This window comes from Letharia lupina (genome assembly GCF_014066315.1).
Source record: "Letharia lupina isolate WasteWater1 chromosome Unknown contig_3, whole genome shotgun sequence".
In the NCBI taxonomy this organism is placed as follows: Eukaryota; Fungi; Ascomycota; class Lecanoromycetes; order Lecanorales; family Parmeliaceae; genus Letharia; species Letharia lupina.
The window spans coordinates 1,258,021-1,536,161 of NW_023502972.1; the positions used below are offsets into that span (position 1 = coordinate 1,258,021).

Genomic DNA, 278,141 nt, shown 5'->3' on the forward strand with positions numbered 1-278,141 from the left:
AAAGAAGATAAAGGCCTTTATTAACTTTTATAACTTCTATTATCAATTTATAAGAGACTTCTCGAAAATTATGAAATTAATAGTAAAACTTATAGTTAAGAAAGTAATATTTAATTAATTATTAGTTTATTAAAAAGCCTTTTATTTGCTAAAGATAGCTATTATAAGAGTTTTAATTCTATACTATTTCGATAGATCGAAGAACGTTATACTTAAAACGAACTTCTCTAATTACGTTAATAGTAGTATTCTATCTTAATATAATAACGACGGAGTCTTATACCTAGTAATTTTCTATAATAAAAATCTTATTTCAGCTAAATGTAATTATTAGATTTATAATAAGGAGTTATTAGTTATTATTCGCTATCTAGAATACTAGCGTTCTAAATTAAAATATATCGATATCTTTATTAAGATCTTTATAGATTATAAGAGCTTAATATACTTTATTAAAGAAAGAGATCTAAATTATTATCAGGCCCGCTATTTAAATATATTATTCGAATTTAATATTAAAATTATCTATCGCTTAGAGCCTTAAAACGTTAAGATCGATATATTTATATATATAGCCGATTTTAAGTTAAATAGCTTAGAGAACGAACGCTTAAAGTAGTAATATTAGATAATATTTATATCTAATCATTTAAAACTTAATAATAAAAACGTTAAAATTTATATTATTAATAATCTTATCTTCTATAGAATAGCCTAAGAAAATAAGATTAATAAGTTCTATAACGAAATTTATAAGACAATTATAGAAGATAAAAATAAACTCCGCGGAGTTATACTTAATAAATACTCTATAGAGAATAAGATACTCTATTATAAGAATCGCTTATAAGTATTAGAAGATCTATATATCGATGTTATTCGCGAAGTATATAATTAACTTTTATATAAATATCTCGATATAGTCTATATCTATAAGTTATTTAAGTGAGAATACTATTAGCGAGATATAAGAGCTATCGTTATTATCTATATTTAAAACTACTACATCTACTATAAATTTAAGACCCCTCGCGATTAAGAATATAGTCTACTATAATCTCTATTAATTTCTTAAAAGCGATAATAAGATATCTCGATAGACTTCGTAATAGATTTACTTATATTTAATAAATATAACGCTATCTAGATAGCGATAAATCGACTTATTAAAAAATAATACTACGTTATATATTTTAATATAGACGAAGGAATTATAGCCGAAAAGACGGTTAATATATTATTTAAAAAGGTCTTTCGCTTATACGATTTATCGATATCGATAATTTTAAATAGAGACTCTTAATTTATATCGATAATATAAAAAGTCTTTTATAAACGACTCGAAATTAAGGCTAAGCTATCGATAATCTTTTATCTCGAAATCGATAAATAGATTAAACGGGCTAATTAGAATATAAAACGCTATCTTTAAACGTATTATAATTATATATAGAACGATTAATCTAAATAATTACTTATTATCGAGTTTATTAATAATAATACTACTTTCGCAGCGATAAATATTTTATTATTCTTTATAAATAAGAGCTTTTACTCTCGAATAAGTTTCAGCTTAGATATTATCGATTATAATATTATTTATAAGCGCCTCGACGCTACTTAAGCGAAAGATATTATTAAATATATATAGTAAATCTTTAACTATATTCGAAGTAATATAAATCGCGCTTAAAAGATTATAGTAATTTAGATTAATAAGCGACGCTAGAAGATTACTTTTAAAGTAAATAATATAATCTTTCTTAGTAATAAAAATATTACCTCGAATTAATTATCTCGAAAATTAAATAATAAGAGATATAATCTATTTAAAGTAATAGATCTTATAAGAATCTTATATCGCTTAGAGCTCTTAATAAGTATAAAGATTTATAATATATTTTATCTTAATCTTTTAAGTCTTATATCGATAAATCTCTTATCTAGATAGATTAATTCTTTATCGAAATATATTATTATTAAAGATCGAATTAAATAGATAGTAAAGGAGATTATCACCTTCAAATTTATTAACGATCATCTTAAATATTAGATAAAATAGAAGAATCTCGATAAGAATCTTAAATAGTATAACTCGAACGATAGCGAATTTGAAAATTATTAAAATATAATTAACGATTTCTATAAGCGGTATCTATAAATAGCTTACTAGGCTCGACAATATCTCGAATATCGCGTTTTTAAATAAATTAAAATTATTCGATATTTTATAATAGCTTTATTTTCTTCACGTTCGTAATTCGATTTTTTAGATCTATATTACTTTATAATAATTTTATTTTAGATCTATTAAGCCAGCTCCTCTTATTAATATAATTCTTAATATATTTTAAAGCTATATTAGATTATACGCGAATCTTATTATTATTATTATTAGATATAATTAATATCGATTAGATAGCTTATTATAGAGAAGTCTATATTAAACTAATTTAATATTAAATTAAAGTTTAGCGCTTATAACTTAATTTGATTTAAGACCTCTCGACTAATTAACTTATATTATTTTATTAATATTCTTTATATTAAAATATTAACTCGAGAATTATTATTACTTATTAAAATACTTATATTTATTACTCGCCTATTATTATATTAATTCCTTTTAGATTAAAATTTCTATACTCGCTATATCTTTAGCTAGCGACGATATTAACGCGAAGATTAAGATATAAACTCTCGCTATCTATACTGTTATCGGGGAAAATCGTAGTATTAAAGATTTCGAATATTAAAAGTTCTTTATTATTTTATCAATTTTCAAGCGAGCGTATATATATACTATTTTTACTACTCTTTCACTTATTAATTATAAGAGTATAATTCTATAAAAGAGGGGGAATAGTATTATAATCGTATCTTATATCTCCCTTAATATATTATTTAGCTCTATAGTCTATTAAGGCCTAGCGTGTCTTAATAAAGTCATCTACTACTATCTAATACCTTCTATCTATATAGCTATTCGATATCTAGTTATCTTATTTAATATACCTATATTAATATTACATCTATATCGATTCTAATAAAGAGAGCTTAAAAAGTTTAATATCTTCTTTTAAAAATCTATATAAGATTTTATTATAATTACTAATATATCTATCTAGACTCTTAAAGATTATCGCGAAAAAATTATTCTTTAATTTTAATTTAATAAATGTAATTTATAATCTCTTCTTAATTAAATATCTCTATATAATAAAGATTACTATCTTTTAAATAATATTAAAAATATAAATTAGACTTTTATACTCTACGAATTCTTAAATATAATATTCTACGATTTTAAGAAAGTAAAAATCGTCTAAATTAAGGAAATTAGATTTAAATAAGATAAGAAATATACTATACTTATAATTTACGTTATAATTAATAAATTTCCTTATTATAAATCTCTTCTAATCTTTAAAAAAATAAATAATCTTAAAAACTCTATAATTAGAAATAAGATAAGATAATACGATAAGAGAATTAAAATTTAATAAAATTTGAAGATCTATTATAATATTAAGATTATAGTTAAATAACTAAAAGAGTAATACGCTTACGCTATATCTATATTCTTTAATTAAAAAAAGTCTTATTCTCACCTTCTTAGTTTTAATATTTTTAAGAATTAAAAAATATCGAAGATAAAATAAGCTCTAAAGAATCTTAATATTATATCTTTATTTATTCTTTTAAACTATATTAACTATATTTAAATACTTAATATAATTATTAATAAATCTCTAAAGATTTATATCTAGAGATAATAAAATCTTTATTATTAAAATTATTTTAATAAATAAAAGAATAATAAGTATTTTATTAATAATTATCGAGTTTTATTTATAAAATAAATAGCTTAGATTTAAAAGAATCTATATAAAAAACTTAATAGAATAATTTGTAATACGTTTAGAAAGCTTAAATTAATTCTTATTATTAATAATTCTAACGATTATAAGATAAATATTAAAAATCTATCTAAATTTTAAATAAAGAATTAATATTTAAATCTATCTATTAATTAGAAGAAGAATATTTTTAATACTTTAAATCTTAATATAAAGAAAAAAAGAAAGAAGAACTTTAATATAAATTTAAAAGCTATATATATAATAAATAATAAGAAAGATATTAATAGTAATAATAGCGAGATTTATAATAAGAATTTAAATAATAAAAATAATAGCGATGAATTAGACGCTATAAGGGAGATAATATCTAATTTAAGGGCGTAGAGTATCGTAAATAATTTATATCTACTTCGACTATATAAGATTATTCTACTTATCTTACTATTGAAGGTTTATTTAATCAATTATTGATGGATTTAAATGCTATGAAGAGGGCTACGGAGAGAGTATTTCTGATTTTACTTTGGGAACCTAATATAATTAAGTATCATTACTTAGTAGACTATTAAGATCTCTATCTTATAGTCTAATTATGGCCTACGTCTAAAAACCGTTATTTTAAACGGTATTTTATATGCAAAGGGGCCTTATAACGATGTGGTCTTTTATATGACAATTAACTCGGTACAAGAGTTCCCGCGACGGCGCTAAACTAACAAAGTCAGATCTTTGCGCTGTACATAATGCTAATTAACGGTCTAGTGGTAGATTTAGATTGACCTTGAAAACCGACCAAGGGATGGTGTTAAGTATCTGGTGACCTTGCATGGATGAGTTCATGTACCCGCAGTTTACAGTGTGATGTCGTGAGACCGTCAATTGAGAGTGGTGAGAGTGGGAGTGGGTTTTTGGGACTGCTACTTAACACTCTGGATGGTTGAGGTTGGGTGTCTGAGTTAAGATGACAATCCTTTGTAAGCATTGACTTGTCGCAGAGTTCTTCATCGTTGGTATACAAGGAAGGCGTCTATTGCTTGTTGAGCTTGTTGAGTCCTTTGTCTTTCGCTATAATGATCATTGTTGAGTTGAAGAGTCGTTTACTGTCGACATATTTAATCTCGCTCCACAGGACTATAGCGTTTCTTTGCTCGTTCTTCGGTCATGGTATACCATCAAACGTCACACAGATACAGAAATTGTCCACCAGTATCGGCATAGCATACACAGCAGGCTGTGATCCTCGCAAATACTCTTGGGAACCCGTCACATTAAGTTCAAAAGCCAGATTCTAAGGAATACAATGGCGGAACCGTCTGGCTATGCTGGAGCCAATATTATCGTCGGCCTAATCACCGAGGACTTTCACGATGATGTGAGTGAAGCTATCGAAGGACGTTTGACTGAGTGCAAGGCCATGGAAGAAGACGTGTGAGAGCTGCCAGTGGTCGATGGAGCCGCGTCAGAGATTGTTGCGGGGGCTAGAGTCCCCTGCAGTGCCGCGATCCCCATTATCTGTTGAACTCGTCGCTGAACATCAGTGACTGTCGGCATAGTCTCCATATTGAAAAAACCGTCCGCGTCCCTATCAATGAATTTCACGTTGTATTTCGAAGTGATGGAGATTGTATGCTCTTCCAGAGACTTAGGCTGGGGTGCGGGCTCACTTGGACTACAGTGCTTGACGATGTTGCTCTTTGTGGGTGTTTGGCCGAACGTGGTACTGCTGAGGATTTCTGCGGCAGGAGGCTGCTCGTCACCAATCGCAAAGATTCCAGGGGAGTCTGGGTCAGCGTCAGCGATTGCTCTGGAACCTGACTGACCATGGGCAGCTGTGCACTGTTTTCACTTCTCCGGGACCGCATTCCCAACTCTTCTGATTTTCTCCGTGATTTCCTCGCCGCTCCTTGTCGGAATCTTTGTGATATCTGTCGAACGAGTGTACTGGACTGAGTGATACGTCTTCGAGTTCAAAGGCAAGGTCAAGTTCGTCGGCGAGCGATTCCGGCATGCGTTGTTTCTCCCGCAAAACCTCTTCCCCCTTTTCACCAAGAGCTGTAAAACCTCGGTGTTTCGGGAGGGCAAATTACAAAATCATACCCCGAACTATGGGATCCTTACAGATTCAATCTCCATCTTACATTGAACGCCATCTGAACATTTTCCGTGTTCGACCGCATAATGCGGAAAAAGTTCAGCATTTTCGATTCTGAACACAATCTCGATTCTGATCGTCGAAGCATAGCTCCATCATTGGTCTGTTGAAGTGTTGAAGAAGACGATGATGAGGATGCGGGGAGAGGACTGAGCGCTTTCACTTCTTAGATGCCATGGCGGGCTCATTACCAAATCATACCCCTGTACATAAAGCGAGGTTTAATAGTAGTAATAGGCTTAATGTGAGAGATATAGTAGTCTTTTTCTTAATTGGGTTTAAGTAAGCCACATTTGAGTCTAGGGTAGAGATACCTACTATGTTAGGCCTATAGACGGCGACTATGATACCGTAGTATTGGCTATTGTGGTAGACTGTGGTAGTAGACTATTGAATGAGTAATAGTGGTAGCTATGGTAGTGGTAGCTATCTATGTCGGATTTATCGGATTTAAGATGGCGCAAATGGGGGTATGGCGCGAATGGGGGTAGATACGATTAGGGCTGGCCATAGGATACCCCGCTAATGCGAGTCTGAATACTGAGACTAGACGCAATGATGATGAAGTGAAAGTGACGTAGTAATGATGAAGTGCAAGTGACAAAACAATGTGGTACTGACATCAGAGAAAGAGCCCTGATGCACTAGATGTCTTTGAACAGCTTCACACTGTTCATGCCTCTTAGGCCAGCTCATCTCTTCTTACAATCCCCACGCGCCTTGCACCCATCGGTAGCACGACTTCACTCTCGCTCTAAGTTCCTCATTTGCGACATCTTTCACAGCCGCTCATTGGCAACCATGGCTCAGCCACAACACTTCATTGCCACTTCGGGTGCCAAGGACTCGGTCTGGGTTCATACGGACCCCTACTCGCAGCGTCCACGCTTTCCCAAACTCACTCGAGATCTTCAAGCTGAGGTGTGTGTTGTTGGCTCTGGCATCGCTGGTGTTTCCACTGCGTACGAGCTGGTTTCTCGAGGCGTAAGCGTTGTCATGCTCGAAGCTAGAGACGTTGTCTCGGGCGAATCAGGAAGAACAAGCGGCCACCTGTCCACTGATGGTTTCGTTGACATTGCCAAGAAGCATGGAAATGATGGAGCCAAGGCTGTTGCCGAAAGTTATGCATGGGCCATCAAGCGTGTCGGTGAAATCTCTTCAAAGCTAGGCGTTGACTGCGAGTACCGACAACTACCGGCATACCACATCTCGCAATATGCCAGGAGCGACGAAAGTCATGCGAAAGAGGTAGAATCTCTTAAAGAAGAAGTGTCCAAGGCGGGAGAGCTAGGGTTGTCCGCGTCTTTTGAAGAAGGTTACGCTATCAAAGGTTGGGATGGTAAGATCGACCAACGAGATGCGGCAGTCTTCAACCAACAAGCTACATTCCATCCCACCAAATATATTAAAGGCGTTCTTGCTTGGCTCTCCGAGCAGTCCAACTTCACGTGCTTCACACGCACACGGGTCATGTCGATTGAAGAGAAAGGCGTGGAAATATTGGGCATTGGCTCGAAAGATGTACGCGTGAGCACCTTAGATGGGCATACTGTCATCTGCGAGAATGCAGTCGAGGCCACTTGTATTCCATTGCAAAAGCTCAGCGTTGTTGCGCAATTGGAGTTCATGCGGACATATTGCATTGCGATCCGGGTACCGAAAGGCTACATTGAAGACTGTCTTATCTACGACGTGGCCAGTCCCTATCGCTACGTACGACTTACTGCTTGTGACGAGGAAGATGACTATCTAGTCGTAGGTGGCTGTGACCATAAAGTGGGTCAGGAAGACGAGAATGGTCGTTTCAACGAGTTGGAAGATTGGACTCGCCAAAGGTATGACTACCTGCTGACAATGACCACACTTACTAAGACTATTAAAGATTCACAAAAGCTAAAACAGTCGATTACAAGTGGTCCGGTCAAGTACTAGAGCCTGTAGACCATGTCGCCATGATCGGCCTTAATCAAGGAAAATCGCACATCTACATCGCAACCGGCGATGCTGGCAATGGCCTCGTTCACTACGTCCTCGGGGGGAAACTTATCGCCGACCTCATCACCAAAACCCCCAATTCCTGGAGCTCCGTCTACTCTCCGAAACGCCTCGCCAGTATCGCGTCCAGCCTACCGAGCATGATCAGCCACGATGTCCAAATCAACGCCCAATACAAGCGTTTCCTGCAGAGCGACATCTCCGACATTGAAGACCTAGCACCTGGCACAGGGGGTGTGCTGAACACCAAAACGAGCAAACCCGTAGCCGTGTATAAAGATGGCGAAGGCAAAGTGAGCACATTCTCGGCCCTGTGCCCGCATTTGAAAGGGGTCGTGTGTTGGAATGGGACGGAGGAGAGTTGGGATTGTCCGATTCATGGCAGTCGGTTTTCGAAAGATGGGGTGCAGGTTATGGGTCCTGCGAAAGCGGGACTGAGCCCTGTAGATAAGGAGGGTGAGGTGAGACAGCAACAGGCTGTTCAGGGATGAATTCGGTTCTTCCTCCGGCAAGTTAATGGCTTGCAGTGCGTTTTAATGTTCTACAATGTGGTACATGTCAAAAAAAAGCCTCATTCCAGATTTAGTTTCATCGAGCTTCTTTAACGAGCTACTGGCCGGTCCTTGAGAAAGAAAAGTACATTTGAAAACTGATGGACTCCTTGATGTCAACGCCTTCTTTAAATCTGCTCCAACGTGCGTACTTATGATGCTAGACGTTCGGCCGTTGCCGCAGCTTTGCTGAGTCTGCGATGCCATGACTTGTTCGCCGCGAATGCTTCACAGGTGGGGAACCCTAGGGTCTGAGGCTCGAATTTCCGGGTAAATGGCGTGATACAAATTCTACACTGAGTATGATCACTGTCACCTTCGATTCTACAAGGCCGGCAATGAGTTTGGGAAAAGGAGACGGGGGTTTGGCTGCTGGCCAGCCGCATTGGTCCGCTGCGGCTGCAAGAGGCTTGATGGGGCAGAAGGTGACTTGGGTAGGTGTGGTGGAATGACTTCGGTACGTGATAATCACCGTGGGACAACATGGGTATGGAGAACGTATGACTTCATTTGCTTTACTTGGAAGATAGTGTTATACTTTGATTTTCAGATTGGTTCAATGGGAGACTCAAACGCGGGTAAATAGAATAGATATTCTATGTACCCAATCTCTTCACCCGCACGCATGCAGAGATAGATCGTTCGTAGACTCTCCCAGCTTTGAAGTCGAGATTCCATTTTCTAAAGGATATTGAATTCTAGGCAGCAACGTCCCGAGACTTCGAGATCTTTAACACAAAGGGAAGTTATCATAGTGCTGCGAAGTTGTAGGTGGACTTCGAAAGGGCCGTTGAGATCGATAAGGTGATCAAACTCCTTCGCGTTGGCAACATAGTAGGACATACGCGCATGGAGAAGTGTAAAACGTTGTGTAAAACTTGCTAAACCTCCCTACGACTCTTCCTGCTCCTTCCCAAGGTGCCGTCAACGCTGCATTATATAGATTATCCGTACAGGGGAACTGTATGAAAAGAGAGCTGTGGTTCATGGTAGTCGTACTATTGGCTACAGTCCGGGATGCTCCCAGCTACACGGGACCTCGAGATCTGCCCGCCAGTGCCCACGTCCCCCAACCAGGTTCGTAGAGGCCCACAAGTTGACATCCCGCGTGGTCAAACGTAGGAGTCTTTTCCATCTTGACTAGAGCGGAGCTGCTTTACCAAGTGAGATCGAGAGATAATGGAACGGCTGGATTGAAATATTCATTTCGGGTACCGGGTTGGACTGCGCAAGAAACGTCTGAGATGTCTTCTATAGCAGATAACGTTTGTTTAATGGTAGACTTATCTGGCAAAAAGAAATAAGTCGTTCGGTCAATCATGTATATAGCTTGCTTTCATAAATCAGAGAAACCGCACAACGCGCCGGGACCGCCTCGAACCAAACATCTGTCAATATGTATCGGATGAAAGGAACATGTCTAAGGGCTTGTAGCATGGGAATCCCAACACGTCGTCTCGCACGGCGACTTGCTATACCGCACAAGAATCGCTCTCGGAATGCATTTTCGACTGGCCAATGGACATGGCGGTATCCGTGCGAAAACAGCTCATGATATCCCAATAGCCAGTGCGAAGGGTGTTCGACTGCCGGGGTACCTTCCACCATGCGCTGCCACTGAATCGGCTCTGCTTCATCTTGGGTGCTCGTCCTTTCGTAGGAAGCCCAAGTTCGGCAACTGCGGAAGACGCGCTCCGGGTAGTGCTTCCTTGTGGATGGTGATTGTGGGGAGATGGCGGATGTCCAATCAGGCGCATTGTCGTGCATTTTACCTGGACTCAGATCCTTGTCGCTCATAGATAGTAATTACAGTTGCCTGTGCCAAGCAGACTGCTGACTACACTGTGGTGCTGCGCAGAAAAGGGGAAATGTTTCAGCCTGCGGTAAAGCGGGCATTGAATTATGCGTTAATTGTGCGGCGCACTTACCTCGCTGCAATTCCGGAGCCGAGTGTGTGTCACGATTAGGGGTTCCCTGGAAGTCCCTCTTTTTCCCCCGTGTTTTCATTGTAATCGTAATATTGGTACTATGTAGTACAGAGGTTTGCACTGAACGCTCAGAACACCGCTAGCAGCAGCCCTAATGCTACTTACCTTATTTTCGGAAGGCGGCCCCCCGCTCGCCCCGCTATACGGGGCTCACAGCTCGGCAGGGGTGAAAAAAAGTTCGGTAGGGGTGAGTAGATGCTAAGTATATGCACCTCGTCCGGGGTGAAAGAAATATACTCAGTATATGTCAGCACCTTATCGGGGGTGAAGAAAATTAAATTCAGTTTAGCGATTTTTACGTGTGCGAGATATAGGAATCCTCATATATAGAATATGCGGAGCTGATGTTTAGTATATGTAGATATATTATAATTTATCTATTATAATTATTAATAGTAGAGAATTATAATAAAGAATTAATTCTTATAGTGATTAAAAATTTAGAAGTTAATAGTATATACCTAGTATATACCTTTACTTCTCTCTATAATATCGATATTATTTTAGACTCGACTCGAGTTTATTCGAGATGAAATGAATACGTTTAGTATATGCTATAAGTTTATTTAAGGTGAAGCGAGTATATGCCGAAGCTTTATTTCTGCCGAACTTTTTTTCATCTCTATCGAGCTATAACCCGCGCTAGGGCTTACAGCTCGGTAGAGGTAAAAAAAAGTTCGGCAGGGGTGAGTAGATGCTAAGTATATGCACCTTGTTCGGAGTGAAAGGGATATACTTAGTATATACTAGCACCTTATCGGAGGTGAAGAAAATTAAATTTAATTTAGCGATTTTTACGTGTGCGAGATATAGAAATCTCTATATATAGAATATACGGAGCTGATACTTAGTATATATAGATATATTATAATTTATCTATTATAACTATTAATAGTAGAGAATTATAATAGAGAATTAATTCTTATAGTGATTAGAAATTTAGAAGTTAATAGTATATATTTAGTATATACCTTTATTTCTCTTTATAGTATCGATATTATTTTAGACTCGGCCCGAGTTTATTCGAGGTGAAACGAATACGTTCAGTATATGCTATAAGTTTATTCGAGGTGAAGCGAGTATATGCCGAAGCTTCACCCTTGCCGAACTTTTTTTCACCCCTACCGAGCTGTAACCCGCGCTAGACGGTATCTGCAAACCCTAGGGCTATCAGGCCCAAATGCGCTTACATCTGCTTTGGAAGTGCGCCTGACCTGAGCCCAATTTGGGGGCCATTAACCCAGGAAGTAGGTACTCTGAAATCTCCTCTTGACTTCCTCTGAGCGGTAGAAGGTAGTAAGCTAGGTTCCTTTCGGTCTCGTGCATTCGAAAGCTAAGAAGATACCTCGGATACAGTACGTGCTAGTCCTCGCAAGGGAGGTACAGACTGGTTTCATCCGGTCTGACTTCTACTAGAGTCATCAACATGGCATCATTCACTCCGGAGGCATCGTCCCTGTGCACGCCTGGAGCATTGTCGCTGCACTCGCTTGCATCTGAGTCCTTGTGGTTCTGGTAAACATTTTTCAGCATACTCTACACTACTCAAACCCCAGATGAACCGCCCGTGGTGTTCCACTGGCTACCAATGATTGGCAGTACTGTAGAATACGGCATCGATGCTTTCAAAGCTTATCTTTAAATGCAAGGCCAAGGTGCATGTTTGCATTGCCCATAATGTGCTGGCGAACCTCGATACGTGAATACTAACACTGATTGCCAAGTATAGAGATACTCTCACACTGATCTTTCTTCGTAGGAGTAATACTATCTACCTTTGGTCAAGTTGCAACCAATTCATCTTGAGCGGAGATCTCAAAGACGTGAACGCTGAAGAGATAAACTCGGTCTTGACGACGCCCGTCTTTAACAAGGAGTTTGTCTACGATGTGTGAGATGCAAAGTTCATAGAGCAGAGAAAGTATGCTACACAACGACCTTCCCAAGAGCTCTTCTAATCCTCCTCACTAATTCATGAAGTTCGGCCTGATCTCTAAGACTCTCCGCTCCGATGTTTCACTCATGAAAGACGTGATCCGCTCCTTCATCAATCGGACCGCCCACTTCAGGGACTCGAGCGGCAGCGTTCAACTGCCTCGAATCTTGAATCAAATCACCCTCACTACCGCTTCTAGATCCTTGCAAGAAAAAGAGCTCCGTGAAAAGCTTGAGACCACGTTCGGAGACTTATACCACGATTTGGACGACGGCTTCCGGCCCACCAATCTCCGAGATATAGCTCAGAGAAAGATAATCCAAATCTACACCGGCATCATTACAGCAAGACGCTCGAAGCGGAAAGAAAGGACAGCGAAGAAATGTTTTGGAACTTGATGACCAGTGTCTACAAAGACGCTACACCTAATAGATAGGCCTGTTGACGGCAAGGCAGCACTGATCCTCCGTCACGAATTCGTGGATAAACCTCCAACTCGCAGCGCAACCAGAGATCACAAAGGAGCTTTACCAAGAGCAGCTGCACGATCTAAGTGACACTGCTCTGACCAACAGCAACGTCCAAAAAGTCCCCCTAAGCACTGCACGTAATACACAAAACCATCGGCCTCCATCCTCCAATCCACTCCATACGGAAACTTAGGAACTTGTATCCGGTTGCACGCACCAACTGGGTGGTCCGGCCCTCGCATCTACTCCTCGCTGCGCCTGCAACTATGGGAAAGAGCGACCAGTACTTCCCCAACGCAGAATTGTGGGATCCGCACCGATGGGAAAGCATGGCGGATCCGAAGGACGGGGAGAGAGAGAAGATGGATTACGGATACGGTCTCTTGTCTACCGGAGCCGATAGCACGTACCTGCCCTTTGGCGCGGGCAGGCATAGGTGTATTGGCGAGCAGTTTGCGTATTTGCAGTTGAGTATTGTTCTGATTGTTATGGTGCGGGAGTTCAGGTTGAGGAATGAAGATGGTAAGGAGGGCGTTGTAGCTACGGATTACTCGGTGAGTGGCCGCTTTGTGCCCGTTATGCGGTTTTGGCGAACGCTTGTCCAGTCATTATTTTCTGGCCCCAAGGAACCAGCGCGAGTGAAGTGGGAGAGGCGCAATGGATGCTCTTGAATCACCTGGTTGATGCTGCATCTTTGCTCTAAGCGTGGAACTTGATCAGTGAGGACTACTGGAGAAATCGTCTAGCAGGATTCTCATCTTTCCAAATCAGCCACGACAACTACAGGGACGCGGGGAGTTGACATATCACTCCGTTCCACCCTTATATAATAGCTTGTTTGAGCCTCAGCTCCTCCGAACCGCTCCAGCTAGACTGAAAGGCTTTTTGACGTACATATATACGCTTATAGAACATCACATCGACTTCGAGTCCCCCAACGTCAAACACGAGCTAACATATTCTTGAACTCTTGACCCTGTCTCCATATCCTTCCAAATCCCCGAGACGACACTGATCCCCGACTCAGGAAGATAAATAGACCATAGAAAGGCCATCCAGATAGAGCCGGAACGCGCCGGGGCCCGAGCTTGACTGACTAAGTGCCGTGTTTGTTGATGTATCTATCGAGGCTATCTATACGTAGAGAGGCCGTGAGGGGTTGCAGTAGCCGGAGGATAGGCATCGGACCCCATCGGACAGGAAATCTTCAGAGTCAGGTATAGGATCGCGGAGAGGATGAGCGTTTGTGATTCCGATGTGCAGTGGAGGGATCAGTCAGAGAGCTCAGAGCGCGGGCGGTAAAGACAGGGGGTGGGGGAATTGACGCCATGTATGGGCCTTGCTTGCCTTCTTCCTTTCCTTGCTTCCTTCCTTTCCTTTCTCCTTGCTACGTAGGGGAAGCTTGAAAGATCAGAATTTCGGACAGTTGGTGGCAAGTCCTTCGCGGATATGGGTATTAGTTTTCACTTTCATTCTGTTTCAATCACAATCTTTTATGTCTTAATGATTTCGATACGGCCTGTTGCATCTCCAACCATTGTTTCAAAACGCAAGCATCAAAGGAATTCTTTGGACCGAAGAAATTCATTGCAGCATGACTATCATGAAGCATTACCAAAAGTACTTTTAGAAAGCGCGACTAGGCGCAGTCCTCTTTGGAATTCGGTTATGGTGGGCAGGGTTCTCGAAGAGGCGGCTAGACATATGGGAACGGAAGCGGAATTTGACACCGCGGATTCCTCTGGATTCGCGGGCTTCGAGAAGGTTGGCATTCGCGTGATCAGGACCGCCGTTGTAGGTTCTGCGGATCGCTTCCTGGCTGATACGCCTCAAGGCCTCTTCGCCTAGAGCGTTGGATTCTTGGTGGATGCCGAGGTCTCCTGTTTTGTTTCACAGAGGATCTTCGACGGTCATGTCTTGAATCTCGTGTGGGAAGCGGACGGAGAGAGATCGCTTCATCTCCGAGTCGTCAAAACTCCTCCTTTCCTTGGAACATACCGCCTCCACCGTCTCTGACTGGTTACAATTGCTGCTCGCGAGCGCACCGTCAGTCACATATCTGGACCGGCTTGATACGCCAGACCTCGGCGTACGTATCCGAGGAACGTATCCGCTGCTTTCTGTTTCGGAGCTGTTTTCTTGGGAAGTGGCAGGAATTCGGAACCGTATCTATTTATGATAATGAATGTGTGGAGATGGAAGAAGCTGAATATGGAGGATGAAACCATGGACGCAACTGTGCAATTAGTGGCAAGCCGAGGACCTTTGACGAAGATAAGCCCTACTGGTGAGGTAACTACCTGAGACTCAGGATCTCTTTCTTTTTGGCAACCCTGTAAGAACCACCTGTCTTCGTCAGCTCAAGGATGTCTGTTTTTCCACGCAGTGCTCGACTGTCCTCGGACCAAAAATGTTCAAAGTCAGCTCTTCAAGGTGCGGAGACGAGGCTAGGTAGGTTTCATAAGGTGGAGCTTGCGTATTGTTATATAGCGATCTCATGCTCTACCTGTTCGTGGCGATTGTCGTAGCCAACGGTTCATAATCTCATTGGGAAAGGGATAATAGATCCATGATACTTCTAGACCCTGATTCCGTCGAATGAAGTCAACCAACACCGAAGACTCTACGTCTGCTTTACCTAGGTACCATCGGATGGCAAATATTTTCGAAGGTAAGTCGACGTATGGAAGCCAAAGTCGGTGCCATGCCCACGCACCGAGTTCCAAATTGTTCAACGTTCGAGGAAGACGATTCAGCAGGCTTTCGAGAACCCGAGTCAACGTGGGACGTCTGCGTGGGAGCCCCTTACCTCAAACCTTGCGAAACTTGATGTACGCAGCGCTTCTAGATTAACAGTTTCTAACAAAGCTGGCAACAACTCTGTGTTACTATCATTTCCAGGGTTGATTTTGAAATCCCTAATCGTATCGAGTGACTGTTGTGTCTTCCACCCTGGAGCATCCCTTTCACATCGGAATAATTGGCTCAAGGGTTGAATCTCGAGGTTCCGCAGGCTCCTCTGATGCCTCCAGAGATAAAGCAGATCTCCTGCTTCTGGACGACCACCCAGGCTGTAAAAGCAGTAGTTGAAATTTGTGAAGGAATCTTCCGGTATTGCGTGGAGAATTGGCCTAGAGCCTTGCTAGCCGGAGCTTCTTCGTTCAAGAACTTCCGACGGTCACAAAGTGCACATGAGAGAGGCTTCGTTTTCAATTTAGGAAAGTGGCAGAGTCTAGATCGTCTGAACGACATCTGGGCTCGATGTCTCGATACATTCGGCTCGTTGCTACTGCAGAAACGTCCTCAAAAAAAAGAGACACAGAGACTTCAGATGATTTGGTCTAGTGATCTTTTCATACCCAGGACAGAGAAAATTAGCTTACTCCCTCTGTAACGGAACAAGAGAGTTGTCGTGGCTAGACGACGACTGCTGTGGCTGTGAGGAGGTGCGAGGAAGAATAACGTAGCTCGCAATTGCCTCTAGATGCTCCACTGGCGGCTTGCTAAAGCCAGACAGCTCTGGTTGTCCATCATATTAGAGCCTGAATTCAAAGAGAGGCATTGGCTAGATCCCAGTGCATAGATCGCCGAAGGGGCTGGGGATCCGGAGCAAGCACTGCGAAGGGTGGCAGCTATTAATCCAACAAGGTACAGGACTGAACTGCTCGTAATTCATCTTCTATAAAGCTGGCTGTCTAAGTAGGGTCTACAGCTCAAGAATATTTCCGCAGAGATATGGGGTTAAACTTCGTTGATCCTTAAAGTTGCTACAAAGAAATCACCGAGGGATATCTCCTCTAGTGTGGGAGAAACCGAGAAACGGCTGGCTTCTAGGCACCACCACGTGCCGTGTCTCACACGAGACAAGCCCTACAACTTCGCACCCTCCGTCGTCCCTTCAACGCCCCTCTTCAAATCCTCATTGAACCCCTCATACGCCGTCTTCAGTATCCTCCCCATCAGCCACGGACTCATCGCCCAAAACAAGACACCCGCAAACTCCTCACTCTGACCCAACGTCGTGCCCCCCGGGGTCACCTCGCTCTCCTCAAACGTGAACGTGTGCTTGCCCGACAGGATGCCGTAGTTGGGCGGTCCCTTCCATTCGAAGCAGTCGGGCGTGTTCTGCGTGATGGTGCCGGTGAACGGCGGGCCTATCTCGAGGAGGAGCGTGTTGCCGGGGGCGAGGGCGGAGGGGTCGGGGTAGGAGGGGTCGAGAGGGGTGATGCCTTTGAAGAGGCCGGTGTGGTAGGTGCGGAGGTTGGGGAAGTCGAGGAGCTGGTAGGGGTGGTGGGTGTTAGTGTGCGAGGTGATAGGGAAGGCAGAGGAGGCTCGTGGGACGTACCACGCTCCTGACTTTCGAGGGCGGTGCGTTGATCTCAATGGTGGTAAAAATCATTGCGTTGAGAGAGAAGTGCAATCCTGACTTCGTTGCGGGGGATGGATGCTCGATGGTCGGTATTCGGTATTCGGTATAGCCATGATCGAGCTTGGGCTGAGGCTCGGCTTACGAATTGTTGCATTGAGATTTTAGGCGGCGCAAGACACGCGCAGAACATAGGCTTACGCGTAGAGGAATCGCGGAGAGGGTCATGGGTCATATCTTGCCGCGATTTGTGCCAATCGATCTGAAGAGATGGATATTGAGGAGAAGGTCCGGTTCAAAAATTAGGGCTTACGCAGGGAAAACACACAAGGGATCAAACAGTGCACTAAGTCTTGGTCACAGTGATCCCTACTGAGTGGACTAATGCCTTTGACCCTAAATGTTCAACCATGTCTGTTTACCGTTCACTACGTGCTGAACGGCATAGATGAACTTTCAGGCACTCAAGAAACCATCTAAGATCAGCATACTTCTGCTCCTTCCCAGCTCATCAACCCAACTGCCTTCCATTCTTAAGCGACATATCTTCCCATCATCGGCCCTCAACCTTTTCGTATGCCAACGAAAATCAAAAAGCACAGCATGGAAGAGGCTGAGGGTCCTAGTCAACGACATCTAGAAGGGTCTGGATCGCCGCGGAAAGTGTAGTCGGATGGAAGGACCGGGCAATCTGCGAAGATGCTTTTGACCGTCTCAACGAGTTCTGCACCTGATCATGGCAGCTTTGTATGCCCGAGGCCTCTTCTCCAAGCAAAGCTAGACCATCAAAATTTTCCATAGTGTCTATTGTCTTGGTGCGATGGGAGCCAACAAAGAAGTCGTGAGGCTCTCCATGACTTGCCGGCGCCTTGAAGAGGCAGAGAAGATGATCCTAGAAGATTTTCCGCGCACAGAGTTGCCAGCAGAAGCCGAAAGATTCAAAAGGGCCAAGCAGAGAATGATCCAGGACGAAGTGAAAAGTACCGTTCTAACGCACTTCTTGCATTACGTCAAGTTCAAGGGCCGACGTCATCTTCGAGAATCGAGAAGGAGCTCACGGAGGTAAAGCGTCCAGACTGGCAGCAAGCACGGGACGAGCACCTCACACTTTTCGAGGAATGCGTTGTACATCTGATGAATGTGGCACCGATTAGCACGGCGAAACACATAGACAAGCGGGCCTTGGTCATCCATATTGTCCGAAAACAAGCGCGAAAAGACCTAAGACCACAGTGTCCTGAGGAACAGTCGCCCGGATGGAGGAACACGTGTGCGCAGAAAGGCTCGGGAAATTCGAACTTAATGGGCTCTTGTGTGCTATAATGTATGACGTCCAAGCGTCCACTGGCAGGAGGAAGGAGTACCAAATGGTAAAGAGTGGAAAGCCCAGATTTTGTCCCACCAAGTCTAGTCGATACCCTAGATGCTTACTGAGCAACCCAGATCATATAAGCACAATGACACAATTACCTTCGCAAAAAGACCATTTTCCAAACACCTTAAACTCCCAAAATGAAGTTACCTATAGCGGAGCATCCACGAGGAAGACGTCTGTTTGTGAAACTCTTTCTGGAACTTCAGGCGGTCTTTCCCAATGTCCCTGTGCCCCCAACTGTCATCCACTTGTAATTTCCGCAGGTTCGGGTACGAGAAACTGGGACGATAGAGATCGGACAGGAATTGTTCCTCGTGTGGACGAGTCAAACTGTTGCCCGCGATCGTTGCTGTCTCAATCGAAGCCGGAAGAATGTCCACTGCCCTTGACATCTTGCCCCGTTGGAAGAGCATGTCAGTGTCAACCTTGACATATTTCAGCGCCGTGAAGCCTCTCAAAGTGCCAATGAACCGACTCTGCCCAGAACCGGTAGATAGAACTAGTTCCTCCAATGTACCTCTTGCATTTTTCAGCAAATCACTGATACGGTGCAGTCCCCATCCTGCACGATGCGCAATGTACTTGAAGCTTCGCAATGCTTCGATACTATTGCAAAGCTTCTCGAGCCCTTCCACACTCATGCCGCAGGTCTCCAAGAATATATGCTCAATAGTCGGGCTCGCGCCAGGGTAATCAAGCCAACCATCTCGATAGCAGTCTCGGTACATTCCGACCAGGTTGCGGCCATGCATGGATTGTATGCCCGGTAGTGAGGCGAGCAGAGGGAACATCTCCAGATCGCAGACGCCGTTCTCAGAAGTGTCCTTCTCCAATACGTATACAGCCTTGAGCTTTGACAGAGCTCTGTCACCGTGGACATCGAGGGATTGCCGTTTGATCAATCGTATCATCTCCTTCACTTGCTCTAATTTCGTGTGGTCCAACCGAATCGTGAGCCTTCGAATGTTCGGGAGACAGGCAAGCATGAGAGCGAATAGATAGTCTTCATCGCCTATATTGATCTTTTCCAGCCATCCATCCACCTCATGTGCCGGTATGAGTCTGGTTCGGCGGAGAATATCCCTCAAGTCAGCCTCCTCCACAAGGCTTCTCTTGCGAATAACTTCTGCCACCAACGCCGTCCTCTCTTTGTTGCGAGGCCCTTCAAAGTTCCTCCAGCTTCTGTGGCCTCGAAGTTCTACCGACTCGGGATAGAGCGCGATCCACGGCCGCGCACACATCTCGTACAGCATATTTGCGGCGGCGACATGGTTGACATTGATCTTTGTATACTCCGCTTTTAGTTGCCTGTGTTCCTGCTGGATAGGCGCTGCGATTTCTTTGACGCGATGACTTGTTCGACCGTAGTTCTCGAGATCTGCTGGTTGGACTCGCTGTGATATCTGATAGATCAGCTCGTTTGGCAAAGCGTTGAACGACATGCTTGAAGCCACAGAGTGTCAAAGACAAGATACTTGACAGAAGCTTGATGAAAGTGGGAAAAGTTTGACACGAGTAACGATTCGAAATGATGACTCGTGGAAAGTATGCGGAGAGAGCGGGGAGTGTAAACAGTGCCTTGGCGAGCTTGGCACGAGCTGATGCCCCGCTTTTCGCGCCAAAGCTTGGTGCGAAAAGTCCAGCGGAATGTATACTGTAAGAGTAATTTACCTTAGCATTGATCAATTCCGCAGCATTCGGTTGAGGACTCCATCGTTGTGACTGTTCGTTGATAGGGTCGATTCCAAGATGCCTTTCCCTCAGACGTTGGAAGCAAAGCCCAAGTGCATCTTCTTCACCGATTTTGATGGTGCAGTCCATTCATTCAAGGAACGTGGAATTGGCAATGGCTGACCAAAAAACAGGCACAATCACCCTTCATGATAGCAATGACTGGATGGTAGATGCCGTCCTAGTATCCTTCCAGCCCATCCCGCTCATATGACCTTCAGACCGACAATCTTGGCTTTGGTGGGGACCGTCGCCGGCAGGGAAATAAGGAAGTCCTGGAGGGAAAAGACACCTTTCGGTATGCATCGCAACCTTGAAAAGGAGAGGATATCTGATGGGCTGATTAGCACTCCAGGGATTCCTTCAGAGCCATGATGGACAGCGTCAAAACGCCTTTCCCTGACTGCATCAAAGCACTTTGCGACAACATCAAACTCGACCCATACTTCAACGACTTCTACAAATGGTCGAGAGAGAATGGTGTCCCAGTCATTGTCCTCTCTTCGGGCATGACACCAATCATTCGAGCTCTTCTCGTTCATCTGATCGGTCCAGAAGGTAATGACATTGAGATCGTGAGCAATGAGGTTGCGGATAGGCCCCCAAAGAAAATGGCAGAGGAAGCCGGCTGGCAAATAAAGTTCCATGATGAAAGTGGCTTCGGTCACGACAAGTCTCTGACCATCCGACCCTATGCCAAGTATTTCGAGGACAATCCCAACGAGCCACGACCGACCATGTTCTATGCTGGAGATGGAGTATCAGATCTATCGGCAGCAAGGGAGACCGATCTGCTATTTGCCAAGAAGGGCCACGGTGAGCTGACCGCTCAATCAATTGCTATTTCCCGGATTTGACTGACTTGGCCTCAGATCTCATCACATACTGCGAGCGAGAAGGTGTTCCTTTCACGGTCTTCGAGGACTGGCAATCAATCCTCGCAACCACAAAGGCCATATTGTAAGCTGTATCCCACCTGTGACCACAAAAGCCTGGTTACTTACCGCCCAAACCAACAGTGAAGGAAAGACCAGCGTCAAAGAGCTGGCAGCCGAAAGCGCAGAGAAAGCCAAAGAGAAGAACTAAATAGCGTGGGGGCCCTTCTTAAGGTCTTAACCGAGAGCATCCGAGCTCGTGCATATTGGAGAGAAACCCACCATCGTTTTTGCATAATTATTTGGTCAACATCACCGCTAGAGTCGAAAAATAGATACAACCATATAGACGTAGAAGAAGAACTCGGGTTCTTTTTACAAGACCAGATGAACCGCTTACACACATGGTCGTTCATGCAACCGCCCGCTCCTCCCCTACAGGCCTGTCTTGCCTATGCCCGTCACTATGATTCGCCCTAAACATGCAGCCTAGCCAATCCATCCCTACGACTTTCTTACGACTTTCTGACCCACCACCTCTCCTACAATGCCAACCTGGGACCAGAATGTGCTCGCTGGGTTTTTGGGGGGGGGGAGGGGAGTAGTTCAGTCTCCGGACGAAAAAAAAACCTTCCACTTCGCAATACGATTATTTTGCAACAACGGGACTCGTGGCAGAATATCATGCGGCAGCGGGATCTTTCATACCAAAATCATTAATTGTCAATCCACAGTTCTTCGCAAGAGGGGTATCCTGTCCGGAGACCTCAGGCCACAGCGGGAACCGTCTAAGTACAAAGGTAGAGACAGTGTGCCTCGAAGACGATCCATCGCTCGCCCGACGGGGACTGCTCAAAGATATGGAACCATTATAATGTTTTCGTTACTCGGACATCCACCATAGTCACAACAGAGGCCCTAATGCCCCTACCCAGCGACAGCAGCCCTGATCAATCGCACCGACACCACCTCCATCTGTGACACTCAGCCATTAGATCGCCATGAAGACCGCCAGAATCACTGCCATGGAAATCACCGACAGCGGAACCTGGGTGCTCGTTGCGGACGAAGTGTCCGAAGGCTTGCTTTGGGCTGCGGCAATCAACGTCTTCTCGGCCCTACTGAAGGCGTAGCACGCGGTCGGGAGGCTGGTGGAGTAATTCTGCGAGAACGGCTGGGTGTCCGAGGGTTTCACGAGGATGAGGTTCAATGCCTCTTGAAAGACTTCCAGCGCGTCGACCCCGATCGACGGGACGACCAGAGTGAGGTTTTGGTAGACTTGATCCGCAGGGAGGGATGCTGGGGCAGGGTCACAGGAGACGGTGACGTTGTGGACTTGCATGATTGTGGCGTCGAGTTTGGGAATGTCGAGGGTCACGGCAACTTGTAGGGAGACAGGAAGCCCACCTATAGAGGCGACGAAATTGACAGAGGGGCGGAAGGAGAACTCAACGCCAATGTTCAGATCTTTTGTTGAAGATGTAAAAGGGATTGGAGTAAGTGTCGATTTGTTGCTGGTACCATTAGCTTGTTTGAAGATATTCACTCGAGAATAGGATGCTTACAATCCAAGAGATATCGACTGATTGAGAGATTCCAACGGAAGAAGCAGCTCAGAGCCGGGCGGAATCTATGCCAAAATGATCTAGTCTTGGTCTTCAAAGTTTGTACAACTCACTTACCTCGAAATCGAAGCCGTATGTAAAGCTGACATTATTTGTGGTATTGATCCATCCATAAATTTCCGGATTAAGAGTAGCCGTGATAGTCAAATCACCAATCTGTAGAATAAGCCAAGAACCATCTGGGCAAACGGCGAGCACATACACTTTTCGTGAAAGTTTTCGAAGGTAAAGGTATAAGGAATTCGTTCGTCTGGTTGGACGTTTGGTTGAATGCAGTTAGGTTGACGGTCAAGTCGAAATGAGCGCTTAATGCATCGAATGTTGCACCCACCCAGAGACCTGAGAAGTCGAAGTCGGGGTGCATTTCAAGGACATCGGTGGGGGTCGGGATTTGGCTGCCGGGGAATGGGTCGTTAGGGATTTTGCCACCGCCAGAGAGACTGATGTTGCCAAAGACGTCGCAGTTGATACAGTCAATACTGAAGCCTTCAGGTCTACATACAGCGTAAGTCTCTCCACCATGAGACAAGAGTAACGTCCTTACGTGATTACATTCCCATCATATATGACTGGAGGATATACTCTGCCATTGATGATAATGTCCAGAGGCTCGTTGATCTCGTCCGGCGTGGGGGGCGAGGTGGCAGACGGGAGAAGTTGAGCAAAGTAAGAAGAGATCTCTCCAGCGAGTACTCCACCCAAAGAAGTAACAGCATCGAAATGACCCGGGGAAGTGGTTGTTGCTGAAGTGGTTGTTGTTGACGGGGATGCTGCAGCTGTTTGGTCCGTTTGTCCTATTGCACAAGCCGGAAGTACTGCAACGAGTACGAGAGTGACAGACTGGAGCCACATAATCGAGAAAGTATTGCCCCACAACTTCTATCTTGAGCACGTGCTTATTTCCAAGAAGAAGGAGAGATTCAGGCGACTCGAAGCCAAGAAAAACATACAATCAGACATACTGGCTACTGAACCTTTATGTCTGTTGACATGGGAGACCCCCCACTTTTACTGCGAGGTATTGGGTCAACTGCTAGCTCGCATTTCATCTGGAATTTTTGAGGTAAAGTGCATTCAGCTGCTCCTAGAGGGTGTGGGGTGAGTTTCTGAGAAGCCCAGATATATTCGTTTCGACCAGTAAAAACCGTATTTTCCTCATATCTCCCGTAGTCTGTAGATCCATTGCTTTTCAGGGCGGCTACCAACAACGTGGGAAAGGGAGCCTCTCGGCACAATTGCCGACCTAATGACCAGTAAGAAAGAGGATGCGAGTATGCGCTGCAAACTGTTCTGCAGCTGGTCTAGAGCTTTCTCGAAAGGCCAAAAGCGGTATTCGTTGGAGAAACGCTATGCAGAGCAGGTTTACACGATCAGGATCTAATGCAAGGCTAGAAATTATGTGATTTGCAGGAAGGGCGTTCTTCATTAGGTGGGGACGGAAATTCGCTTGACCGGGATGCCCTAGAGTTAACGAGCGACAATGTACACTGCGGCTGTAAGACTCGAGAGGACGATTACGGAAAGGAAAGACCGTCAAGAGTCCCGAATTGCGACTGCGAGAATCGGTATTCTTAGCTGGCCTGTCAGGCTGTGATAGGAAGGTAGAGAGACTCAAACACGTTTTGTAGCCTTATCGTAATCTCGATTTTAGGAAGAATACTGCTGATCTATACCCAAAGCTGCCGTCAGCACATAGCACATACACAAGGCGTTACCAGTAGCATAGAGAGCATCAACTTCTATCGACAGGGTTATAATTAGAGTATGTATAAGCCCATGGCGGAAGCGTGAAATCTCGTCCCATCTTGTCCGGGACAAACAAGGTTATCCCGGATCGAAAGTGAACAATCATTGATGAGCAGGCAAGGTTCACTGCTCCACGACGAGTGTGAATGTTGTCGAAGCTTTGGTGGCTTACATTTCGAGGTGTCACACGGGACACGACCCGGTCCGACGTACTCTTTTGGGAAGTTTATTAGTCTCCGATCAGAAGCGAGGTACTTTGCAAAAAAGTAACTTAATGTCACCAAAGTCCAGGGGTGCGAAGCATCCTCCTTGATGCATATCAAATATGCTGTGTTTGTAAGGCCGTCGTGCAGGAAGTAAAACTGAGATATGGTGCCCAAAGGAATACTTGAGGGTGTGAGGCATTTTTCGGTCGTGGTCGTTCTTGAGTGTTGAAGGCAGTCTTGAAGCCATAGACTCTTCCTCCCTCTAAAAAAAACAACCGTGCGAGACCAGTTTTTATCGAAGGGGTGTCAGCTCTTCAAGCAGTACAATCAATATACCCGTTTCATTGGGCACAGGGAGTACTCTTCTACCTCAGTGCGGCCCGGTTGCATAGTGGCACAAGTGGGTGGCTTGCTCGCCTGGTGAAAAATCGACGATCCGTAAGATTAGATAAAGAGACCCACACATCTCCCACGCTTTTGCTCGGAGTGTCGGGAGACCAATGTACCCATAGAGTACGTGGCATCATGATGTGCAGTCCCAGGTTGTTCCACTGTCGCGGTGCCCCGCGCCGACTTGCCATTGGTATAGCGAACTGAACTAAGCTGATTGACCCTAAGGTTTGTGTAGCAACCCTAACCATTGTGTCCAAAGGGGAAGAGGCCTGAACATCTACCATGAGTGATATAAAGTCCGTGCGAATAGCCGTACTCGTACCTGATAGATGGAAGAGCGGGCCCGTGAGACTGTTACCGACACTATCGATTGGAGAAGACGGGAGGTAAAAGTTGCTCGAACAGTTTTGGACGACGGGTGATATCTCGGTGGCGCTTCTAGCTCAGCCTTGTGGTGTGATCTTGGCAGCCACTAGCGCCCATCACGCTCGACTTGCTCTCACCAACCATCTTCATCTCTCACCATCAACCATGCCACCATCGACCATGCCCACCCTCCTACGCCTCCCATTCCTCCTCCCCTCGCTGTTCCGGCCCACTCTGCCGTCAACTTTCAAGAAATTCAACACCATCACTAACCGCACCCTCTCGACAACAACCTCCCTTTCCGCAACCCTGATGCAAGTGCTCAAAAAGCCCCGCCAGCCCCAACGCGCCCGTCATCCCGTGTCGCCAGCGCTGGTAAACCGACCGCATATGAAAGGCGTCTGTTTGAGGGTCGTCAACAATTTCAAGCCGAAGAAGCCGAATTCCGCGGAGAGGAAGGTGGCGAGGGTTAGGCTGAGTAGTGGGAGGGCTGTTACTTGTTATATTCCTGGGGAGGGTGCGTGAATATTCCTCGTTATTCGGGTGGTGGTAGGAGGGTAAGGGGAGGGAGAAAGGGGTGGTGGGGGGACTGGAGACGCGGAGGGGTTCCGAGGAGATGGTAAAGAGGGAATGCTTGGCTGATTGAGTCGTGATACAGGGCACAATGTGCAACAACATAGTGTCGTGCTGGTGAGAGGGGGAAGGAGTCAGGATTGTCCCGGTGTGAGGTACCATCTTGTTAGAGGAGCAATGGATCTGGTGAGTTACGTATTGAAAGATTCATGTGGTTGGTCAAATTTGATGGGCTAACATTATGGACAGGGTGGCGTTGGGAATCGCATTACCGCACGGTCAAAGTATGGGACTAAGAAGCCGAAATCGGCAGCGGCTTAAGGATTTTCATCAAAACTGTGTCTGTAGGATACCTCATTTAGAGCGGAGCATTGTGAGCGCTTCCAGAAATAAAGCTTGACTTGTATGCGACGCTCCAATCTATGGCCAATGGTATCTCCTGAGCATGAATATGTCTGTACAATGCATTCAACCATCACCACCCAGCTCCTCGAGCTCCCGCTCTTTTGCTCTGAGATCTAACCTCATCTGCTCCAAATCCATCCTCAGCTTTGCTTTTTTCTCTCTCAACTCCCACCCACCCGGATCACTGCTCGTGCTTTGCCTGGGACCGTTGTTGGGAGGCGGTAGTTGATATCGTTGCGGTTGAGATTCTGGATGTGAATGTCGATGCAGCGGCGGCGGCTGCTGCTGCTGGTGGCCTATGCCGGATAGGTTAGGATCGATCGGCATTTCATCAACCGCAGATTGAGGATGGTTCAAGATAGATGAGATGGAGCTTAGACGTTTTGCGCTTCCGCTCTCTGGAGTAGATGGTGAGGGGTTGTCTTGGTCTGTGTTGGAATGGCTTCGCTTCCGAGACGAAGAGCCTGGAAGTGGGCTCAATCGAGGATACGATCCAGGGTCGGAAGGACGATGCATAGACGAATCATGCATGCTAGATAAAGAGGGAAGGTTTTGCTGTGGATGGCTCGATGGTCGCCGTCGCTGATCCTGTCGTTGGTTTAACTGATAGCCTGTGAAATCTACTCCTATAGGAGGTGGGTCGTATTGGTGCTGATGTTCTAACTGACGCTCGTGCTGGCGAAGAGTGAGGTTCGCAGGACTATTGGGGTCCATGCTAGACTCAATGCGCTGTCTGTTTCTGACTTCTGGACTATCGAGATGGCCTGGAGTTGGGCGAAGGTCAAGGTTGAGAGGTCCGGCTTCCATGCTTGAAAAAGCTCGTTGCTTGCCCCGACCTTCCTGACTTTCATGATGTTGTGGAGTAGGCGACGGTGAGACGGGAAAGGTTGAGAGTTGAGAAGCGTTTGGATCTTGCTCGTTGGTAGCAGGCACTACCCTTTTTCTCCGCTTGATAACGGATTTCTTCATAGCAACTGGTCGATGTACGCCGTGAAGTTTGTGATAGAGCCCTGATAAGAATTAGCTACTGAGATCGTGTTCAAAACGTTACCCTTACCGCACGCGTTACATATCGTTCGGCCGCTTTCATCTCTCCGCCAGAGAGGCGTGATAGTTGTGCCGCAATTCTGGCAAGAAAGTACAAGACTTGTAGTGCTTTGGGCGATTGTAGAGGTATCTGGTGCAATTGAGGGTCGTGGACTGATATCCTCTTGGGATGTATTTGCAGCGTACGATTCGTCGCCTCGCTGATGATCGATTGGGGTGGCTGCGCCTGGTACGGGATTATAAGCAACCTGCGTTGTTTTTGAAATTCGGTTGTTGAACGCTGGACAGCCGTTACAGCCATCTGCGCCTCCAGCACCATTGCAATGCCCTCCCCCAGGACACGAGCCTTTGGGTATCTGACCCGCTGCTACGTAGGTAGATCGGTGGTGATGTCCCACGTCGTTAGCCAACGGGGAGACACTTCGTTGAGGCTCTTGGTGATCCATCTCCGAACCGTGCGCCGAGACAGGGTTTGAAGAAGGCCTCTTCATGCTTGTTGGTCGAGATATGTTCCGTGCCTTTGAGTACAACCCGCAAGCGTTGCACATAGTCGAACCATTTGGCGATCGACGCCAAAGAGGTGTGCGTGTAGTGGCGCAATTGCTGAAAATCGTTTGTTAGCCTCCTACCGCAGACAACAGTTTCACACTCGGAGTGCGTATTTTGGTGCATACCTGCAAACCTGCCCCAGAGGAGGTTGATTATTGATGGGGGCATATTGTGCGTCTGCATGACGCTCTTGTAGGGGAGACTCTCCGTTTCCGTTCTCATCCTCAATCGGTTCATCCCCTAGTCCTCCATCCCCATTTAATTCCGCGAAATTTGTTGTAGATGCTTCTGGTTCCAACGCCGAGCCAGGCATGCTGTCTCCATTGCTCTCCCAGCCCCTTCGCGAATGCTGTAGGAGCTGCTCCGCCGCTTCGAAATCAACGTCGGACTGCCTCGGGAAATGGTGGTACTGCTGCTGTAGTATCGAAGTGTCTTGCGGACCCATCTCTTATGCCAGCGCCTCAATGAGGCCTTTTAGCTTGCCATGTTGGTGAAGAGAAGGGTATGTTTGTGTGGGTCGTGATGTTGAAGCGAAGATTGATAAGGTGTTCAGCGGAAGGGTGACAGGCCTGGGCTGTATGTGAATGCTGTTGGTAGAAGATTGCGGAGAATCCGGGAAGACTACCTCGGAGTTATCGAGGGCCACGCGACGGATGCCTCGTATGGCAGACTGGATTTACACGCTTAGCTTGGCTTGCCGGATCTTGCAAGTGACGGGAAAGAATGAACCTTATGTAGGATCAATACAGTAATCTGGTTCTGGAGTTGGTCTATTCCTCCTTCCGAGAATACCTCCGGAGTCACCTCTTTTAGTGATGTAGAGATGTAGAGATGTCGAGATGTACCTCAGGTAGGTTGGAAGGGAGGTCGATGAGTGAATGTGAACATTATATCGGGTTATATCGGCTAGCCAAACTCGAACCTGAAGAGGGTCACCAGTGGCGCCTGGGTTTCGGTGACCCACCCGATCGGATTCGCTTGCATTTACCCTATTCGCATGAAGCAAATTTAAAGCCACACTAAATCCCCGGATTGCATTATCAATCCCTTTGATCCATCTCTCATTGGCTACGAATGCTCTGGTCAAAATTCCATGTTAGGTGATAAGATTAAACAATGTGTCAACGTACATGTCCATAGAAAGTGTTGGTAAGGTTGGCCTTACCGCCTTGGCGAGGCTCTATGTGTAGGATACTAGGATTGTGAACAATACCAAGCATAGACCAGCGGGCGATGGGTTGGACTCCGGTAAAAGGCAGTCCTTCTTCTACATGCAACACCAGGAACAGCCCAGAAAAATTCTTCATCCCACCCAAGACACACCGCTAATACCATTACGTTATGGCTCTCTCTCTCAACCGTAGATACAGGCATATTGATTAGGTAGTTCGGATATATCAAAGCGCAATCCTCTTCCTTCCCTTCGCCGTTCCATGTAGTTCCTCCCTTTTGAGACTCTCATATTTGCTCGGCTCCCCACTGTCGCAAAGAATAAGTTGACGTGTCTCAGAAGGAAGGGTTCAAAGCCTTACTTCGCCACTGGCGTCTCTCATGTTCTGCGGCGGTTCAATCGATGGGATGTACTCGAGTATGCCATAGCCGAGGCCTACGATTGCAATTATGGAGCCAGGGACAACACGAATGGCCGATGTTTGGAGCAGGATTGTTCCGACAAAGATGTAGACTGGCGCTCCGTGTCAGACCCTGTTCTCAATGCCGACAAGCTCATTCCCAACTCACATATGCCGCGACCAAGAAAGCTAAAGAGGAATGGCGCCCATCTCGACATATAAGGCGGGATCTGAAATTCGAGCAAGAGGGTCGCTGGATAACCAATCGTCAGCATGGGTGCCTTTAGCGGTAAGCTGCTTGGGGCTGACCGGCTCCGAATATTATAACATAGCATCCAACGATAACACTTTGGCTATCGCAAAGGATTAGCTAAAGCGTCTCAGAAGGCAAGGGATGAAGGCTTACAATCCAATTGGGAAGAACTGCCCAATGCCTCCGAGGATCATCAAACCGCCAACAGCTAGATTGACTAGCCGAACTGCGAAGAAAGAGCTTGAGATTAGTATTTGATCCGTAGAAGCGATGTCGTCGCGCAAAGCGTTTGCGCGCCCAAATCGCATCTCAAAGAGGCTGGGAACGTACAGATGTTTGAGAGATCCATACGGAGTTGTTAGGGGATAGGTTGAGAAGCGTTGGTCGTCTGCTGTAGTAATGTGTCGATTCGATACAGGCAATATGGATACTGGGAAGGAAGGAAGAGCAGCTTTATGTAGAATGTCTGGAAACTTTCTTGAACGTTGTCGCGAGCAAGCTGGGAGGTTGGGCGCCAAAGACAGGGACTTGCCAGTTGCCAAGGCCTTGCGCGGCTTGGCACACGTACAACCTCACAATATCCTTAGTACAGCACGTAAGCTTATTTGTTTTGTGTATCAAATCTCTGTGATCACTGTGAGGAAATCAAGGATCGCCATAATTACCCAGAGAATAACATGCGTTGTTTCGTTATCTAGGTACTGCTGATGCCATTTGTGCTACAAAAGATGGGATATTTTGCCCGATACCCTCCATAATCAACATCTAACATCCGACCATCCAGCCTCTTCCAGCACATTGAGTGTCGACAGTACACATACCCGAGGGACCCTTTTTAGGGTTCCCACCATGATACATGTGATCTTCGAGAGTCGCCGTCCCACCATCCGCCCGGTCGTTGACCTGACACCAAATATCATCCGCCCCACTGTTGATGCCCTCTGTCAAGCAGCTGTTGCAGTACTGATGTCCATCCGCTGGGGTATTGCCAGCGATGCCAGCATAGCCGTCATACCCAGAATCTCTGGTGCAGAACACCGTCTCGCTCAGGCTGGCTAGGTAAGGTCCTCCGCCGTTGGCGGTAAGTGCACTGTAAGCGAGCCAGCCTTTTAAGAGTGTGGCTTGATCTTGGGTGTCGACGATGCTGTTGCTATGGTCTAGCAGGTCACCATCGCGCCCATGTGGTCGACGTAGACGGGGTTTGTGTATTGGGAGGTGGGCTTGCCGTCGCCGTCATCGATTCCTGACCCGGCTCCATCTTCATTGTCCCCACTAAGCATTTTCTCCACACGTCAGTAATGCTTGTTCGGGATAGGCCAAGAATCTTAGCCTTTTCGCAGGATACAAATTAATGGGATATAGTCCCAAGTGAATATGGGATGAATGAGAATAGGTGAAATGTGGTAGAAGAGAAGACACACTTATCTTCGCTGTCTCCTAGTATGTCTTCCTAAGGAGCGGTGGCGGCGCCAGCCCTGAAAAGGAAGAGCTGTGACGGAGGAGACGTGAGAAAGCCTAAGCTGCATTTGTCCAGTACGCTAAATTAATGATGGTTGTGTTCTGGTAGGGATACATGGGTTGTGGATGGTGAATGAGAAGGTGGGAGGGTTCTCTTCAGCTGGAAAACTTCGCTGATTGATATCTTGACGGATGTACTCTACGCGTAGCTGTCTTTGTACAGCTTTGATGCCAAACTTTTCGCATAATGAAACTTGGGTGCCTGCACGGAGATAAATCCAATGAAGAGGATAACCGCATTGCCAATATAATTGGGAAGGGCCGCTGCCGCGGTTTGAGTTGCAGAGGTCAAGATCCTACTTAGTACCTTCAGGCTACGCATCGCTAGAGACAGGAGTGATAAAAGCTGGATCATGGAATTCCAGACTGGCAACCTATCAATCCCAGCAATAAAATTTGAGGAAGGTTTGAACAACAGTTGTAACAGCAAGGATCAAGACAAGAGAGGTTTCCTATAAAAAACATGTTATATAATTCGCATCGATCAAACACAAAAAGGTAGGTCAATTCCATAGATGAGGCTTGCAATTGACGTACAAGCTTATTCAAACAACGAGCGCGAGTACTAACAGCCGTCAAAGGCTGCCAGTGGAGCAAGCTCAGAGTCTGGGTGTCCAAAAAAGAAATGCAGGCCTGGTATGCGGGTGGCGAAACATGGGCTTGCAGAAATTACTTCATGCTTCAAGATCTCGGCGGCTCAGAAACGCAGATGTTGATTAGTCAAAATCGGGGACATATCAACTACCGGTATGGGCCGCAAAGACGGCCCGGAGGCTGACAGTGAGGTTCGCACTACTAGCCTCAGCAAGTCAATGAACGCCATTGCTTGTTTGCCGAGCAGCGCTGCTCATTGCTTCATACTCACTGTATAACGGTAACAACTGTCAGTCATTAGTGGAGAACGCGCAGCACCCAGACGAACAATCTCGAAAAACCTAAGTCTCACGTTTCACCTCGCCACGCTTTTGGCTCGTGCTGGTTCTCATGAAGTGTTAAAGCACGACTTGAGATTCTTGGGACTCCCGCCTGGTAGACCTTTATGGTGATTATCTTAGACGTGGGTTATTAGCACACTCACTCATTGCTTTCTTCAAAAATCGATGATGAGCGCGTTGTTTTTCTACGATCTTTATAGCGATGAATGATTCGCTAATGCAGATCTAAAGTCTTGCTCGGACAGCTAATGCCTCTCCCACAAGCTTCACGGCAGCTTGAGAGCAGCCATACGACGACTGATACCCATAGCCACCATGCCCGTAATTATGGACAACCCAGACCCCATTGATCTTCTCTTTCTCAATCCGAGTACCACGGAGACGAACTGGTCGGAGTCCAACGCCATGACGAATAACGCTGAGATGCTCGATTCCTTTGCCGTCTGTTAGAGAAGGGCAAAGCTCTACAGCTCGCTTCATGATCCTGTTTGCCAAATTCGGGTCAAATTGGGAGTCCCAGTTACCCTCTTGATAGCAGCCACCAAGTATTGTACCTCCGCCTACAGTGTGTTATTTCTTCTGATGCTCTTGTCGATAGAGTTTAAAGATCTTACCCGCAGCTCTCGGAATAACGTAGCAGACTTCATCATCGCCGTCGTCGGTTCCAGAACAACTAACAATACCAATGGCCTCATTCCTGACGAGCACTGTCTGTCCTCGAGCGGGTACCATGCTTTTGTCTTCGACACCACCAATTTTACCGGCTGAAAGCCCTGTACAATTGACTATTAGTTCTGCTTTCTGACCCGAGTGATGCATATGTGCCGCCTCAGAAATGTGCCCGAATACTCCGCGCTTCAAGACAACCCCTGCTTTAAGGCACTCTGATGTGAGCCACGGCAGATATATAGCTGTGTTTATGCAGACGGATCTGAAGCAGGTTCCATCATCAAATCCTGCTGGGAGTTGACTTTTGGGGATTTTCCTAAACTAGAGAACGGTATAAGCGGTAATAATACCCGATCAAAAATACCGAGAATATGCTTACATTTGGTACGATGTCTTTGTACCATGGATCTGAAGACATCGCCTTCCCTAATGCAGAACCCTCGCTGCCCTCAAAATCTGTATTACGAATATATTTGAAGGCATCTGAAAGAGATCAGCGGACGGAGTGGAGGACGGTCCAGGGCAAAGACCTTGAAAATGCACGCCAGCCTCAGGCGAATGCCTGGCTAACTTTTCCAACTCTGTCCAGGTATTTCTGTCCCACTCTGCAGCCTCAGTACCTGGAGCAGAAACCCTACAACCTTGTCAGCGATAACCGTACTATTCGAGACTGCAAGGCGGCAGGAATGGCAAGAGAGGTTGTATCACTGACGGCAGATAATCTGCACCAGCCCACGGAGATGCGTATTCTATATCGTAATCACCTGGCATGTGCTTTGCAGCCACAGTGATGTTGTATTTGGCAATTCTAGACAGCAGAAGTGCTGTCGTTAGACCTGCTACTCCTGCACTATGCTCGTGGACAGTGTCAGTCTTGTGGTGGCGAGTGTGGCGATAGATCTTCTCATCACCGGCTTACCCAACTACGACAATTCGTGTTTCTGACATTGTTTTAGATCAATATCCTCAAATGCCGCCTCTTGAATGGTTTTAAAATCCACAAATGACTCAAATGCCAAGAAAGTGAATCCGAGTGTGGAAAAGCAAAAGCGGCATGTGCCAATGAGGGGGTTACGGAGTGGCAACTTGCATACAGTGTAAGCTGCACCAGACGCTCAAATGAGCTCTACAAATGACTCTGAAACAAGTCAGCTTTTCACATAATAGTGTCACCAAACGAAAATCGTGTCTTGAAAGTACTTTATTACGTCAATCAAGTACCTCAGGAATTGAATAAAAAACCTGCGAAGTACTATTCAGCCTCATAGGGCGGGCTAGCGCTTTCAGGGGATAAGTACGTTTAGCGAAGAGCAGCCAAACTCCGAAGCAGCTGGGCTCATCATCACGCTCTGGTGCTGCCTCACGTGTGAATGAATTGGGGAATACACCAACCCCCTTCATTCATGTGAATGAAATTCCTATTGGGACGAGAAAAGACCAACCCCCTCTATTACTATTAAAATTTAATTCATTATTCCTCCACCACCGTCGCTCACATGAACCACGACCTTTCATCCTTACCATCTTACCACGTACTCTGCCCTGCTCCCACTTTTCCACTATACAAGTCCCCACAACGCACCACTATCATATCACCCCACTCACACATTCTTTCGACCTACACTCATTCATCACGCCCATCATGGGACGCAAAAACGAATTTCCTGAGCTCAAAGCTATTGGCTTGTACGCTGCTGATACTGTCGGAAATGGTAGGAATTCCAACCCATTGCCCTCCTTTCCCTAGCATCTAAACTGAGAGAATACTGCAGGAAATTGCCTATTCAACGCCCTTTCTGACCAGCTCTACGGAGACCAATCATGCAACACGCAACTTCGTGATGCTACAGTCGAGTACATGAAGAATAACCCCGACCGCTTCAAGTCATTCCTTGTCGTCCACCCTGGTGGCGGCTCTCGTCGTAACCCAAAACGCAAGAACCATGGCTCTCTTGCCACCTCTACCATTCCCGCTGGACCTACTCCCGAAGAAGTCGACGCTGCTTATAAACAGCACATGAAGACAATGGCCAAAACAGGCGTCTATGGGGACAACCTGGAGATCATCGCTTTTGCTCAAGCCTTTAAAGTGGATATCATGATCTTCTCGGAGGGAGGACGTTTCTTTTACTATGTCAGGTGTGAGAAAGCGGAAGGAGAGATGGCTCCGATGTTGTGCATTGTTCACCATGTGAGTAACTTACCAACCCGAAGCCGGGCTAAAGCTAACAAGATCCGTAGGCATGGGAGCACTATTCGTCCATTCGCAACGCCGTTGGTCCTCATAGCGGTCCGCCCAACGTCAACATTGCCAAACCATCAGCTGAGGCTGAAGCCGAGATGAACGCAGAGCTCGCCAATTTTACCTACGTCAAGCCGTGGATGGTTGACGAAGTCATGCGGTCGCTGCCTTTCCTCACAGACCGTGCTGCCATTGAGAAGGCCTTGCAGGACTACAAAGGCAATGTTGACAGTGCCGTCTCGAGTCTCATGCCGGAATCGTCTCAAAGCAGCGGCGGCAGTTCTAGCATAGAGCGTGATGCAGATAGCGATGAGGATATGGAACAGAAGCCCACAAAGAAGCAGAACCGCCGTCCCAGTCGACCTCAGCCACTTGGCCATGGGAAACCCCAGCAAAATCTTACCGTCCGAACAAAGGAGGCCAACACGCTGTCTCCCGATCCCATGCAACTTTCCGCAGCTCTCACGAACCTTAAAGGAGAGAAATCCTACGACCCTGATGAGACCGAAGAAGAGGATTGGCGGAATGACTCCACATACAAAGACTCCGAATCTGCATCAGTCTCCACATCAGCGTCAGACTACTCCGCTGCTCCCAAAGCCGAACCAGGCCCTATCCGCTTGAGGCTCTCTCAACCCAAGAAGCAGGCCGACGAGCCTCCTCAACACTCTAGCAATTCTAGCGTACAGTCGAACATCGGCGATTACGATGCCGATGCTGAGAAGCCCCAAAAGCCCCGTGTGATCGCCAAGCCAAGGAAGCGGCTGATCTCTCGGGATGAACGCGACAGACTTGCATCTCTGAAAGCAGCTCGGCTTGCTGGTGCACATCCAAACAGTGCACTGTACACTGCGACCCAGAAACAGAACCAGAACACCCCCGTCATCGACATGGGCATCAAGGTCCTTCACATCTAAGACATTTGCCTCTACACCACCCACCCCCACAGTCATCATCATCGTCACAACCACTATCATCACCGCTTAACATGTTTCCAAAATCTACTACACCAATTCACACGTCTATTCCCATTCCCGTGCTTCACATCTACATCACCCTCCGGTACACCCCATTACCCTTCCATTGCAAGGCGGCATAGCGACACAGGTGTTTCTGTTGTGGGATCATCTACATCCCTGGCGGGCAGCATCAGCGAGGAGTTTTGTTATTCATTCATGACGGCATCGGCAAGGAGCGAGGATTTTAACAGGACTGCATAAGGCAGACATTGCTGGTCTAGGAAGAGCTCCAACGAACCCAACAATTGTCTACAGCGAAGGCGTTCGGGGGTCAAGGGCAACGATGCGTTTTCCGTTGGACATATGGCGAATCATTACTGGCACGAATGATACCATGCGCGAAAGGAAGGAAGTTGTTTTTATTTTGGCGTGGTGAAGCCTCATCAGAAGTCATTAGACGCATGTGTGAGGCTCGATTCAGGATAGGTAGACACAGATAGAGAAAATAATTGTTTTCTCAACGTTGAATGTTTCATGAATTCCGAAGCTTGATCCATGCTAGCTACTCCAAAGTAATAAACGATTGGACCGCTAGTGTGTCTCGGAGTGGTGTTGCACGCTATCGATCTAGAACAAAGGCTAGGTACTAGACAATGTCATTCATCATTCATTGCTTTATCCTATTGTATCATAGTCTGTCTACCAGAATATAAAGGAGATGGGAATTGGGAAGTGAGATGATCCCGCTAAGCCAGCCAAAACGCAGACCCCTGAACCCGTAAATCTTTTACCAATCAGATCGCGACTTTCCCCAGGTCGATACTGCATCTCATTATCATTCTGCTAAATACAGAACGACCTGCATGTTTTTGTACAGCGGTGATACAAGGATTTGAAAATCTCATCTCGCGTGCTCCAGGGGGGAAGACCTAGTGAAGACCTCCAGGTTCATCGGCTACACCCTTGTTCAAATTCTGGCCAATCGCTAGGGTTGTGGCGCCAAGCCGCTGCGATTTGGTGCAAACTTCCAAGAAATCGCCTTCAGCAAAATCATTACCACAACCAGGCATACCCAGATGTCATCAGATCAACCCGGAGTAGAGCGCCGTCGGCCGACAACCACTGTCTTGTTGTCGTGAGCCATTTCTCCACTCCTCGAGTCTCAATTTCACGTCATTCTCTACTTGCACCAAGAATTTCATCCACTTCAGCTACCACATCGCTTACAACACATCCGGTCGCAACCCGATTCTGACGTGAACCTTCCGCCATTGATAGTACTCTACCGTATGCCCCACGGCCCACATCAATTTACCACGCGCATGAGATGTTATCATTCCACAGATCTACATCCATCAATGCGACTTGATTCGCGCTTTTATCCCGCAAATCTCTCAAGCTGTCGGCCCTCATATGTTGGCGTCGCAAAAGGCGGCGAGCCAGTGGAGGAGAGGAGCTACTAAAGGATCCTGAAGGCGACATGGCAATTTGGCCTTTTGGCCGCAAATCTAGAAAGCTAAAGCAATCAGAAGATCGAGCAATGGCTGCTACCAAATCCTCACCATCCGAACCTGCAAGGAGAGCACCGACTCAAGCAACGAGTGATCCAAGTGTTGCAACCCTAGGACGGAAAGCCAGTCAAAAGGAGGTCCAAAATCGACGACGGAGCTCGTCAGGCAAACTTCAGAAATCATATCAGTCGTCCAAGAGGACCTCGGAGAAGGTCGATGCCATACCTGCCGTTCCTGCCATTCCCCAGGCGCATAGGCAAGATGAGCTCAATGAGAAGGGCGGCGCCAACAGGTCGAATCTACAGGCCTCACATCCTCCTCAGGAACGTGGCGATATACCGTCCTATTACTACCAGAATCCAATGTCGGCCACCAGCTTGCAGCCAGAGAAGTTCAGCGTCATGCAACCACCAACACTAAACGGCAAACGAAGCGCCAATGATCAGGGGGGCATCATGAGACGGAAATCCAGCAAGAGGAAGGCAGATGACCATGCTCGCGAGCAAGAGATCAAAGCGATGAGCTCGCCTATACCGATACCAAAACGTCCAACTTCCCATAACCCCGGCATGCTCGCTCGGGATAGCAGGAAGATCCCTGGAGGCCTGAACCGTAATCTCGACAGACCAATATCAGACGTCTCATTACCCATGGCTGAGTCTATGCAATCAGCCCTATCAGTAGCCTCGGATCAGCACGCTTTCAAGGTCAGCGCTTTCGACGCGCTTTCTCCACGGCCAACCATACGCTATTCAGAGAATCCACGATCTGCATCTGGTAGCCTGGGGCCTTCGAGGGCATCTACCAGGAAGGACAAGCAGCCAATGATATTAGAAGAGGCGACGCGGTCCAAGAAGAGAGTCGATGATCTAGCTGACGATATGGACGCTGGCAGCATAAGAGAGCTGATGGAGAGAGAACAACGGCGTTTGGAAAAGAAGAGGAGGTCAGAGCACGAGAAGCTGCAGCGGAGACTCCAGAGGAGAGCTGACAAGCAAAGGCAGCCTGGAGGCAGAGAGGGAGATGTTGCTGACGAAAACCCCAATCACAGGGCAAGGGAAGAGGAGGATATTGGTCTTAGCATTGGAGGAGCCTCTACTGCCCCAAATCTGGCAACTACGTTGCAAGAGCCTACAAGAGAGCAAGCTGTCAAGACACCTGAGTCATGGCTCAAAGATGCTTCGAGGGAACATCTACCCATTGAGGATCCCTTCCATGACCCAGTCATGGGAGCTTCAACGTCACACCTTGAAGGCCCTACTCCGGAGCCAGATGATCGTGACGATGTAGTGCTCGAGACCGCCAAAGCTGTTCGGCTATCTTCCGCTAGCATGTCACCGCCAACCTCTCCTACACGTCACATCCATGAGGCGTCCAACCTATCGCAATTTTCGGAGCTGGCGCCAGCAGATATGCCCGATATACCCGAGCCCCTGGATCCAGATCATCGGCGAGATTCAGACACCAGCGCACGCTTCTCGACCAGCTGGAGAAACATATTCCGCCGCAGTGACACGAGGGCAAAGAGGGGCTCGACCGATCGAGGACGAGTGGCTCCTTCGGAATTCTCAAACACCTCGAAAGAATCAGTACACCGGCAGATGCCTCCCTCAGCATTCACAAGGATACCCCGGGCAAGGTCAGGAACCCCTATACGTACCCAGTCAAGGTTCAGGGAAGACCTTCCAGAGTTACCCATCTCGCCACCAGACTCTCGGATGCAATCTCCGGAAGTGAGCAGACAGTCTCCGCTTCCAGATATCCCAGGGTCTCGAGGTACAGACATCGTGGGCGCTACTGCAGCCTCTGGTAAACCGTTATCCGACATTCATCCAGCTTTCCGGGAGGAAGTAGCACTGAGCCGACACGCATCCCTTCGCGGCCGCGCCAACTCCCCAGAAGGTCCATCAAGCGCAATTCTCTCTCAGTCACTGGCATCCGTCGACTCTGAAGGGTCGTGGCTCACTGGCAGACCTGTCAAGAGATTGTCCCAACCTCAGCCTCTCCGCGAGAGTGGCGGATCTCTACATGAACAATTTCAAGAACTCGGACAATCCGACGACGATCTTGCAGGCACTCCAGAAGAAGAGAAGTACATGGGGACTCTCACCCCAGCTCGAGATGAAGCACCTCCCGAGATACCGGAAAGGAGACGGCCATATATGGGCCCTGTGGCTCGTCTTGGTAGTGACAGTGACGATGAATCTGTATTCCATCCTGCTCCAGCGGCAATAGCTCAAGAAGAAGGGAAATGGCATGGCGCTGTCGGCAAGCACCCTACGATCGTGCGGCAAGGACCCGGCAAGCGAGCGAAATCAAGAGAAGGTCTCCTCAATGACTTCCAGAACGCCGAGGAATCTGGGGAATCATCTCCATCAGGAGACTCACCCGTGAGCCCTGAGAACCCATATTCTTCGATTCAGCGAGCGACCAGTGTGGATGTGGGCAAAGGGCACGCTCGGCACATCAGCGCCGGCAGTGCACGGCTTTTGAACCTGCCGCCGAGGTCGTCTGCGGACATGAAGAGGCTGTCAGCATCGTCGGGGGAGCGAAGTCCTCTTGGTGGTCCTTCGGGTATGCCGTCGCCAAGGCTTGGCTACCCTCCGGAGTCAGATGTTGACTGAATGAAGAAGGTGGTATACTGTTCACACAAGCAAATATTTTCATATCTTTTAATTTTGTGTATCGGAGTCTGCATGGAAAAAATGGCTTCGCTCGCTACTATACCCCATTATGTTTTTTGGGCGTTTGACGCGCTTTCAACGGCCGTCATCGCTCTCGCTCGCTATTCGAAGACGGTCGAGGAAGCCCCTGCCGTCCAGACTCATCCCATACACCTCTACACCGCCCTTCGGCTTCGTGAATATTGCAAGGAGGCCGAGGTTCGATGATGATGATGATGACGATAGCCTAGAGAAAGAAAGGAAGCTGAAAGGCTGTTCTCTATGTTTCTTGGGATGCCAACATACAAAGCATCAAATTCGATTGGGCATGAAAAGTATTTGTCATACACGGAGCGGTGCGAGAAGGCAAGGATCACACTCGCTTACTCGAGGTCGTCTCCATGCCAATTGCGCAGGAGATTCCCCGAGGCCATTTTCTTCCGAGACGTATCTATCTATGTATTGATAAGAAGAAATTGATGAGATGGATTCCCTGTAATTGCAGCGTGCGTGATGATAAGATGTCCATCTTCAAGATGCAGAGGGTCGGGAAGAATGCAATCCGAAGATCATAGTAGGCGCCAATGCAAGATAGTCTCCGTCTCGCGTCTCGGGTTGGAGATAACACTGCAGCAGGAATGATAAAAGTACGGGGTGATGAGTAGTCGTAAACAAGTTAATACTTTAGTATTCAAGTCGTCCCTTTCAAAGTCAGGATTCCAAATCTCTACTTATTCACCATGGAAGCTTTTTACAGTAGAAGGATGACTAATGCGCGAAAGAAAAAGCCGTTCCACCCGTCGAAGCCTTTTATTATCAATCCCACCACACCACACCATAATCACACCACACTACACCACACTACGTCACCGATACTCGATCCTTGAACTCTAGAATCTCACCGATCTTTCTCCTCTTCCTAGCACAATTACCTATCAATCTAATCATTTTTCCTCTCCGAACAACTCCCTCACCCAGCTTATCTAATTACCTCTCGCCTACTTTACTCATAAAAAGCTGGCATTCTGGCATCCTTTACTAGAACCTCGAGACTCTTCTTCTCCTTCACAACCAGACAAACTATATTCACAACAACAAAAACACCAGCAACAACAACAACAGCAGCAGCAGCAGCAGCAAGAAAGACTTTTGCAACGTCGTTGCCCTTGAACAAACATCACATCAACTGCTTCCACTCGACAGCAGCCAAGATGACGAGCACTGAGAAGGGTGTCCATAATCTCACCACGTAAGACATCCAACGCCCATCCACATCCGTCTACAGACAGACTCCTCCTCACCTTCGCCATACCTTTGATTCCCCATTGCGCCTGTTGCTGCTCCCCAGCTAACATCTTCTTCCAAATCCAGCAAAGCAGACTTCGACGCCGCCCTCTCCGAGCCCTCACTCATGATCCTCGACTGCGTACGTCCACTTCCATACCATCAAAACCCCCCTCACCTCCCCGTTTCTCTCTCCGCGCTCCCTTCTCCCGACCCAGAGTCCAACCCTCAAAGATCCATCTACACTACCGCACCCCCTCCCCCCCTTTCAAAACGCCCCCAATCCAACACCTCCCCCCTCCACAGCACCACCACCGACAGCACCGAACAACAACGCTGACGACCAACAGATGGCGACCTGGTGCGGCCCGTGCAAAGTGATCGCGCCCGAGATCGTCAAGATGTCCAACCGGTACCCGGCCGCGCGCTTCTACAAGCTCGACGTCGACGAGCTGCCCGACGTGGCGCAGGAGCTGGGCGTGCGCGCCATGCCGACCTTCATCGTGTTCCGGGGCGGGGAGAAGGTGGGCGAGGTGGTCGGGGCGAACCAGAAGGGGTTGGAGGCGTTGGTGGAGAAGGAGGTTAAGGCTGCTGCTTGAGCGGGGAAAAAAGGGAGGGGGGGTGGGGAATGAGGATGAGAGTGCCTGATGACGGGGTGGGTGGATGGGATAGTAGGGAAGGGGTGAGGGAATGCACAATGAGCTTTGCAGCAAGATGATGGTTTCCGAAACGTGTTTGGGCAACGTGAATGCCACGACTATAAATCTGTCTTCATGATATCAGGCCCCCTTCATAGTCTAAGCCCCCCCCCCCCCCCCTCCCTCCCTCCACCCAGCCCCTCCCCTTCCCCTCCTCCCCTCACCCACAAACACCCCACCCCCCGCCCTTTTCCCCAACACAACCCCCCTCCATCAACAGCCCTCGCAGCCATCCCTTCCCCACCCCACCCCTCCATCCATCCATCCATCCCGCAGCCCCTGCGCGGCTTCCTCTTCCTCCGCCGCGCAATCATACACGTACCTGCACCGCACCCCGACGAGTGACCGCGCGCCCTCGTGGTCCGGAGGAGAGGCTCGAGACGCCCGAGGCCGGCCGGCCGTCCTTTCGAGGTTTTTTGTGCTCGACCCGCGTGCGTTTCGGTCGTGATGCGGCGGAGGAGCATCGGGCCGCGGCGTCGTTTTTGGGCGACTTTGGGGATTGGAGGGGAGGGGGAGGATTCAGCGGATGGGTGGGTGTGTGTGTAGGTGGCGGGGAGGAGGTGAGGGGGGGCGGAGCCAGGGTTCGAGGGGGGGGGGGGGTGGTTTTCGCGGTCCTTGGGCTTGGGGTCGCGGGTTTGGGGGGCGTTTGGGGTATCTTTTTTTGCGATGATTTCTTGGATGGTGGGGGTTTGGGGCTTGTTTGGTGGGGATTTTGATTGATTTTTGTAGGGTTCGGGGACCTTTTTCGATGCGGATGGCGCCGGATTTGGACATGGGGTTCATGGGGATGGGATCACGGGCGTCCTACGCAGGGTCTGGGGTCAGCTTTGGTCTTTAAGTGAAGGATCTGAGGGGTTGAACAGAATCTTTTGCTTCCGTGATATCTTTTAAGACTCAAATATGGGCGACAAAGGAGGAAGCAAGGAACCACGCCGAGAAGTACGTACTTGAGTCGGCTCATTTGCTGTGCGAGCTCGATCGCCTGGTCTGTCGAAGTAGCCAAAGTGGAAGAGGTGAAGATTTGGCCTCTGGCGACCCTGGTGATGGAGCCCGGCAGTTCTACCAGGCCGTGACGGGACCTTACAAGGACGATCTCGCCGTCCTCGACATTGAACTTTGCCGCGGCCTTTTTTTCAATTCAACGAAAAGTGATGGGGCTGCATCCTGCAATACCTTGGACCCCCCCGTCTTAGTCCTGGTGTGACATTGGTAGACTTGTCGGCCTGTTGAAAGCTGCAAAGGGTACTCGGCGTCAGGGGAGTGCAGCAAGGGAATGTAATCAGCAGCTTTTAGAATAGCTCTCCCGGCCCAATTCATTGCTCGACACTGATCCTTAGTCATGGGTGCCCCAGTCTCAAGATCGTGCCCATGGCTCTCGCAATAATCAATATCGGTCAAAAAGACCCCATCGTCGAAAATTCTTGTCTTTCCATGAAGGTATCGTTCTGTGCATGGCCACTGGATGCCTGAACCTCCGGTGATTTTTGAAAAATCATCGCACTGTAGTCTCAAGGTCGTCCATGAAACAGTTGCTTCCAAGCATCCAAGACTTGTGAAGACTAGGTCCATGGTGTAAGTGGGCTACCATCCTTGCATCTAGAGTTCATTCTTTTCGGGAAATCCAGGTAGATCTCGAGGTCAGACTTTGCTTCACCTGGAGGCTCAACGGCCTCGTGAGTAAGATGTACAGTCCGATCAACGTTGGTGAAACAACCGGTTTTCTCTCCCCATTGCGCGGCCATCAAACCACATCTGCTATCGCGGTAGATTCTGTCATGAAGATATCCTGGCAGACAATGAAGACCTTCCCCTTTGTGAGGATCTTCCAAGCTCGAGGTAGATCCGGTAGGCTGACCAAAGGCTTGGTGCCACTGATCCAAAAGATTTCAATAATTCCGCCCTCGATGAAGTTTAGTATCGACTCTACATGAGTAGGCTGATTCCAATGCGGGATCTTGTGATACTCAACATTCCAGATTTCCGCGAGCTCTTGCATATGGTTAGGGATCTCAAAACTCTTGAGTCCTGTATACTCTCCACCGCACCCAGCCTCTCGTTGCTTTGTGCGGTAGGTTGGCCATTCATTTGATAGAGTCCGCGGCCAGGTCGTCCAATGCAGCCGCAGAGCAGATTAACATGATTGACCTGGCAGGCGCTTGCGGTAGCTTGACTGGACTGATATACGCCCTGTAAGACAGTCGAAAGCATGGTACCAATGATCTAGGCTGCTTTGCTAAGCTTTCTTCTGGAATGCCGGTGATTTCTTCCACATATTTGGGATTGTACTTTTCGACACTCTTCGGTAAATCGTCGATACCAATCACGTGCTTTGCGACGTAGTCCTCATCAATCCCACCGATTTCAAATAGCAAATGTTGTATATCGTTCAGTACTGCCATATTTGTTCCATTTTAAGGGAGCCAAACGAACAGTCGTCCGCTTCGCGGTATCTGACAATCGAGGATCTACACCGATGTTTTGGAAGATCAGGAGCTTCCAACCTGTCCAAAATCCTCGACCATAGAACAGCCTGTATTACCGAGGGATGGTGCCCGACAATGGACAGACAATCAGTAATGTCAATGTCAGTATATGACCCAGGTTGACCGTCGAAGCCGAATGACTCCCGCATGGAAGCTGCAGCACTGCTGTACAAAGACGAGTGTTCCCATCCCTGCCAAAGACTTAGCTCTTGACTCTATCATGGTTCAAGCCTAGGGTCATTACATATGCAAAGTGTTCAAGCCAGCCTTACCAATCCTCGCAAGCACGTAGTACCTTTCTAGAAAAAGCTGTCCAGAAGCGTAAAAGCTTATACCATGGTTTATCAATCGCTTCTGTAGATCCTTCGTCTTTTTGACGATAATAAACATGGCTTCATCCCATGATGCGCGCTGTAAATCGCCATTCTTGCGAATCAACGGGTACTGGAGGCGTTCTTTACGAACAGTAGACATCCAGCTTAAGGCGTATCAATGACAACACCCAGAACAGTAAGCCTTCCGAACGAACATACGCATGCAATTCTTTAGGGCCCAGACGCCCATGATTCATACGGTCCTACGCAGATTTCAGGGTTAGTATTTCTTCTTTAACGTAGGAACTTGGATTGGATAGCCTAACGAGTAAAGGGGCTGTTTGATCCCGATATTCGTTTTGCGAATCAAATTTGGCACCGAACAGAGAGGGAACGCGACGAGGTGTACATACCACAGCTCTGCTCTAGACTCCGACTATCTTGCCATCTTTAACCGCGATGTCCAATCCGCAGCCATTGCTAGACAGGTCGTCAATACCGCGGTTCACCTTTGATATGCTAACGCTAAGGCGTAGCACCTACTCTCTTAATGCCTAGCTGCACATGATACAAGCACTCGGTACCCACTTTCCGGGCCTTTCAGTAATCACCTCATCTACCCGCGTCGGCCACTTATGTTTATATGGCGTCCTTGGACCCCATATACCCTCAATAGAATCGCTAGTCTGGTATTCTTCGGGGGCCATGGCAGGTTTGGGGATTGTGCTCGCGACGAGAGGCCCATCGAGGCCGGGTCGGATACAGTCATCGTCGATGCCATTCTTTGATCATGACGTCCGACGGCACGGCTAATATTAATCCTCTATTACCTTTGAATGTGTCCTGGAAACCTAGCGGCGTTTGAGGTCTAGACCCAACGAGCTCTTGGATATTGTACGAGGGTTGGTGACAAAAGTCGTTGCACACTTTGGTAGGGCTTAGCGGGGATCGGTGTGCAACGACTTTTGTCACCAACCCTCGGTAGTGGGGAAATATATCCGAACAAGTGACGTTGTCAGCAACATGCATAGGTCAAAGTTGGGGGCTAGCGACCCGGCCTTCCGGACCCCGCTGATCCCTAGAGGATCTTCCAAAGCCCCCCGGGTGGTGCACCTAAGCGTCCAGGATCCCCCTAGTAGCTCACACGCTGAGTCCACCTCATCAAGATTTGGTGTAAGTTTAGAGCCTGCCTTGCTGCGACCCTTGATTCTCGCCATGACGTTCTCAAATGAATAGATAAAGGCACCAGCCTATATATCATGAGACGCCTATGAGATTCATCGACGTTCACGCATCAGAAGCAAGAACAGGAAGCGCAATGACACACAACATCAAGCCACTCTTCATTGCTGGAGGATTCTCTACCCGCAAGGGAACACCTAAGCACCTTATGCCGCATAGCGATGGGAGACCAGCATACCAACATACTCTTGAACATTTGGTGAACGCTCTCCCCCTTACAGACACCTTCTACATCTCGTTGCGCGATGAGGACCAGACTTTAGAGATGGATCTAGCAGGTTCTCACAAAATATCAAAGCACATCGAACCCATCTACGACTCCACAAGCGTCCCTTTGGGCCCTGTGGCGGGGCTCATCGCTGCACACATCTGCGCACCTTCGGCCACATGGCTCATTGTCGGCTGTGACTATCCACTCTTGACAGCACACACACTCCAGCAATTAATGAGGGAGTACGTCCCGCCTGTGACATGCTTTGGTAATGAGCAAGGTCTGTTAGAACCTCTTCTTGCAATATGGAGCCCACGAGCATTAGGAAGACTTGCAGAGAACGTAGCTGCGGGAAAGTGCGGTCCTAGCATGACTGTTGAGGAGTTGGACGGGAAGATTCTGACTCCACACGACGAAAATTGGATTTTTGGCGCCAATACTACAGAGGATTGGGGTGCTGCAATGAGCATTGCAAAGCTGGGAGCGAACCCTTCGGCTTGATTCCGCGGCATGCGGCTTGGAGGAGCTTCATCCATACCGTTTCACGGTATCCATTGCGGCAGAGCAAACCATTTCATAGACGCAAATATCCAGCAAGGACCGGCTGCAGAACGCAGTGGTTCAGAACTTGAGTTCTGATCCGTTGAATCTCTCTTTGGGGTGTCGCCACCAATGGAGGATGGCAGCGACGAATAGCAGTCCGCCCAAGTACCACGCGAGATCTGCTCTGGACCTTTAGGGGCAACGACCCAGCAATTGGCGGAAAGCAATGGTCTGACCTCATTTGATCCTTGGTCCTTACTCAGGGTGACTTGGCTTGTTGTACCGTCGATTATTCCATGCCAGAACAAGCGTAGATGGCTTGGCTTTCTGACGGCTTTGCGAACGGCGTCTGAGGAATTGGACCGCTGTGATGGAGAGCCAAGAACGTTGAGCTGTGCACGATGGGCTTTTCGTCCGGTTGCCCGTGGAAGAATCGGAGATGTGGCATGACTAGGAAATTGAAGCAGCCAACAGTGGTCAGGCGATTCCCTGGCAAGCAAAAGAAGGGATCCTTCTCGCTGCTCTGCGATCCCATCTCTCTGTCTTCATGGGCGTGGAGGCCATACTATTCTTGACGTCTTGTCCGTGTGGTGAAAGCATAGCAAAGAGGACAGGATGTCTAGGCCTGATGGCAACCTTACGGAAACGTGTTTTGGCTTCGAAGTCGGTGAGGCCCTGGCGGATGAAGTCAAACTTCCTAACGGACACTGCTCCTGTCGTATTGAAAGCGTCGTACGAGCCTGTAGCTAGAGCCTTTTCTATAACCTCTTCAAACCTCCCTTGATCGTCTTCCACGACTCTCAAATACGCGGCATCTATGCCCAGGTGTCTCAATGCTGCTTGGAAGTACGGTCCATTGCTATCCCTGTATGATGTGGCTTATCAATAAGACTCCTGTAACTCAGCAACTCCGTTGGGCTACACCACATGGTCCAGAATGCGTTTCAGACTACAATGTTAGTGATCTGTAAACACCAGCGTGAAACACAAGTTGTAGCATACGAAGCCTGGCTTTGCTGTGAAGTGAAGCGATGAAGTGGAAGTCTATGGCGGTGGGGGGAATAGGATCCCGCCCGCCTTGCTTCAGCCTAAGAACGATTAGTCGGGCAGTGCCCCCGGGAGTGCACCTAATTTTCTCCGATGAGGTCTACCAAACATTAAACAGGCACAAGGTACAGATGGGTTGAAATATGGATTTGTTTCAATACTCTCGCAGCTGTTGACAATAATGAAATTCCCTTCCCTAAGTACGTACATGAAACAAATCCTATGCTTACTTCCCATACCTCAAAACAGACCAATAAGCCTCAGCTTCAAACATCCACGCAGGCCAACAACAATTTTCAAAATTGATAACGAGCAAAACAATCCATCCTTCCAATATCCCTTCGCTTGTCTTCCGAGCGTCTCTCTTTCCTCCGCGTGATGCTCATACGAAAGGCCATAAGAAAGCGACGGCGATCGCAATGACGAGCAGATAGTGGGAAGTATGACCCTTTGCCTCGTGCTGCACTGGTGGCGAAGCAAGCGCATCCCCCAGAGCAGCTGCTCCGAGGGCGACAGTGACTGTGACAGGAGAGTCAAAATGTGTCATTCGCGAGGCTGCGGATCCTTCACGCTTCACTATCTCCCTAACAGCGCGCTCGTTGTTGAAATCCTCCTCAAGCGACCTAGCTTCTGAGAGCGAGGTGTTCCTCGTATGAGTATTTCCGTTCTCGGTCGACACGGCTTCGGGAGAAGAGGAAGTGATTGAGACCGACGTATTCCGCGTGTGAGTATATCCGCTCTCTGTCGAGGTTTCCTCCGAAGAGAACGAGGTGTTTCGCGAATGAGTCTTGCTGCTCTCGGCTGAAAGTGGCTTTGCTACAGCGCGCTCTGCCGAGCTGAAGGCTTGCTTGCGAGCAGGGAGACGTGTCCGATGGCTACCGTGCATGAAGTTGGGGTTCCAAGGCAATCTGGGGGCAGTAGGCGGCCTAATTCTCTGAATTGGAGTTTGAGAGTTCTCCTGGATAGGAGATAAGACCACTAATTTGGACCGTACAGGCGTCCAAGACACTTCTTCGTCTTCGAAGTTGGTTGCTCGATCAGCAACCGTGAATTTCGCTTTCGCATTTGCCAACACCAGGGCCTGATAGAAAGCTGTCTGCGCAGCAGCTGGCGCTTCCTCAGTCCTAGAGTCGAAGACGCTGACGTCGTCGCCTTGACTGTTCAAATCCTTAGTCACATACTGGGGACAGTGCTTGCCAGGAGATCTAAAGCCACCTTTACCGTCATCTTCCCACACTCCAAGGGTCTCAACCGCCTCAGGGCTCTGAGGAGGAGTTTTCGGTTGGTCCAGCGCCGAAGAGAACATCTTCATAGGCGACAGATTGCGCCCTGATGGTATAGGCGACTCCCGAGTATCTGTGGAATCCGTGGTGCTAGGAATACCACCCCACCTAGGCATCGGATTGTCAACGGAATCTGAGAAGAGGAGAGTCGCCCCATCACTCTCAGCCAGGATAGCGTATGCTATGTCAGGAACTGCACCAGTGCCAAGAAAAGTCATACCCCTCGTGGCCCGTGGAATACCATAGCCATCCATCATTTTCCCAACGGCGCCAGGTCCAAGCAGAGTCATCATGCCACTCGTAGTAAATGGGATGACGCCTTGTCCGGACATGAATTTCTGGGCGAGGACGCCAGGTCCGAGCAACATGGCGACATGCTCGTCAAATTCTGGATCCACTATCGTCCGGTCTAGAGTATAGGCGAGATTGAATCGCTCAGCACAGTCAGGTATCATGGCCAGGGAATCCACATCGAGTCCTGGATCGCGCTCTTTCTCTTCACTCTCTTCGCCAATAGTGTTGTGGTTCCACTCGCCGCGCATGATACGCTGGGGGAAAGAAGACCAATGGGCGAGCTCAGAATTCGCAACCCTGTGCACAGGCGGCGGTGCCGCTTCCAGTTCAAGATCTGTTTGGACCTGTTTCGAAAGAAGACGTTCCGACGGTACTGGTGACTCCGAAGTCTCTATGAAATCTGCAGTGCGAAGAACACTGCCTTGTCCGGATACCATCTTTGAGGCGTTGGGGTTAGGTCCAAGCACTTCCGCAAGATACTGATCCGGTTCTGAATCAACCGGAGCCACATTTGCTTTGCGGGTGTCACGTAAAGCACCCACATCGTCGTGTGTCACTGTTTGGAAGTCTGGAGGGTTTGATTTGTCCGAGTTCTCTGCAGCCTTCTCCGCTGCTTCTCTGACAAGCTGCTTGAGTACCGATTTCAAGGACCATTGCGCATTATCCTCGACGGGCGCTTGTACCAAATCTTTGGGGGGCTTCTCGGCAGCCGGCGACTTGATGACCATGAGGCTTGTGGACGTATTGACGTAATTTACTGTCTCGTGATCAACGGCTAGCTCCTCGTCCAACTCAGTCTCTGCCTCTGAAGATTCGTCTTCGATCTCATCAGCACCTGCTTCATTCGGTGTCTCTTCAAGGGCATTTGCGGGCTCCGCTTTGAAAGGCATGTCAATCACCAGGATGTCCGCAGTCTCGTATTTCTCCAAGACCTCGAACACTCTGGGTTTTCCCATTCCCTTGAAGGAATACACACGCACAGTGCCGTTGTCAACCAAGCGGAGATTTGTAGAGCTGCGACTCTCCGAGGTCTTCCATTCCCGCCCTTGCTTCAATCTTAAAGAACGCTGACCAGTGCCATCGTCGTTCACGTTGATATCTCCAACGTACGGTGTAATGAAGTATGGTCGCTGCAGACCGTGGAACGTGTTTGCGGCTGAGGACGCATTTAACATTGCTTCACGGGTTTCTGTGCTCATGACTTCCGGTATCTCTTGGTCGGAATCATATTCATCCCATATCCAAGTACCACAAGGCAGATATCGGATGGTGGTCTGGCCAGTGACAAAATCGCGGAGTGCTCTTGAATTCTGCCTTGCATCAGGGATCTCCACGCCTCGGTCCAAAGTACACGGGTCCACCCATTTTGCTGCCTGCGATGATACAACTGCCTTCCAGCTAACACCGTCTTCGATCTGCTTCTTCCGATAGCTTGCGATTACAGCCCAATATGAGACTGCCGAGGGATTCCGAGAATCTTGGAAGACAGGCTGGTCGATCAAGTTGAAGTGATGAACGGGAAATCCAACTCGAAGGTCTTGAGGCCTCTCAACAACAGCCTGGGGCTTGCTACCGAGACCAAGCAACTCCCGAAACACAGCGTCGGAGTCATTTTCGAACAAAGATCGTCGTGGCAGGAAGCCTTTTGGACACCCTTGCGCGTACCACGTACCATTGATGGATACCTTAATAAAGTTCCAGTATTCATTGGCTTCAACCACAATCCTGGGTACGAACGGGTGAGCCTGTATCATGTACTCGACGTGGTCTGCATATTCTGATGGAATATACTGTGTCTGTGCGAGACGGCTCCCAATGACGTGAGAAGCGATGGTCGACGGCTCTGCATAGACTTCTTCATCGTCCAGTTCAGTGGCTCCCTGGTTGAATACGGCGGTCAAGTCAATATCCTCCAGTCGGTGTGGCTGCCAAGCACTATCGCTCGATGGCTGGTCTTGAGCCGGGACACTAGATCCAGCCGCTACATTTGTGCCCGTGGTGGCCGAAATGGACTGGACGACCATTGATGGAGCACTCATCTTTGGTCTCAGGTATAGCTCTCCTGAAGCGCTATCAATTGCAATCTCAACGTCTAACTCATCGGATACTGGAGGAAATTGCTGAATCTTGGGCGCGTCTGTGGCATGCTGCTTTCCCTTGGCTTCGAGTACGAGATCGAGAGGGAAGAGTCGCGAATGCGTCCGCCCAACGAGCTCGATGCGTACGACATCGAGAGCGTCAAAGCATTGAGAGATGTAGGTCTCGTTGGTGTAGAATGATGGCAAAGCTTCGACAGGCTTTGACGTGAGCGGAGCCGAGGTAAGAGATGATTGGACGTTGTTACTAACATCCTCTGCCACATCGATTTGGCCTTCCTGAGTCATGACAAGACCATTTCTAGGAGCAGGAAATTTCTCGAGGTAAGGTGATTCACCATCCTGGATCTCGTCCCAGTGGAGGAGTTGCCGGTCTGAAATTCTCAGACCCCAAGACAGACGACGAAAAACAGTCTGTTCTTGGTCATCGGTCTTGCCTAGGTCATCGTGTTTTTGAACCTCCAATGCGAGCGCTTTGGTTGTGTAACTGGGCTTCCCTGGCGCGATGGGAACCCGCGGTAAGTTCGCCAATGCCGACTTCCAGAATGGCAACGTTGAGACAGTCGACGACGCGGGACTAGTAGGGACGGTTGACGTAGGATCTCCGTTACCCTGGCTTCCAGCGCTTGATCGCCGAGATATGCTCGAGTTGTCCGACAACTGTGTGTCGACTGAAGATTCAATATACTCTTGTGCTTGTGCAGCGGCATCAGAAACTTCGGCTCCGATGGAACTAGAGGCCGCTGAACCCCCAGACACGACGTGGATAATTGACTGGGTGAAATTGGAAAGTCTTGATTGATCATCCGCTGTTTGCTGACCTACGACACGTCCGAACCCTGTGATGGAGCTGTCCGATCCGGCAGGAGTAGAGATTGTCTGATCGTGGACATGCTCGACCTCGTCGACTTCACTGTCTTGTCCAAACATGCCGAATTGGATCTGACGGACGATGTTGCGAACAGGCCTAGCTTGGGCGATGGAGCTTTCCCACTCATATACTTTGGACGGAGTCTTGCGAGTCTGTCGCTTTGGCACTGTCATCATCTCTCCGTTTGAGAACTCGACGTCGTGACTGGAGAAGTTGGCATTTGACAACCTGATCAACGGCAAACCTGTTTGAAGAGCTGCCTTTCGGAGGGTGACGTGATGTACCCCGGTGGTGTCGTCCAAGTCCACACTGTAACATTGCGACCTTGCCTCTGGGAGCTTGGAGGGAACTAGGAAGGTAGCTCCATCGATGAAGGTGTTCCCCTTCCAGAAGCAAGCGTCCACATGATAATGTATAGACGCTAGAGATTGACCATCCTCGAAGAATGCAGGCTGCATCAATTAGCTGGTATCCTATCATATTGATGATATCTTTGAATTCTTACCTTGGGCCCATAGACAATTGAACAGTTGAAATCTGCCGAGACATAGCCATACTTCTTCATCACCTGATGAAACAAAGATGGCTGGATTATTGGGATCCAGCTTGGCTGAGTTATTGAGTCAGCCATACCTGTAATGATAGAAGTTGTTGTTTTTGATTGACACATGGTATTTGGACGAGGTCTATACGCAAGTATGAGGAGGATGGATCGATGGATGTTGACAGACTGTATCCTCCTTGATGTGTGTTGACGGTAAAGTGTCGACCACAATCAGAGAGCTTCACAGATGCAACTTCGAGTGATGATGCAGTGCAGTGTAAGAGGGTGTTAAAAAAAGGTTCAGATATGTCTGTGAGCGAGTGTTGTTGGATGCTGTGATGGTTTGACCACCAAAACAGTATGCACAACAGAGCGGTCACCACGAGCAGACAGCCTCGCCTGTTGCAATATCGAAAGACGAAGCAGAGCAGTCAACTAAGATCAGAGTATGAAAGCCTGAACCTCGGATATGCCTCAAAGTCTTGGTGCTGGGAGTAGAAAGATGTCTATGAACGGTTGAAAACTTGCTGTTGAAGCATGGAGAAAGAACGAAGTTGTACTGCAGGAGGGGTTCAAATATGTGGAATTTAAGAAGGGTTCACGCTGTGTTCGACTCGTGGCCAATCAGGTTGCAGAAAGGAGTGAAGATATCGAGGTGTTGAGAGCATACCTGTGTCAACAGTCCAAAGGAAGTTTGCCCTCTCCTCTACAGCCCTACCATCTCCGCAGCAGAACATTCCTAACACATCCTCTCTGGGGGCCTACACCTCTTGTCCACCAACTCCATGAGTGAATGCGTCTGCCAGCACGATCGTCCATGCTCCAAAACCAGGGGCAGAAGGATTGCAGAGCTAGGGGTACTCAGACCAGTGCTCGAAACGACATTGAGAAGCAAAGGTTTCTTCCGGTACGCATGAAGGCGAACATAGCCTTGCAGCATACTCTATCGCAGAAGAGTAGGACCCTCGTTCATAAGGTCGAAGCTCTATCCGAGATCAGCTTGCTCAAGTGGCGACTGAAGGGCTTTTTGGCGGGTATGAAGCTGATGTTCTGGTGCTGCCCAATGGACATCAAACCGCTATGGCGTCGCCTTTTAGCAGGGAGTGGGATTCCGGGGAAACGGAGCTGACCTCGTGCTTGCGACAGTCATCGCACGAACATCTCATAGTCGACAACATCTCGAGGCTGCAAGCTCAGCTTCCTGCTTGCCCATTAATCAGATATACAGCGACACTATCTCAAATATTAGCTTTCTCAACAAGGTAGTGATCATGATACTGACCCTCTTCCTGTGACACTTGTTGCATCCGGTATTTCTAAGTTGCAGAGACTTTACGCCCTTATCAACGCTCATGAATACAACAGACGTATTTGTATATAAATGTTGCTTCTCGTGCATATGGACAAGAAGAAGAAGAAGAAGAAGAAGAAGAAGAAGAAGAAATGTCTACGCATATTTAAAGAGCGCGATGGCGGCCACGAAATTACGACTCAGTTCATCGAAATTGCCAGCCCCCTCAATTCACAAGCCAAGGAGCACTAGATTGCGAAAGAATGCAGGGGAAATAAATTCATTGGGCGAAATGAGAGAAGACGGTATTGCATGACTGGAAATGAGCCAAGGCCCTTGGCATGGCTATGGTGTATATGAATGATGACGGTAGGTTTGCCTTCCTTTTCATGGACCTTGTCTTGAGTTCCTAGTTGCTTGTGATTACATTTGATCCTGCCACTTATTGCCGTCCATCCCCTGTGAAGGTAGACGAATTGTACACTTTTGTCGTCAAGTAGGGCTATCAATTGGTGGAGGTATAAATTAGTAGTTTGCCCATTCATTGGGATTAATGAACGATGCATAGAGAGTGTCATTGGACGCCGAAATTCCCAAAGGCTTGAATCGAGACCCTACATACCCTTGCTACGTTATTTCACCGTAATTTGCGCCCTCAACTTACCAAGGGCAAGGCGTAGACGACGTGCTTGAATTTCTTGTTTGCAATCGAAAATAAGCGACTTTACGCGTTTAGCGATCTGCCCAATCAAGATCTTTGTCGGTGACGATATCTTGTATTTGCTCAGTGCTACGAGACTACGAGTATCCCGCCACTTTCAATTGCCCCATACATCCAATTGAGCGCGACTACATTCTCACATGATTCCTAGAGCTGTTCGCCGCAACCTCCTGTTCTTTCATGACTTTCTGAAGCCTCAATCCCAGAGCTCACGAGTATTTCTTCCCAACATACCCCTCATTTCGCACACCGCAAGACAAACAATGGCTACCGCAATGGCGAAACGCCTCGAGGGCAAGACAATCCTTGTGACAGGAGCATCATCTGGGATTGGCAAAAGCACAGGTCTCGGCGCAACCTCAATTTTCGACAACCACCACGCTGACGAAATCCAGCAATGGAATTCGCTCGAACCTCGCCTAAAAGTCTCAAGCTGGTTCTGACTGCGCGGAGGATTGATACTTTGAAAGTGATTGCAGAAGAGATCAAGGAAGAAGTTGGCTCAGGGGTCCAGGTACTGCCAGTGAAGTTGGACGTCAGCAACCCGAGTGAGGTGAAGGGCTTTGTAGATTCATTGCCGGCACAATTCAGGGACATTGATGTCTTGGTAAACAATGCGTACGTCTCAAAAGTGGCTATGCATAAATTTGAAGAACAAATGCTGATGACTACCTTTAAGTGGTCTTGTCAAAGGCACAGCAAAGGCTCCAGACATAGCTGATGAAGACATCGATGTCATGTTCTCCACCAACGTCACTGGCTTGATCAACATGACTCAAGCCATTCTTCCCATCTACAAGAAGCGTGAGGATGGAGGACGAGGAGACATAATCAACATTGGGTCGATAGCGGGCAGAGAAGCATACCCTGGCGGCTCGATCTACTGCGCAACAAAGGCGGCCATACGAAGTTTCACAGATGCCATGCGAAGAGAGCTGGTTGCTACGAGGATAAGAGTGATGGAAGTAGATCCAGGCCAAGTGGAGACCGAGTTTTCCGTCGTACGGTTTTATGGCGATAAAGCCAAAGCAGACGCGGTCTATGCGTAGGTATATTACCGTTTGCCAGTCCACAAGAAGCTAATTTCTCGGCAGCGGCTGCGAACCACTCACTCCTGATGATATTGCCGAAGTCGTGGTATTCAATGCAGCGAGAAGGGAAAATGTTGTCGTAGCTGATACGCTTATCTTTCCAAATCACCAGGTAAGGGTTGCTGCGCCCATCTCCTTTCATGTGATGCTTGCCATCACGGCAATGTTTGCTGATTTCTCTTCAGGCCGCGGCCACGGTCATGCACAAGAAGTCGTGACACTCGTGTTGAGCTAATCTTTGATAGGCTGGTACTGGTGGCGCGATGTACAAGAGGCCGTCATAGATCCAAACACGTATAAACTTGATTAAAGGCTATTGCTCGCCACCTAACTTCTCTTCGATCTTCTCCAGGTCTTCAGCCTCGGCCATCTCAATGACCTTCCCCGTTTCTGCGGTATTTCTCATCAACTCCTTTGCTCCGGCATAGAGCATTCGTAGCTCCGCATTGCAGGTAACCGGGAGATAGTAGAGCAGTACATAGGGTACCGAAAGACGACCAGATGGCTAGCTTTGTGTAAACGAGCAGTCTTCAATCTGGACCAACGGCAGAACGGACCAGATTCAGGGGATAGCTGAGCAGAACATAGCGTGGCGAGTGATCTGGCAGCTCATCTGCTAACTCTTGCATGTTGGTATAAATTTCATCATCGACTTGTGCGATCTCCAAGGTGTGCTTATCGATCTGGTCTAGTTTGTAGAAAGCGGTCAGCTGATTGTTTCTCCATGTGGCGGCTGACTTGGTGTCCATACGGTGTGAGGGCATTTCAGAACGTACAGATCACCGCTTGGGGGTCCTTTGCTCTTGAAGTCCCTAATCTAAACTTCCGCAGCTTCTCTTTGGTCTCAGGTGAAAATGTGTACAACCGTGATTCCGAAGACTGCAACGGTCAGCTTAATGAAAGGTGCGCGCGGCAGCTCTGGCTCACCATATTCGATAAATATCAAGAACAGCGTCTCCCAAGGTATTAATTCTAGGATATGAGCAGCTGATGACAGTGCAGTTCTGAAGAGCTGCCCGCGTCAGATCCTCCTTTAGATTCATGAGATCCGATAAATCCGAGAAACCTTGGCGATCTCGGCAGATCTCGCCCCGCGTACTGCTGCATCTTGACTTTGATGACATATATAATGTCCATGTACTCCATTGCTGGACGGTTAACCTATTGTCCACACCTCAATGTTTGCAAGACTTAGCCAATTGAGTCGACATCTGTCTCGGCCACTTCCTTACTACGCACACTCCTCGGCAGCAGCTTCCAGCGCCTTCCCAAGAAGCAGCATCATGACACCAGTGACAGCAGAAGAGAAGAGTAAGCGCATGATACATACAGCAGGATGCATTATCATTGGCGATGAGGTCCTCGGTGGCAAGGTGTGCCCCAATGCGCGACTGGACGCGGAGAATCCTCCCAGCTGAACAGACACAAATCAGACTGTCGATACCAACTCGGCGTATCTTGCCAAGTTCTGCTTCAAACTGGGCATGAATCTGAAAAGGATAGAAGTGATAGGAGATGACGAGGGAGAGATAGTAGAAGCTGCAAGACGGATGAGTGACAACTACGACTTTGTGGTCACAAGGCAAGATAATGAAAGAGCCGATGAGAGAGTCGATGGATTACATTGCTGACATGTAGCAGTGGAGGAATTGGCCCAACGTAAGCGCGGCATGAAGAACCTGCCGCATTATGAAGCTTACTCAAGACACCACTAGACATGACGATATTACTTATCAATCGGTAGCAAAGGCTTTTGAACTAAAACTCGTGGAACATCAGGAGGCTTTGGACCGAATGAAGAAGCTTTCGAAACCGCATCCTTCTCAACCCAATTTCTCATACGACGTACCATCGCCTGCCCTGGAAGCAAAGAAACGGATGATAAGGCTACCAATGGATACTTCAAGAGACGATGAGGGCCAGGTACTATTTGTCGACGAGAGTTTATGGGTTCCTGTTTCGGTTGTCAACGGCAACATTCATATCTTGCCCGGAGTCCCCAGACTATTTGAGAAGCTTCTCGAAGGACTCAAACCCGGTTTAGTACCACGGCTGACGGATCCCGAAGGCAAGGGTGTATACCGGATACTGATCTCTACTCCAATGGCAGAAAGTGCAGTAGCGACTTACCTGACCGAGCTAGCAGGGGAAGTTGAGTCGAAAGGAGTCAAAGTTGGAAGCTATCCACGCTGGGGAAGAAAGAGGAACTCTGTCACGCTTGTTGGAAGAGACGAGGATTATCTTTTGAGTTTAGTTGAGGAGGTAGAGAAAAATGTGCAAGGCAAAAGGGTAGAAAGAGAAGATGAGATGGACCAAAGTGACGATCCAGATGAATGAAATCCAGGATAGAGCTCCTTGGGAGATAGAATAACAAGTCTCTCAATAGAGCCTTATACTAGATAATACGCAACAACATGAAACAGTCGCATGGATGATCTTTTGGAGAAGCACGGAGATCGTCAGTGGCCCTGCAACTGGATATCGGAGCTTAATTAGCCCAAGCACATGGCTCATGCAGGACGATGTCGTAATAGCCGTCCCAAGCTCATTTATGGCCTTATCGCCCATGCAAATACTGATGACTGCAGAGTAATGGCACAGAATTTTTTGTGGTGCGTAGTGGATGGATGCCTTGCAACATGCTCCGGCCGATCTGGGCTGAGCATCAACCCCTTGCCACATCTCCTTGCCCACCACCTCTGTGCGAATACTTGAGCTCGTTCCCTCGCACTTTTTCCTTATCAAAACCCTCGCAGAAAAGGCAGCTGGTCATCGACAAGTAATCCGTCTTTCGTCAAGCTACTTTAGACAGGATAAGCAGGCGGGGGATCCCAAGCTCTCTAGGCGCTCTTGGAATCTGCCTATCAGATCACCTCATCGCCCTCCTTTGCCGGAACTAGAGGGAACGGCGGGTCAACCCAAAGCCTCTCCCAAGGGACCCAGTCCCATCTTCCCCGGGGGTCCCAGCTATCTGAACTATCGCGGAGGTCTCCTGTTGGTCTGCGCTAAAGTCGGCACTAAGACGGCCGTATGCTCCCCCTGTCACTTTTTTCCCTGTCCATGCTGCAGGTGCCATGAGATGCTTGTGCAGAAACTTTCACTAACACAGAACCTCAGCGGTACCAACGCCATCACACTTCCTCTTTACATCAACCTCACCTCTTTATCAAGGCCAAGCTCTTTCGTCACACTCTTGCCCCAAGAGCACGTACCACCATACGTCTTAACCCTGGAGTGTCTTAGATCTCACACCACCCAATCGATCTGTTTGTCGCAAGCGCAAGACCGTCTCTCGCAAAGCTCGCAACCTTCTCCTCAAAGTCTCTTGAGCTTCCCTTCCTACACACATTTGAGCGGCTATTCTCTAGCGACAAGCGGACCTCTGCAAAATCCCCGCCACAGCTCCCTCGTACCCTTGTGCTCCTGTCGTCATCCGACATCCAGTCGGATACGCCAAATCAACCTACGGGCCACGCGACTTCCACGTTTCTTAGGGACGATCTATATTGAGCTATACAATTTACCGCAGCCATGACTAGTAATAGTAATAGAGTTCGTGACCCTTTCCCTTTCCTGGGATATCCCAATGTGTCTTCGAGCCATGCGTTCTAACACTCCGCCTGTACAGTTTCTTCGAGAGTACAAGCTTGTGGTGGTTGGTGGAGGTGGTGTGGGAAAGTCATGTTTGACTATCCAGCTCATACAAAGCCATTTCGTCGATGAATACGACCCTACAATAGAAGGTTCGCCTGGCCCGCTTGTCTGACTCCTAGAAGGACGGTGAGCTAACACAGCTTAAAGACTCCTATCGAAAGCAATGCGTCATAGATGACGAGGTCGCCCTGCTCGATGTCCTGGATACAGCTGGTCAAGAAGAATACTCGGCGATGCGAGAGCAATATATGCGCACGGGCGAAGGATTTCTACTGGTCTACTCAATCACATCACGGCAAAGCTTTGAAGAGATCTTGACATTCCAACAACAAATACTGCGAGTGAAGGACAAAGACTACTTTCCCATCATCATAGTGGGTAACAAATGCGATCTGGACTCAGAGCGAGAAGTCTCAAGGCAAGGTACGTTTGAAGCCAGTACCCATAATTCGCGAGAAGCTCTTTACGACTCCGCGAGCTCTACTGCTATGGTGATCAGCTAACGTTTTTGATTTGCAGAGGGTGAGCAGCTAGCTCGCCAGTTCGGCTGCGCCTTCATTGAGACCTCCGCAAAATCCCGCATCAACGTCGACAACGCCTTCTTCAATATCGTCCGCGAAATCAGAAGATACAACAAAGAGATGTCATCCTACCCAGCGGGCGGAGGAGGGCCCAGTACGTCCCGGCCGCCACAGGACAATTCAGACAGCGCGGGCTGCTGCGGTGGGAAGTGCATTGTGATGTGATAGACCTGGCCAGCTACAGTGGAAAAGCAGGCTACCCATATGAAAAGGGCTTGGGAAGACTTTGCATGGATATACCAGAAAAGGATCAGAGCGCGGGGTTTGTGGAATGCTAGCTACTTGTTTGCGAGCTGCAACTTTTGCGGGGTTGGAGTTGTGGGGTTCAAGGCGAGATCAGATACCTTCCATGCGGCCGATCGCCTGGAAAGAGTTCGTGGCATTTACTGGCTCTATTATGAGGATCTGGGGTGTGAGGGTAGAATACTTTCTTCTCTCTACATCTGAATCTCATTTTTTATTTTTTTCGCTGTCAAAAAAGAAGTCTGCAAATGCCCATTGAAATGGTTGCTTGCCGCTCCGCTCGTCGGCATTTCCTACGCGGCTTCCTGTTCGGGCACGTCGCCATGTGCCCTTTCCTCCTCAAGACGCAGGATGCATGATGCATGAAATGATACGAGCGGCAAGCCCGAGACCGCATGCGAGACCGCATGCATGCATTAGCTTCGCCACAGGCGTCACTTTGCCGAGACCGCAAGGCCAACTGTTTTTATGGAGCCTTGTCATTATGCACCGCTTCAGTATTGATTTATTGGTGGCTTCATCGAGACGCATGGTGTATGCTTGAGTATGGTCAGTAGTACTTCTTTCCAATCGCGAAACCGAAGTGTTTCCCCACTTTGCCGTTGATGCCTCAGCGAAGTCTTCTGTCCGTTCCTCTGCGTCGGAGAGGAACCCAATCTGGACAACGCATCCGTTGGGTTCAGTTGGGATCGTGCATGAAAGACTACTGCATTTGTCCAATGAGAAGCAAATGACTGCTCAGCGTTAACAGAGCCTTATCGCCAAATCCCTACCGTTAGCACGGTCTCCAATTGCGCCATTAATACAGACTTGATATCTTGCTGGGAGATCAGTCCGGGAGTTATTGTACGGTCATACGATGGCATCAGAAGCATGTTCGGCTCAGCATCACGAGGATCGAATAGACCCCACAAATTCTTGCAATAAAACCCGTACGGGAAAGCACTGCTTAATTCAGACAGGCAAGGCCTAAAGGTAGCTACTTAAGGATCTAGCACGTACATATGGCCATCTGAATGACGAATTTCTTCACGCAGATCGAGCCCTAAGTCCACGCTACGTCTATCGGGTGTATTCGAATGCATCGCAGGGTCTCAACTCCGAGGCACGGTTTCGCTCAGCCGCAGTCTTGAAGAAGTCCGAATGTCGCCTTGATTTTGACGAAGTTTCCCGACGAAGAGGCTAAAAACGTGGTGGAAAATCACTTACTCAGCAATGCAGATATAGCCTTGAGCTTCATCTCATGAACAAGTTCCTTGCTCTTTGCCCTTCAGTATGCAATCCGCGTGGACCGGTGTTGCCAAAATGGAACCAGCTCGAAGTTCCTAGCCAAGCAGAACATACAAATATGTGTTCTCGACACGCAGGGGGCAGAATCCTCCTCCCTATCCTCTGCCATGGAGTTGTTCGAAGCGTACTACATTACCAATGGACGATACTTGATCCACAGAGATTATGTACTAAGTTTACCATGTCTATGCAGAGCTTGAAGTTTCGAGTTGCTCGAACACACTCTCTTTGCAACTGCTAATCACTTTGGCCTCTTCGACTCTGTACCGCACCTGATGGATTCCAGGAGTGACCAACATATGAGAAAGCGGGTATCAGAGTTCGGATCCGCTTCCTTCGCCGACATGTAATCGAGTTTACCTTCCGAGCTAGACCTAGCAGTGCGACTAGCGTAAAATCTCGGCAGTGAATGATATTCAGCATAGTCGGAGCCGTTTTCGGCTGTTGTAAGCCCGACCGGAACGATTCAGAGTTTCCTCAAAATTTGCTAGGAGTTCGAAGGTACAAGGGTTAACTATTTCTATACTCAAACGCAGTGGAGGAAAGCGTGCGGCATCCAGACAGGATTGATAGTGGATGAAGAGGATGGTGTCTGGCCGGCCTCAGATCACATTTCTATTACCACCCATGCATTGGGACCAGGACGTTTGTAAGTAACATCACTGTCAATGCAAGGTATTCCGGCGACGCGTGTGATGTCGATGATGGAACGGAGCGCTTGAACTATGAGCCAGCCTGCAGATGATTGTGTGGAAGAGTCAATGATTTTGAGTGGTTCGGTTTTCAGGGAGATTGGGAACGAGGTGCCAGTATCAAAATATTTTGGGCGTCCCTAACTATCACCTAATACACAGAGGAGTTCACAGAATGGAAATACTCTTATAGATTCTGGAACCGTTCTTGAGGCAAAGCAAAAGGCTTGTAAATATAAGACTGGCTTACCGTTGAATTTAGAATTTACTAGACGGATCGTACAGTATCCTTCTCTTCTCCGGCACCAGCAAGGAGTTTCTAAACCTCAATCGCCGTCAATGTTCAATCCCATTGTCCAACTTGTGCTGAAGTACGAATAAAGGCAGCATCCAACCGGACGGTCTGCTCGTCCCATTGGTATCATTCAACGATTGCCTTACGGCTTCCGTGCACCGGCGCTTGGTATTCCTCACCAACCTCAACCCAACTTGACTGTCGGGGCCTGAAAACCTGTCTATACAAGCCACAGGATTGCATAAAGAGTATCGCTAGGATTTGCTCTCTGCATCATGAACGCCCAACCCCACTCACCAAATCTATGGACCTGCAATGTTGCTCGACACCACCGGACCCGTCCGCCCTTTCCTTCCCGCAAGTACTCCCAAGGGATCCTTCCGATCCGTCAGCGATTCGGTCCTCTACACGAAAGTGATGAGTACAGCCTCTGGCCATACAGCCCCCTGGGCTTTAGCCGCCCGCGTCTCACACCTTTCGGGGCAGTTTGCAGGTGCAGGTTCAAAGCTTGGCGGGCTGGCGGCGCCCCACCCGGGAAAGTGCTTCTGTCTCGCTACCCGCGGGGTGCTTCTCGTATGAACAGGATCCTCTCCCCCTTTGGCGCACCCTTCCCGCACACTCTCGCTCTTTCTATGCGCTAGACCCTGAAACGACTAGCCCTCCGGTAGTAAAGGAGTACCTTACTTCGAGAAGGGGGCGTCGAAGCGCTCTTAGACGATGTTTTTCAAAAGCTGCGCATAGCATAGCAGGACCTTGGTTTGGACGGTACCCGTGAGCAGCGAAGCTATGGGAAGTGTACATCGCAAAGCGAGACACACCACCCGGTCAAGGAGGGTTGTGGATTGAAAGTAGTTGGGGTGTAACTGTGTACGGCTCAAGAGATTAGGTGTACTGCGATTCTATCTCTATTGTGGAGCCGTAGCCGAGATGTTTCATTTGTGTCACTGCATCGGGGAGACACCTGATCCAGACAGCCCGTCCGTTTGGTCCAATCGCGATCGTGCATGGCAGAAGGCCGCGGTTGTCCAATGGGAGGGTCTGTCATCCGCTCAGGCTGCTAATGGCCTCAGATGTCTGGATGCATCGGAGGTGGCTGTGTTCTGTGAGATTACGAAACGGGTTTCGGGTTGGCTCAGACCATCGTCCATGTCTGATCTATCGAAGAGATGTCGCCGCAGGGCTGCGGTGGGCGGATTCAGCCACCAGCCTTGTCAATTAGACAGATGATCTCGGTTCTTTGTGGGAAAGACAATGCTCTCACATGAGCTCCAGACTCCCGTCACAACAGTGGCAGCGGAATTGAAAAGCAGAGCTAGACGGTAGATCATCCCACTACTCTATACAAAATACGGTACATGTGCTGACATCGGATAGCAGTCGAAGGCTGTGTACCTCGGTATCAGTACAGGATCCCTTCCAGCGGATCCGCTTTCTTCTCATAAGGCTACAGTGTTGATCGCCATAACTCCCATATTCAGTGTGTTCAGTCATAGATCAGAGCGTTGACAGATGTCTCTCGTGAATAAACTAGCAGACTTCGGGTCAAGTATCAAGCATTGACGCTATTACATTGGGACAAAGTTGTCTTCAATTAATCATGGACTTGTCGAGGAATCTAATTTCCCAACCCTGAAGCAATGGTCTCGCTCCTCCAAACAGATACATCAGAGCCTCAAAAATCTACATGAGACTTATGCATTCCAGCACCAGGAAGGACATGCTGCTCTTTGTCTCCACCCGACTCATCTTCTGAACCACTCCGATAGCCTACAGATTCAATCGGGGTCGTGGGAATCAGCGGTATCACTTGGAGCTTTCACAACCTTGAGATCGGTTGAATTTCAGGGTATATCATTTGGTGGCCGTATTGAGACCGTTTCCGGTGGCCCTGGGTAGATCATCCTCTGACATCTCCGACTCCGTCTTCGACGGAGCAAATAAAGCAGCCTCTGGGAGAATCTCGGATTCACTTGAAGAACTTGCAGGGTAAGCGTTATCGGTACCAGCCACTTCTGATGATTCCTGGATGGTGTGAGGGTCCTCATCATCAAGCAATCCTCGATTTTCAAGTTCTTTGATATATGCCTTATTGAGCCGCTTGTGCTTTCATATGATAGAGCTCGAGAATCCCTCTTCAACTAGTTCCTTTCTAAACTCTTTCCAGACCGCTGTCATCGTTCGCGTAGGTTGTGAGGACCGAACCATCACGGTTTCTCGCAGACAACAGAGGTGCCGTCATCCCATTAACAGCAACCTGTAACTCCTCAGACCTCTCATATTCGCCAACTCGCCATTGCCCAACCGTACCCTTTGCCATGTTTTCTTTGCGCTACGTTCTTTCTCATTCAAAGTGTTGTATTTCTCCAACCGCCGACAATTGCCTGCAGTTCTTCCTTGCGCGTGTCATTGGGACGGTCGATTGGGCTCTTTGACTTGAAGATCTCTATTTCCAAACGTCGAAGGGCCAGGTGATGTGAGGTCATCGTGCTCCCCACAAGCTTTCCGAGAGTTCAGAACTGTTTTCCACGCTAATTGCACGAGGAGAACTGCATCGCCGACGGAGTAGCCAAACAACATGACAGCCTGCTAGCCGCGCAGCTCCTCGTGTTGCATACCACGCCGTTCTTGAGGTCTGGCTTGGATGTAAGACATCCATGGAAGCATCTGAGAAATGGTCTACCTTTGACAGTACTCAGACAAGATAGGACCGAAGCCGGGAAGGTCAACAGTATGGGAGGACATCAGATGGCATAGAAAGCCTTTGATTCACTGTGGGGAGGCCAATGGGCCGCAGCCCTTGGGAAAGAGGCCCACAGCCCTGCCTGGCTGGACATTCCTCGTAGGCGCAGTGGGACCGAGATGATCCGTACTCCATCTGTCCTGCATGGAAAAATGCGGTCCTCAACGAACGCAAAATATACATGAGTGCAATACCTTCGTGTGGTTGACTCTACCAGTCAAAGTAAGAGCACCGGCTACAGAAAGCAGTAATTTTTGATGGGTCACAAGGAGACTACTGAGGAAGTGCGTCTTTGGATCAATCAATGCAGAAATCTCTGCGAGCCTTGAGCCTTCTTCGTCTTCATCTTCATCCGAACTTCCAGCACATAGAGGCTGTTGAAGCAGCCGCAGATGTACCTAGTGATGTACTGGCGAGACTGGCAGGGATGCGTCTGGAGATCTTAAAGTACCTTAAGGTTAAAGTAAGGTATTTGCGGAGCTGATTGCTGAGAGATGAGTTAGTCCCAATTGGGACTCCGGTCCGAGCTACCTCAGTCAGTACGTGACATCATGCATATTGACAATTCCAAATCATTTAATTCCTCCTTCTCATTTGGAAACTCCACCCTTTCCGAGATGAGCGCTAAGTCAGTGCACCCGGGCACGCCGGGGAAAGAGGAGGCGCGCTTTCGGGTGTGGGGACATGCCAAAAAAGTCCCCATGCTTCCGACAGCAGCAGTGATAAGCAATAGCCGAATCCTGGGCGTTCCTCTCTTACTCTGCCGCTTGCTCTGCTGCTTGCCCTCCTGTCTGTGCCTTGATATCTCCTTTCATCAAAATGGGTACCCTTACTTCGCTTGCTGAAGAGATACTTGCGAATGCGAAGCGTCTTGACCAGCACCTCTCATCCCAACATGTGATACCCACGTCTTTTGACCATGACAGCCTCGCAGACCTGCCATCCGAGCTTGAATCCACCAAAAAGGCACTCATCAATTCAACCCAGACGTTGAAACAGCTATGTCAAGGCCCCGTTGGCAGCTCGATGGAGATCATATTCAATGTACGCGCTCTCAGCCCAACATCACGGACTGAATGCCCATACTAGCATATTCTCAGTGGACCGACCTCCTTTCATTACGAGTGATATATGAATTTAAGCTCGCCCAAGCCGTCCAGGTTGAGGGTTCAACAACTTATCATGAGATCTCTTCCAAAAGCGGCCTTCCTGAGGCTTTGGCCCGACGTTTCATGCGCCACGCAATGGGAAACCATATATTCGCAGAAGTATCTCCTGACGCGGTCCGACATACAGCAGCTTCGCGAATGATGGCTACAGACCCCGATTTCTTTGACGCGGTTGGACTGGAGGCATCGGAGCTCGCGCCGACGGCAGCCAGAGTTATCGAAGCCTTGAAGCGGTACGGCGACTCAGGGGAGCCAAACGAGTCGGCCTTCAGTATGGCGAATGAGACCACCTTGTCCATTTTCCAGTTTCTAGGTCAACACCCGGAGCGTGCGAGACGGTTCGGTTCTGGTATGCGTTTCTTTACCAAAGGCGAGACTTGGGATCTGAAGCATCTCGTCTCGGGCTTCGACTGGGCTTCTTTTGACCACCCTGGCGCCACGGTGGTAGACATGGGCGGCGGCAACGGCAGCGTCTCACAATTTTTAGCCAGGTCAACTCAGCACATAACATTCATTGTCCAAGATCTCCCTGGCACAGTCGAGCAGGGCCGCGCGTCGCTCCCGGTGGAGTTCAAAGGAAGGGTCGAATTCATGGCCCATGACTTTTTCACCGAACAGAGGCTGCAAAATCCTGATATCTACCTATTTCGGTGGATTATGCACAATTGGAGTGACCCGTATTGCATGAAAATGCTGCGAAATCTGATCCCAACAATGCGCAACGGCTCCCGTATCCTTTTCTACGAATGCGTCCTTGAAGATACACCAACAACACTGCTGACGGAGAAAATGGGACCGTATGTCTTCTAGAAAAGGTGGTGTATATCTTTAACAGGATTCAGCTGACGAAAGTCGTTGATAGGAATTTAGACATGATCATGGCGGCCTGCTTCAACAGTGCCGAGCGCACAAGAGCTGACTGGCTTCGTTTACTCGAAAAGACCGACAAGCGCTTTTGTCTCCACAGTATTTCCCAGCCAGAGGGAAGCACTATGAGTATCATCGAGATACTATGGAAGTCCGCATAACAAAGACTGTGGACTGCACGCGCATTTTAGAGCCTTTGACGAAGGAGCGAGAGCATTAGATATGAATTCCAGTGACAACCCTTCCATAGCTTGAGAAGGGCTAAGCTTGATATGATAAAAGTATCATACATTCTTCTCAGAGTAAGAAACCTAGAGTTGTGTCGACTCGCCATGTTGTCTGACCCATGCAGCATTTCCTACATCGAGAAACCCAATACTAATTTCAGATGCGAGAGCTTTTGTCCTTAAACTCCTTTCAATTTTAAGGCATGTCAAACTGGCGGGTGTTGACTAGCCTCCGTCCTCATCAAGGGTATCTCAGTCTCTCGATTGCAGCCATGCGTGTTCACCAACCACTCCTTAGCCCTCCTCCGAATACCTTATCCCCTTCTCCCACCATCTCCTCCAACACAGAAAGTATCAAGCCCTACCGCTTGGTTTCCATTGTCCGTCTCCACGAAGATATTCCTCTCAACAAGTACACCTCTTTTTGGGAACAGCCCAGAGATCTCCTCATCCAAGCGGTCGAACTCTAGGCTGCGGTGTGGCATTCTAGCGGTCCTTTGTTGTGATAGCGCATACGCTGCTGAAGAGGAGGACCCAGCGTGGCCATGAAGGAGCGGATGTACGAGGGCTCCTAGGGTAGGAAGGCAGGCACACACCACACCGATGTTGCCTTCGATTGTGGACCAGATCATGACGGCAACATAGTCCCAAGTAGGATCGTCGTTATTGATGGAGGCGTTGGCGTTGACGCGAATGATGCTTACGGCCGACGTACTGTTTCCATTAATCGTATTAGATATGGAGCCGCCATTTCACCGGGCACATGGGGCGGAAACGGGAAACTCACAAAGCGCCAACGAGGAGGACGCCGCTCAAAGAGATTTTGCGTCCGGTAGAGAGTTTCAGCCGCCAGATCTGCGGCATAGGCAAGAGCAGGATAGAGAAGTCGATGATGATGTGGGGGACGTTGGTCCCGACCAGCCACGTCCGGAGATCCATGCAGCGGCTGTTGGGTACATCGGCGTCCCAGGCTGCGGAGACGGGACTGCATCGGAAGATTGTGGTCAAGAGGGTCGCGGTTCCCCACGCGATGACCAGGGTGAGGAAAACGTAGACGACGTTGGCGAAAGACTTGTTGATGCCGAAAATGCGCAGGTACAGGCACAGGATGGAGGACTGGACGGAGGTGACGATAGAGGCGTATAGGAGCTCGTTTGCAAAGGTGTAGATTTGGTACTTTCTAATGTCGTTGGCATTCGCTATCGCTTGTACATGTCTACCCCCGCCGTTATTCATCGCTGCCGTTTCGTCAGTCTCACCGGACGTAGGTCCTTCCACGGACGAGACTCGCCTTCGTTCAAAAAGGCAAAGTTCAAAACGACAATCACCTTTACCTCGTGAGCCTTGGGAACCAACCGCTTTCCACGAGGATCACACCCACCGTCGCGACCAAGATGAGCCAGTCGTCCCACCACAGTCGCACGTTGGACACCCTCCTGGCCACCAACCGCAGCCCCACGGCGAGGAGCGGAAGGGCGAAGAAGATGCTGAAGATGGCGTACATTTTGGGCGCTTGGCTCGCGTGGAGATCTGCCGTCTGGGCTGCCATGTTCGTCGCAGGACGGGCACGGAGACCTCGCGTGGCCGGGATGCTACGAGGTGGGTTTCATGTACACATTGCTTTGCATCCTGCGTGCTCTTATACGAGTTCCCTCGCCCACCGTAGGAAAGAGTGAAAGGAGCCAAAGGGTGAACGGTGGCTGTAGTGTGTTTGGGGAGTGTGGCGCACATCTGGAGATGCTCGCTTTGCTCGCGACGGGTTTTACGCAACCCGGCTCGGGTTATCCCTTTCACGACGAGATTGCAGGGCCGAAAACCCCTTGACATGCTTTATCTCTGACGTCTTTGGGAGGTCATCACAGTATGGCGTAAGGCAGTCGAGACTCGGGACCTATCAGATACGGCCCGGGGCGTACCAGTGCCCCGGGCTCCCCACATCGCACCTGTGACCCCGGTCCATCTAGCGTATGCATGCAAGGTGAACTGCATCTGTAGCCCGGTGCGACGGTGTGATTCGTTCCTTTCGAGACCCACTCGCCCCGCCGGGGAACAGGGTCACGTTCAAGTCTTCCATGCAGGCAGAGAGTGGTGAGATCATCGTACCGGTCGCGAGCCAGTTGACGAGGGTAGGATCATGGATGGGTTCAAACGTACCTGGACAGCGCTACTGGCAGCCCTAGCCCTCTTTTCGGAAGGGGACCTGTACCGGCGGATACTAAACCCATTTTTCAGGGCGCGCGCATAGATTGAAAGACTTCTACATACTTTATTCTATTGAGCGCCAATAAGGGTGTTGAGCCCCACGGTTAGGCGTCATTCCGAAGCAGATCGATCTTAAGCGCATCATCCGGGCAGAAGCCTTGGCATTTAGGACTTCGCGTGCCGACCTCCGACCCCTTGCGAGCGGTTTTGTCACACAGAGGCTGTCAAGAATATCCGTTCGTCGTAGAACGCGTCCGAGAGTATCATGAAACACATGGCGATGATGTAACGACTTGGACCACGGAGGCTTCATGGCTCGCTCGACACGTCCCCAGATGCCTCTCCTTCCGAGAGCTTTTGTTCGATCTTCGTCGAGCGGGCGGTGAATACGCTGTGACCCGCCGTAGAGAGCTCGAGTCCTGTGCGGACGATGGACTAGCGACGCATTTATTTTCGGATGGTGGCGGTCATTGGCTATGGATCGCCTACCCTGTGTGCAGTCTCCCACCAGGCCACCACTCCAAGTTCTCTGTATTTGCAATGCTGATAATACATATGACGGGGCAGTGTTCATTGGATGCCCTCAATGGCGCGTATTTGACATTGAGCATGTCGGTGATTCGGACTTGATGGCAAAGACTTCGCTACCGTCGCCCCGTTCCTTCAAGCTTGGCTTTTCTTCGGGATGTTGTCCGGTGTGGTTGCAGTATCTGGCATTCGTATCACTGAGCGAGACATTGTGGCAAAGAGCGTGGACAGTGCTTTGTAGAGTACATTAACACTGAGTGACCGTATCTGGGATCGGGTAGCCTGTGAGAGCGATCTGGCGTCCCCAGGCACAGGTTGAAGAGATCTCGAGATCATAGCCGGGGTAAAGTACCATCATCTAGGGGAGAAGACCTAGTACGAAAAGACAATTGCAGAAAGCTCGAAGCGCTATCATCCAGGCGAGCTCGTAATACTTTTGGCAACTATTCTTGGTGAAGCCTTGTGTAAAGCTAAGGACCTTGCATTTGGGCTAGCATGTATGGTGTGTATAGTGCTGGTGGAGACTTCGACTGGGAGGTAAGCGGGTTACTTTGCAGGTTACTCAAGGAATCTGTGTGGTATCCTGGACGCATTGCTCTGCTGGACTCGACTTTCGAGTTGGAGTCAAAGAGCATTGTACCTGTTGAACCTAAGCTTTCAGGACCGGCACGAAGAAGACAAAGACCACTTCCAGTGCTCTGAGCCGCATTGTAATTCAGACCAATTTGATCGCCGAGGCTATGTGAACAAAACTCTGAACTTTCGTTGGGGCTGCCAATAGTCTAGACTGGAAAAAAATTCAAGTTCGGCGACGGCGATCCTTCGAGTAGGTGGCATCCCATTGATTTCCGTCGAAAGAAATGTTGGCGAAAAGTTCTGCGAGAGCGCTGAAGGGCTGTGCACCGGGTGGCTCGTCACCTCATCAGAGACAAATCTATAGATGAGCTCTCCTTGCCCTCTTCGTTTTCGCATATCTTTCGTCCCGTACGTTGCTTTTTCCCATGTGAGGGCGTGTGGGTGGCATTGATAGTATTGGAAGAATTCACAAGGACAAAAAAACAAAAAAACAAAAAAACAAAAAGAAAAAAAATTCAACCACAGCTGTCGTCGAACCGAGGAGCAAAAGGAAAATCACCCAGACTACAGGAGCTCAGCCTTATTAAAGGCTGGCATATTCATCTGGATGCAAACCCTCGAGCCGACGTTAGTGGCAATACTGTACTGGGCCAACGGTTGACGAGTAAGGCCTCATCAAGTTAACTTGGGTATTCCAGTGTAAACCACTAGGCCATACTGCTCGATGGGATAAAAGCTACCTAAATAGTATATAACCTTAATTATTAAGAAATTGTCAACACTGGCAAAACTAGCAGCACTAGTTCTTCACCGCAGTGTCGACTGCGACGTTTGCAAGACCAACCAACCCGTTAAACCGAGCCATGAGAGGATCATCCCCTTCTGGATAGACACCATGCGCGTACCGCTCGAGACCGTTTCTCGTCAACTTGCGATCCAGCAAATGGCAAGAACATACGATGATGACGCGATCAGGGTCATTGTCTTAGACTCGACACTCCACATTTTCGCGTGCAATGTCACTCAAATTCATCTGAGAGGCAGACCAAAAGACGAAGCTGTCCGCTTGCCCAATCTGAATGGCCTAGGTGTCTCTTCGACCGCTCCGCAGGCTACGCACGAAGATAGTAGGAGGCTCTCTACCATTTAGTCAGGAACAATGTTCCCAGCAGATATTCATGTCTTGGTTACTACGGACTTCCGAAATGATGGGTACAGGTAGGCTCCAACCTCGTTTCTGGATATGGGCAGAGCGGTCGATGGTGGTTTGGATTCGACTGGCGTCCTGAAAGCTAACCTTCGTCAGGATGGACTCGAAGTCATATTCGCAGATCTTCTTCTGGATGCTTCCCAGATCGAGCTTCTGCCAGACGACAAAGAAATGACTTTTACCGTCAAAACTAAGCCGCAGCTGTACACTGCAAGATTTCGTTCTTTGAAGCTCTAGCATGGGCAACTTGTCAACAACGAGGGATAGATGAGATAGAAGATTGAATCGGTGCAGACGGATGCCCTGCCTTCGAGAGTGCTAGATCGTCCGCCGGTTTTCGCGTCGGTTTTGGAAAGCGTGCAGATGTCAAAAAAGGGAGTATCATATACCAGGTATGAGGGCATCGTTACCACAAAGCTCAGCAATCTGTCGTTTTGCACTTCCAGACCGATGCTCTCAATGAAGATGCTAACGACGTAGCAGAAATGGTGCATCAAATAAGATTGGACTCAACGACGAGCGTATCTGACACTTTTCACGGAACGAACAGGTACGTCGCTCCTCACTCCATACACCCGACCTCTCTCGCACATACTTTTTGAGGCCCGAGCCGTTTACCGACCGACTCCTAGCTGCTCAACCCGAGCAACAAGATTTGCACGCTGGCGCTTCAGCATTCAGTTGTCATTGTCGATGAGATCTTAAAGCCAGATCGAAGCTAGGAAAGTCCTACGACGAGACTCCAACTCAAAGCGCAATGTGCACTGAACACTGATATCCCTCTATTCCTCACATGCAGCTTCTATACCAATCCGAAAACAACGAACCGTCTCCCGTTCAATCCACGCATCAAAGCATACTCCTACCCGCCTACTGAAACCACCAATCTTCCTCCCATATCGGGATATCGTGCTTCACACAATCGCAGAGACGTCAGATGTTCCCCGAGACCACAGAAGAATCGACCACGAAAGAGCCATGGGGCAGGGTTTGCAGACTCCCGATTGGACGAGACATTCTCTGCTTCCAGAGCCGCGAATCGGTCGTTGACGAACAGGACCGTTTTTTTGCCACCCGGGCAGCCGATTTTGAAACCTTCCCCTGGAGCCCTGTGATACTCGGGTTGCGTTCAACTCATACGGAGTTGGGCAGTTTGACCAGGCCACTCCTCGTCTCGGGTGAGTGAATCAGTTCCGCGGCACGTACGCACGCACCTTTGTTTGTCCAATGCGCTGGCCATTGTGACTTGTCAATCTTGTAACGTCGGGTCCACCTCGGCATCTGATGGAGAGAGAAAGCCACGCCTCGGACGCCTGTGCACCCTCCGGCAGATTTTCTCCAGTCTCTTCTCTGCACCGCCCGCCTCCTGCAATCCTCCCAACATCTCAGACCCACCAAAAGCTCCATCATCGTTATCATCATGTCGTCGACCTCATCCCCCTCATCCGACACCTCGACTTCACCATCGTCATCCTCATCAACCACCAAGTCACCACCACCGCACACCTCAAAACGGCGACCTTCAGTCCCCGACTTTTTCGAAAAATTCCAAAAGTGAACTTCTCCCCTTCCCCCATCCATCCTATTCACACGCTTTAGAGAGCCCTTCCCATATCCATCCATCCTATTCACGCGCTTGAGAGCGAGAGAGAGAGAGAGAGAGAGAGAGAGAGAAAAACCCTCCGCTGATCCAATGCCCCAGGGCCATCCACATAGGTCAAAAGACGAAAGAATCCCGCTTTGCGGCGCGGCGGGACGACTGGCGCCGATGGGCCAACCCGGGTGGCCGCGCCGGGAGTCCGCCGGTCGGTAGGAGGGCAGATGCGAATCAGTTCGACGTGCCGCGGCGGCCGTGGGAGGATGGGAGGGAAGAGGAGGAGGACGGGACGTAGGTTTGCTGAATCGGGGTCTGGTTGTGGGGGTGTTGAAATCATGCGACTTTTGTTTTAGGTTTTTCGCTGGTGCAAATACGATGGCGATTCCGGGCAGAATGTGGAAAGGAGGATTGGGTCCGGAAGAGAGCAAGGACGCGTGTGAATATTCTGACGTCTTTTTTTTTGGGGAAGGGGTCGTTGGTTTGAGAACCGGCGTGTAGCTTGAGAAAGAGAATACAGAAAATCCATGTGCGATAGAAGTCTGTGAGGGAATGGTAGAGTCACGGATGACAGAAAAAAAGATCGTTGATTGGGAACATGGCCGTAAATGTCATCAAGTATCCTACTACCATAACGTAAGGAAAGCTTACCCCCTCCCCTTCATATCAAGGTTTCTCCACCTGCTCGAATCCCTCCAGATCCTCCTTATCTTTCTTTCTCTCTCTCTCTCTCTCCTTCTCCAAGTGGCCAGCGCGCTCTCCAAATTCCCTCCCGATCTTTAGCATTGTTTCAACTTCCCTAGCTCCCAACATCCTACCCTTCCTCTCCGCCAAAACCCTTGCAGTTTGGACCGTCTTTTTGATCTGGTGCCCGTTGATGTCATCCTTGCTCCACTTCTGTCGAGCAAGCGTGCGCAAATCAGCAGACTGTGATGCGTTGATGGTGCCTTCATCGGACAAGTCCTGAATTTGATTGAGCCAGATCCCGATTCTACGGGCACGGTCCAGACGAGGTAGGCAGAGGGTAATGTCGATGCGCGGCATGAGCCCTTCGTCGAATCTGCTGACGCGATTGGTGGTGATGAATACGATACCTTGATAGTATTCGATGAATCGTACGAAGCTCGATACAAGATTGTTGCGTTTGAGATTGGCACATTCATAATCACGTCGAGCTTGTAAGAGGACGTCTGCTTCATCGAACAGCAAGATGGCACCCCATTTTGTGGCATAATCGGAGATTTCTTCTAGTTTCTCATCAAATACCGGCAGGGAAGTTCCAATATCGCTGCAAGTGACAGGGAATAGAGGTTTGCGAAAATGTTCCGCGATAGATTCTTGCGATTTCCATCAGCAATGAACGGCGCTAGGACGAGTTCTCGAATACGTACCAGCAGTCAGCGTTTTGCCCACACCTGGCTCGCCGTGTAGCAGTATGCTAAGTCCTTTTCCACCTGCTGAACCTCTCAATCCAGCGAGCTTCCCATCATGAGATGAGACCATGGTTTCTAGGATGTCTTTGTATTCTTCGTCGAGGACTAGACGGTCCCAGGCGTTTTCTTGGAAAGACACCGGCTTGAGTTGTGATACGTTGAGGAATTCTAGACTCAAATTAGATTTCGCAGGAAATAGCGCACTGTATAGACTTACTCCACACTTTGTCCCGAAAGGAGAAGCCACGCACATGTTGCGGACAAAGCATCAATGTGAGCTCGTCCATCTCGGCATCTGGCCGGATCAGATCGTATTTCTCGAACTCGCGGACGACGACATGCGAAGGACGATCTGATGAATAAATTCGGCAAGGTTCAGCTTGAGGGTCCTCAGGTTTGTCGATGCTTTCGATCTCGTAGTCTCTGCTGCAGTATTCATCCTCAAAGTGGCGCACGAGGGAGCGCTGGGGTGTATAACGTCTTGATCGCCGGTCAAAAGCGTCGCCACTTGTATCCCAATCGCTGTATCTGTTTTCTTTCCAGCTCCTGTCCTTGGCACTGGAGGGTCCGTACTTTCCATTGACGGAGATGAGCCACCCGTTGCGCTTCTGATAAGTTAGATGATCCACCATGATACGAGTAGACTGTGAAGGAGAGATCTCGCTCTCTTGACAGTGCTGTACCTGAAAAGCACAGAACTTTCTTCCGCGAGATAGTAGCGATTCTCTGATGGCGTTTCGGTCCAAAAGATATTTCTCCGGGACTAGGGACAGAGAGCTGATGTCCTGAACACCATGGAATGGAGCAACGCAATGAATGGACCAAACGCGGCCATATACCTCACCGTCGAAGTTCATGGACCATGCTCTGATATCGAGCCTGGTAAGGGCGTGACCGTTGTCTGGCGACGGTTTTCGTATCTGCATACCATCGAGAGAGTCAACGACGAAAGCTTCCCATTCGCCATTGCCACGACTGTACACCATCGTGCCAGGTCTATAAAGCATCCACAAGTCACTGTATTTGACAAGGTTCGGAGGCGTCACCGACTCAAAGTTGTCAAGCACTCTACTAATGTCGCTGAAATCGCTCTTCAGGAAGTTCAAGATGAATTTTGTGTGTTCCTTGACCTGTGTGGACTCCTTGGTATTCTCCACATAATCCGTGAGCTGCTTGCGGTTGAGGAACAGAACCATGAGGGGCTCCATAAGGTATAAAACACCCTCGTGGAGGGCAAGGTCGCTAATGTTATGCCGAGACACTTCCTTGAGGAGGTCGAAGAAGGCGGGGGACGCAATTTCGATTCGCCTTCGCCAGAACTGGCTGCGATCATACTCAGATACGGCGGTCAAAAGCGGCCTGTCAGGCGGGAATTCGAGAACGGGTGTAGACATTCCATCACGCTCTGCCTGAAATCTTTGATTCTCGCCAAGGTGATTGAATCGCGCGACCTCAAGGCTTGGTCCCTCAAGGGCTTTTGCGTCTCGCTTCCCTTTCTCCACTTCCGGCTCGTAGCTTATGGTTTCATCATCAAAGTCTTGTGGATACCTGGCTGCTCGACCGCCCTTGTGGCTAACATCAGAGACCGAGTCTACAGAGTCTCCGCTATCAGAAATCGAAGAGTTGGTAGGAGAGCCAGGAGCGCCCTCACACTCTTCGACACGGGACTGTAGATCGCTGATCTTTGACTCCAGCTTGTGTAAAAAGTCTACATCGACCATAGTTCTCTCGTTGTTCCAGTTTGGTTGTTCGGGACTAATGGTTGTGGGAATGGTATCAAGCTTGGGAGGATGCCGAAGTCCCGATGTAACGATGTGCTTGGGCCTGAGGTGTGTGTCAAAGAAATCGAACCCTTTCCTCCCAACGTTGTCAGTCGATTCCGGGCAAGGTGTCCTGCCGTACGCAGTAGCTGGAGGCGCCAGCACATGGGCTCCCTCCACATGTTCGAAAACATCCTCGTCTCCAAAATCATTGCGTAGAAAATGGTCACAGCCCTGGAAGGAGCACCCATGATGATTCTTAGAGGGGTCGTGCATTCTGTGGATGGCGGCGTCTCCATGGACGAGGAAGGCCTTCGGTCCGTGACCATGCATTTTGTGGACTTCTCTCTCGTGACGCAGCAAGCAACCAGCGGACGAGAATTGTGTGCCGACACATTCGCCGACGTCGCAGCGGTATGGCTTCAAGTGCGAGTCTAGGTGTTTACTAGAGCGGCGGTCAACTTTAGTGGGTAGAGAGATCTTCAGACATGACTGACTCGAAATTGGACTTCAACTTCTGTGGTCTGTACCAACATACCCCCAGAGCCGCGTACGGACAGTGGTACCGCCCATCCTCGTCTGGTTTCATTTTGTAGAATGAATGCTGACGCGCAATTCTGAGCCTGGTACCCCCGAATGTTTCATGGACAAATGCCCGCCCAATCTTGTGTCCGTCTTCATCGAGTACCTCACCTTTCTCGTTGAGGGGGAATCCTTCCAGCTCTTCTGGGTCCGTCAGGCTGTCGTCCTGAACTTTGCCGAGCAGTGTACCATCAGATCCCCAGATCATCCCTGCTTGGCCAACTTTGAGACCTTTGAAGACACTCGGTACTGAACGCTGTGCATCTTCCGTTTTGCCTGGGCTTGTGGGGTCGTCGTCTGTGCTGTGAGGCTCGTCAATGTCACGATTCGCGGCTTGCCCATGAGTTGATTGCCAACGGGAAGCAAAACGCTTGAGCTTCAAGTCAGCCATCCTCGATTCGTAGGACTGGCGTTCGCTCATCGTGCCGGGGCGTGATGATGGTAAGGAAGATTGCATTGGGCGCTGCTGTGCATCTTATATCCAGGCTCCAGGCTGCCATGACCCCTCACTTCGCGGGGCAATACATCCGTTCAGGAGGATCAGTGCATTGTCTCAGCCTCAAGGAAGCAGAGCCAATCGATTCGTAGAGGCTGAACGTCAGCAAGAACTAGCTTCGCGACTGTCTGAAGAGCCGGCAGCCAGGTTGGGGCTATGCCTGCATTCGATCGACATAATTTCTTCACCCATGTTCGTAGCCTCGTCTCTCGCGCGATTCGGGTGGCAGTCGGTATAGAATAGGGAGTATTTGGAGAAGCGGACAAGACCAGCGCAGCAGGGCATTGCCTCAGTCCCTCAGACCTGCCTAGCTCTCACTAAGTCCCTTCGGGTTAGCTTGCTGACTACGCAGCTTAGTGGTAGCGCTCGTTCCATTACTAAGCGTAAGCCACTCACCCATTTTCGCGCGCAGCATTGATTACCAAGCACATCCCCCATGCATTAGCGGCTTTTCGCAGTTCCACAGTCTCGGGGTATCAAAACCTTGAATGAGATTAGTGGTTTTTAGCGTGCGGCTTTCCTTTGGCATGAACAGTTCTGCGGGACTCGACAGTTGCTTCTCCATGCTTGATCGTTACATGTTTATTCCTAGACACGGTTCCCGCCACTTCAGCGTCCGCCAGATGTGAAAATAACAATACTGCTAGAGCAAGAATCAGGTGTATAATACTCTACAGCTGTCATTCTCGCCCTGTTGTGATTGAAAGCGGCTCGGAAATTTCTCTACAAGATCATCCAACGGCCACTCACCATCTGCTCCAATCTACAATTTTTTTATATGTTAACACCAGGGCAAATTACATGGTCATACCCCAAACTATAGATTAGAAGAATCTAATACGTAATAGATTCGATTCCTATTGGCGCTGATACAATGGTGTTTTCTATTTTCTACTATGGGATTCTTATAAATTCATACCCCTATGAGGTATGAATTTGTAAGATATTATTAATAGGGGTATGATTTTGTAAGTTACTATAGTAATCTGAAATTGCTATCTGTTTCTCGTAGATAACGTTAATATCAAATATTAGTCTTATAGTCTATCTACACTCTACCTTATTATATAATAAGGCTCTTATATATACTATAACTATATCTCTAATAATTTATAGATATAGAGTTAAATATATCTATAAGTTAATAATCTCTTATATTTTTATATTCTAAGAAATGATAATTTCCAAATTCATACCCCAAGGATTGGCAACTTACAAATTCATACCCAATTTTTTTGGTGAGGGGTATGATTTTGTAAGAATCTCATATTTTGGGGTATGATTTTGTAGTTTCCCTGACTACCTATTCATGGCCTAAGAAATACGTGAGCATCTCTTGAAATGGGATCATGTCTTCCCCGAGTATCTGGCTTATACAGACGTCAGATCAAAGGACTGACGATGGTGGATAGCCAAGTCTACTGTGCAGAAGATGCTAAGAAATCAGGCCTGTCCTGGATGAGCTTGGTGATACTCCAAAATCCGGCGTATCGGAATGCCTCTCATGTGTGCTTTAAGTCTAAACAACGCGGTATTCGCCCGAAAACCTCCAGCTTTTCGACTTACAATGACCCTTACCCGGAAACAACGAAATCCCTTACGGACCACCCATACTTCCTCTGTCCTCCAGATGTTTACGCTTATGTTTTCAGAACTCGAGCTTGGGGTAAGAGTTTCCCAGTGGGCCGGTTGACGACTTACCTTTATACTGGGGCAACTTATAAGAGGAGCAATGCTAGCAAAGGCGTTCGCTTGCATAACGCCTAGATGTATACTGCTTTTCAGATCCCGTATTCAATACCGGGATGATGGATACACTAGTCATGGAAGACGAACGAAGGCGATTGATCAAAGCATTGGCGAAAAACTACCAAAATGAAACCGACCCGAGCAGTCAACCGGCCCACAAACCCTGGACAGCCGACTTCGTAGCTGGGAAAGGAGAAGGCAAGGTCTTTCTGCTGCACGGCACGCCCGGCGTCGGAAAAACCTACACAGCAGGTATTGCCTGCAGACATACCCCAACCTCCCCCTGAAGTGTACTGATAGAACCAGAATGGCATCGCCGCATACACCAAGCGTCCGCTCCTCGCCCTGGCTACAAGTGATATCGGCAATATGCCTTCGGACGCGGAGAGAAGCCTCAACCGCTATTTCACGCGCGCGAAGCAGTGTAACGCCATCCTCCTCATTGATGAAGCCGACATCGACATGGAACGGCGCGTGAATCAAGACTTGACTCGAAATAGCCTCGTATCAGGTATCCCTATGATTCTTACCACCTTCATCTCTACAGATATTAACCCCAAACACCATCACAATGCTTACAAAGGTTTCACAGGCTTCCTCCGTGCAATTGAAAATTGTCAAAGCATGCTCTTTCTAACAACTAACCGCATTGGCTCCTTCGACGACGCTTTCGTCTCCCATATTCCCCTCTATTACCGCGAGTTCATCCAAAAGGATCGACTCAAAGTCTGGAAGATATTTTTCGACAAATTGGCGAGGGATCGTAAGAATGTCATGAATATTCCAGCAGAGACGATACTCTATACGACTGAACTTGAAGTGACGGGCTTGAAGTGGAACGGGAGGGAAATTCGAAATGGTGAGTGGCTTTTACTTTACACACATTTTGATACACACTCGGGGGTGCGGAGGGCTGATTGCAGGTCTGACACCCAGCGCTCCAAACAGCATTTGCCCTAGCCGATTTCGACGGCGCAGATGAGGATGGAAAGATTACCCTGCGCAAGACGCATATCCAGCAGATCGTGCGCATGTCTTGGGAGTTTAAGGACTATCTCAAAGAATTGCATCGCGGAGACGAAGCCAAGAAGGCGGATCGGCAGCGAATCCGGTATGATGAGTTTGATGAAAAAAGTTGAAGGAAGTAAGTAGCCACAGTGAAACTGGTTGTTGGTGGGTCACATGATACAGCCCCTGTTCCAGGTATCCTGTCGATACTCTGTCCACTGTAGGAGATTGGTGTTCATTACGAGCTATATCGACGTTGCATGTTATTGGTGGGTTGAATTTACCTATGGATAAAACATCTCACCCATAAATAGTATAACCTCCCATTGGGAATATACTTATTCATAGTACTAATGGCGCCCATCTCATGGGCAACTTCCCATCAATACCACAAATCTTCCCACGAATAGCATAGGCCAGCTATGGATAACATGTCTTCTTCGTATTAAATGTAGAAGTCAACTACTACTACTACCACTACCACTTCCTTCCTCAACCCTTTCCTCTTTCTTCCCCACCTCCCATGCTACTACCACCCCTCATACCCCAAATATCACCCTTACCAACCAACCAAACCGCCCCTTACCAACAGCCCACCGACCGTCCCACAAAGTCACGTACGCTCACAGGCGTAATCCCTGCGACCCATCCAGCATGACATGAAAGACCTGACGCGCACAAGTGTCAAACAAGTAGCTCAATCTAGGTAAGTGAAGACGACACGCTCACACGAGAGCCTCAGATCCGACTTGAGGAGACAACGCCTTGGCTCATTCGCCCGCTGCTTGGGCACGAGAGATGGATATCTTGGTAGTAGTAGAAGAAGAAGAAGGATTAAAAGCAGAGTGACTAGTGTGCGCGTAAAGGGACTATGTGTGGATATCCAACCCGATCATATCGTCGCCGCTTTCCGCAGCTCAGATTACTAACCTCAAATAGTTTTGTATCGCTGCTAGCGCCGCTGGGACGGCGGGGCTGGGGGGGAGAGGAGACCGGAGTGATTACAATTCGCAGGCATCATCGGCCTAGGAGATTGGTCGACTGAGCTGAGGTAGCACAGCTGGTTGTGACGAGTGAGGCCGAGTATGAATACTGTACGGGACACTACCTGTCGCGGGCGGGCGTGCATGTCGATTAAGACTGACTCTGCCACTAGCTGGTGCGACGGGCACTTGGCATTTCTGGGGAAGAACAATCTCCTTCTCCTCCAGATTGCGGCGAAGGTGAGGAGGAAATTAGAACTGTTATATTAGGATTCGGGTAGATTAAACTTAGGCGATGGGATTACGCGTTATGGAATTGCAGATTGTCAATCTCCCTGCATTCAGTCCTCATTCCCATACTCCTCCCCCTCCTCCACTTTTCCCATCTTCTCCCGTTCCTCTCCACCAATTAGCAACTCCACCTTCTCTTCACCTCCACCAGCTCCAGGCCCAGACGTCTTCACGCGGGTATTCCGCGCCATTGTTGAAAATCGCTTGATGCCCGCGCTGGTATTTCTCAAGTCTTTCGTATCAGTCCTAGAAACCTGCGCAAGCACGATGAATTCTTCCATCGTATCCCAGGAGGCGGAGCTGAGCTGCGTAAAGAGAAGGTATAGCGTATGGATCAAGGCGACCACCATGTGAAGCAGTAGGACGACGATGGAGAGATAATCTGTAACTCTCGAGGCTTTGTAAGCGTAGCCTGTCATATGAAGATTTGTTAGCGATGCCTCTTGGTCCTTTTCACACACTCACCGGTCAAATAGCCATGGAACTTTAACGGGCTAGACTGAGTGTAGGGTGGAGGGCCTGGGCACCATTTCCGAGGCGTGGCACCTCGGATGCTTGTGCACTGTGTCCCAAAACTGGTGTAATATTTAATAGTGTTATACTGCTGCCCGAGGCCAACGCGGGATATGGCATCTGCCATCGCAGTTGATGTGATCGTCTCAATATTTAGTATCCAATTTCTTCCCTCACCTTCCGTAAGATTGTCTGTTTTCAACCTAACATCACCTGCGATGAATAGGTTAGCGAGAGCTGTAGTCATGGTGGATTTGCTCAGTGCAGTCTTGGCCTCATCCATCCATTGGGGTATAAGAGGCGTCAAGCCGTCCAGCCATCCTTGTTCAGCCGTGATATGTCTCCAGCTCCCGTCATTGATTGGCAGAGCCTTGGTCAGGATAGCCTCATTGTTGCGCTGGCCACTCTGTACGACGCTGATATCGCTACCGGTGTTGTCATAAGCCATGTTTCCCCAAGCTGTAACGGCGTTTCCACTTCCTGTCAACACGTGCTTCGCTTTGTTCCATCGGCCGTCGATAGAGCACACTATCCCGAAACGGTGGGTGGCCGATGTCGAGGTAAGGGGGCCCAGAATTACAAGGCCTGTGGTGACGGATTCCATATCAGGATTGGCCGGGATCCACACCGTTGTGAGTCCTATCTGTTCGGTATGAGCACCCTTATGGTGTCCCCAAAGTGGTCTGGACAGCTTGATGTCTGTGTGTTTTCCTGATCGGTCGTTTCCTTTAGCCCAGAGGTCGTATGCCGGAGGATTGGGTAAAGACACCTTGAAAGTTGCATTTGAAAAGGTCAAAACCTCGCGGGTGCAGACGGTACGCACCGCTGCCGCCTGGGAGTATGTTTCCGCATAGCGGACTCCCCTGGGGCGAAGATTGGTAGGATACCAATGCGGATCATACCAAAGGTCGTTCTTGAGCAAAGAGGTGACTGCGTGAGGAGCAACAGACCATGCCTCCGCACTAAGACCGGCTTGCCTTGGGACTGCTTGTAAGGTCCTCGGAAATTGTGACTCTCGTGTGGAAATCTCATAACTGCTCTGGGTGCGGTCATAGTTATAGAAGCTCTCGAGACTCGATACGCCTTTTGCGACACATTCTATTGTGTCCAGGCCTTTGGCACTTGAACATCGAGGCCCACCGAGATGGTCAGAGGTTAAGACAGAGGGCCAGTAAACGTCTGCTGTTCCGTTGAGCCAGAAATCTGTAATAAACTCGGGCCAATTCTGCAAAGCAAACAAATCGGGATTAGCTAGTAACCACATGGGAATACACCTTGGAGATAAGGTCCATACCGTCGGTCGAGGCAACATTAGGATGGCGCTTGCAGGCCCTGCTGCTACCGCTATGAGGCCTCCCAAAGTAACCAGGCTTAGAAGGCATACGTCTTGAATCCTGCGGGAAGTGACGAGGGCCGAGATAGCGCCCCACAGCGCTGGTGACCAGAAGTAGCCTACACGAGCGAAAGAAAATCCCGATGTCGCAAGCCCTAAAGGGATGCCTTCACGCAACAATCTATCTCTGGTGACTGAGAAAATAATGACACCATAGCTTGAGATTACGAGAAGCTCCTATCTCCATCAGCCCTTTTCTTCTTCTCCTGGTCCTGCAACGCGTGTTTACCTGAACCTTTGCTGCAACCTGTATCAACGCAAGTTTCACGTCATTTCCTTGGTCCGTTAGGTCGCTGCTGGATTGTTGTGCGAACCCATGTCCGATGTAGAAGCCCCCAAGGTTGAGTCGGAGCAGGACCAAAGACACTGTAACAGGCAAGATGTGGATTAGACAGCGGCTGAATGCCACCCAGAGAGATTTTTTGACTACCACTTTCGTTGGCTCTGATTTCGAGTCGAAAGCAAGAATCTCAAGTCCAAGATTGCGCAAAAAATACGTTAGACTGCCCGGAAGCTGCATTGTCGGTGGGCTTTTGACCAAGACCAGCCGGGGGTTTGGACTTACATATTCTGGAGCATACGAATTAGGTGTCCGACCAACCTCAAAGAGGCTGAGGTTTGCGGGTAAATCGCCTTGAAACATGGCCTCGCTCTGCATTGGGAATCGATCAGAGGATGCCTGCCTCTTGGTGGCTTGCCACATGACGTGTCATCAATGGCGCTATGTCCCCGACACGAGATACCGTTCAGTATTGGAGACTTTGTGCCATGTTTGGCTGATTCTTGGTGCCCCGCCGCAAATGTGTTATCAGAGGGGGTTCTGCGATGGAAGCTGATTCGCTAACCCTCGCGGGGCAGGACATTCCTCAGGAGGGCTGAGGCGAAGGGGTGCATGTAATCAGTGGGATGATGAATATGCAGTCCGCATTAGCTTCACCTGTGGTGGAGATGGCAACATGCCAGATTGATCGTTTGCGAAAGGCTTAAGCTTCAGCTTGCCAGCCTCGTAGGAAGACATTGTATCAAGTATTCGGTTAAGTAGTGGTCACCGTCAATGATCTACCGATGCGATGAAATTGCCTGGCTTTCGGCAAGCGAATGCACTCCATCAGGCTGAAAGGGACCACGGTAGCCTGACCATATCGAACGTTCCTTCAGCCTCGTTTTCGTTTTTGTTTTGATCATGATAAGGGCATGTGGAAGAGAAAGGAAAATCTGGCTTGTCTGACAAGATACTTTATTGGGGACTGTCGGGCCATGAGACCAGTGTGGATGCGTTTGGAGACCAGTTATTCGTCGTGAGAAGCGCGAATCCTCTTTCCGTCCCTTTCGACCACGGCAGGATGGGACTCCGTGTTCCCGTGCGGCAGTCATGACCAGAACTACAGTATGTACAGCCTTGTCAATCAAAATCGCCTATACCGAAGAAGGGGGTTTCTTCTTGAGATGTGGTGAAGATAATGCGTGCTTATTTATCTACTCAGGTGGGGAAGCCTTCTCAATGTAATTGACTTTCAACGTGTAAACAGTCCAGATAGTCAGATTTGGCCCGTATACCAGTAGTCTCATGGTAGAGCATTGGTAGAAGTCCATGCACCCTAGGCAGCCGTACAGAAAACTACCGACTGATACCGTTCGCTAGGTTGTATCTACATCTCAGCTGTGTACTTTAACGTCAGAAGTGAGAAGGCTGAAAATGGGCGTCAAGAGCACATGACTGGAGTCTACTTCAAGGTATTATTGATTCGTACCGTAATTTTTGAATCATACGAGATGGCTGCATACCTTAGGGTACCTTAGGTACCTAGTGTCTTCTATAAAGTTCAGTCCGTCTGCAGCCCATGCTTTTAGACAAAGCCAACTTCTATTAAGCTAGCCTAGTGATTATTATGGCAGCGAGATTATTTCACTCTACCACATCTGAAGAAGCATCACTCTTACACGAATACGAGCTCCAACCATTGGAGCCCGTGCCTTCATCGATCATTACTCTCGCCTCGACACTCGGCATTCACTCGTGAGTTCTCTGTCATTTCAAACCGTGATGCACACGCGCCAATGGTCAATCCTGCAGCAATGAGCTTCCCTCAGTATTACCCAGATTTGCCAAGATCAAGCGATTCAGCCCATGGATTCCCGAAATCGACCCAGATCATCGCCGAGCCCAAACCTTTCGAACGAAATGGTCCGACAGATCCCGAGCGTTGGCCGTCCAGCAAACAATCGCTTTCTTCGTTCTCGCAGCGAACGCGTCTTGGACCGCCTGGCTGGTCTCAAGCTATGGTACCGTTACTGGCATCGGTGCCATGTACCTTGGGGACTGCTCCAAGGCGAAGAGACTCAATCTTTGGCTCCATCTACTCATCAACATCCTCTCAACCCTGCTGCTCGGTAGTAGTGACTACTGCATGCAGCTCCTCGTGGGACCTACTCGCGATGAGGTCGATTCAGCCCACGAGATGAAAGTCTCGCTAGATATCGGGGTGCCCAGTGTTAAAAACCTTCGACATATAGCTCGAAAGAATGCGTTCGTATGGTGCTGCCTTGGTTGCAGCTCTGCCTTGTTGCATCTCTTGTAAGCTGCAAATGAGCGGCCGCAGAGTATATTCCTGGTCCGCACAACCATGTACAACAACGATGGGAGCCGAAACCCGGCCGAGGACAGTTCCCGTGTGGGCTTCTCGCCTATAGGCATCATCATGGCCCTCTCTCTCGCCGTGACTGTGACCATCGCTCTTGTCGCCCTAGGCCTTTTGAGACGGTATCCCGGCGGGAAACAAGCAGTACCGATAACGTCTACCCACAGTGGTGTGATTAGCGTCGCTTCTCATCGTCCTCCGGGCGATACCGAGGCCCACTTGCTACCCGTCCAATGGGGAGCAGTCATTTCGGAAGACGGCCTGGTACGTTGCTCCTTCACAACGGCGAGAGACGTCGAGCCCCTCATGGTAGGCTAACAGTACTGCCAAACTACGTAATCGGTGCGGAAAGTTGGTGCTTTCAGGGAATCCAAAGTCGACTGGGTGAGCATAGAATAGGCTTTTCCAGCGAGATATAGCCATCGTATCGCATCCACTTCCCATAAGTAGCGTCCTCCAACGCCGGATCCTGCATTCATAAGTGCCTCCGTCACGGAGGGCAGCACCGTAAAAGCCCCAGACGGCGCTAAACACAGTTAGCGTGTGCCCAAACCGTTGGGATCCTTGGCGCTGAGGAAGATCGCACACACACACACCTGTCAACTACCTTTCAGCTCTGATAGAGCTGTCATTCATTACCTATTAACATTCGAGAATCAATTTCCCAATGTCGGAGATAGGCAGTGGAATCTTGGCCTCCAGGACGGTTCAATCACCGACCTCCGTACACTTTGCGTTGGTTTTTTGTATAGTGCCTAATTCTGCACACCTCACTGGATTTTCCACCCTCGCGCTAGCGTCGAAGGAGCCCGGGCTAGGGGTCTCGGATGGGGGGTAACCATGGGTCTCCGAGACGGGCGGGGAACGAGGAGGCTGAGGTGCAGTAGCTAGTCTACGTCTGCCTGAGAACAAGGGAGAGACGAAAGCTGGCTTCGGCTTCATTCCGCTCGTTTGTTGATTCTTCCGCACTCGATACGAGGTGCGGGATCGATATCGAGCGCCTAGGTGGACTATCTTTCCAAAGTAGGGGATTTTGACAGCGGGGTTCCGATCTCGATTTTGCGTATGGAGATCAGGCGCAGGGGGTGATTACTCGGTCGTGGAAAAAGGATGTTCGGGAAGACGCTACGAGCCATGCCACGTAGAAAAGGGCGTAGACTACCAGAAGAGTGTCCCGTTGACTAGGTACGTGATAAGAAGCGCTCGCTGCCACGATCACGATGACTGTTCGAAAAAGCCCCGAGGACCCTATTCGATTCCATCCGACAGTCGCGCCGATCATCGAGCCGTGCGATTGACGCATTCCCAAACACAGCAACGCGATTCTCCCAGACGGCTCCGAATCAAATTCGCATCGCGGTACGACGTAGCTCCCTCCATCCGCAGAAATCTCAAACCCGATCGTTCGGACCGCCTCGTCTCCGTCAGAAAAGAACTCTCTCTCTCCACTCGCCATCCATCCCCGGCGATTGCCCCACCTCTGCGACGATGTGACATGAGGGGGGCGAGGTTTGGAACCGCCAAGGGCCCTAACTCCGCCTCCAAGATTTTCCCCCACCGCCTAGCTGCAGCTGTCACATGTGATCGCGACGTGCATCGTCGATGAATTTCCCCATCGGGCCTAGGACGCCCTCGTGCGAGGGAGCTGCGTGGCCAGCGCACCCGTGTGTGTCATGCCGGACGAACGCCCCCATTTTTTTTATTTTTTATTTTTTATTTTTTTTCGTGTTCTTTCCCCAACAGCGCGGGAGACGGATGCGTGCTTGTGGATCCCCGAAGGACCCGGCGAAAGGGATCACCGATGGGAAGGAGGGGAAAGGGGGGGAGGGGACGTTTTACACAATTCCGCGTCTCGCGAGTTAATCATCGGCGTCCCCTTTGGCCCGACCCTTTTTTTTTTCTCTTCCTTTTCCTTTGTGACGAAGTGGCTTGAGTGATTCGAGGCTTGACATAGGGGGAGCGGGGAATTCGGGTTCTAGGCGCGATGCCTGCCACGCGGTGGAGTCGAGATTCCTCCCAAAGATGGCCCGGAGTTAGATGTATACCTACTTAGCCAGAAGATGTCCTCACCATCTCGCCAGCCTCGCTTCAAGGCCAAAGTGCGTGGTATCGATCGAGAAGATGCTCAAGCAAATGTCCCCAGCGTGCCGTTCGTTCTCCATCGGCCCGGCTACCGAGCCGCCTCATCCTTACCCTAGGGCTCGGAAATCGATACTCACCTTACCTTACCGGTTACTGCTTAGCAGATTGCTACCCTATTCCGGCGGTAAGCACCTTACCTTCCTTACATCATCACTCTCCACTCCACTCACCCCCCCCACCATCCCCTTCTTGACAGCCCGATCAAAAAAAGTCTCATGCACACACTGCAGTAGCGGCGTCTTGACAGGTATCGCGTCGTTGCCATCTGTTTCAACGTGTCGACAATACAGATCTACTACAAACTTTAAAATTCCGGGCATCAAAATGACCCTCTGCCAGACTTTCATCAAATGACGTTTAGCATGACAAATATCCAACACTTTTTCCGGGTAAGTAAAGTCAGGTAAAGTAAGAAGATGCCTCCGGATCAGGCCAAGCGTACTTGGCGTCTAAAATTCCCAACCCCGAGCCGTCAGGGTATTCGTATCCCGTCCAGAGCCATGGTCCCGGATCGATGCACCAGTGGCGGTACCAGATGTGTCAAATCTTGGTGGCTGGGGGGGTTACACTTACATGATGACACGGATCCAGATCGTCTCGATTTCCAACCCAAGATGGGGGAAAAAGCCAATCGGTGCAAGCTCGAACCTTCGTCCCCGGTCGGATCCAATGAAAAAACGGTGGCGGGCCAGTCGTCGAGTGTCATCTACATACAATGAAACTTTGAGAAAGCGAGTGGAGTTTGGGAATGGGGGGTCCAGGGTCCACAGACAGGTGACGGCTTCCCGCCCCCACGGCTTGAGCCTCTTACGACCCGCCGTGGCAAAAGTCAAAGTTACTGGGGATGGGGAAAGTGAAAGTGGTTTTTTTGGGGACGGTCCCCGACTTGAGAGGCTGTTTCGCAGGGCGGGGCAGGGGTGTCCTGGCAAAGCGACGCGAGATCCGTTGGAGGTATTCCGGGGTGACCGACATGGAGAAAGTGAGGAGAAGGAAGGTCGTAAAATTATCACGTGAAATGAAGGCAGCAATCTCATGGTAGACGGTTTGTCGATGCGATCGTATAGTTATGTGGGTATGACATGTTTTTCAATCAGTGGTGAAGGAAGTCAGATCGAGTTGTAGCTGGAGTGGAGAATGGAAGCGTTCAGGGTAAACGCTACAACAGAAAACATAGGCCGCTATCATAAGCAAAATCGCTCACATCCGTATCGTTAAGCATTAGAGGTAGGCAAGCAGCAAAAATTATATCACCGTAGTCGTAAAGAAAATCTCATCTATCGCTCGCGTGTCAGGCAGCTGATGCCTGGGGAGACACATCCAAAGTTTTCATCCGCTCTTCCACACTCTTCACAGCCTCGTCGTCTAGTGTCCGTTTGACTGTCTTTGGAGGCTGACGGGGGCACTCATCACACTTTTCATGCCCGCAGTGACCGCAAGTCTTCTCCGTATCCTGGAACAGCGTTTCGCACTTCTCGCAATTCCATCTCACGTGGGTCCGTATGCTCCTCATTTCTCTTTTGGCCAAGGGAAAGGTCTCTTCGGTGTCGCCTGGATAACCCTCGAGGTGCTTGTCGGATTTGGGTCTGGGGGGAGTCAGCGATGAAGTTCGGATGCTTGGAATGTGTTGACGTACGGGTCGCGTGGGCATGTGGGGCAACGCAAATGCTTGCAATTCTCGCATTGAGTAGCCTTGCCCTGGAAGAGTGTCTCGCATTGATGGCACGTCCTGCGCACACGCTGCGTCGGTGCTCTCCTGGTCATCTCTTTCCCACTTGCGCGGTGTACCATGGTGAGAGCACCAGTCTTCTTCTCTAGCCCGTCGTCGGCGGCGAGTCCTTTGCCCTTTGGTACCTGGGACTTGGAGCTCGGGAAGCGAGGGCATTTCTTGCAACGGGTGTGCTGACAATTGCTGCAGACCCTGTCCGCGCCGAATGTAGTCTGGCACCGATGGCAGGTGCGATGGATCCTCATGCGGACCTGCTTCTCCACTCTAGGCAACCCCACTGTGGCCGGCACAGTCCACTCTCCAGGCTCTAATGTCAAGCCATACTTGGCGAAAAGAGCGCGAGCTTTCTCTTCTTGGATAGTGTGGTTCTCTTTGGCCGTCATGGCGCCTCTTGTTTTGCTGGCAGCGGGAATGGGTCTGTTTTCCTTGATGATTTGGGAGATGCCAGCAGGGACGGATAGAGTCGGCGTGGTGTCGGCCTTGGTCACTGCTGGTGCTGTGACAGGAGGGCTGTGTTTGAGTTAGACCAGGTTCTGAAACCGAGGCTGGGACCAGGTGTCGAAACTTGCTTACCTTCTTGTTGGAGTCGAGCTCGACTCCACTGGGATGACCGGGTCGCTCACAGGCGCAAGTTCCGAGGGACTGGACATGGACTGCCTTTTAGATTTGTCCCTCCTCAAGACCAGGCTTGCTCTTCTCATGAACTTGGCCAAGCCTCTGGGCTGCTTGTCCTCAGGTCCTCCCGAACCACCTCGGCCCGTGAAATTCATTCTTGTCGAGGGCTGTTGAACCGTGAGGTTCTATGCTGGTCCAATGCTCAATTGAAGTGCTAAATGATAGTGATAGTCAAATGGGAGGCTTCACGGGTGGTGAATCCCATCTATAATGGAGGAGTAACAACTTCCCCCACTCGAAGGATGGATCTGCGAAGACTAATGAGGTTCTATCATGAAGAGTATCAGGTACGTTGGTTTCAAGGCGTGTTTGTTCCGAAGGAATCCAGAAGGATGGGTTTTAGTATGCTGATGCTCCTGATGCTCCTGATGCTCGAAGTTTAGTAGTAATGAAAGAGTACAAGTAGTAGGTGGGGATATTGAGACGACTACGGTACTTTTTGCTGGACAGCGCTAAACCAAGCCCTCGGGCTGGTTCGCGCTAAGAATTAAGTCAGAGGTAGGGAACTAACAAGCATTCTGCATTCTGCAAGCAGCTGCAAGGTATTACAAGGTATAAGAAGGTTAGCTAACGCTTGGGAACTTGGGAAGCCAGTGGCCTAAATGTTGGGAAGAGCGGGCATAATTCCGTGACGCCAAGGCCGAATTTGTTTAGTGCCCTCCTTTTATCTTTTTATCTACGCTGGTTGAAGGTTTTTGTGGAGAATAAAGTGATAATAATGGAGATTGCTCCACCCTTGTCTTCAATCAAAAGTTGGATGTTGATCTACCGCGGAGCCATTAATCTCCTCATTTATATTGGCTACTACTGAGCATCACACCACTCGATGACATCCGCAGTCGCACATCCAAAATCTCTGCCAAGCCGATGCAACCTTCCCCCTCGGTCCCCATCCTCTTTCATCGAGTTGCATGTTGGCAAATCGCATTTCGCCCAACAATGATTCCTCCTGCCAACGACTGCCATCCATCTGTGACCTGTCGTCACAATGCGTCGGAAATTCCCAGCGCGCGGGATGGCTTGTTAGTCTCTCGGCATTACATGACTATTTTCCTGGCGGGCTCCCGATGCCCGTATCGGTCTGGGAGAGTAGCACGAGTGGAGTGAAGCTTTATTTAATTCAGCACGTTTTGCCGAAATAACCCACAAGTCACATGGAAAAACGTGAGAGCGTTTCTGCATATCAACATTGCTCGTATACACAACACAATCATCCATAGTGATTCGAAGCGACATGCACTTACGGACATACCTAGCGCTATCACAGTTGATTGTTACTGCATACAGTTCGTGATCGACGATGTCTTGATAGAGATGATGAATTGTGCTTCATCACTACAGTACATTACTTTACTTCAATAATCTGTAATCAATCCAAGTTAAAAATGGGGGTTTGGCAGCGCAATGCTACGAGTAAATGGCACATTCTGCCAACCTTTTTCCCAGCTACCCTACATTTACCCTAACCCGGTATGATGGTCTCCGTATCTCAAACATGGTCCGTCAATTTAGATCCAAACTTTCTTTTTTTAAGGTGATGACAGGCTTGGTAGCTTGGCAGCTTGGCAGCTTGGCAGCTTGGCATCCCTGCGTCTTCGTTTTGACTCTTGAGCCTTCGCTTGCGACCCTGCCATGCCCTTGGATTCATCTTACTCTACTTTACTTTAAATCTTAACCCCACCCATTCATTATTGGCTACCAACCTAATCCTTATTCAGCCACCTGCAGTCAGTCTGTAAGGCTGAGCCAGAAAGTTCAAAGCTCTGTCATATTGAATTGCTTTCGAGAACACGAAACGAATCATGTGATGAATTGGCATCAAGACACGTATGAAGAAGCCCATTGCTGTAGCCTTCGTGCTTATTCAGCTTCAATGGCTGCAGCCTAAGGTGCTCTTATACCCGATCGCGTAGTCGCTAAAGGAAAACTCTCAAAACATTTAGTGACTTCGTTAAGTGACTTTATCTTCTTTCCTCCCCAGATATATTTGCGGTGATGTCGGTTCGGGGATTCCACAAGCCCGTGGCGCAGAGCAGGGCGAGATTATTTGATCGTGCAGGACGGAGTGGCTCAGATTTCTCTCCTTTAGTTGATGCTTTTCACCCTTCCTTTCCAGCCTCGGTTGAGGATTACATCTCAGAGACGTGTGAATTGAACACGGAAGCCCCAACACTCGGCCGGCCCGCTAATGATAACAATTGCCTAGACGGGTGCCCCTGTCATGGTAACCGCTTCGGGAACAATGCCCGATGTCGAGTGAACAACGCTTCGATGAATTGGGACTCTGCGGAGACTGACAGCGCAAGCGATGCCCATTGCTACCATGCAGAGGGTCATGGAGATACCCTTTCGCGCGGCACTAATGGTCTCCTGTTCAAATTGCCTTCGGAGGTGTCAGACCTGATACTATCATACCTGTCACCGGCAGCGCTCGATGCTGCTAGGCACACTTGCAAAGGTTGGCGGACGAGGATTTTGTCCAATACTTGGGTACTAGCCTCAGTTCTCGGCGTCGAAGAGAAAACGCCACCGTTGGATGCATCACCAGGGGGTAAAATTAGCCATCGAGATCTTCTGAAGAATCTGGATTGTGACAGCGACCTACCTGCGACTTCCCAGCACCCAGACGCCTGGCGTACCCGGTTCCGAACGCGAAACTTGGAGTTCTCAATACCGTCGCCATCTTCGACACTGACGAGGCCCGCTTTTGTTGCTGCCACGAGGACGGGTACTCAAAATGGATTTCTGGCCTTCCAGCTACAAGACTCGGCCCAAAGTACAGGGAATCGCTTGAAAAACACATTGGTTATCTACCGCTTCGATTCGGCTGACCTTCCATGGTATGCTGGCTCCATTCACAATGTTGGAGGCCAAGGCGCACTGCGTATCATGGGTGTAGCCGAAGTCAGACGTCACGCGGAATGGGTACTAAAGATAGAGATCGGCGATACTGCTGGGCTTTACTCATTGACTGCTCGCAAAGCCTTTTCGAAGTCTGATTCCCGGTTCTCATTGACAATGTTGAAACCTTTGGAGAAAGTACCTGGCATATCACCTGACAGATTCACAATCCCAGGAGTCGATGGACCTCCTGAGCCCCTCCCGAGTGGCGACCAGTCTTGGAATGTTTTGACACCTTTTCCGCCGAACGGAGGAGTATGTGCATCACCCACTTTTCGTTAGAACTTTGGCACTACGATGCTAATATGGTGCAGCTTCGCCATGTTTGTTTCTCAGAAGGCCTCCGCAAACACGCAGAGCCTCGCTTCCTGGCTGAGCAGACGAAAACCGGCAATATACATGTTATAATGGAAGTCGACCCCTCCGAAAAGCGGTCTCAATACGCCAGCTATTCGCAGTCAAGATCTCTATCAAATGGTTCTGAAAGAGGCAATCACTACTTCACGGGCACAGCGCTTTTGTCCCGCCCTCGACCAAATTCGGTCTATAAAAATGTCGCGGTCGCACCAACCACTGTTAAAGATGGGAGTATTCGAGCCGCCATTGTTTGGCAGACCACAGATTTTGAGGAACCAATATCCGAGCTCTACATTTACGATATCCCAGAAGCGATTTACTATGAACCCTGTAGATCATATAATCAAAAGATCTCGATAAACGTCTCTGCAACCTCTGAAGAATTCGGTGAAAATGCAATCCTACGACCTTGCCGCCTTGTCCAAGGGAAGCGTGTCACGTCCCTCGACCAGCACATGGGTGGCACCCATCCATCTAGTCCTCTCCACCGCCGTGCAATTCCACAAGAGACAGCACTGGGCGGCCTCCAATTCCCCCATACGACTGAGAATCAGGAGACCTACCCACGAAACGTGCAGTACCAAAAGTGCTTTGCTTGGGGTCCAGCCACTTCTGATGGGGCATGCACACAAATGTCCTTCAAGGTCTTCGATTTCAGCTTCGCCGACCCGCAACGCTTGCACTCCCTCATCACCTACGGCGTAGGAGCGGGGCAGCGACGGGATCAAAAACATCATAACATAGCGCTCAATGCCCTTCATTGCGCATGCGCGTTGCATGACGATGCTTTCCGGATCGTTGTCCCCAACGTCACAATCGTCGAGGCCAAGCCCGCCATGAAGCGCGACAATGCGGGTGAGAGCGCTCCGTCCTGGCCGGAGAAACCCGCTACTCCGAAGGTAATCTTGTCATTCAGCGGGATCGGGTGGTCCTTTTGGCCGCGGAAACCCGCGTCGGCTCCGGACAGCGCGCAAAGCGTCGGTAGCTTATCGCGCGATGATTCATTGGCGAGGCGGGCGGCGCTGGAGAGACGGCAGGAGTGGCTGCGGGGTCGTATCCTGGGGATGAAAAGGGTGGGGCTGACGGATTTCGAGATCGCGGAGCTCTGGAACATGAGCGCTTGGACGCGGTACGGGCAGGTTAGGAAACCGGAGGGATGGCAGGAGTTGGGGAAGGGTCACGGAGGAGAGTGCGTATGATGATTTGACGGTAGCGTAACATCGAATTTTTTTTCTCGCAAATTGAGCGCGAAAAGTACGGGTGAATGTGGAAGTTGTGGATGGCGCTAGGAGTTCGAGACGAGAAGATGCAGCCGAGATGGAAAGGCAAAGATATATAAAGACATAGGAGTAAATAAAGTCGCTGAAAAACTAGGTTTTGTAGTGTAGTGGTTATCACTCCGGATTTTGATGTGGCCAATATTCCGGCAACCCCAGTTCGAATCTGGGCAAGACCTCACTGAACCTTTTTTTCCTTTCTTCGCTTGCTTGTTATTTTGTTCATTGATCGAATATTTTTGTTTTTGGCGGGGTCGATCGGTGCGCGGGAACGCGTGGCGAGTTGAGGTCCCGTCATCGACCTTTTCATTCCTTCTTCGTTTTTCGCCACCGAGCAACCAAGCAAGCATCCCTTGTGAGTTTGCGAATGTCAACTGCGATGGATTGAACTAGGTAGGTAATAGAACGCTGTGTATATTGATTGATTTAGAAGACATTTCGTGGTACACAAATGACATGTTCGGTACTAGAACATGGCTCAGTACTTGAAAGGTGCAGCCCGAACACATCAGCCTGTCTCAACGACCTTTTCTATTTCCTCCCAAACGGCTTCGACTCCCCCCGATCGCTGCCGCAGATCGATCGGTTCAATGTGACATACGGAGCGTGGCATTTGGCATTCAAACAAACAATCAGATTTGTTGATGGGATATGCGACGTCGGATTCTAGTAGAGGAGGATGAGAGTTGAGGCTTGGGAAATGGTCCGAGGAAGAGCGGAGATCTAGCTATGGTGGACGGGTGTTTGAGACGGGGATGAACGGTTGCGGCTTGCTTGGTGTACAGATGTCTATTGAGCGGTAGGTCTTTCTTTCAAAGACTTTGACTGGGTTGTTGTTCGTTGGTCGAGAAAGCTGCATTTTTTTTTTGTGAGCGAGGCTGCAATGTGGACATTCTGTAGTTCTATGTATGTTCTTGGTTTCATCATTAGAACCAATTCGTGGGTAAAGTATTAGAATCGGATATACAGGCAATACTAATACAACAGACGCCCATGTGGTTTTGTGAATTGTAAATTCGGTACATTGATATGATTGGTCAAATGTATGTGAGCTTTAAGCTTTAACGCTAGAGACCCTGCCACTTCTTACTTCCGAGGGTCCAAGGCCTTTGTTTACATTTTGCGCAAACGCAGAACACCAAACACACCCACCTCATTTTCGAGCTTTGCTCTTTCCTTACAAGCTCCTGTCGCAAAGCCTTTACGCAGCCCAAATGGACTACAACAGCGCCCGCATGAGCCAGCAATTCCGCTCCCAAAGCCAGCCAACTGGCGGCCGAGGGAAACAACAACAAATTGACCCCGACGTCATGATGCGCCTGGTATGTCGCAATGCCTCCATGATCCCACACTGCAGTCGCTAACGGCGCGATACCAGCCCGACCGAGAAATCGTCGGATGCATCAGCGACATCGGCGTCCAGTTCTCACTGGAGGACCTGCAGAAACCCAACCCGCAGCAGATACAGAAGATCTTCGAATGGTTTGCGGAATTACTCATGAACACAACGCGGGAGACGGTGGAGCCGGCCATGCGTGCTGCTGCGGAGGATGTTTGCGGGGAACATATGGAGATCGTGCCGCCGGATACGAGGAATTTGATGGGCTTTTACGTGTCGCTACGGAAGTTGCTGGTCGAGGTAGGACTGCACACTGGGTACTGTATGTGTAGTGGGCTAACGGGTCTGCAGTGCGGCATTGCAGATTTTTCCTTCAATGACCTGCTCAAACCTACGCACGACCGCCTCGTCAAGATCTTCTCCTACGTCATCAACTTCGTCCGTTTCCGAGAGTCGCAGACCGCTACTATCGACGAGCACTTCAACAAGGCCGAAAGAACCAAATCCCGCATTGAGACGCTCTATCTTGAGAATCAAGACATGGAGTCACGGCTTGACGAGATGAGGCGGGAGCGCAAGTCAATGGATCAACAGGTCAAGGAGAAAACGAAGCGCAACGACGAGCTGAAGCAGCGGTTGTTAGAGCTCAAGAAGGGCCAAGAGCGAGTGGCGGAGCGGTTGGAGAGAGTACGAGGCGAGAAGGGCAGGCTGACGGGCGTGCTGGAGGAGAAGACGGAGAGATGTCTCGGAGTGAGGCAAGAGTCTGAGAAGCTACGACCATACGTTTTACAGTCGCCGGCTGCTTTACAGGCGAATCTGACGGAGCTGTCCGAGAACCTGGGACGGGACAGATCACAGATCGACTCGCTAGAGAAGCGAACAAGAGCCCTCCAGACCAGCACCGACACATTCGGCGTAGTAACGAACGACGTCGTCTCTTGCACCAAGATCCTGGAAGAAATCTCAAACGAGCTACACAAAGAAGACGAAGAAAACCTCAAAGCCGCCAAACGACGGGACGCCCTCTCGGAACGGGGCAACAACGTGCGAGAAGTCGAGCGAACGGAAGCGGTGCTGCAACGGCACTTGAAAAGATGGCTGGAGCGAACGGAGACGGTGAGGAACGGGAGCCGGGAGAAGGCGCAGTCGGCGAAGGAGAAGATGGAGGAGCTGAGGAGCGTACACCGCCGACTTACGGAGGAGCGGGTGGATAAGGGACGGGAGATGGAGAAGAGGAGGGTCAGGATTGAGCAGACGGAGAAGAAGGTATGTTGAATATCCGGGCGGTCATGAGCGCATCCACTAATCAGATAACGTCAGATGGCCGACCTAAAAGAGAATATCGAGGACGAGATCCACTCGGCTCACGACCAGTATCTGAAGATGGACTCGCACGTCAAGCTTTACATGAACGAGATCGAACATGTGATGTAAACGGAGGAATCGAAACTCTAGAGCGATGATAAATCCAATGCGATGCCATGGCAAACGGCGTTCTCGTGCTGTGCGGTTGGATAACAACCTCACGTGCTATCCTTTCCGTTTCCATACTCCAAGATACCACCCCGATCTCTCTGTAGACAACAGCCGCCATGAATTGGCAGTCATATAGATCCCTGCAGATCTTTTACAACAACGACTCTCCCAACTCCAATCCTCCCCCCCTCCCTCCCCCACTCTCTCGTCTCATTCATTCATTCATTCAGCAAGTAGTGCACAAGAAAACAAATCACATCCGCCCTCTTCACCATCCAGACCAAACATCCATCCCTCACTTAACAAACGCGAACACCGCAATCGGCAGACATCATTCTTCCCGCTCCCGCACCTATCCGCCCAACGGATCCATCGTCCTTTGAACTCCCTCCCGACAGACCGGTTTAGATGGCCGTGCTGAATAGGTACCTACCTGGCTGGCTGTGCTATCGGTTGCAGAGCGTGCGAAAGGAGTCGGTCGGAATGGTTATTATGATGTATATCTTTGGCTTTGCCGGTAGAGGACTTTGCGATCTTGCGGCAATGAGGTGTTCGGATGCCTTGGGAAGGTTTGTGGGAGCGTGCTTGGCAGCGTATGTATGTACGTAGGGGCTGGGGGACGGATACGTATGGGGTTGGGTTGCGGGGTGCGGTGCGGTGGTTTACGGGAGTGGGTTGGATCGCGAGGGTGTGCCGAGCGAAGCTGTGGCGGAGGGATGATGGGATGCTGGGAATGTGGAGGCAGGGTTGAGATTGTGCGTGTCCATATGGTATTCTGAGATGCGAGGGATCGGTGCGTTGATGGGGATGGAATCAAGTCGCCTTCCCAATTCTTTGACGCTCTGATCAAATCCGGGCTTGTAATAGTACCGCGCGACCTCATTTCAGGCTGGGGGAACGTTCGCATTTTCTCGTCTTCTTCCCCACGTTGCTCTCCTCATTTCCTCCATTCCTGAACACCAGCTCGTAAACTGTAAAGAGCAATCGCACGCTGGAGACGCTGCGTGCATCCCTGATCTCCGCTCGTCTCTTCGTCAAAACCATCAATGCCTCCTCGCTATCTTTCCCGCTGTGGATAGGCACTTCCGCGTCAAACTCCGCCATGGGCTCGTCAGGCTGCTTCGTATATTGTTCGTCTTCAACTCCGGACCAAATGCCGATCGGAACTTGGTGTGGTTCCGGCACGTATGTCGCGTCAGGGCTGCACGATCGTCTCATTAAAATTGGAACCTGTTGCGTTCTGCTCCTTCGAGAGACAACCCGGTTGCCAGGTCCGCGACCCATTGGTGGGGGAAGTCGGGGGCCAGTAGATTCAAACAGGGCCGCCGCTGTTGAGCCAGTTGGTGGAGTCGATGTGTTCATGTTTGCTGAAATGGAAGGTCCACAGCTCATGGATTGATAGGCTTTGTTGATGGATGATGCTTGGCGAGTTTTGTGAAATTTGCTTCTCGGTTGATGAGGAAAAACATTGAGAGAGAGGAGATAAAGTGGATGTTTAACTGCTAGCGGTGTTTGTTTGCGTGGTGGAGATGGGGTTTGTGAGATGGTCGCAGAGCAAATGATTGTAATAGTGTCATGTTTTAAACAGAATTTACTGGAAGAAACGTGATCTCTTATTCAACGCAAATCCTGGACCTGTGAAAATCATGTTCCTACTCCCGTACGTGCTTCTTGCATCTTGCAGATAAAAAAATCAACCGGCTCCCGGATTAAACATGTGGAGTAGATTTTGTCTATAAAAGTGCAGCGTTGCGTGCTTCGTTGAAAACGGCTCTTGCCAATTGTCGACATCGTATTTAGGAAGGCCCGGGGATTCGCTGAGAGATAACCCACTGTAGACTGATTCGAGACAGGCGCATCGGGTTTGATGCGTACTCTAAAGATGCCCTGCTGCATGCTTCCATGATCATGTTTCTCGTCGTCTATCAGATACCTTTCCGGGACAGCTCAGAAATTTAGCTAAAGGACAGCCCACTATTAAATTGATAACGCATGCGAAGTGCAATCAATGCATACAGATGCCCTCAGGCATTTCTGGCTGATACTCGAGGTCGCGCTCCACAAACGTCCAAAGACTCGCTGGAAAATACCCAGTTGGAAACTTCGTACCAGTCTGACGTTTCCTTCGTAGGACTCCAGAACACCTCGCCATATCCTGATGGGCCATCGAATATATAGTCAGTCCAATGTCTCCAAATATTCGTGTCGCTCCAAAGCCATCAAGCGTGCATGCTTTGCATAAACCGCGTCGCTTTATGCTTTGAATGGGGTCCCATGTTAGAGAGCTTCATTAGATCTACGTCAGCTTTCAGTACTTGATTATCCCAGCCGGCTACCTTAGCTAGTAGCTTGGGGCTTCTGAGCTTAAGCTTGGAAATGTCCCAGAAGGGTAGATGGCTTTGACTATTTTCAGGCGGGCTTCATTGAAGAGCGCATCAAACAGCAACGTTGCTTGTAACCACGATTGTTGAGGATGGAGAAATATGTAACCTAGTCGTGCCACTTCGATGTTCGGCGCGCGCTTGTGGCGGCTAATCTGCTTGCACCAGGATAAAGGAGCAAGAAACTAAGTTTGTTAACCTTGTTTTGCTTTATCTTTATCGGGTCTGTTCCACACCTCTTAGTATGGCATGCCCTTAATATTGTCACGTCTTAATATTGTCCGAAGAAAGATGCTTTATTAGCTACTTCAAGAAATTGACCGACCCTCTCTATCGTCAATGGAAGAACAAACACTCGCGTTGAGGGCCATGGTTGACGAACATGACTCCTTGAAAGAGTTCGATTTGTGGACGAGGTCTAGTCTCAGGTAGGCTGTCTTCCTTTTTTTGTCCGAAGAGTGACGGGGAAGCTGTCTACATAAACCATGATAAAACCTTCTCAGTCTCGACAGACACAACCATCTCTCCATTCAATCTCTTAATTTTCAAGATCTACATCTGCCGTACAACTCAAGTCCGCCATGCATTCCCTCACCTTTGTGAATTCCATCTTTTTGGCATTGAGTGCCGGCACTCTCGCCCAGAATACCTCAGCATCAAACCCCCAAGCTTCCAACATGATCATCACCGTCTCGGACGGCTTGAACTGCAACCAAAATGGGACCGGCATCAACTTCACTACACCGCTGCTTTACAACGTACAAACAACCAACTTCGACAACAACTCCATGCAAATCTTATCCTACTCCCTCAGCCGAGCTACCACCCTCCAGGAACAGCTCGACTTCAGCGGACCCACAAGGGGTATGGGCACTGTCAACGGCGACCCAGAGCAGTGCACGTTGTTCCACGAAACGACGAGCCCGAATTCGAATGGTAATACTTTGGTTGCGAACCAGTGTTATGGTCTCCTCCTGGGGCCAGCAGAGGTGAGTATCCTTTCACACGGACACCTTGTGCGGCAGCTACTGATTGTTCCTCACAGTGCCTCAGATTCTTTGTACACAGTTAGCCGTGCAAGGGACCAATGACAATTTGTTGCCCTATGTTTGGTACCGTTTTGATATTTTCGAGGTCTCTACGCAATGGTACAAAGTAATAGTGGTGGAAGTAATGGCATGGTACGTTTTGAAGTAAGGTGATAATGGTACGAGACAGTCAGACTGAGTAGGAAGCTTTATACATACTTAGCGTGTTCAAAAAAATGTCGATAAAATGGCATCTGCGTCGGGTTCCTCCCCCCAAACCTGTTGCAATGTAAATTGAGATCTGAATGAACTTTGACGCTTTTTGCGCAGTTCTTGTTTGGCGTATTCATAAATCCTTGAAACGCTTGACATGGTCACTTGTCACCGGCCCCGGCGTTATTACTGCGTGATTACTATAGATAGGTGGAGGGCGATCCGACGCAGATGCCAAGAGATCGAAATCTTTCGATATTCTAAAACTGTTGGCATTCCCCGGAAGCCCCCTTGGGTACCTGTCACACCCCCGGCTCAACTGAAGGGAAGGATGAACCATTCGTACTTCAAAATTTTCTGTCTAGTCGTTTTCGTCTGCCATACCGTCCTTGTCTCAGCCAAGTACACAGTACTCCGGGTTGTTCGACATCCGTCGCGCAATTGCTCATTCGCATTCAGATTTCGTCCGCGGCCCGATCATCACCCCCCGTCCAGGATGTCAATATAAATCCGGCTTTCGCACGTCCAGAACTTGTCTGTAAACTCACTCTCGTCCGCTGTTCCTTTTCTTGATCCTTCAAAATGCCAGGCGATAGTGGCACGATCGAGAAGTTGCCAAAGGAGCTTCTACTACGGATCTTAAGACATCTGTATCCTCCAGCTGCATTCCAACCCTTTGACATGGAGTCGAATTGTCAGGAAGACAGCGCCTGGCATGACAGGCTGCTAAGCGCTCATTTCGATATCGTAAACTTCTCCAAGGTTCCCCGCTTGTTCCATGCTCTATCAGTCAGCTTGGCACAAAGCCACTCTCGATTCATCACCGAAGAAAAGAAAAAAGGCCTCATACTCCATGCAGTGAATGAATTCAGTCTGGCTTACGTCGAAAAGACGGGCATGATGCGTAAGCTGGAACGGGTTTACCACCGTAGCAGTTGGGGATCCAGCAAGACCTTGGCCACCGGTGTTTCATTCAGACAGGTCTTCCAGGGAGGAATGCGTACGATTACAAGCGATATTGTTGCGAAAGAAGCAGCGGAGCACTTCGATCCATTGAGTTGGCTTTATGTCGGATACAATCACACACGTCGAGCAATGCGGTGCAGGCATATTATTCGACGTCCCGGAAAACTCGTGAGAGACGGTCACATCGGGTTTGGAAAGGATAAGTGGCTCGTGAGGTGGTTGGTGGTACTCGAGACGCCAGAGCAGCTGCCACCTCAAGTCCTTGCGGTGACGGTGTAGGCTGGGATTCCGTTGCGAGCAGGTGAGAGGAAGGATACCTGCGAGGAGAAAGTTGTATTCGATCACTGGCAACAACGCAACCGCTCAGTCCAATCCAGCTCCAACTTGTCGAATCTGCGGGAATTATAGCAGTCAAGACAGAAAGGAATTGAATGTCTCCTGGGTACAGAAGCTTCCCCGAGACGAAGAGCAAATCTAGTGGCCCTTCATCGAAAATTTCGCACTTGTCTTCTCAGCTCGAATTGACTCTGTCGTAATTGATCTCATCCCTCCAACGCCCTAATGTGTGCATCCTGCAAATCCCGGTGAGGATGGAATGAGGCTTTGCTTACTTCTATTCGACGAGTAGTCGCGATGGGACTTCACTAATAGACAAACGCTGATGCAGGTTTACATGAGAACGTCACGGGGGAGCGTGGGAGGTGGAGAGTTGGTATCAGAATAAGAAAGACGAAGAAAAGACTGTGTACAGTGAATCAGTTGAATCTAGACTGAAGGCTCTGGAGAACCATGCACTGTGTTTTTGGATAGAACAAGGGAATGTGGGAAGATTGCCTGTTGTTACAGCATTTGCCCCGACACGTTTGAGCAAAGTATTAGGCGCTCTCTCCCTCAATCAAAGCCTTCGTTTGGATCGAACCGAAGCGGGCTTTCGATAGACAAGGCTTCGCTGCCAGCTCCTGCACGAACACATCCATTCAATCCGTAAGGTGTCTGCTGCCGTTCTGGTAGCCCATTGAAAAGCTTTGCTCGTTTGACTTATCGCCAGAGGACGGCAACAGAAAAAATCATAATGAAACAGTCGCTGCACTGATGTTGCTACCAGAATCGGTGGTTCAGGTAAGAGATCGAAGCCATGGTCTCCTTCCGCGTCATCTTGCGTCCAGACGTTAGCCACCCAGTTATCCTAGGATCTCGGAGGAAACCCCACCATAGCTCTCCACGTGCTCTCTTCCTCATCTCTTCCTCTTCGTCTTCAAAGATAGGCTCCAACAAGCGGCCGTAAAACTCTTCACGTTCATCCACTGCCCGCGAAATTAATTTCCACGTCAGACAACCAGCCGAAGCCTGCGTCGTTGAAGACAGAAGCGATGTGCCCATGGCACGCAGGACCAATATGTCCCAAGATACTTCACGCATATGATGACTGCTAGCCGAAATCCCCTGCATAACCAGGTCTGCCTTTCGCAGCGCTGCCCAGTACTGGCAGGAACGATTGAACTCGGTATACGATACGCATCTTGAGGGTTTCCAACCGGGCGTCTGGTAGGAGTGCGGGGGGTGAAGCGTTTCGTCTGCAAGGCTATATGCCGCCAAATCATCCCAGGCGCCAGGTGGGTTTAGGTCTTTGAGCACCTGGAGGAGAATCTCGTCGGGTGGAGATTCGAGAGACATGGTGGGTGATAGTAAGATGAAGAGCGGTGGAAATGCGATGTCTAGGGTATGACTTTAAGAGGTATGTTGCTTCTGTGGAGTGTGAACCATACACTTGGGAGGGGATTTGATTGGAAGACACGGCAGAGCGGTACAGCTGTGACGATCAGGTTGACTGTATGAGTTGCGTTGGTCGTTACTCATGCACCAACACAACGTGAGTCATACACTCACAGTGAAATAGCAGAACGACAAAGGAGAGCGGAAGGTGTAAATATTAGGCTGATGGCAAAGTGTTATTAGCACGTGCAAGGTGCGGATCCTGCATGAGAGTGCCGAGACAAGAAGCGTGTAACGCGCATACTAGCCTCGCCAGGTAGCAGACAGGTATAAATCGTACCTTAGATACGTATTTGAAGGATCCTAGCAGGACAAACACGAATGCAATACAGTAATGCTTTAGTCAAGAGATTCAAGCACAAATACTGAAGGACTTTGATCGTTTACACATGTGCATGCATTCCGGATCATTCTTCTCTAACCCATTCATGACCAGGGCAGCGACTGTCTTGTTTTTCTCTTTCAGAGGCTTCCTGATACGACAAGTATCGGGCTTTCACAGGTCTCTACCCCTACCTCTCCCTTGCTATGATTGATTTCCTCATTTACTCGCAACGAGCTAGCAGTCGATTCTGTCGTAGCTAGTCGAACTTCCAAGTCCATCGTGATGAGCGTAGGCCTAGGAAGTCCAGGCGGTGTGCTCAGAGGGTAACAAACAGGTGCTTGCTCACGTGCTCACGCAATGATGCTTGATGGCTGTGGTATGGAGAATGTAATGCGCCTGGCAGCAGCCGATCGCTTATCTGCGCACTAGGCGAGCGCCTACCACGTCTAATCAATCCGTTCGAGGTCATCGAAATATCCCGCTGCAAGCCATGGCCTTCGTCTTGCGCTTCCATTGCCACCGAGCTTGTTGCATCAGACGAGAGTGTGATGTGGCTTGGGAGGCCGAAGTCCATCATTTAATTATGTAAACCATTGAATTTATTTAAAATTGGTAGAAGGGAATATGTTCTCGGCGGAGGTGGCATGCATGTAAAAATGAAAACTATTACTCTAAAAGTGTGTCTTGGCGAGAGATGCCAGCAACGCATGATAAGTACTTTTGCACTGTACCCAACAAGCAATATTAGTCGGGGCTAACAATTAGATCGCAAGCCAAATTGAGACATGAAAAGAGTGTCTTTGCCGAAAATCAGAAAAACAAGACCCTCAACGCTGGCCCGTGCATACGTTTGCAAATCAAATAATCCGTCTCACTCGCATCCCCCGAGTCTCACTGTCTTCTTCCACACTACTCATTCGACCTCCTCTGGTATTAAAGCTGGGTTCATCAAGAGTCCCAATTTGGTACACTCCCGATGTAGAAGATCAGCCTTGCGTCCAAAGTGTGTTGCGTGTTTGTCATCCCTCAATGCATTACTCACCATCCTGGAGGCCCAGTTGGCTGGATCTGCCAGGATTACGTAGGGCTCGAATCTCTGGTCAATGCGAATGTCGATGTTGTAATGGTGGCCAACCATTGTTACAACATCCCACTCGGTCGGTAGGTCGCCTTCGTCGTCCGTGCACTCATTACAGAGCCAGTGAATGAGGTAAAGTTGGTCATCCCGACACTCTTCACCGTCGATGGTCGGTCGCTTCCTGTACCCAAAAGCGTACATCGACCGCATCCACCACAAGACATTCAGCCTCCCTTCACTGCAAGGCAGCAAAACGACAAGTCAGCAAACATCTTTCCACAAAATCACATCCCGACTTACAATCCAATGAGATTCTGCGCTCTACTCTGGGCGCCGGGAGTCACCTTGAGAAAGTGTTGGAAACAGATTTCGGCCAGTCTTTTTAAGTCTTGTTTCTTCTGCTCGTCCAGAAAGTTGAGTACCCGTGTCGTGTTTTCAGCATCAGAGCTCTCCAATCGGTCGAATAGTCGAAGACGGTGTTGCTCGTGGAAGATCTGGTCGGGGTAGAAGATGTGCAATATGCCTTCGAGCTCTTCCAAAGTCAATAATCTTCCATCAGGCCGAACCCACCAGTAGCTAGCGAAGGCGATGGAGAATATGGGAACAGGCATGTGAGAGACGGAAAGCAATGGCATGTCAGACGTCATCAAAGGGACCTCTGGGAGCGCTGGTAGCTGTTCCCCAGCGCCGCTCGACACTTGTACTAACGACCATATGAGCTGCTGCGTTGCCTCTCGCGTTGTAACTATGGGTCCCATTATGGTGCCGAGGTTTTTGCTCTCGAATACGATAGATGAAGTGTCCGTCACCAGGAAATGGGTCGATCAAGGATAATGATACGTGGATCTCAGAATGGAGAGGGCGAGGAAGACTTTTGGGAAGAGAATCAGCAGATGAAGGATTATACTGAAGGTGTCTTATCAACAATCTGTGAGCCGATGAAAGAATGTACGAAAGATGTCTTATGGGGAGTGTCTGTGTGTGAGCAGATAAAAGAATGTATTGCAGGTGTCTTATGAGAAGTGTGTTCTTGTGAGGAACTTGTGGGCAGATAGAGGAATGAACTGAAGATATGCTGTGAGAAGGAAAACAGCAGATGAAGAGAAAGGCCCCATTTATGGAAAAAGGCAGATATGTCCATTCTTTCTCTAACCTTTTTGAGGGAGTATGTTTTATTTTAGATGTGTGATAGGCAAAATATCTACGGCGGAGGTAGTCAATAAAGGTGCAACGTTTCAGCTGCTCAATTCTACCAATTTTAGTTTCGAGATTGTTACATTAGAGGGCGAGGGTGAGATATGCCGTGGGAGATTGAAGCTACTTTCTTTGACACTTTGAATTGTTACAGTTGTTTGAGATCGATAGAGGGGTATGTGCTCTAGGCAGAGGTGGTCGACAAAGGTGGAACGTTTCAGATGCTCAATTGTACCAACTTTAGTCTAGATATTGTTACATCAGAGGGCGAGGGTGAGATGTGCCGTGGGAGGCCGAAGCTTTTTCCTTTGATACTTTGAATTGATACTTTGAATCGTTACAATCGTTTGATATTGGTAGAGGGAGTTGTGTCCTGGGTGGAGGTGACAAGCATATATGTCGACTGAAACTAGAATCATGTCTTGGCAAGAAATGCCAGCAATGCATGATACTCTATTAACGCTATACCCGACAAGCAATATTAGTCGGGGCTAAAAATTCAAATCGCAAGCTGAAATAAAAGGAGTGTTTTTGATAAAGTATAGTCGTTGCACGTATACTAAGGCTTCACGCTGTAATCGACAAGAAGTGTTATAAATTGAGGCTGATAGTTAAATTGTAAGTAAATTTAGGAAAAGGAGTGTCTTTGTCGGATATCAAATGCCCTAACGCCGGTCCGTGTATCCGTTTTCACATCTTCGTCTCGACCCACCCGTATCTCCCTCATCTCACTATTTTCCACTACGACGGTTTTTTTTTGGAGCCTTTCCTTTCCCCTTCCCAGATGTGTCTCCTGGTGACTCAGAACTAGACTCATATGCCCTCGCCTTGCCCTTGCCCTGGATGGTGCTGTCTGGCTCCTTGCTTCCGCTTGGACTGGGGGTGGACAGAACATTGTGGGGATAGAATGGCTGTTTTGCCTTTTCCCTTCGCCCTTCCTGTTCCTCCTCTTCTTCGCTTGACTCTTCCTCTTCTTCGCTTGACCCTTTCTCTTCTTCCCTGCCTTGCTCTTCCGTGGAGGGACCTGACAGAAGATCATGGATGTCTGAGCGATGCGGACCTCCTCGGGTAGGCTGGCCCGAAGCTGAAGCGGTTGCTGTTAAGGTGGAGGACCTCATTGTTTCGGTGACAGCTGCAATAGGATCGCTTTTGGATCAACTTGTAAGCATATTCTCCTCTGCGCCAATAGAACATGGATCATCTTACGGGGGTAGACTAAGCTTAGGTAATGGAAACCCCTTGTCTTGTGTATATCGCACATGCATTCCATGAGCCATGTTAGCAAAGTGAAGCAGAATTGCTCTGTCCATCATAACCTCAGCCACCGCTTTGGTGATATCTTTTTCTGGTGTTGCTAATAACTCGAATACACGAATTGAACCGGCCTCGACTTTGAACACATAAATTCGGGCAACTTGTATGGCCACAAATTCGCTTATGTGGTTGTCTTTGTCGTCGCGGCAAAAATGGTATAAAGGGTATAGGATGCAGAGCTGTTCAAACCGGATTCTTTTTTGGTTCCATTCAGGCATGACAAAGAACCGCATTGGCAGTCTCTTTAGCCTATGATCCAGCAAAAAGAAGAATTCAGCGATGTAACAGTTGGTAGAATCATGTCTGGACTTACAGCCCCTCGAGAATCTCCATTCTATCTGTAGCATTCCCGCCATTTGCCTCGTCTTTTGCCCTCCATGTCTCAAGTAGGTTTCCGACTTCGTCCTTTAGGTCTTGTTGGTGTTGATCGTCTTGCTCGACCAAAGCTCTGATTTTGATTGTCAATGGATCTTTGGGGTTGTCGAAATGTTCCAACAACTTGGTCAAGGGGGGAGAGTCGTCTAGGTCGCACATGATGCTGATTATCCCAAAGACCTCGGGTTGAACTAGAGGCCTTCCCCTAAGATCGAACCGATTGTTGGCAACGAAGATACGTTCGAGCCGGTTAGTGGAGATAGTTTGACCGCCCGCGGACGGCACATATCCGGGCTTTTTCGGCATGTTGGCAGAGATATCGTTTGAATAAGATGGATGAATTGCCGGTCTTCAGGGAAAGGAATTGGTCAAAGAGGATGATGTGCGGAACTTTGATAATGAGAGGGTGTGATTTGTGTCGAAGGTGGCTTTTGGGGGAGAGAATCAACAGATGAAAGAACGTGCTAATTTTTTTATTGAGGAGAGCAACAACTGACAGAAGGATTTTTCGAAGGTGTCTTATGAGGGGTGTGTGGGTAGGTGAGAGAACGTGCTGATGTTGTATCATGAGGAGTGCGGGAACAAATGAAAGAGCGTGCTGAACTTGTTCGATGAGGAGTATGAAGAGAAAAACAGAAGATGGAGGGAAGGAGTCCAGCTTTCATAAGAGAAAGACAGACATACTGCCTCACCATCCCCTCCATAGTTCCCTCGGCACTTGCACGATGTTCAGAGTACAAGGATTCTGAGACAGTGCAGCCATGGAACTCGCCCTTTTTCGAAGGCAGAGGCGTCCAAATGGGAGGCTGCATGCTCAGAGAGACATCACTGTTTGAGACCTGAGGTGTATTCGAGTCTCTGACGTTGCAAGAGCGTGTCTCAGGCTCCCAGATGACAGAGATGCGGTATTATGATTGGTGACAGAGAAAGTTTCGAAGCCTAGAGTGGGTCTGTATCTGAGAGCTGAGGTGTTTGAGCCTCCGAACTTGCAGGAGTGTTTCTCAGTTTCCCTGGCGACGGAAATGAGGCAAAGCTGTTGCCGAAGGAGAGGGTGTCCCAGCCTAGAGTGGGTCTGCATGTTTGTAATGTGGGTCTGAAAAGTATGTGCGGCTGCCGGCGTACAAAAGCCTGCCGCAAAAATTGCCCTGACATGCCGAGATGGTTCGCTACTGGTCCTCGAAACCATACCGCTGCCTAATGTATGCCCATCTGGGGCTGCTCCTGTGACAGCATCCATGAGCACATCAGGCAAAGATGCATGAAACCGAGCGTACAAAAGCTCGGCCTCGAAGGTTTTCCTGTTTCAAAATTGTCGCCCAACAGTCATTCGCCACGATCTCCTCAACGATACCACTACCTTATGTTTGATTTTTCCATCCCCGGCCGCTGTGACAGCGTTCCTTGTGCCTCAGCCGTGGGCGTCAATGCGAAGACACAGACGCGGTGTCGCAGCGTGGTTGGAGTAGATCTGCCACCCATAGACACTGTCTCCAAAGTGCATCGGAACCTCGGCGTAGAGAGCGCGGCATAGCCTCGAAACGTTACGATTAAAACATTTGGCGCTGATGCAGTACATGCCAAGAGTTTAGAAATAGGCATGAAGCGCTGAAACGTTTGGAATCAAGGTGACCAAATCGCGGCGCCATTTCCGTCAAACAATTGACCAAGCATCCGAAACAAAACTGGTACAATTGGGCAGCTCAAACGTTCCGCCTTTATCGACCACCTCCGCCGAAGAAGTTTTACCTCCTACACACTTCAAACAAGATATACTCCCTCCAAAAAGCGTCAGGGGTAGAATAGACAAAATAGTAAGGCAGCAAATCGGTGTTTTCTCTATAAAAGGCTTCTCCCCCCCTTCTGCAGTCCTTCTTCTCATAACACACCTTCAACTTATTCTTCCATCTACCCACACACTCCTCCTAAGATCCTCCCAAGACACCTTGAGCATACTTTTACCCCTGCACACACTCCTCATGAGACACTCTCTGTATACACATACTCCTCATAAAACTCTCTCTGCACACACACACACACTTCATAAGACACTCTTTGCAGAAAGCAGACTCACTCCTTATCAAACAGCTGCACATCCTTACCCTATTCCAGCTCCTTTTCTGGAGACCGACACTTTGTCCATCTGATTCAAACGACATCTTAGCCCCAAATGTCGGCCAAAATGCCGGTCAATATAGCTTCCAAGCTCACGTCAGAAGCAGGGTCTTCAAATAACCGACAAGCGGCGGCAGGTGGTGGACAGGAGCCACTTGGTATCGGAGAGAACCGCGGAACCGTCGATTGGTATTCATTTATAGGGTCCGATGGCGTCGGGCAAGACCAACCCTACCTAACATGGCCGAACGGCAAGAAGGAACAGCTTCCAATACTTCCAGCCATCCCTATGACATCAAGATATGAGACATTTCTGAAGATCAGATTAGCGCCCAGAGTTGTCAAACTCACGACTCTTTTACACATCTTCTCCATGTATGTTTGCCACACGTGGTACGAGTCTTTTGGAAGGCAATTGGTTCGGGAGGAAGTCGTGGGCATAATGCGCATGGTTTTTTACGGCACTCGGTCGAACGCAAGATTTTTAAGTCTCGAAAGATTCGATGACCCCGCAGATGAGCTCACAATCGCACTCCGAAGCATGACCGACACAGTGAAAGACACAGTGAAGGAAGAATGGTGCCGCCACGTTGATGGTTGGTTACAGCAACTTCGAGCTGTTGACCCCGCAGCCAAAGTTAGAGCCGAAGACCTTGTTGGTTTGTAAGTCCGATCTTGGTTCTTTGGACTAGAATACTGCTGAATCAACTCTTTTTTGCTGCACTGCAGCATAGGGAGGCCACCGTTGGTTCTTGATTCTACGCTTAGGGCATATCAAGTGAACGCGAATTCCATTGAGGGCTACCAGGCCTGTGCCCATTACGGTGTAGTCAATTGGGGCACAAATCGCGACAACGAAAAGTTGAGAGAACAGGATACCAGAAAAGTTTTCAGCCACTATTACAACTGGAGGGCTGTTCGCGCAATACGCCTCTCCGTGATCTTTGCAGACCCAAATCTTCAGGACACCCAGAATGTAGCTTTGGTGGCTAATGATCCAAAGTACAAACCATTTTTCAAAGCTTTGAGCGAGCAGTGGATTAGTAAATACGAGGTAGAAGTTCTTGGACTGAAAGCTCGGCCCAATACAAAAATGTAAGTTGATTTATGTTCTATTGAGGGAAAGGAGGAAATGCTTACATCTGTAACAGCGCTTCTCAAAGCGGCCTCGTTCCAGCGATGACTTCAAGTCTTGGAGCATTATCATTGACGGCAACCGCTTCAAGTTCAAGTCAGCGCACCGCGCCAGGTCCAAGCCAGCTGATCGATATTGAAGGAAGTTACGGATTCGAACTCATGACAGCTCGTGCACTCCTCAGTGCATCCCCCAGTGCACCCCCCAGTGAAAGCAGCAGCAAGGCGTCAAGCGGAAAAGGCAAAGGGAAGGAGACAATTCCAGAGACTCCAGACTATATCGGACAATTCACCGATGATGATGACTACGCTAGGAGTGAGTCCGCAGGGTCTCCGCCACCTCCTGGAGAGACCACCAGCGACGATCCAGCCAATAAAGGGAAAGGCAAGGCTAGGCGACGAGAATCTAGTTCTAATTCACCACCGAAAACAGAAAAAGGAAAAGGAAAAGGAAAAGAAAAGGTGGCAAAACGTCAACGTCGTGATTGAAAATGGTAGAACGTGCATGAAAGGTGTGGAGGGCAGTGATGGAAAGGAGATGCGGGTGGGGTGAGACGGATATTTGAAAACGGCTGCACGGACCGGCGTTTGGGGATTTGATATCCGACAAGACACTCCTTTTCCTAATTTTGCTTGCGATCTGATTATTAGCCCCGACTCATAACACTCCTTGTCGGTTGGTTGCAGCGTGGAGCCTTAGCATGCGTTTGGAGGCCATTTTTTGCCAAAGACACTCTTTTTGTTTCAGCTTGCGATTTGAATTTTTAGCCCCGACTGATATTGCTTGTCGGAAGCATGCGTTGCTTTTCTTTGCAGCAGCCCCGACTGATACTCCTTGTTGGGTGCAGCGACAACGAATAGATAGAGCTTGCATTAGTTGACTTGGCGACTAGCCTTAATAATCCATGCGCATCACATCCTAAGTTGTGGCGAGTGCTGATCAGTGAGCATGCTGCTAGTGGTTGACTTCTTGGAAGCATTGTCCGTACCTCGGTATTCGGAGCACATTTCGCTGAAAGCGGAGGAGCGGATGCATACATAAGTTCATTATTAGTACCGTAGATATATCCGTGCCTCTGAATTCACTACCCCGAGTCTGCCTATTCACATAGCGTGGAGTCCCAAAAAGCCCTAGAGTCTACATACACAGTCAAGAGAGCGATGGCGAGATGTTTGGTAAGAGGGCGACTCTGCCTTCTTCGATATGTCGGAGAGGCACATCCTCCGTTGGCGTCTGCGTTGGAGATATCTCTGGGGAAGAGAGGGCCGAGTGAAGCGGATCTAGGTTGCCTCTATGTATCGATAGGTGTTTGGAATTAGACGGCTGCTCGGCAGTATCCTCGAGGCGTGCGCCGCGCTTCTGCGTTCGAGGCCAACAGTTCGTGCAATAGCCCTGGTCACAATCGGTACATTGATACTTGACCGACCCGGCCAATTTCCTGCATTTGTCGCAATGGAAGCTTGAGACTTGGACTTCTTTGAACATCCTATGAGGCTTTTTGGCAGGCATTTTGGCGTCAACTTTCCCACCAGATTCCTTCGGTGGTTTCAATGGCTCGTGGAGCGAGCCCTGAACAATCCAGTACTTGAAGTCTTGGAGCGTTACACGGACGTCCATCCATAGATCTCTAAAGGAACCTCGTTTTTCCTTTACACTAGCGGACACCGCCACTTGAGACTTGGTTGATTTTCGATCTTGCCAGGCTTCACTTATCGCCTGGACAGTAGCCGCAATGATTGCAAAGGCTGCGGCAACCCATGGACCCCACTTTTATATCTTAGCAGAGTCTTTTGGCTTGTTTTTCAGCGGTTCCTACCTGTCCCACGGCGTCATAATCCTCCCTAAACGTGGAAATCAATGACGGACTCTAGGACTCTGAATTGGACGATACTTACGCGACTGGCCAGCTCCATGTCACGATCTCGTTGATGATCACTGAACTGATGAAGACAGGCGGACACAAGACCGTCACTACTATAGCAGAAGCAAAGAGAAAACCTGCTATACATTTCCCCATGTGGTGCCGTATTTTTGAGGATAGACTTTCTCGTGAGCTGCGTCGGGTGGCCCCACTGAGCCGTCGGAAGATGGTGTCTCGTATATGTTGTTGACTCCACGATGCTTCTATGAGGCCTAGAATGCCGTGTGATAGGATGAACAGGAGGAAAAGCGCATTTACAACAAATGCGTAGTAAACGGATGACTTCTCGCCTAAGTTATTCGATCGATCAGACGTCAGGACTGCTTGCAAGCTTTGGCCTTTTCTGAATGGAGAGCCGTTAGGAACTACGGCACCGCAAGTGTCGTTGCATTGACAGCGATCGTAGGTCGTCGAAGAATAGATTCCATATCCATCGTTGTAAAGTTCATCGAAAGTGCAGTTGATAGCTGCGTTTGTGGGACAATAAGTAACCTCATTAGTCACCTCGAAAGGGGAAAATCCTCTCACGCTAAAGATCAAGCTCGGGATTACTGCTGCGAACATCATAGCTCCCCATAATATGACCACCGGTTTCGCTCCCTTGGACCCCCTTAAAAGATAAGACCAGTTCAGGATCGGGGGCAGAGCTATACAGCCAGCAACATGGATTGGAAATATCCCCTGCAGATCGATGTCCCCGTAGTACTTTGGTGCCATCGTACTATACCATGCCGTAGTGTCGTTATCTGGCCAGTCGTATTTGTAACGCCTACAGTGGACTATCAGCTAAGTAGCAGACGCAGAAAGTACTATTGGACTCTTACGCGAACAGAGCAAAAGCGTGCAAGCAGGCGCCGGCTGAGTACGACATAGCAATGCCTAATTGCACGTTTGAGCAAGTCCATTAGCAAAAAACTAGGCTAAGACAGGGCCCACCTAAAGCTGCCTATGCATTGATGAAGTCAGTATCTCTTCGCTGAGGGTGTTTTGTGAACCATCAGAGACACGAAACTGGGGGGGCAATGGTAGCGTCGCGGAATCGGCGACTCAAGACTCGACAGTGATCGGCAACAATGAATGAACGTACCCAACAAAGTTATGAATTAGATGCCGCAAAGACAGCAAAGAGTATCAAGCAGTAGTACAATAGTCGATTGAGGAAGCCATACTGACCTGCAATCAGATCGTCAGCAGTCACAGAAAAGAAGAAAAAAACATGGATCATCTCTCATACCACTTATAGGGTATGCACACGCTTGAGGAACACTAAAGATGTCTGGGGCGAACAGATCTCCAATTGCCGGGTTGAGAACAGAGACGTTTGTAATGCTTGGGTCTATGAAAATGGCCCCGACCGTCGCGTTGAACCACAGTAGTGTCAAATTTCCATAGTTGCCATGCGCTTGGTGTGCTGCCATTGTGAGGAACTCTGCAACGCTGGCGTTGCCCGGTGCTGCAGCGCTGGTGTTGACCGATGCATTCATGATGGGACAAGAAGCTTGAGCAACTCGTAACAGGAGTCAAGGAAAGGATGTTTGGCGGATGTTATAGAAGTATAAGATGGCGAAAGCGCACTGCGCATATGATCCGATGTTTGAAACCGAGAGGATTGCCGCATTCTTATGATTCCAGAATCAGCTCTCCAAGTCCCCCCCACCCATGTTAATGCGGCTTATGTATTCTGACTCACCAAGGCTGTGAGTTCAACAGCGACATTTAGTGGTTGGATCCTGCAGAGCCCCATGCCTTGTCGCTCAGCTTTCGACCCAACACTGTCCAGACTCTATATTCGACAACAGGAACCGGTCGGACTTTCGCGAATCCGAGCCATGGTCACCCACACCGCATCTACGTGCAACTTCCACGAGGCTGCGTGGAAAGGACGTCATATCGGGAGAATCCTTCCCGCAATAGGTATAAGCCCGAGGTACCACGCGAAGCTGAAGTCAGACGATCAGACAATCTGCAGGGACGGGTCATCAGCCAGCCGGTAACCAATCAAATCACAACAATGATAATAGATCTTTATTTTCGAGTAAGTTTTACCGAAATCTGAGGTGCATGCATGAATTTATAAATAATACTACCGTAGAGATATCTGTGCTGTTTTATCTAGTGTAGAGGTCCCAAGAAGCTCTAGACACTAAAAACACAGTTCTACGCATCGCCAGCACGACCCTCAGAGCTTGGTCTCTTGCCGCGTCAAGTCACTCAGCCTTCGGATGGGCAATTCAACACCTCCACTCGGACCTTGTGACCTTGACGAAGTACTAGTACCTGCGTCAAGATCTCCTCCGGTCTGGCTCCTTGCCATAGCCACCCTTTGCTGATTCTGCAGTCTCGCGCTCACAAGCCAATGGAGTTGCAAACGCATGGCCCCGATCGCAGCATTCATGTGTGAGGTATCTTCTTTGACACGCAGACTCTCGTTCATGACAGTCATCGTTGTCCGAGCATCGAGTTCAGACAGGGCAGCGGATACGCGGCTGACTTCCTCACGAAGCGATTCTTGGAGGCACAAAAGATGATGGGCTGTAGAGTCGAATGGACCGGTGTCAGAGGCCGAAGCTGAAGACGAAGGAGCCTCGACAAGGTCTGCAGAGGGACTAAGAGTTTCTTGAAGGGTTGAGAATGATGTTTCAAGGATGGAGTTCCTGTAACGGAGGCGCTTTAGGGCAGCTTCGTGGGCACCAAGACGCTCATTTTGTGTCTGCAAGAATGGAACGAGTTTTGCCAATGCACAGGCCCTCGAATGTTGGTCCAGAGTGGCGCGCCGAGCAAAAAAGTCACAGCCGTATTCTGCTGCCGCGCATGGGTAGATAGCATCAGGACAGCGTTCAACGTGTTGGCCGATATCACGAAGCAGTACCTGAGCACTGCAATCGGGACATGACGTTCGACCAGCCTCGCAGTGAAGGGTACGATGAGAGTCAAGGTCCCGCTCCATGAAGAGTTGGTTGCAGTCCTCGCATTGCAGCATGACATGTAAGCATCGTTGCTTCTCCACGTCCTTCCGTCGTATAGAAAGCATACAATCTTCCGCGGGACATTCCACTTCCGAATATGCGCACTTTTTGTCGACGTGCTGCTGCACTTCACATCTCTGAACTTGTTCGTTGCATCCCTCGTCTTTCAGAGGGCATCTGACCATCAAATCATCCAGCATGCGATGCAAAATCTTAGGCATTGAAGTTATTTCACTTGTGTGTATCATCCTGCGGCAGGACGGGCAATTCACTGATGATGGCCTAAAGCCAATACCGGATATCTTCATGGCATCGTTGACACAGCGTAGGCAGAAGACATGCTCGCAGGGTAGTCTGACAGCATTGACGAATGGACAGTAACAGATTGCACACATGAGGTTGGGGTCGTAGGAACTGACATATTCTAAGGCTCTCAGATCGACAGGGTTGAGCTGGGGTCTCTGAGGTCTTGGGGGAAGGACAGATTTCCAGGGAAGCGGTACATTGGATCGTTCAGTCGACATGATTGATAGATAGCTATGGAAGAAATCTGCAGTGTGTGAGCAGGCCACTTAGGACCTTTAAGGTCGCAACGTCTCCATGCTGAAACGCAGAGAAATGACAATGTCCCTTACTTTGGGTACTTCACTTCGCTCGGACGCTTGCTTGCCGGCCGGGTTCAGCCGCCAGGGCCTAGCGCTAAGATCGAGTCTTGGCATTTTGGCTTTCGCGGCCGACCTACCTTATACAAGTACTTAGTAACTAAGCGGCCTAACTGCTTTCAACCTCATTCAAGATCGTTACCACGGTTATTCTGACATGGCGAACCCATCACAATTGTACCTGCTCGCTGATCACATTAAGTTGTCATTACTCGAACGGCAGCGGGCCATCTCCCTAAATCTCGAGCCCAACTCCCAAGATGGACACATCTCCAGATCATTGGATCAGATGCGCGAGGGCGTCGAGGCGCTGGAGAAATCAGAGGGAAACGATGATTCGTGCGTCCGATTGAGTCCCAGAAGAGGAAACATGATTACTGACGTGCCCAAGAGCTGCCGACCTCCGGAAGCAATTCGACGATCTGACATCCCAGTTCCGCGGTTTCCCCACGACCTCCAAACCATCCGTCTCCCAACCCAATGACCCAGCCCTCTCTCCCGATTTTGCTGCCGCGAAGAAAATTCGACCTCGAAACCCTTCCTCGTCCTCTTTCCTCAAACGCTCTGCAGCCGACTCCCCTAGGCCAGATAAATCCGTCAGGTTTACAGATGCACCGTCAGATCCGCAAGAAGAGGCGAACAGAGCAGCGCTATTTCCGTATAGAGATGAACCAGAGCCAGGAGGGCCGCCAGATCAGAGTCAGCTGGATAATCAACAGATACATCAATACCACTCACAGGTGCTGAGGAGACAGGACGAAGATCTGGACAGGCTGGGAGACAGTATCGGACGACAGAGAGATCTCAGCATACAGATTGGTAATGAACTGGAAGATCAGATCGGTATGCTTGACGACTCGGAACAGATCATGGATCGCCATCAGTCGAGACTGGATGGGGCGAGGCGACAGCTGGGGAACGTGGCGAGGAGGGCAAAGGACAATAAACAATTGACAGTCATCATAATACTAATCGTTGTGCTTGTTTTGTTGATAGTCATTCTGAAGAGCTAGCGAAGGGGTCATTTCCATATATTATCTTTGGCGCTGCGTGGTTGGGGCCGCTTTGGGACGAGGGGCTGGCAGAGGGTCTAACGAAGGATCAATTAGCTGATTGAAAATGGAGCCGGGGCTTTGGCGTTATTACGGGTGTACTAAGGATATTTAGAGCAGCAATGTATGTATCTGCACGTCGTTATAGAAGCAGGCTTTGTATGATACACGAAGAACCATCAATGTTACGGCATGAAATCCGACGGAAATGCTGCCTTCATATCAGCAGCCCATAATGGATCCCCTCTCTGAAAGGGTTCAAGTGAGATGTTTCAACTTGACACGATTCAAATTCTCCGCCTTCATCTCTTCACTTCTTTGCATGCTCGTGGTCATCCTCCATAGCCTCGCTTGTCTCCTTCTGTAGGCTCTCAACATCATGTTCCGCATCTGTAATCTCCTCCCTATCCGCTTTGACCTGTCATTTCCCAACTCGTCAGCATCCTATTGCTCGGTCCGTGCTCTGATCTTGGTTCCAATTGCGCCAAAGAGTGTCCAGAGTACGTACGGCAGACTCCGAGTTACTACCTAACTCTCTCTTCCAATGGCCCTTCCCATCCTTTTGCTTGTTCAATTGATCATCCTTGTGGTGGTCGATTTTGGCTTTGCGGTCCTCTGCGTCATGGTCTGCAATTGACGATCAGCACACATCCCTCCACACTTTTCTGGAAGAGAAAGCACGGAAGCTTCAAAGAAAGACTTGGACGAACGCCCACCATGGTCCGACTCGCTCAGTACTGCTCGAGCGCTGGTTACGTGCAAGGGGCGGGTGCTGATCGGTGCGAGGCGGAGTGGCGAGGCTCTTGAGCGGAGAGCGATTCTGGTGATGAAGGACATTGTTGATCGTGAGGACACAATGGTTCAGTCCTTGGATTTTGGTGAAGCACGAGAAATTATACGCCAAGTGTTGTGGTCGGAGAAAAGCAGACCCACATCGGCGGAGAGACGCGACGTCATTGAACTCAACGCGGTTACTCCCGCTAGGGCCCCAGCAGCCGTGATATCTCGAGGGCTACTTCGGTAACCGCAACTATACATATAAGTATGCTTGTGATGATAATTCTCCTCGAAGCAGTAAACAGAATTTGATGTTCATTCCCTTTATGTATTTAATGAAGAGCTTCAAATGCGGGAAAATATCCCAAGTTTTACAGCTATTCGAGGAAAGCAGAGGGTATCACCCGACTCTTGCCCTGCAAATCCTCATCCCAGTTGAACAGTATCAACCTCAGGTGTCGTGAATTTCAGAACCATATCTTGATCAACTCCTCACTCACAGCACTCGGAGTCTGCACGCCACTCTCCGTCACTATAGCTGTGATCAAATTAGGCGGTGTGAAGTCCACCACCTCATCTCCAGCTTTCCTCTTTCCCTCCTCATGCTCCTTCTCTTCCTCTCTGCTCTGGGTCGAGAAGTCAAGCACCTTCTGTCCAAGCGGCAGATCATCTCCACTCAAGGGGTGAACCCTGACGAATTTGTGGCTTTCAGCAACCACATAAAATGGCTTCCCAACACTCTTGGCTAATAGCCCCATCTGATTGGTCCCCATGCCAGAGACGATCCCTCCATTCTCTACCACGCTCTCAGCCCCAACAAGCGCAAATGTGACATACGGTAGCGAAGCGGCCAGCGCGGCAAATGTTATCGTAGCAACGGGTATGTCTTTTCTCCACAATTCCGTAACAATGTCCGCGGAATTCTTAGATAGCCCATCGTTAGAGTCCTGTGCATAGACGACCCTAAACTTCGCTCCATCTTCCGCAGCCGCACCCAAAACCGCAGCCACGACTCTGCTCCTCCCACACGTAAGCACCGTACACCCATCCCGCACGAACTTCCGTGCAACTTTTGCAATCTGACCCCTTGATTCGTTTGCTCTCTGTGCAAACAACCGGCCGTTTGCCAGTAGATGCGCTCTTATTGCCCTGAAGTCTCCATCACCTCCTGATGAACTCCTCTTACCCTTGCTCTTCGCAGACTGGGCAGACCCTTGCTGTAAGGTGGATATCAGATATCGTTGAAACAGATCGGTGCCAGCGGAGAGGGCGATGGAATTTGGAACCGAATCTTTTAGCTCAGAGGTAGCAGATTCTAGGAGGGAGAGGGTTTCAGAGATTGTCGAGGGCGGTGATGCGGAAAGAAGGGATATTAAGGATTCGATAGCGGCGATAGGTTTTGTGATGAGAAGGTCGGTGGAGAGAATGTTCTTGTAGGTGCTGACAAGGCTGGTTGCTTGTTAGTAAGGCCGAGTTGCTATAGGGCCTGGAGCAGGTACTTGAAAGATGGACTGCCATTATTGGGGTCGGAGGATGGAGGGATTGCTGTATTTTCTTCTGGAGGTGGGGTGAGCATTGTGGGAAAACTGTGATGAGGTCAACGTGGTGCAAAAGTCCAGCGGGTGTACCTGATCAACTCCAAGTCGCCGTTGTATCGATACGAAGTCATCCGCTTTCAAGTATAACGTGGAAGAGTGATCGTAATTGTTCCTTGCAGCTCGGCTAGGGCTACATGACTCGTGGCGGACATCATTGGTTGCAGAAATCTGCCCCAACCTCACCCCTTATCGGGTCTAGGGTGAGCGCCGCCTTTTCCGACCCACGTGAATCACCGAGCCCGGTAAGGCGGCCGCGCTAATCCTTCATTGGGAAAGGCTTCATTTGACGGAACACTAAGAGAATGATTTCTACATCCCTCGCTGTTTTCTCATTGCATTCGTCCTTGAGTAACACCCTGCCCGAACTCTCTTCTTCTCAGACCACACGCTATGTGAACCTCGTCTCCCGCACGCCTCGCCCATCGATCGAGATTTGAGTTAGGGATCGAGGTTTCCAGTGCCTACGACTTCTGCGGCCAACGGCATCGTCGAGCTGCTGCACTGCGCCTTTACCACGAGATCTGTCCGGAACGATAGCGTCACCGATTAATGCACTGTCCCCTGCCAGCTGAAACACGGCCCGGAGATGGAGGGTTATCACCTATATACGGGTAACCGCGACAATGACCGCGACGGGGCGAAAGTTAATGCACTTCCCTACCTCATCCTGATTGCATCCGCAGAATGTACAGCATGTGTTGATCGGCCCTTTTCATCTTCATTCAAGCGGCGTACGATCTTGTGATCCTCAAGCCGATCTCTACGTTGGATCCGCACAAGATATGTAAGATAGGCCACAAGGACGATAGTTGTAAGGGGAATCGTTATCGCCCAGTAGATCCAGAAACCAGACTTTACTGTCGGGGCTCCGGAGGGGTTGCTGAAATCAAACAGCGGCATGGCTAGGAAAGTCTGTTCATTCGCGTCTCCTCTTCAGTGCTACGAGACAAATGGAGGGCAATGTTCGAGGGATAGGCGTGAGTCAAACTTACTGCAGCATAAGTACCGGGTAAGAAAAACATGGTCAGAAGCGCTATGCCTTTCATTGCCGAACTATCACGCCTCGAGGCTGCGGCGATCTGGCGAGAACTTGTGGAGATATCTAAGGTAGATTGGGCATCACTTTTGGCGATATAATTATAGAGCTGGAGTGTTTCATCAGTACGTCAGGGTCGAATATAGACGCAAATGCAATGCTCACAGCAGTCATCTGTGCTTGTCCTCGCTTATAATAATACTGGAGCTCCGAGAGCATGACTTTGCATCTTTGAGAGATAAATTCCAGGTATTCTACCATAACCGATTCAGCTTTTTCTACATAGTCCAATCGTGCATGCGGAGTTGTGGTATTGATGTGCCGCATGCTCTCTTGAATGGCCTCTATTGCTGAAAGGAGAACTTCCGTATAGTTCACCCAGGCGGCAGCTAGCTGGACGACTTCGAGTACGCCTTTAGTCATTCTGTCGAAGTTTCTACTTGTTGGTAGAGCATGTAGTAACTTGGCATGCATGACTGGCACCCCAGTCTGGCCACTCATTGTTTCAACCTCTAGAAGTCTCTCCCATATACGCTTTCCCTCCTCATGCAGTAGCCGTCGTTGATAGGCTGTAAACAAAATTGGCAGAAGTAGAGGATATCCAGCCATTGCGTAATACCCTTTGAGTTCCTCGCTAATGAATGCTGTTTGCTCATCGGACCAGGTGAGCACTACTCCGCAAGTTAACCCAGAATCAGGGTCATGTGATATAGACAGAACCATATTCATAGCAAGAACTCCTCGCGTAGATCTCCTCATAGTGAAACCTAGGATAATTTGTCAATACTTACGCCAAATTGAACAATCGACTTATTACCAGTGCGAGGAGAAGTCCCCCTTCGATAGTCCAGGTTATATCTTTGGAAGTGAGACCCATCTGTTCCAAAGGCCCAGGGCGTCGAGCTTGGTAAATTGAATTGTTGAATAACCATCTTAAAGACGCTTTTAGAAAATGGGATGACTTGGGAAAGGAAATCAGGTCCTATGCTGCCGGGATATCTTGCTGGGACACTGGATGGAGAAGAACTAGGTCCTGGTGTTGGACCAAGACTACATATGTCATTTTACCAGCAAACACTATCATTGTTCCTCGATCCTGCTCCGATTGCCACCGTTTCAGTCTTCCACCATGGTCTATTTGGTGTTAAAGCCGGGGTTTCTATCTTCCCGAAGATCCATTGCGAAAGGCTTTTTTTCTCCCCGCCGTTTCACTTCCCCGGCAAATCCCCAAACTTTTACTCTCCCAATGGCATCCTCCGCCCCCACCCCCCTCCCCGCCGACGCAATCCAGCGCGTCCTCTTCATCGCCTCCACCGTCCACATCTATAACATTCCGCCCCTGACCTCCAACAAAGGCTACACCGCCTCCACCTGGACCGCAGACGACAACAAACGCCAAATCTTCACCGGCCGCCTCCGCGTCATCGAAACCGCTGTACCCCTCCCCAAGGACGCGGGGGAATCTCTCAGCACGGAAATCCTACTCGAAGATCCCTCAACGGGAGAATTGTTTGCCAAAGCACCGTATACGGATGCCGGGGCTGTAGAAGCGGTGCTGGATAGCAGCCGCTTCTTTGCGATCAGGGTGGTGGGCGATGGGGGCATGAAAGCTACGTTGGGGATTGGCTTTGAGGAGAGAGGGGAGGCGATTGATTTTGGGATATGTTTGCAGGAGAGTAGGAAGGTTTTGGGGCTGGAGACGCCGTCCGAGAAGAAGAGTGCGGCGAAGGCGAAGGCTGAGGCCGAGGTGAAGAAGGATTACGGGTTGAAGGAGGGACAGACCATCGTGGTTGATATTGGGAGGAAAGGGAGAAGGAAAGCTGGAGATGATGATGCAGGGGCGGAAAGGAGTGGAGGGGCGACAACTGCATCGTTTTCTACAATACCGCCGCCCGAATCGCTGGTGAATGGAGATGGGGGAGCGATGCCGATGCTGGCACCTCCGCGGAGCGCGCAGGATGTAAGGGCCGAGAAGAGGAGAAGTAGGGGGTTTGAGCCTGTTGAAAAGACTGCAGCGGAGCTTGGATTCGATGACGGGGAGTTTGGAGAGTTCCAGTGATGAGGTTGTCAATAGCATTGGCTTCAGCAGCGGTCAGAAGAGGACATTGGGTGATGTCCCGTCATGACATCGTCGTCATATAGAATACTGATAGTTGTAGCAAATAACATGATGCTCACCAGCGACTGAAGTCATGCCTGGTAAAGGCGACGAGATGAGATGGGAGCGATTAGAGATTTCTTGTTTGTAGCAATTTGCCTCTTTATCATACAGGATCCCTTTACGCCGAAGCTATGCCAAATGCTTCGCTCGCAGCCCCCTTGGAAGCCCCCAGCCCAACGTTAGGGCTGCTCCAGCGCCCAGCAAGCCAGTCGTGACGCCTCACATCATGAATTTGTAGAATACACCCTAGGTTCTCCAAATTTCTCCTGAAAGTTTAGTCTTTTTGATCTTCCCAGCCCTCGGGGTATTTCAATTCATTCTTTTCGAACCACTTTGTTGTACCTATAGAGATTGTCAATACTCCAAATGGAGTAGCACAGTGGTTCGAATTCTTATGCGAGGGACTTACATGAATATCCTTTCCAGTCAAAGTTGTCTTTCGGGTTGCAATGGCATTTGTTCTCCAGTCTTTTCTGTTCAGATGTCGGACAATGTGTAAATGGAACGTGCCAGTATCCAATGTCGTCGAAGAAGTGTATTTCCTCCTTTTTCAATAAGAGACCGGCGGCAATGGAATGCACAGGGGCATCACCCCATCTCTCGTAGAAGAAGCCGCCATCTTGGTCCAAGACTTCAAAGAATTCGAGGTAGGCTTTCGATCGCAGCCAATTGAGGTTACCAATTTCAAAGTTGGACCACTAATTACATACATTAGTTGGGAAGATTTAGATGCTCGATGAAAACAACTTACGAAATGGCAATGGTTGTAAGACTCTCCGCCGTCATCGCTCAACCAGTCCACAGCATTGCCTTCAGCAATGTGCTCTGGATGTAATTTCATGAATTTCTTTGCACTGTCCCAGATCGTAGGAATGGTCTCGGCGTACTCAAACAAACTGATGACGAAGCTGTATTTCTTCTTGTTCTCTGCCATGAACACGAACGGGTCGAAGCCAATATCGCAGAATAGCTTGATACTTGGCTCTACACGCCAGTACCACTCATACTCATTCATCAAAGGCTGGCGAAAGAAGAAGCCCGATTCAAATCGACACATGTGCCTGTAGCTTATAGAGTCTCCATAGATGATCTTTCGCTCTGCCATGTCTTCTCGAACCGCTTTGGCTTTGTCTTGATCAATGAAATCTGGGAATGACCAATGCTCCTTGCCAATCAAGCCATATCGCGCAGTGCCAGAAACCATGGCGGTAGTGACCTTCTTGAACGTCTCGTCGAAGGGCTGGTCATTGAGGAAAACCCAGTCGTAGTGGTAATTTCGATTGAACCGATCTTCAACATTACGAATCGAGTCTGCAATATCCCATAGATCCGAGTTTCTGGTCAACGAGACAAATGTAGCATTCATCTTTGCTCCTGTCGAAAGGCCAGATGATGTTTCGAGCTTCCCCGTTAGCTTGGACGAGCCAGATTCCGCAGCAAGATCTTTCTCCCCTGATGAGGGAGGACCTGCGGGGCTTTTCCCTACCGAAGCATTACTTTTGTCTTTCTTGCTCTTCCACCTCTCGAAATTCGACCCACCAGGCATTTCCGGTTTGGGTATTGACGAGGAAGATATGAAATAAAGGATCATAAGACCCTATGGCACTGTCAGCCTGGGCAAGACTGATTTTCCATTAGCGACACCCACGAAGAAAGCAAACAAGACATAACGCAGTATCCTCGACGTGCCAGCCGCCATCTCTACAGACAGTTTGCCCTTGGGCGAAGATGACTCCTGGTTGGATCTCTTTGCCAATTGAACGCCTTTAATCTTGTCTCCACTCTTTCACTGCCTGAAGCTGTTAATGACTTCCACTGCAAGATTGATTGCAGAGATCTGTGTCTGCAAGCGAATGATTATGTCAAACAAAGACGAGTGTGCATTGTACTCTCGAAGTACATGAGGGAGGTCGCTGAATGTCCTAAGGGAGGAGGAGAATAGTGGTTGGATTAGTTGACCAAGGAGCTGGTGAGAAGTATGTCTAAAGAAGAGTTGAATATCCAAATATGAGAGAAAAGTGGTCTTCACAAACGCAAGGGGTGACGAGTCTCATTTCAGGACTTTGCAGAATGCACGCTAACGATAAGGTTTAGCGTCAGAGAACGGGAGAAAGGTTTTACCGATACCGGAAGACCCGCTGGTGCCGCCTAAAGCTTGACTAAAGTGTGATACGATCCACATCCAAACTCCACGTACATCCACCTTACACAAACAACTCTCTCAAACAAACTCTCTTTTCGTCCTCTTTCCCTCGGTCTGTCTTTCAAGCCTTTTGCCTGTGTATTGTAATTATCCTGCACTAAAAGCTTCTCCTTATCTCATATTGCCTTCAATCACTTGTACCTGGACTGCCTTTCGTGTCTGGTGAGGAGTCGCAAAATCCAATGTCTTTCTTCGGTTTCGATCCCCGTGGCCCTCAGGATCGTGGGCATCCTGCTCAAGCTCCGGGGTTCGGGTCTGCTCCAGATCCATTTGCCAGCATCTCTCAGAACCAGGGTTTGGGGCAAGAAGACGACGACGCGTATGTAGGCTGTTTGCCATTGAGATGCATGGCTTAGCTTACGATCACAGTATTGATTTTGATGATACCTATGATGGTCTGGGTGACCAACTGCAAGAGGCGGACGATGACTTTAATGACGATACCTTCGGTGGCGGCGGGGCTACCACCAAATCCATTGGCAAAGACTTCGACTTCTATGGCAGTACCTCAAAGGTCACCGATGCGATTAACGAAGAAGCACTACGATTCAATCGTCAACAACCGCCATCAAACCCTCCAGTCGCTTCCTCAAGCCCTCCTAAGCATGCGTCAAAGGCTTTCAGGACAGGATATGAGGCATACAAGAATCCAGGATACATACCAGAATTGCAAGTAGATGCTAGTCTATGGGGCACAGGGCCCCAAAAATTCGCGAAAGACTATGGATCAAAACAAAGCAGCCGTGAGGTGGGGCCCTCTCAGCAACGGAGTTCCAGCGGTGTACCCACTAAGAAGATGATGAGCTTGGAGGAGGTGGAGGCCGCCATGAGGTCGCAACCCAAGAGACCCAGTCCCGGCCCGGCACCGCAGCAGTTAGCTCAAGCTTCAGGTCCATTCGTAATGCCTCAAATGAAACAGCAAGCACCCCAGTCTGCACGTCCACAGCAAGCTCAGATGCCCTACCCGCAGCAGATGCCCCCGACCCAGCATGAGACAGGACGAGCCGTGCGGCCAGGAGACTTGGCTCAAGCGCCGATCAGTATTCAGCAGAGGCCTCAACCCGGTCATCAGATGCCAAGGGCAACCCAAGTATCGAACAATGAATTACCAACGCGGTCCAGCCCGGCCGCTCAAGCACCTCAAGTTGCTCCCGCTCCTCCACAGATTCTACAGCGAGGTCACAATACACCACAGCAAGCTCCAGAAACCCAGGCATCACCACAGCCTCGCCAGATCTTGCAGAATCCAAATCGTCAGTCAGCTCAACTCGCTCCTCCACTTCCAGAACAGCCGTTATCGATGCAGAAACAGCAAAGAGCGCCTCCTCCTGGTCAGAATGGAGCACAGGTACCTGTACCAATTATCTATCACCCAAGTCAGATTATGCATTTGTCAGACGAGGAGCGTAATGCATATCTGGTTGAGGAAGCCAAACGAGCAAAGCGCAATCACAAAATCTTTCTGTTGTCGAAGGGTAACGGGCTCATGACCCCCCAAGACAAGAATTTCATCACGCGAATCCAACTACAGCAACTGATGACTGCCACTGGAAACGTCAACGAGCAGGACCCTGATACCTCGCTCTCTGAAGATTTTTATTATCAGGTTTACAATCAGATCGAAAATAGACCGAGACAGAATCCACAACAGCCCCTTAGCAATTTTGCACAGACCTATCTATTCCGGACTGGTGGTCGTCAAGGTGGCATGGGTAAGAGGCAGAGAGGCGGAGACAGTCACGTGCAGCGAATGGAACAGCAGGTTCAGCGAGCAGTGGAGGCCGCAAAGGCTAAGCCCAAGAACAAGCAATTGGTCATTGAAGGCAGCTTGGGGAAAATCTCATTCAGCAATGCCAAGACTCCGAAACCCCTGCTCAACATCAAGCGGCATGACAGCAGCAACGTCACCACTCAGCAAAGCAGCAAAAAAACACAAGCCGTTTTGAGTACAACCGACCGCAAGGCCATCCTGAAGAACATTGAAGCAGTCTACTCAACTCTAATGAGAATGGAAGACCACGACCGCCGCCTACCGCCGCCACCTTCTGAAGACAGCGAGCCCGCTGCGGTCCAACAAGTCATGGAGTGGCAGCAGGCTTTCCAGGAACTAAATCAAAAACTTTGGATGGATCTCAAGGTCACCGAGCCGATCTTGCCAGACTCAGCTATTCTCCATCCATTCATTGCATTCCTTTCCTATCCGAAGGGTAAGAAAGCTGTTCCGCGCATCTTCAATCACATCGATGAAAACCAGCGTCTTACAATCTTGACAATGATTATTGTACATCTCGACATACTGGATGTTATTCGTCAAGCTCAGCCCGGAGCTCAGCCCTCGCCAATGTCTCGAGAGCAGGTTGACCTCTTCCTGCAAGCTGTGATGCCCAGTCTCTTTTCGTATGTTACCGAAGCGCCCTTGAACATAGTCATCGGCCTTTTAGGTCTCGTCACAGAGCGTGTGAACTTGAGCGCCGTCGCTCGAACAAGGGTAGGTCTGGAAGTCTTGACAATGCTTCTCAGCCGAGCAGCAATTGTGAAGGCAACTGAAGCTACGGACGATCAGACCTGGGATCAATGGCTGGGTATCTACAATCGCTTCTTCGATCTTCTTGAGCCTCTGCTTGGAGAGGTTTTCCCTGCCTCGGTCAACGCAGGACAGGATCAGTATGTGTGGCAATTCTTAGCCGCCACGGGAAGTGGAGCGAATCCCGAGCAGCAGCAGAGACTGGTTCTTGCAGTCAAGTGAGTAGACTCTCCCTTTCGGATTGGGAGATGTCACTAACAAAGTTCTTCCTAGGGATCGAGTCATGGAGACTCTTCAGCAGAGCAAAACGCTGCCCCCGGAAATGGCATCCCAAAGACGCGGCAATGTCAACTTGTTCATGCAAGCTATTGGGCTCGATGTCGACTTGCTTGATGGTTGAAACATCCTCTTCAATCTTCGCATTCAATTACTTTCGCTACTACACTTGACTATTCGCCATGGCCAATATCATCCCCGGAGCCAGTGACCGTTCGCTGAATATGGGGATGAATAAATGATTGTTACTTTGATAGGGTGGAGTGCAATGGCATCATTTATTTGAGGGCCAAGTTAGCAGAGCGGCAGGCTCTGGAGGACTCGTAAGATGCTCTGGTAATAGGAGCACAAACGAAGCGAAGGAATGAGTGAACGGACAGGGTACCATTGTATGTGGTTGTGTGGCTTTTGCTTATGGACTCGAGACTCGTATCAAGTACCTCTTTGCTTGACATAACATTACTATTGGAACAAACACAAATTTTACACACTCGAATGGAGTCCACTACGATCCATTCACGAGATACTGATTTATTTTGGGTATTGCCAAGCTCAACCATGGGAGTGCCTCTAGTACAAGTAATGCGCGCAATATGCAGCAACGCTTCAGCAAGCTTTTTCATCCCCTTCTCTCAACCGATCACGCGAGCACTCTCATTCTTCCATCTCATCACCCCCTCCTTGCGGGATGCGTCCATCATTCAGCTCCTTCTCCAACCTCGTAATCTCCTGCAAACTCTTCGCGTTCCTAATCAGCCCCTCTACCCTTTTCTTCTCCTTGTCCGTCAGCTTTACACGGTACGATTTGTCGCCAGCGCTACTGGTACCATTGGCCAGAGAGGTGGAGGGGATGTCGAAGGTGCGAGATTTAATGCCCATGATCTGTTACGGGAGGACCGTTAGTCGGATGCGGACGAAGGGGCCAGAAGACAGGAAATGAGCAGCCGAGGAAAGCGCACCTTTGAAGCGAGCGCCGAAGGCTCTTTGGCCGTGCCGAACAGCTCCGTAGCCTTCTCCCGCTCAACATCTTTCACTTTTTGGTAGTCGAGGAAGCGGACGGTGGGACAGCGCCATATTATCCAATACCGATAATTCTAAAAAAAGGCTCATATCAGCGATCTCGCCTTGCAGTAACCAACATGCTCATGTACCTCTCGCCTCGTGACAGGGTTCTCTAGTAGCGATAGATGCGTGAGCCTCGGGAAGTTCCTCAGCACGTCCAAATCCGCGAGCTCGGCGAAGTTGTTGGAAGTCAGAATCAAGGTGGTGAGATTCGGCAACGAGTTTGCAAGCGTGGGTTGTATGCTATTGATTCTGTTCCGCGCGAGGAGGAGCGTGCGTAGTCGAGGGGAGAGCGGGAAGTTGGAGAGGGCTGTTATGTCGTTGTCGGTGAAGTCGATAGCGTCTTGATCCTACAGCGACTGTTCAGCGACCATGTCTCAGTACAGTCTCGTACCCATAGAGAGGCCGGTAAGGAGAGAGGGGGGAAGGGGAAGGAAGGGAAGGTGGAGAGGCAAACCTTGGCAACGCCCAGATTCTCAATCGCAGGTAGTTTGTGTCCTGTAGTCCTCGTTTATGATATCAATGGAGCTCGCCTCACAAAGTGTAGTATCTGCTCTTTTCAGCTTGTCTAACGCACCTCTGAGATCCAGTTCGCGCTCTTTGAGGGGGTTGAGGTAGGAGAGGGAGGCTTGGATGAGTTCGGCGGTTAACCTCATCGTGGCGGCTTGTTACGCAGGGTGATCTGAGGACTGGGTGTAGGAAAGGGTGGGGGGAATAGGCAAGGCGTGAAGCCTGCAGGAGAGAGGAGTAAGCGATCCTGGCTGTGGGTTGTGTTTAGCTCGTGTTTGTGAACGATTGAGAGCAACAGTTTCTCGAGAACTGAAAACCATAAGGCTGAACCGAGCTAGTCTATACTTGGCCAGTATCAACGATTTTCATCACGTGCTTCGGAGAACAACAACCTGAAAAACGCATTGCGAATCCTTTTACTAGCACTAGTTGCCCAGGACGTCTTCTAACATGACAGCATTGCGTATGGCCCCTACAGTCCGCAAATTGCAAAATAGAATCGGCTACAATTTCAAAAACGCTCAGTACCTATGGGAAGCCGTACAGGCCCCGGGATCAATTATACGCTCCGGCGAAGTCCAAGGCGCTGGGGCTGAGCGTCACAGTGTAGGGTTTCAAACATTTCCAGATGGCAACCGCAGACTTGCTATCGTTGGCGATGCCGTTCTGAAGCTGGCGCTTGTTGAGGATTGGTACAAGGGGGAGGGGTCCAGAGGTATGGCTAACGGTGTGTCCAATTGTCCAGGAAAAGTGTTGTTTACAAATTGATAGAGAGGCTCTCCCGCATTGTCTCCGACGTTGGCTCAAATGCCAATCTTTACATGGTCGGTCGCACCAACGGACTGGACACGCTCATCAACAAGAATCCGTCTTCCAAAGATGCTCCTGTAGGACCAACTGTGATGGCTGGCACCATCGAGGCTATTATCGGTGCTGTATATATTGACGGCGATATGATATCTGTTGCGAAAGTGATGCAGAATCTAGGCCTGATGCCTAGACTTGTGCGTAAAACGGGAACGAAAGTGCCGGTTTCGGAGACTGTGAAACAAGCAGTACCTACGCCTGTTATTGAGGGTCAACGAGAAAAGGAAACACCTCCAAAAGACTCGGATGAGACGTTGGGGAGTGGGATGCAAGTGTCTCAAGAGCTAGTAAATGCGTTGCGGGAAAACTCAACGGAAGTACAGCTCAAGCAGCGACTGGATCAAAACGACCAATCACCATGATGAATGTGAATCATGTGGTCAACGCGTCGTTGCGAAGCTGGGAATAGACATTCGGTTGTGGAAGTGAAGAACCAATTGCAGGAACGAAGAGTGGTCACTTGGCGGAGCATTTTTCGTATGGTTGGAAGGCAGAAATGGTGGGTAGACCAGCAGCAGGAGGTCGTTCTACGCAAGTACGAGAGGGAAACTGCTAGGAAGGGGGTTCTGTGGTAGGCAATCTTGCATTCAACTTCAAGAATGTGCGCTTACTTGGTAAGTCAGTCAGAAAATGCTGCTCACCTGTCTTGACAGATGGCCCATGCGAGTGGACGAGACTGGCGCAGGAGGGTAATCTGCTATGAGTGTTCCTAGCTCGGGGTTCAACTGTGAATGTTTCTTGATTACAGGCGAGTAGACGTAAGTAATGAAACGAGCACGGGCTGCCTGCCTTGTTTGTTTGAGAAGACTGCGCTTTACAAGCTCTGATTGCAATATCGAACGCTATGCTATCTCCATACCAAGCCTCACCCTCCTATTCAAGCGATCCTTGTATTTTCTAGCCCATCGCAGCGCATCATTGAAACACATAAATGCACCCCATCCGATCCACACTAACCGTCATACCCACCGGACTCTCCAGCAAGCAAACATCCAATATTGTGTCCAAATGACTCCTGAGCAGTTGCTGCTGGTGCTTGCTGATAATGGTAGACCTTGGCGGCTTTACATCCAGTGACGACGGCTTCTTAGCACCTGCAGAACTCGAGCCGGGTTTATTTCCTGCAGCAGCGTTGGGCGCCGAGGGAGCCACCTGCGGTATCCGCTCACTATTGATGGTGAGGGTCGCGGTAGGATGCGAGGTCGTGAATCTAGGCTGGTCTTCGTCGGCGGCAAGACCACTAATCACCGTTGAAGCATCCGCGCGTGTGACATCCCAAAAGCGGAGTTTTTTATCAGCGCCACCAGTGAGAAAGAAGCCGTATTTGCCTTCCCAAGTAGGCTCAGGTGAATCGATACCCACGGCTAGAGCCCGAAAACCCCTGTCCGGATTGCTATTGCCGCCCCCAGAAGGGTCGATAGCTGTGGCAAAGCGGCCGAGCATGCCTTCAGGTTTTTCCTCGTCGACTTTCCAGGGTTCGTATGCTTTTAGATTTTCCTTGCCGCCATTCTTGGGGACTCCGACGCGGAAGACTTCTCGGCATTCTGTTTTTTCAACGTCCCAAATTGTGATGTCTGTTTGCCCTGTGCCACCAGTCACGCACACACATCTGCCATACGTCTTGAACGGGTGAATGATCAGACGGTGTATTGGTGTGCCTCCGGCGAGACCCCAGCCTTTCAATCGCAGTCGAAAGCGAAGGTCCCATAAGTCGAGCACGCCATGTGAGGTTCCAATCAGCATCCAGCCGTGTTTGTGATCAACACAAAAGCAAGTCGGCGTACCATGGTGCACGGGATTTTTGAAAGAGTAAAGTACGGTCATATTCCGCAAATCCAGAGCGACGACTCGTGAGGTGTTGGTAGCTAACAGCAGGACGGATTGCGTATCCAATTTCGAATGGTCCAGCCACACCGCATGCTCGCCCTCAGGTAGCTGATAATCCCGCACACTGCGAAGTCTGCCGTACTTGGAAGTATCACCTACAAGCGTGTGATCCACTTTGACGACATTGATGCTACCATCAGTCGCACCACTGACGAATGAATGAGTGTTTTCGACAAAACATAGGCACTTTACTTTTGCTCCCTCGGCATGGCTGTGTGTTTGCCTGGATCGATGGGTAAGATTTCGTTCAAGCCTCATTGTATCCCAAACCTTGACAGTGCCATCATCGGACCCCGTGATGAAGAAAGCATGATCTGGCGAAGGTACGACTCGATTGATTGGGCCCGTGTGCTCTGCAAAGGTTGCAATCAGCGTTCCCTCCGGTCGCCAGGGCTTGTCAGATCCCGGACTATCTGCCTTCTTCATCAAATGTCGCTTGCTACTAATTGGCATAATCAAAGGCCCGAAATCGTGAATGTCATGTGGATAATTCTCGGATGCTAACGAATCAAGGAATCTCAAAACACTGGGATCATTGCCGTCGTATGTGTGGCCAGCATGGGTTGCATTCTTTGGATCTTTTTTCGCGTCGCTGTGGCTTGCCTTACGATGAGACGAGGCCTCAGAAGGCTCTCGGGTGAATGGGCCGTCAACTTTACCAAAGGCGTTTGCAGAAGTCGTGCCTGTCTCGGCTACGGTCTTGGAGGTATCTCTTCGATTCAGTAAATTGATAGCACTGGACTTGTGTTTTATGCCTCCACTTCTACCATGTCCGCCACCTGTCCGTAGAGGATCTGTTGGGGTAAGCGTGCCGTCGCTTGGGGGATTGTCATTGTTATCCGTCGAGTTCGTCGGATGGGATTGACGCCGTCCGCGTGGCGAAGTGGATAAAGGCGAACTAACGTTAGAAGAACTTCGCCGTGATTCGATGGGTATGCTTTGGACTTGGAGTGTGCCGTTGAGCCTTTCCCTCCTGGCATTTGCATACGATTTCTTACGCTGAGAGAGAGGATCATCGATGGTAGCAGACGCATCGAGCAACGCGTCTGCGATGGTATGAGGTGCGATTTCTGGGTTGTTCTTGGATCCGCTGGCTTGGTGCTCGCCATTTGAAGCTCGACGCCGAGATTTGTCTTTTCGTTTTTGGTTTTCAAAAAAGATTGTCTGTGGTGTAACGTTCATTTCTTTGAGCAGTAGAATGCTGTTCAAATGTGATGGAGTGCCATCAGGGCCTGCCTTTAATTGCTTATGAGCAATACGCCAGATGTATTCCCTCAATGCCAAGAGCTTGAAATCATCATCCGTACTCATGCCTATGTTCCGTAGTCTCGTGATCCACTGCTCATCTTCGTTATTCTTTGCAATCTTACTTAGAACATTTGGTCTTAGGTCTTTCGAAGAAATCGTGGGAAGAGCCTGTTCGGGGGATCCGAAAGAGAAGGTCCTTTGCTGCTGGACAGGCTTCCAAAAGAGTCCTCCCTCGACCTTTAAGGCCCAGCTCACGGCCATCTCGAGGATAGGTCGAGGCAAGGGTCTTCTGAGATTATCGAGTATACTGGTTTCCGAGAAGTCGGTAATGGATGATTTGAGATATGGCTGTACGAGTGGGGAAACAATGCAGTGGAGATCTGCTATGGACAAATATCGCGTTGAGGACGAGACGAAATGTGCAGCCGCTTCTCGGATCCAAATGTTGGGATGCACCATGAACCGTGCAACTATGTCTACCATCTCCCAGGTCTTGGATCGTTGGAACAAACCTAATTCCGCCATACTCGCAAAAGAGGAGAGCACTTTCTCGACCACGAATTCCTCTGGGTCAGTCAAAGCTTGTATCATGAGAGGCAAGATGAATTCCTCAAGACTTGTGCCACCAACAAAGGTGGCAACTCCAACGATCGTTTGGAAAAAGGCACATTTCAGGATCCAGTCCTTGTCATTCAAGTATGTGTTGAGATGGCTGAGGATGACATCGTTCGTTTTTGAGCTACCAAAGAAGACGCAGAGACTTGATACGGAACCTAGAAAGGCTCGTCTGACTGATGTGTCACTGTCAGTCAATAGAGCCTTCGTGTGTGCCTCAAAATGTTCTAATAAGTCCAGCCTCGCCACATCGAATGAGTTTTGATAAGTCAAATTTGTGTCTACGCCATCTTCGGCCTCTGGATCGACGGTAGGGACTGACCCATCTGCGCGAAGAGCCTGTAACATGTCCAGAATGCTGGAGGAGGTGTGTGCTAAGGAGGCAAGGCAAGAAGCGTAAGTCGCGCGAACTATTGGGCTTGCCTTGTTGCTGCCGCCTACAATGAATTGCTGTAACCGAGGACGGATATACTCGGTAAACACATATGCATTGACGGGTGATACGACTGTGATCATAGATAGCTAGAGAAAGTCAGCTTTGCGTTTGATAGGAGGAGGGTTTCTGACCAGTTGAGCCATGGTCCGGATGGCAGCGACCTTGACAATGTCGGCACGATCGTTCAGCATTGCTACTAGATAGGGGAGTACCCGATCAAGTTTCGCCTCATCCGTGATCCTCTCGGCGAAGGCCAGTATGAGATCACAAGCGCGAACCCTAGCAGTGGATCGGGCAGTGTTTCTTAATGAGGAAACTACAAGCGTAAGAAAAATAAGAGATCCATCATCGACGGGGCGCCTTCCCACTGTAGTAGCTTCGTGTCTGTTGTTCGGTATGTCAATCTGTACTGGAATGAGGCCTTCCGAAGAGGCTTCCGAATCAGATCTCGCATTTGTTTGAGCCTTTTCATTTTCGTAACCGAGAAAGTAAGAGATCTTGTCAAAGTCGTAGTATACTCTGTCGATTCTATCATCGGCTTCACCAAAGTTTGCGGTCTTTGGTAGAACTGGTGCACGACCTGATGAAGGGTCCGTGATCAATCCCATATATTGATGAAGAAAGCTATAAAAATACTCAGGAAAGGCTTTGCGCCGCCAGAATTTAAGGTACTCTTCGGCGGAAAACCTTGACTCAGGCTCTAGTTGTATCATGTGGCTGACCAGCTCGCGCACTTCTTGGTCCTGGATTTTGCCCAGATAACCGAATTTCGGATCGTACTCTCCTTTTCTGTATTTGTAGAGTTGGCTTAAAGAGAATATGGGAGCTTCAAGGAAGAGCTCCGCAATAACACATCCGACACTGAAGACATCCATGGCCCATGTGACCCCCCTCCCATCGTCTTTTTCATCGGCCCCAAGAAAGCGTTCTGGAGCAAGGTAGCATGTCCTCCTTCCTGAAGTGTCGAAGTAATAGGAGAAATCCGCAGGGTTGTCCTCTGGGAGATATGTCTTCTTGAACGAGGAAGAGAAGTCCGTCAGGTATAGCCAATTCCACGAGGTGACCAGAACGTTCTCTGTCTTGATATCCCCATGGTAGACGTTACGAGCATGGCAATCTCTTAAGGCGCAAAGAAGCTGGTATGCAAGCCATTTCTTCTCGATGTCCTCCAGGAATGGACGTGTACTGTTCATCTCAGAACTTTGATTGGCAAATGTGAGGATCAAACTCACCTCATTCGGTCGTACAAGGAGCTGTAGAAGTACTGTCGAACCAAATACCCATTCGTACTGGTCTCGAAGATACGCTGGTAGCCGAGCGCATTTGGGACATCGTTGAGGGCTTCACGTTCTGCTGCAAACCCGTATCAGCAAGACGTTCGTTTTCGAGATCGCTGACGAGCCACCTACTCACACCGAATAGCTCTCACGTACTGGCCGAGATCGAGCTGGGGAAATGGTTTCATGACCAGCTTGACAACCACCAAACCATGTTGATGCCTGGCTCGGATACTCTTCATGAATCGCGCCGTTCCCAGCGACTTTTCATACGAAAGATCCGACAACTCTGGCACATCGATCCCCGCGGAGCCCGCTGAAAGGGTTGCCAGCGAGAATGTCTGTCCCATACTCGAAGTCCCTTGCACTGTCACCTATGGAGAGGAAGTATAGGCGGCTTCTGCATTATGGTCCCAGCTTTGCGGGATCTCACCGCAGGGACCTTAGATCTTGATCGAAGATCATGTGAGATGTTGCGAATCTATCGTTGATAACGGGAGCGTTACTCCAGATCATGGGCGCGGTGGTTACCTAAAGCTCATCTGCACAGGTCCATAGGTTAGTTAGGCAGGACCGACCAACTCGGCGTGACCGTTGACGCCGATAGCTTCAGCCTTATGGAACTAAGCGCGTCGCGTTCCGCTTCCAGCCTTATCAAAAAGTATTCTCAATTCCACCGTTTCTACTTCCAAGATTGTTCCCATTTGAGTGGATATTCATAAGATGGCAGGAATGTTTGAGCAACCTAGAAATGCGGGTACTCTTTGTGAGTAAGATTTCACCTGGCCGGAGAAACACAGCGACTGACAGAGAGTCAACAGTCCTCGGTGGGACAAAGATCAGTGGTGCAGATATTCGAGATCAAAATGGTAAATACTCCCTCGGGTATCTGTCAACGGACTCTGACACCACCATAGTCCTTGCTACACAAGCTATTGCCAATGTAGTAAAGAGTTCGTTTGGTCCCTCGGGACTAGACAAAATGATGGTGGACGACATTGGGGTAGGTCTCTTGAATAAGCCTTTTGCGGACGTTCCACGCTGAGCGATCCTAGGACGTCACAGTGACCAACGATGGGGCAACTATCCTGAGCCTTCTTGATGTGGAGCACCCTGCAGGGAAGATACTCGTGGATTTAGCACAGCAGCAGGACAAGGAGGTTGGTCATCCGAGACCCACACCATGCATCATTCGCTGATCACCACTAGGTTGGCGATGGAACAACTTCAGTAGTCATAATAGCTGCGGAACTCCTACGGCGAGCAAATGAGCTCATGAAGAACCGAATACATCCAACTACAATTATAACAGGCTACCGGCTGGCTCTTCGAGAAGCGGTGAAATACATGAACGAGAACATAAGCACTAAGGTCGAAAACCTAGGCAGGGAATCCCTCATCAACATAGCAAAGACTTCGATGTCAAGCAAGATCATCGGCTCAGATTCAAAATTCTTCTCAAACATGGTGGTGGACGCCATGCAATCCGTGAAATCAACCAACAATCGCAACGAAACCAAATATCCTGTGAAAGCTGTGAATGTCCTCAAAGCTCACGGAAAGAGCTCTACAGAGTCGGTGCTCGTCAAAGGATACGCTCTAAATTGCACCGTCGCCTCGCAAGCCATGAAGACCCGAATAACAGATGCCAAGATCGCCTGCCTGGACATGAACTTGCAGAAAGAGCGCATGAAACTCGGCGTCCACATAACAGTTGACGACCCACAACAGCTGGAGCAAATCCGCAAACGTGAAGCCGGCATGGTCATGGAACGTGTCGAGATGATTCTCAAAGCCGGCGCCAATGTTGTCTTTACTACAAAGGGCATCGATGACCTAGTCCTCAAACAATTCATTGAAAAAGGTGCCATGGCTGTGCGGCGATGCAAGAAAGAGGATTTGCGGAGAATAGCAAAAGCCACAGGAGCTACGCTTGTCTCTTCTCTCTCGGACCTCAACGGCGACGAGAAATTTGAAGCAGCTTCCTTGGGTCATGCAGAAGAGGTAGTGCAAGAGCGCATCTCAGATGACGAGTGCATCCTCGTCAAGGGTACCAAAGTGCATACATCTGCCTCGATCATCCTGCGCGGCTCGAACGACTACCAACTGGACGAGATGGAGCGCTCGGTGCACGACTCCCTCTCCGCCGTCAAACGCACCCTGGAAAGTGGTAGTATCGTACCCGGAGGTGGCGCTGTGGAAACAGCACTGCACATCTACCTAGAAGAATTCGCCGTCACAGTCGGCTCAAGAGAACAACTCGCCATCGGCGAATTCGCCCAATCCCTCCTCATCATCCCCCGCACCCTTGCCGTGAACGCCGCCAAAGACTCTTCCGACCTTGTTGCGCAACTCCGCTCCTTACACGCCACCTCCCAACGCATACAAGATACCCCTGCCCCTCCCTCTTCACCCTCCAAAGGCTCAAAGTCTCCGAGCGCGGAGGATAAAGCGATGGCGAAGCGCAAGAATTACAAGAACTACGGGTTGGATCTGACGAGGGGCAAAGCGGTAGATCAGATCAAGGCGGGCGTGTTGGAGCCGAGTATGAGTAAGGTGAAGCAACTGAAGAGTGCGGTGGAGGCATGTATTGCCGTCATGAGGATAGATACGCTCATCAAGCTGGATCCAGAACAGAGAGGGGGCGGGGACGATGGGCATGGTCATTAGATTTCCGTGGATAGTCAATAGCTGGGAATACCAGGGTTGCTTCGTTGAGAAACCGGTCCTACCTCTGACCTAAAGCTAATTCAATGTGCACTGTGCTTGGGGCTTGCCGTTGTCAATACATTCTCTCATTATCAAACACCAGCTAAGATACATGGTGCTCAAGGAAAGCTCTCAAGCTTCGCAGCGATACTTCAATAACTTCTCCCAAACAAACAAAAGCTTTCCGCCAAATTTTTGCAGTTGGGATTCGTACACTTCGTCTCCCCCTTCACGATCCCCTCCGGCTGATCGAAAGGAATACACAGAGATTTCGCCTAAAATGGTTTCGGAGTCAGCAATCTTTTTTGGCAGGTAAGAGCGGTAAATGTACATACCCCCATAGCCGGAGCCCTTTCATCAACGACCTCGTCGCCGTCCACCCTCGCGCTCATCTCCTTGATCTCGTCCTCGCACTTCTCCGTCAGGCAATGGGGAATGAGGCAGACGTTCTTGTCGTTCAGTGCCGGCACGAAATCGTCCCAAGATGTGATCTTCTTGGTGTGATCCTTATACACCTGGTCGGCCCGGCTGTAGAGGTCTTTCTGAATGGAACTCAAAAGAGATTTGACCCCTGCGGCAAGCTCCGTGATCTGGATTGTACCCTTGCCGTCATTCCCTTCGATGTCGCGGCGAGAGGTGGTGACGCAATGAGCTGCCGAGTCTTTGGGTCCGAACTCGAGGCGCAAGGGCACACCTCTCATCTCCCAGTCGTTGAACTTCCAGCCTGGAGAGTATCCCCGCTTGTCGGCCTCGGCTCGTATGTCCTCGGCTTTCAAGATCTCCTCCAGAGCGTCGACCTGCTTGTGTAAAGAGATTCTTTCGTCCTCGGTCGTCTTGGCTGTAATGCCCACAGGAACGATGACGACTTGGATTTCGGAGACACGGGGAGGAACAACGAGACCGCGGTTGTCTCCGTGAGTCATGACCATCACACCGATCGCTCTTGTACTCAGACCCCATGAATTCTGGAAGACGTTGAGTGCAGCTTTCTTCTCACCTTCTTTGGCGGAGGGATCCTCCACCGAGATGCCAAACATCTTGCTGAAGTTCTGTCCCAGATGATGGCTTGTGCCTCCTTGAATCCCTCGTCCGGTCGCAGCAATGTAGCCTTCGACTGTGGTGGTGTAGTCTCCCCCTATTCTCGGAGTCGGCGCCAATTTTCTAAGCTGAGGGGGGGAAATTGCTAGACCTACCGGCAAACTTCTCTTTGTCAGTCTTTCGACCTCGAACCACTGGAACAGCAAGTAGTTCTTCATAAACACCGGCGTAGAATTCCAGTATCTGTAGAACTTCTTTATGCGCGTCTTCTTGCTTCAAGTAAGCTGTGTGGCCTTCCTGCCAGTGAAACTCCCTCGTCCTTAGGAACGGCGTTGGGTTCTTAAATTCCCCTGAAGTTCTCCAAATTAGCCGTGCACCTGCTTTGAGGAAGAACCTGAGGTATACTCACAGCGAACAACGGAGTTCCATTGGTTGAGGCGGAGAGGAAGGTCTCGGTGGCTCCGTATCCATTTTGCATAGTATGGATACATGACGGTCTCTGATGTTGGACGTATTGCGATCTTTTTGTCAAGCTTTGCGGACCCGCTGTCACAAAGTGAGCAAGATCGAGATCGCCGATGTAAATCTTGTAGACTTACGCATGTGTCACCCATGCAACTTCCGCTGCAAACCCTTCGATATGGGCCTTCTCTTTCTGAAGGACTTCTTCTGATACGAACAAGGGAAACGCGCAGTTTCTGACTCCGATTTTCTTAATCCTGAAGTCAAACCAGTCTCGGATTTGCTCCCAGATGAACCACGACGCGGGCTTGAAGCTGTCAGCGGGCACGCATGTAAGGGGGCCGGATTCTGAGAACCTTGAGGATGTAGCAGCCGGAGACATCGTAGTAGTCGAGGAAATCACCCTTTGAAAACTCGGGGTCAATATCCCCTCTGTAAGGTCAAATGTCGAGTTTGCAGACATGTCTCGAGACTAAAGACTTGCTTCTGACTCCCAGAAGTTCCGTGTAATCGAGCTCGGTAATGAAGTGGGACAATTCACTCCGAAAGTACGTACCTTGGTGAGAGTTTGTTGATACCTGTAATCTTAGTAACTGGAATATGATTTCTAATGGGCAATTTTTACCAGTCTGAAAAGTCCTCGTCCTTCGCTATGTCAATGCTAGTCATTCCTTGGTTAGGATTCCCTTCCTGACAGGCTGGAAGACTTACCCGATCAAAGCAGCCCCTTCGATTTTCTTTTTGGGAGCTTTGTTGACTGCCTTCTTGGCCTCGGATCTGGCAGCTTCTGGGGTTGTATCTGTGGCTGACTTGTTTGCTTTTTCTGCTGCCAGTTTCTTTTGCTTGTTTGCCTTCTTGAGTGCGTTTTTACTTGGCTCTTCGACTTGCCCCATATTTATAGCAGCAGTTTTGTCTGCAATTTCCTCGTCCATTCTCTCTATGAGATGGAAGTAATCAGGATGCAAAACTTTGACATAGTATCTACGAAGGATTATGACTCACAAAGACTATGTTGACTCACCAATGACTACCTTGACTTACCAATGACTATCTCGCAGTGGGTCAAGAGTAAATATCTCCCAGTTAGAATGTAGGTATGGAGAGTTCCAATTGAGATAGGTGGTACCTTAGTGCAGGATCAGGGATTATGATAAGCTTTCGGTAAGATGCAGCTCTAAGATTAGCCTACCGAATTAATCTTCCCCCTAGCAGCCAGGAACATTGTTGCGAGGGCGCTCGAAGCTCCTCTCCGAGCACCATTGCGCGTTCTGAAAGCCTTCGTTAATTTTCAGTTCGCGCGGTGGGACAGCCAGGGCAATGGAGATGGCGCCGCTCGCCTCGACAGCTCTCCTCGCCGCCCTTGCGTTGTTAATACCGGCCGCAGCAGCGCAGAGCTGCATCCCTCTAAAAGGCTCGACCCAATGCCCGGCTTTCAATACGTCCTCCTTTTCCACGGACTCGTCCCTTTCTTCGTTGTAGTAAGTACCCCAACGCTACGGCATATCCTGTACACGTTCGCAGAAGCTGACTCGTCATAGCCCTTTCCTTGCTTTCGTTTCGAGTATACAACAGTTCGATACCCAATTGAGCCAATACGTTAATTCCAGCTACGTTCAAGAGAAGTACATTGGATGCTTGGGGAGGTCCTTGAAGGATATGGCTGATCAACCCATCCAGATACCAGCACTTGCTGGGTTGTGGCAATGTCAATTTGACGAATACCACCAACCTTTACGCACGATATACAACTAGTGTAATATGTAATGCTATTGTGCAGAATTCGATAAAGCCGTGTACACTCTCCAGCGCCGACTCGCCCCCACTTTGCGCAGAATCCTGCGTTAGTGGTCACCTCTTTGTACACGAGCCATTGCTAAGACTTCACAGGCTCAACAAGCAACCAGTGAGGAGGAAATTGCAGTCAACAGTCAGCTCTGCGACAGCCCTCAACCGGGCTACTTGGACCAGATACGAGCCGACTTCACGAATTGTGCCCTTCCTAGCAATTCTTTGAGTGGGACCTGTATTACCGCAGAACAGAATGAGCCAAACGATTGTGGCTTTTCGACCAATCTCCAAGGTCTTTGCAGCTATTGTGCGACCAGCTCTCCAAATGCTACAGATACGTGCTGCGAAGGAGCGAACGTGAACAGCAGATGTCCAGGTGTAACGCTACCAACCTCTACCTCCGTGCCTCCACTATTTCCATCATCAACATCAAGCAGTACTCCGTCAGCATCTGCAAGCAGCGGTGCAAAAAGCAGTAGTAGCCATCATAACTCAGGCTTGTCAAAAGGCGCGATCGCTGGAATCGTGGTTGGCTCCGTCATTGGGGCTATTTTGTTGGCGGGCTTACTCTTGCTATGTTGCATATTTTTTCGCCGGCGGCGAAGAGGAAGTCAAACAAGTATTTTCAACCAACCAACACCTCAGCGGACAAATGGAGCTGGGATGGTCTTTTCCCCACCGCCTGCAACGCAAGCGCTTCCACCAGACTATGGACCACAATCCGGAGGACGCGTTGCCAGGATGTCTGCATTGGAAGGGAATATCAGTGACTCGCCATCATATGGAAATCCAGTGATTGGCGGTGTTGCGGAAGGCAGCCACAGGCGTTATGCAGACACATCCGAGTCCGAAGCCTACGGTGAAACTCCAGAGTCTCGAAGGGGATTCGGTCCGCCAACTACAGGAAAGAGGAACGGTTCATTGTCGAGTCAATCGGTTCTGGGGGCGATGGATGATCCAAGCTCTCCAAACACCGAGGGGCAAATCTCATCTCCAGAAGGCGTCGCCAGCGGACAATCAGAGCAACTCCCCTTCTTCAAAGACTACTATTCGGAAGACGAGATCAGTCCCAACGACAAAGTTGCCACGCTTTGGGCTTATTCACCGCGTGCTGGAGATGAATTTGAGCTTGAGAGAGGCGACATGCTCAAGGTAGTGGGTATCTGGGATGATGGCTGGGCGACTGGTGTCCGGATTAAGGAACGAGCGGAGGACTACGATGGGAAGCACAAGGTCCAACGAGATAGTGGTGTCTCGAATGGATCGGGGAGGGGAGAATCTCCGCCACCGAGCGGAGAGCTGAAGGCGTTCCCAGTAAGCACTGCCCAAGGACATTTCTTGGGAGCCTAGCTGACCCAAGATTAGCTCGTCTGCGTTTGTCTACCGGAGTATTGGAAACAGACCATTGAGGGAGACAACTCATCCGACAATGGAGGCAATGGCCCACCACATGGCTTCGGACTCTGAGTCTACCTGGCCTCTGTTGCCCTTCTTCAGCCCGTTTACACGATTGTTCCACGCTACGAGCTCATGCTACTGGGAGAGGCGTCGGCGTTTCAAGATTTGTGTGGTTTTCGTGATTGATACATGTTTTGGTATGGAGTCCATCCATGAGGCGCCGCGGAAGCTTGGCTTTGCTATGGATTCTACCGCCTGTATTCGACTTATCTCTGCATTCGACTATACCCCATATTACGGCGTTCATAATTGACATTGCTATCCAGCTTCTTACATAGACTTTACTATACATGATAGATTGTCGCACAAAAGTTCATGATTACGGTTGGAGAAATACCTCACACCACTGATCACGCTCATTGTGAGATTGTTCATAATTGTGCCACACCACACCACCTGGTGCAAAATAGTGCCAGGTACTACTCAAACAATGGCCAGTTCACTCGACGGGTCCCTGGAGCGGAAGGAAGCTTACCCGTACCCGAGACAGGGGACTGCAAGAATGCCTTTGTAAGCACGGTGAACCATTAGTAATCCCTGTAATCGTATACTAGCTTCGGAATTAAAACGGGGTATATGTGAGACGGTACTTAAACAGCTCAATGTCAATGTTTTCCACTTCAGATTCACATTTCTGCTGCCTCTGATTATAGATTATACGCCTTGTCGAATACCGCAACACAATTATGGATCCAGCGCCGCCCCCAAAATCCCTTCTCGGCAGACACCGCCTGCTCTCCCCTTCTGCGGCTGTCAAAGTCAGTCCGCTATGTATAGGCGCCATGAATTTTGGTGATGCCTGGTAATTCCCCCAAAAAACTCCCTGCCACCCCGGTCATGTTCCCAATCTATATTCTACGAAGACTCGCTTGCTCCCCATCTTGTTTGGAAGAAGGCGGAGCAATCTCCGAATGATATGTTGAATCCCTCGCTAACAACATCTGTCGCAGGGCTGGCATGATGGGAGCAGTGTCGAAGGAATCTGTATTCGAGCTGCTCGACTACTTCCACGATCAAGGCGGCAACTTCATCGACACCGCCAACAACTACCAATCCGAGCAATCCGAGATGTGGATTGGCGAATGGATGCATAAACACCCTGGCATTCGCGACCAAATGGTCATCGCTACCAAATACACCACCAGCTTCAGCAGCTACAAAGGTCACGACGGTATCATCCACAGCAACTCCGCAGGCAACGGTAGCAAATCCCTCCATGTCTCTCTCAGAAACTCTCTGCACAAGTTGAAGACGGACTATATTGATGTGCTGTACGTGCACTGGTGGGATTTTACAACCTCTATCCCCGAGCTCATGCAGAGCTTGAATACCGTTGTCCAGCAGGGCAAAGTTATCTACCTCGGCGTCAGCGACACTCCAGCTTGGATCGTGTCAAAAGCCAACCAGTATGCTCGCGACCATGGCTTGCGCCAATTTGTCGTCTACCAAGGTCAATGGAGCGCCGCTAGCCGTGACTTCGAGCGCGACATCATCCCAATGTGCGCTGACGAGGGTATGGGTCTCGCGCCATGGGGTTCGCTCGGTGCAGGAAACTTCAAGACGAAGAAGCAGAGGGAAGAGTTGAAGGGAGAGGGCAGGAACATGTTTCCGCCTACTGAGAATCAGATCAAGCTTACAGATGCGCTGGAGAAGGTTGCTGACCGAAAGAGCACGGCTATCACGTCGGTCGCTCTTGCGTATGTCATGCACAAGGCGCCATACGTCTTCCCGATTGTGGGTGGGCGGAAGATCGAGCACCTGAAGGGCAACATTGATGCCTTGGGTTTGGAGCTGAGCGATGAGGATATGGCAGAGATCGATGGAGCTGCGCCTTTTGATCTTGGCTTCCCTTTGAACTTCTTGAGTCAGAAGCCTGGAGGCGCGAGGGGACCGGGCGATGTGTGGTTGATGGACCTGGCTGGACACTTCGATTATGTCGAGGGCAACAAGCCGATTAAGCCGTCGAATGGTCAGGCTGAGACTCCTTCGCAGCCGTTCAGAAAGCAAGAGTAGATCGAATAAATGCCACACTACCGCTAGGTATCTCAGTCGAGGAACGAAGAACGTGAATTTTAGTGATTCATGTTGCTGAGAAAAGGTAAGAGGAGTTGCGGACAAAGACAAGGATCGAACTCGCTAGCTATTCAGCCGGCGTTCAGCAGTTGAGAGCGAGGAAATTGGCAACACCCATGAATGGCGCACCACACCTGTGTCATTGACGAGGTGAAGTCTTGCTACTCTGCTCAGTATCAGCTACCGTCGAGAGCGTTTGTTCCATAGTGCTCCCAAAAATCGATACCCACTATCCGTCCACCCCTTCTCCCACCAATGAGATGGAAACACCCCATCATCTTCTCAATCACGGATTCCAGAACTTTTCCTTCCGCCATTAAAAATGCCAACAGCACTCTCTAGCACCATCCATCTACTCATCCCCCCTGTGCCCAACATAATCTCTATCCCCCCCCCAACAACCATTTCCTACACGTCCTCGTCTCACAAATCCATCATATCCACTATCCTCTAAACTATCAACCCCCGAAGAACTAGACGACCGCACGACCAACCCCCTAGACAACAACTCCCCACCCACCCCATTTCCAACCCCACGGCTAATGAAGGAATCTCCGCCTCGACCGGGGGGGGGGTGGGTCCTTTCGAACCGCTCACTCATCCTTGCGGGCCATGTCAGATAGGCAGATTGTTTCAACCCACACATGGATGAGGATGTTGGCGTTGAGATTTTTTTCGACCATCTATCTATCTCGTCTGGTTTATGTTGACGAGAAGAAAAAGGGGGGAGGGTGAAATGAGATGGAATGGAATGGAATGGAATATAGACGTCGGTATTCGAGGGAGAGGTGAAGATGCCCGGGCGGGGGGGTTGTGGAGTGGAGTGGAGTGACGCAGAGGGAGGGGAGGCGGAGGATACGTGGGTCAGGGGGAGGAAGAGAGGAGAGGAACGCGGCTGCGGGGCGTGTGACGCTGGTTTGTGTCTGTCGAGGTCTGGGTTGAGTGAAGGGAAACTTAGGAGGGGTGGGGTGGGCAGGGGAAGATGGCATGGAATGTATCTCCGAGAGGGCCGAGAAGAAGAACGCCTGATATTCGACACTCAAACAGCTAGAAAAACCAGCTCCGGAAATTCACCAAGCCCAGAAATCTCCCTTGACCCGGCCAGCCTAGTTGCAAATCGCGGATTCCCATACACCCTCCAACAGCATAGACAATCGTTTTCACATCTGCCACGGAGAAAGACCCCGTCCACTCCCTCGTATTCAAACCACGCAACACACCGCGCCGTCCGCGCGTCGGCGACACATTTCCTCCCCCCCGGAAAACCCCAACCGCAGCACCCGTGACGACGGCGCCGGCTTCCGCGGCCCGAACCGTAGCCCTGACGACGCGCTCCCCGTCCACGGCGACGATGTCGAAGCGCTTCAGCCTCGACACGGGTCCGTCGCCGACGCCGTCGATCCAACCGAGGAAGCAGCGCGCGCAGACTTCGTCGTGGCAGTCGAACGTGACGGTGCCGTCGCTGAAGAGCTGGGGGCGGGCTTCGTGGCGGAGTTGGCGGCACGTCCGGAGGAGGGCGAGGCGGTCGTTGCGGGATCCGAGGGTCGAGAGGAAAGGGCTCACGGGTTTCACTCTGACTTTTTGGGGGAGGATGGGTTGGTAGATCAGGAGGCGGATTTCTGCCGGGAGGTCGAGGAAGGGGAAGACTTTATTGTTGGGCTGAGGACTTTTCGCTGATGAAGTCTGACGGGAAAGCTCATCTCCAGTCGTGTTCTGGGTGGTCATGAAGTCGGGTTGCTGTGGTGGAAGGCTGAATTTCGTTGAGCGCCTGAGGAAAGTTGGAATGGTCTGAATAATTGCGATAGTCGGCTTTAGTAACGGTTGTGGATGGTGGGATGGTGGTGGTGGAAGAAAATTTGGGGATCAGGACAGATGTGAAACTGGCGTTCTCAAAGGGAAACAGGAACGAAACGCCCTTTATGGGCGCCCTTGCCCAAAGTTCGAGTATTTTGGAGGAAGGTAATCCTGTAAATCATCTCAGTTTAATTGCAATAAACTTTGAACTTGCTCAAATCATGGCTAAACGCAGACTCACACACTCAAGACCGCTGTCCAACCGTTGAACTCCCCGCATACCTTCAGCGCAATCACCATTCCCACAGCCACGTTCCACATGTGAAGGGACTGCTACCTGTCTGCTGTTCACGTTCGACGGGACTATGATCGAAAGTCTCAACCACGAGGTTCGTGTAGATTGGTGTTGAAGCGCCATCACAAACTGCGACGTTGCATACGAACAAATGCTTCCCTTTAACCTGGCATTGACCACAGCAACATCTTTGAACTCGAGTGGGCTTGGGGGCCACAGTGGCGTCCAAAATGACCTTTATTCATTAGCAAAGCTTATTTCCAAGCCCTAGAAACCGCGGATGATACATCTTCAACCAACCTTTAGAATTCAATATCCCCCTTTCCCACCTTCCCACCCTCCGCTTCTCCCCTCTGCGCCTCCTGGTCTCCTTCAACGGGCGGTAGACTGAACGGCTTGATCACAAATCTCTTCCTATTCAACGAAAACGCCAAGTCGTCACCTCCACCGCCACCTCCCCCTTTTTCGGTCAGCACGGGCAATTTATGGATCTTCAGCATTCCTTGCGGCTTCTCCTCAGCCTTGCCAGAACCGGAGCTCGTGGTCAACGGCGGCTCGACATCGATCGAGTGAGGGAAGGGGGCCAGTTCGAGCACGCCGTCACACAGATGCTCGATCCAGCGGACAAGGCCTGTCGAGCGTGGATACAGCGAGAGTGGGAGGGTGAGCATGGCACTCAGGCGGGTGGAGTGGTGGCGAAGGAGAGCGCGAAGGGAATGTAGGAAGGGTAGGAGGTGCCTGGGATGGCTGGCCGAAGGCGGGAAAAGAGCTGGAGAGAGGAGAGTGGGAATTATCAGGCGGTGGATGGTGTTGGGAGGAGAGGAAGCGATTGCCAGGGTAACAGGTTGGAGAATGGAAGCGAACGGATTCTCCGCGGTGGGAGAAATGGCGGTGAAGTTGATGGTGCCAGAAGTTGGGAGCGAGAGGCGTTTGGTCAAGTCGAAGCTGTGACAAAACGGAATTGTGACCGTGGAGTCGGATTGGCCTGGGCTTGATGGTACTGGGTTGCGATTGGGCGCTGGTGTCGCTGTGGACGTTAGTAATAAGATTCTCAACTCATCATGCCAATAGCCTCAACAATTGAACATTTTCTATGTACATCATGAAGCAAGACAGAAGTAGAGCAATCCCACCTCTTGACCCAGCAGTCCCGGTCCCAAACTCCCCCAACCTCTCATACCTCCACGCAATCTTCATCTTCTCTTGATCAACCCCAACACCGGATCCACTCTCCTTACCAACCGCACCACCACCTCCCACAAGCCCAGGCAGCTCCTTACTCCATTGCTCCCCTACGCCCACAACATGCACCGTATGTCCTTGGACCACCCCCTCGGCGGCGTAATACCGCAGCAAGGCCCCCGCAAAGTCCGTGGTGCCGTTTTCCTCAACCAGCAACGAGTTGCCGAGGGCAAGGCCTGCGTGACCGGCGAGGAGGTCATCGAGGGTTTGGGTGCCGGTCGAGGTTGTGGGACGGCCGTCCAGGGGAGATGGGCGCACTCCGGGCACACTGGCATGAGTGACGGGAGAGTCCTTGGGGGAAGGAGGCGCAGAGGAGGGGCCGGCGAGCCCTACATTTCGTTTGCGGAAGGACATTGCATGCTTGAAAGTGTACGGTAAAAAGTTGAAGCGGCATGCGGAGCGGCAAGAAGACGGCGGGAGCGACTAGCTCAAATGTAGTATAGTGTGTACTTGACATGGCTCAAATCCTTCCTTCTACCCACTAACGTACCATAAAAATTGTTTTTAGGAGTAGCTTGATTGATTGATCGATCGATCGGTTGATAGGTGCATAGGTATCGTGGGATGCACACCAAGCCTAGTCAAAGTCTTCGGCAACTACTTGTACCATTTCTAGATCCGGTTATATGTTGAAAATAAGATATCAGGGCTAGGGCTATGTGACTGGACTGCGTACTGGATACATTCAGGTGGGCAAGGACCTCGAGTATATACGCCCATGTGCCAGAGATTTCCCCTTTGCCCCTAACGAATTTCGTGACCAAGAGGGAAAATCTCAGTCTTCCCGACGCCTCAAATGCACGCAAAGTGGTAGTGCAAATTACCTCAAAACCAACACTCTGAGCACTTTTCGTTTCCTCGTTCGCAGCTCAAATATTCGTTGTCTAAAATGTACATTGTTATCGGACGACCTCGCAATTTTTCATCTGCTTCCTTTCCTCGACTTCTTCAAACCCCTCTTGATTATCTCCCCAAGCCTTCCCACATATCACGCCGTGGACACCAGGACCCGTCCTAGGCTGGGTAAGCCACGCAGTCAATTTGGCATTCATACCAGAGCCCGCGTGACGTAGGGTATTCGTTGCAGTGAACCTGACCACACTATCCGGCCCACTACTCCTCCGGCGATATCATGAGCGCCTGGAGCAACGTGCTCATGAAGAGCGCAAACGGCGGCAGGACGCGGAAACTGGAGTTCAGACATCAAGAGGAATTTGCTCGAGTACGTGCGGATCTCCGCAAGCCTCGGACTGAGTCTGAGTTGGATTCGATGCGATTAGAGAGGGAGAGACAAAGCCGACGAGGAATCGAAAAATGATATAGAAGGGGGTATTCTGCTGGTTTGGTACTGGACGTCCCATGAAGTCGGCTTGGTTGGCAGGCTCCTCGAGGTCGCGCAAGAAACCCTGTCACCAGCCCCAGTCAGGTGCTCATTCACGTGTCGCTACACCCCGGAACCTAGGGACATCCGGCACCGGCCATCCTAATCGTAAGATAGAGATCAGAAGAGCCTATGGGATTCTTGAAGTTAACGCCGTTGTTAACGCCGGCGCCTTGCATTGTGTGGTGTCGAAGAGCAGGCATCATATCGAGTAGCTCTTTAGGTCCGTTGCGTCCCTGCTCGACCATTCGGCCCTTGAAGCCAGCATTTGGGCTTTTCTTGATTGACTGGCGGCTTGATCTGAAGCAGTGTCTTGGCTTATCCCTCTCCTCATCATGACACAGGAGCGAGAGCAAGGAGTGGACACCGATCTGATGCCCTGAATTACCCCACCTCGACTTGAAGGGCACTCTGCTAGTATCAAGGCGATCTAAGGCGACGAGATTTGCTCGTCGCACACCTCCATTCTAGGCGATTCAAAGCCCACTCGTAAAGCCTAATTGGGTCTCAGGTCTCCCCACTTCCTTTTTCACTGAGCATGTGGTGGTTACAATCATTGACCTCTTTACTCAACTTCATATTACCGAACAACCTTAAAGTAGGCTACCAAGGCTGCTTTACCTACTGCTTTCACATCTTTACTCGCGTCATGGCGAATAATTTTAGGGGACAGCGAGATTGGCCGCCGAAATTCGGAAACCTGGTTGATCCGAATAATGAACCCCATTCGATGTCTTTCACAGGCGACGCGGACTTCACGCGATACTCCGGCTTCGGGGGAGGTGTCGCGTTTCGACAAAGATTCCCAGACCGGACCATGCGAGACTTGACCGAATCCAGCCGTCGCGAAGTCGTTACTCAGTATCCCCAAGGAAAAGGGTGGCCTGGTGCAGTCGGTATGATGCAAGCCCCCATGACCATTTCCAACGGTCGGAATGACGGGAGGGCCCGTCGAAGTGGCCATGGCATTGATGCATCGACGAGCACAAAGGGAAAACGCATGCCGATGCCGAAGAATGTGGAGGATGCGATGCCACACAACGGAAACGAGCTTGCATCTCATCGGTCCCAGTACAAATGCGTCGAGCAAGGGGTCCTGTCTAATCATGGCGACGTGCACCAGGATTACGACTACCGGGCGTCCGCCGCTAGCAGCCCCAGCTTTTACACATCCAGTACCGAGGAGTACAAACACGAACCACCATGTACGAGGCACACAAGAGGCGTCGGATGCGCAGATCGCCTGGAGAACATTGGGGGTCGAGATGTTGGCCCGCCGTGTGGGACGCAGCCCGGAGTTTCGGGCGGGATGCGAAGATTGCCATGCCTACAGGCCCCGCAGGCATGAGAGGTTTTGCCTCCTGGCGATCCATGTATGCAAAGGTGAACGTCAGGTGCTGGAAGGTCATACGGTCGGGATCAGAACATCTGATATGCCCCCCTATAATATAGGTCTATGAAACCAATCGAATCGCCCACTCCACTACTGTATATTATTGACTGCAAAGATGCTCATTAGTATACTGGATGCATCCTCGGCTTGAAATCTCGCACAATGCGCCGGCTGTAAACGTTTGTAGAGAGAGCTCTAAAACCCGAGGATGAACAGTTGGTCGTCTGGGCAAGGTGAGAGACACCAGATTGCATGGGTTGGATAAAGGCAGCTTGGTCGTCGAACATCTTCCCAAGCCTTGTGTGGCTGGCGACTAGAACATACCTACCTATGGAGAGGAGTGTTTGCTTGGCGTTGGTCCTCTACAAAATGTCTCTTTTCCCTGAAAACCGATGCTCCATTGGCTGTATGATGGATGTCTGCCCTACTCTTGGGGTTATTCTGGCTCAGAGTCAAGACGTCAAGCGAATATATTCGTCTGCTTTGATACGTAAAGAACGCCACAACAGCCTGGATATCTCCGCATACGCTTGTGCAAGAACATATATGAAAAATTGGTCGTTCATGCACTGGCTCCATTCATTGTCTCATCAGACGCTCCGACGCCTCTTTACAATTCGCAGTACGCACACCCTGCGCTTGAGACAAGAAAACGCAAACATGCTTGACGTTATGGTGTTGTGTGGAAGCTATGCGTAGGTGATCTGGGCTAAGTAGGATAGTTCAAGCCTCCTCCGTTGTTGACGGGGCTTTTTTTATGTTGTCTCGCTTGGCATAATCGAAGACCAAGATATCCCAACTCGAAGCGACGCGTGACTCGTCTATCGTACGCATATTTGTCCAGTCGTCCGCTAGTCTCCGTGTCTGTTTGTGCTTGTCGTCCCAGTTCTCTATGATGAATGTGCAGCGTTCCAGATCCTTCCGTTGCATAAAGTCAGTCGTGGTGGACAGCTTGGCCTGTGCCCAACCCGATGCACGGCTTCCTCCCGCCAGATGTGCTCCCTTTTTGACCAAGTTCTTGACGGCGTGCACATTGCCCTTTGAAGCTGCAATATCGAGTGCTGATGCATCGGGTAGCAGGCCGTCCGAGCGGAAGTTCAATTGCCAAGGTTCGACAGCAAAGTTTGTTAAGATGGTCAGGAAGACGCCGACAACTTCCAATTTCATGCCGTGCGCACGCGGTGGGATTAAAGTGGAAGCTAATTGGAGTGCGCTGATTTGCTTCTCTTTGTTAATCAAGAAGGAATCCTGTTGGAACTTTTGTTTTTGTTCACAGTACTTCATGAGGTACTTGATAGCTCCCAGGTTGAGAGAAGTGATGCAAAGACCAAGAACGTTGAAGCCAGCCTTGTCGGTGGCTAGAGCATTTGCACCCCTCTTCATTAGTAGATCCGCCAGATCCCACTTGCGCTCGAGAATCGCATGCATCCATGGAGTGATGCCATCCTCGTCCGTTGCATCGATTGCCGCGCCCAAGTCCAAAAGACGGGGAGCGAACTCTGTAGCCGCAACGCTATGATCTGGAATCTTTGCACAAAGATGCAGTAGACCTTTCTTCCGCTCGAAGAGGGTGGATACTGGCACACCATAATCAAGAACAGCGTCGAAGAGCTCCTTGTTGAAGCTCAGTACGCTCTGACGCAAGAGGTTGTGCATGTAGAGTGGTTCTATTTTAGCCGACTTGATAAAGTCAACCTGTATGTCAGTATTCATGCGACCATGAGAAGTTTTTAGACCAGATTCGAGCGCCGGTAGCACAAGACTTCTAAAATCTTCTGCGTCAGGGAAAAGGGCGTTCCAATCCCGTAACAGTTGTAGCGTTTCCGTAGCAGCTGTTGTCCAACTTCTTCCGTGCCTTAAAATCCGAGTAAATCGACTCTCGCCCCCAGCTGCGGCCGCAATCAGTCGGCGTAGATGACCACGCACCTGAGATGGGCGCACATTTTCCAGCAACAATCGTAGATGGGCGGTAAGATGTAATTTTGCAGCGAATGAAAGAGCATCATCACCGTCGACGGTTGCAGCCATTGGGTCAGCACCAAGATTGAGCAAGATCTGCGAATGCTCGACATGGTCTCCATAGACGGACCACATCAGCGGAGTGCCACCCACAGTGGGGCCACGCTTTGCTTGGACGTTGACTTCTGCGCCGGCCATAATCAATCTGTGTCCCAGTCCTTCCGCTTTGCTGACATCCCAGGACGAGAGGAAATGAATGGGGGAAACGCCATCCTCCGAGGTACTAGGCTTGGCGGAGCTCATCAGTAACGATTCGAGGACATCATACCTGCATCTTTCTGCGGCATTCAGTAGAGTCCATGTGGCGCCAGGTAAGGCGGTACCGTCATTCAAACGTAGGGATATGATGCCATCTGCCTCGGTAGCAGGGGTGGTTGTGTCGGGAAACTCAGACGCCCATGAGGAGCTAAGAAGTGAGCAGGTATCATCAGACTTAGCCCAAGGATCGGTGAAATTTGTCGAATGTGCTTGAAACGCTTGTGCCACCTTAGGGAGTGCTTCTTGCGCCTTTTGTGACCCACCATCAGCCGCAACCTGGAGCCATTTTAAGCACTCTCCGGGTTCGAAATGGACACCGAATCCGTTCGCGTAACAGATTGCCAGCTGGTATGCAGCTGCGCTCTCCTCTTCAAGCAAATCCACCTCCGAATGTTCAGATGGGCCTTGAGCACAGTCCTGAAAGCCTAGAGCCATAAGAGTCTGTACCACGGGACTGACTCGTTCGAATTCCGAGTGCCATTTCTCCATGTCAAGTAGATGGGCGTCGACCTCGAGAGGAAGACGTTTTGGTGGGACGGGATGCCTCGCTTCATACCAGTTTTTAGGAGACAATAGTCTTATTATTCTTGCCATATCGAGCTCTCGACGGGATGGGTCTTTTACTAAAGTAGTACCAATGACCTCACAAAGCATTTCGAGCTGCGAACGCGTGAAATCTTCGGACAGTGCGAGAGAAGCGCAGACGTGTTGTACCAAATGGTCTCCATCTTTTAAAGCGGCTATGGCATCGTTTCGGGATTGCCGTTTCTCCTTTGGGGTCTTGCCTTCAATATCTCCTAGAGACTTGAAAGGATCACCGTTGAGGAAGACACGCCAGAGTAGCATACCGAAGCTATAAACGTCCGTCCGCTTTGCCTCTTCAATCTTGAAGTAGGCCGTTCGAGAGAATTCAGGCGCTTGCCATGGGCGACTGCCGCCCAGCATCAAGCCACCATCTTCAAGCCTCAAGACACCAAAGTCTGTCAATTTCCCAAGTAGCTTAAGATCTGAAAAGCATATTTAGACATCTCGCCATGGACATGAAGGGTTGGACTCACGTTCGGAGTCATCACGCTCCTCAAATATTAAGACATTTTCACATTTGACGTCTCCGTGTACGATGTCTTGCGATTGAGCTAGTCAGCATGAGATCTCGCACTCGGAGAAATCAATCCGCATGCGGGAAGAACAGGCAGGGGGGCCGGATGGGTTGTCTAAATCTTGACAATCCTCACAACAGTAATAGTCACGATTCCAAAAGCTGAGAGGTTGTGCAGAACAGGACGCAGGCTTCGCTCAATATGACAGGCAAAAACATTTCAAAATCAGTACTTATAAAATCTGCTGACCGCATGCATGAAGTATCTCAAGACCGTGCGCAATATCGAGACATAATGACAACTTCTCTCCGAACTTCAAGGGCCTATCTTCTTTCCTGGCGGTCTCTAAGACTTCTGCCAGATTGCCAAGCTCAGCGCATTCGGGTATCAGAACCGGCATTGCTCTCTGGTCGTCACTAGGCCCTTCGGTCTCGAATCCAATGCCAAGAAGCTTGACAATGTTTGGGTGTGCACGTAGCGGTGGATGATGCATGGTAAGCAGCTCATTGAGGATGACGTGGATACGACCAGCGATTGGGTCTTTCATCACTGCTTGGTTCAATATAGCACGTTTGAAAGCCACCGTCATGCCCTGCGGAAAGACAGTGCCCGAGACAGGATCCACGTAGGCCTCGGGTACCTCGGCGCCATTGACCAGAAAGGAAGCGCCCTGGCCTAAGACCGAACGGATATCAGGCTTGGTGACGGGGAGGATGGGAATGTTCTGGGTCTTGATGTAGGAGAGGAATGAGATCAAGCTATCCTGTAACATAGTCGCAGAGGTTGGATAGATAGCGGAATGAAGTGTTGCGCCAGCTACTATACTTGACTTCCGCCGGGATCGAACGGGGAAGACGGTCGAGTAAGTGAATGTCTCGATGTCCATGTTGACAGCGGGTCGGATTGTCGTGGAGGAGAGATAGTGAAAGCAAAGTAGAGAATTGAGAAGGTCAGTTGTCACGTTGCGAAGGGAGTCTTCATTACCCTGAGGCTTCAGCTTGCTGCAGGCATGACAAGGCCATACATGCCAAGACCTGGCCCGTTGGCGTTTCTCACATACCTACTTTAGGAAGGAGTGGGGAGAAGACAAGGCTGTGCTGATGCTGTGCTGCTGTGCAAAAACGAGGCATCATGCATTACTCATCATGACTTACTTACGAGGCATTGGCTCGATGAGAAAGTCAATTCTACGCTATACTATCTATGGCTTAAGATGTCTTGGCGAACGGATGTAATTCGTCAAATCAAGCGAGCTACCGCAAGCGAATCCGCACTGCTGCAAGACCTGGCAGCGGATGTTCAAGTCCTGCCGGGTCCAGACGGCAGCAGCAGAAGTAGAGTAAAGTAGCATACAAACTGGGCGCAATGGCGCAATATTGGAAACCCCGCATCTGCCACCTCTCTCTCTCCTATCACCTCGCATCACCTGACTTAATGCCCTCTCATTCGTTTGACATGACTGCGCATGCCCTACCTTGCTCACGGTGAACCAAAACCCATGCAGCACCAGCTCAGCGTCAGCCTCTTGATTCTTTCCCCTTCCTCCACCGTGTCTTCATTGAGCCCCACTGCCAGCCTTGGGTTCTAGCCCCCAGGCAACATCCAATCTGAAGTCATTCCACATCAAAATCATCTTACATGCGTCGTCTGTCCGTGCTACGGGCATGCGTCTGTCGTCACGGGTATCTTTAGAGCTCCGAGGGCTGCTAGAGCCTAGAGGTACCCTGGTTGCCAATCTTGCGGATTGGGGCTGAAAACTCGGGTCATGTTATAGGTAGCTCCTTGTCTGCATTTGAAAAATATTTGCCATGTTACCCTTGAATTACCCGTTGCCTATCATATGTGATCAAAGCCTACACACTTGTTTCAGATAGAACCAGACTCTCAATACTTTATATCTATAGACCAACAGCAAGTGCATCACTATCAGGATAGCTGGCGGAGGATCCAAAGTCATCTCGGTCCTGCAAATATGAGTGACCCGGTGAGCTTGACTTTGGGGATTGCAGGGGTGGTGGGAAGCGTTATACAGGCATACAATGCGGTTATGTCAGCTTACGATTTGTACCTTGAGATTAAAGATGTACCATCCGAGTATGAAGACTTGCGCATGGGACTACTGCTTGAACATCAAAGGTTGGAGCTGTGGGGAAGTCACGTCTTGGCCGAGTATCATGATGAACGGAACCGATCTAGACTGTCCCAAAAGCACGTAACCACATGGAGGACGATGGAGTGGATCTTCAGCAGGATCAGGGAAGCCTTCATTGAGAACAATCAGATTCTGGATGACTATGGCCAACAGATGGGTCTACCAGCCCAAGGCGAATCTTCAGGTAACAAAAAAGCGTCTCCCATGAACGAGATACCACATGCTTAAGTCGCATCAGTTTTCGAATATATCAATCGCTTGTCTCTGTCAACGAAGTCCCCATCAAAACACGGGCTTTCAAACTATACGAAGAGAGTGAAGTTTGTCCTGACGAAGCAGAAAAAGATGAAGGATCTAGTCACACAACTTTCCTATTGGAACAACGGCCTTGATCAGTTGACCTCGCGATTAGACCAGGATTCGTCACGTCGCCGATTAAGAACTTTCTTCTCGACTTCGGACACCACACAGCTTCGGCATTTAGAGGCAGCAGCGGACTTACTTGAGCATCGAGACATACAGCTAATGGCTGCGGCGAGGATAGTTATTGAGCAAGGTTATCTCAGCGAGCAGCCAGATTGTCCACCAGAAATGGTAGTTACCACTCCTTCTTCCGACGGACAGTGCATCGGAACGTCCCCGTCACCTGGATACAGGCTCGAGATGGACCAGCTAAAGTGGCAAGAGAAACCGTATGCGACGGATCAAATTCGAGCAATGGCTCGGTATGGGGAGGAAAGCGTCATCGTTGACTGGAGGTGCTGCCAAGATGACAGTTGGAGGCGAAAGCATCCCAAAGCATTCCAACGCAGGACGGAGAACCTGACAAGGATCTTGAACAGCGATCTCGAACCGTTGGGCCTCTCAATCCTACACTGTGTTGGCTATCTAAACCAGAGTCAACATGTCACAGGCTACGCTTTCCGGCTGCCCAGTGGTGCCAAACCTGGCCAAAAACCAGTTACGCTCTACGATCTGTTGAAACGCGTAGAGCGTCCTGATCAACGTAAAGATATTCCTGACTTGGGTGAGCGGTTTGAGTTGGCCAAAGCACTTGTCACGACTATATTTAACATTCACAACATTGGGTGGGTGCACAAGAACATACAAACGAAAAATATCCTTTTCTGGCCAAAACCTGATGAGGGAATTGAACCAGATCTCAGCAAACCATATTTGATGGGCTTCGACATCTCGAGACCAAACCAACCGGGAGAGGTGTCAGAGAAGCCGTTGTCCCATTTCGAAGATGATCTTTATCGGCATCCACATTACAAGGGTATGTTCGCACGCTCATTTCAGCCATCATTCGACATATATAGTCTGGGTGTGATCCTCTACGAAATCGGCCTGTGGCGAAATATCGCCTTTCAAGGCTCGTCCAAGAGCAACCATCCGAGAAGACCGTCTTTGCCTACCCACAACTCGGATCCGCAGCTAGTCGAGAGGATGGTGGAACAGGGCACGATCATGGCCATGAAGCAATACACCGGCGCGCGATACCGGGATGCGGTCAGGTCTTGTTTGAGCAGGGACTTTGACAACCTTTGGGAGAGGGAAGCGGGCGATCAGCAAAAGCAGCTGCAGACGTATCTGGAACAGTTCCAGAACATGGTCGTTGACAAATTGGCAGTGTGTAATGCATGACCCCATTTGGGTATATCCAGGCCAATCTCGCAGGAAAATCAATCATGTCTTGATCTTTCTGACTGGTCTACTTCAACCGGGGTTGTGTCCGCGTCATTCTAAAACCCACGCCGCTGGCCTTGCGAGCGCCACTCTCGAAGGCAGGCTCCGAATCCGCAACCTCTACTACTGTCACCTAGGCTGCCAGAACTGCAGGAGTGCTTTCCGTAACACCGTTACGACCCCGTGCCAATTTCCCCCGACAGAGGAACTCTGGGGTCAGGCTCCCGAAAAGACGAGTGGGAAAGATCGGCTCGGGGTGATGATGCAATATGTGCAACGATGATGGAATAACGCGGTTGGCCTCAGCCTTTCCGGATCTTAGCAGACATCACGAAATTGGCGATAAGAATACTCCCACGCCAAAATTCTTGAGGTTCCAGAAACCCTGCAGAACCAACCATTGACATCTTAATCTATCAGTTCTCGACTTTTGTCCTGTTTGTACGATTTGTGGCGGAGTGGTGATTGCTGCTGCAAGAGGTGAAACCAAGGCTATGCTACCTCCTTGTTAGCAGTGGCCCTACGGGGCCCCTGCGAAGGCCCTACGGAGGCCTGTATTTAGGTCCAAATAGGGGTGTCTGACTGTCAAGCGCAGACACCCCCGGAACCAGCTTTTTTAGCTGAGTTGCTAACACTCCTGATGGTAGGTAGAGGAGGCCTACGGGGGTATCTATGGAGGAGCATCGAGTATATAATAAAATACGAAGCGTATATTAGAGCGAATTTTATAACACTATTATAGAAGGTTATTGATACGACTTCGATTTTATATATTCTTAAAAATGATAATGTATTCTAAATTCCATCGATAGATTTTTCTATTATCTTTTATAATGTTTTCGAATACGAGTTACAAAGGTTCGAATTGAGAAATTGATTGGAAATAACTTTTACTTATGTAGAATGGTATCAGACGAGTAATCATTATATCACAACAATTCTCGTAGAGGCTTTAATTAAGAAGTTCTTCAAGATGAGAAAAACACCCGCTTTTCCCAGATAAGTTTAGTACCCTATCACAAAAAACGCGCCAAGACATTCCACGCTCCACGCAAAAGATATCACCGCCGGAGAAGAATCCCTCCACCCACTTCACCCCCCGCCCCCCAATCCCCACCCCACTCCTACACTTCACCTCACTCCACCCCACCCCAACCCAAGCTATGGGCGACGCGAACCTCTTCTCCGACACCTTCACCCTGACCTCGATCAACGCGCAAAAGTACGACCGCGTGGCCCGCCTCGCGGCGCACACCGAAAACGGCGACACCTCCCTCACCCTCGACGTCAACACCGAGCTCTTCCCCTGCACCATCGGCGACCGCCTCCAGATCCTGCTCGCGTCGACGCTCTCGCTCGACGGCAGCAAGGACGACGGCAAGGGGTGGCGGGATGTCGGGAGGGGGGAGGCGAGCGTGGCGGACGAGTATGATTACGTGTGCCATGGGAAGATTTATCGGTTTGAGGAGGGGGATGATGAGAATATGTGAGTTTGTGTCTTGGGGTGGGATGGAAAGGGGGGTTGGCTAATGCGGTGCGGGTTTGCGCAGAAAGGTGTTTGTGTCGTTTGGGGGGTTGCTGCTCTACATGGAGGGACCGTATAAGAACCTTACGCCGCTGAGGATAGACTATGTTTATCTTTGCATGAAGAAATGACGCGGGCATTGGCGGATGGTGGAGCGAGTGGGGCTGGAAAGGAAAAAGTCTGGTCATTTAGCGAAACATAGGTCGGAGTTTGAGGATGTCTAGATGGAATGATTCCCCAAGTAGAGCGCTGGCGTTAGGGTATCGAGGAGAGATCGATGCCTTTTCAGTGGAATTATCATTTGCAAGGTCTATGATGTTGGGAATGGAAGCTTCCTATGGAGCCTCGAAACGATCTCCGTATAATCCTTCTCATTCTCTGCTGTCAGTATCCCACGTCGGATGAAGAAGTCCAGAAGCACCGCGGCGCAGTTAGGCTTGAATTGCCCTTCTGCTAACGCCCTCTTCACTTCGTCCACAGTCCATAGATGAAATTCCTCTACTTCGTTATCGCCGGGCTTCGGTATCACCTCCGCGCCAATCTCCATGTCGAAGACATACTGGCATTCTGGCTGCAGCAAGCCTGCCTCACCGCCAGCTCTTGCATCTCGTATGTGGAAGTACGACACGGTTCCGCAAGGTTTGGCGTTTGAGCGAACAAGCTGTTCCGAGAAGGATGCTTCTTCCGCGGCCTCCCTTACCACACACTCGAATGGCTTCTCTCCCGTACTGAGTCCCCCGGCAACGGTGTTGTCCAGCATTCCGCCATATGTTTGTTTGTTTCGTGCTCTCCTCGGAACCCAGATCTTCATACCTTGGGGGGTGTTCACGTAAGCTGTCATGTGCACCCCGTAGGTGTTTATGCCAAACAAAGCACTGCCTGCTCTTTCCATGCTCACCATCGGTTTCCTGCTGCTATATGGTCCATGGACAGGGTATAATTCGTTCCGCCAGCCTCTCAGTATCTGGAAGATATCTCTTGTCTTGGCTACTTCAAGTGTCTCCCTTATTACAGTTTCTTGAGTATGGGTGTAACGCTTTGGCGCAGGTGTAATGCACTTCTTTTCATCGTCAATTTGCCAGGCGTCGTGGTCCCATGGCATCTTCTCCACCACAGACTGTTTTATGTATCCGTAGGGACCGGACCCTCCTTCGAGATGGAGTTCCCAGGAGGTCGAGCGGAGCCTGCTATACTCTTCTGGATCACTCTCATAGTATGGGAAGCTGTAGATCGTTAGCACTGACATGTTTAATATATTTTAGGGCAATGTACTTGTCACACTCATTGACAAGGTCAAGACCGGTCTTCATTCTCTGGCACTTATGTTCCCTGAACCGAGCGTCGAGTGCATGTCTTTCATGAAATCAAGCTCAAGTTCTTTGCTTAAACACCATACCAGTTTGAGCTTGCAATCACAGGTTGCTGTCCCGGGATAGATAAGCAAAGAAATCGATTGATAGCACTTGCTGCTTGTCCTTCAGGTGAAAAGGCTCGTAAACACGCTTATTGATAAGCGCTCGCTTGTGGCACGTCATTTCTTCCTCACGTCCGCTTTCGTCTTTGAATTTTGCGAACAATTTTGCTTTTAGTTTTCTTATTGTCTTGCAGTCTCAATTCGATCGGGGTCCAGAATCACAGCTTGTGTTTGGTAGCTTGCGCTCCCAGCTGCGTAAAGGATCTATGTCTGCAACATCGCCGTTTGGCCTCATCCTTCCTTCAAGGCCGGTTCTCACAAATCCTATCGTTATCTCTGAGACGCAGTATGCCTTCACGTTCTCGTCTCTTCCAACATTCTCACATTTGGTTGTGTTCTTATTACCCGGGATTACCCTCTCAGAAGGCACATTAGCTGGCGTCTACATACAGCTCCCTGGACTGGTACCAGAATTCAAATTGCTTGGAGCACTAGGAACAGAAAAGCAGAGCGCTATATTTCGGATCAGTGGTACTAGTCCTGCTTCCTATGGATCGCACAGCGGTCTGGAATCTGTGGAGGAAGAGATGACCGACGTAGATGCATCCTCGACGGCGATCAATGGCGCTACGGGTACAGCTACTACTGCAGGGGAAATCACAGTTGGAATTTCGATCGAGCAAGCTGCGATGATCATATCACAGCTTGAATCCCAACAAGGCTCAAACTCTGTGCCCTCCACAGCCCTCGTCTCGGCCAGATACCAGCGGCAACGGCCGACACCGCTGTCAACGAAGGCGTTGGCGCAGCGCATCATCAAAAATGCATTCAATTTTCTTGCTAGTTTTGCCGGAACTAGTACGGCAGGGGGCCAGGAAGTCGTTCCGTTGAAAAGCTTCCAGGATTGGTGGACCAAATTTGAGCGAAGGGTCGAGAATGACCCAGGGTTCTTAGAAAGAGAGGACGACACCTGAGGTTTCAAATCCACGCTTAAGCGGCTCGCAGCGCTACCCGGGATGAATTGCACAATGCTGCATACTGCAGATAAGTCAAATGACAACCATTGGGGGTTCTATGTAGTGTGATTGGGGGCAACCGACCCGGTTTATTAACCCCAACTTAGAGAGCGAACAACACGTGGAGAAGCGGGGGATGAGGGATATGTAACAGGAGCGAAGACTGAGGACGAGCGCTTTCGGACATGATCTTCGTGGTGGGTATTACACTTTTACAACGTCTTATGCGCTCCTGTTAACTGGCAGTTTGGAACAGGGTCGCTTCTTCTAGTTGCGCCAGGTTGGAGCTGATATAGCGTGATAAGAGATTATGCCCTGAATTTCGCGTCGAAACCTAGCCTTAGTGAGGCTATTTTGGCCCTCTCATCCTTTCCAACTTCCCCGAGCGAGGGATTGGAAAAAATAGCTTTGGACCAAAAGATGACGTTGAAACGATGGCTGACGGCCATGGAGCGACACCCCCAAGGCCAACGGCCCCTCGTGAAAAGAAGGGTTCGGGATGACATACCCTTACCGCTGGCATCTCGAGCCGCAGGCGCATTGTCATATCCTAAGATTGGATCATTGGTACTTGGTACGATCCGTTTGACTTTTTCCCCCAAATTGAGGCTCTCCTGAAAAAATGCACCTCGAACCTACACTCATCGACTTTCCATTTCACTCTAACGAGTCTCCAACTCCACGTGGCAATAGTCCGGAAATTTGAACTTTATATTAACTAATGCAGGTCTTCCTAGCTGCATAAGTCGCGCAGTAGCCTTCAGCCACCCAATCTGGCTAGCAATACACATGGGGGTATCCAATACACAAAAGATGGTCCTTCTGTGTCTTCCTTTTGTGTCTGAGGCACCAATTGTATAAACACTTCTCTTATGCTCAATTCGCTCCTTTACCCTCTCAGCACTACATGAGGCACTCCCGCTTAGGTCCAGTCTTATAGCTAGTGGGACCCTCGAGACTACAAAGTCTACCGACGGTACATAGAATACCTAACTGGGCTTCACGCCACACTCATACAGTGATACCGTTACAACAATCAACCCAAGGTTCAATCGACCTTTGACGCCCACGACCACTCAGCATCATGCATTTCCTAGGAAGACTCATTTCGATTACGATCAGTTACTCTCTATTCATAGCATTGATTGAGCGAGCATACACTATCTTCATACGGCTTTATTTCTCCAAGGTGCAGCGAAAGTCGAAGGGTGTTTTCACAACTGCACGACCCGTCGAAGACATTCAAACACTTCATGCTTTCGATTATAGAGCCGTGGAGCCTATCAAATACCGTCCGTTTGCAAAGAAGCAACATGTCACTATGGGTATGTTGCACCTTGTGTCACGGTTGTCAAGTCTTGCAGATACTGACCTTTTCACAAGGAATTAAGAAATCCACTAAGCAGGACTGGATCAGGATCGACCGCAACTATCTGGAACGGACAGCTCTGCGAAAAAAGCTGTTGGCAGAACATACAGATATATGCGTGGGAACCAGCGAGACAGCCAATCCCGCTGTTCGCGAGCTCTACGAAGAAATCATGCTAGACTTACTTCCCAAACGATTCCCATCAATGTTCGGAATCAAAGGCGATATGTTCCACAACCTCGCCAACGGCACGCGGCATTGCATTTCGTCAGCACTACAAGATCATGCGAGCATGCTTCGGCACCTGGCAGAGAATGTAGAAGAGGATTTCTACTTTATGGTTCCAGACGCGCAAGATGAATTTGTGCTTCAAGGGTTTGTCGCATGTTTTCCGCAGGGTCTCCTACCTTCTGCAAAAGTAGGGATGTCAGTTAGCGAAATTCATAAGCCTGTACCAGGCTACGAAGGCCGCTTGAAGAAAGGTGTGAACCGATGCTTCGAGAGGATGGAGCGCGGACAGTCGGTTGGACGGTTGAATGTACGTTCAGCTCCCTGTTTCAAACGGAGGAAGTCTAATCCAACTTGATTTAGTGGGCCATTCAGAGCAATCACTCCCAACTTTTTCTCCCATTCGACGGCGCAAATACTATCAAAACAGACGACAGTCCATGCGCTAAGGCCGAATTCGATCCTTCCGCTTCCTTTCTGCGCGCTGAGCATCACACTCTTACCTGCCTCCCACGCACTGGAACCATCGTCTTCGCCGTTCGCAGCTATCTGACCCCATTGACTGAGATCAGGGAAGAAGGGTCCGGCCTCACGCTTGCTGAAGCATGTGACTCTATGCCTGAGAAATTCGGTATCTACAAGAATCGGCCAACCTGGGGCCAGAGAGTTTGTGCCTGGCTAAGGGAAGAGGATTCCGCTACCGACAAGCATGATCTCCGCGCATCGCCGACCACCAATCCTTCAGGGTCATGTCCTTTTGCACAATCACGCGAACCTGACTCGAGTGCGTCATGTCCGTTTGCGCCATGAATGAACAACACGGCTCCATAGCATCATAACCTACGACACACATTAAATCTGTGACATCCATGTTATTCTTCAAGGATCTGAACTCTCGCTGCGAAACCAACACCACCACATTGAAGGCTGGCCCTTGGTGTCACTAAAGACTGAGTCGTGGCGCTCTTCTCGAGTACGACACAGTGACACTCGGGTACTGACTTCAAGCCACAAATCCTCCTCCAACACGGAGGCTGCGCCTAGAACAAATCTCAAGCACAGATCGGCGGCAGGCATTCCGAAACCTTATTGTTCCTTCTGCAACCCCAACAAACCAACGTCTGGATCGTCGCAATGACGACTGGATTTCTCCACATTCGCTTTCCAAAATCAAAATCCGAGGGCGAACACGCGAGGTACGCACCGCTATCGCGCATTTACCAGGGCTAAGATCATAAAGGTGCCAAGGATTGGTCACTCGATGGAAGTTGATTGGATGAATTGATTGTGTATGATATGTATGAGTTACCACAAAAGCGTGCACTGTACCGTTTGGCATAGACGCATTATCAAAAATAAAGGGAGAAATTGAAGCAGTTGAGATTCCAAAGCCAGAATATTTTGCCGTTACCCAATCGAAAAGGCCCACAGAGGTGAGGAGGCAGCTTTCCATTGCGTAGCATTCCACCACTGCTACGGTAAGTACATACAGCCCTCTTCCGGCACCAATCAGCAAGTCCAAATCCCCACCACCCCATCCCTCCTTCCCTCCGTCAAATACCCATCCTTAACCCTCACCCTCTCCACACTGCTCTTCCCATCTTCATCCCCGCAATCCCAATGCCGCCCATCCGTCTTGTCGTAAACCTTCGCCACACTCTCGCCGGCCGCAGCCACGATGCGGCGAGGGTCGAACATCATGCTCGTGACCGGATTGTCGTAGGCGTAGGCGTCGTGGATGGAGCCGGTTCGGAGGTCCCAGATCTTGAGTCATGTTAGCGGCGAGTGTTTCTGGATGGGATCTGTGCCCCGATGGGCCTGGATGATGATGGAGGTACAAAGGATGTGGAGCGTGGCTTACCCTTATACTCCGATCCAGACTCCCGGTCACAAGATGCACGTCATCAAACTGCAAACAAGTAACCGGCCCCGTATGTCCCACTAAACTCCTATGCACCTGTCCACTTCTTAAATCCCAAAGTCTAACCATGCCATCCGCCGTCCCACACGCGAGCGCTGCATCAAAGCACTGCAGGGCTCCCACAAAATCTGCTGATGCATCAGGGATGCGGCCCGTGGCGCGCCACTTGGCGTCTGTAGTATTCATGGTTGAGGATGCTTGAGCTGCAGCCCAGAGGACATCGAGGGTTTGGACGCAGCGGCCTTTCACTAGGTCCCATTGGCGGAGGGTCTTGTCTGCGGAGCCGGAGACGAGGGTATCGCCGCGGAAATGGAGGGCCGTTACTTCGTCGACGTGGGCTTCAAGGGTGAAGAGGGGGCAGTCTTGCATGCTTGAGGTATGTGGGGATGCTGGACGATCGACGTTGTCTGAAGCAGGTTGATCTTCGTCCTCCTCTTCTATTGTTGTGTCTTCGCGAGGGGAGTATTCTGCTTTGCTGAGGTCCCAGAGCCGGATGGATGCGTCCATGGAGCCAGTCGCTACCAGGTTGTCTTCGACTTGCAGACAGCGGACGGAGGCCTGGTGGCCTTCTAGAAGTCCGATGCATCGGCCAAGGTTGAGGTCCCATACTCTCACTGTATCGTCTAAGGCGGAGGTGACCATGGTGCCAAAAGGAGCATCAAAATCAAGGGCTGTGATCATGTCATTATGGGCTTGGAATTCCTTGATGGCGGATCCAGGCTCGAAATGTTCGTGTCTGATAGGTGTAGATTTCCGGCGGGTGGGTTTGTTGCGTTTTGCTTTGGGAGAGGGAAGTTTCTCGTAGATGGAGGCAGACATGAAGGAGGCGCTCATGTCTTGGGTATCCGTGGTTGTGACTTCAGTCTCTATGTCCATCTCCGTGGGTGGTGTCACTGTTGTGTGGCCTAATGTAGCTGCATCATCCAGCTCTTCCAGTAGATCCTCGAGCTTGTTATCCACCTCGAGCAGATCCTGCTCCGTTCGTACCTCATCTTGCTCCAAATCTCCAAGCCTCTCTAGAACAATCTTCCGCATAGTGTTCAGGTTTGAAATCTTATTATCGATCTCCCGGATCTCTGACGAGCACATGTTTTTCCTGACACCCATCATCTCCAAACGGTGATTCAGCCCATGCCTCTCCTTCTTCAATTTCTCCAGCGGTGTCTTGTCCTCTGCATCATCGGCCTCTAGTAGTTTCTGCCCTCTCGAGTTACGCCTTTTGTGCATTTTCCTGTGTTCACTTTCACCTTCTGGTAGAGTGGCCTGGAAGCCTTGAAATAGAGAGTATACATTCTCGTCTTCGGGAATATTCGCAAGAAGTTCGTCTGGTAGGTAGGTGAGGGCTCGATGCTGGATTTCTGTGGTAGATAACTTGGACCGGACCAATTCTGTCGGGGAGGCTTTGGCGTACGAGAAGACCCGTTGTTGGATGCCTGGCCGCCGTAGCTCCTTCTGCAGCGCGCTCATGGCATGCTGGTAATGGACGCTACTCTCTGGGTCGCCTATGAGGTGGGTTGCTGTAGTCGTTACTTTTCGCCCGAAAGCTTCGATATGTCGAGTCTGTAGGCGTAGGCGTCAGATTTGAGCAGGATACGAGTTAATGGGCTGATTCATGGTACCGTCAAGGCTGTCCCCAGCATGCCGCTCTCCTCAGACCCCGTCCTTCGATGACGCGCTGGAGAGCCATCGCGGCTCGCCATTCAGTGGGATGGTGTCAACGTAGGCCAAGGACGGAATATGGAAGCGATCGTATACAGCGCCTCTCCGAAAAACTCAAACAAATGAGCATGAACAAAGAAGCTGACAGGGACACCGAAACGCTGGCACACGACCAAGGCAGAGCATCTGATGTCCGGCAATACTTGCTGCCGCCAAGTCTGTAGGGCTGGATATCAATCCTCAGGTTAAAGTACCTTACAGATCGAGGGAGTGATGATCTCCGATGATCTGCGGTCCTCTTCGCTTTTCTTTTTGTGATGGATACGTTCATTCGACTCTGTATGAATAATGCGTCAAGGATATGTGCAGGCTCGGAGCCATAGTCAAGTCATCTGAGATCTTCATCTAGAGCAAGATCCTACAAGCTTTGACCCAGTCCGTTCCGATACTCTGAATATACAAGAAAACACGGCCTCAATTTCATGTCCCACTTGAATTACCACTATGGATACCGCAATTGATCTTTCGGATGCTTCGAAGGCACTCGATCTGGCAAATATACGCTTTCAATTGATGTAAGATCTCAAGGAGACCTGCATATTCTAAAGGGAGGAATTCTTGGAGACTGATTCACATTTCAGTCGCCTAGAGGACACCATAACGTTCCATCTCATAGAACGTGTTCAGTTTCCTTTAAGTCCAACCATCTACCAGCCGGGCGGGGTCAAGATCCCCGGTAGTCCTCTCAGCTTGTTTGACTGGATGCTCAGAGAACAAGAGCGCTTCCAGTCACTCGTCCGCCGCTATGAATCTCCGGACGAGTACCCTTTCTTCCCCGATGCAACTCAAACACCCATTCTGCAGCCCTTAGATTATCCTAGGATTTTGCATCCCAACAATGTTGATGTCAATCAGACCATCAAGAAGAAGTACATTGAGGTGGTCCTGCCCAGAGTGTGTAGAGAATTTGGGAGAGAAGACCGCGGCGAGAAGCAAGAGAACTATGGATCTGCTGCGACATGTGATGTGGCATGTCTGCAAGCCTTGTCGCGGAGGATTCACTTTGGGAAGTTCGTAGCCGAATCGAAGTTCCAACAGGAAACGGAGAGATTTGTAAAGTTGATACATGAAGAGGACCGTGAGGGAATTGATGCAGCTATCACTAATGCCAAGGTCGAGAAGAAAGTGTTGGAACGACTCGGGCTGAAGGCGAGGACATATGGGACAGATCCAAGTATAGGTGCTGAGGGTGGGGGGAAAATCAACGTGGATGCCGTGGTCGCGATGTACGAGGTGAGAAGGATTCGTCCAATCGCTAGGGCATCTTTCTATATTTCACTGCTGATACAGTCAGGAAACCGTGATACCATTGACTAAGGTAGTGGAGGTGGAATACCTTATGCAGCGGCTCAAAGGAACAAAATGGGAGTAGATGTTCAAAAGTTGAAGCCTATGCCTCAACGCATGGCTCAAGGGACCGAAGCGCCCATCCTAGCTCTGAGAAAAGTACTCTTGAAGCCCCTTCACAGCTGCTTCAAACTTGTTGGCTACTATTAGGATCATGTGTCCTTCTGGCTTGATTCCAAGCTCCTGAAACGTCCTCTTGGAATCTGACTTGGCGCCCTCCACCAGGTATTCGTAGCTACCAGAACACAAAGCATGTCTTTGAAGAACCTCGTCCTCAGGATGGAAGTAGAAAACCTCCGAAGTCCCCTTCTTGCTAGCCTTCTTCTGCTTCTTTGATTTCGGCGTGTCCTCTTCATCTAGCGCCGAAGCAATTTCCCGGTAGGTTTTCGACAAGATGAGATAGTGGGTGAAATCGTATGGCTCCTTCTCCTCAATTGCCCATGATATTTCTTCCAATAGCATCTTGTACATTGGTGGTACTACTTCAGATGGTATATTGACAAGTCTTTCTGTCAGCACGAGTCCGATACGGGCATTGGCAGCATTCTCCACGAGGTCATCAATTTCTGAAAGGGCTCCAGTGCGCTTGGCTTGAGCTCTGATGTAGGTAATCATTTTCTCGACGACTGGCGTGTCCTATTGCTTTGTTAGATCTTGGCTCATTAAATCGTAGACTCCTAAGTACCTTGTGCTCATGAAGATTGAGGACCGTGAGAAAGGCATATGGGTCTGTCTCATTCCCATCTACTTTAACAGTAGATCCCAGCAGAGGTTGCGCCAAAATCAAGTCGGTTAGGGCGCTGAGATCGAAGGACTGCGCATCCACGTCGAAGAGTTGGCGCAGCAATGTCTTGAGGCCATGGAAATCGTGCTCCGGCTGAGGATCAAACCATTCGAATTCGACGTCGAGCATGTTTGTATCCTGAGTAACAGTCAGGCTAGACGCATGGGCGAGACATGGAGACTATGTCCGTACATCGTCACTACTGCTCTCTTCAGAGCTACTCTCCTCGGACTTCAGCTCTCCCCCTCGGTTGTTGTCGATCTCTTTGCGCTTCGCCATTATTCGTTGCGCAAACGATGGAGATGGGTGATGTTGCCCGCTGGTTTCTCGTTCCTCCAAAAATTGCAGATCTGCCCTGCCAAGCCTGCAGCCCTAAGGTACTTTACGTACCTACCTACTCGTACGAGTAAAGAATTATCAAATTTGAATTTGTGGAAACATGTCCCACTCTGAGTCAAAAACGAGCAGAGACCTTAAATTAGGAGAAGTGCGATAAGAAGTGATTTTAATACAGCATACCTTAGTGTAGCTTGGTGAAAAATATTATCTGGAGTCTGCTTCCATAGATCTTTTCAGTCCATCCTTTCTTCCCACTACAAACATATTCACAAGACTTCTCTTTCTCTGCCGACCACCAGCTTGCTTCCCCGCCAGTTTGTCCGGTCTGTAGGCTACAAGCCATGGCAATCAACGAGAAGACTGCGACCGAGCCTCCAAACAAAACATTCGATACTATTCTGGTGCTTGTATGTATCAGAGAGAATTCTTCCCTACTGAAGACCTCTTTTTAAGTCTCAAGATATGTCTTGGGATCAAAAGGCTTTGGATGCCCCTTTGACCTATCTCATTGCTTAGGGTTTGATCTCGAAGAAGCGATACTGATCCCGAAACCTTCATAGGACTTTGGTAGCCAGTACGCTACCAATCTGAAACTCTCCTGCCTCACCATAATTGTTACCGGTAGCAATCTTCAAAAACGGCGGTAGTTACTGACATGTGATTGTGACTGCTTAGATACTCCCATTTGATTACCCGACGACTGCGCGAACTCAATGTCTATTCTGAATTACTGCCCTGCACGGCCAAGGTACTCGAACTCTCGTGGAAACCAAAGGGTGGGTCTAATCCCTTACATTATTCTGTACTCGCTTTGAACTTAAGGGCAACAGGAATCATCCTCTCTGGTGGACCGTATGCGATCTATGAAAAAGGTGCTCCAACCGTTGATCCAGCTGTTTTCGAACTCGATGTTCCGATCCTCGGCATCTGCTACGGCCTTCAAGCAATCGCCTGGCATTTCGCAGGGAATGTTGTGGCAGGAGAGAAGCGTGAGTACGGACATGCAAAGCTTGATGTCAAGCAGCATGAAGGAGCAGCAGTCCATGTCGATCGCCTGTTTTCAGGGCTCGGAAGCGAGCTAGAGGTTTGGATGAGTCACGGCAAGTCAGACTCCGGGGATCCTGCCACTCATCTCAGCTGATAAATTTAAAGGCGACAAGCTCTCACATCTCCCCCAATCTTTTTTGACGATTGCCACAACATTCAATGCCCCGTGTGCCGGTATAGCACACGAGACAAAGCCCTATTTCGGTATACAGTTCCACCCAGAGGTCACCCACACTCCTCGAGGGACGGAGCTACTCGGGAACTTTGCCGTGAACATATGCGAGGCCAGGCAGCATTGGACGATGGATGAGTTTGTGGGAAAGGAGATTGCAAGGATACGGGATTTGGTTGGGAAAAAGGGCCAAGTCATCGGTACGTCTCCACGACAAATGCAAGGAGTTCACGGTGCTGATATGTGCCAGGCGCTGTATCTGGGGGAGTTGATTCCACTGTGGCTGCAAAGATCACACATGAAGCAATTGGCGATAGGTTTCATGCGGTTTTAGTATGTGAATTGAGTGGAAATACAAATGCTGCACGCTGACAAGGCTCCCTCAAAGGTGAACAACGGGCTCCTACGACATAACGAAGTGGAGGATGTACAAAAAACGCTTACAGAATCACTTGGTATACAACTGACAGTGGTGGATGCAAGCCAGCGCTTTCTGGATCAATTAATTGGTGTAGTTGACCCAGAGCAGAAGCGGAGGATAATCGGAAGAAAGTAAGGGACTTGTTTTAGGAGTGGAAGAATTCCCGGGACCTGTTTCACTAATCTTACATCGTCCCAAAAGAGACATTCTGACTCCGAAATCATTTAGTTTCATCGAAGTCTTCCAGGAAACGGCTAAGAAGATGGAAGAAGAAGCCAAAAACTCGTCCAAAGCCGGCGACATCGAATGGCTGCTACAAGGAACTCTGTATCCTGACGTAATTGAAAGCATAGCATTTCGAGGTGATAAGCTCTCATAAGCTGTTAATGATACGGTTCTTTGGGCTGGCACGCGCTTTCAAATAACCCAAGCACCTCAATTTGGGATACCTGCGACCTGCTAATATCTATCTAGGCCCGTCTCAAACCATAAAAACACACCATAATGTGGGCGGTAAGAGAGTCGTTTGAGGTTACTGGGGGACCTCAACTGACTTTGAAAGGTTTACCTGCGGTAATGGGTCTCAAACTTATCGAGCCTTTAAGAGAGTGCTTCAAGGATGAGGGTAACAATCTCTCGCCTTGCTTCGGTGGCAGTCAGGCTAAAGTCCGAACCAGTACGAGAGTTGGGGATGAAACTCGGTATACCAGAAAATCTTGTCTGGCGGCATCCATTTCCAGTAAGACATTTTCTCATATCAAATACTCCCCTTTTAATCATGTTTTGGGAGCCGGAGATCTTTTCTGCATCCTAAGACATGTGCTCTGAATCTAAAACCATCTTAAAGGAGAACTACTGACTCCTGATTCATTCAGGGCCCTGGACTTGGCGTTAGGTTTGTGCAGAGCAAGAAGACCACGAAATAAACCCTTTTAACCTTTATTCAGGGTTATTGGGGAAGTCACAGAAAGCCAGTTACGGATCGTTAGGCAGGCCGACAAGATTTTCCTCGACGCCATTGAAAACGCAGGCTTGTACACCAGCATTTCCCAGGCTTTTGCCGCGATTCTGGGTGGAGTAAGAGCGGTTGGAGTTGTAGGTGACCAGAGGTAAGTCTTGCAACTCCGGTTGCTGCACCGAAATGGCTGTACTGAATCCGAAATTTGCGTAGATCATATGAGCAATGCATAGTTCTGCGGGCTGTTGTTTCCAAAGACTTCATGACGGCAGAGGCGTACTGCTTTCCAATGGATTTTGTAAGGGACGTGGTACGTTTTGTTTTCCGTTGGAATCTTTCCTATCCTGACCTAATTTTGAGTCGTGAGACATGTCTTGGGAGTTCTTGCTCCTCAGACGTGTCTCGGAGCTCACTTGTCTTCCTCAAAAGAGAGATACTGACTCCGAAGTCATTAAGGCAACGACAATATGCAACGAAGTGAGGGGTGTGTCCAGGGTTTTCTACGATGGCGAGTTATAATTCATTCTCAAAAATCCGGAAACACAGGGACGACCAGCACTAATCTGGCTTGCAGCAACCTCAAAGCCCCCTGGAACCATAGAATTGGAGTAGCTATCTGCGGGAAACACGGCCTAGATCCAGCCTGAGATCGTCCAGAATTGAGCCTAGGAAGTCGCCATGAAAGGCTCTATCGTTTCCAAATCTTGGAACATGAAAAAGTTGAGCATATCTGCTGGCTCATCGATATGGGAGCCCGTCTTTGGATTTGCATGCGGAAGCTTTTTCTTGTCTCGTGCCTTTCGCGCTTCTCGGCGGCGGTAGAAGCTTTTCAAAAAAACTTCCTAAATCTTGCGCGTCCATTACATAGCACTCGTGAGATGATCGCAGCAGTATTTGGTCCCAATCTATGGGGCCTCGGAACAGCCATATCGGGCACATTCGGTCAATCGAGATACGTTCTCGGTGATTATCCCCCCTTTCTTTAGCTCGCCTAACTTCTTGATAAGTGCGCTGCACCGCCAACAGCGATCATCGAGACGCAGCTGCCGCTCAAGACACCCATCGGCCCCCGTTCTAGTACATCTGATGATTCTCGCCGTCTCCAGAGACAAAGGCTCTTCTGAGAAGCCCTTGAACCTGACAAAGCTTCAGTGAACCTGATCCATAGCATACTTTAGGTGCTAGAGCTACATTGCGAGCTAAAGTAGGATGGATCGTCTAGTCCCCATTGATTCAGACCTCACATCAGCAACCTTACTACCCGAGATTTAGGGATCTCTTACCCACAAGCTTGGCACTATGTTCTTTTATATATAGGGCTGGCTTCAGTGCTAAACTCACACTAAAGAATCTCGTCAGTTCATGTGATTCCTGACGCCAGAAAGTCGGACGAGGTTTTCCTACCGAGATTGTGCAGTCAATTATCGTTCGAATACTAAGGTTGTCTTTGACGGTCGAAACAGCTTCCTCTCCTGATTCATATTCGCCCTCTTCTTCTTCAGATTCGTCCTCTTCCTCCTCACGTTCGATGTCATCGTCCAGCGCCGCTTCATCTTGACCATACGCGGTTCCGGCTAAATGAAATTCTGAAATGTCCACTTCATCCTGCACGAAACGTTCGACTTGACGTTCGTTCCCTGTTATAGCATCGTTCTCTTGGCTTTCTCGGATTTTGGTTGTTGAATGGCCGTGATAGTCAGCGTTGACTAATGAAGAGGCAACAGCTTCAACATTTTCCATCGCCGATTTGACACCGTGAAGTGTGAATAAATGAAGTCGCATATTCGTCCATGAGTGGATGAGAATTCCGCAGTCTGGAACGGGACAAGAAAGCTCAACATGGTGAGTGGAGATATGATAATTGTGACCATTCACATTGTACAGCACATCCGAATTTCCACAACCAGTAAGAACGCACTTGATGGTCTTTCGGACCATTGGAGTTCCCGTTGTGGTCGCCAGCTTGCCCTGGCGTGTAGCGACGTGGGCTATCTGTGCAATCGACGTGGGGACATGGAATTGCGTTGGACTCGTTGCGCATATACAGAACATGTTGTTCCAGATCCATTGCGGATTTCTTGGAGTTGCAGCCTGGGAATGGGCAACGGACCTTATCAAATAATTCCCAACCTAGAATCCTGACGTAACAGCCCATGCGTCTCAACATGGCTGGGAAGACTATCTGCACGGATATCATTATTCAAAGTAGTGTGGTCCTTTCAGTTTTTTGCAGCCTGGTTCAGCAAGAGACCTGTTTCCAAAAGAGACGCTTGTGCGGCTTCTTGATATTTCTGCCAGGGTCAATATTATCAATAGAGACAGAAAGGAAACGGGGCCACAGAGTCATTACTTGCACCAAATGGCAATAATCGTTGCCTTGTATACTACTAGAATCAGTATGATATGTTTGCTGGGTCAGTCTAAGGTGAATCTTCACGAATGAGTCCTTTGTGGATGCGGTCACTGATTGCTTTGTTCATCTGTTAACGGGGAGTAGGCGACCAGACTTCTCCGCATAAAGGGTTCGAGGACTTGCAAATTCGAAGCGAAAAGGGACCCCCAAAAGACGGAATGTAGGGGCATGTTTTCATCTACAGAAGTGCCGCGTGATCTAATTCGAAATTCTATATTAGCCATGTCGACTCAAGCCAGCGAAATTTCCAATGGGAAACGCGTCACTCGATCTCAATGGTCGAAGGTGGCTTGATGGTGGCTACAGCTCTTGTGAATTACGGCTTTAGATGTGAGAGACCAGAGGCAAACAGAGTACTCATCATGGAAGAATATCCTTACCGACCGCTATCCCATATGCGAAAATACATGAGCGAAAACATTTCTGACCGCGAGCGAAAATCTCCCAACTTCTCGTGATAGCAATTTTGTGTTGGACATGTAGCTCGCTACTCTCTTCTCACATCTTTTATCATTCATGTCATCTGCCAAGCTCTATTCTGGCAAGCAAGCGCCCTGGCCGTCCGTCAACGTATCCCAGCTTATGAGCTTGCTCTTACCTCATAGGGTTCAAGTGTTTTATCGGAACACCATTCGGGGTTCTGAACCCTTACTACAGTTCCCTAAAAGAGACAGATACCACATGCCTAAACATTCAAATCCACCCTTCCCCCTTTCCGAATCACATCCTCGTACTTCGCCAACGCGCTCTCAACTTCACCACCAGGCCCTGTGAATTTATCCACTTGCTGCGGTGCCCTACCATAGAAACTCTTGGGTTCAAGCAATTGATCCAGCTGTCCAATGATCGGGTTGAAGAACTCTTGTTTTCGGATACGGTCGAGTAGGTCGTTGTCCTTGCCTTCCAATTTGACGGCCGCGGCAGCTTGGTGGGAGAGGACGCGAATTTCTTCGTGGGCTTCTTGCCGGGAGACGCCGACTTCGGAGAGGGCCATGATGATGTTTTCGCTGCGGAAGGGGTCAGTGCTGAGAATTCTGCGGTGCGGGTTGGGGAAACTGGACGCACGTAGCCATGAAGGGAAGTTCTTGGGCTATTCGCCTCTCGATGACGGCTGGGTACACGACAAGACCGGACATTACCTACAATGGTTAGCATATGTTGCTCTTAGGTATGCGTGCTACTAAATTACATACATTGTCCAAAAGTAGCATTAACGCATCAGCGCAAAGGAATGATTCCGGAATGCTAATTCTTCGGATTGCACTATCATCTGTAGTAGACCTTGTCAGATTCCGAAAGCCCTTATCCTATCCCCTGGCAGGGTGTGCAATCCAGGGATCCAGTCCTGCGCTCTATGCCAAAGAGTAGGAATGGACCCCTGAAATGTACACCGAAACTTAATGAGTCATACACCTGAAATGTACACCCTACCAGCGGATGGGATAATCGACTGGTCACTTACCTAGCGTTCGTTCGAACCACTGATGAGCATACGTAGCCATAGCGTCCATTGGCAGGTTCTGCAGCTTCCGTCCGAGCGCGCATCCTCGCTCGGAGCGCATGGGATTTCTTTTGAACGCCATTGCGGAACTTCCGATTTGATCTGTTTCGAACGGTTCTTCGATTTCTTTCATCATTGCGGAATGGCGGATGTCTGTGAAAATGCGCTCGCACTGGTGGTTTTCTGGGTCAGTGGTTCCAACACAAGACAGGGATCAGAAAGCGGTATGGACTGGACAAATTGCTCACTGTCGCGCCGAACGAACCAAGGGAGTTGCAGACGTCGAGATCGATCTTGCGAGAGTACGTCTGAGAGCTGATGGTGAAGACTGATTCGAAACCCGCCTTCTTCGTGACAAGCTCGTCGAGCTCCTCTACTTTGGAATGGTCTCCTCTGAACAGAGAAAGGAAAGTGCCTTGCGTGCCAGTAGCCCTGGAGACGCATTAGCGAACTTGGGGAGCTGATTGCACCGCGAAATCTACCCTTTGACGCCTCGGAAGCGAAGATCTGATCTAGAACGCTCAATGTTCCTTAAATCCATTAAAAGATCTTGAATCCAGAGACATGTTCTCTTTCCCTATAATGATTTCGGAGTCAGCATTACTTCTTCAAGGCAAAAGCCCGAACATTGACACAGGCGGAAGGGGTATCAAGCGTCTTTTACTCCTGAACCATGTCTTTGAAACCAGATAATGGTTCGGAACAGGAGGCAAAAGCCCGGGACATTGACACAGCCCGAAAGGGTATCAAGAGCATCGTGCTCCTGGATCATGTCTCGCAACTCCAATAATGGTCTGGAGTAGTAGGGCTTTGTTCGGAAAATATACATACCACGGTGGTCAATGCTGCCGGCTGGCCGTGGGTGTATCCAAGGCATGCTTGGTCTCGATATTTGCGGGCGAAGTCTGACAGCTTCTTTATTACTGTGGCAAGCTTTGGTAAGAGAAGGTCGAGTCCATCTCTCAGGAAAATGAGATCGGCGTTGTCCGTTACGTAGCTGTCTTTGGTTAGGATCCGTTCAATCTTCATAGAATGCAAGGCGGACCAAGATGTGGCTCCCAGATGAATAATGCCTGCAGCACTAGGCGCGGCCAAGCCGAAGCCATGAACGTGGGCCATCACCTACAGATCCGTTAGATGAATAGATATGTTATTCGGGGCATCCTACGTCGTGTCGCCTCCTCTTTTCTTCCACCTCTATCAGCGCGAATTCTTCGTCTCTGATAATTATATGAGATTGCATTTCGGCCAAGGCCTGATCTGAAATGCCTGCTAGCCCAAGCTCTTTCTCTGCTTCCGCTAGCCAAATCTATCTTCTGATTAGTTTTGACGAAGCAAGCATCCTGAGACGGGCTGAAAAGGTGGAGTCAGACGAACCCAGAGTCGTCTCCATGTTGAGAAGCGGTTCCGAGGGGAGAAGAGCTGCTTCATCTCCTCTGGCACGATTGGGGGTCAGCTTTGCTTTTCTATGGTAGATTGATATGATGCAAGACAGGTCCCGAGAGTAGAAATGGTCATTTTGCTCCCGAAACATGCCTTGCGACCCACTTCAGTACCACATAGGGAGGATTATTCCTGGTACGTACCGGTACAGTACCGCGAATTGAATGGAGTCTGATACTCATTATTGGAAGCCATACTGCATTGAAGTCGAAGAAAAAGGCCCTTGTGAGAAATCGATTTTGAGAGACCAGACAATAACCTTATTTTATGTGCAGTGAGATGATTGATGTCTTTCTACATTTATTTTTTCTTCAGGTGACAGTATCACCTTGCTGTTTGTAGAGGAAACTGTTTGGTCCAGATTTTTTTTTTGTACAGAACTTCTTTCACGGAGCTTAGAATGTGCGGGAATGCGGGACCAATCAAATTTCACGAATTAGAATTTGTGCACCAAGTTTCGAATTCTGTGCGGCAATTTTTTATTAGGCGCGGGTCGGTAACTGAGCTAAATTACGTCACGGCATCAGCACGAAAACCAACTCCTGTGATTGTCACTCTAAACACCCATCTGTACCAAATCATCAAGCACTTCACCCAAAAAAACACGATAACCTCCATCCGCAATCATGAGTGGAACATCAAGCGTTGGTGGTCGTGGTGTCTACGAAGCTGGGGACCAGCGTAACTCGAAAGACTCGGAGACCAACGTCGCGGACAGGTACCATGAAGGACAGCCAAACAGCCACAAGGCAAATGACTCCAGTGCGTAGCCACATTTAAGCATTGCCAGACATGAGACCTAACAATTGATTGCAGAGGATGAGAGATCGATTGCCAACAAGCTAGCTCGAGAGGGAAAGGTAATTGGCTCAAGGTCTCAGAGCGTCAGAGATGGCTGACCGTTCCAAAGCGTCAACATGAGCCAGAGGAGATCTCCAAGGAGGCTGCTGAGTACCAGAAAGATCCTACTTTGCCCGTAAGTTGTCCGTTGCGTTCCCCGAGGGTTCATCTCGGAGAAAAGGCATGGCTTGCTAATGTCTGTGTATCGATCAGGCGAAGAACCACGGCAACGAGCCTTCCAAGGGTGCCAAGATCGATGCGGAGATTCAACAAGAGGAGGAAGAGATGCTGAAGAAGAAGGGTGCTTGGGGTTCCAAGCAGTAGAGGAGCGACCGAGACGTCACTCCACCATACCGGAGGTCAGACTGTGGATGGTGCCAGCTGCTGTTGCGCTCAGGCTATGCGGTGATGTGGCAGTCGAGAAGACAGCATAGATGACAGAAATGAAAATATTTCGTTTTCGAACGACTCTCCCTTTCATTTGACGTAGTGCTGCGGAGGCTCTTAAGCAGGGATTATCTTCCCAATCATATCAAAGCTTGCGGATCAAATGGTCAAGCTCCAGAATGCTCGTGAGGCACGGGATCTGAGTCCTTCCCGAATGATCTATAGGCTTGCCTCATCCGCATAATGGCAAGAACTTTAAGCCGATGGCTGGCTGAGGCTCGTCTATGACTGCCACTACAACGCTCGCAGTACATACAAGCTACAGCGACCTCACCGGTCAAATCTCCCACATTCTTTCAAGCTGCTGATCACCGCTGAAGTCTTGACAGAATGAGTGGTCAGCCTACAAGGGTAGGTCGGATTTCGCAGGAGATGTTCGGTCTCTGGATCAAACGATGCCTCAACTGCACCTAACACGACCCATCTTCCAGATACGATTGCCGGCTCTGCGTTCTCTTCTCGGTACTTGATGCGTGCACCTTCGAAGCATGATGTAACATCCTGTTGACAATCACTCAATCCAAATATTCCCCACTTTAACTCAGTCGGTGGAGTGTTATACCCACGGCCAGCGAAGGGGTTGGACATGTATCAGAAAGCCTGCCAATTTTGGCACTGGAATGCAGGCCTGACGCTGTACCTAGGTATCTTCTCTTGGAGCGCCACCGTGTCACCAGGTGTGGTTACTTACCTGAATGCTTGGTGGCGGATGCATGTAGGTAGCTATCTGCTATTTCCATGGGAGATACCGGGCATAGAGGAATCACGCTTTACTAGACCAAGCCATTTGAAGAAGCGTTCTGTAAGCAAGATCAGCGGTGCGTGTTCTACTAGATTCTGGATGCGACCTAGGGACAGCCGAAGCCCTATGGTTGGATGATCCCGCGTGGATATTCGGGTATACGGGTTCAGTCCGGAAAGATCACCGTCAACATAACGAGGCTTGCACGATTTCTCAAATCGAACAGGCCCTACGTCTCTTTTCTCCGCATCTCGTCTTCTACATGACCCGTGCATAACGCTTGAAGTTGAGCATCTGCTTGATGAGAAATAGCGCCTTCTTGAGACTGATTCAGATGGATCATTACGCCCTATAGGGAATGCTTAAGCAATTTGCAAGTTGTTCCAAGCTTGTCTGGATGCCCTGAGCTTCCTCTTTACACCAAGCGGCCGACATCTGGACATGAACATCGCTTCACTTGATCAACGTCAGATAACGAGACGGTAGATCCGAGAGATTGCCCTCGTATGTGACATAGCTTCTGTCATGCGAGAAACAGTAGCAATCATAGTGTGCCCGACAAGCTTTCTCGGTGCAAACGTGGACTGAAACCTTTGGATGAATGTAAATTTGACGGACGCGAGCTGTGGGGCCGATGACGAATATGAAATGATGACCGCCATACAAGGTCTCGGTTGCTTCCTCGTTAACCTGTTTGTTAATTCGCAATAGCTGGAGAGGGAGTCCAGGGTTTGAAAACTTGACCATTGATTTTGTTAGGGGGAGCCGTGCCTTGGAGGTACAGGTCTCTTCTTGCGGGAAGTAACCGTGATCTTCTCAGAATTATGAGATCTTTCCAACTGGTCGTATGCTTGTTGATCTGTGTAGCGCTACATGATATATTGAGTCTCAGATCTCGCAGGGAAGATCGAGGAACGAGGTGTTGGGACGTATTGGATGTGACCTGGTCGCGTCCATGGTCATGTCCATCATTGTGGGTAAGATCTTGAGGGTCGTAATGATTGTTAGAAGTCTCAATTGCTTACTTTGAATAGACCATGAAGTTCCCCAGGTCCTTATTAAAGTAACTCCGAATATATAAACCAAAGTATATCTATCTATATTCTCTTTCTACGCTCGGCCTTACGTTCATCCGCTGCGTGTATATTACCTGTAGCAACAGACTATGGGTCCAAGACTGGCTGGACCTTTGACGCCATGTGAAGCCCGCAGAGTAGCTCCCGTAGAATGACCAATATGACTTAATCAATCAGTCAATCAGCCTAGCTTGCCTAATAACCTCCTGGTGCCGCTCTGTCATTGGGTGAACCTAGGTGACTGCGCCGACAAAGTGACTTTGGTACGAGATTACGAGTCAGCCTTATTAGTTGAGTGCGGGCTCGCAGCCTGGCGCTGCAATCTTATGTATGGAGTGTCGACCGGCTACTGGTTGGGACATTCACTCTACCGGTTTACAGTTGCTCAATACCGTGCCATGGAAAGTCCCGCGCAAGATGAAGATCCTCAGCGGTCAGTCCTCTGAATCCACTACACCGGGCATTGACTAATGCACTCATTTATACAGGTCAGTGCTTCAACAACGGGCCATAGAAGAAGCGAGATTGGCATATTCACATTTACCTCATGGCGATGCAGTCTTTCGGCAGTGTGTCGAAGGGAAAGAAACGTTGCTGGAAGTCTTGAGTACAGTTGATCAGAAATGCCAATCTCAGAAGAAGAAGAAATCGACCAGATTTTTATCGAAGCTGCAGAAATATACAACATGGTTGCAGAATATGAGTGCTGTGGTGGACATTGCGGTACAAACACAGGCTGGGTTTGGATGTCCGCTATGGGCGCCGATCAAGTTCATATTGAAGGTTAATATGCCTCTACAGCGTTGGACTGCATTGAATGAGGTCTGAACATTGTTTTGATTAGATCTCGGACGATCATTCAAAAGCTACCGAGCAGGTTTTCAATCTACTACAATCGATTACAGAGAGCCTTCCCCGACTCGAGGTTTATGAAAAGTTGCAGTCGGACAATATACTGCAAATTGCACTCCTGAACATCTTTACCGACGTGGTGGATTTTTCTGTGCGGGCCTTCCAATTCTTTCGGCGGGGAACATTAGGTATGTCTCAGTGGTGGCTCAGAATATGGTATTCTCTGCTTACGGGTCCTTTAGTGAGATTAGCCCAGACTGTAGTACGCTCTTTTGATCGAGATATTGGAGCCGTCATAGCTCGACTTGAACGCCATGCTAGGGTCGCTGACCAGACTGCTGTTGCCACGGAGCTTCTAGAAGCAGCGAAGTTCCGCAAAGAAGCCGGCCGAAGACAGCACGAAGAGTTAGAGATACAATGTGAAAGGTGGTTGAAACCTTCGGATGTCAAACATGTTCACCTGCATCAAGTCCGGGCTAGATTAGAGGGCACCTGCGACTGGATCACATCAAACGATGTGTTTGGGAGATGGATTAAGCCAGGATGCTTGACAAGCCAGGATCGACTCCTCGTCATCTCTGGCACTCATGGCTGCGGCAAATCAGTATTGGCCTCCTCAATAGTGGCTCGACTGGAAGAAAGCGAACAGCACACCCTATTTTTCGCTTTTTCTAGCTCAGACGGAAGCCGACAAACTTCCGAAAGTCTCATTAGAACACTCCTATGGCAGTTGCTGCAAGAGACTACCAACAAAGAAAATATGAATACTATACACCACCTAAGATTGGACGGCCAGCCTACCATTCCGGAACTATGGGAGGCCTTTGGACAAATAGCTTCATCACTGGCGAAGCCGGTATACTGCGTTGTTGACGGGATTGACGAATGCACTGATTACAATCACACCATGTCCGTCAAAATTATGCAAATCATGGAAGTATGCCCAAACTTACGTATACTTTTGCTGGCTCGGCCACACGTTATTCAGAAACATTCAGACAATCCTGCTTTTGCGGCGATTGAAATTACTTCTGCGATGCTGAATCAAGATATCGAGGCCTTCATTAACAATGAAATCGCCAAGTCAGACATTCTTTCACTTCCGGAATTCCGGACGAACGTCTACAAAACCCTTACGGACAAGTCTGATGGCATGTTTCTGTGGGTTCGGCTTATGGTCGATGACCTCAGGAAGTCATCGTCAAAATCCGAGTTCAGCGAGAGACTGCAGAATTTGCCCCGTGGACTGGAGAAAGCATACCAACTCCTTTTTCTCCACCTTTTTCAAAAACTCGACAAATTTGAGCTACGTCTAGCACATAATGTCCTGGCCTTCACAAGTGCATCGTGCCGCCCCCTGCGTTTCGAGGAACTTCGATATGCTCATGCTATGCATTGCCGGTCGTTAGAAACAGTGGCGCAACCTCTCGAGGAGTACTTACTTCTACAGCCACCTCAAAGGGTACTTGATGTTACTGGAGGCCTGGTCTCCATGACAGACGGTGTCTTGCGCCTTATTCACTCCTCTGTCAGAGACTTTTTGATCCGTCCTGAGGATCAATGGGTCTGCGAACCTGACAGGGCTGTGCTAGGCTTTAGAATCGACATTACCCAGACACACCGTTCTTTCGCCTGGCTTTGTCTCGACTACATGAGGTTGGAGCAAGAGGAGAGAAGAAATTGGGAGCCCGAAACGTGTCAGTCTACGCAAGCTCTCTGGGATAGCTATCCTCTTCTTGCGTACGCTACGTTGTATGCTTGTTTTCATTTGAACCGATCGTGGCCACCTTGTTCCATCAGTCTAGCTAAGATAGAAACTGTGTTAGAGTCAACACAGAGTATACTCTGGGTTCAACACTTCGCCCACCTTCTGTTCGAAGATGCTACTCTTGAGTCACAAATGGACGAGCTCATGGTTTGGGGTGACCGGATGGCGGATGCAGGCCTGGACAAAAGATTATTTGCCATCTTCGAAGAAACTTTGAAGGAACGGATTGGCCAAATGCGAAGAGCGGGAAAGCATGATGATCCACTCACAGAAAGTTTGCAATTTCATCTTAACCAACCTACAGGCGGACAATCTGGAAGTTTTGGCCAGCAGCAAAACAATGAAGCTACAGATTCAGTTCTCGAGTCTGGCACAGCTGGCCCTAATGTTGAGACTATTTCTCCCTATTCGAGCCCATGCTCGAATGATTGCTCTGCTACCTTGTCTCGAGCCATGGATCTCCTGAAAGGCCGAAATTCGTTGCCTATCGGCCATCAAATTGAACTATGTCTAAGACTGTCAACCTCTCTCCGCAGGACACGTGTTCTGATCGATCCTCTCAAGGTCCTCTTTCAATTGATCTTGAGGAATGCCTCGGGTATTCATGTGTTTGCGCTTCTGGCTATTGGCGAATTCTACAAAAGGCTTGAGAAGTACCAAGAGGCTCTCGAAGTCTACACTGCCGCTTCCAGAAAGATGGATCATCTAGATGTACCACTAAAGTTCAGGATCCACAGTTACATGGGCGACTGTTATCGGGCACTATCTTTAGATATGGAAGCCTTGAGGTCCTATGAAAGAGCATTTTCCGGCCAAGAGATCCTTCTTGGTAGTAGGCACTATGGTACACTCAAAACTCTGAAAATGATGATGCTCATAAATGACTGGAATTCCCAATATACAGAGGTGTTAAGGCTGAGCGACAAAATTTTCATGCAAAAGGAATTCGTACCAGAATTGAATCTCATTGATAATCTACAACTCCACAACTTGAGACACAATGCCTATCTGAAGATGGGCAATCATGACAGAGCGGCGCACGTGGAGAAAAGTCTACAGGCAACCCTGAAACTATGCCGCGAATCTTACAGCAATGACGATGGCATTTCCCCCCGCCTTCTTCGAGAAAGGAGCTTTGCGTACTACAATCTGGGTAACTACGATAAGGCACTGGAATCTTTCCAGCTAGCATGCGAAGCCTTTAAGAAATCAAAAGGGTCAACTTTTAGCCATACCTTGTTCATTCAAGCTAGCATCGCTTTGACATACGCGCGGCTAGGACGGTACTATGAGGCAAAGAAATTACTTGAAATGGTGCATGCAAAACAACAGAGTGTCCTTGGCCCCGATCACCGAGAAGTCTGGTGGACAAGAAACAAATTAGAAGCTCTTAAATTCGTCGATAACGAGTTGGGCGAGGAAGAGTTGGACGATGACAATCGTAGCATGATTACAACCTAACGGTCAGTTCCCGTTCATGTTTTATCGATCTTCACTACAGCGTCATAGGATCTCTATCTTCGAACCGTACTGTGAGCGCTCTAGTCATGACATTTGGTCTATTCTCTGACAAGGCGCCGACTTCACAGCGCTACCATTCTCCTCTGTTTCCCCCAACCCTTCTTCAATACCATTTGGCTCGTCGCTTAGCGGGTAATCAAGTCTCGAAACGCCATGACAGAAGACCTACTGCGGTATTCGTAGCTTACTACCTACACTCAATAAAGCCACGGTCCTTTAGAGAAGCTGTTCTCCTGCTCCGAATGAGCTGGAATTTGCAGAACCTTTGTATGAACCGCGTTCATGGCAAGCAACGCGTCACTTTCTTTGACAACGAAGGAGATGTTGATCTCGCTTGCTCCTTGGCTGATGAGGTAAATGTTGATTTTTGCCCCAGCGAGCGTTGAAAATATTTCCCCAGCTATTCCCACCGTGTTACGCATCTTGTGACCCACGACTGAGATGATCGACATTCCTGTCGTGACAGACACAGTCCCAAGCTTCTCAATCTCGGAAGTCGCATTCTTGATCTCCCTTGCCCCTTCCGTTGCTGCTGAAACTGCTAAACTTATCGATTTTTCTGTGGTTGTGATCAGATCAACTACTACTTTGTGCTGATCTAGTCGCCTAAAGACCTCGGCGAGAAACCCATGAGACTTGTTGTTTCGGTGGCAGAGCACGTTGATGATAAGAATGGAGTCCTTGACCGTCACTGCGGTTGGCCTTCGTCGCTGCTGCATATCGCCATGATAACCGTTGGCAAGGAGGAAGGAAGATGTGGGCGTCGATATCCCTGACCGAGCTGCACTTGGAATCTCGTTGGGTTCTGCGGAAACATCTGAGGCAAGATGATTGGAAGGGAATATGATGGTTCCAGCGCCGGAAGGATCCTTGACGTTCTTCAATCGCAGAGGAATCTTGGCCTTCTGGATGTGTTCCATTGTCAAGGGATGAATAACCTGTATCGGAAGATCTAAAATTATTATCGCAGATCACAGCGCGAATCCGGTAAGATCTCCACAATTCGAGGTGGTCGGAAGGACTGGAGAAGAAAGCAGGTCAGGATCACATACTTCGCTCCCAAAATAGGTCAGCTCTGCTGCTTCTTCGCAAGTCACTGTCGCGAGCAGCCTAGCCGACAGCACTTTAATAGGATCCGCGGTAAAGATCCCATCGACCTCCTTCCATATCTGGACTTCACGAGCGCCGATGCCCACAGCACACATCGCTGCGCAGAAGTCTGAATAGCCCCGGCCAACGCTGTGGAGAAGGGAGTGTGGCATTGCCCCAAAGAATCCTGCGGGGTTGTTAAAAGGATGGACATTCTAGGAATCTGAGCACATTGATTGTGCCCACCAGTGACTATGGGGATCCTATCACCGCATTCTTGTATCTTTTCCCCTATCTTTATCGAAATTCGGTCATAGAAGTGAGGTCCAAGCTCCTCATACGCAGCTTCTGGCCCATTTGGATCACTTAGGTACGCTTGCTCGACAATGTCATCCAGCAGTACAACCTTTGCACGAACGCCTCTGTGTTCCAACGACGATGCGGTTATGAGACACGCCAATTTCTCTCCGAGTGCAAGTACACGGTCCTGCGAACGTGGGGACAGCTCCCCAACCGTTTGCGCAGCATGGAGGAAAGTCCGAAGGCGTTCACACTCGTCGATTATACTCAATTCCAGTTCTTGGGCTGGCTTGCCACCGGCATATCTGGACCCATCGCCAACAACTGAGTTCACAGCTTCCAGGTGCTGATCTCGAATAATGCTAACAGCATTGTCAAGTCGCTCGCCCGACCCAAGGCTGGGGTCTGTGGCATGAGAGATGGCTTCAAGCAGTAGCTTGGTCGTGCCAGTGGACTTGGTTGTGCCAGATCGTGCGGAACAGACTATTGCCACTCTATCATGCTCAAGGGAGCTGGGAATGATTTCTCCGGTTATCGTATCTAGGAGCTTGCCCAGACTTGTTCCCCCATACTTCTGCACCACCCACGGACTGTTCGTTTTCCTCATTGGTGAGAGCATGGAGTGAGACTGGCCACAGGTGAAATGTCCGAGGAAGTCGGAGTTGCGATGAATGCACAAAAAAAAACTCGAGGATACCAGCACTGAAAAGAGGAATTTTTATGCGCTCATTCCACTCATAACCTGCGTTCTTGCGCAAGATGGACTGCACTAACACCAAAGCCGATCACTTCTATGTACAGAACGCTAGCCGATGGCGAGGCTTTCAGGACCAACGGCCGGCTTCTGCGACCGATGACTCTTTCCACACTTCACAACGGGGACCCTGATCATCCGAGTCCAACAGCCTGGAAACATCTAACACTGATTAAGGGACAGTAGTGTTCCCGTGTTGATATCGGAGAGGACATCGGATGCGGGGGGCAAATACCGAAGGAAATGTCAAACAATCTACGGGGTGATCCCGCAAACACGGCGACTATTCCGGAAGTTAGCTCTCCAGTTCAAACCATGTTCTCTTGTTTCAGTGCCGATATCTTCATGTTCGTGCCCCCACTGATACACATTTCCACCTCGATAAAGCTAGGCCAACAGTAGTTGGGTGGGGCCGATCCCAGTCCAGACCAGAGGCCGGTCACGTGATGTTCGGGGATTGAAGCAAAGTCTCGGGATTTGGACTTTTCAACTTCAAATTTCTCAGTAAAAGTGTACGCAACATGACAGAAACGGTAGGAGACATCGTCAATCTGCAGATCGGCGTAATGGATGCATATGCATCCGACCTCTCTGATATAATGGCACTGCTGCCGCTGCAGCTTCCCCCGCATTCACCTTATAGTCTACCACTCTCGCTGTTTGACTCTTTTACGACAACGCAATCTTCACAATGGTTTCGGGATCGCTAAAGAACGTTGAGAACCCAGGATGGAACACCATCGCATTGCATGGCGGTCAAGAGCCAGATCCTATTAACGGTGCAAGAGCTGCTCCTATTTATCAAACCTGTGCCTACAATTTCGAAGATGCCGCCGACGGGGCGGGCAAATTCGCCTGGTCCAAGGATGGCTACGTCTACACGCGCATGGGCAATCCTACAAACACCATTTTCGAGACCAGAATGGCCATGCTCGAAGGGGGTGTCGGGGCCGTAGCGACAGCTTCAGGACATGCTGCTCAAGTAAGTCTCACCCCTTCTCAGGATTTTGGTAACCGTACTGATCGATCCTTGCCAGTTCATGGCCATCACCAATTGCTGTCAGCCGGGCCACAACTTTGTCAGCACCAGCTGGCTCTACGGCGGCACGTACAACCAGTTCAGAGTCTACATGAAAAAGTTCAAGATCGCCGTCAAGTTCGTCCAAGGCGATGACCCCACCGACATCAAAAACATGATTGATGAAAACACCCGAGCCGTCTATATTGAGACCATCAGCAACCCAAAGCACAACATCCCTGACGTCGCGGCCATTGCAAAAGTCGCCCATGACGCCGGCATCCCTCTGATCATCGACAACACCTTTGGCATGGGCGGCTACATCTCCCGTCCCATCTCGCTAGGCGCCGACATCGTCACCCACAGCTGCACCAAATGGATCGGCGGCCACGGCACGAGCATGGGCGGTATCGTCATCGACGGAGGCCACTTCGACTGGAGCGCCAGCGGCAAATTCCCAGAATTCACGGAGCCCGCCGACGGCTACCACGGCATGCGGTTCTGGGAGACGTACGGGAACAAAGCCCTCGCCGCCAAGCTGCGCATGGACTCCATGCGCGACCTGGGCCCGTGCATGAGCCCTTTCAACGCCTGGCTCTTCCTCCAAGGCTTGGAGACCCTGCCGCTCCGGGGCCAACGCCACGTGGAGAACTCGCAGGCTTTCGCCGAGTGGCTCGAGGCGCATCCGTGCGTCAGCTGGGTGCTCTACCCGGGCTTGAAGTCCCACAAGGATTACGAGCGAGCGCGAACGACGATGCCGAACGGCCCTGGCGGCGTGCTTACCTTTGGCGTGGTACGTACCCGCGCTCTTTGTCGATACGCTTGGATGCGTTATCTACCGTGATGCTGACCGTTGGCCAGGCGGGGAACATCGATGAAGTGAGGGCCGTCGTCAACAACCTGAAACTCTGCAGCCATCTCGCCAACGTCGGCGACGCAAAGACCCTCATCATCCACCCGTGGGTCACCACGCATCAGCAACTTCCCGACGAAGAGAAGATCAAAGGCGGCGTCACGCCCGATCTGATCCGTGTCAGTCTCGGCCTGGAAGACATCAAGGACATCATCTTCGACTTCCAGCAAGCCTTTGTCGCCGCCGGGCTGCAACCGGCCGAGAAAGGCGTCGATCCTTTCCAGGCCGCTTCCGGTCTCGTCAAGTCTGGCTTCATGGGCAAGTGGGCCACGAGCGCCCCGAAGCCCGGGACGGACGGGTCGGAAGGTTGGGCCGAGAGGAATGGGGTGAAGGGGACGGAGGAGAAGGGAGATGCGAATGGGACCGAGAAGAAAGAGGAGGCGGATGGGACGGATAAGAGGCGTGAGGCTGCACCTACGGATGCCGTGGATGCCACCCAGGCTGAGTCCAAGATGACTATGGCTACCAGTGCTTGAAAGTGCTGCCGGCTTTTCTTTTCTCTTTGGGTGGGGAGGAGTTATATATTATGCCGAGGGAACCTACTTGTCGATTACCATTGAGAGCATCATTCATCGCTACACGTCCATCTGCCTACTCGATGATAATGACCCCGACCAATACTCGTCCGCAGCACTGTTCACATGCTCCTATCCCCATGAAGGAACATACTCGTCTCCAAGTTAGGACCCTGTGTGATGAAGCACACAATAGATGGGTCTGAAAAGACTACTTTCTCCCAGAGGACACGCCATGAGCTAGATCGGGGGACGACAGGGAAGGAGCCATTCACGGGAAAGCTCCCTTCTAGTATGGAGTCACCCATGACAGCTACTCCCAAGCTTGCTAATAAATAGCGCCTTCCATATCGAAGTTCCCATTCCTCACGATGCAAACCCTGTACCGAGAAAGCCCTTCTCCCTACCCTCACGAGCCGTCAAACGGCACACTCGTACCAGTACTAGTATTCAGTTCCAACTGACTCCCCTCGACGATCAGCCACACACTCCACTAGTATAAGATCGCCTCAGAGACTTACAAGACACCAGGTCTCGAATGACTCCCCACCGGATCAAAACTGAAACTACAATCCTGCCGTTAGTATTGCATCTTCGAGGCGGGTCATCGAGCCTTGGGACATATTTCCAGAGTGGAATAATTGGTCGCAAAGAGAAGATACAACAGTATGGACTCAGCAAATACATACTCCATCTTCGCCTCCGTCAGCTCACCCATCCTCAACTCCGCATACACAATCTCCTCATTATCCCACACTGGCTCAGCGAGAAACGTTCCCAGCGGTCCAATGACGCGGGAGCCGCCGTCATTCGCGGTCCAAGCCGTGCCGTCTGGTTTGCGGTCGCTGGGATTGGAGGCGGCGAAGGGTGGATAGTCTGAGGGGAAGAGGGAGACTTGATGGGTTGGGAGTGTTGGTGAAGAGTGTGAGGGGTTGAGGTAGGCAAGAAGCTTACTTTGCAGAATTGATTTGAGTCGATGACGAAACAGCGGCCTTCTTTCGCGATGTGCTGCATTTTGCGATCCAGGAGGGCAGGTCGTCGGCGTTGGGGCCGACGGAGTTTCTGATAACTTGATTGGTGGACTGTCAGGTGGGAGGGATGAGTTGAGATCGACACGTACTCAATGCCTTTGTGACACAGCGCTAGCCTAGCAGTGGGCATGTAATTCTCCCAGCAGATTAATCCACCAACCTTGCCAATCGCAGTATCGGCGACGATGAGTCCGTCGCCGGAGCCGCGGCCCCAGATTAGGCGTTCAGCCGCCGTGGGTATCAACTGTGACTGTCAGAATCTCCACAGTAAATGAACCAAACCGGCGCCCGAAAACCTTTCTATACTCGTACAGGAGCGTCACATCTCTATCTAAGAGAAAAGCCGTGTAATAGGGCGTGCCTCCTTCCTTCTCGATGATGCCGAGTGAGAGAAAGACATGATTTTCCCGAGCCGTGCGGGCAAGGGTTTCGAAACCTGGAGACGGGATGGCGACAGCGGCATCATAGTATTTTGGCAAACCACTGTCGACCTGAGTATGCCGAATGTTAGATGTGCCACTTGTTGGTTTTCCCCAAAAGAGCCTAGATCCAGGGTTACTCACCACGAGGCTCTCGTGCGCCGACGGTTGCACCGAAGGCATAGCGCCGAAAGAAGGCCTTTCCTGGGGTTACGTGCAGAGTCAGTACCGGCAGATAAGCTCAGCACCGCGCTAAGCAAGGGAAAAGAGATCTAGACTCTTACGGGAACACGATCAGATCAGCACCTGCATTCGCGGCTTCGGCAGTAAAGTGGGCCAGTTTGGTCATACTCTAAGGCAGATCAAAAGCTGCTGGGGCAGCCTGCCCGGCTGCAACCTTGACAGTCTCTTGGGTGCGCGACATCTGATCGTTTGCGGATGGTGGGGGCTCAGTATGGTGTTCCAAGAGGTCCAATGCCAGTCCTGGACTCGGAGATTAAAGTATCTTAGTGACATGTAGATGTGGAGATGGGGAACTTGGTTGACGGCAATTAGCACTAGCTATAGCATATGCTAATAATGTTCGCTCCTGTGTTATCTGGGGGAAGTTCCCTGAACGTCAAAGTCGGTGGGGTAATGTCCCCTTCCGAAGATCATTTGCCGATCAACAAACCCCGGGGTAGCTTGGAGAGATCCCGAACTGATAGCAAGAACAATGATTTTTGACTCACCTTGTGCAATATGTCGTGCTGAAGGATTATGCAAGCTATACTTGAGAGAATTATATTGCTGAAACCTGGTATGTGGGAGAAAATAGTCGACGTAGTTCTAGACGCTTCACTATCCCATCTATGTCACTTTGCCTTTTGAAAAATGACAGCTCGTGAGTACCCCTGCGCCTTTGATCAGAAATTGCCCTTCTAATGGTTCTATGCAGAACTTGACCACATTCCCGAGAAGCGAAACCCCTATGTAGACCTGATATCGGACCAAGTGTTCGCATTGATCTCATCACTAGATCTGGATTCCGGACATGTCCTCGAAAAGTGTGAAGTTGCATACAAAACCTGGGGGGTCCTCAACGAGAAGCGCGACAATGTTCTCGTCGTATGCCATGCACTCTCCGGAAGTAGTGATCTAGAAGATTGGTGGGGTCCGTTGTTGGGGCCGGGAAAAGCCTTCGACTACACGCGATATTTGGTGTTTTGTGGAAACCTTCTGGGATCGCCGTATGGTTCAGCTTCTCCGCTCACAATCAACCCAAGTACTGGAAGACCGTACGGACCAGAGTTTCCGGAGACTTCTATTAGAGATGATGTTCGGTAGGCCACCAGATGCCAGCTCGTTACTTGACGAGTGACAACTAACATGATCACAAGAGCGCACAAACTCGTACTTGATGCCATGGGTGTCCAGTCAGTAGCAGCCGTGGTAGGAGGCTCGATGGGAGGGATGTCAGCTCTTGAATGGCCGTTGTGCACGCCTGTTGGGTATGTCAACACGATTATACCAATCGCGACGTCAGCAGACCATAGTGCATGGGGCATCTCTTGGGCTGAAGCCCAGAAGCAATGTATCTATGCAGATTCAAACTACCAGGATGGATACTATGATATGGGTAGTCAGCCCACGAAGGGATTGGCGGCAGCCAGAATGGTAGCGTTGCTCACATACCGTTCCGGCGTATCCTTCGACAAACGCTTTGGAAGAAAATCACCGGCCAAGAGAAAGGGACTGCAAAAATCCAAAGAAGATCTGGCTGATGGGCATTGCGGCAACGGTGTGAATAGTAATTCTCAAAACCCGAAGTGTGACGCCTTTAGGTCGAGAAAGCGCGCTCAGATTGAGGCAAGCAACAGGACTCAGACCCGTACACACCGCACTCGCTCTCCGGTCTTCTCGGCTCAGGGCTACCTGAAATATCAAGGAGACAAATTTATCCGCCGCTTCGATGCCAACTGCTACATCAACTTGACAAACAAGATGGATACGCACGACCTTACGCGCGACAGAATTGTGAGGGGAGAAGAAACAGACGAAGTAGAAGAAGCTTTCACTGAGGTCCTCAAAGCCGTGCCGGCAAAAGCTTTAGTCGTCAGCGTTGACACAGACAACCTCTTCCAGCCCGAACAACAAGTCAAGCTGGCCAAGTATCTACCTGATGCGACTCTCTCAATAATTCGATCCGAGGATGGCCACGACGGGTTCCTTCTGGAATTCGAAGCTTTAGACGGTCTCATCTCCGAGCGACTCAAGCAGCAGTGTTCCTGGGTGTACAAAGATCCACCACTACTCGAAAGCAATGGGACGGGTTCGGCTGCAGTCAAAGATAGCGTCTTCGGTGAGGTCGAATCAGAGTGGTGATGCAAGTCTCCAGGGTTTTTATTGGCGAATGGAGCTTAGGAACTACGAAGCTTTTCGCGGCTTTTGAAGAAGGGTCTAGTGTAGAAGTACAGATACCAAAGGAATGTGTCTTTGGAAAGACCTAAAACATCAAGCAAAAAAGGCCAAACTCATGGAAGGCTGCAATGCGCAATGTACAGTAGCATATCGCTCAATTGCAGTGATAGTACCAATGATAATGTGGGCTTTCAGGACAAGGTGTCATGGACGCGAGCACAACCTCAAGGAAGTATAACAGATACGGTAGTAGTATAATTTCCATAAGTGGGGCAAGAAAATCATACCAATGTTTCATAGAATATGAAATATTGACACTTTCATGATACGCTGGGCAATGCGGCATCGGTTGCCGCCCGTACTTGATCTGGCCAAATCGTTAATCAGCGACTTCGATGCAGAGCAGACTGGACTCTATTGAATGATGTGAATAGTACTAACCTCGCATTCCGGTCAATGCTTCAAAAGTCATCGAATAGTTGTCCAAAGCTCCGACAACTTTCTGCAATCCATTTCGGAGCTGACTGGTTAAATTGCTGACAAGATGTTCGTTCCGCTGATATATGAAACCTTCGCCATTTGTGGCTCGGATTTTGTGACAGATCATAAGCATTGCATAACTACTCTGCATTGCACAGCAGGCAAATGACGGCATAGTACGGGGAGCTTTGCCGCTGTGGCTCGAAGAGGACGGAACCAGAGACTCCTGATTCCCCGTTAGGTTCGGGTAAGGGAGAGCCTCGAATGATTGAGCTATGTTGAGTGCAGCCTTTAGGCAGTATCTGGCTGCGAGATGGCTGCTGAATGGAAGATTCAACTCTGGAACATCCGAGATCGACGGAATGGAGCCGAGAGAACTCATTGAAGATGATCGGGAAGATAATGGGGAAGACGGCGAACGCGAGATCGATGAGAAAGATGAGTTATCGAACAAGTCGCCGCAGCCACACGCAGGTGCAGGTGTCATTGTGCTGTGCTCGCCACCTCGGGGATTCAAATATTGACCCGAGGATTTAAGGTCGCAATGCTTCTCGGAAAAAAGCGCTTTATCTGTAAAGGCGCAATAGCGGTTAAGCTTGATTCTTGCACTGCGCAACAGTCAGTAGATGAGACGCTGTGGCTATTTTTCATATTACCTATTCAACTTAATGCGTGCAATACTTTTTAGAGCCAATGCAACAACGGCCTCGGACGCGTCCACCGGCATAGCAGATGAGTAAGTGGACCATGCATCGGCTCTGGCGAGTAACGGGTCCAATCTACTATTGAGCTCGTGCATCTTATCATACACGTATGACATGTTGGATTTCATCTCTAAAGCCTTGTTTTGGTCAAGAATGAATTGAGTGGCGGCAAGGATGGTTTGTTGCGCGGACAAGAAGAATGGCCATGCCTGGATATCAATAGTCAGCTAAAGATGCCAGAATACCTGGATCTATGTTCCTTACATCGGGGTCGGACGTGATACTTGGATACCTTGTTGTGAACCGAGGGTCGTGAACTGAAACTGTTGGGGGCTGTGGTCCGCGAAAACGAGTTAGCGCGGAGGGACCGGACCAGCTCTCGTGATGTCTTACGGTACTGCTGACGATAGAACCCTGGCATGCACAGGTGTACTAACAAGTGCGAAGCGCAATCAGCATAGCTCTGTGGATCACCGTTTGCCATCATGACTTACACACATCCACCAAGCTCTACGTTTTGCTTCCGCGAATTCACCCTCGTTGTCGCCCTGCGAATGAAGAGACATGTCCATGGCTGAGATCAAAGCTTGTCCGGCTCGAGTACGCATCTTGCTGATGTTTCCCCGCTGGGCGTATTCGTAAATACTCAAGATGAGCAGTGCAATGACGCTTTCTATCTCAACAGGCACATTTGGATGAAAAGACCCCCGTCGAGCGGTAGGCGAGCTCCCGGTCAGTGCACGAGACGGTGAGGAATCGGAATCCAATATTTCGGACTCGATCTCGATACTCTCCATGGTCGATTCTGCAAAAGACTGGGCAAATTTCCTTCGATAAAGCACAGACTCGTGATTGGCAGGATCTTCATCATCATGATGCGGGACCAAAGCCAGGATTGTTGAAATTGCAAGAGTGATAGGAGATGACGGTTCGAAATCACTCCTGACATTGCTTCTGTGGCCCTTCCTGTGTTCGTCCCTAGGCCTAGACGATGGGCGATCTACCACTGGGATTGATACTGGAGGCGGCAAAACAGGAAAGTATGGATGGATGAAAACGTAATAAGCATTGAGACTGTCGCGAGTCAGTTAACGGCTGAATGCAACGCGCCTGGAACAGCAGACAGATGGACAGTTGAGGGGCTTACAGATCTTCATCACTGCCGTAGACCCTAACAATAGGACTGGCTCGCTCCGGAAGAGATTCTGGTCTTGATTGCGGACTGCTGCCACTCGATTGACCGTCAAATTGAACCGAGCTAGGGAAGAGGCTGTCATAGATAAAATCGCTGTCCTGGGAGAAGTCCAGCTGGCTGAGCCCCGCTCCAGGACTGATGAATGACGGTGCTTCATCGAACACGACTATGATCAATGAGTAAGAGCATAAACTGCGATGGAAAGTACATGACGTACAGTCTTCGTCATTCCAGTTAAAGGTCATGTCATGATCTTCGACCTGAGGTTGCTTTTGCGATGGTTTGGACCGAGGGGCTCGAGGCCCGCCTCTCTTGCTTTTGGTGTACTGGCATTCTCTGCCCCTTGTGGAGCACTAAAATTTGCGTCATTTAGATGTTGGAAGATCTATGTCCACAGAGAACGGGAGGATACCGACATTTGTGCATACTTTCTTCCCGTCACAACGGGTTCGCGAGGCGCGGCTGTCAAAACATTAGGTCCAAGACGCTTGGAGGCTACAACTCTAGACTTTGTACCAGGCAAGGCATGCGACCTTCACAGGTGGGACTGCAAACTTCTTCTTGGTAATCGTTGTTCGACGCGCAGGGGTACGAAGTGTGGTAGCTGTGGAGGCCATGGGCACGTGTTCGGTGGTAACATATCCCAGCACAGCAAGTGGAGTGTAGAAAGATATGAGAAGGTGGCTCTATTTAAGGTGCCTGCATTAATCAAGGGAGGCAGTCGTCATCCCACCTCAAAGCATGTGGCAGGATTGCGGCGGCAGAGACCCTTTTCCCTTTCCCAGAAAAGGAACAAGCTGCATGCTTGCATGAGGCCATTGGAGGCCATTGGAGGCCATTTCCTGATAAGTGAGAGTCTCCCTCTCATTCGATATCCTGACTGGCCGAGAGTCTCCACCGTCAACCCCACTGGGAATAGGGTGGGAAAGGGAAGGAGTGCGAAAGATAAGGAGAGAGTGGGGAGAGTCTCCGCTTGCGAGCATCTTGATCCGAGGAGTCTCCATCCGGACTGGCGCCTTGGCACCGCCTTGGCGAGGATTGCTCTCCACAAACACACTTCGCAGGAGCACACTCAATGAGAGAAACCTTCGATCATGACTGTGAAGCAACCTTTTCCTGGTAAGCCAAGCCCCTCTTACTGTCTTTCTGTGAGTTTACATGATTAAGAATATATACAATCTGTCAATCCACTGACGCATAATTGTTTGATGTAAAAGTACGCTCGTTGAGCCTTATGACTTTCCCCACAGCTTTGGATTTGCCTACATTCATTTTCGTCAGAAATACATCGCTGACATTTGAAATCAGCCGAACGATTGTTAGAGCCTGCGGTGCTCCCTCCTTGACGGAGCAATGACTGCGCCAGTTGCGCCCAGCCTCCCGTTCCCCGTGTTCCAGGTCTCGCAGAAAGTAGAGCACTACCTCCTCTATGACATAAACATCATCACATGGCTCCGCAAGAACCACAATATCCTCGGAGTCCTTGTCGGTACACTGCCTCAGATCCCACAGCAAAATGTCTTCCTTGGGCTGCCCTTGGAACTTCAGCCTGAAGAAGCAAGGTTACTTGTGGAGAGAAGTTTGGCATATATCGTGAACGATTTGGATTGGCATATGCAGGACCTAGCATCGAACGTTGTCGAGCAGAAAGAAGCGATCAGGGCGGATCTCAGAGAACAAGGGGCAAGGGTAGCGAAAGATTTCGAGAGCAATAAGAAGAGCCGGACACAGAAGGCTCTGAAGAGGATACAGGCCAAAAGCGGCTCGACTGTGGGACAGCGATCAATCCCCAGCCCAGCTCTAGAAGAGGCAGAGGACACCTCGGAAGAAACTCTGTTCGGCGAACCGCTCACGCGAGAGACCACTGTAACGCCGTCTCCAGAACCACGCCAAGCTGCTGGACCCGAATTTAAGCCATGGACGGTCACACCAACGACATCCTATCCGCTCATTTCTCCACCTGCCAACATCGACTCACCAGACCTCCCAAAAGTCAATCCGTCCTCATACGCCCTCTTCAAGCACCTACACAGCCTAGGCTACTTCCTCTCTCCCGGCATACGCTTCGGCTGCCAATTCTCCGTCTATCCCGGCGACCCGCTACGCTTCCACAGCCACTTCCTGACCATGAGCGCCGACTGGGACGAGGAGATCGATCTCCTGGATCTGGTCGGCGGCGGCAGGCTGGGGACGGGGGTGAAGAAGGGATGGCTGGTCGGCGGGGTTGAGCAAAAGGGGGAGGAGGGTGAAGGAGGCAAAGATTCAGGGGAGGCAGCGAAAAGGGGCACGGATGACGGGGCCAGAGTCAGGACGTTTTGCATTGAGTGGGGAGGCATGTGAATGAATAAAAATCGCCCTACGATCTCGTGTCATAAACATACTACGAAACGGCTAACACCGCACGGCGGCTTGCCCGCTCGAGCCCTTAAATGATTACGGCTGGACTTGCGAGGCACTGGGAAGGTGTGAGCTACCTGATCTACCGTTCCCCAAGTGTAAAATACTGGCTAACACGCTGCAACAGAACCTAAGATGCAGTCGACCTACACCAAGAGAATTTTTGATCAACCTGCAGAGGGGGCACTGGTCTGCGGAACCTCACAAGATTCACAGCACGCTGGTCCTAAGGCCGCCACTTGTATGTTAGCTTGCCTGATGTGCAGCTTTTCATTTTCAATGAAGAAAACGGGGCAACCGTCCATGCGGTGACACAACGCCTAGTATTTCCACGTAAAAATACTTCAAACTTCCCATATGTCCAATTCCCATCATATCAATCCACCGCAAATTCAAACCACCTAGGGACCCAAAATGCCCTCCCTTCCTCCATTCACCTTTCCCAGACCCTTCCCAACCCCACCCCCGCCCCCTCACTCCCTCTTTACAATCCTCGGCAATCCCACCCAACACCCCAGCATCCCCGCGAACAACCCGATACAGATCGGATGCAAGACCCACGTCCCGACCTCCTGGGCCAGAACCCCCGTCACCAACGGCGCCACCGCGCCGCCGGAACTGCCCAGCGCCGACACGGCCGCCAACCCGCTCATCTGCAGCCGCTTCGGGATCAACGACGCGAACACGGCGGTCGCGGCGGGGTACACGGGCCCGAGCAGGAGGCCGACGACGGACACGGCGACGGCGTCGCCGACGGCGTTGGGCACGAGCCAGACGAGCAGCTGGAAGGCCGCGGCGCCGAGGACCAGGGCGACGACGGCGCGCTTCTCGCCGACGCGGTGGGCGGGGTGCGAGAGCAGGAAGCGGCCGAGGGTGATGCCGGCCCAGAAGCCCGCGGTGACGTAGCCGACGCGGGCGGGGGAGGAGTGCCGGTAGGAGATGAGGAAGGAGATGACCCAGCCCGAGATGCTGACCTCGGCGCCCTGGTAGCAGAAGATGAAGAGGGCGCCCAGGACGGTGGTTTTGTGCGTGAGGGCGGCTTTGAGGAGGGTGGAGCGGGAGGGGGGCGCGGGGTGGGGGTTAGAGGGGGTGGGGTGCAGGGGATTGAGGGGCGGGGTGTCCTTTTCGTAGTTGCGGAAGGAGAAGAAGGCGAGGAGGAGGTTGAAGATGGTGATGGATAGGGAGATGAAGTAGAAGGTGGACCAGGGATGGTTGTGAGTGACCAACGCCGTCGCCATCAGTGGACCGATTGTTGCACCGATGCCGTAGGACCCATGCAAGCAGCCCAGCGCGGTCGTCGCGTTGGCGAGGTTGGCTGAGAAGACGTTGTTCGGAGCCAGATTTGTGGCTATGCCTAGGCCTAGGAAGAGGAAAGAGACGACGACGACGGGAAAGGGAGGCCTGCAGACCAGCATGATGTAGGCTGCGGCCATGATGGACTCGGCTAGAACAAGGGTCTTGGCCCGGCCCAAACGAGCCTGCAGGAGTTGGTTGACAGGAGCAGCTGCGATGAAGCCAACGGCGTTCGTGACGAAAATGAGCGAGACAATCGCATAGCCGATCTTGTAGTCCTTTTCCATGTAGGGAATGAGAGCGCCAGGGGCTGCGTCGTTCAGACCGTTGCCGAAATTCATCAGACAAGCACTCAAGAGTCGCCACTTGTTGATTGGCGGGTTCGTCCACGTTTGCACGACTTCGGCGGCATCGTGATATTCCGGCGTAGGTGGGCGGGACATCTCCAATTCATGGAGACTTCTTGGAGTCTGACCACCCGAAGGTGTAAGTGATAGCGGAGGACCATTATCACGAGGGGTCCTGTTCAGCTCGTCCAGTTCGTACGCGGTTGGCAAGTCAGGAAGAGCATGAGAATCCTTTTTGAGAGCGGCCGGAGGATCGGTAATACGTGAGCCGATATCAATAAGGGCTCCGAATCCTCCTTGTGATACCATAATTGACCTGTGTCGAGGGTTCAGTCTTGTATTCGAGACGCTTTCTCAAAAAAGGAATTATATATATTCTGTTGAAAGACTTTATATCTTGGCATGCAAAAGGGTATATACCATGATGAGAGAGTTAACGTATTTTCCAATACCCAAGAAACTTGTCATCAGCCAAGGAGGTAAGCCCATCCATTGGGATGATAGGTAGGTAACCTGCTCAATATTGTGGGAAAAGATTGCATTTCCCTTTTTCGTCAAGTGCCGGCCTTTATTCGGCTTGAAAGCCAAAAATCAGCCTTACCCACACGGCCGGCTTGGTAGCTCGAAGCCTTCACTCCCCTCATTGAAATAACATAAGAGAGACCACAAAGCGAATCTCTGTAATGGGTCGACCGAAACGCAAACTGCTAGCGACGGCAGCGGAGACATCCTCTCCACCAGCGGTCTTGGACCAGGGTCATATGATCGCTTTGGTCAAGAAGGCAGAGGGCAACAACTTGTACTCAGTGGAGCTGCCTTCGGGAAAAGAGTCACTGTTGGTCGAGCTACCGTCTCGCTTCCGTTCACAGATATGGATCAAACGTGGCGGGTATGTCGTGGTTGACAGCTCCGCATTTGATGACAGAGAGAACAAGCTTGGTGGAGAGATTGTCAACGTGGTGAGAGACGAGAAGCAATGGCGGAAGCAGGCATATTGGTTGGTGTCCTCGAGTTCGAGCAATGTGCACTGCTAATGCGTCAGTGGAGGCCTCCAGAATTTGTCAAGAAACCCACCTATCTCGACGACAGCGAGGAGGATGAATCGACCGCAGGCAAAATGCCACCAGCTGAGGAGTCGGATTGCGGAGAATGACCCCATTGCTTTGCATTCCAGCACCCATCACTCATCATGTTCCTTCTCTTCGCCCGCAATATCCGCGGGAGATGCAACATCAGCAAGGTCATCCCTTGTGCCCCACCATACAGACAACACCTGAACAACCAAACACCCTACTACCATGATCGAGCTTGCGTCGGTACTCGGATACACGTTCCACCCCCACTCTTGAGCCCCCCAGACTGCGTATATGAAGATTGGATGCAAGCCAGCTTTCCAGAGCAGAAACGGTGTTGACCAGGCGATATAAGCATAGAATTGGTAGTGAAGAGACCGTGCGCACAGCATGCCGATAGCCATAGAGTTCAGAATGGATGTCATAATGAAGGATGGTGACACATTGATGGACATCAATTGCTGGGCTTTAGGCGGAAGAGGCTTGATTGCGGTGGATATCAAAGCTGGTATTGAAAGGCCAGACGGTCGAGTCCAACGAGTCAGAACGAAAGTTGAGAGCAATGCAAGATGGACAGCAATTAGGGTTATAGCAAATTCCCTGGACAAGAATCTTTCTTCCCCCACAAATCTCCAATTGACGGTCCATTTGAATAAGAACTGTCGAGTGAGCTCGAATGACCGAGCGAGATAGCCTTTCGCGTTGGCTGGTAGAAACGGAAAGGCAAGGGTGATCTGTTGTACGGCGTCAGCCTTGTTTCGCGGCATTCGCGATTGTAAGAAAAAGACTTACCTGTATCTGTGCCATGAGAAACGCAGCATTCATTGCCCTGTTGAAAGGCAGCGCTTGCAACAATATGAGTCCAACTGCGGGAGCAGCCAGCAAAACGCTCATCTTAATACCGACGCCGAACGAATAGACAACGCTTCCGACGGTCCAGATTCTTCTTTGGTAGAAGTATATAGCGGTGAAGAGCGCCAGAATAGCAAAGCAATCGTTGAAGAGTCGCAGGAGAAACAGGCTGTGGAGTCTTTTCGAGAGGATGAGGAGGGGAAATATGTGCGGCGGTGCCTGCACTGGTCAGCACAGGCCCAAAAGTTTATCGCTAGCTTTTCTGTCGTAGCCCGAAATCCTCATACCTTAGCCATACGGTAACAAGCCATAGCCATGCTCACGGCGCCAAGATACACAACAGCAAATGTACATTGAGCGATTAAAATATCAGCTCCTTTGTCCGTAATGAGGTATAGAGCGTTGTATATGAATAGATGCGCTGCTGGGTAAACCAAAGGACCTGGCATCCAGATTTAGCACCCAAGAAGAGGAATAGGAGGCACATTTCCGTGTCCAACCTGTGTCGCCTTTAATGAGGGTGTAGTCGCGCTCTCCATTTCGATACTGTTCAACCTGCTGGATGTAGGCTCTCCAGTCAATTTCAGTGTCTATCCTGGGCGTCAGCTCCATCCTTTACGGGCTGGGCAAAAAAGCTTCCTCTCTCGTTGGCGCAGGAGCTCGGGGACCAAAGCTCACAAGGTATTTTCCAGATGATGAGGGCGCAGAAAACGGCGTCCGCAAGGAGAAGGAGGGGCGAAAGCCATCTTGTATGCTTGGAGTTGCTGGCTAGATCGATGGCCTGGTGGTAAAGGTCCATTGCGCCGGCGATGATTTGGAGAAGAGGGAGCTCTCTTGGCTTGATGGCGATTCCAGCTCACCCGCGTTCTCTTGGCACTGTAAGCACTGAAAGTCAAAGCAGACAGAAATCTGCCCCCAGTTTATTAAGGTAGCCGGGGCCCGCCCCGGGCCGCCTCTTTCAGCTGCGAGCTGGGTCTCGGGGGTTCGAAAATAAACTGCACTTACAAACTCATAATCTTAGGGCCCACGAAAATCGCAAAACATACCTTATTGTCTACCAGCTTCTATAACTCAACAACGAAAGAGAAATATGAGGAATCAATGATGTACGTCCTAGAGGTAGAAGGATGACTGGCTATGTATGACTGATGCAGAGCCTGATATCTACCATGGCCAAGGCCCACTAGTCTTGTTGGCTAGGCAACCCCTGTCAACCGAAAGTTTCAATGATAACATTTTATTATATAAACTACTCTAATTGAATAATTATACAACCCCCTAGCCGGAATGATGAGCGTACGTTTGAATGGTTGATGGACTTCAAAATTCCGCCACTGTGCAGTTAGTTTTGCAACTCCCAGAGCTGGGTGTGATTCAGCACCTAAGCCCGGGTAAGCAAGCTCATCCTTCATCTTTCTTTATCCAACTCCCCAATGTTCGAGAGCTCAATTCAAGTATCAAGCTTTTGATGTATAGATAGAATATATAGCAGTATATAGCCGAGCTGTTGTCCATTAAACAAAAGTTAGTCAATCCTGCTGGAATCACAGCTCCTCCGTTGCTGGTAAGGTTCTCGAAACGGTTTTCTCGTCACCTCTCAACCAAACATAAAACCACCATCTCCATCTTCCCCCGCCCGTCGTCCAATCCCTCGCTATCCATGATACCATGGATATAGCATGCCCCAACGACCTCATACTCTTCAACCCGTCGGGAACGTAGTACGATTGGAATTTGCGAGCCTGCCGCCACAGCAATCAGGTCCCCCTCCCTCCGTTTCTTGGGCACCCGCCCAATTCTCCCTTTGCTCGACAAGCAGAGTCGCCGACCATCAGCTGTCTGCACTATCCGTTTCTGAGCCTCCATGATATGCTCGCATCTTGGGTCGCCGACGGTAGTCCGTGTCTCGTCCGCCGACGACTTTATGTGATCTCACTTCTTCTGTTACGTCCTCTGAAGAGCCGTATGCTGTACTCTTATCGACCATCTTCCGAAACTTGGTATGGATCAACCCCATTTGAGTCCACTCGACATCGTCGTACGACTGTCCTGTTTCTTGAGCGCAACATTCTATTTGTGTGCCAACAGCTTCGATTCCATCGACAACTACACCTAAGGCTAGGACAGTATCGCCTTGTACTCTGAGTCGCGCTCGCTCGATTAGCGGGCCTGCTGCACAAAAAAAGGTCTCTGTCCGAGGTGAGTGAGTCGATAAGTAATCCTTTGGCTGACGAGGTCGGAACCCAGGATAAGTTGACCAAGCAGCGAAGACTCATTCGTTTCGCATACCTCTAATAACCGTAATTCCTGACTCTGAACGATCGCATGTACTGCGAAGTCGCGATATAATGTACGCGCGTCAATATCGTAGGTTGGAAGATACGGGAGCGAATTCTTATTCTTTACGAGTGACAGCAGTCCATAGATCTTGTCCCTTAGGTCCCTTACCTGCCTCGCTTGGGTCATCTTCATTAGCTCGAACACGGGAAGACCTGTGTTTCCCGATATTTCTTGATGCCCACAAGCTGATTTTGGCCTCTGTTCGCGCGAGTCGAGTTGAATTACGCAACCTGCATGATGTTCTTGTCACATCAGAGACTAACGACTCCAATCTCTTATGCTCCCCGGACAATTTGATTCTTGCGATCAAGAACCTCTTTCACTTGAAGCGGCATACAACCTTAGCATGGGGTTCCGTTCCAGTATTCGATTCCTCCCACACCGGCTCTGATTCTGTTCCTCCACGCTCACTATTCTCAAATAATTGATCATGCTGAAAGCCGCGTTTGGTCCAGAGCTGTCCTCGTGCCACTCCCCGATGGCGACACACTGGCCAAGCCGTACCGCAATGTCACCAACTTGGACCTCATCATCCCAATGACCTTCCGGGATCGCTTTCAGAGGCGTAACAAACAGCTTGGACCGCTGCTGATCGAGGGAAAGCTCGATGACTTCCCTCGTCAGCCATTCTACGCCACCGATGGTTGACTTTATGGCTTCGACGCGTAGGATTCCATTGTGCTCCTCACACCGTGCTTCATAACCATTCCAGACACCACCATCGTTGATCTTCAACCCTTCGGGATCGAGACACTTCGCTACCGGCTCACTGGAGAGTTCTTGGTCCAAGCCGATCCTCGTTCGACTCTGCTCAGCCAGACTTATCTGGGCTTTCACTTGATCCAGATTTTGCTTCAATTCGCGCTTCTCCGGACTGGAATGATGCGTCGTGTCTTCACGCTGCTCAATATGGCTGATGAAGGCGCGCAAATGTCGGATGTCTCTGGCCGTGTTTTGAACGGCATCTATCCGACTGACCTTGCACCCCCTCCATCTTATATGTGATGGCCAAAGTCGCCTGGTCTAAGATTGCGAGTACCTTCACGAGTCTCCCAGTGCCTCTGAAATTGTTTAGGAATGGCTGATAGTCCGACCTTCTCCGGACTAGTTTGCTCACCACATTGCCACCTCGTCTCGGATTAGCTAGCCATTGGTTTACCCTGTGGACGATATTTTTCGTCATTTTGATTGCTTGATACAGTTCGCCATTGAGCAGCGTCTCTCGAATGATTAAATCATAACACGGTTTTTCCCCCACGGTCACTTGCACGGGATATCTCCCTGGTGTCATATAAATGATGTTATCGAGGTCTTGGGGACTAATGACATATCTGCTGTCGTCGGTCATGACATTAGTCAACTCAGTGCAATCCGATCTAGGGTGAACCTCGACGGGAGGGATGTCGTTGATCGTTCTTAGACGTCCTGCGTATTGCAGAGTGTTGAAGATTGATGTGGATCTGAAGCCCTCGTCTGGCCACTTGACAATCCACGAGAGGCATTTCCGGCAGAGATCGTCGACTGTCCCGGGAAGGAGATAGCCATCTTCGGGCTTTCTCCTCATGAACATGTTCCAGATATTGCTATGGTCTTCATCTATGTTAGCGTTGCCACTTTCTAGTGGAAATCCATCGATGGCGGGCACCAACGCGCTCAAGAATACCCGCGGGTTGATCGACAACAAAGGAAGACCTTCAAGGTCAACAACTCAATGTCGTGTCGGTCAGCTTTGAGCTTATACGTCGCTTCCTATCAGCGTATCTAGTTCCTTCTATACATGCGTCCTTCCTATATCCTTTTATATAATTCTATCATTATTCCTTTCATATAATTAACTATAGATAGTTATGCTTTACTCTATATTAGCTATATAATAGCTAATAATCTTATTACTAAATCTATACGCTTTCTATAATTATTACTACTATATCTCGCTAAGAGATTATAAACTTTCGATTAATATTAATAATATATTAGTATTTTAATTATATTAAATAATTTTTAAAATATATATATATATTTTTAATTATAATAAGTAAATTAGAATAAAAAAATAGTAAGATTAATAATTTATTATTTTTATATTAGAGAAGTTATAATAATTATATAAACTATAAACTAAGAAGATTAAAATAAAGTTTAAATAGTTATAATTTAAGAGAATCTTTAAATTCGCTATACTCTTATCGATAATTAGTATCTCTATATTTAAAAGAGTATTTAATTAGAATCGCTAATATTAAATAATATATAATTATTATTAAATAGCTAGAATATATCTAATTCTCGCTAAAATATTAATTTAATTAGAAGAGAATAAAAAATACGCTAAATAAGAGTTCGCTAACTTCTAAATTAAAGATAATATTTATATATCTCTTAAATTTAATAGCTATATTTATATTATAAATTTTTAAAATATATATAATATAATTAAAATATTTAAAGATATATATAAATCTAAAGAATATATCTTTTATAAAATATTATAGAGAATTATTAATTATATAAGCTTAATTAATTATAAAGAAGTTATTAAATATATTAAGATAATTAAAAAGATTAAAATAAAACTCGCTAAGTTAAGCTATTAATATATATAGAAGATTATAATATTCTTTCTTTATAAACTTCTCTTATTTTATAAATTCTTTATAGAAATTATCTTAAATAATTAAAATAAAGACGCTAGAGAGAGATTATTAAAATCGAATTTTAATTATATTATCGAGTAATTTCTTAATAGAGAATATTATTAAAAATTAATTAGTATTAATAACTTTAATAATAAGATTATATTTATAAATAATAAGAATAAAAGAAATAATAATAAGAATTATAATAATAATAAAAAAATTATTTTTAAACTTAAATATAACGACTATAGTTTTCGCTATAATAGAACTTACTAGCTATTTAATCTCGATTAAATCTTTACTAAGTAAGTTAAAAAGAATAAGAATTCTATTAAGAAATTTAAGAAGAAGAAGAAGACTAGTAAACTCTTTATCGAATTTATTAAAAAATTAAAAATAATAAAAGCGATCTATATTAAGACTATTACGATATTATATAATAATAATTAATATTTTAATAATATAGCTTTATTTTATATAATATACTTCGAATACTACTTTATTAAAAAATTAATATCTCTCGAAAATTTTATATTAGTTAAAACTATTAATAATAAAATATTAAAGATTATTATAGTAAGTAATACTTTATTAAAGATTCTTATTAAGAATAAGAATAGCGAGAATAAAGAATATCTATTAATATTAATAAACGTCTATTATATCGATAATTTATTTAATAATTTACTCTTTTTAAATATATTTTAATATAATAACTTTATTTATATTAAAAAAAGAAATTATTTAAAAATTTATAATAATAATAATATTATTATTTTTAAGAGAGAATTAATAAATATACTTTATAAGCTAAGATTTATATTATTTAAAATTATAATAGCTAAGAAGATTACTATAATCGCGATTATTAAGAAGATTAATTATTATAAGATAATAGCTATTAAATAATATTAAATATTAAATTATTTAAACTTTAATAATATTATTAAACTATTAATTATAATAAGAAAAATAAAAATTATAGATAATATTAAGAGATAATTTTATAAATTATATATATATAAGAAATAAAAAAAGATTTTAGACTATAAATTAATAATTAAGATAGAAAATACTTTTAATAGTATTTATATAGATCTCTTTAATAGCGAAGTAATATTATCTCGCTTTAAAGAAGATTATTATTATTACTTTATAAAAATTAATTAAAAAAATTAATTTTAATAAATAGACTTTTTAAAAATTAAGAACTAAGTATTTAAGTTATTATAAAACTTTATTACTATAATTAAAATATATTTATTTTAATAATAGTAGTAAGTATAATAATAAGAAAATTCGAGATTAATTAGCGTTTTAAGATATATAATAAAAGTTAACTATATTTAATTTACTTAAATAAAATAATATTAATAAGCGTATTAATAATATTCTTATTTAAAAGATATATACTTAGTTAATAGTTATAGATCTATTATTAAATTTATAAACTAAGACTATTAAAATAGCTATTCTAAATATAAATTATTTATTTATAATCTTATTAAGAAAGATAGCTATAATATCGTATTAAACTTTTATTAAAAATAAGCTAAATATAGCTTATTTAAAATTATTTAAAATTATAATTTATATCTATAATTATAAATATAAATAAAAGAGAAAAATAGCTAAATAAGAATTTGAATATATCTTATTTAACTATAAGAAATTTAATTAATATTAATTATAGAATAAAAATAAATCTTATTTAATATTACGATATAATATCTTATAAAAATCTCTTTAGACTTTTATCTTATTTTTTAATAATATTAAAGATAAGCTAATAAGATATTAGAGAATAAGAACGTTATAAATACTATTATTATCGCTAAAAGAATTTTATTATTTTTAGAAAATAAAGCTTCTTCTTTATTAGTTATAAATAATAAAATAATAATAAATATATCTAAAGAAGATCTTAGTATTATAATCTAAAATCTATTTATAAATCTAGAAAATCTCGAGATTAACTATATTTCGAATTTATCTAAATTAAGTAATTAGAAGAATATTATTTTAAATATATTAAATTCTTCTATATTTAATTTATTAAGATACTTATAATATATTAAAAATATATTAAAAATTATAATATTATTTAAGATAATAAATAGATTAATTTTAATATTTTAAAAAAGAAATTTACTAAATTAATATAAGTTATACTCTTTATAACTAATATTTAATCTTATACTTATAAAGAAGTAATTAATAACTTTAATGTAATTTAATAAATAATCGCTATATAGAAGTAATAGAACTTATTATAAAAGATAAAGATATAAAAGCTAATATTAAGACTAATATATCGTATTAGAACTAGTATAGATATAATATTAATATAGGTGAGATAGAACGAGAATAATAAGACTATCGAACTATATAGATATCTTTTATTATAAATAATATAGAGATTATTAATATATAATTTTATTAATAGAATAATAATTTAATAGAAAGCTAATATATAATAAAATTTTAATATTAAAATCGCTTTAATACTTTTTTAAAATATATTTATATTAGAAACTTAATAATATATATAATAACTCTATATTATAGTATAAAGAGAATACTATCTATATAGAATTATTATAAGTATAGATTTTATAGTAAGATAGAAAGATCGAAAGAATTTAATACGTTAAGCTTAATTAAGCTATAATATAAGTAAGATTATTAAAATCGTAATATTATTTTCCTCTTTAATTTAAAGCTTCGGCGATAACTACTATATAGTAGATATTAATCTTATAAAAAGTATATCTAAATATATACGAAGTAATATTTTTAGATATATTAATTTAATATTTTATAATAAGTTTAAAGTCTTTTTATAAGTTAATATAACTACTATAAATTAGTAGCGCTAATAGAGAAAACTATTCTAAAAGTTTTTTAAATAATAAATAAGAGTTAACGACCTCGAGATAATAATAATAAAAGTCTACTATTAAATTTAAATATTCTACTATATTCGTAAATAGTTATTAAAATAAATTTTCCTCGATCTTAAGATTTCTATATCTAATTTTATATATTAGATATTCTCTCTTACTAGTTAAGAAATCATTTTTTTATTTATTTAATTTAATTTAAACTATTTCTTTAATATCGTAAATTTTATCTTTTTTATTAATATCGATAGAAGATAATAAAAACTTAATCTATTTTAGTAGTAAATCGCTATTATTAAGATATAATAGTTATAAATAAAAGATAAAGTAAATATTATTTATAAAAATTAAGAGTTTTAACTTATAAGCGAAATTATTTAAAGCTTTAGTAATTTTAAATAATTTGAAATTCTTATAATCTAGTAATTTATTAAGATATATAATTTTAATATTTCTTCTATTAAGTATAATTATATCTCTAATTTTAAATTTTAATATTAAAAGTCGATAATTATTAACTTACTTTTTCTATAAAGCTTATAATTATTTAAATTAACTTCTTAAATAATTTTTTATAATATCTATCTTTTTAATAAACTTATTAACTAATTTAATATCTCTTTTCGCTCTTTAACTAGCGAATTAATTCTAAAAGATAAAAGATTCTATTTCTAAGCGAGGAATATATTCTTTAATAAGAAGAAATAGTAATATACTCGATAAGATATTCTTATCGAAGTTAACTTTAAACTCTACTATTAATAATAAATTTACTTAATTATCTTATTTATAATTAATATAAACTCTAAAATATTACTTTAAAATAATATTAATATTCTCTATCTATTTATTAATTTTAAGATAAAATATAATAAAGAGTTTAGATTTAATTCTAATTCTTTTATATAGTTTTCTCTAAAAATATATTATAAATTAGATACCTCGATCTAAGATAATAGTAAATAAATATTCTTTTTCTTATTATATAAATTCGATAAAAGCTTAAACTACTACTTTCACTTTTAAGAAGTTTAAGAGAACGAATTTCTTCTTCTTATTAAGCTTATATATAATTATTATAATATATTAATAAAAGCGTCTATATCTGAGATAAATAGATAATAATATAATAAAGTTAATAAAAATATTTTATTAATACTATTCGAGAATAAAAAGGAATTTAAAAAGATCTTATTTATTCTCTCTATAAGTTTTAGATTTCTTATAAATATAATAGCTCTTAATATAGCGAATAATAGAATTCGTTATTTTTAGTTAATAGTAATATCTACTTAATCTATTATAGATTAATAATTTATTAATATAATCTTTAGATAAAGAGTTATAAATATCTCTAATAATCTTAATTCGTAATTCGAGAATATCTAGTATATATAATCTATTATTAATATATAATAATCTATTATAAAGATAATAATTACTTAATTTCAATTTAAGATTATTCTTAATTATTTTAAATAATAGCTTTTATTAGAATCGATATAGATATAATATTAATATAGATATTTTAAATAAAATAACTAAGATATTAAATTATATAAATAAAAGAAAGATATTAAATAGTAGATAAATGCTTCTACTAATACGCTAGACTCGAATAAATAAGAGAGCTAAGTGATATATTAAGAATATAGAATACGCTTATAATATTTCTCTTTCTCTTTATAAAATTATATTTTATAATTAGTATATATAAAAGAATAAGATAGAGCTAAGCTTGAAAATCTTAAATTTATATATATAGCTAATTATTAATTTAGATCTTATACGCTTTTTAATTAAACCGGCTAAGTTAACTTAATAATCCTCTTATATCTCTCTTATTAAAAATTTATATATAAAGGTTTTATACTTCAAAATACTCAGTTTACGATATATATAGTTATTTTATAATTTCTTAAATTATAAAGCTCGCTTTACGCTTTCTAACGCTATAAAAATTATAAAGTTTAATCTACTATTAATAAATTAAATAGATATTTAAATATAATAGTTATAATAATTATATTAAACGCGTTCGAGATTAAATAATAATTCTTTCATCTATTTATATAATTATTCTTCTTCTATTATTCTATTAATTCTATTAATTCTATTAATTCTATTAATTTTACTAATATAAATATAATTATCTTTAATATCCCTCGTCTAAAGATTACTTAACGTTTTAGATATATATACCCCTTTTACCCGCCTCTTAGAGCCTCTATTAACGCCCTTAAACTATCTTTTAATAAATTTGCTATTATTAATAATTAAGGCCATAAGCGAGCTTAATAGCTATTTATTACTATTTATAAACGTATTAAAAAACTCTTAAAAAGAGCTTAAATGGATATATTCTTCTCTATATATTTCTTCTAAGCCAGCGATAGATAGATTAAATTAATATTTAAATATTATAATTATATTAAACGCGTCTAATTTAGATATATATACCTCTTTTATCTACCTCTTAAAGCCTTTATTAACGCCCTTAAATAACTTTTAAATAAATCTATTACTATTAGTAATTAAGACTATAAGCGAGCTTAATAGCTATTTACTACTACTTATAAACGTATTAAAAAACTCTTAAAAAGAGCTTAAATAGATATATTCTCTTCTATATACTCCTTGTAAGCTAGCGATAAATAAGTTAAATTAATATTTAAATATTATAATTATATTAAACGCGTTTAGAATCGAATAATAATTCTTCTATCTATTTATATAACTATTCTTCTTTTATTATTCTATTAATTCTACTAATTCTACTAATTCTATTAATTTTATTAATTTTACTAATTCTACTAATTTTATTAATATAAATATATTTACTCTTAATATTCTCGCACTTAATTAAATAAGAGAAGGATCTATAATAGACGAATATGAAGAATACTACGGAGAATATTATAAAGATAATTATTAATAGTAATAATATAATAGACCTACTCTCTACGATCTTATATTAATCTACTTAGCTAGTATAAGAGAAGTTAATATAATAAGCGAATACGAAAAATACTATAGAGAAATTAAGTAATAATAAGACTCTTAGTATTAAGAACACGGCTTAGCTCTTTAAGATCTCACATTATATACTCTTTATAATTTCATATTAAATTATTACTTAGTAAGCGAAGAATATTACTATAACTTAACTTATTATCTTTATTATATTAAGAAATAAGAGAAGAAATTATAATAGATAAATATAAAGAATATTATAAAGAATACTATAAAGAATACTATAAAGAAACTAAGCGATAATAAGATTATTATCGTTAGAAACACGGCTTAGCTCTTTAAGATCCTATATTATATACTCTTTATAATTCTATATTAAATTATTATTTAATAAGCGAAGAATATTACTATAACTTAGTCTATTATCTCTATTATATTAATATAATATATTACTATAATAACGTTATAAAAGAAGAATTTACTACGATAATTATAGCTAATTAAACCTTTATAGAAGAAATATTAAATAATATATATTTAGATAAATTAAAATTATTCAATATCTTACTCTAATAACTATTTTATTCTTCGAAAGATTTCACTATAGTAGAAGATAATATAGGATTCACATCACTAATTAGCATATTATCTTCATTTCTTTCTAGTATTTTAATACTCTTTCTCTATTTTTTATAGATAATTATTATAGATTAATTCTTTACACTCGATATACCTTTCTAATTAGATCTTAACGCGCCTCTCTTCGTATATATATATTTATATATAGATTAAAAACGCATAGCAAGCGATTAGAGTTCGATTTAACTTAGAGCTAAGACTAAAATTCGATTTAACTTAAAAAAATCTAACTTTATAAATTTAATTCATAGGCCTTTACTTATTAATAAATAGAAAGATAAAAAAATAAATATATATATACGCTTAACACTTAAAAAATAATAAAAGTAATAAAGAAATAATCGTATTCGAGATTTATAGTATCGTATTTTTCTTTATAAGAGATATTAAGAATAATAATAGCTCTTTCTATTTACGTCGTAATAATATCGCTAATTAAGATATAGATATATATAGAGAGTCTAGTTAGAAGAAAATCGATATAATATAATAAAAATAGTATTTATAAACATAGAGGTAAATAGTAATAATTTTTAAATTTATATCTAAGCGAATAAAAGATTTATAAAATAGCGCGACGTAATTAATTAAGAGCTCTCGAATTAAATTAAATTAAATTAAATTCTAAATGCTAAAATTTTTAATTTAATATTAATAAGTTTCTTTATAGAATATTATATAATTAATATCGATAGAGGCTATTAACGGCGATAGTAAGGCTTATAAATAATATACTATAGCTTCGAAGAACGCTTAAGTATTCGTTAATAAGAGAAGTCTACTTAATAAGTTTAATATAAAGTTATTATCGAGTAATATAGACCTTTATAAATATAAAAAAATAAGACTATAGCGAAGATATCGAATAATTTCAATTTAACTAAAAATGAGGTATTTGAGATATTTTTAGTCTAGAAAATCTTTTACTATTAGAGACTCTTATCTTATTAATTAATCTCTTAAAGATAAGATATTTCGAAATATCTCTTATAAAAGTCGTTCGCTAAATCTTAATAATTCTTAAACTTATCGTTATTTATATTATATTAAATAAGATTATTATCGAAACTTTTTTACTTAATTTTATAATTAAAATAGTTATTAATTAATTTAAAAATAAATATTTCTTTAATAATCTATTCGATCTAATTATTAATAGTAATATATTCTAGCGAAGAATTTATCTATTCTAATAAAAGATTATTTATTATAAGACTTAAGAGATTAAGATAAAAGATATTATAAATCCTTATACTTAATAAAAGTTTTAAATAATATAAGATTTTTATAAGATCTATAATTTTAAATAAATTAAGTCTCTTATAATCTAATTTATAAGAAAAGCGATTAAAGATAATATTCTTATTACTTAAAAAGATCTTATTACTTATTTAAAAGATAATCTTTTATTAATACTTATTAACTTATATAATTATAATCTTCTAAATACGATTTATATTACTTCTAATATATTTAAAAATCTATTTTATATAATTTATAATATCCTCTATTTAAATAGTATTAAAACGCTTATAAATAATTTTATAATTAATAATATTTAAACTAAAACTTATTTAAAAATAAAAATTTTTATTTATAAGAAAAGATAAAATATTAGTAATTGCTAAGATAGTATTATTATTAACGAACTTAATAATAAATAGTTATCTTATTTAATTATTCTATATATAATTATAATATATTTAAAAATAACGCTTTATATTCTAATTTACTCGCTTAATCTATTTATTAATTTTAAAATAAAAGACTATTAATAGCTTAATTAAAATATTTAATTATTTATAAAGTTTTTTTTATATAATAGCTATAAATTAAGAGCCTCGATTTAATATTATTAAAATTAATAAATTATATAGATAAAATACTTTTTTAAGTAATAAGTTAATTATCTTTTTAGTAATAGTTTCTTTATTAATATTAAAATAGATTATATAATAACGTTTCTTAATAAGTTAATTAATTACTATTTAAATAGCGTTATAGTTATCGAATATAGATAAATCTATAATAAAGTTAATTAATATATCTTATTATTATTTCTATAAGATTAATAAAGATTAAAATAAATTATATTTTCAATTATAGAGTATTTTAGTCTTTTAATAGATATAATAATTTTAAACGTAGATAGCTACTATCGCCCTTATTTCTTATTAATAATACTCTCTTTTAAATAGTTTATATATATATACTATTCTAGAATAATCGTAGAATAATTAATTATATATCTCTTAGATAATATTAATATATATATTATTAAATATTTATAAATAATTCTTATAATAAAGTATCTTATTCTATATAAAGCACTTATTAAAAGTAATTTCTTAAAACTTATTCTTATCTTCGATAATAGCGTTACGAATTTCTATATAATAGTTATTATCTCTATTAGCTTCTACTATCTTATAATAAATAAAATTATTAATTATATATATATTAATACTTTTATTATTTAACTTTAATCGATTAAAAATAAAAATTATTTAATATTATTAATATAATTATTCGTCTTTAAGATTAGTTAATTTATATTTAGCTATTTATATAAATATATTTATCTTAATATTCTAAAATCTAAATTAATAAATAATCTTTATATTAAATTTAGATAGTATATTTAAATAGCGAGTCTAATAATAACTAAGATCTCTTTCTTCGATAAAATATATTAAGTTTTTATAATTTATAAAGATCTTAATAGAAATATTAATATATTTTAATTTAGAATATTAATATTTAAGATAGCGAATAATAAAAAATAATTTTTTATTATAGATTTAATAGTTATATTTAGCTAAAGTAAGATTCTTACTATAGAAGACTATCGAGTAAAATACTCTTTTATTATTATATTAAAAAAGAATATCTTTATTAATATAGTTAGAAAAGTTAGTCTTTAGAATAATATTTTTTATTTTATTAAAATAATATAGAATTAAGACTTTAATAATAACGACTTTTAGAAAATAAAAGGTTTTTTAATATACTAAAAACTAATTAAATATAATCTCTTTTATAATAAGTTTTATTATAAATTTAACTATTTTAGAGAAGTCTCTAATAAATTATTAATAAAAATTATAAAATTCGATAAAGATCTATATCTCTTTAAGATTAATAGATATAATTTACTTAATAATAATCTAGATTTTAATAAAGTTTATTTATAACTCGTTTATAAATATTAGTAAATCTAAAAATTTAATTTTTTAAATATAGAATTTATATTTAAGAATATTTATCTAGAGATTAATATCTCTTAATTTCTAAAGAACTTATTTAACGTATTAAACGTATTTCTTTTTTATCTTATTATAAATAAATATATTATCGAGATAGATCTAATAGAAGTTATTTAGATATTCGAATAGAATATTATTTATATATTATTAATATATAACTAAGTTGTTAATTAGACTAAAGAAGAGAATTCGATACTTATATACTTTAAAAAAGATAATAAAAATAGTAAAATTCTCGCTATTAAGATATATACGTAGTTTATTAAACGCGACTATAATATCTAATTAAGTAAGATATTTATATCTCTAAATTCTTATTAAAATCTTATTTATTAATAAAATTAAATATTAATTTCTTTTAGTAATAGCGTTTAGCTTTCGATAGTCTATATAAAAATATAGTTTTTTATTTAATTTTTTCGCGAATAGAATAAATAAGATAAATAATATATAACTTAATATTATAAATTTCTTCTTTAAATATTCATCTAAATACTTCTTTATTTATTCTAATTTATATTCTAATATTAAATAAATCTTATTTTTTAAAAGTTTCGTTTTATCGAAGTTATCGTTAAATTCTAATTTATAATTATAAGAATAATATAAGAGAAGTATATTCGTCTTAATTTTATCGAAAATATTAAGATAATTATAATATTTCGTAGATAGTTTATATTTTATCTTCTTAAAATTAATTTTATTAGTATTATTAATTTAAATAAAGTAATTAAAATTATAATATCTTTTATATTTCTTTTTTAAGTTATTATAAGATAGTAAGATCTCTTTTAATAAAACTACGTAGTAGTTATATAATTATAAGATCTAGATATATAATTAATAGAATAAATAGATTAGTTACTAGATAAACTAATAATTAAAAAAAGAAGAAGAGAAAAGAAGACTTATAAGTATTTAAGACTTTATTAAATATATTAGATATTCGCTTTAGCTATATAGCTTATAATCTAATAAGTAATATAAGCGAGCCTATTAATTTACTTCGAGTACTTCTATTCTTATAATTATATTCCTCCTTAGAAGATATAATCTCTAAATCTTATTATTATTATATCTTATAATTAAATACTACGAACTTACTAGTCTTATATATATTATCTATTATTAATTTAAATATAGTCTAAACTAACGTATACTATAATAGCGTATTTAAACTACTTATCTCGAGGTCTTCTTAAGTATATTAATATATTTATATATTAAATCGCGATAGTATCGCTTTATATATTATTACTTTAATTAATAGAATATAAGCGTATTACTATTCTATTACGATATACTATTATTATTATTATTATACGCTATTATAGTTATTATTACTTTAGTAATCGTAATAATTTTATTATTATAATTGTAAATATTACGCTAATAAGTATAAAAGCCTTATTTTTAATTTAACTTTTATTCTTTTTAGTAATAATATTAATATTAATATTATTATAAGTAAATACTTAATTCTTCTTTATATCTACTATTTAATTTTTATTTATTTTTATTATAATATTATAATAGCGAGTTATATATTATCGTAATAATATAATATATATATTAATTAAGATAATAGTTAAATAAGATTATAATTATTTAGATTAACTTTATATATAATAAGTATCTTAAAGAATACTTTATAATACTTTATAAATAGTATAAAAAGTATATTAATATATTAATAATAATATTAAATCTTCACTCTCGTAGTTTTACGAGTTATTAAGTATTTATAGCTATTATTATTTCTATATCCTTCGCTATAACTAATAGATATTTATTTTAATTTTAAAAATATACTTAATTAAAAGAGCTTAATAGCTTCTCTTATTATTATTTCTATTCTTATTTATAAATAAAAGAGATATTAGATAACTAAGAGATTACGCTAATATATATTAGTCTCCTTTTATTACTATTATATATATACTCTTATATATAATTCTTATATAATTTATATCGCGTTTTTTATTAGCTCGCGCTAATATAAATATAGATAATACTCTCGCGAAGATTATATATATATTATAGATTTAATTCTCTATTATTAGAGTAATATTCTCGCTATAATTTATATTAATAAGAATATTTATATTATTCTTTAAATATAGAGCGATATAAATCTTAATTAATATATATTAGATTATATAGCTAATATATATTAGTATATATAAAAGAATAAGATAGAGCTAAACTAGAAAATCTTGAATTTATATGTGCAGCCAATTATCAATTTAGATCCTATACGCTTTTTAATTAGATCGACTAAGTTAGCCCGATAGCCCTCCCGCGCTTTCCTTATTAAAAATTTATATATAGAAGTTTTACACTTTAAAGTACTTAGCTTGCGATATATATAGTTATTTTATAATTCCTTAAATTATAAAGCTCGCTTTACGCTTTCTAACGCTGTAAAAATTATAAAGTTTAGTCTACTATTAATGAATTAAATAGATATTTAAATATAATAGTTATAGTAGTTATACTAGACGCGTTTAGAATCGAATAATAATTCTTTCATCTATTTATATAATTATTATTCTTTTACTATTCTATTAATTCTATTAATTCTATTAATTCTATTAATTCTATTAATTTTATTAATATAAATATAATTATCTTTAATACCCCTCGCTTAATTAGAGCCCCTTATTAACGCCTCTAGATTATCTCTTAGTAAATTCGCTATTATTAGTAATTAAGACCGTAAGCGAGCTTAATAGCTATCTACTACTACTTATAAACGCGTTAAAAAATTCTTAAAAAAAGTCTAAACGAATATGTTTTCTTCTATATACTTCTCTTAAGTTAGCGATAGATAAATTAAACTAATATTTAAATATTATAATTATACTAAACGCGTCTAGTTTAGATATATATATCTCTTTTACTCGTCTCTTAGAGTCTCTATTAACGCTTTTAAGTTATCTCTTAATAAATTTATTATTACTAGTAATCGAGGCCGTAAGCGAGCTTAATAGCTATTTATTACTACTTATAAACGCGTTAAAGAGCTCTTAAAAAGAGTCTAAACGAATATATTCTTCTCTATATACTTCTCTTAAGTTAGTAATAAATAGATTAAACTAATATTTAAATATTATAGTTATATTAAACGCGTTTAGAATCGAATAATAATCCTTTCATCTATTTATATAATTATTCTTCTTTTACTATTCTACTAATTCTACTAATTCTATTAATTCTACTAATTCTATTAATTCTATTAATTTTATTAATATAAATATATTTACTCTTAATACTCTCGCACTTAGTTAAATAAGAGAAGAATCTATAATAGGCGAATATAAAGAATACTACGAAGAATATTACGAAGATAATTATTAGTAGTAATAATATAATAGATCTACTCTCTATAATCTTATATTAATTTACTTAATTAGTATAAGAGAAGTTATTATAGTAGACGAATATAGAGAATATTACGAAGAAATTAAGCGATAATAAGATTCTTAGTATTAAGAATAGACTTAGCTCTCTAAGATCCCACGTTATATACTCTCTACGATTCTATATTAAATTATTACTTAATAAGCGAAGAATATTATTATAACTTAGTTTATTATTTCTACTATATTAAGAAGTAAGAGAAGAAACTATAATAGATAAATACGGAGAATACTATGAAGAAATTAAGCGGTAATAAAGCTATTATCGTTAAGAATACGGCTTAGCTCTCTAAGATCCCACGTTATATACTCTTTATAGTTCTATATTAAATTATTACTTAGTAAGCGAAGAATATTACTATAATTTAATTATTCTATATTAAATTATTACTTAATAAGCGAAGAATATTACTATAACTTAGTCTATTATTTCTACTATATTAAGAAGTAAGAGAAGAAACTATAATAGGCAAATGCGGAGAATACTACGGAGAAATTAAGTAATAATAAGATTATTATCGTTAAGAATACGGCTTAGCTCTCTAAGATCTTATATTATATTAGTTATTTACTTAATTAGCTACTTAGCTAGCCACTTAGTCTAATACTCTATAAGAGAAGAAGTAAGAGAAGAAACTATAATAGGTAAATACGAAGAATACTACGGAGAAATCAAGCGGTAATAAGGCTACTATCGTTAAGAATACGGCTTAGCTCTTTAAGATCTCACGTTATATACTCTCTACGATTTCATATTAAATTATTACTTAGTAAGCGGAGAATATTACTATAACTTAGTTATTTTATATTAAATTATTACTTAGTAAGCGAAGAATATTACTATAACTTAGTCTATTATTCTTACTATATTAAGAAGTAAGAGAAGAAACTATAATAGGTAAATGCGAAGAATACTACGAAGAAATTAAGCGGTAATAAGGCCACCATCGTTAAGAATACGACTTAGCTCTCTAAGATCCCACGTTATATACTCTCTACGATTTCATATTAAATTATTACTTAATAAGCGGAGAATATTATTATAACTTAATCTATTATTCTTATTATATTAATATAATATATTACTATAATAACGTTATAAGAGAAGAATCTACTATTATAATTAATTAGGCCTCTATAGAAGAAATATTAAATAATATATATTTAAATAAATTAAAATTATTCGATATCTATAGCTATTTTATTATTCGAAAGATTTTACTGCGATAGAAGATATTATGAAATTCACATTACTAATTAATACGTTATCTTTATTTCTTTTCGATATTTTAATACTTCTTACTATAAGAACGTAGTCTTTCTCTATTTTTTATAAGCAATTATTATAAATTAATTCTTTACACTTAATACACCTTCCTAATTAGGCCTTAGCGCGCCTCTCTTCGTATATATATATCTATATATAGATTAAAAACGTATAGTAAGCGATTAGAGTTCGATTTAACTTAGGGCTAGGGCTAAAATTCGATTTAACTTAGAAAAATCTAACTTTATAAATTTAATTCATAGGCCTTTACTTATAATAGCTTATTATATTAAAAAACTTCGATATAATATTATTATCTTCGTTACTTCTTCTATTACTTCTTTTACTATCTCTTATATTAAGTCTTTTTATTATTTAATAAATCTTCTAAATAAAAAATTACTTTTTAATATAAGAGAATAGATAAATTAATATTAGATAGTAATAGTTATATATATAGCTTTAATAATTTTTTTTTATTATATATAACGTCTCGACGCTTTAAGATTAGTCTATAAACTTTTTAGTCGTATTTATTAGATCTTTTAATTATAATTTTATTCGCTTATTTAAACTCTCTACTATTATTATTTTCTTAATTTTTCTTATTTCTTAATTTTCTTTAATAATTATATCTTTAGCTTTATCTTAAATATTAATTTATATAATTTCTTTACTCGCTCGAAGTTCTTAATTACACTTTTATTATTTTTAAAATACTTTATTAATTTCTATAAAGCTTTATAAAATAGAAAGTCTTTTTAATTAATAAGATATTTAGTCTTACTCTTATAAACTCTTTTATCTAATATTTTATTAATATTTTTTTTTTCTTTATTAATTAAAACTATTTATAATTTTAAATTATTTTTATATAAGTATTATAGCTCTAATAGCGATATATAGAATATAAAATAAATTTTTCTATATCTAATCGAGAAGTCTAATTTATAAATCTATATATTTATTTTCTCTAATACTTTAAAAAGTCTAAGCTATTTATAATTTAATTTCTTCTTTAATTATAAGATATATATATTTAAATTTCATAATAATATTTTATTCTTTTTTTTAAAGATTATAGTCTTATAATTACTATTATAATACTTTATTTATTACTTTAATACTTACTCTTATAATTCTTTTAGATATAATCTTATTTCTTATAATTAATCTACTCGCTTTATAATAAGCAATACTTTTTCTCTTAAGATTTTATTTTTAAGAGTATTTTCTAAATCTACTATATATCTTATTAATAACTCTTATAAGATCTTACTAGTATTTATATATATATTATTATTATATATAAATATCGCTATTAATAAGATCTTAGACTAATTATTTTATTTATAATTATAATATATTTATAGATAATATTTTAGTATCTAATTTTATCTCTTAATTTAATTATTAATTTAAAAATAAAATATAATATTAAATTTATATTTCGCATTTAAATATTAATATAGTATTATCTAAAACTTACTTATAAATAGAGAGTCTTAATTTAAAATTAAGTTATATATTATATTATATAATAATATAAACTCTTATTATAAGATATTAGTAAAATTATTAATCTTTAAATTCTTTATAATCGCTATATATATTATATATTTAATTAATTTATTTATTAAGATTAAAATAATATTATAAGTCTTATTAATATATAAATCTCTTATAAATAATAAATTTATAATAAAATTTAATATTATAATATAAAATAAATCTATATTATCTAAGAAAATCGATATTAACTCGCTATATAACTTATAATAATAAATTTATACTTTTTAATAATCGAGATAAATACGAATATACTCTATTATATCGCTTATTATATTTATTTAATAATATTTAAATTTAATACTCTTCTTAATACGCTTATAAATAAAGTATTTAGTATTAGAATTATTATAATTTATATAAAAAATCTCTTTCTTTATAATAGAATTATTAGAAATATAAATTGCGAGGTTATAACGTAGTAGTTTATTCTTATTAACTCTTTATTTCAAAAACTTATTCTATTTAATAGCGTATTTTTAGCGTTATTTCTTATTTATAATAAAAATATTTTTATATTATAATTTAAATAGTTATATTATTATTAATTTTTATAACTTTAAATAAAATCTCTTTAATTCTAAAATTTAATAAATTAAAAGTTAAGATAATATTATAATATCTAGAATATATATTTATCTATTAAATACTCTTTTATTTAAATTAATAACTTAAGTATTTATAATAATAATATTATTTAATTACTTTATTAACGCTATAAGTTTAATTATAATAAATATATTTTTATATTTTTATAGATTAAATTAATATTTCTAATTATAAAGCTTATTTTATAAGATAAAGAGAAAATTATTATTATTATTCTTATTATTATTTAATTTAATAATATTAAATCTTTTTAATAATATATTTATAGAGTTAAGTTTTCTTTTATAATATTTAATTATAAAATTAAATATAGTTAATTTTTTAATCTAGCGAATTTACTTCGTATTAAACTCTTTTATTATTATAAAATAATATAAATTATTATAATCTAAGATTATATAAATAGAATACTTATTATCTTATAAATAATATCTTTAATTCTTAAAATCTAATATAATTATATAGAGTTTTTTATTATATATATTTTAGCGAAACTTAATATTTTTAAATTTATAATTAAAAAAAGTAATAAAATATTATTATTTATTCTTACTTAATTAATTAAATATATTATCTATATTTATATTAAAAGTATTAATCTTTATAATAAGCGATATTTTTTAATTATAATATTTTAATATAAATATAATAATAAATACTCGCTTAAGTATCTTAAAAGTCTTATATACTTTTTTATTAAATATAAAGAATAATTTAATCTCGCCTTTCTTTACTTTTTAAATTAAATTTATTAAAAATATAATTATTTATGAAAAGCCTTATACGAATTATTAATAAAAATCTACGAACTCTAAAAAGATTAAGATATTCTTAATAAATTCTAATTTTAATTACTTAGTAATAGTCTTAATATATAATAACTTTATTTAAATATCACGCTAATTTATTAAGAATCTTAGAAAAATAATTTTATTATAATTAAAAATATATTTTAATAACTTTATATAGAGTTAATACTTTAATAATATATATAATATTTTATATATATACTCTTAATATAACTCTTTTATTTCGAAATAGATTAGTATATTATTTAAATATATTATATAGAAGATATTAATATATAACTTAAATACTTTATTTATATAAATTTAGAAGATTATAAGAGTATTTATAAGATTAAAAGATATTATTTAATACTCGAACTAGTTATAGCGAGTTCGAAAGATAATTTTCTACTTATCTTTCTTTCATATTTATATTCTATAATATATATTATAAATATTAATCTTAATAAAATACTTTATATATATAAATCTCTTTAAAATCTCTAAGAGTAGCGATAATAAGTAATTATTTTTAATAATTATCTCGTTAAATTCTCGATAATTAATATATAATTATAGCGAATTATTTAATTTTTTAATAAATAGTATTAGCGAGTTAATCTAATTAATTAAGAGTTAAATCTACTTTCTTTTAAGCGTAATATTTAGATAATCTCTAATTATTATAAGTTCGTTATATAATATATTATAAATCGAATTACTTCTAAATAGCTTTTTAGATAATAAATCGATAGAATATTTAATCTAATTATACGTATTAAGACTATTAATAATTCTTTTAAAAAAACTTCTAATAGATTTTTAAGTTATTTAAATATATTAGAGTTATTTAATTATATAATATTATATTATATAGCTTTATTATAATTATTATTATTACTTTTAAATAAAATATAATATAAAAATATAATAAACGCTTATTTTAGATTATATATAATTATTATATTAACTAATAACGTAAATTATTTTATATTTATTATTATAATATTTATTTATTTTTTATTATTTATAGAAAAATTACGATAGATTTAAAATTACTTATATTAATAAATATTTAAATTAATATTATAAATTTAAGGAAAATTAAGAATAAGATTATATTCTCGTATATTTATAATATATATCTTTAAGATTTACTCTTACTTTTTTTCTTAACTATTCGCGAGATTAAAAATTAGATTATATTTTTTATATAAAAGTATTTAATAATTATTAATAATATATATTATTATTAACGCGTATTTAGATTTAGAAATCTATATCTTTTTAATAAAAGATTACGATATAAAGATTTTCTCGCTATTAATATTTATTAGAGTAATTATTTTACACTTTTTATTTAATATAATAATTTTATCTCTTAATAATAGAGAGTAAGATTATTATTTAATTAATAGTATATTTAATACTATAGCGATAAGTATTAAACTTTATCTTTTCTTTTACTTAATTTATAATTATATACTTTATTATTTATAATATAATTTAAATATTTAAATAAATTCTTATAATATCTTAGCTATTTATAATTATAATATTATATTTTAATAAAAAACGTTTTAAGTTTAATATAAGAGTTATTATCTTTAAATTTAATACGCTTAAACTTTTAATTTTATAACACTAATAAAAATAAACTCTTCTTTTAATTTTATTAACTTTTTATATATTATTTTTTAGACTTAGTATATTATTAATTATTACTTCTTTAATTATTTATCTTATTATTAAAGCGAGTTTTATTTAAAATAGAGAGCTCTTTTATTTTTTATAGTCTTTATTTTATATTTTAATATTATTATAATAATATAATATAGATAATAGATTAAGTAACCTTCTTTATAGCTTCTAGAGAAATTTTCTTTATTATTTTATTTTATAAATTTTTTATATATTTTAAATTAATTATATAGCGATCTTATTATAATTAAAGTATAATAAAATAATTATTAAAGCTAGCTATCGATTATATATTTTTTATAATTATTTTAATTAATTAATATTCTATATTATAAGACTTAACGATTAAGTTATAAATTTAATTTAAGTATTATTTCTTATATTTCTTTTAGATAGATTTCTCGATATTATATAATATTATATTCTTAATATTTCTCTAAATTTACTTCTTAGTATTTATTAAAAGAATAAAAGTTTAATAAATCTTTTTTTTATTTATACGAAAATCGATATAAGATATTAAAGCGATAAAATTATTATAGTTTTAAAAAAATATAATTATCGAGCTATAGTTATTAAGATACTATATATTAAATATTTTAATAATACTTATTTTTTTATAACTCGAATTATAATAGTAATTATCGCTATACTCGCGACGATATTCTTATATATTTTATATTTTAATTAATTTAAATTTTTTAATAACTAATTACTTTTTAATATTAAGCTTTAAAAGTTAATAGTATTAAATTTAAATTAAATTTATAAAGCGAGAGTCTTCGTTTATAAATAAAGAATTATTAAATATAACGCTTTAGCGATTATTATTTTCGCTAATAGTATTATTAGAATTCTTATTAATATTAGAATTAATATTATAATTACTTAATTATATAATAAGCGTATTTTAATAAAAATCGCTTATTAAGTTAAAAACGTCGTTAATTAATTATAATAAAATATTTCTACTTTATAAATTAATAGAATTAACTCGCGAGTTACTTATTATAGCTAAATTAGATAGCTTTATATAAATAAAGTTATTAGAATTATAAGATAATAAAGTTTCTTTTAATAAAACTACGTAGTAGTTATATAATTATAAGATTTAAATATATAATTAATAGAATAAATAGATTAATTATTAGATAAATTAATAATTAAAAAAAGAAGAAGAGAAAAGAAAATTTATAAATATTTAAGACTTTATTAAGTATATTAAATACTCGCTTTAGCTATATAGTTTATAATCTAGTAAGCAATATAAGCGAGTCTATTAATTCGCTTCGAGTACTTTTATTCTTATAGTTATAGAAATAAAGTTTATTAATTAATATATAAGAATTGCGAGGTATTTAAGTAATAAGAGATATATATAATATTAGCGAGTTATTATAAATCTTATTTATTATTAATATAAATAGTTTATTATCTTTTTTATAGACTAATTAATAATAAATCGCTATATTAATCTTAGTAATATTAATAAATTTAAACTTATTATTATTATTATTCTTATTTAATAAGAAGATATTCGAATTAATCTCGCTATTATAAGTAGATAGAGAAGAGCTTTATTATTTTAATATAATAGATAAAAAGATAAATAATATAAGTAATTAAAGTTTCGAAGTTAATAAAAAGAGAAGTTTATTTATTATTAATATTTAATTATTATTATAATTATATTAATCGAGTAAAAAGAGTATCTTATTTTATAATATATTAAGAATTACGTTATATTTATTTATCTAAAATTTCTTAACTATTATATTATATTTTAATAGTATAATTAATATTAAATATATTTTTTCTTAATAATTTTTTATTATTATCGTTAAAAGTAAATAGTATATAATTAATCGTTTTATAATCTAATTATTATAATCTTTTAATAATTTAGATTATAATAGTAAGAGTAATTTTAAATATAAAACTTTATATATCGCTAAAATTAAAAACTCGTTTATAATTATATAAATATTAATATATTTATTATTTATAAGAGAGTTTTTAAGTAAGTAGATTCTCTCTTATAAAGAAAGTGTAATTTATATATAAAAAGAATAACGTATTAAGACGTTATTAGAGATATCTATTAGATATACTTTATAAGTATTTCTTATTATAACTTTAAAAGAGGCTATTTATTTCTCGAATTTAATAAAAAATCGTCGCTATTTATAGTATTAACGTTATCGATTTCGAATTCTTTATTTATATCTATCGCGTAAAATCGTATTTCCTCGAAGGCTTTTTTATCGATCTTAATTTAAGTAGTTATTATATAATTATTTCGATAATAATCTTTTATACTATAATTATAGTACATTAATTCTCTTAGTTTTAGATTAATTTTAATATTTAGAGATATAGCGATTATAGTCTTAATAATAAATATAAGATATATATTAATTATAATTTATATAATAATTAGTTTAATAGTAGTCTTTATAGACTTTATATCTTTATATCTAATATAGTATAAGTTATTTAATTTTCGAAGGTATTTCTTTATAGCCTTTAAAGTAATAAATTTCTTTACGATATCTTATAAATCTCTTAGATTCTTTCTTAATTTCTTTAAAAGGTAATACTTTAGTATAAGAGTTTTATTAATATTAAAAATAATATCTAATTAAATAAAGTCTAAATAGAAATTCATAAAGAGTTAAATTTCTTACTATAGAGTATATATATTACGCTATATATTATTATATCGATTTAAATTTTTATAGATATTAGCTAATTTATTTATAATCTTATTAATAGATTAATATAAATTAATAAAGTTTTGAAGTCTTTTATATATAGTATACTATATAGTCTTATCGTCGAGTTATAAAATTATATAGATTATCTTAAAGTCTTTAATAAGATAATAATTACTATTAATTCTAAATTTCTATTTTATTTTAAAAAATTAATTATTTTAAATAGAATTAATATCGTTAATAAATAGAGATAAGTCTAGAATCTTAACTAATTTCTCTTTTAAATATTTAAATATATATTCTTCCTTAATTGAAGATAATTATAAATTCTTTATCGACTATAAATTAAGATTATTAACTTTTCGCTATAAAGAAATTATATTTTTCTAAAAATCTTAAGCTAATTAATTTATTTTCTCGATTAATTTATTAATTTAAAATAAATCGTTTATAATCTAATTCTTTTTTATTAAAACGATATAATACTAAATAGTAATCTCTTAGAAATTATCTCGCTTCTAATAAATCTAGTTTAATATAAATATAAATTCGTTAGATTAGTTTTTAGCTTAATATTATAATTATACGCTATTAGCGATATTCTAAAATATATCTATTAAGTTTATCTTATTAGAGATATTATCTAATAAAACTAATACTTATTAAAATTTAATTTACTTTAATAAGATCTTAATTTAATCTATTCTTTCGATATTAGATTTTATTATAAGAAAGAAGAAAGAATAGTTAAGAGAAGTTTAAATACTTCGAAAGAGTAGATATTAGGAAAATATATAACCGATTAGAGAATAATAAAATCTCTTTAAGATATTTCGAAATTATTCGATATTAAAAAAAAAAAAATTTACTATAAAGCTTAAAGAGTATTTCTTTATAGAAGTTTAATATATTTATCTCTTAATTATTTAAGATATTAAGAAGATTATAAATATTTTAAATAATATCTTTTTAAGTATATTTACTGGCCGAAAAGATATAGTATATTTTATGGGATATTTCATACCAAGTAATATCATATCGTACTCGAGTATAATATGAATAGAGTCGAATACCATATCATTTTTCTAATATAAGTTCGAGATCTTAACGAGATATTCCACGATATGATATATCTATAATATCATATTATGAAATAGTATATATATGAAATATCCCGTTAGGATTTCTATATTTAGAAGTATAAGTAGCTATTCTAATTATTATTCTAGTTAACGACTAATCGTATCTACTTCTATTCGATATACTATTATAACTACTATTATTATAACTATTACTATTATAACTATTTCTATTATAACTATTTCTATTATAACTATCTCTATTATAACTATTACTATTATAACTATTACTACTATAACTATTACTATTATAACTATTACTACTATAACTATTACTATTATAGCTATTATATAATAGTAGACTATTTAAATAATAAATAGTAATAGCTATAGTAGTAATAGCTGTTAAAATATTAGATATGTAATATGTAGAACGAACGAATTAATTCTCTAAAACCTCTTCGAGGTTAGGTTCTAAATATTTAGTATAAGCTAAAGAATACGATAGCTAAGATACGCGGAGGCTATATTTCGATAGTAGCTATAATAGTAATAGCTATAATAGTAAGTGATAGTTATAATAGTAGTAGTTATAATAGTAGTAGTTATAGTAGTAATAGCTATAGTAGTAGTAGTTATAATAGTATATCGAATGGGGGTAGATACGATTAGTCGTTAACTAGAATAATAATTAGAATAGCTACTTTATACTTCTAAATATAGAAATCCTAACGGGATATTCTATATATATATCATTTTATAATATAATATCACAGATATATTATATCGTAATATATCTCGCTAAGATTTCATATTATATTAGATATGAAATTATGAAAATATTAATATCTCATATCATATTAGAGTATAATATAATAGATCAATATCTTATATCATATTATACCTTTCCGGCCAGTAAGTATATTTACTTCGCTTAAAGAATTTCTTATTTTATAGAGAAGTTATATGTGAGAAAGCTTATAAATAATATTTTAATAGTATTTTAATAATATTTTAATAATATTAGCTATTTCTTTCGATTCGCTAGTTATATAAATAGTTTAATATCTTATTTATCTCTTAACTACTATTTATCGAGTTTAATTCGCTCTAAAATCGAATTATCTATCTAATAGACTTATTTAAAAATATAATAACTTAACTTAATTTCTTATTAAAGTCTCTATTAACGCGTTTCTTTAAATTCGTTTATTAATATAAATAAAATAAGTAAGTTAATCTTAGTTATAGTATTAGAGTTAATATAGATATAATATTAATATAAGTATTTTAAATAAGATAATTAAGATATTAAATTATATAGATAAAAGAAAGATATTAAGTAATAGATAAATGTCTCTACTAAGATACGCTAGGCTCGAATAAGTAAGAGAACTAAGTAATATATTAAGAATATAGAATACGCTCGTAATAGCTTTCTCTATTTAGATATCTTTAATTAAATAATTTTTTAAGCGATATTATTATAATTATAAGTATTTTTTATTTAATATAATAATTTAGAAGTATTAATAATAGAGACTTCTCTTAATTCTTCTAAAAACTTCTCTTAAAAAGTCTTTATCGAGACTCTTAATAATAATTCTTTATTAAACTCTTTATTATTAATATTATTCTATTTACTAAATTTATATAATATTACGAGTAAAGGCCTATGAATTAAATTCATAATCATTTTTTTAATCAGGGCTATCGAGTAAATTTGATGAGCGATCTTTGATGAGCGATATTTGAGTACCTTGCCTTTTCATAATTATAAGACCGAATTTCAAAATTCTTAAAGCATTAAAAAGCGCAAGTTGCGGGCTATAATTTAAAAAAAAATCTAAAAATTTCAATAGAAAATAGTAAAGTTATTAAGGGGTTAAAAGTAGAGTGAGAGATTTTTCGATGATTGCGGACGCTAATTAATTTACCCGCGATGACTCAGCCGGTCTAATCAAAGAGCGTAGATCTAACAAATTTATGATTGGCTGCATATACAAATTTAAGGTTTTATAGCTCAGCCCTATCTTATTCTTTTATATATATTAATAACTAGAGAGATTATACTTTCTCTTATATTATTTAAAAGTATAATAATAAAATATATAATATTTTTAATATCTTTATTAAGATTATTATCTTTAAAAATTATACGATATTAATAACGAGTATAATCGTTATTCTTATTTTTAGATAAATCTCTTACTTATCGAGTAAGATTATTAAATTTAATATTTTATTTTCTTAAGCGATAGATAATACGAAAATTAAATTTAAAGAGAAACTTTACTTATCTTATTTAATAAGAGTTAAATTATTTAAAGAATATAAAGTATTATAAGTTTTTATAATTTAAAATAACTTTAATAAAATTCTTAATAAGAGTATTAGCTAGTTTAGAATATTATTTCTTAAAGATCTATATTATAATTATAAATTCTTTATTATAGATATTATAATTATACTTTATAAAAGATATCTTTTTAAATAGAAATATTATAAATCTAAATATTTTATCTTTATCTTCTTATAATAAAATAATAAGAATTATAAAATTAAACGCGTTTATTTCTAATTAAATCTTTTTATTTAAATTAAAATAAGTAAGTATAGAGATAGTAGTAAAAGCTTTCTTAAGTATTTTAAAAGCGAATTATTTAAAATACTCTTAAGTCTATAGATAAATAAAATCTTTCTTCTATTAAATATAAATAAGATTTATTAAGAATATAGCGATTTTAGAGTACTTCGTAATAAACTTTTAATGAGAATTAGCGAATTTTAGAAATACTTATATATCTTTAATATATTTAAATTTCTTTTATTAAGTAATAACTTTAATTTTCTTTATATTTATTTTACTTTTTTCGTTATAATAATTAATTCTAGATATTTAATTTTAATAATATAAAAATTATATTTATTAATATTAAGATAGAGATTAGCTTCTTAAAATTTCTTTAATATCTTTTCTATATACTAAATATACTTATCTTTAATATTATTATAGATAAAGATATTATCTAAATAAATAATATAAAATATATCTAGATATTTATATAAGATATTATTAATAAATATTTAAAAAGTAATAAAGATATTATATAACTTAAAAGATATTATTATATATTCGAATAAGCTATATTAAGTAAGAAATATAATTTTTTTTATAACTCTTTTTTATTTTAATTTTATTAAAAGCGGCTATAATATCGAATTTATTATATATTCTCACTATATATAATTTAATAAGAGTCTCTTTAATTAATAGAGAAGTATTTTAATTAAAAATAATAAGTGCGTTAAGAGCTTTATAGTTTATATATAATTTAAATCTCTTATTAAGTTTCTTTATAATTAAAATAGATATTATATAGAGAGAAATACTTAATCTAATATAATCTTTTTCTAATATCTTATTAATATATTTCTTTATAATTAATATCTAATCTTTAAAGAGTCTATAAATTCTTTTTAATAATAAAATAACTTTTTTCTTAAGATATATTTTATAACTAATAGAGCGATAAGAGGAAAATTTATTAATTTTAATAGAATTCTAAATATCTAGCTATTTATAATATATTATAAAAATTTATTTTTATAATTATTTTATAGTTAAAGATTTCTTTCTTAATTTATAAAAGAATTTCTTATAATCTTCTATTATAATAGTAACGATATTAATAATAAACTTCGCTTTCTTATTAATAAAGTTAGAAAATTATTTAAAATCTTAAGATTATATAATAATAACTTAATTCTTTAATTTCTTAATTATCTTAATAAAAATATAAGCGAATTTTTTTTTTTTTTTTTAAATATAATCTTTACTATATAATTTAAATTCTTTCTTAAAAATTTATTATTATTTTAAATAATAATAAGTTTATTATATAATAAATAGTTAGATATATATTAATTTAAATGTAAAAAAATAATTCTAAATCTCAAGAATATATAAGAGTTATATTATTCTAATTATAGTATTTCTAAAATAATATTAAATTATCTTAATAAGATAATTAAGTATTAAAGTTCTTCTATATAATCTTCTAAAATAAATTTTATTAAGATTATATATATAATATTAAAAATAAAGATAGATTTATTATTAATTAATTATAATCTATAAAATTATATTAATACTACTTTAAATAACTTATTTATTTTAATAAAAAATATATTTATAAAACTTAATACTAAAGCTTCGATATTCGAGAAGTAATTAATTTTAATCTATTTTATTAATATAATAATTTTTCTATAAAAGTTTAATTAGTATTTATTCTATAAAAAGATTTTAATAATAATAATATACGCGAATAAAAAAATGAAAGCAAGTATTCTTTTTATTTCTAACTCTTTAATTTTTATATATAAAGCTTTTAAATTCCTAGTGATAACTTAATTAAAGATATTTAGTTTTCTAATTCTTATAATAATTCGATAAGAACGTTCTTCTCTACGTCGACGACTTTTAAAACTATATTAATCTATTCTTTTATTAATAAATCTACGTTTTTATATAGAATACTATTATTATTAAAACGATATTTAGTTTTTAAATATTTAAAATATCTATTTTCTTTTTAAATTCTATTTATTAATAGTTTAAGATACTTATATTATTATATATAGAAATTTTCGATAATAATTATATTATTATTTCTTTTAATAAAGAAAGAATTACGCTAATTATTCGAGAGAGTAAAGTTTTTACGATTATTATTAGTTTTATTAATCTCTTTTTTACTTTTTAAACCTAACGCGTTATTAATAATTCGAAGATTTATATTTAATACTTATAGAAAAATAACTAATTCTCGAAAAGTATTAAAAGATTATTTTAAAATCTAATATTTTAAATATATAAAGATTAATCGTTTTAAATTAAATATCTTATAAATATTAGTAAATCTTAAGAGAGTAATAGCTATAGAGAATTATATATAGAAATTCTTAAATGATTTCTTTTTATCTATTACTCTTATATTAAATTTAAAATTAAATATCTTAATATTCGATTTAGTAATCTTATTATATATTTCGAATATATTATTTAATTTATTAATTATTTCTTAAATAATTTAATATAAATCTAAGATATTTTCGTTTACTCTTATTTTAATAATATTATATATAATAAACTTATAATAATTCTATATATAATTAATTTTCTTAAGTTTAATAAAAAAAAATATAATATTTTATTTAAATTTCGCTTTAAGATATTAACGCTAGCTATCTTACTTATCTCGATTATTAATATTATAAAAATTCGAGATATCAAGATATTATTTATTTAATTCTATACTTTCTACGCGATTTATAATAGAGATATAGCGTAAATTTTAATAAATATTATTAATAAAAATATTTAATTAATAAGATATAACTTCTATATCTTTCTTATCGAAGTTTTCTAAATTAATTAATATATAAAATTATTACTTTTTTAGCTATTACTCTTTATATCTTAAATCTTATTTAAAAAAATTATTTTCTTTAATAAGTTTTATAGTATTAATATAATATCTATTATATAAACCTTAAAGTCTATTATTAATTTCTTATTTATAAAATAATTAGTTATTATTATTATTTAGCTAAGTATTAATTATTAATATCTTTATTTTAATTTAAGTAATATTATAACTAAATTCTTTATTTTATTATTAAAGCGCTTTAATATTATAATTAGTAATTCGAAAGTTTTCTATTAATATCTTTAATTTATTCTATTAAATATTAAGAATTTTAATAGCACTTTTTATAAAATTTTATAAATTAGAAATAAAAATAAAGATTATAATTAATTCTTCTTCGATAATATTTATAAATTATACTTCGATATAATTTAAATTAAATTTAATAATATATCTTTTAAAGATAAAACGCTTTTTCTTATATTATATAAACGATCTAGCTTTATTAATATTTAAAATCTTTTTATTTAAATTCTTAAATTCTTCTAAATAATAATATATTTATAATTTACTTATAATAATTTAACTTTAAATATTATCTAGATTTAAGATAAAGAAATATATAACTAATATTAAGTTAATAAATATATAAAGAAGATTTAGTCTAAAGTCTATTTCTTTTAATATATTAAAGATATCTATTTTTTTTAAATTCTTATTTAATCTAGTTAGATTAATCTTTATATAAATAAAAAACTTTTTTTTAAATAATCTTTTAAATAGTAAGCTTCTTTAGTTATAACTACTAATTCTTTAATAATATACTTTCTTTTTAACTATACATTTAATATAATTAATAAATAAATTATTATTACTTTAAAAGAAAGATAGATAGTATTATATTAAAGATTTAATAATATATATAATAACTCTATATTATAGTATAAAGAGAATACTATTTATATAGAATTATTATAAATATAAATTTTATAGTAAAATAGAAAGATTAAAAGGCCTTAATACGCTAAGTTTAATTAGATTATAATATAAGTAAGGTTATTATAATCGTAATAATTTAATATAGAAGTTTAAATTTATATGATATAATAAGATAGTAATATTATATTAATAATTTCTTATATTATAAAGATAAAAGATCTTTTTAAAAGAAGTAAATTAATTAATTTTTAATATTTTTTAATCTTTTATAAAGTAATATTTAAAGTATTTTTAATTATATATATTTATTACTTATTAAAATATTATATTACTATATTTACTCCTTTATATTTAATATTAAATTTAAATCTTTATATATAAAGACTTTAAAATACTTTTTCTTATAATCTTTATATCTAAAGTATAAATAATTAAAAATTTACTTTATTTAATTTTTTATTTAATTATCTTTTTATAATTAGAAGATTTTAGATTTTTTTTTAATTTAAAATCTTAAGATAAAGATTATATAAGCGATACTTTAATTATTTATTTCTATCGTTAATAAGATTATTAAAATTTTTATTATCTTTAAAATAGATTAACTTAATATATAAATTAATATTATTATCTTTATATAATTAATATATATAATAGAATAAGATTAAGCTAAATTAAAAAATCTTAAATTAATATATATAGTGAATTGTAAATTTATCGTTATTACGTTTTTTAATTAGACTATCTAAGTTAGCTCGCTAGCTCTCTTAAGCTTTCTTATTAAAAGAATAAATATACGTTATTAATATATAAAATAATCTTTTTATTTTCTATTAGAATTTTAATTTTTTTTTTTAAATTATAGAACGAAGTATAAGCTTTTAGATAAAAAAGAATTTCTAAAATAAGTCTTATAATTTTTAAAGCGTAAGAAATTTAAATATTATTTATTAAAGTTCGCTTAATAGTAGAATAGCTCTAATTAAATATATATTATTTAATTTTAAAATAACCTTTTTATTTTCTATTAAAATTTTAAAACTTTTTATATAAAATATAGAACGAATTATAGGCTTTTAGATAAAAAATAATTTCTAAATTTAATCTTATAAATATTTAAAGGTAAAGAGTTTAAATATCGCTTATTAAAAACTTATTTACTTTATTAACAATATTCTTTTATATAAGCTTAGATAATCGAATAATAATAGTTTTAATAAATTTCGAAACTATTTCGCTTCTCCACAGTTCGAATTTATAAATCTCCCTCGCTAAAAAATCGTAAAATCGTAGAATTCGTAAAAAACGTAAAATTAATAAAAACTTTATAAATTTTAAAAATAATAACAATAGAAATTAAAATGAAAGTACTATAATAGATATTAAAATTAACTTCTTATTAATTAAATTTAAACTAATTTAAAGTTAATTAACTTTCTATAAATCTATTATTAATATAACTTCTCTTTTTTTAATTAAAATTTTACTATTATTTTTTAAATTATAGAACTTAATCTACGCTTTCTAATAATTTAAAAATTTAAAAATTTAATTCTATAATTCTAAGTAAATCTTAAATTAAAATATTTATACTCTTCGAAGTTCGAGAATCGAATTTAGTCTCGAAATTAGATTTAAAAATAAATTACTTTTTATAAATTTAATTTATAGATCTAAACTTATAATAATATAATAGAATAACTATCGAGATTAATTATTATTAATAATATACTATTATTAAATTAAATTAAAATAAATAAGATAAAATAATTAAGATATAAAATATTAATAAGAGAAAATATTTAATTTATAATAAAATGCTAAGAAAGAAAGAAAGAGAGAATTTTTATTTATAATTTTAAATTTTTAAAATCTATTAATATACGTTATATAATATAATAATTTTTATTTTAATTATTATTATAATTATATTAATTAATTTTAAATAAATATATTAGCTCTTTAATAATTTATTATTTTATTTTCTAATCTACTTATTAGATTATTAGATTAAATAATTTTATTTAAATTAATAATCTATTAATATACTAATTAATTCTTACTTTTTCTAAATAATAATTATTTTTTATATATATATATTTTTTTTTAATTTTTTTTTAATTTAATAAGATTAACTTTATATTTTAACTTTAAAATTAAATACCTTTACTTATTAATCTTTCTTCTTTATTATATCTTTTAAATTCTATCTTTTTTATCTTATTATTTTTATCATTTATAACGCTATTAATATAATTTGAAAATAAAATAAAGTTATTAAAATAAAAGACTTTAGCGTTAAAATAAAAAATCTTAAATTTAATAAAGAATAGAGTAAATTTAAAAAATATTTTAATAACGTTAAAGACGAAGAAAGGAATTTTAATAAGAAATTATAAAATTAAATAAAACTTAATAGAAGATCTTAAAGCTAAAGAAAATAATATTTTTATTATAAAATATAATAATATAATAAAAAAATTTAAATAAAAAAATTAATTAAAAAATTAAGATAATTAATTTAAATACTAATATTTAAATAAATTAATTTTAAAAATAAGTAAGAAGATAAATAAAAGAATAAGTAAGAGAATAAGTTATTATATAAAAACTATCTAATTAGTAATTATTATAATTATTAGATTATATTAGATATAATAAACCTTCTAAATTATTTATAATTTTAATTACTTTTATAATATTAATTATTTACTTCTTATTATATTCTACTTTATAATTCGTTTTTACTATATTATTTATTTTTATATAATTAAAATAATAATCTTCGTTTTCTCTAGAATTAAAATATTTAAAAATTAATCTTTCTTTTAAAATAATTAAACTTTATTTATTTTATAAGACTCTTTAATATAGATAAAGTTATTTATATTTTTATAGATATATTTAATTTTAAAATGTAGAGTAAAGATAAAGCTTTTTATATTTTTCAAGATTTTAAGTAAAGATTTATTTCTTAAATAATATATAGATTATCTAGATAAAAAATAGAATAAAGAAGATTTTAAAAAAAAAAAAAAATTAAATTTATATAAAAATATTATATTTAAAATATTATAAAGATAAGAGAAATATTAAAGATAGTATATTAGAAATACTCTTCTATTATTTACTATCTATTAATAAATAATAGAATAATAAATCTTTGAAATTATTTATAGATAAAATAATACTTAAAATTAATAATAAGAAAAGAATTAAAAGTTTTAGAAAAATAAAAAGATTATTATTAAAGTATAAGTAATAATATTTAAAAAGATAATTAGAATTACGCTAATTAAATATAAAATAAATATTTATTTTTAATATACTAAAATAAATAAATAAAACTATTTATTTATTTAAGCTATTATATCTTTATAACTTTTATTTTACTTTATTAATAATATTAAATTATAAAAATTATATTTCTATTTTAACTTTATTATATATTTATTAAATTTTAATATAATAAAAATAAAAATTCTAATTTAATATTAAAAGATTTATTTTTATTTTTTTAAATATTAATATATATAAAAGAATAAGATGAAATTAAGCTAAAGAAAATTAAATTTATATATATAATTAATTATAAATTTAAGTTCGCTACGCTCTTTAATTAAATTAACTAAGTTAGCTCGATAGCTCTCTTAAGACCTCTTATTAAAAAAATAGATATATATTTTTTATATATATAATAATTTTTTTATTATCTATTAAAATTATAATTTTTTTTTAAATTATAAATTATAACTTATATTTTTAAATAAAAAAAAAGTTTTTAAATTTAGTTTAATAATTATTAAAGCGTAAAGAATTTAAATATCGCTCGATAGTCTTAATTAAAAAATAGATATATATTATTTAATTTTAAAATAACTCATTTATTTTCTATTAAAACTTTAATTTTTTTCTTTTAAACTATTAAAAGTAATTTAAGCTTTTAAATAAAAAAGGAATTATTAAATTTAATTTTATAAATATTTAAAGATAGAGGATTTAAATATCGCTTAGTAAAAACTTATTTACTCTATTAATAATACTCTTTTATATAAGCTTAGATAGATAAGTAATAATAATTTTAATAAAATTAAAAACTATTTTACTTTATCCTCGATTTAAATCTATTAATCTCCCTCGTTAAAAAATCGTAAAACTATGAAAATTATAAAATTACAGAAATTATAGAAATTATAAAATTAATAAAAACTCTTTAAACTATAATAATAATAATAATAATAATTAAAATAAAAAAACTATAATAAATATTAAAACTAACTTCTTATTAACTAAATTTATAACTTCTATTTTTTTAATTTTTTAATTTTTTTATTATTACTATCATTTTAAATTATAAAACGTATTCTACGCTTTCTAATAACTTAAAATTTATGAAATTCGATCTTATAGTTCTAAGTAAATCTTAAATTAAATATTTTTACTCTTCGAAAGTTAAATTCAATTTCGATATTAGAAAAAAATAAAAAATTACTTTTTATAAATTTAATTTATAGATCTAAACTTATCTTTTTATAAAATAATATTAAAATTTCTTAATTATATAAAACCTAGTTTTTTAATATTAAATAAAGCTATCTCGCTATTAACGCGTATTTTATTAATTCTAAATAAAAATACTACGAAGTATTTTTAATCTTTTAATATACTTTAAATTCTTATATTAATAAAAAAGTTATCGCTGTTATATAAAAAAACCTCGAATTTTATAGAATTAAATATTTAATCTTAATAATTATTATTAATAGCGTTTTTAATAATAAAATTATAAGTATAAATATAAAAAAATATTTAAATAAAATATTTAAGAATATTATTTTATAAGTTAATATTAAATATAATAATACTATAATAAAGCTTAAGTATCTTTTATATTTAATCTATATTATATACTATAATTAAAAACCTATTTAATAAAATTTAAATTATTTATATAAATAAGAAATTTTAGAATATATAAAATAATAAGATAGACTTTAATAAAGTTTAAAAAAAGATAAATTTACATAGTCTATTAATATTAGCGAAGAGAAGATTTCTAATTATCTTTATAATTTATTTTTAATTACTAATTAAATATTATATTATAAATTTAAAAAACTATTATTTTTATTATTTTTATTTCGCTTTAAAAAAAGAATTTTAATAATATATAGAAAAAAAGAAGTAAGTAAAATAAGATTAAGTTAAATTATTAACTCTATAATAATTTAGAAAAAAAGAAATTTAAAGTTTTTTAGAATATAAAATAGAGATAAGACTTTATATTATATATATTTATATACTAATCGAAAAGATATAATATATTTTATAAAATATTTTATATTAAGTAATATTATATCGTATTTAAATATAATATAAATAAAATCGAATATTATATTTTTTTTTAATATAAATTCGAGATCTTAGCGATATATATTACGAGATAATATATTTATAGTATTATATTATAATATAATATATTTTCTATATTTAGAAGTATAAGTAGCTATTCTAATTATTATTCTAGTAAACGACTATCTTTATTTATATTTATTCGATAAATTCGATATAATAAATATTACTATTATAACTATTACTATTATAACTATTACTATTATAACTATTACTATTATAGCTATTACTATTATAGCTATTATTAGAATAATAAATAGTAATAGCTTTAATAGTAATAGCTATAATAGTAATAGTTATAATAGTAATAGCTATTAAAATATTAGATATATAATATATAAAACGAACGAATTAATTCTTTAAAATCTCTTCGAGACTAGATTCTAAATATAGTATAAAATTAGATAATTAGAAAATATAATAGCTAAAATAGACGAGGGTTAAAAATAGAGTAACTAAGATACGCGAGAGCTATCTTTCGATAGTAGCTATAATAGTAATAGCTATAATAATAAGTAATAGTTATAATAGTAATAGTTATAATAGTAATAGTTATAATAGTAATAGTTATAGTAGTAATAGTTATAATACTAATAGCTATAATAATAATAGCTATTATATCGAATTTATTAGTTATTAATTAGAATAATAATTAGAATAACTACTTTATACTTCTAAATATAGAAATTCTAATCGAGATATCTTATATATATAGTATTTTATAATATAATATTATAGATATATTATCTCGTAATATATATCGTTAAGATCTTATATCGTATTAAATATAAAATTATATAAATATTAATATTCTATATCTTATTAATATATATAATAGAATAAGATAGAATTAAGCTTAAAAATCTTAAATTTATATATATAGTTAATTATAAATTCGAGATTATTACGTCTTTTAATTAGACTATCTAAGTTAGCTCGCTAGCTCTTTCGAGCTTTCTTATTAAATAAATAGATATACGTTATTAACATATAGAATAACTTTTTTATTTTCTATTAAAATTTTAAGATTTTTTTTTTTAAATTATAGAACGAAATATGAGCTTTTAGAAAAAAATAATCTAAATTTAGTCTTATAATTATTAAAGCGTAAGGAATTCAAATATCGCTTATTAAAGTTTACTCGATAGTCGGATAGCTCTAATTAGATATATATTATTTGATTTTAAAATAACATTTTTATTTTCTATTAAAATTTTAAGATTTTTTTTTTAAATTATAGAACGAAATGTGAGCTTTCAGATGAAAAAATAAAATCTAAATTGAGTTCTATAATTATTAAAGTGCAAGGAATTCAAATATCGCTCATTAAAGTTCGCTTATTAAAGATCGCTCATCTATTTACTCGATAGCCCTAATTAAAAAAAAATTATAAATTTAATTTATAGGCCTTTACTCGTTAGAGTATAATATAATAGATTAATATATTATATTATATTATATCTTTTTAACTAGTATATTTATATAATATTATTAATTAAAATTAAATTAAAAAAGTTTCTATAAATTTAAATACTTTATTTTTAATTTAATAACTTAAAATAATTATAAATTAAATATCTAATTAATATTATTAAGTTATTTTATATCTTTTTATAATTAATAAGTAAAGATTTATAAATTAAATTTATAATTTTTTTTTTTAATTAGAGCTGTCGTATAAATTTAATAAGCGATCTTTAATAAGCGATATTTAAATTCTATATCTTTAAAGAATTAAAAGATTAAATTTCGAAATTTTTTCATTTTTGAAAAGCGTAAGCTATAGACTATAATTAAAAAAAAAATTTAAAATTTTAATAGAAAATAAAAAAGTTATTCTAAAATTAAATAATATATATTTTTCTTTTTATTAGAGCTATCGATAAATTTGATAAGCGAACTTTAATAAACGATATTTAAGCTTCTTACTTCTTAATAATTATAAAATCGAATTTTTCTTTTTTTAATATTAGATAGCGTAAACTATTCTTTATAATTTAAAAAAGAAATCTTAAAATTTTAATAGAAAATTAAAAAGTTATTTTATTTATAAATAATATATATTTAGTTTTTAATAAGAAGACGTAAAAGAGTTATTAAGCTAATTTAGTTAGTTTAATTAAAGAGCGTAACGAACTTAAATTTATAATTAACTATATATATAAATTTAAGATTTTTTAACTTAGCTCTATCTTATTCTTTTATATATATTAATTAATATAATAAAAATATTAATTATATATTAAATCTTTAAAATTTATAATTAATTCTCTAATTATTTAAAAAATAGTAAAAATTAATTTAAGAAGAAATATATTATAAAAAGTCGTAATATATAAATCTTTAGATATAATATAAAATAAGCTTTTAAAATATTATAAATAAATTTATTTTATTTTAAAATCTCTATAAAAAAGCTATATTATTAATTTTTAAAATAGAAAATAAAATCTTTTACTCTTACTAAGAGATAATAAAATAAAATAAAATAAATTCTATTTAGAAGTCTTTAAAGAGAATTTTAATCGATATATTAAAGATTCTAATCGAATAATATATTAATCTATTAAATCTATAGAATTATAATAGAATTATTTTTAAAATTTAGATATTTATTTAGATATATTTTATAATAAAACTAATTTAATATTATTTCTTAATAAGTTTAATTAATATAAAATAAAAGATAAAGTATTATTAGTATATATAATAGAATAAGATAGAGCTAAGCTTGAAAATCTTAAATTTGTATATGTAGCTAATTATTAATTTAAGTTCGCTACGCTCTTTAATTAGATCGACTAAATTAGTTCGATAATTCTCTTATATCTCTCTTATTAAAAATTTATATATAGAAGTTTTATACTTTAAAGTACTTAGCGTATAATATATATAATTACTTTATAATTCCTTAAATTATAAAGCTCGCTTTACGCTTTCTAACGCTATAAAAATAATAAAGTTTAACTTATTATTAATAAATTAAACTAATATTTAAATATTATAATTATATTAAACGCGTTCGAAATCGAGTAATAATTCCTTCATCTATTTATTATATTTCTTCTATAATTCTATTAATTTATTAATTATAAATATATTCGCTCTCGATACCCCTTAAGTATCTAAGATATATATTCCTTTCGTTTATCTTTTAAATCTTTTATTAACGCTCTTACTACTAGTAATTAAGATCATAAGCGAGCTTAATAGCTATCTACTATTACTTATAAACGCATTAAAAAGCTCTTAAAAAGAGCTCGAACGAATTTATAGCTATTATCCTCTTCTATATACTTCTTTTAAACTAGCGATACTCGATTAGTCGCTTAATTAATACTATCTATTCTATTAGCTTAATAATCTATCTAGTTAGATTATTAATTAATTACTTAGCTAATTACTTAGTTATTTACTTAATTAGCTATTTAACTAATTACTTAATCTAATACTCTATAAGAGAAGAAGTAAGAGAAGAAACTATAATAGATAAATATAGAGAATACTATAAAGAATACTATAGAGAATACTATAGAGAATACTATAGAGAATACTACGAAGAAACTAAGCGGTAATAAAATTATTATCGTTAAGAATACGACTTAGCTCTTTAAGATTTCATATTATATACTCTCTACGATTTTATATTAAATTATTACTTAGTAAGCGAAGAATATTACTATAACTTAGTTTATTATTTCGTTACTTAGCTAGCTACTCAGTCTAATACTCTATAAGAGAAGAAGTAAGAGAAGAAATTATAATAAACTAATGCGGAGAATACTATAGAGAATACTATAAAGAATACTACGGAGAAATTAAGTGATAATAAGACTATTATTATTAAGAATACGGCTTAGCTCTTTAAGATCTCACGTTATATACTCTTTACGATTTTATATTAAATTATTACTTAATAAGCGTTATTAGCTAGTTACTTAATTATTTACTTAATTAGCTACTTAGCTAATTACTTAATCTAATACTCTATAAGAGAAGAAGTAAGAGAAGAAACTATAATAGACTAATATAGAGAATACTATAAAGAATACTACGAAGAATACTATAAAGAAACTAAGCGATAATAAAATTATTATTATTAAGAATACGACTTAGCTCTTTAAGATCTTATATTAAATTATTACTTAATAAGCGAAGAATACTACTATAACTTAATCTATTATCTCTATTATATTAATATAATATATTACTATAATAACGTTATAAGAGAAGAATTTACTATAACGATTATAGTTAATTAAATCTCTATAGAAAGAATATTAAACGATATATATTTAGATGAATTAAAACTATTCGATATCTATAGATATCTTATTATTCGAAAGATTTTACTATAATAAAAGATATTATAAAATTTATATCACTAATTAACACGTTATCTTTATTTCTTTTTAATATTTTAATACTTCTTACTATAAGAATATAATCTTTCTCTATTTTTTATAGATAATTATTACGAATTAATTCTTTATACTCGATATATCTTTCTAATTAAGTCTTAGCGCGCCTCTCTTCGTATATATATATCTATATATTATATAGATTAAATTAATTTTATAATAGTAGAAATAGATTAAAAACGTATAGTAAGCGATTAGAGTTCGATTTAACTTAGAGCTAGAGCTAAAATTCGATTTAACTCTAGAAAAATTCAACTCTACGAATTTAATTTATAGGCCTTTACTTATTTTAAATATTATATTAATATTAATATAGATATAATATTAGTATAAGTAAGATAGATAGAATAATAAGACTATCGAACTATATAGATGAGAAGAAGATATAATATAATAGAGAATATCTTCGTTAAGGTACTAGGCTATAGAGCTAAGTAATATATTAAGAATACGCTCGTAATACTATCTCTCTCTCTTAAATAGCCATAACTCTCATAGCTAATAGATCGAAGATATAGGTCTATTACTTACCTTATATCTCTAAACATCTATAGTTCCGGTAGACCTTGACTGGAGAGGATTTGCCGAGGTGTAGTGGTGGTAGTCAAATATCGGATGGTTTCAATTCGTTCAAAAACACCATATCTGAGGTTTACCGGATCGCATGTTGGTCTTGACTATGCCATGCCTGCTATGCTTACCATACCCACATTATCCTTTAGAGATCCTAGAGATATTAGCTATATCTTACCTACGCGTCAGTAAGATTCTTCGAGTTCTTCTCTTATTCGATCTTCTTATTATAATCCTTTAATAGAATTAAAGAAAATCTAACGTATATATATATTATAAATTCTACGTAACAGCTGTTGCTCGGTGAAAATCAATTAAAAATAAGAACTTTCGATATACTATGCTAGGCTAAATTAGTATTTTTCTCCGACGCCGATAGCGACAGTAATATCGCGTCTTAGATTTTCGCTAGCGTATTATCGATAGCATTTTATTATAGTATTAAAGGCCCTTAATTTAACGAAGATTTAGAAAGAATTAAATAAATAGTAATTGAAAAAGGATTTACTATATACTAGTTATCTACTATTATATTTATAATAAAGAAGATATCGATAGAATAATATAATTTAATTAGTCGAGGTCTCTCGAACTAAATTAAGCCGTAGGCGCTAAAACTTTAAATTTAATATTAAGTGAATTTAATATGAAATAGTAAGTCTCTTTATAGAATTCTATATAGTTAATATCGATCGAGACTATTAACGATAATAGTAAGATTTATAGATAACGTATTATAGCTTCGAAAATCGTTTAGATATATAATAATATAAGAAGTTTAATTAATAAGTCTAATATAAGATAATTATTTAATAATATAAGTCTAAGAAATTAATTTACGAATATAAAAAAATAAGATCTTTTTAAAGATATCGAATAGTTTTAATTCGTTTAAAAATATAATATTCGAGAATTTATCGATGTTTATACTAATTTCGAGTATATTTATAGAGCTACTACGTTCTTAACTATATCTACTACGTTTTTATAACTATATCGTTTATAGATCTAATATATCTATATAATCTATCGTTTATAGACCTAGTATATTCGATTTATTATCTATATTTCTCTAGATTAAGACGAGAAATAATAGTATATTTACTACGTAATTTGCTTATATTCTTAATTATAGATAGCCTTAATAACTAAGTTTAAATACTTCGTCGATATCTATATTAGAGCGAAAGTATTTACTATACTTCTATATATTAATCTAGTTTTTACATCTATATTCGTATATCTTATCGATATCTAAATTCTCACTTACGTTAGAATAGATTATAATTAAATATTTTTCTTTTTTAATATCGGCCTCGATCTTTACTTTTATATATTATTCTATAAATCTCTTTATTTTCTTTTCGACTAGTTCCTCTATAAATTATTAATAATTAAGCTATTTTCTTATAATATACTTCTTTAGCTAAGATATAGTCTAATTTCTTTTATATATAGTAAGTATATTATATAAACGAAACTTTAATTTCTCTCGTAAATTACGTATAATATTATTAGTATCTTTAAAATTACTTTTATATTCGGCGTATATTATAAAGTCTCTATAGAATTTAAGAAAGAGCTAACTTTCTTAGCTTATTCTACTATAAGTACGCTAATACGTCTATCGAATAATAAATAACGATATTTCGTATATATTACTTAGATAATTTAAAAGAACGTCGATTATAGAATATAAGCGATATCGTCGTCTAATAGATATATAATAATTAGCCTTTTCTTTAAGTCTAGCTATAACGTAGACGATTTTAAAAATATCGATAAGGAAATAATCGTTATTATGAGTAAGCTTATCTTAAATTCTTATTTTCTAGTTATTAAATAGTATTAAATTAATACTCGTAAAGATAGATAAATTCGATAGTCTCGGGCTAAGTAGCTATCTAACTAGCTATAGCGAGATTAGTCGATATCGATATACTCTTAATACTTCGAAATCTCGTAATATAGGTAAAGGTGGGGATGGAGGTAGAGGAGTAGAGATGTTAGTCGAGTTTTAGGTCTATATCTCGAGTTCTTAAGCTTAATTCTCCTCTAGCTAACTCGATATTCTACGATATTACTAATAAAGATTCTTAGTAGATAGAGATCGCTATATATGTGATATACGGAGTAACGATAAGTTAAAAGATAAATATATTCTATATAGATCGTCGTATATAAGATAGAGATAATCGCGATATATAGATAATCGACGATATAAAGAGAGATATCTTAGTATTAATATAGATAAATTTAAGTTAAAATTTATAATATATTAAATATAGATTAAAAAAAAAAACGGAGCGGAGAAGGTAAGCGTAAAAATGGCGATTTTAGCTGAGCTTCTCCGTCGAGAGTTACTATAAATATCGATGAAATAGAGAGATCTCTAGAACTTCGATACTATAAAGGCGTATACGAGTCGAGAAAGATAATAGATCTCTATGTTAAATATTGAAATTTAGCTATAACGTTCGAAATAATATTATTTCTTTAATTAAATCGTCGTAAAGTCTATAAATACTCTAAATAATATTTCTTTTTTAAATAATAGAAAGTTCGCCGAGGGTCTATTAATCGATAATAGATTTTTTACGAGAAATAAAGCGAAGAAGAATTTCTTTACGAGGACGTAGTAAGACGAATTCTTATTCGTTCGAGGTACGGTAAAGAATATAGATACTGTGAAGTATATTTTTTAAGTTAATATAGATTAGTTATTTATAGAGACTTCTATATAATAGAAATATCTAGCGTTTTCTTTATTAGACTCGATCGCTTGCTTCGAGCAGAAAGTAAAAAATACCCGTCAATTCTCTTCGTCGAGGGGTATACGAAGGAGTCTTTTTATAATATTAGAATTAGTATAGATACGATACTAGTATAAGTAAGATAGATAGAATAATAAGACTATCGAACTATATAGATAAGAAGAAGATATAATATAATAGAGAATATCTTCGCTAAGATACTAGGTTATAGGGCTAAGTAATATATTAAGAATACGCTCGTAATATATTATTTTAAATATTAATCGTTAAATTTATAATAAATAGTATTTTATCTTATTAAAAATATTAATAAATATTAAAAAGAATTTAATAAGCGCTTTTTAATATTAAGTTATATAATATATATATTATTAATATTATTAATTATTAAAGTAAATAATAAATATATATTAAATATCGTTTATAATAATTATTAAGATAACTAATATTTTAATTTTAAAAAATTCTTTATTATAATAATATTTAATTATTATTTCTTTAAAGAAAATTTTAAAATATATTATTTTACGAATTTTATTAAAGATTATAATTTTATTAAAAAAAAGCTTAATATAGAAATTAAGATATTAAAAAAAAAATTAAATATTTATAAAAGTAAAAGTACTCGAAGCGAATTAATAGGCTCGCTTACGTCGCTTACTAGATTATAAGCTACGCAGCTAAAACGAATATTTAATATATTTAATAAAGTCTTAAATACTTATAAGTTTTCTTTTTTTTTTTTTTTTTTAGTTATTAATTTATCTAGTAATTAATCTATTTATTCTATTAACTATATATCTAAATCTTATAATTATATAGCTACTACGTAGTTTTATTAAAAGAAATCTTATTATCTTATAATTCTAATAATTTTACTTATATAAAGCTATCTAATTTAGTTATAATAAATAACTCGCGAGTTAATTTTATTAATTTATAAAGTAAAAACGTTCTCTTATAATTAATTAGCGATCTTTTTAATTTAATAAACGACTTTTATTAGAATATATCTATTATATAATTAAGCGATTATAATACTAATTCTAATATTAATAGAAATTCTAATAATATTATTAGTGGAAATAATAATCGCTAAAGCGTTATATCTAATAACCTTTTATTTATAAATAAAGACTCTTATCTTATAAACTTAACTTAAATTTAATATTATTAACTTTTAAAGCTTAATATTAAAAAGTAATTAATTATTAAAAAATTTAAATTAATTAAAATATAGAATATATAAAAATATCGCTACGAGTATAGTAATAATTATTATTATAATTTAAATTATAAGAAGATAAGTATTATTAAGATATTTAATACGTAATATCTTAATAACTATAGCTTAATAGTTATATTTTTTTAAGATTATAATAATTTTATCGCCTCGATATTTTATATCAATTTCTATACGAATAAAGAAAAGACTTATTAAACTTTTATTCTCTTAATAAATACTAAGAAATAGATTTAAAGAAATATTAGAAATATAATATTATACGATATTAGAGAATTTATTTAAAAGAAATATAAGAGATAATATTTAAATTAAGTTTATAATTTAATTATTAAATTTTATAATATAAAACGTTAGTTACTTAAAGTAGTTATAAGAGATATATAATTAATAATTAACTTTAATAATTATCTTATTATATTCTAATTATAATAAGATTATTATATAATTAATTTAAAACGTATAAAAGATTTATAAGATAGAGTAATAGAGAAAATTTCTTTAAAAGCTATAAAGGAGGCTATTTAATCTATTATCTATACTATATTATTATAATAATATTAAAATATAAAATAAAAATTATAAAAAATAAAAGAGCTCTCTATTTTAAATAAGATTTATTTTAATAATAAGATAAATAATTAGAGAAGTAGTAATTAATAGTATATTAAGTCTAAGAAATAATATATAAAGAATTAATAAAATTAAAAGATAGCGACTCTTATATTAAGTTTAAGATATTTTTTATTAAAATATAATATTATAATTATAAATAGCTAAGATATTATAAAAATTCGCTTAAATATTTAAACTACGTTATAAATAATAAAATATATAATTATAGATTAAATAAGAGAAAAGATAAAGTCTAATACTTATTATTATAATATTAAATACGCTATTAATTAAGCGATAACCTCGCTCTCTATTATTAAAAGATAAAATTATTATATTAAATAAAAAGCGTAAAATAATTACTCTAATAGATATCGATAGCGAGAAAATCTTTATATTATAATCTTTTATTAAAAAAATATAGATTTCTAAATTTAAATACGTATTAATAATAATATATACTATTAATAATTATTAAATACTCTTATATAGAAAGTATAATCTAATTTTTAATCTCGCGAATAATTAAAGAAAAAAGTAAAAGTAAATCTTAAAGATATATATTATAAATATATAAGAATATAACCTTATTTTTAATTTCTCTTAGATCTATAATATTAATTTAAATATTTATTAATATAAATAATTTTAAATTTATCGCGATTTTTTTATAAGTAATAAGAAATAAATAGATATTATAATAATAAATATAAAGTAATTTATATTATTAACTAATATAGTAATTATATATATTTTAAAAGAAGCGTTTATTATAATTTTATATTAGATTCTATTTAAAAATAATAAAGATAATTATAATAAAGTTATATAATATAATATTATATAACTAGATAATTCTAATATATTTAAATAACTTAAAAATCTATTAGAAGTCTTTTTAAAAGAATTATTTAATAATTTTAATATATATAATTAAATCGAGTATCTAATTAATTTACTATCTAAAAAACTATTTAGAAGTAATTTAATTTATAATATATCGTATAATAAATTTATAGTAATTAGAGATTATCTAAATATTACGCTTAAAAGAAAATAAATTTAATCTTTAATTAATTAGATTAACTCGCTAATACTATTTATTAAAAAACTAAATAACTCGCTATAATTATATATTAATTATTAAAAACTTAATAAAATAATTATTAAAAATAATTATTTATTATTACTACTCTTAGAGATTTTAAAGAGATTTATATATATAAAGTACTTTATTAAGATTAATATTTATAATATATATTATAGAATATAAATATAAAAGAGAGATAAATAAAAAATTATTTTTCGAATTCGCTATGGCTAGTTCGAATATTAAATAATATCTTTTAATTTTATAAATATTTTTATAATTTTCTAAATTTATATAAATAAAGTATTTAAATTATATATCGATATCTTCTACGTAATATATTTAAATAATATATTAATCTATTTCGAAATAAAAGAGTTATATTAAGAGTATATATATAAAATATTATATATATTATTAGAGTATTAACTCTATATAAAATTATTAAAATATACTTTTAATCGTAATAAGATTATTTTTTTAAGATTCTTAATAAATTAATATAGTATTTAAATAAAGTTATCGCGTATTAAGACTATTACTAAATAATTAAAATTAAAATTTATTAAAGATATCTTAATCTTTCTAAGATTTATAGACTTCTATTAATAATTTATATAAGACTTTTTATAGATAATTACGTCTTTAATAAATTTAATTTAAAAAATAAAAAAAGATAAGATTAAATTACTCTTCGTATTTAATAAAAAAGTATATAAAAATTTTAAGATATTTAAACGAGTATTTATTAATATATTTATATTAAAATATTATAATTAAAAAATATCGCTTATTATAAAGATTAATACTTTTAATATAGATATAAATAATATATTTAATTAATTAAGCGAAAATAAATAATAATACTCTATTACTTTTTTTAGCTATAAATTTAAAAATATTAAGTCTTATTAAGATATATATAATAAAAAGCTTTATATAATTATATTAGATTTTAAGAATTAAAGATATTATTTATAAAATAATAAATACTCTATTTATATAATTTTAGATTATAATAATTTATATTATTTTATAATAATAAAAGAGTTTAATATAAAATAGATTCGCTAAGCTAAAAAATTAACTATATTTAATTTTATAATTAAATATTATAAGAGAAAATTTAACTTTATAAATATATTATTAAGAAGATTTAATATTATTAAATTAAATAATAGCGAGAATAATAATAATAATTTTCTCTTTATCTTATAAAATAAGCTTTATAATTAAAAATATTAATTTAATCTATAAAAATATAATAGTATATTTATTATAATTAAATTTATAGCGTTAATAAAGTAATTAAATAATATTATTATTATAAATATTTAAGTTATTAACTTAGATAAAAGAGTATTTAATAAATAAATACGTATTTTAAATACTATAATATTATCTTAACTTTTAATTTATTAAATTTTAAAATTAAAGAGATTTTATTTAAAGTTATAAAAATTAATAGTAATATAATTACTTAAATTATAATATAAAATAATTTATATTATAAATAAGAAGTAACGCTAAAGATACGCTATTATATAAAATAAGCTTTTAAAATAGAAAGTTAATAAGAATAAACTACTATATTTTAATTTTATAATCTATAATTTTAACGATTTCACTATAAAGAAAGAGATTCTTTATATAAATTATAATAATTTTAATATTAAATACTTTATCTATAAATATATTAAGAAGAATATTAAATTTAAATATTATTAAATAAATATAATAAGCGATATAATAGAGTATATTTATATTTATTTTAATTATTAAAAAGTATAAATTTATTATTATAAGTTATATAGCGAGCTAATATTAATTCTCTTAAATAATATAAATTTATTTTATACTATAATATTAGATTTTATTATAAATCTATTATTTATAAAAATATTATATATTAATAAAATTTATAATATTATCTTAGTTTTAATAAATAAATAAATTAAAAATATATAATATATATAGTAATTATAAAGAATTTAAAGATTAATAATCTTACTAATATTTTATAATAAGAGTTTATATTATTATATAATATAATATATAACTTAATTTTAAATTAAAACTCTCTATTTATAAATAAATTTTAAATAATATTATATTAATATCTAGATATAAAGTATAGACTTAATATTATATTTTATTCTTAAATTAATAATTAGATTAAAAGATAAAATTAGATATTAAAATACTATTTATAAATATATTATAATTATAAATAAAATAATTAATCTAAGATTTTATTAATAATAGCGTTTATATATAATAATAATATATATATAAATATTAATAAGATTTTATAAGAGTTATTAATAAGATATATAGTAGATTTAGAAAATATTTTTAAGAGTAAAATTTTAAGAGGAAAAGTATTGCTTATTATAGAGTAAATAGATTAATTATAAGAAATAAGATTATATCTAAAAGAATTATAAAAGCGAGTATTAAAGTAATAAGTAAAGTATTATAATAATAATTATAAAATTATAATCTTTAAAAAAGAGAATAAAGTATTATTATAAAGTTTAAATATATATATTTTATAATTAAAGAAGAAATTAAATTATAAATAGCTTAAGTCTTTTAAAGTATTAGAGAAAATAAATATATAGATTTATAAGCTAAATCTTTTAATTAGATATAAAAAAATTTATTTTATATTTTATATATCGCTATTAAAGTTATAATACTTATATAATAATAATTTAAAATTATAAATAATCTTAATTAATAAAGAAGAAAAATAAGAAATTAATAAGATATTAGATAAAAGAGTTTATAAGAATAATATTAAATATCTTATTAATTAAAAAGATTCTTTATCTTATAAAGCTTCGTAAAAATTAATAAAGTATCTCAAAAATATTAAAGATATAATTAAGAACTTCGAGTAAGTAAAGAAATTATATAAATTAATATCTAAAATAAAATTAAAGATATAATTATTAAAGAAAATTAAAAAGTAAAAAAGATTAAGAAAATAATAATAGTAGAGAATTTAAATAAATAAATAATATTATAATTAAAAGATCTAGCGAATATAATTAAAAAGTTTATAAATCGATTTTAAAGCGTTAAGATATTATATATAATAAAAGAATAGCTATTAAGATTATATATATAATTATTACTATCTAATATTAATCTATTTATTCTCTTATATTAAAAAATAACTTCTTATTTAAAAGATTTATTAAATAATAAAAAGACTTAATATAAAGAATAATAATAATAAAAATAGAAGAAGTAACGAAGATAGCGATATTATATTAAAGTTTCTTAATATAGCGAGTTATTATATATATTAATTATATAATCTAATATATATTAATTAAGACTTATATCGCTTTATATTTAAAGAGTAATATAAATATCTTTATTAGAGTTAATTATAGCGAGAATATTAGTCTAATAATAAAGAATTAGATTTATAATATATATATAATCTTTATAGAAGTATTATCTATATTTATATTAGCGCGAGCTAATAGAAAATATAATATAAATTATATAAAAGTTATATATAAGAGTATATATATAATAATAATAAAAGAGAATTAATATATATTAGTATAATCTCTTAGTTATCTAATATCTTTTTTATTTATAAATAAAAATAGAAATAATAATAAGAGAAGCTATTAAGCTCTCTTAATTAAGTTTATTTTTAAAATAAATATAAATACTTATTAATTATAATAGAAAGTATAGAAATAATAATAGTTATAAGTATTTAATAATCTATAAAATTATAAGAGCGAAGATTTAATATTACTATTAATATATTAATATATTTCTTATACTATCTAAAAAGTATTATAAAGTATTCTTCGAGATACTTATTATATATAAAGTTAATTTAAATAATTATAATCTTACTTAACTATTATCTTAATTAATATATATATTATACTATTATAATAATATATAACTTATTATCGCGATATTACGATAAAAATAAATAAAAATAAAATAGTAGATATAAATAAGAATTAGATACTTATTTATAATAGTATTAATATTATTATTATTATTAAAAAGAATAAAAGTTAAATTAAAAATAAGACTTTTATATTTATTAGCGCGATATTTATAATTATAATAATAGAATTATTATAATTATTAAAGTAAGAATAATTATAATAGCGTATAATAATAGTAATAATAATATATTATAATAGAGTAATAATATATTTATATTTTATTAATTAAGATAATAATATATAAAGTTATATTATCGCGATTTAATATATAAATATATTAATATATTTAAAAAGACCTCGAGATAAGTAATTTAAATACGCTATTATAGTATATATTAATTTAGATTATATTTAAATTAATAATAGATAATATATATAAAGCTAATAAGTTTATAATATTTAATTATAAAATATAATAATAATAAGATTTAGAGGTTATATCTTCTAAGAGAGAATATAGTTATAAAGATAAAAGTACTTAAAGCGAATTAATAGACTCGCTTATATTATTTACTAGATTATAAACTATATAGTTAAAGCGAATATTTAATATACTTAGCGAAATCTTAAATATTTATAAATTCTCTTTTCTCTTCTTTTTTCTTTAGTTATTAGTTTATCTAGTAATTAATCTATTTATTCTATTAACTATATATCTAGATCTTATAATTATATAGCTATTACGCAGTTTTATTAAAAGAGACCTTACTATCTTATAATATTAATATATTAATAATAAGAATAATAATAAGAATAATATAATAGAATAAAAAATAAAAAATAAAAAATAAAAAATAATTAATATAATTCTTATTAATAAGATTAAAATTAAGAAATAACGCGTTTTTAATATAAACGCTATAAATGAAAATTATATAAAGAAAATTATATAAATTAAATTACTAATTATTAATAATTAAGCGATAATAAAAAATTGAAGATAAGATATTAAAAATTATTAAGAAAATAAAATTAAAAATTTTAATTTTAATAATAGATAAGAATATAATTAGATAGATGAAAAAGTAATATAAAGTAATAATATAAAAAATATATCTTTAAAATAGCGATCTTTAAAAATTAATAATAAATATATTTTTTATCAATATATTTATTTAAATCTAATAACTAATATAAATATAAGTTATTTATATTTAATAATAAATATAATTATAATAAATAATATAAAAAAAAAATATAATATAATTAATCTTATATAATTTTCAAAGATTATTCTATTATTAGAATTCTTTTCGATTAAAATATATATTTATATTTTTTTAAAAAAGATAATTAGAATTAAAGAGTTATAAAAAAATATAATTAAAATATAATATTAATTATAAATATTTATTAAATAAATATATATAATAAATCTCTATATAAAAATTATTTTTTAACGTTAAGTTATAATTAGAAAGTTAATAATATAACGAGATATATTTTAAAATCTCATCTTCGAGTTAAGACGAAATCGAGATTTCGAGTTTTCTTAAAATTTCGATTCGAAACTCTACTTTAACTTCGACCTCTCTCGAAACTTTATCGAGATTTCTCGTCTTATTACATAGCGTATATAAATAGATATAACGCTCGCGAAAATAGTTATCTCTATTTATCTTTTTATAAATTTTAATTTCTTTAATTATAGTAAGTTTATTAGAATTAAGTATACTAGTATTTAACTTATTATTACTTATATAAATCTCTTTAAATATAAGAAAATCTTTATAACTCTAACTATTTACTTTTTAAACTTTAAGATTCTTTAAATTATTTTAAATATATATAAGTAAAGATTTATAAATTAAATTTATAAAGTTAAATTATCTTAAATTAAATTATATTCTAATTCTAATTCTAAGTTAAATCGAACTTTAATTACTTAATATACGTTTTTAATTTATTTTTATTATTATAAAATTAATAAAGAAGTTAAAAGCTTTAATTCTAAGTTAAATTAAATTCTACTTATTTTCTATATAATATTTAATTTACTCTTATTATTATAGATTCGCTAATTAATTATATTTTTATTTAAAAAAGAAGTATCTACTTAATAATCTTATTTTTAATATATCTTATTAATTGACTAAGTTATCTTCTTAATAGATTATTTAAAATTATAATTAATACTTTAATCTTATTAATAATTTAACTTAAGATTATATATAATTAATTATAAATAAAGATTTTAAAATATAGATATAGATTAATCTATTATAATAATTAAATTTAAAATTTATTAATTATTATATTAAAGATTAATTAAATAATAATTAAATATATCGAAAGAGAATATATAAATCGTTTGAATTAGACGAAGTTAGAGAAATACGAAATATATAATAATTAAGTATTTTAGATTTAATATATTTAATTTATAGATATATCTTATTATATAAATTTATACGCTATTCTAAATTTCTTAATAATATTATTATATAATTTAATTTTAAATTTAAATAATGTTGAAATTCGAATTACGTGACTTCTAGCGTCTTAGCGATTACGTAATATAATTATATAATACTAAAATTCGAGTCACGTAACTCTTAACGATTACGTGATATGGTTATATAATACGCCTTAGTATATTATATATCTAGTCGCTCTTTTCTTTATAGTAACTTTATAGTTAATAACTAAGTATCTTATCTTATATTTTTATAAATTATAAGCTCAAGCTCTATTCGATAATTATTATATTATAACTACTATTTATCTCTATAATTATAGCTACTCTTAGACTTTTAACATTTATCTTATAATATTTAAAGTCTATTATATAGAAATAGTAGTAGCTATAAAGATATTCTTTTAACCTTCTTAATAAAAATATTTTTCTCTCTTAAAATAATTATAGATTTAAGCGAATATAATTTATTAATAATATAAGAGACTAGAAGTCGCTTTCATCTTTACTCTAAGCGAGCTAAGATATATCGCCTTTAATTAAAATATCGAACTCGCTAAATATATTAAATATATAATTATATCGTTATATAACTAAGTTATATTATTAAGATTTTTAAATTTTATTAACTTTCGCTAAATTAGAATATTTAATTCTATTAAAAATAAAATTATTTTATATTAATATTAAGTTTAAAATTATATATTAATTATTAAATTAATAGCTATTAATTAAAAGTAATTAGATATTAATATTAATAATCTAATTATAGTTTAGAGTATTCTAGAGCTAATACTACTATCTTCTAATATATTTATAAATCTATTAAGATTAAAATAATAAGAATATCTTATCAATATTAGCTTCTAGATCTCTAGAAGTCTTTTAAAAAAAAAAGATTAAGATTTTATTATCGAATTTTTTTTTATAATTATCTATATCTTATTATTATAATTATAGAGTTAAAATAATTTTTAAAGTCTTATAATAGTAGCTAGCGATATAAATATTTTAAGTTTAAATTTTTAAATAAGTAGTATAAAAAAAGTACTAATTTTTCTTTAAGAAGAAAGTTTATATATCTATAATAATTATATTTTATATAGTTTCATTAGAAACTAGTCTACATTTATAAGTTATTTTTATTATTAAGTATCTTTTATTTTAATTAGATTATCTATATTTATCGTAACTCTATATATAAGCACTTCTTATTTTTTATATAAGAACTTAAAGTCTAAAGACGATAGTTAGCTAGTATTAATAAGATTTTTAAAAACTTTAATAATAATTAGAGTATTTATTTTACTTTTACTATTTTATTAAATAATAGTTTTATTAATTTTAAATTTAAAGTTAGTAAAGATATCCTTAACTCTATAAGCGATATTAAGCTATTTAATCTTTATATTAAAAAGTCTATTTTATCTACTTTAAAGCTATTTTTAGAATCTTTCTTTAATTTTATTATCTCACCTAAAATAGTAATTAAATTATTATTATTATTATCGCTATTACTCTTTTTATTAATATTTTATATATTATTATCTAGATTATCTTTTAATAATAATAAATTTAAATAATTAATTATAGCGCTTTATAGTTAATATCTCTAATTAGTCTTAATTTAGCGAAGATAGTTTCTCTCTAATATTAATCGCTATTCTAGAATCTAACGTAGAATATATTAAATAAAAATAAGATATTAAGAGCTAATTAATACTTAATAATCTTTTACTCTTTATTAAAATTATTAAGCTTAAAATTTATATAGCTATTTTCTAACGTCTTAAATATAGTAATTATTAATTTACTAAGATTAATTATAATAATAAAAATTTTAGATAATATTAAACGCTATCGCTAAATATTATAAGTCTAAGAGCTTTAAATTCTATATAAAGCTAATTCGCTAATTACTCGATATTACTCTTATTTTTAAAAAAGATATTCGCTAATATAAAAAGAATTTTTATAAGATTATTATCGAAATTGCTAATTTATATAAGTCGCTCGCTTTATTAAAGCCCTTTCTAACTTAACTCTTTTTTATAAAATTTAAAAACTCTTTTAATATCTTTATAATAATTTATATCTAGATCTATAAGCTATATAATAATAAGATTATTAAATTTAATAAGATTATCTATATTATAATAAATAAAGAGATTTATCTACTATTATCTAAAGATAGCGGTATCGCTATATATACTATTTATAATAATAGCGATAAAAATAAAGATAAGTAGTTTGTTAGATATTATAAAGTTAATAATTTAGAAACTAATCGCGAAACTTATTTCTTATATAAGATCGTTAGATATAAATTTAAATATCTCTTAATTAAATATTAGATTAAGTTCTTTTATTTAAAGCTCGAAAAGTTTATATTAAATAAGAAAAAGAAGAAGAAGACTTAAATTATCGCGATTAATTTTAATAATATAAAAGAAGATCTTAGTATTAAGCGTAAGCGTATTAAAGAGATACTCTTTAACGTCTTTACTTTAGAGGAGAATAAGTACTTTAATATTAACTATACCTTTTTAAAAGAATTAAATTTAACTATATATTATATAAATCTTAGTTCTAATAATTTTAATATTCTTAATATAGCTAATAATAAAAAAGTTATTAATTTTAATTTAAAGTATAACTTAATAATAATTAACTTTATTAATCTATACTCTTATATAATAATAAACTCTAATTACTCTCGCTATTTCTTTATTAATTATTCGATATTTATTATTTATAAAAAGATTTACTCTTATTCTATTCGCGATATTAAGAGTAATTAAATTTAATCTCTTAATTATAATATTATTAACTTAAACTACTTTATTTAAGATAAACGTATAAATATTATTTTATTTAATATTTTATATATATTCGATATAGATATTATCTTTTTTTTTATTAATAAACTTTTAAATATTAATATTATAGTTAATTTTTATAAGACTAGCTACGCTCTAATTAAAGATAATTTAAAGCTTATAAATACTTATAATTAAGATTTATTCTTTTTTAACCTCTAAAATAGTTTAAATAGTACTTTAGCGATATATAATATTTCTTTAAACTCAATTTATTAACTCTAATATACTTATATAGACTATTTAAATTAGTAGAATCTAAATAAACTTTTTACTATAGCGGTAGATATAGATTTTATTAAGAATATCGCGGATAAGTATACTTATGAGTATTATATTATAGAGCGCTAAAAGATTATTCTCTATACTAATCTTACTACGCCCGATATATAATTAAGCGAATTTATTTATAGCGATCTTATAGAATCTCTATTCTCTATAGATTTTAATAGCTATAGATACTTTATAATATTTAAAAATAATTTTATCTTCTACTCTAAAGTTTACTATATCTATTATAAGAGTAAGATCTTTACTATATTCTTATAATTTAAAACTCGTCTTAAGTTATATAGTTATAAGATCTCTTATATTCGTTTTAATAATAAGGGCGAGTATATATTTAAAGTCTTTCTTAATTATCTCGCTCTATCGAGTATTAAATAGAAATCTATTATATTTAATAACCTCTAGATAAATAATATAATTAAGCATTTTAGATAGATCTTATTATATAAGATATATCTTATTCTTTTAAATTTTAATCTTAATAAATCTTTTTAATTTAAAATTATTACTATCGCTAATTATCTAATAATATAATTATTTAATATTAAAACTATTATAATTCCTTTTAAGGCCTTCTATTAACGAAAGTTTATTCTTTTCTACTTACGTATAATCGATTTTATCGCTTATGCGATAAAACAAATTTAGAAGAAGCTTATAAATTAAAGTAAAAAGTATATATTACTAAGATATAAGAGGGAGTATATCTTTTAACTATATAATTTTATTAAGAAGATAGTTATTCATATTAATAGCGCGTATTTTATAGAAAAATAGCCTTTAATCGTAAACTTAAAAGAAGAAATTAAGATTTATAAGCTTTTAAATAAGTAGTAATATTTAATAGTATTAGTATTCGCTATAGGGGAGGCATTAAATAAATAGCGTATTACTAATATTTTAGAAGACGTTAAACTTAAAGAAGTATTAGAAGATATTATATCTATAATTAAAATAGTTATTAAATCTTTAATAGCTTTAAGATCTTTAATATCTATAAGATTAAGATTAAATTTCTTCTAGCTAGCTAATAAGCTAGCGCTTTCGCAAAGATTTATATAAGAGTCTTTAATATAATATATCTAATTAATTACGCGAGAGTTTTTAATTTAAGCGCTCTTAATATAGATTACTTAATTAAATATTATATTTATATTATTATTAATAATTTAATCTACGCTATCTATATAGAAAATTTCCTTAAATTTAGATTTATTATTTATTATTATTAAAGTTATATAAGCTATTCGCGAAGATTATAAATTAAGCGCTATTTAAAGAGTATTATATAATTATTTAAATCTTATAATTTTAAATCTACGAAATTTATCCCTTAATTCTCTTTCGAAAGTCTTTATAATATTTATTTTATTTATAAATTATACTAATAAGCTAAATATTTTTAAGTTTATTATTTATAAATAGACTATATCTAACTAGCTATCTTAAATAAATTAAAAACTTTTTATAAAGAATAAGTATAAATCTCTTATAAATAATAATACTTAATATTTTATTTAAGCGTTTTTAAAAACTTATATTCTAAGAGATAGATAGATTTATATCTTAAAATAAGATCTCGATAGAGAAATTATTTACTATAAGATATACTAGATTATTTAAGAATTCGAATAATAGAAGAGTTATAATTATTATAATACTTTTATATTAATAATAAAGTTTATAAATTATAAAGTAATTTTCGTATTTATAGTTATTTTAAATTAAGATTTAAAGTAAATAGATATTAAAATTATTTTTTTATATAATAATATAAAAAAAGAGATATAAATACGCTTGCTTAATAGATTTAATAAAAATAATATTAAGATTTATAAGCTAAATAAGATATTTTATAATCTAAAGTAATTCTCTCGAGTTTAATATTAGCACTTCTCGAAGTATATAAAAAAGCTAGGTCTTCTTTCTATTAAATTAGATAATAGTATATTTATAAATCTTAAAGAGAATACTATTATAGTACTCTATATTAACGATATTCTAATTATTAATTTTAGTAAAGTTAGAATTTAGCGAATTAAGAAGGGTCTTAACGCGAAGTTTTATATATTAAATTTAGAATTATATATCTATTATTTAGATATAACTATTAAAAGAGATTACTATAGCGATATTCTTTATCTAAGATAAAAGACTTATATTATATAATTCTTAAATTATTTTAACTATTAGAATCTTATCTTAATATTAATATCTTTTAAAATTAGTTATAAATTAATTTTTATCGAAGAAAGCTATATCATCTTAAAAAAATTATAAGAGAACTATTAATTCGCGATGAAATCTCTTATATATATTATACTTACTGATATTTATTTTAATATCGCCTATATAATATTATTAATAAGTTACTATTTAGCTAATTCGATTTTAGCGTATTAGAATATAGTTATTCGAATTTTTCGAGTATCTAAGAGATATAATATATTACGAACTCGTATATAAAGACTCTCTTTAAGAATTTATTAATTATATTAATTCTAATTAGATTAATAATATAACTTAAAGATTTATATTTAACTATCTCTTTAATATAGAAAATAATATAATTAATTAATTATCTAAGTATTAAGTTATTATAATATTATTTATTTATAAGATAGAGTATATTAATTAGATATAGATTATTAAAGAAGCGATTTAATTAAAAAATCTATTTAATTAACTTTTTTATCTTAATAATATAAACTTTAAAGTTATTATTATTTTTAATAATAATTAGAGCGTAATTGCTCTTATAAAGAATACTTAATTTTATACTCGTATTAAGTATATTAATATTATCTATTATTTCGTATAAGAAAAGATTAATAATAATATTATAGATATATGATATATTTTTATTAATAAATAGATAACTAATAGACTTATTAAGACCCTTTACTTAGATAAATTTATTATTTTTCGAAATACTCTTAAGGTGAAAGCTATATCTATTTACTCTCTCGATAGTTATTAATTTTACTACTATCTTAATATAGTCTTAGTATAATTTTAATTTAATAATATCTAATAGAGGGGCTATTCTATTATATCTATATCTAAATCTAGAGAAATTACCTACTATTAACTACTTTAAAAAAATTATTTTATTAATCTTCGTATTATAAGTAATCTACTTAAGTCGCTTATCGAGCTACTATATTAGACTTAATACTTAGTAAACTCGTTAATCTATATCGAAATAGCTATTTTTTTAGCGCTATTATCGCTATCGTTATTAAACTTCTAAAGCTTTTTCGAAGAACTTATATCTATTTATTACTAATATCTTAAGTATTATATTTTTAAATTATCGCTATTATAGCTACTATTATTAAGAGCTAGATATTTAAAATAACTCTTATAGAGAGTCTAATAGCCGACGATATATAGCTAGAAGAATTTCTTTTAATTATTTTATTTAGTTATTTCTATATATATTCTTTAATCTTAAATTAATCGATTTTTAATATATATTAGATAGTCTAGAAATAAAATTTTCGAAAAATCGCTTTTTAATAAAAAGTGGAATTTAGATCGAATTTTGATAGGGGCCTAGTTTAATATAGTTGTTTTCAGATTTCGACTTTTTATCTTATTTATTCTATTTTAGACGTTATAAACTTTAAATCTCATATTTTTTAATTTCGTTTATATAGAGGAGGTAGAGGTAAAGAGAATATAGAGAGTATATCTTTACGCTAGCTACTCGACGCCTAACTTATCTCTAGTTATTTAACTCGAATTTCACTTTAATTATCCGGCGCTAGTCTTACTTTAATAACTCGGCGAAAATCGATTAAGTTATTTTACTTTATCTACTCGATTTTAAACTCTATTAATATTAAGCTTCGTATTTATTAAATTTCGTCTATAAGAGAATATATGCGAAGGGGAGTGTTGAAATTCGGGTTATGTAACCCTTAACGGTTACGTAATCATGGTTATCGTTATATAATACGCCTTAGCGTATTACGTATCTAGTCGCTCTTTTCTTTATAGTAACTTTATAGTTAATAACTAAGTATCTTATCTCATATTTTATATATTATATATATACTTTTACATTCGGTCTATTTTGGTTTTGGGTACATGGTTATATAATACGTCTTAGCGTATCTATATCTAGTCGCTCTTTTCTTTATAGTAACTCTATAGTTAATAATTAAGTATCTTATCTTATATTTTTATAGATTATAAGCCTAAACTCTATTTAGTAATTATTATATTATATCTACTATTTATCTCTATAATTATAATTACTCTTAAACTTTTAATATCTATTTTATAATATTTAAAGTTTATTATATAAAAATAGTAGTAGCTATAAAGATATTCTTTTAACCTTCTTAATAGAAATATTTTCCTCTCTTAAAATAGTTATAGATCTAAGCGAATATAATTTATTAATAATATAAGAGACTAAAAGTCGCTTTCGTTTTTATTCTAAGTAAGTTAAGATATATTATCTCTAGTCGAAATATCGAATTCGCTAAATATATTAAGTATATAATTATATCGCCGTGCGATCGAGTTATATCGCTAAGATCTTTAAATCTTATTAGCTTTTATTAAGTTAGAATATTTAATTTTATTAAAAATAAAGTTATTCTATACTAATATTAACTTTAAAACTATATATTAATTATTAAATTAATAATTATTAATTAAAAGTAATTAGATATTAATATTAATAGTTTAATTATAGTTTAAAGTATTTTAGAGCTAGTATTACTATCTTCTAGTATACTTATAAGCTTACTAAGATTAAAATAATAAGAATATCTTATTAATATTAGCTTCTAGATCTTTAAAAGCCTCTTAAAAAAAAGAGCTAAAGCTCTATTATCGAATTCTTTTTTCGTAATTATCTATATTCTATTATCGTAATTATAAAGTTAAAATAATCTTCGAAGTCTTATAATAATAGCTAGCGATATAAATATTTTAGATTTAAATTCTTAAATAAGTAATATAAGAAGAGTATTAATTCTTCTTTAAGAAGAAGATTTATATGTCTATAATAACTATATTCTATATAATTCTATTAGAAATTAGCCTATATTTATAAGTTATTCTTATTATTAAGTATTTTTTATTTTAATTAGATTATTTATATTTATTATAACTCTATATATAAGTACTTTCTATTTTTTATATAAGAACTTAAAGTTTAAAGGCGATAGTTAGCTAATATCGATAAGATCTTTAAAAATTCTAATAATAATTAGAGTATTTATTCTACTCTTATTACTTTATTAAATAATAGCTTTATTAATCTCGAATTTAAAGCTAGCGAAGATATATTTAACTTTATAAGCGATATTAAGCTATTTAATTTTTATATTAAAAAATTTATTTTATTTACTTTAAAGCTATCTTTAGAATCTTTCTCTAACTTTATTATCTTATTTAAAATAATAATTAAATTATTATTATTATTATTATTATCGCTCTCTCTATTAATATTCTATATATTATTATTTAAATTATCTTTTAATAATAATAAATTTAAATAATTAATTATAGCGCTTTATAATTAATATTCTTAATTAATCTTAATCTAATAAGAGTAGTTTTTCTTTAATCTCTATCGCTATTCTAGAATCTAGCGTAGAATATATTAGATAAAGATAAGATATTAAAAGCTAATTAGTACTTAATAATCTTTTATTCTTTATTAAAATTATTAAGCTTAAAATTTATATAATTATTTTTTAATATTTTAAATATAATAGTTATTAGCTTATCGAGATTAATTATAATAATAAGAGTTTTTAGATAATACTAGACGCTATTACTAAATATTATAAGTTTAAAAACTTTAAACTCTATATAAAGCTAATTCGCTAATTACTTAATATTACTCTTACTTTCAAAAGAGATATTTATTAATATAAAAAGGACTTTTATAAGATTATTATCGAAATCGCTAATCTATATAAATCGCTTATTTTATTAGAGTTCTTTCTAATTTAGCTCTTTCTTATAGAACTTAAAAACTCTTTTAATATCTTTATTATAATTTATATCTAAATTTATAAACTATATAATAATAAAATTATTAAATTTAATAAGATTATCTATATCGCGATAAATAAAGAGATTTATTTACTATTATCTAAAGATGGCGATATTACTATATACGCTATTTATAATAATAATAATAAGAATAAAAATAAGTAGTTTATTAGATATTATAAAGTCGGCGGCTTAGAAATTAATTTCGAAACTTATCTCCTATATAAGACTATTAAATATAAATTTAAATATCTCTCTATTAAATATTAAATTAAGTTTTTTTATTTAAAGCTTAAAAAGTTTATATTAGATAAGAAAAAGAAGAAGAAAGCTTAAATTATTATAATTAACTTTAATAATATAAAAAAAGGTCTTAGTATTAAATATAAGCGCATTAAAAAAGCGCTTTTTAACGCCTCTACTCTAGAGAAGAATAAGTATCTTAATATTAACTATATCTTTCTAGAAGAATTAAATTTAATTATATACTATATAGATCTTAGCTTTAATAATTTTAATATTCTTAATATAGCTAATAATAAGAAAGTTATTAACTTAATAGCTATTAATTCTAATTTAGAGTATAATTTAATAATTACTAATTTCGTTAATCTATACTCTTATATAATAATAGACTTTAGCTACTCTCGCTATTTCTTTATTAATTATTTAATATTTATTATTTATAAAAAGATCTATTTTTATTTTATTCGCGATATTAAGAGTAATTAAATTTAGCTTCTCAACTACAATACTATTAGTTTAAACTACTTCATTTAAAATAAGCGTATAAATATTACTTTATTTAACATCTTATATATATTCGATATAAACATTAACCTTCTTTGTATCGATAAACTCTTAAATATTAATATTATAATTAGCTTTTATAAGACTAACTATACTTTAACTAAAGATAATTTAAAATTTATAAATACTTATAATTAAGATTTATTTTTTCTCGATTTCTAAAATAATTTAAATAATATCTTAATAATATATAATATTTTTTTAAACTTAATTTATTAACTCTAATATATTTATATAAGCTATTTAAATTAATAGAATTTAAATAAGCTCTTCGCTATAGTAATAGATATAGATTTTATTAAGAATATCGCGAATAAATATATTTGCGAGTACTATATTATAAGACGTTAAAAGGCTATTCTCTATACTAGTTCTATTACGTCTGATATATAACTAAGCGAATTTATTTATAGCGATTTTATAAGGTCTTTATTCTCTATAAGTTTTAATAGCTATAAATACTTTATAATATTTAAAAATAATTTTATCTTCTACTCTAAAGTCTACTATATTCGCTATAAAAATAAGATCTTCGCTATATTTTTATAATTTAAAATCTATTTTAAATTATATAGTTATAAAAATTTTTATATTTATTTTAATAATAAAGGCGAGTATATATTTAAAGTCTTTCTTAATTATCTCACTCTATTAAGTATTAAGTAAAAACTTATTATTCTTAATAATTCCTAAATAAATAATATAGTTAAGTATTTTAAATAGATATTATTATATAAGATATATTCTATTCTATTAAGCTCTAATTTTAATAAATCTTTTTAATTTAAAATCGTTATTATCGCTAACTATCTAATAATATAATTATTTAATATTAGAATTATTATAATCTCTTTTAAGATCTTCTATTAATAAAAATTTATTCTTTTTTATTTATATATAATCGATTTTATCGCTTATATAATAAAATAAATTTAGAAAAAGCTTATAAATTAAAGTAAAAAGTATATTCTATTAGAGTATAAAGGGGAGTATATCTTTTAATTATATAATCTTATTAAGAAGATAATTATTCGCGCTAATAGCGTATACTTTATAAAAAAATAATCTCTAATTATAAACTCGAAAGAAGAAATCGAGGTTTATAAGTTTTTAAATAAGTAATAATATTTAATAATATTAATATTCGCTATAGGGAAAGTATTAAATAAATAGCGTATTACTAATATTTTAAAAGACGTTATATTAGTAACTAGAATAGCTACTAAATCTTCAACGGCTTTAAGATCTTTAATATCTATAAGATTAAGGCTAAATTTTCTCTAGCTAATTAATAAGCTAGCGCCTTCGTAAAGATTTATATAAGAATCTTTAATATAATATATTTAATTAATTATATAAGAGTCTTTAACTTAAGTACTCTTAATATAAACTACTTAATTAAATACTATATTTATATTTATATTAATAATTTAATCTACGCTATCTATATAAAAAAATTTCTTAAACTTAGATTTATTATTTACTATTATTAAAGTTATATAAGCTATTCGCGAAGACTATAAGTTAAATACTATTTAAAGAGTGCTATATAATTATTTAAATCTTATAATTTTAGATCTATAAGATCTATCCCCTAACCCTCTTTTAAGAATCTTTATAATATTCGCCTTACTTATAAACTATATTAATAAGTCAAATATTTTCGAGTCTACTATTTATAAGTAAATTATATCTAACTAGCTATTTTAAATAAATTAAAAACTTTCTATAAAGAATAAATATAAATCTCTTATAAATAATAACACTTAATACTTTATCTAGACGCCTCTCGAGGCTTATATTCTAAAAGATAGATAGATTTATATTTTAAAATAAGATTTTAATAGAGAAATTACTCGCTATAAGATATATTAGATTATTTAAAAATTCGAATAATAAAAGAGCTATAATTATTATAATACTTTTATATTAATAATAAAGCCTATAAATTATAAGACGATCTTTATACTTATAATTACTTTAAATTAAAATCTAAAATAAATAGATATTAAAACTATCTTTCTATATAGTAATATAAAGAAAAAGATTTATATATATTAACTCGATAGCTTTAATAAAAATAATATTAAGATCTATAAGCTAAATAAGATACTTTATAATTTAAAGTTATTTTTTCGAATCTAATATTAATACTTCTCGAAGTATATAAAGAAGCTAGGCTTTCTTTCTATTAAATTAGATAATAGCGTATTTATAGATTTTAAAGAGAGTACTATTATAACGCTCTATATCGACGATATTCTAATTATTAATTTTAGTAAAGTTAGAATTTAGCGAATTAAAAAGAGTCTTAATATGAAGTTTTATATATCGAACTTAGAATTATATATTTACTACTTAGATATAATTATTAAAAGAAATTATTATAGCGATATTCTTTATCTAAAATAAGAGACTTATATTATATAATTTTTAAATTATTTTAATTATTAAAATCTTATTTTAATATTAATATTTTTTAAAATTAGTTATAAACTAGCTTTCGCTAAAAAGAACTATATCGCTTTAAAAAAATTATAAGAGAACTATTAATTCGCGATAAGATCTCTTATATATATTATACTCGATATTTATTTTAATATCGCTTATATAATATTATTAATAAGTTATTATTTAATTAATCTAACTTTAGCGTATTAGAATATAATTATTTAAATCTTTCGATATTTAAGAAGTATAGTATACTACGAACTTATATATAAAGGCTTTTTTTAAGAATTTATTAATTATATTAATTTTAATTAGACTAACGATATAATCTAAAGATTTATATCTAATTATCTCTTTAATATAAAAAGTAATATAATTAATTAATTATCTAAGCGTTAAGCTATCGTAATATTATTTACTTATAAAATAGAGTATATTAATTAAATATAGGCTATTAAAAAAGCGATTTAATTAAAAAACCTATTTAATTAACTTCTTCGCTTCGACGATATAAACTTTAAAGCTATTATTATTTTTAATAATAATTAAAGCGTAATTACTCTTATAAAGAATACTTAGTTTTATACTTATACTAAGCATATTAATATTACTTACTATTTTATATAGAAAAAGATTAATAATGATATTATAAATATATAGTATATTTTTATTAATAAATAGATAACTAATAGGCTTACTAAGACCCTTTACTTAGATAAATTATTGCTTTTCGAGATATTCTTAAAGTAAAAGCTATATCTACTTACTCTCTCGATAGTTATTAATCTTACTACTATCTTAGTATAGTCTTAGTTTAATAATATCTAATAGAGAAACTATTCTATTATATCTATATTTAGATCTAGAGAAGTCGCCTATTACTAACTACTTTAAAAGAGCTATTTTATTAATTCTTATACTATAAGTAATTTATTTAAGTTATTTACTAAGTTATTATATTAGATTTAGTACTTAATAAACTCGCCATTTTATATCGAAATAGCTATTTCTTTAATACTATTATCATTATCGCTATTAAACTTCTAGAACTCTTTCGAAGAATCTATATCTATTCGTTATTAATATCTCGAGTATTATATCTTCAAATTATCGCTATTATAGCTATTATTATTAAAAACTAGATATCTAGAATAATCCTTATAGAGATCTTATAGCCGGCGATATATAGCTAGAAGGATTTCTTCTAATCATTTTATTTAATTATTCTTATATATATTCTTTAATCTTAAATCGATTAATTTTTAATATATACTAGATAACTTAAAAATAAAATTTTTAAAAAATCGCTTTTTAATAAAAAGTGAAATTTAGATCGAATTTTAATAGGGGCCTAATCTAATATAGTCATTTTCAGATTTCGACTTTTCACTTTATTTACTCTGTTTTAAATATCGCGAACCTTAAATCTCGTATTTTTTAATTTCGTTTATATGAAGAGGAGTAGAGATATAGAGAGTATAGAGGGTATACTTTTACGCTAGCTATTCGATACTAACTTACCTTAGCTATTTAGCTTAAATTTTACCTTAATTATCTAAAGCTAACTTACTTTAATAATCTAGCGAAAATCGATTAAGTTATTTTATCTTATCTACTCGATTTTAATATCGTTAGTATTAAACTTCGTATCTATTAAATTTCGTCTATAAGAGAATATATACGAAGGGGAGTATTGAAATTCGGATTACGTAACTCTTGTCGTCTTGGCGGTCACGTGACATGGTCACGTAATATAATTACGTGATACGCCTTAGCGTGTTCATATCTAGTCGCTCTTTTCTCTATAGTAACTCTATAGTTAATAACTAAGTATCTTATCTTATATTTTTATAAATAATAGAATAAAAACGAGGTTAATTTAAATATATTTATTTTTTTAGTAAATAGAAGAAAGCTATCTTTCTTATTAACGACTTATTTTCTATTATTATAAATAATCTTAATTTTAGAAGATTTATTAAAAACTTAATTATTAAATTAAATAATATTCTTATTAATAATATAAAGAATCGCTTTAGATAAATAGAAATTAACTATTTAATATAAGTTAAAATTATTATAAATAGTATAAATTAGCTAAATAATAAAGTCATTTAATAATTAATTAATAACTTCTTATTTTTCGAAACTTATTAAAATATTATTATTTATATTTAAAAAATTTTAAACGAATTTCTTTATAATAATTCTATTTTAATTAATTAGATTAAAATTTCGAAGTCTTATATTTTCTATAAATTTAAAGAGTTAACTATTATTTTAAAAATAGAATTTTTTTAATATAGTTTAAATAATATAATCTAACTTAATACTCTTAATAATTAAAAGAATTTAATAAAAGTTATTATAAAAGTATATATTTATATTAATAAAAGAAGTAGAATTTTTTTAAATTTTTTTAAATATATAATTAATAATCTCGATATTATAGCGATTTTATATAGAGATTTTATTTTAGAAAATAATCTTAATCGCGATTAATAACTAAGTTAAATTAAATTCTATCGATATATTATAAATAAATTAAATAATAATATTAAAAGAAATTTTAAAGTAAGAAGAGATAATAATATTATTTTAAAGAAGAATAAAGATAATAATAGATAAAGTTATAATAATAACTATTTTAGAATTATATTATACTCTTTATAGTATAATATTCTTAAGTATACTCTTATTAAAATTTTTATAACTATTTAAATAGAAGTGTTAATTATTAAAATAGAAGATTATATTTTAAATAGTATTAGCTTTAACGATTTAATAGTTATTAAAACTCGCTTATATTTACTTTTAAGTATTAATTTAATAGCTATATTTTTCGCGTAGAAATTAACTTTAATTATTAATATAATTTTATTTATAATTTTATAAAACTATTAAAAGATTAAAGTTAATAGTAAAATTAATATTCTTTATAGAGCTAATGTTATTTTTCTTTAAACGAATTTAAATTAAATAAAGATAGAAGACTTTAATAATAATTTATTTATATTATATATTATAAGTTTAAGTCTATAAATGAAATTTATAAAAAGTAATTAATTTTTAAATCTAATTTCGAGATTAATTCGATTTTCGAAGAGTAAAAAGATTTTAATTTAAGATTTACTTGAAAATATAAGATTAAATTTTAAAATTCTTAGATTATCTAAAAGTATAAATTATATTCTATAATCTAAAAAAAAAATTTAAAAAATTTAATAATAAAAAGAGAAGTTATATTAATAATAAGTTTATAGAAAGTTAATTAATTTTAGATTTATTTACTTTTAGTTAATTAAAATTAAGTTTAATATCTATTATAATTTCTTTTTATTATTTTATTTTATTTTCATTTTTATAATTTATAGAGTTTTTATTAATTTATAACTTTTATAATTTTTACGATTTTATAAATTTTTTGCGAGGAGATTTATAAATTTAAATCGAGAATAAAGCGAATTAGTTTCGAAATTTATTAAGTTTATTATTATTTAAATATCTAAGCTTATATTAAAGAATATTCTTAATAATATAAATAATTTTTTAATAAGCGATAATTGAATTCTTTATCTTAAAATATTTATAAGATCAAGTTTTATAATTCTTTTTTTATTTAAAAGTCTATATTATATTCTATAATTTAATAAAAAATTAGAATTTTTTAATAGAAAATAAAATAGTTCTCTTAAAATTAAATAATTTATATCTATTTTTTAATTAAGACTATCGAGTAAACTTTAATAGATATTACGATTTTAACTATCTTGCTTATATTATAATCTAATTAAACTTAGCATATTAAGACCTTTCGATCTTTCTATCTTATTTTAAAATTTATAATTATAATTATTCTATATAGAAAATAAGTTTAAATTCATAAATTAAATTTATAAAAAGTAATTTTTTTTTTCTAATATCGAGATTGAATTCGACTCTCGAAGAGTAAAAATACTTTAATTTAAGATTTACTTAGAACTATAAGATCGAATTTTATAAACTTTAACTTATTAGAAAGCGTAGAATAAGTTTTATTATTTTATAAAAATGATAGTAAAATTTTAATAGAGAAAAGAGAAGTTATATTAATAAGAAGTTTCTAAAGAGTTAATTAACTTTAAATTAATTTATATTTAATTAATAAGAAGTTAATTTTAATATCTATTATAATTTATTTATATTAATTATTATTATTATTATTATAGTTTATGAGATTTTTATTAATTTAATAATTTTTATAAGTT

General features: G+C 41.3%; 85 protein-coding genes and 1 non-coding gene across 86 annotated transcripts; 42 read left to right on the top strand and 44 right to left on the bottom strand.

Moving 5' to 3' along the window:
• Positions 1-6,816: 6,816 nt before the first annotated feature.
• HO133_007244 (uncharacterized protein) lies at positions 6,817-8,501 on the top strand (the record flags this gene model as incomplete). Its single annotated transcript, XM_037298136.1, has 2 exons — positions 6,817-7,850; positions 7,898-8,501. 2 exons carry the CDS (start codon positions 6,817-6,819, stop codon positions 8,499-8,501), a joined length of 1,638 nt encoding a protein of 545 aa, XP_037156771.1.
• A 4,720-nt stretch (positions 8,502-13,221) lies between these two features.
• On the top strand, positions 13,222-13,757 carry HO133_007245 (uncharacterized protein; the record flags this gene model as incomplete). The annotated part of the gene is made up of 2 exons (XM_037298137.1): positions 13,222-13,477; positions 13,660-13,757. 2 exons carry the CDS (start codon positions 13,222-13,224, stop codon positions 13,755-13,757), a joined length of 354 nt encoding a protein of 117 aa, XP_037156772.1.
• Positions 13,758-16,825: 3,068 nt separating this feature from the next.
• Positions 16,826-17,354, bottom strand: HO133_007246 (uncharacterized protein; the record flags this gene model as incomplete). Its single annotated transcript, XM_037298138.1, has 2 exons — positions 16,826-17,233; positions 17,301-17,354. 2 exons carry the CDS (start codon positions 17,352-17,354, stop codon positions 16,826-16,828), a joined length of 462 nt encoding a protein of 153 aa, XP_037156773.1.
• Positions 17,355-18,839: 1,485 nt separating this feature from the next.
• Positions 18,840-20,138, bottom strand: HO133_007247 (uncharacterized protein; the record flags this gene model as incomplete). The annotated part of the gene is made up of 1 exon (XM_037298139.1): positions 18,840-20,138. One exon carries the CDS (start codon positions 20,136-20,138, stop codon positions 18,840-18,842), a length of 1,299 nt encoding a protein of 432 aa, XP_037156774.1.
• Positions 20,139-20,801: 663 nt separating this feature from the next.
• On the top strand, positions 20,802-21,513 carry HO133_007248 (uncharacterized protein; the record flags this gene model as incomplete). Its single annotated transcript, XM_037298140.1, has 3 exons — positions 20,802-21,243; positions 21,300-21,387; positions 21,447-21,513. The coding sequence occupies 3 exons, from the start codon at positions 20,802-20,804 to the stop codon at positions 21,511-21,513; spliced, it is 597 nt and encodes a 198-aa protein (XP_037156775.1).
• Positions 21,514-22,293: 780 nt separating this feature from the next.
• Positions 22,294-23,887, bottom strand: HO133_007249 (uncharacterized protein; the record flags this gene model as incomplete). The annotated part of the gene is made up of 6 exons (XM_037298141.1): positions 22,294-22,816; positions 22,868-22,932; positions 22,985-23,083; positions 23,130-23,421; positions 23,472-23,703; positions 23,878-23,887. The coding sequence occupies 6 exons, from the start codon at positions 23,885-23,887 to the stop codon at positions 22,294-22,296; spliced, it is 1,221 nt and encodes a 406-aa protein (XP_037156776.1).
• Positions 23,888-25,803: 1,916 nt separating this feature from the next.
• Positions 25,804-26,532, top strand: HO133_007250 (uncharacterized protein; the record flags this gene model as incomplete). Its single annotated transcript, XM_037298142.1, has 3 exons — positions 25,804-26,155; positions 26,297-26,397; positions 26,461-26,532. The coding sequence occupies 3 exons, from the start codon at positions 25,804-25,806 to the stop codon at positions 26,530-26,532; spliced, it is 525 nt and encodes a 174-aa protein (XP_037156777.1).
• Positions 26,533-26,679: 147 nt separating this feature from the next.
• Positions 26,680-28,657, bottom strand: HO133_007251 (uncharacterized protein; the record flags this gene model as incomplete). Its single annotated transcript, XM_037298143.1, has 3 exons — positions 26,680-27,626; positions 27,674-28,266; positions 28,338-28,657. 3 exons carry the CDS (start codon positions 28,655-28,657, stop codon positions 26,680-26,682), a joined length of 1,860 nt encoding a protein of 619 aa, XP_037156778.1.
• A 2,144-nt stretch (positions 28,658-30,801) lies between these two features.
• Positions 30,802-31,876, bottom strand: HO133_007252 (uncharacterized protein; the record flags this gene model as incomplete). The annotated part of the gene is made up of 2 exons (XM_037298144.1): positions 30,802-31,180; positions 31,698-31,876. 2 exons carry the CDS (start codon positions 31,874-31,876, stop codon positions 30,802-30,804), a joined length of 558 nt encoding a protein of 185 aa, XP_037156779.1.
• Positions 31,877-32,714: 838 nt separating this feature from the next.
• HO133_007253 (uncharacterized protein) lies at positions 32,715-34,106 on the bottom strand (the record flags this gene model as incomplete). Its single annotated transcript, XM_037298145.1, has 6 exons — positions 32,715-33,049; positions 33,104-33,479; positions 33,538-33,641; positions 33,689-33,792; positions 33,871-34,008; positions 34,078-34,106. 6 exons carry the CDS (start codon positions 34,104-34,106, stop codon positions 32,715-32,717), a joined length of 1,086 nt encoding a protein of 361 aa, XP_037156780.1.
• A 694-nt stretch (positions 34,107-34,800) lies between these two features.
• HO133_007254 (uncharacterized protein) lies at positions 34,801-36,317 on the top strand (the record flags this gene model as incomplete). The annotated part of the gene is made up of 3 exons (XM_037298146.1): positions 34,801-34,870; positions 34,931-35,349; positions 35,400-36,317. The coding sequence occupies 3 exons, from the start codon at positions 34,801-34,803 to the stop codon at positions 36,315-36,317; spliced, it is 1,407 nt and encodes a 468-aa protein (XP_037156781.1).
• A 1,582-nt stretch (positions 36,318-37,899) lies between these two features.
• On the top strand, positions 37,900-40,494 carry HO133_007255 (uncharacterized protein; the record flags this gene model as incomplete). Its single annotated transcript, XM_037298147.1, has 1 exon — positions 37,900-40,494. One exon carries the CDS (start codon positions 37,900-37,902, stop codon positions 40,492-40,494), a length of 2,595 nt encoding a protein of 864 aa, XP_037156782.1.
• A 1,250-nt stretch (positions 40,495-41,744) lies between these two features.
• HO133_007256 (uncharacterized protein) lies at positions 41,745-42,416 on the top strand (the record flags this gene model as incomplete). The annotated part of the gene is made up of 3 exons (XM_037298148.1): positions 41,745-41,782; positions 41,905-41,959; positions 42,168-42,416. 3 exons carry the CDS (start codon positions 41,745-41,747, stop codon positions 42,414-42,416), a joined length of 342 nt encoding a protein of 113 aa, XP_037156783.1.
• A 1,840-nt stretch (positions 42,417-44,256) lies between these two features.
• On the bottom strand, positions 44,257-44,914 carry HO133_007257 (uncharacterized protein; the record flags this gene model as incomplete). The annotated part of the gene is made up of 2 exons (XM_037298149.1): positions 44,257-44,574; positions 44,729-44,914. 2 exons carry the CDS (start codon positions 44,912-44,914, stop codon positions 44,257-44,259), a joined length of 504 nt encoding a protein of 167 aa, XP_037156784.1.
• A 1,668-nt stretch (positions 44,915-46,582) lies between these two features.
• On the top strand, positions 46,583-47,266 carry HO133_007258 (uncharacterized protein; the record flags this gene model as incomplete). The annotated part of the gene is made up of 1 exon (XM_037298150.1): positions 46,583-47,266. The coding sequence occupies one exon, from the start codon at positions 46,583-46,585 to the stop codon at positions 47,264-47,266; it is 684 nt and encodes a 227-aa protein (XP_037156785.1).
• Positions 47,267-47,307: 41 nt separating this feature from the next.
• HO133_007259 (uncharacterized protein) lies at positions 47,308-48,629 on the bottom strand (the record flags this gene model as incomplete). Its single annotated transcript, XM_037298151.1, has 3 exons — positions 47,308-47,831; positions 47,875-48,173; positions 48,595-48,629. 3 exons carry the CDS (start codon positions 48,627-48,629, stop codon positions 47,308-47,310), a joined length of 858 nt encoding a protein of 285 aa, XP_037156786.1.
• A 108-nt stretch (positions 48,630-48,737) lies between these two features.
• HO133_007260 (uncharacterized protein) lies at positions 48,738-53,530 on the bottom strand (the record flags this gene model as incomplete). The annotated part of the gene is made up of 2 exons (XM_037298152.1): positions 48,738-53,351; positions 53,405-53,530. The coding sequence occupies 2 exons, from the start codon at positions 53,528-53,530 to the stop codon at positions 48,738-48,740; spliced, it is 4,740 nt and encodes a 1,579-aa protein (XP_037156787.1).
• Positions 53,531-55,718: 2,188 nt separating this feature from the next.
• Positions 55,719-56,764, top strand: HO133_007261 (uncharacterized protein; the record flags this gene model as incomplete). The annotated part of the gene is made up of 5 exons (XM_037298153.1): positions 55,719-55,800; positions 55,851-56,073; positions 56,135-56,500; positions 56,550-56,658; positions 56,732-56,764. The coding sequence occupies 5 exons, from the start codon at positions 55,719-55,721 to the stop codon at positions 56,762-56,764; spliced, it is 813 nt and encodes a 270-aa protein (XP_037156788.1).
• A 95-nt stretch (positions 56,765-56,859) lies between these two features.
• On the bottom strand, positions 56,860-57,476 carry HO133_007262 (uncharacterized protein; the record flags this gene model as incomplete). The annotated part of the gene is made up of 4 exons (XM_037298154.1): positions 56,860-57,051; positions 57,104-57,234; positions 57,323-57,425; positions 57,474-57,476. The coding sequence occupies 4 exons, from the start codon at positions 57,474-57,476 to the stop codon at positions 56,860-56,862; spliced, it is 429 nt and encodes a 142-aa protein (XP_037156789.1).
• Positions 57,477-57,829: 353 nt separating this feature from the next.
• Positions 57,830-58,883, top strand: HO133_007263 (uncharacterized protein; the record flags this gene model as incomplete). The annotated part of the gene is made up of 4 exons (XM_037298155.1): positions 57,830-57,919; positions 57,980-58,128; positions 58,188-58,205; positions 58,262-58,883. 4 exons carry the CDS (start codon positions 57,830-57,832, stop codon positions 58,881-58,883), a joined length of 879 nt encoding a protein of 292 aa, XP_037156790.1.
• Positions 58,884-60,147: 1,264 nt separating this feature from the next.
• On the top strand, positions 60,148-60,946 carry HO133_007264 (uncharacterized protein; the record flags this gene model as incomplete). The annotated part of the gene is made up of 3 exons (XM_037298156.1): positions 60,148-60,289; positions 60,348-60,623; positions 60,720-60,946. The coding sequence occupies 3 exons, from the start codon at positions 60,148-60,150 to the stop codon at positions 60,944-60,946; spliced, it is 645 nt and encodes a 214-aa protein (XP_037156791.1).
• A 4,206-nt stretch (positions 60,947-65,152) lies between these two features.
• Positions 65,153-65,618, bottom strand: HO133_007265 (uncharacterized protein; the record flags this gene model as incomplete). The annotated part of the gene is made up of 2 exons (XM_037298157.1): positions 65,153-65,404; positions 65,457-65,618. 2 exons carry the CDS (start codon positions 65,616-65,618, stop codon positions 65,153-65,155), a joined length of 414 nt encoding a protein of 137 aa, XP_037156792.1.
• Positions 65,619-66,860: 1,242 nt separating this feature from the next.
• On the top strand, positions 66,861-68,238 carry HO133_007266 (uncharacterized protein; the record flags this gene model as incomplete). The annotated part of the gene is made up of 3 exons (XM_037298158.1): positions 66,861-67,085; positions 67,142-68,007; positions 68,073-68,238. The coding sequence occupies 3 exons, from the start codon at positions 66,861-66,863 to the stop codon at positions 68,236-68,238; spliced, it is 1,257 nt and encodes a 418-aa protein (XP_037156793.1).
• Positions 68,239-68,618: 380 nt separating this feature from the next.
• Positions 68,619-69,853, bottom strand: HO133_007267 (uncharacterized protein; the record flags this gene model as incomplete). The annotated part of the gene is made up of 3 exons (XM_037298159.1): positions 68,619-69,018; positions 69,092-69,595; positions 69,639-69,853. 3 exons carry the CDS (start codon positions 69,851-69,853, stop codon positions 68,619-68,621), a joined length of 1,119 nt encoding a protein of 372 aa, XP_037156794.1.
• A 2,652-nt stretch (positions 69,854-72,505) lies between these two features.
• Positions 72,506-73,057, top strand: HO133_007268 (uncharacterized protein; the record flags this gene model as incomplete). Its single annotated transcript, XM_037298160.1, has 2 exons — positions 72,506-72,737; positions 72,942-73,057. 2 exons carry the CDS (start codon positions 72,506-72,508, stop codon positions 73,055-73,057), a joined length of 348 nt encoding a protein of 115 aa, XP_037156795.1.
• A 2,023-nt stretch (positions 73,058-75,080) lies between these two features.
• Positions 75,081-78,610, bottom strand: HO133_007269 (uncharacterized protein; the record flags this gene model as incomplete). The annotated part of the gene is made up of 4 exons (XM_037298161.1): positions 75,081-75,751; positions 75,806-76,015; positions 76,065-78,052; positions 78,105-78,610. 4 exons carry the CDS (start codon positions 78,608-78,610, stop codon positions 75,081-75,083), a joined length of 3,375 nt encoding a protein of 1,124 aa, XP_037156796.1.
• Positions 78,611-80,493: 1,883 nt separating this feature from the next.
• Positions 80,494-81,573, top strand: HO133_007270 (uncharacterized protein; the record flags this gene model as incomplete). The annotated part of the gene is made up of 3 exons (XM_037298162.1): positions 80,494-80,664; positions 80,741-81,293; positions 81,371-81,573. The coding sequence occupies 3 exons, from the start codon at positions 80,494-80,496 to the stop codon at positions 81,571-81,573; spliced, it is 927 nt and encodes a 308-aa protein (XP_037156797.1).
• Positions 81,574-82,766: 1,193 nt separating this feature from the next.
• HO133_007271 (uncharacterized protein) lies at positions 82,767-85,325 on the bottom strand (the record flags this gene model as incomplete). The annotated part of the gene is made up of 4 exons (XM_037298163.1): positions 82,767-83,128; positions 83,182-84,454; positions 84,524-84,799; positions 84,852-85,325. 4 exons carry the CDS (start codon positions 85,323-85,325, stop codon positions 82,767-82,769), a joined length of 2,385 nt encoding a protein of 794 aa, XP_037156798.1.
• A 1,921-nt stretch (positions 85,326-87,246) lies between these two features.
• Positions 87,247-87,600, top strand: HO133_007272 (uncharacterized protein; the record flags this gene model as incomplete). Its single annotated transcript, XM_037298164.1, has 2 exons — positions 87,247-87,525; positions 87,583-87,600. 2 exons carry the CDS (start codon positions 87,247-87,249, stop codon positions 87,598-87,600), a joined length of 297 nt encoding a protein of 98 aa, XP_037156799.1.
• A 3,091-nt stretch (positions 87,601-90,691) lies between these two features.
• Positions 90,692-91,899, bottom strand: HO133_007273 (uncharacterized protein; the record flags this gene model as incomplete). Its single annotated transcript, XM_037298165.1, has 3 exons — positions 90,692-90,986; positions 91,037-91,639; positions 91,703-91,899. 3 exons carry the CDS (start codon positions 91,897-91,899, stop codon positions 90,692-90,694), a joined length of 1,095 nt encoding a protein of 364 aa, XP_037156800.1.
• A 1,900-nt stretch (positions 91,900-93,799) lies between these two features.
• Positions 93,800-96,261, top strand: HO133_007274 (uncharacterized protein; the record flags this gene model as incomplete). Its single annotated transcript, XM_037298166.1, has 2 exons — positions 93,800-94,960; positions 95,020-96,261. 2 exons carry the CDS (start codon positions 93,800-93,802, stop codon positions 96,259-96,261), a joined length of 2,403 nt encoding a protein of 800 aa, XP_037156801.1.
• A 174-nt stretch (positions 96,262-96,435) lies between these two features.
• HO133_007275 lies at positions 96,436-96,518 on the top strand. The gene has a single exon. It is a non-coding gene; the product is annotated as a tRNA-Gln (tRNA).
• A 1,035-nt stretch (positions 96,519-97,553) lies between these two features.
• Positions 97,554-99,112, top strand: HO133_007276 (uncharacterized protein; the record flags this gene model as incomplete). The annotated part of the gene is made up of 4 exons (XM_037298167.1): positions 97,554-97,661; positions 97,718-97,978; positions 98,030-98,944; positions 98,999-99,112. 4 exons carry the CDS (start codon positions 97,554-97,556, stop codon positions 99,110-99,112), a joined length of 1,398 nt encoding a protein of 465 aa, XP_037156802.1.
• Positions 99,113-100,033: 921 nt separating this feature from the next.
• HO133_007277 (uncharacterized protein) lies at positions 100,034-100,516 on the bottom strand (the record flags this gene model as incomplete). Its single annotated transcript, XM_037298168.1, has 2 exons — positions 100,034-100,355; positions 100,473-100,516. The coding sequence occupies 2 exons, from the start codon at positions 100,514-100,516 to the stop codon at positions 100,034-100,036; spliced, it is 366 nt and encodes a 121-aa protein (XP_037156803.1).
• A 1,600-nt stretch (positions 100,517-102,116) lies between these two features.
• On the top strand, positions 102,117-102,607 carry HO133_007278 (uncharacterized protein; the record flags this gene model as incomplete). Its single annotated transcript, XM_037298169.1, has 2 exons — positions 102,117-102,524; positions 102,581-102,607. 2 exons carry the CDS (start codon positions 102,117-102,119, stop codon positions 102,605-102,607), a joined length of 435 nt encoding a protein of 144 aa, XP_037156804.1.
• Positions 102,608-103,358: 751 nt separating this feature from the next.
• Positions 103,359-104,021, top strand: HO133_007279 (uncharacterized protein; the record flags this gene model as incomplete). Its single annotated transcript, XM_037298170.1, has 2 exons — positions 103,359-103,694; positions 103,758-104,021. 2 exons carry the CDS (start codon positions 103,359-103,361, stop codon positions 104,019-104,021), a joined length of 600 nt encoding a protein of 199 aa, XP_037156805.1.
• Positions 104,022-104,840: 819 nt separating this feature from the next.
• HO133_007280 (uncharacterized protein) lies at positions 104,841-105,416 on the bottom strand (the record flags this gene model as incomplete). Its single annotated transcript, XM_037298171.1, has 1 exon — positions 104,841-105,416. The coding sequence occupies one exon, from the start codon at positions 105,414-105,416 to the stop codon at positions 104,841-104,843; it is 576 nt and encodes a 191-aa protein (XP_037156806.1).
• Positions 105,417-106,753: 1,337 nt separating this feature from the next.
• On the bottom strand, positions 106,754-107,676 carry HO133_007281 (uncharacterized protein; the record flags this gene model as incomplete). Its single annotated transcript, XM_037298172.1, has 2 exons — positions 106,754-107,099; positions 107,219-107,676. 2 exons carry the CDS (start codon positions 107,674-107,676, stop codon positions 106,754-106,756), a joined length of 804 nt encoding a protein of 267 aa, XP_037156807.1.
• A 1,167-nt stretch (positions 107,677-108,843) lies between these two features.
• HO133_007282 (uncharacterized protein) lies at positions 108,844-110,107 on the bottom strand (the record flags this gene model as incomplete). Its single annotated transcript, XM_037298173.1, has 3 exons — positions 108,844-109,258; positions 109,319-109,675; positions 109,740-110,107. 3 exons carry the CDS (start codon positions 110,105-110,107, stop codon positions 108,844-108,846), a joined length of 1,140 nt encoding a protein of 379 aa, XP_037156808.1.
• A 1,873-nt stretch (positions 110,108-111,980) lies between these two features.
• HO133_007283 (uncharacterized protein) lies at positions 111,981-113,536 on the top strand (the record flags this gene model as incomplete). Its single annotated transcript, XM_037298174.1, has 3 exons — positions 111,981-112,576; positions 112,643-113,008; positions 113,065-113,536. The coding sequence occupies 3 exons, from the start codon at positions 111,981-111,983 to the stop codon at positions 113,534-113,536; spliced, it is 1,434 nt and encodes a 477-aa protein (XP_037156809.1).
• Positions 113,537-114,197: 661 nt separating this feature from the next.
• Positions 114,198-115,840, bottom strand: HO133_007284 (uncharacterized protein; the record flags this gene model as incomplete). Its single annotated transcript, XM_037298175.1, has 4 exons — positions 114,198-114,815; positions 114,865-114,889; positions 114,944-115,738; positions 115,794-115,840. 4 exons carry the CDS (start codon positions 115,838-115,840, stop codon positions 114,198-114,200), a joined length of 1,485 nt encoding a protein of 494 aa, XP_037156810.1.
• Positions 115,841-116,065: 225 nt separating this feature from the next.
• On the bottom strand, positions 116,066-116,453 carry HO133_007285 (uncharacterized protein; the record flags this gene model as incomplete). The annotated part of the gene is made up of 2 exons (XM_037298176.1): positions 116,066-116,142; positions 116,204-116,453. 2 exons carry the CDS (start codon positions 116,451-116,453, stop codon positions 116,066-116,068), a joined length of 327 nt encoding a protein of 108 aa, XP_037156811.1.
• Positions 116,454-118,754: 2,301 nt separating this feature from the next.
• Positions 118,755-119,610, top strand: HO133_007286 (uncharacterized protein; the record flags this gene model as incomplete). The annotated part of the gene is made up of 2 exons (XM_037298177.1): positions 118,755-118,936; positions 118,989-119,610. 2 exons carry the CDS (start codon positions 118,755-118,757, stop codon positions 119,608-119,610), a joined length of 804 nt encoding a protein of 267 aa, XP_037156812.1.
• Positions 119,611-119,959: 349 nt separating this feature from the next.
• HO133_007287 (uncharacterized protein) lies at positions 119,960-120,486 on the bottom strand (the record flags this gene model as incomplete). The annotated part of the gene is made up of 3 exons (XM_037298178.1): positions 119,960-120,067; positions 120,158-120,276; positions 120,360-120,486. The coding sequence occupies 3 exons, from the start codon at positions 120,484-120,486 to the stop codon at positions 119,960-119,962; spliced, it is 354 nt and encodes a 117-aa protein (XP_037156813.1).
• Positions 120,487-120,893: 407 nt separating this feature from the next.
• Positions 120,894-122,002, bottom strand: HO133_007288 (uncharacterized protein; the record flags this gene model as incomplete). The annotated part of the gene is made up of 2 exons (XM_037298179.1): positions 120,894-121,875; positions 121,926-122,002. 2 exons carry the CDS (start codon positions 122,000-122,002, stop codon positions 120,894-120,896), a joined length of 1,059 nt encoding a protein of 352 aa, XP_037156814.1.
• A 410-nt stretch (positions 122,003-122,412) lies between these two features.
• HO133_007289 (uncharacterized protein) lies at positions 122,413-123,669 on the bottom strand (the record flags this gene model as incomplete). The annotated part of the gene is made up of 4 exons (XM_037298180.1): positions 122,413-122,545; positions 122,686-122,936; positions 123,017-123,169; positions 123,226-123,669. 4 exons carry the CDS (start codon positions 123,667-123,669, stop codon positions 122,413-122,415), a joined length of 981 nt encoding a protein of 326 aa, XP_037156815.1.
• Positions 123,670-124,306: 637 nt separating this feature from the next.
• Positions 124,307-125,119, top strand: HO133_007290 (uncharacterized protein; the record flags this gene model as incomplete). The annotated part of the gene is made up of 1 exon (XM_037298181.1): positions 124,307-125,119. The coding sequence occupies one exon, from the start codon at positions 124,307-124,309 to the stop codon at positions 125,117-125,119; it is 813 nt and encodes a 270-aa protein (XP_037156816.1).
• Positions 125,120-125,495: 376 nt separating this feature from the next.
• On the bottom strand, positions 125,496-126,920 carry HO133_007291 (uncharacterized protein; the record flags this gene model as incomplete). Its single annotated transcript, XM_037298182.1, has 4 exons — positions 125,496-125,563; positions 125,631-125,919; positions 125,973-126,818; positions 126,870-126,920. The coding sequence occupies 4 exons, from the start codon at positions 126,918-126,920 to the stop codon at positions 125,496-125,498; spliced, it is 1,254 nt and encodes a 417-aa protein (XP_037156817.1).
• Positions 126,921-127,606: 686 nt separating this feature from the next.
• Positions 127,607-130,348, top strand: HO133_007292 (uncharacterized protein; the record flags this gene model as incomplete). Its single annotated transcript, XM_037298183.1, has 3 exons — positions 127,607-127,743; positions 127,794-130,166; positions 130,222-130,348. 3 exons carry the CDS (start codon positions 127,607-127,609, stop codon positions 130,346-130,348), a joined length of 2,637 nt encoding a protein of 878 aa, XP_037156818.1.
• A 530-nt stretch (positions 130,349-130,878) lies between these two features.
• On the bottom strand, positions 130,879-131,942 carry HO133_007293 (uncharacterized protein; the record flags this gene model as incomplete). The annotated part of the gene is made up of 5 exons (XM_037298184.1): positions 130,879-131,106; positions 131,184-131,318; positions 131,376-131,636; positions 131,744-131,784; positions 131,864-131,942. The coding sequence occupies 5 exons, from the start codon at positions 131,940-131,942 to the stop codon at positions 130,879-130,881; spliced, it is 744 nt and encodes a 247-aa protein (XP_037156819.1).
• Positions 131,943-132,246: 304 nt separating this feature from the next.
• Positions 132,247-133,025, top strand: HO133_007294 (uncharacterized protein; the record flags this gene model as incomplete). The annotated part of the gene is made up of 2 exons (XM_037298185.1): positions 132,247-132,511; positions 132,568-133,025. The coding sequence occupies 2 exons, from the start codon at positions 132,247-132,249 to the stop codon at positions 133,023-133,025; spliced, it is 723 nt and encodes a 240-aa protein (XP_037156820.1).
• Positions 133,026-133,578: 553 nt separating this feature from the next.
• HO133_007295 (uncharacterized protein) lies at positions 133,579-138,476 on the bottom strand (the record flags this gene model as incomplete). Its single annotated transcript, XM_037298186.1, has 4 exons — positions 133,579-136,935; positions 136,981-138,034; positions 138,082-138,202; positions 138,263-138,476. 4 exons carry the CDS (start codon positions 138,474-138,476, stop codon positions 133,579-133,581), a joined length of 4,746 nt encoding a protein of 1,581 aa, XP_037156821.1.
• A 373-nt stretch (positions 138,477-138,849) lies between these two features.
• HO133_007296 (uncharacterized protein) lies at positions 138,850-140,796 on the top strand (the record flags this gene model as incomplete). The annotated part of the gene is made up of 5 exons (XM_037298187.1): positions 138,850-138,892; positions 138,948-138,995; positions 139,044-139,129; positions 139,182-139,286; positions 139,336-140,796. The coding sequence occupies 5 exons, from the start codon at positions 138,850-138,852 to the stop codon at positions 140,794-140,796; spliced, it is 1,743 nt and encodes a 580-aa protein (XP_037156822.1).
• A 191-nt stretch (positions 140,797-140,987) lies between these two features.
• HO133_007297 (uncharacterized protein) lies at positions 140,988-143,267 on the bottom strand (the record flags this gene model as incomplete). Its single annotated transcript, XM_037298188.1, has 9 exons — positions 140,988-141,110; positions 141,171-141,970; positions 142,029-142,223; positions 142,283-142,419; positions 142,473-142,642; positions 142,692-142,739; positions 142,892-142,913; positions 142,961-142,996; positions 143,047-143,267. 9 exons carry the CDS (start codon positions 143,265-143,267, stop codon positions 140,988-140,990), a joined length of 1,752 nt encoding a protein of 583 aa, XP_037156823.1.
• A 385-nt stretch (positions 143,268-143,652) lies between these two features.
• Positions 143,653-145,590, top strand: HO133_007298 (uncharacterized protein; the record flags this gene model as incomplete). Its single annotated transcript, XM_037298189.1, has 5 exons — positions 143,653-143,813; positions 143,874-143,957; positions 144,013-144,175; positions 144,223-145,437; positions 145,489-145,590. The coding sequence occupies 5 exons, from the start codon at positions 143,653-143,655 to the stop codon at positions 145,588-145,590; spliced, it is 1,725 nt and encodes a 574-aa protein (XP_037156824.1).
• A 677-nt stretch (positions 145,591-146,267) lies between these two features.
• On the top strand, positions 146,268-147,594 carry HO133_007299 (uncharacterized protein; the record flags this gene model as incomplete). Its single annotated transcript, XM_037298190.1, has 2 exons — positions 146,268-146,383; positions 146,532-147,594. 2 exons carry the CDS (start codon positions 146,268-146,270, stop codon positions 147,592-147,594), a joined length of 1,179 nt encoding a protein of 392 aa, XP_037156825.1.
• A 1,107-nt stretch (positions 147,595-148,701) lies between these two features.
• Positions 148,702-149,379, bottom strand: HO133_007300 (uncharacterized protein; the record flags this gene model as incomplete). Its single annotated transcript, XM_037298191.1, has 1 exon — positions 148,702-149,379. The coding sequence occupies one exon, from the start codon at positions 149,377-149,379 to the stop codon at positions 148,702-148,704; it is 678 nt and encodes a 225-aa protein (XP_037156826.1).
• A 666-nt stretch (positions 149,380-150,045) lies between these two features.
• Positions 150,046-151,339, bottom strand: HO133_007301 (uncharacterized protein; the record flags this gene model as incomplete). Its single annotated transcript, XM_037298192.1, has 2 exons — positions 150,046-150,770; positions 150,877-151,339. 2 exons carry the CDS (start codon positions 151,337-151,339, stop codon positions 150,046-150,048), a joined length of 1,188 nt encoding a protein of 395 aa, XP_037156827.1.
• A 1,676-nt stretch (positions 151,340-153,015) lies between these two features.
• HO133_007302 (uncharacterized protein) lies at positions 153,016-153,714 on the top strand (the record flags this gene model as incomplete). Its single annotated transcript, XM_037298193.1, has 1 exon — positions 153,016-153,714. One exon carries the CDS (start codon positions 153,016-153,018, stop codon positions 153,712-153,714), a length of 699 nt encoding a protein of 232 aa, XP_037156828.1.
• A 768-nt stretch (positions 153,715-154,482) lies between these two features.
• On the bottom strand, positions 154,483-158,022 carry HO133_007303 (uncharacterized protein; the record flags this gene model as incomplete). Its single annotated transcript, XM_037298194.1, has 2 exons — positions 154,483-157,043; positions 157,386-158,022. 2 exons carry the CDS (start codon positions 158,020-158,022, stop codon positions 154,483-154,485), a joined length of 3,198 nt encoding a protein of 1,065 aa, XP_037156829.1.
• A 1,086-nt stretch (positions 158,023-159,108) lies between these two features.
• HO133_007304 (uncharacterized protein) lies at positions 159,109-160,935 on the top strand (the record flags this gene model as incomplete). Its single annotated transcript, XM_037298195.1, has 2 exons — positions 159,109-159,472; positions 159,527-160,935. The coding sequence occupies 2 exons, from the start codon at positions 159,109-159,111 to the stop codon at positions 160,933-160,935; spliced, it is 1,773 nt and encodes a 590-aa protein (XP_037156830.1).
• Positions 160,936-162,140: 1,205 nt separating this feature from the next.
• Positions 162,141-162,633, top strand: HO133_007305 (uncharacterized protein; the record flags this gene model as incomplete). The annotated part of the gene is made up of 2 exons (XM_037298196.1): positions 162,141-162,463; positions 162,528-162,633. 2 exons carry the CDS (start codon positions 162,141-162,143, stop codon positions 162,631-162,633), a joined length of 429 nt encoding a protein of 142 aa, XP_037156831.1.
• A 179-nt stretch (positions 162,634-162,812) lies between these two features.
• HO133_007306 (uncharacterized protein) lies at positions 162,813-163,812 on the bottom strand (the record flags this gene model as incomplete). The annotated part of the gene is made up of 2 exons (XM_037298197.1): positions 162,813-163,725; positions 163,775-163,812. 2 exons carry the CDS (start codon positions 163,810-163,812, stop codon positions 162,813-162,815), a joined length of 951 nt encoding a protein of 316 aa, XP_037156832.1.
• A 370-nt stretch (positions 163,813-164,182) lies between these two features.
• On the top strand, positions 164,183-164,890 carry HO133_007307 (uncharacterized protein; the record flags this gene model as incomplete). Its single annotated transcript, XM_037298198.1, has 1 exon — positions 164,183-164,890. The coding sequence occupies one exon, from the start codon at positions 164,183-164,185 to the stop codon at positions 164,888-164,890; it is 708 nt and encodes a 235-aa protein (XP_037156833.1).
• A 1,126-nt stretch (positions 164,891-166,016) lies between these two features.
• Positions 166,017-167,339, top strand: HO133_007308 (uncharacterized protein; the record flags this gene model as incomplete). Its single annotated transcript, XM_037298199.1, has 3 exons — positions 166,017-166,257; positions 166,316-166,839; positions 166,893-167,339. The coding sequence occupies 3 exons, from the start codon at positions 166,017-166,019 to the stop codon at positions 167,337-167,339; spliced, it is 1,212 nt and encodes a 403-aa protein (XP_037156834.1).
• Positions 167,340-168,038: 699 nt separating this feature from the next.
• Positions 168,039-170,150, bottom strand: HO133_007309 (uncharacterized protein; the record flags this gene model as incomplete). The annotated part of the gene is made up of 3 exons (XM_037298200.1): positions 168,039-168,293; positions 168,391-170,010; positions 170,070-170,150. The coding sequence occupies 3 exons, from the start codon at positions 170,148-170,150 to the stop codon at positions 168,039-168,041; spliced, it is 1,956 nt and encodes a 651-aa protein (XP_037156835.1).
• A 463-nt stretch (positions 170,151-170,613) lies between these two features.
• HO133_007310 (uncharacterized protein) lies at positions 170,614-171,541 on the top strand (the record flags this gene model as incomplete). Its single annotated transcript, XM_037298201.1, has 3 exons — positions 170,614-170,684; positions 170,751-171,402; positions 171,464-171,541. The coding sequence occupies 3 exons, from the start codon at positions 170,614-170,616 to the stop codon at positions 171,539-171,541; spliced, it is 801 nt and encodes a 266-aa protein (XP_037156836.1).
• Positions 171,542-171,600: 59 nt separating this feature from the next.
• On the bottom strand, positions 171,601-172,579 carry HO133_007311 (uncharacterized protein; the record flags this gene model as incomplete). Its single annotated transcript, XM_037298202.1, has 3 exons — positions 171,601-172,152; positions 172,202-172,438; positions 172,493-172,579. The coding sequence occupies 3 exons, from the start codon at positions 172,577-172,579 to the stop codon at positions 171,601-171,603; spliced, it is 876 nt and encodes a 291-aa protein (XP_037156837.1).
• Positions 172,580-172,980: 401 nt separating this feature from the next.
• On the top strand, positions 172,981-175,756 carry HO133_007312 (uncharacterized protein; the record flags this gene model as incomplete). Its single annotated transcript, XM_037298203.1, has 15 exons — positions 172,981-173,046; positions 173,200-173,213; positions 173,315-173,415; positions 173,470-173,739; positions 173,792-174,058; positions 174,109-174,191; positions 174,247-174,410; positions 174,508-174,641; positions 174,754-174,792; positions 174,842-174,904; positions 174,957-175,018; positions 175,155-175,174; positions 175,227-175,388; positions 175,451-175,547; positions 175,694-175,756. 15 exons carry the CDS (start codon positions 172,981-172,983, stop codon positions 175,754-175,756), a joined length of 1,605 nt encoding a protein of 534 aa, XP_037156838.1.
• Positions 175,757-176,311: 555 nt separating this feature from the next.
• On the bottom strand, positions 176,312-176,977 carry HO133_007313 (uncharacterized protein; the record flags this gene model as incomplete). The annotated part of the gene is made up of 2 exons (XM_037298204.1): positions 176,312-176,374; positions 176,642-176,977. The coding sequence occupies 2 exons, from the start codon at positions 176,975-176,977 to the stop codon at positions 176,312-176,314; spliced, it is 399 nt and encodes a 132-aa protein (XP_037156839.1).
• Positions 176,978-178,335: 1,358 nt separating this feature from the next.
• HO133_007314 (uncharacterized protein) lies at positions 178,336-180,789 on the bottom strand (the record flags this gene model as incomplete). The annotated part of the gene is made up of 11 exons (XM_037298205.1): positions 178,336-178,657; positions 178,716-178,789; positions 178,844-178,920; positions 179,113-179,323; positions 179,400-179,583; positions 179,634-179,728; positions 179,983-180,148; positions 180,197-180,273; positions 180,320-180,460; positions 180,529-180,587; positions 180,738-180,789. 11 exons carry the CDS (start codon positions 180,787-180,789, stop codon positions 178,336-178,338), a joined length of 1,458 nt encoding a protein of 485 aa, XP_037156840.1.
• A 431-nt stretch (positions 180,790-181,220) lies between these two features.
• HO133_007315 (uncharacterized protein) lies at positions 181,221-181,758 on the top strand (the record flags this gene model as incomplete). The annotated part of the gene is made up of 4 exons (XM_037298206.1): positions 181,221-181,356; positions 181,411-181,454; positions 181,505-181,570; positions 181,648-181,758. The coding sequence occupies 4 exons, from the start codon at positions 181,221-181,223 to the stop codon at positions 181,756-181,758; spliced, it is 357 nt and encodes a 118-aa protein (XP_037156841.1).
• Positions 181,759-184,097: 2,339 nt separating this feature from the next.
• On the top strand, positions 184,098-187,780 carry HO133_007316 (uncharacterized protein; the record flags this gene model as incomplete). Its single annotated transcript, XM_037298207.1, has 3 exons — positions 184,098-184,132; positions 184,188-184,482; positions 184,544-187,780. 3 exons carry the CDS (start codon positions 184,098-184,100, stop codon positions 187,778-187,780), a joined length of 3,567 nt encoding a protein of 1,188 aa, XP_037156842.1.
• Positions 187,781-188,037: 257 nt separating this feature from the next.
• Positions 188,038-188,760, bottom strand: HO133_007317 (uncharacterized protein; the record flags this gene model as incomplete). Its single annotated transcript, XM_037298208.1, has 1 exon — positions 188,038-188,760. One exon carries the CDS (start codon positions 188,758-188,760, stop codon positions 188,038-188,040), a length of 723 nt encoding a protein of 240 aa, XP_037156843.1.
• Positions 188,761-188,811: 51 nt separating this feature from the next.
• Positions 188,812-189,848, bottom strand: HO133_007318 (uncharacterized protein; the record flags this gene model as incomplete). The annotated part of the gene is made up of 2 exons (XM_037298209.1): positions 188,812-189,116; positions 189,176-189,848. 2 exons carry the CDS (start codon positions 189,846-189,848, stop codon positions 188,812-188,814), a joined length of 978 nt encoding a protein of 325 aa, XP_037156844.1.
• Positions 189,849-190,674: 826 nt separating this feature from the next.
• On the top strand, positions 190,675-192,390 carry HO133_007319 (uncharacterized protein; the record flags this gene model as incomplete). Its single annotated transcript, XM_037298210.1, has 3 exons — positions 190,675-190,965; positions 191,021-191,794; positions 191,863-192,390. 3 exons carry the CDS (start codon positions 190,675-190,677, stop codon positions 192,388-192,390), a joined length of 1,593 nt encoding a protein of 530 aa, XP_037156845.1.
• Positions 192,391-192,879: 489 nt separating this feature from the next.
• Positions 192,880-194,062, bottom strand: HO133_007320 (uncharacterized protein; the record flags this gene model as incomplete). The annotated part of the gene is made up of 7 exons (XM_037298211.1): positions 192,880-192,889; positions 192,951-192,995; positions 193,119-193,274; positions 193,384-193,491; positions 193,550-193,710; positions 193,757-193,951; positions 194,024-194,062. 7 exons carry the CDS (start codon positions 194,060-194,062, stop codon positions 192,880-192,882), a joined length of 714 nt encoding a protein of 237 aa, XP_037156846.1.
• A 690-nt stretch (positions 194,063-194,752) lies between these two features.
• On the top strand, positions 194,753-196,243 carry HO133_007321 (uncharacterized protein; the record flags this gene model as incomplete). Its single annotated transcript, XM_037298212.1, has 3 exons — positions 194,753-194,762; positions 194,817-195,201; positions 195,259-196,243. The coding sequence occupies 3 exons, from the start codon at positions 194,753-194,755 to the stop codon at positions 196,241-196,243; spliced, it is 1,380 nt and encodes a 459-aa protein (XP_037156847.1).
• A 356-nt stretch (positions 196,244-196,599) lies between these two features.
• HO133_007322 (uncharacterized protein) lies at positions 196,600-199,275 on the bottom strand (the record flags this gene model as incomplete). Its single annotated transcript, XM_037298213.1, has 10 exons — positions 196,600-196,646; positions 196,721-197,367; positions 197,416-197,672; positions 197,728-197,796; positions 197,857-197,895; positions 197,958-198,537; positions 198,611-198,824; positions 198,876-199,011; positions 199,075-199,120; positions 199,175-199,275. 10 exons carry the CDS (start codon positions 199,273-199,275, stop codon positions 196,600-196,602), a joined length of 2,136 nt encoding a protein of 711 aa, XP_037156848.1.
• Positions 199,276-200,011: 736 nt separating this feature from the next.
• Positions 200,012-200,998, top strand: HO133_007323 (uncharacterized protein; the record flags this gene model as incomplete). The annotated part of the gene is made up of 1 exon (XM_037298214.1): positions 200,012-200,998. The coding sequence occupies one exon, from the start codon at positions 200,012-200,014 to the stop codon at positions 200,996-200,998; it is 987 nt and encodes a 328-aa protein (XP_037156849.1).
• An 89-nt stretch (positions 200,999-201,087) lies between these two features.
• Positions 201,088-202,374, top strand: HO133_007324 (uncharacterized protein; the record flags this gene model as incomplete). Its single annotated transcript, XM_037298215.1, has 4 exons — positions 201,088-201,121; positions 201,183-201,296; positions 201,599-202,084; positions 202,325-202,374. The coding sequence occupies 4 exons, from the start codon at positions 201,088-201,090 to the stop codon at positions 202,372-202,374; spliced, it is 684 nt and encodes a 227-aa protein (XP_037156850.1).
• Positions 202,375-202,409: 35 nt separating this feature from the next.
• Positions 202,410-203,004, bottom strand: HO133_007325 (uncharacterized protein; the record flags this gene model as incomplete). The annotated part of the gene is made up of 2 exons (XM_037298216.1): positions 202,410-202,415; positions 202,465-203,004. 2 exons carry the CDS (start codon positions 203,002-203,004, stop codon positions 202,410-202,412), a joined length of 546 nt encoding a protein of 181 aa, XP_037156851.1.
• Positions 203,005-203,378: 374 nt separating this feature from the next.
• On the top strand, positions 203,379-203,848 carry HO133_007326 (uncharacterized protein; the record flags this gene model as incomplete). The annotated part of the gene is made up of 2 exons (XM_037298217.1): positions 203,379-203,692; positions 203,743-203,848. 2 exons carry the CDS (start codon positions 203,379-203,381, stop codon positions 203,846-203,848), a joined length of 420 nt encoding a protein of 139 aa, XP_037156852.1.
• Positions 203,849-203,875: 27 nt separating this feature from the next.
• Positions 203,876-205,419, bottom strand: HO133_007327 (uncharacterized protein; the record flags this gene model as incomplete). Its single annotated transcript, XM_037298218.1, has 5 exons — positions 203,876-204,502; positions 204,561-204,839; positions 204,908-205,062; positions 205,121-205,210; positions 205,299-205,419. The coding sequence occupies 5 exons, from the start codon at positions 205,417-205,419 to the stop codon at positions 203,876-203,878; spliced, it is 1,272 nt and encodes a 423-aa protein (XP_037156853.1).
• A 1,032-nt stretch (positions 205,420-206,451) lies between these two features.
• Positions 206,452-207,086, bottom strand: HO133_007328 (uncharacterized protein; the record flags this gene model as incomplete). Its single annotated transcript, XM_037298219.1, has 2 exons — positions 206,452-206,789; positions 206,975-207,086. 2 exons carry the CDS (start codon positions 207,084-207,086, stop codon positions 206,452-206,454), a joined length of 450 nt encoding a protein of 149 aa, XP_037156854.1.
• Positions 207,087-207,266: 180 nt separating this feature from the next.
• On the bottom strand, positions 207,267-208,530 carry HO133_007329 (uncharacterized protein; the record flags this gene model as incomplete). The annotated part of the gene is given in 2 exon segments (XM_037298220.1): positions 207,267-207,925; positions 207,939-208,530. 2 exon segments carry the CDS (start codon positions 208,528-208,530, stop codon positions 207,267-207,269), a joined length of 1,251 nt encoding a protein of 416 aa, XP_037156855.1.
• Between the last annotated feature and the right edge of the window lie 69,611 nt (positions 208,531-278,141).